The 264,551-nt window shown below is 42.7% G+C and overlaps 11 protein-coding genes across 18 annotated transcripts; 7 read left to right on the top strand and 4 right to left on the bottom strand.

The window, feature by feature from the left end:
* The first annotated feature begins 6,099 nt into the window (after positions 1–6,099).
* Positions 6,100–12,419, top strand: LOC139376499 (ARF GTPase 2b). 2 transcript variants are annotated; one of them, XM_071119145.1, is made up of 5 exons: positions 6,100–6,231; positions 9,828–9,980; positions 10,104–10,214; positions 10,348–10,472; positions 10,707–12,419. In XM_071119145.1, the coding sequence occupies exons 2-5, from the start codon at positions 9,833–9,835 to the stop codon at positions 10,866–10,868; spliced, it is 546 nt and encodes a 181-aa protein (XP_070975246.1). In that variant the 5' UTR covers positions 6,100–6,231; positions 9,828–9,832; the 3' UTR covers positions 10,869–12,419. The 2 variants fall into 2 exon arrangements, with proteins under 2 accessions (XP_070975246.1, XP_070975247.1); XM_071119146.1 differs by lacking the exon at positions 6,100–6,231 and adding an exon at positions 6,344–6,650 and having other exon boundaries at positions 10,707–12,416.
* Positions 12,420–21,913: 9,494 nt separating this feature from the next.
* Positions 21,914–37,190, top strand: LOC139376498 (growth factor receptor bound protein 7). Of its 2 annotated transcripts, XM_071119143.1 has the most exons (14): positions 21,914–22,064; positions 27,953–28,135; positions 28,461–28,581; positions 31,177–31,333; positions 31,625–31,746; positions 32,276–32,350; positions 32,694–32,831; positions 33,309–33,419; positions 33,512–33,610; positions 33,791–33,982; positions 34,143–34,200; positions 34,328–34,415; positions 34,563–34,656; positions 35,316–37,190. In XM_071119143.1, the coding sequence occupies exons 2-14, from the start codon at positions 27,963–27,965 to the stop codon at positions 35,460–35,462; spliced, it is 1,575 nt and encodes a 524-aa protein (XP_070975244.1). In that variant the 5' UTR covers positions 21,914–22,064; positions 27,953–27,962; the 3' UTR covers positions 35,463–37,190. The 2 variants fall into 2 exon arrangements, with proteins under 2 accessions (XP_070975244.1, XP_070975245.1); XM_071119144.1 differs by lacking the exon at positions 21,914–22,064 and having other exon boundaries at positions 27,818–28,135.
* A 9,017-nt stretch (positions 37,191–46,207) lies between these two features.
* On the top strand, positions 46,208–106,325 carry LOC139377113 (SRC kinase signaling inhibitor 1-like; the record flags this gene model as incomplete). Its single annotated transcript, XM_071120140.1, is given in 22 exon segments — positions 46,208–46,298; positions 58,920–59,233; positions 74,469–74,495; positions 83,587–83,788; positions 86,809–86,938; positions 87,179–87,350; positions 92,227–93,167; positions 93,290–93,379; positions 93,935–93,975; positions 96,314–96,337; positions 97,561–97,721; positions 98,069–98,244; positions 98,421–98,551; positions 100,731–100,878; positions 101,159–101,483; positions 102,610–102,937; positions 103,026–103,162; positions 103,327–103,482; positions 104,661–104,804; positions 106,236–106,246; positions 106,248–106,299; positions 106,302–106,325. Coding segments are annotated over 22 exon segments (3,825 nt in total), but the record flags the coding sequence as incomplete, so codon positions are not given.
* A 6,676-nt stretch (positions 106,326–113,001) lies between these two features.
* On the bottom strand, positions 113,002–176,092 carry LOC139376497 (formin-like protein 1). Of its 3 annotated transcripts, none has more exons than XM_071119140.1 (25): positions 175,289–176,092; positions 155,032–155,115; positions 153,951–154,034; positions 153,666–153,739; positions 146,427–146,510; positions 143,894–144,019; positions 142,515–142,623; positions 142,117–142,193; positions 141,602–141,695; positions 139,787–139,861; positions 139,468–139,578; positions 137,743–137,892; positions 134,590–134,691; positions 134,215–134,467; positions 120,551–120,802; positions 120,278–120,402; positions 119,756–119,958; positions 119,114–119,348; positions 118,920–118,988; positions 118,719–118,799; positions 117,239–117,532; positions 116,630–116,731; positions 116,296–116,400; positions 116,047–116,155; positions 113,002–114,296 (listed from the first exon to the last, which is right to left on the bottom strand). In XM_071119140.1, exons 1-25 carry the CDS (start codon positions 175,445–175,447, stop codon positions 114,196–114,198), a joined length of 3,258 nt encoding a protein of 1,085 aa, XP_070975241.1. In that variant the 5' UTR covers positions 175,448–176,092; the 3' UTR covers positions 113,002–114,195. The 3 variants fall into 3 exon arrangements, with proteins under 3 accessions (XP_070975241.1, XP_070975242.1, XP_070975243.1); XM_071119141.1 differs by having other exon boundaries at positions 114,043–114,296; positions 142,515–142,602; positions 175,289–175,535; XM_071119142.1 differs by lacking the exon at positions 120,551–120,802 and having other exon boundaries at positions 114,043–114,296; positions 175,289–175,535.
* LOC139377112 (putative protein PTGES3L) lies at positions 175,959–180,667 on the bottom strand. Its single transcript, XM_071120139.1, has 7 exons — positions 180,623–180,667; positions 180,405–180,518; positions 180,001–180,067; positions 179,695–179,796; positions 179,280–179,369; positions 179,126–179,188; positions 175,959–176,090 (listed from the first exon to the last, which is right to left on the bottom strand). The coding sequence occupies exons 1-7, from the start codon at positions 180,661–180,663 to the stop codon at positions 175,959–175,961; spliced, it is 609 nt and encodes a 202-aa protein (XP_070976240.1). The 5' UTR covers positions 180,664–180,667.
* Positions 180,668–185,889: 5,222 nt separating this feature from the next.
* LOC139376496 (glucose-6-phosphatase catalytic subunit 1-like) lies at positions 185,890–189,412 on the bottom strand. The gene is made up of 5 exons (XM_071119139.1): positions 189,091–189,412; positions 188,721–188,830; positions 187,600–187,711; positions 187,062–187,177; positions 185,890–186,947 (listed from the first exon to the last, which is right to left on the bottom strand). The coding sequence occupies exons 1-5, from the start codon at positions 189,318–189,320 to the stop codon at positions 186,439–186,441; spliced, it is 1,077 nt and encodes a 358-aa protein (XP_070975240.1). The 5' UTR covers positions 189,321–189,412; the 3' UTR covers positions 185,890–186,438.
* Positions 189,413–190,860: 1,448 nt separating this feature from the next.
* Positions 190,861–195,948, top strand: LOC139376495 (glucose-6-phosphatase catalytic subunit 1-like). Its single transcript, XM_071119138.1, has 5 exons — positions 190,861–191,270; positions 191,455–191,564; positions 192,528–192,633; positions 192,958–193,073; positions 193,550–195,948. Exons 1-5 carry the CDS (start codon positions 191,053–191,055, stop codon positions 194,056–194,058), a joined length of 1,059 nt encoding a protein of 352 aa, XP_070975239.1. The 5' UTR covers positions 190,861–191,052; the 3' UTR covers positions 194,059–195,948.
* A 10,702-nt stretch (positions 195,949–206,650) lies between these two features.
* On the bottom strand, positions 206,651–213,874 carry LOC139376494 (proteasome activator subunit 3). Its single transcript, XM_071119136.1, has 11 exons — positions 213,705–213,874; positions 213,225–213,257; positions 213,051–213,113; positions 212,849–212,953; positions 212,705–212,753; positions 207,922–208,040; positions 207,743–207,811; positions 207,553–207,620; positions 207,402–207,456; positions 207,136–207,222; positions 206,651–207,030 (listed from the first exon to the last, which is right to left on the bottom strand). Exons 1-11 carry the CDS (start codon positions 213,744–213,746, stop codon positions 206,950–206,952), a joined length of 771 nt encoding a protein of 256 aa, XP_070975237.1. The 5' UTR covers positions 213,747–213,874; the 3' UTR covers positions 206,651–206,949.
* A 13-nt stretch (positions 213,875–213,887) lies between these two features.
* Positions 213,888–223,452, top strand: LOC139376492 (next to BRCA1 gene 1 protein-like). 4 transcript variants are annotated; one of them, XM_071119133.1, is made up of 21 exons: positions 213,918–214,141; positions 214,341–214,403; positions 215,031–215,049; positions 215,157–215,179; positions 215,309–215,497; positions 215,728–215,805; positions 215,926–216,173; positions 216,355–216,474; positions 216,607–216,864; positions 217,170–217,329; positions 217,586–217,834; positions 218,090–218,227; positions 218,363–218,438; positions 218,586–218,696; positions 218,927–219,085; positions 219,406–219,570; positions 219,745–220,327; positions 220,552–220,637; positions 220,950–221,031; positions 221,906–222,005; positions 222,314–223,452. In XM_071119133.1, exons 1-21 carry the CDS (start codon positions 214,040–214,042, stop codon positions 222,527–222,529), a joined length of 3,225 nt encoding a protein of 1,074 aa, XP_070975234.1. In that variant the 5' UTR covers positions 213,918–214,039; the 3' UTR covers positions 222,530–223,452. The 4 variants fall into 4 exon arrangements, with proteins under 4 accessions (XP_070975236.1, XP_070975235.1, XP_070975234.1 ...); XM_071119132.1 differs by having other exon boundaries at positions 219,397–219,570; XM_071119135.1 differs by lacking the exon at positions 215,031–215,049 and having other exon boundaries at positions 213,888–214,141; positions 214,341–214,415.
* A 1,820-nt stretch (positions 223,453–225,272) lies between these two features.
* Positions 225,273–240,062, top strand: LOC139376491 (transmembrane protein 106B-like). Its single transcript, XM_071119131.1, has 8 exons — positions 225,273–225,434; positions 228,659–228,864; positions 229,858–229,918; positions 234,867–235,020; positions 236,721–236,861; positions 237,002–237,045; positions 237,270–237,323; positions 237,977–240,062. The coding sequence occupies exons 2-8, from the start codon at positions 228,678–228,680 to the stop codon at positions 238,101–238,103; spliced, it is 768 nt and encodes a 255-aa protein (XP_070975232.1). The 5' UTR covers positions 225,273–225,434; positions 228,659–228,677; the 3' UTR covers positions 238,104–240,062.
* A 5,765-nt stretch (positions 240,063–245,827) lies between these two features.
* On the top strand, positions 245,828–248,281 carry LOC139377483 (ADP-ribosylation factor-like protein 4D). The gene is made up of 2 exons (XM_071120513.1): positions 245,828–245,977; positions 246,991–248,281. The coding sequence occupies exon 2, from the start codon at positions 247,108–247,110 to the stop codon at positions 247,711–247,713; it is 606 nt and encodes a 201-aa protein (XP_070976614.1). The 5' UTR covers positions 245,828–245,977; positions 246,991–247,107; the 3' UTR covers positions 247,714–248,281.
* The last annotated feature ends 16,270 nt before the right edge of the window (positions 248,282–264,551 follow it).

Here is a 264,551-nt window from a genome sequence, read left to right as displayed (position 1 = left end):
TGTGTTGGATGGGATGGGAAGCTTTAATGAACCAGTGCCAACTCCCCGATTTGTATGAAAAGCTTATCTTCACTCTACCATAACTTTTACCAGCCTCACTTACTCCGCTTAAACGTTTTAGTGGACTAAATTGCACGTTTTGATCAATCAGTCTCAATACTGCTATTCTACCTTCATTGAGTTACGCTACATTGTGATTCTTTGTTGTTTATTTATTGATGTTATATCCATGTTATACCTACGTATTTCATGCCATAGGTGTCAATACAACATCTCTTTGAAGGTGATTGTACAACAGAATGAAATGAGGACAGAGATTGGGAGGCCAGTTTGATATAGGGAGGTGGATGTTTGCGTTTATGTATTTAACCCCAAATTAAAAACAGACTACCTGCTTAGTCAAAAGACACATGGAAGAAAATACTATTATAACAGTAAAACTGCTAGACTCAAGACAGTACTGAGCCTAGAGTAGTACAGTAACAGCAGTGTGTTTCTGGGGTTCGGGGCCAGAAGTTCTCATAACTCTCACATATGGCCTGTCAGCAGAATGCTGGTTGGTTACACTTGGAACACAGCACACACACACAAACATACACAGAAACCCACACACATTCACAGAACAGACACAAGTCGCTAAGTCCAACTGGACAAAGTACTCTGTCTCTACTAATACAAAGAGAACTTCTCATAGAATTTTACCCAAAGAAATATTGGGGATTGGAAATGATGCAGTCAACTACATTAATGGAAGCTACAATAATTACATTAATGGAACTGCAATATTACCCACGAAAAAAAAAAAAGAACTTCTCACAGAAAAGGAGCAGCTGTTTTGTCTTTCCAGTAGGTTGGATTACTACCTATTTTTTTTATTGTCATTAAAACCTATAACGACACAAGACGAGACCCAAATGCAGACTGGAGGCAGATGGTTCGAGTCTCTGATATTTATTAATAGACAAGGGGCAGGTCGAGGACAGGCAGAAGTTTGTAAACCAGGTCAGAGTCAGATGGCTACAGGACGGCAGGCAGGCTCGAGGTCAGGGAAGGCAGAAAAGGTTGGAACCGGGGGGACTAGAAAACAGGGACTAGAAAAACAGGATTACGGAAAAACACGCTGGTAGACTTGACGTGACAAGACGAACTGGCAACAGACAAACAGGCATCTCCAAACTCTGCTGCTGCTGATGGTTATTAGCAGGGCCGCAACTTTCACTGTCCCCCCCAGTTTTATCATTGGAATGTGATACAAAACAAGGCAATGAAGTGCTTTTGCTTGACAATCACTGGCTGACAAAATTTAATGACAGGTATAGCTCTAGTTAAAGGTTTAATTTATATTAGGGCTAGGGAGGGTGTGTTGGTGTTGGTCAACAATGAAGATAACATGAAGTGGACAATGTAGATGGGCCATTATTTTACCTTAGGTGTACAGAGGGCTTAGATGTCAAGGTTCTCACACAGTAAGATTCTAGATTTGAAGGTTGAGGGTTTTATCTGAATGCCTAACTTTACACGGAATGGGAACTTTACAGTGGTGCATGTACAAGAATCAGGATTACTTTCTGAAAATTCCTACAACTTTGCACTGGAACCACACATAATAGTGAACAAATATGAAAATGGAGAACTTTACAAGTTATACTTTGGGATAGGGTTTATTTGTTTTCCAAAACAGACGAACTAAGACACATTGGAAACCCGTAAACCTATGAAACATAGTTTAGATACGGTACCTGTGGTTAAGTTAGTTCAAGTGGTTCATTTCAGTTATGAGAGTACACAGACACAGATAACAAGGGGTCACAACAAGCCATAAAATAACTACAGAGGTAGGTTTTTATACTCTTATGTAGGTGTCATAACCAGCCATAAAATAGTGCAATATAAAGCACAACAGGTCTAAATATGTGTCATGACAGTGTTATGACCATATTATAAAAGGTTATGTCAGCTGTTATGACATGCTATGACCGTGTCATAACGTGTTATGATACTGGGTGTTAAGTAAAGTGTTACTGAATTTTCTTTCACCGGTCAAAACTATGAAATAACACATATGGAATCATGTAGTAACCAAAAAAGTGTTAAACAAATCAAAATATATTTTATATTTGAGATTCTTCAAAGTAGCCACCCTTGATGACAGCTTTGCACATTCTTGGCATTCTCTCGACCAGCTTCACCTGGAATGCTTTTCCAACAGTCTTGAAGGAGTTCCCACACATGCTGAGCACTTGTTGGCAGCTTTTCCTTCACTCTGCGGTCCGACTCATACCAAACCATCTCAATTTTGTTGAGTTCGGGGGATTCTGGAGGCCAGGTCATCTGATGCACCACTCCACCGCTCTCATTCTTGGTAAAATAGCCCTTAAACAGCCTGTAGGTGTGTTGGGTCATTGTCCTGTTGATAAACAAATGATAGTCCCACTAAGCCAAAACCAGATGGGATGGCGTATCGTGGCAGAATACTGTGGTAGCCATGCTGGTTAAGTGTGCCTTGAATTCTAAATAAATCACAGACCAGCAAAGCACCCCCACACCATTAACACCTCCTCCTCCATGCTTCACAGTGGGAAATACACATGCGGAGATCATCCGTTCACCCACATCACGTCAAACAAAGACATCGCGGTTGGAACTAAAAATCTCCAATTTGGACTCCAGACCAAAGGACAAATTTCAACTGGTCTAATTGCTTGTGTTTCTTGGCCCAAGCAAGTCTCTTCTTATTGGTGTCCTTTAGTAGTGGTTTCTTTGCAGCAATTCGACCATGAAGGTCTGTTTCACAGTCTCCACTGAACAGTTCATGTTGAGATTAGTCTGTTACTTGAAGTCTGTGAAGCATTTATTTGGGGTGCAATTTCTGAGGCTGGTAACTTTAATGAACTTATCATCTGCAGCAGAGGTAACTCTGGGTCTTCCTTTCCTGTGGCGGTCCTCATGAGAGCCAGTTTCATCATAGCGCTTGTGACTGAAATTTTCCGTGTTGACTGACCTTCATGTCTTCAAGTAATGATGGACTGTCGTTTCTCTTTGCTTATTTGAACTGTTCTTGCCATAAATGGACTTGGTCCTTTACCAAATAGGGCTATCTTCTGTATACCATCCATACCTTGTCACAACACAACTGACTGGCTCAAACACATTAAGAAAATGCATTCCACAAATGTACTTTTAACAAGGCGCAACTGTTAATTGATATGCATTCCAGGTGACTACCTCATGAATCTGGTTGAGAGAATGCCAAGAGTGTACAAAGCTGTCATCAAGGCAAAGGGTGGCTATTTGAAGAATCTCAAATATAAAATATATTTTGATTTGGGGGGTTTCTACATGATTCCATAAGTGTTATTTTATACTTTTGATGTCTTTACTACTATTCTACAATGTAGAAAATAGCAAAAATAAATTAAAACCCTTGAATGAGTAGGTGTCCAAACTTTTGACTGGTACTGTATGTATGCATGCATGCATGTATGTACAGTGGGGCAAAAAAATATTTAGTCAGCCACCAATTGTGCAAGTTCTCCCACTTAAAAAGATGAGAGGCCTGTAATTTTCATCATAGGTACACTTCAACTATGACAGACAAAATGAGAGATAAAAATCCAGAAAATCACATTGTAGGATTTTTAATGATTTTATTTGCAAATACTCCAGAATATTATGAAGAGTGATCAGATGAATTGCAATTAATTGCAAAGTCCCTCGTTGCCATGCAAATGAACTGAATCCCCAAAAAATATTTCCACTGCATTTCAGCCCTGCCACAAAAGGACCAGCTGACATCATGTCAGTGATTCTCTCGTTAACACAGGTGTGAGGCTGGAGATCACTCTGTCATGCTGATTGAGTTTTTTTTTTGTTGAATTTTACCCCTTTTTCTCCCCAATTTTGTGGTATCCAATTGTTGTAGTAGCTACTATCTTGTCTCATCGCTACAACTCCCGTACGGGCTCGGGAGAGACGAAGGTTGAAAGTAATGCGTCCTCCGATACACAACCCAACTAAGCCGCACTGCTTCTTAACACAGCACGCATCCAACCCGGAAGCCAGCCGCACCAATGCGCCGGAGGAAACACCGTGCACCTGGCCACCTTGGTTAGCGCACACTGCGCCCAGCCCGCCACAGGAGTCGCTGGTGCGCGATGAGACAAGGAACCCCTACCGACCAAGCCTTCCCTAACCCGGGCGACGCTAGGCCAACTGTGCGTCGCCCCACGGACCTCCCGGTCGCGGCCGGTTACGACAGAGCCTGGGCGCGAACCCAGGGACTCTGATGACTCTGATGGCACAGCTGGCAGTACAGCGCCCTTAACCACTGCGCCACCCGGGAGGCCCTGCTGATTGAGTTTGAATAAAAGACTGGAAGCTTCAAAAGGAGGGCGGTGCTTAGAATCATTGTTCTTCCTCTGTCAACGATGGTTACCTGCAAGGAAACACATGCCATCATCATTGCTTTGCACAAAAAGGGCTTCACAGGCAAGGATATTGCTGCCGGTAAGATTGCACCTAAATCAACCATTTATCGGATCATCAAGAACTTCAAGGAGAGTGTTTCAATTGTTGTGAAGAAGGCTTCAGGGCGCCCAAGAAAGTCCAGCAAGCGTCAGAACTGTCTCCTAAAGTTGATTCAGCTGCGGGATCAGGGCACCACCAGTACAGAGCTTGCTCAGGAATGGCAGCAGGCAGGTGTGAGTGCAACGTGTGGTCAATCTTCAAGAGCCGGGTGGACAAACAAAAAAACACTAATTCTGACAAACTCCAAGCATTGATTATGCAAGAATCTGCTGCCATCAGTGGCCCAGAAGTTAATTGACAGCATACCAGGGCGGATTGCAGAGGTCTTAAAAAATAAGGGTCAACACTGCAAATATTGACTCTTTGCTTCATGTAACTTCATGTAATTGTCAATAAAAGCCTTTGACACTTATGAAATGCTTGTAATTATACTTCAGCATTCCATAGTAACTTCTGACAAAAATATCTAAAGACACTGAAGCTGCAAACTTTGTGGGAATTAATATTTGTGTCATTCTAAAAACTTTTGGCCACGACTATACATCACTGGGACCGAGCTGCCTGCCATCCAGGACCTCTATATAAGACGGTGTGAAAGGAAGGCCCGGAAAATCATTAAAGACTCCAACCACCAAAGCCATAGACTGTTCTCTCTGCTTCCGCATGGCAAGTGGTACCGCTCCATCAAGTCTGACACCAACAGGCCCCTTAACAGCTTCTATCCCCATGCCATAAGACTGCTAAATAACGAACTACATTATACATGTAGCCATTTTGGTAGCGATCTGAGTTGACCCTTATATTTTATTCTTATTTTTGCACTGTCTCGATGCCCACTCACAGGACCTTACACACTGACATACACTGACACTCCAACACACAAAACACTCACTCCATAATTTGCTCACACACACATAATATGCACATACATTTATACTGACTCTATACACACACGCACACACACCCACTCACATACAATCATCATATACGCTGCAACTACTCTGTTTATCATATACTGATGCCTAGTCACCTTATCCCTATACATATCTACCTCCTTTCTTTAAAAACACAATGCAAAGGTGTAATGAAGTAAGATCACATTGGTTACAGATCCATAGACCTTTTTCTCTGACAGATGTTTTGCCTATAATAAGTCTATAGCTACTCATAACGATAGATGGTCTGTGTCCCTCAACAATTCTGCCTTTTACCTGTGTGATGTAAGCATGGTGCATACCACTCATGTTTTGAAGACAATCGATCATGTTGGGAATAATTCATCACGAGTCCACTAACATCTGTTATTTTGAGTTGGAATACTTCAGAAAAGTTCAGAAAAGTTTGGGAAAGAAGACACCCTGATATATGGATAGTCAGTGCACAATGAGTTGAATGACAGAAGATTCTACTACTTACTGCATTGATCCGAATCTATTATCTGCCACTGCACACCTTGCATTGACAATGAGAATCAAAAGTAGTTGGCTAAAATGTGTAGCTAGTTTCACTTCCTTGTCTACAAATCCTTTCGGCCCCATGATTGGATAACATGGTATAACAGGAGGGGTCTTTAAATACAATGGGTGATATGATTGGATAAGATTAATAGTAGGAATTTCCCACACACCGGTGTCTCATGAGTTGCGCAAAACGCCATTTTGGAGTGACTGAAAGAGACGAAAGATCGAGAAGCCGTGTTCTAAGGTGAATATATCATACATACATAACAGCGTACATGACGTTATGTTAACATACAATAATGTATATGTTAGAGTTAACTAAAATCGGACAAAAATGTCCCGTTTCCGCTTGCTCCAATGACGTCATCATTTCCTCTACATCTGACGCGTCATTAGCTAGCTACATAGGCTATTGCTAAGTTAACTAACATTGCCTCGTCCTTCAGGCCATTTGCTGACCATAGTTTTGGCATACGATTAGTACCAAATGTGTGTAAAACGACACGTTCGGTAAACGTATGAAATACCTGAGATCCTCAGTTTGTTGTGTTATGGTTGTCTGTTAACTAGCACCCGCCCATGCTGGCTAACTAGCTAAGCTTCTTCGTTTAGCTTTATCTAGCTAGGATAATAATGTCGGCCGTCCAGTCCACTGTCTACCAGGTACGACTGTTGCGAAGTAAATGTTTATATTTGAATCACAGTTGTATGTTGCTTTCAACATCTGATGGGGAAGCATTCAGGCTTAGCTAAGCGGGAGGCCTTCCTCGGCCAGTACTAATCGTGCTCTGTTTGGATAGCATGGCTAACGTAGGTGCATTCATAATTGCATAGAGTATTGAAGCTAGGACGTAGGAGCAATCACAACTTGGCAAAATAATCACTACATTATGGTGATGATTATTGTCCCAGAAGTCCAGCTTTCGAGCTCATACCCCTGATAGGCTCAAAGCAGCTTGCAGTGGCGTGTCAGCTGACATCAATTGTACTGCGGGTTGTATGCAGCGATGAAGGAAACTCGGGACATTTTCGACTTGGAAAGTCGTTGTAGCCAGAGGTCGGAGTTTTCCAGTTGGAAAGTATCAGCCGATAGGAAGCTCCACGAATAAAAGCGTACGCAAATTTTATCTCGTAGGTTCCGAATTGTGTTAAACAAGGCAGTAGTTTATGCCATGTGCACTAAACGTGGGTGGTGCAATAATTTCGTGGGCCACACTGATTTTTTTTCTGAACTGATTTGTTAGTCAAAAGCAATTTGCGGGGCTGATAACTGCACTTTATTTTAAAATGTATAGGTTCATTATAATTTCTACGTACTTTGTCTAGTTTTAGAAGTTCAGGAGTGGCCTGGATTTTTTTTTTTTACCCCCCAACCCCATTTTTATTTTATTTTAATATATACATAAAAGTACAATACCAGTCAAAAGTTTAGACACGTACTCATTCCATGGTTTTTCTTTATTTGTACATTTTTTTTTTTTTTTACATTGTAGAATAATAGTGAAGACATCAAAACCATGAAATCAAATCAATAAAATGTCTTTATAAAGCCCTTCTTACATCAGCTGATGTCACAAAGTGCTATACAGAAACTCAGCCTAAAATAAAACATGTGGAATCATGTAGTATCCAACAAAGTGTTAAACAAATCAAAACAAATTTTATATTCTTCAAAGTAGCCACCCTTTGCCTTGATGACAGCTTTGCACACTCTTGGCATTCTCTCAACCAGCTTCATTGGGCTCCCGAGTGGTGCAGCAGTCTAAGGCACTGTTTCACTACAGTCTCTGGTTCGAATCCAGGCTGTGTCACATCCAGCCGTGATTGGGAGTCCCATAGGGCGTTGCACAATTGGACCAGCGTCCGGGTTTGGCCAGGGTAGGCCGTCATTGTAAATAAGAATTTGTTCTAAACTGACTTGCCTAGTTACATAAAATAAATAATCATTTGAGGTAGTCACCGGGAATATATTTCAATTAAAAGGTGTGCCTTGTTAATTTGTGGAATTCCTTTCCTTAATGTATTTCAGCCAATCAGTTGTGTTGTGACAAGGTAGGGGTAGTATACAGAAGATAGCCCTATTTGGTAAAAGACCAAGTCTATATTATGGCAAGAACAGCTCAAATAAGCAAAGAGAAATGACAGTCCATCATTACTTTAAAACATGAAGGTAAGTCAATCTGGAACATATATAGAACTTTGAAAGTTTCTTCAAGTGCAGTCGCAAAAACCATCAAGCACTATGATGAAACTGGCTCGCATGAGGACCGCCACAGGAAAGGAAGACCCAGAGTTACCTCTGCTGCAGACGATAAGATCATTAGTTTACTACACCTCAGAAATTGCAGCCCAAATAAATTCTTCAGACTTCAAGTAACAGACTCATCTCAACATGAACTATTCAGAGGAGACTGAGCGACTCAGGCCTTCATGGTAGAATTGCTGCAAAGAAACCACTACTAAATGACACCAATAAGAAGAAGAGACTTACTTGGGCCAAGAAAAGCGAGCAATAGACATTAGACCGGTGGAAATCTGTCCAAATTTGAGATTTTTGGTTCCAACCCCAGTGAGTAGGTGAACGGATGATCTCCACATGGGGTGCTTTGCTGGTGACACTGTCAGTGGTTTATTTAGAATTCAAGGCACACTTAACCAGCATGGCTACCACAGCATTCTGCAGCAAAACGCCATCCCATCTGGTTTGCACTTAGTCCCACTATCATTTGTTTTTCAACAGGACAATGACCCAAAACACACCTCTAGGCTGTGTAAGGGCTATTTGAACAAGAAGGAGAGCGATGGAGTGCTGCATCAGAACCTGGCCTCCACAATCACCCGACCTCAACACAATTGAGATGGTTTGGAATGAGTCGGACCGCAAAGTGAAGGAAACGCAGCCAACGAGTCCTCAGGATATGTGGGAACTCCTTCAAGACTGTTGGAAAAGCCTTCCTCATGAAGCTGGTTAAGAGAATGCCAAGAGTGTGCAAAGCTGTCATCAAGGCAAAGGGTGGCTACTTTGAAGAATCTCAAATGTATAATATATTTTGATTTAACACTTTTTTGGTTACTACATGATTCCATATGTGTTATATTTTATTATGTCTTCACTCTTATTCTACAATGTAGAAAATAGTAAAATAAAGAAAAACCCTTTTAATGAGTAGGTGTGTCCAAACTTTTGACTGGTACTGTATGTAGACACCCCTTAAAATGAATGGATTTGGCTATTTCAGCCACACCTGTTGCTGACAGGTGTATAAAATCGAGCACACCGCAATGCAATCTCCATAGACAAACATTGGCAGTAGAATGACCTTACTGAAGAGCTCAGTGACTTTCAACATGGCACCATCATAGGATACCACCTTTGAGCTGCCACGGTCAACTGTAAGTGCTGTTGTTGTGAAGTGGAAACCTCTAGGAGCAACAACTGCTCAGCCGCAAAGTGGTAGGCCACACAAGCTCACAGAACGGGACCACCGAGTTCTCTGAACCTTATTTACGTTGAGCTTCCTATTGGTCGATTCTGGTGGGGAAACTCATCTTTCTGCAATGAGTTTCCAAATCGGAAATGTCTACGTTTCGACTAGTCAGTGAAAGCAGCATTAGCTCTGACATGCTAAATGAACTGAATGCATGCACAGTCAACTAAAGCTGTAGGCTACATAACAGGCTGTTGGGTTTGGGGAATACGTTGGTGGTTGGGAGTTCATTTCTGCAGACTTATCTGCCCCCTTGAATTTACATAGCTAATACCATTCTGTTAGAAATGTAAACATGTACCATTACTGATTACCTCAGTTCACCTTGCATTCCTCTTTCTCCTCACATAAGTTACCATGGGGAATATGTTTGGAAGCCTGTTCAAGGGCCTATTTGGCAAGAAGGAGATGAGGATTCTCATGGTTGGACTCGATGCTGCTGGAAAAACAACCATCCTGTACAAACTCAAACTAGGAGAGATTGTCACCACCATTCCTACAATTGGTAAGGACAATTTTCCTTGAATGCATTAGCCTATCACCAAAAGTAATTCCACTGCCAGATTAGGCTGCGTATGAAATATGTGCCTCACTAATGCCTCTGTAACATTCTGTGTTCTTTGTCCAGGTTTTAATGTTGAAACGGTAGAATACAAGAACATCAGCTTCACAGTGTGGGACGTTGGCGGTCAAGACAAAATCAGGCCGTTATGGCGCCACTACTTCCAGAACACTCAAGGTAAGATCCAATGGCGCTTTGAAGAGCGCTGGCAACGATGGTCCATAGATAGCTCCACCATTACGAGAGCAAGGCTTGCTCGTCGGAGAACCCGTGTCACATTCTCAATATCTAACTGTGTGCCTCTTTGCAGGGCTTATCTTTGTGGTGGACAGCAACGACAGGGAGCGAGTGAACGAGGCGAGGGAGGAGTTGCAGAGAATGCTTGCAGAGGACGAGCTGAGAGATGCCGTGCTGCTCGTTTTTGCAAACAAACAGGTGAGCTTGTTTACTTTGTGCGAAGGAGGGTGTTCATATCTGAATTCTGACTGCCTTACCTCCTTGTAGTGCTCTTTGCTCCTGCTAAACATTATGTGGGTGGACGGTGCTCATTGATCATGCACACGTAACATTATTTGCATTGCCAACCCCTTGCGCTATCACTGGGCTTGAGTAAGATATCGTAATTGCAAAGTGTGGTAGAGGATAAATCTTTTGAACCCCCTTTCTCAGGACCTTCCCAATGCAATGAATGCTGCGGAGATCACAGACAAGCTGGGGCTCCACGCTCTCCGCCAGCGCAGCTGGTACATCCAAGCCACCTGTGCTACTAGTGGGGACGGCCTCTACGAGGGCCTCGACTGGCTCTCCAACCAGCTCAAGAACCAGAAATGATCCATTCCACCATTGTTTTCCCCTTCTTTCTGTCAAGATGGCAGCACCGGTTCCAAGCCCCTGGCCCCTCGGAACTCCTCCCACCACAGTCTTTCTCCAAAAACCTCATCCTCCATCTCTTTTTCTGTATCAATCCTTACTCCTGGGGCTCTAGCCTGTGCTGCTTGTGTGTGTGTGTATACTGTGTGTTTGCAGTCGAGGGTGTGAAGGCGTCTCTGTGTCTGTTAGCTGGGATTGGGAGTAACCCTGTCGTGCCTTTAACACACCTCCGGTGGAAATGGTGGTCTGGCTCCTCAAGCGCCACCCCACCACATCCCACCCAAGCCAACTCTGTCTTGCACGACCCCCTCTCCCCCATGCCAAGCATGGTTTTTACAAGGCAAAGAAAGAGCAAGAGTGCAAACGGTTCTCCTCTCCCTCCTTGGTAGATATTTAACTTTATTTGTCCCACCAGTGTTGTGACTGAATAATAGGCCTTGCATTTTAACGTGTTTTGTTTTGAAACCTTACCTAGCCCCCACCTGTGATAAAAAAACATCGTGACCTGTATCAGGTTGAAACAAATCAAAAAGTACTCCTTCCACTCTTGGTCGTTCTTTGCATCATTTGAAAACCATGCTTTTCTTTTTATATTATTATATTACCAACATCTCTTAGCAATGGTTCTCTAGCGAACACTACCTTTTTCCCAGCAAGAGAGGGAGAGACCATGAAGCACAAACCAACAACCATAGGGAAATATTCTCCCTCTAAGGTTAAAATTCGTTCTGAATTTAAAAACGGTAAATGTTACATGACTTCCTTTTGGTCATTTTTGAATTGTGAAAACTTGACACATTTTGACAATGTATTGACTGAATTTAAAGCAAATCTGTTCCTGCATTTTCAATTTGTCACCTATTTATTCAACTGAGCATTTCAATACATGGTTGTTTTCATAGGCTGCATTGGGCTGGTCGACTGTTGACATTCAGAAGCTTCAAACTTTATTCCTTGAAATGTTCCATGTCCGTTGTGTCTAGTTCTAGCATTTCTGTTTGTTCAACTGCTGAACCAAATGCAATTGAGCAGTATGACAAATCTTGTATATTAAACGTAGTGTACCCTCAAGGGTGTAAACGCTCTACATTTTGTGTTCTACCTGGAAATGTTCAAGAGATTATTATTCTTGTCTCAGAGGTTGGCTGTACCCAGCTTCTCGCTAATTTTGTCGATGTGATGAAGGAAAAGCACCAAATATGCTAGGGCTAGGCTAATGAAGAAAATAAGCCTAGCTCAAGGGTCTGAGTGCTAACATTGGCTACATTTAGCAACTTTGTGCTTCATACTTGAGTTACTAAGACCAACAGGTACCAGTACCTCCATTCCAAGAGCTGTAAGAATGACTACAGAGGGCATGGGCCGGGGGGAAAACCGCCCTCTTAAATTGTGTGACTGGAGGTTATGCTGGCACTTCTGTTAAGAATGATTGTAAATCTGTAAGTTTTCCCCTACAACTGTTTCTGTGGGGTTTTCCTGAACACATTAAATGATATGATTTGATCTGAACATCTTGTGTTGACAATGAGATGATTTGTGTGACAGTGGGAAGAGTAGAATTTAGCTTTAAAGAACAAATGTATAGATCCCACAAAGCATTTACCAACTGCAACGTATCTTTTTTGGTGCAGTCCGGACCGGACTTGATTTCAACATCCACAGACATTTTTGGCCCAAACATAGACGTCTATAATTGGTTCAGATTTGGTCTGGACCGGACCAAATCTGAACCAATCATAGACATCTGTTTCACAAGTTTGGACAGTACATTACAATGCAGTACAGTAGAGTATAGTACAATACAGTAGAGTACAGTAAAGCTATTGTACCCTACTTTACTGACTTAAACTACTGTACTTTACTGAATAAAGCTCTGCTGTACTATTCTCTACTGTAGTAAACTGCCGCACTATAATAAACAATAAGCCCAGAGGCAGAGTGGTATATGGCCAATACACCACGGCTAAAGGCTGTTCTTATGCGCAACGCAGAGTGCCTGGACACGGCCTTTAGCTGTGGTATATTGGCCATACACTGCTCAAAAAAATAAAGGGAACACTTAAACAACACAATGTAACTCCAAGTCAATCACGCTTCTGTGAAATCAAACTGTCCACATAGGAAGCAACACTGATTGAAAATAAATTTCACATGCTGTTGTGCAAATGGAATAGACAACAGGTGGAAATTATAGGCAATTAGCAAGACACCCCCAATAAAGGAGTGGTTCTGCAGGTGGTGACCACAGACCACTTTTCAGTTCCTATGCTTCCTGGCTGATGTTTTGGTCACTTTTGAACGCTGGCGGTGCTTTCACTCTAGTGGTAGCATGAGATGGAGTCTACAACCCACACAAGTTGCTCAGGTAGTGCAGCTCATCAAGGATGGCACATCAATGCGAGCTGTGGCAAGAAGGTTTGCTGTGTCTGTCAGCGTAGTGTCCAGAGCATGGAGGCGCTACCAGGAGACAAGCCAGTACAGAGGTAGCCTGACTGCCATTAGGTACCGAGATGAGATCCTCAGACCCCTTGTGAGACCATATGCTGGTGCGGTTGGCCCTGGGTTCCTCCTAATGCAAGACAATGCTAGACCTCATGTGGCTGGAGTGTGTCAGCAGTTCCTGCAAGAGGAAGGCATTGATGCTATGGACTGGCCCGCCCGTTCCCCAGACCTGAATCCAATTGAGCACATCTGGGACATCATGTCTCGCTCCATCCACCAATGCCACATTGCACCACAGACTGTCCAGGAGTTGGCGGATGCTTTAGTCCAGGTCTGGGAGGAGATCCCTCAGGAGACCATCCGCCACCTCATCAGGAGCATGCCCAGGCGTTGTAGGGAGGTCATACAGGCACACGGAGGCCACACACACTACTGAGCCTCATTTTGACTTGTTTTAAGGACATTACATCAAAGTTGGATCAGCCTGTAGTGTGGTTTTCCACTTTAATTTTGAGTGTGACTCCAAATCCAGACCTCCATGGGTTGATAAATTTGATTTCCATTGATAATATTTGTGTGATTTTGTTGTCAGCACGTAAAGAAAAAAAGTATTTAATAAGAATATTTCATTCATTCAGATCTAGGATGTGTTGTTTTAGTGTTCCCTTTATTTTTTTGAGCAGTGTATATCACAAACCCCAGAGGTGCCTTATTGCTATTATAAACTGGTTACCAACGTAATTTAAGCAGTACAAATAAATTATTTGTCATGCCAATCACCATTCAGGCCTTGAACCACCCCGTTTATAATGTGATGTTCAACTAGTGAAACAGCCGAGACGTCTATGATTAGTTCAGATTTGGATCTGATCCGTACCGACCAAATTTGTACGTGTTCAGGGCCGGAGCTCAAGTGTTTATTTTTTCATTGACATGTTGGTCACTCAGCAAATGCTCTTATCTAGAGCGACTTAGTCGGTGCATCCATATAAAGATCGATAAACAACCCCTTATCATAGTCATAGCAAGAAGAAAAATATATGTAATCGTTACTGAGAATGTTATTGTAGTTGAAGCGAATTGTTGTTTTATTCTGTCAGTTGGAATACTTTGATCATCTTCGCTCCCCGTTTTAAAGCTTTTGACATAAGTGCATGTCACAGATGGGACCAATGATACAGTTGAAATCGGAAGTTTACATACACTTAGGTTGGAGTCATTAAAACTTGTTTTCAACCACTCCACAAATTTCTTGTTAACAAACTATACTTTTGTCAAGTCGTTTAGGACATCTACTTTGTGCATGACACAAGTCATTTTTCCAACAATTGTTTACAGACAGATTATTTCACTTATAATACACTGTATCACAATTCCAGTGGGTCAGAAGTTTACATACACTAAGTTAACTGTGCCTTTAAACAGCTTGGAAAATTCCAGAAAATGTTCATGGCTTTAGAAGCTTTTGACATCATTTGAGTCAATTGGAGGTGTACTTGTGGATGTATTTCAAGGCCTACCTTCAAACTCAGTGCCTCTTTGCTTGACATCATGGGAAAGTCAAAAGAAATCAGCCAAGACCTCAGAAACAAATTGTAGACCTCCATAAGACTGGTTCATCCTTGGGAGCAATTTCCAAACGCCTGAAGGTACCACATTCATCTGTACAAAATAGTACGCAAGTATAAACACCATGAGCTGTCATACCGCTCAGGAAGAAGACACGTTCTGTCTCCTAGAGATGAATGTACTTAGGTGCAAAAAGTGCAAATCAATCCCAGAACAACAGCAAAGGACCTTGCGAAGATGCTGTAGGAAACAGGTACAAAAGTATTTATATCCACAGTGAAACGAGTCCTATATCAACATGACCTGAAAGGCCGCTCAGCAAGGAAGAAGCCACTGCTCCAAAAGCCAGACTACGGTTTGCAACTGCACATGGGGACAAAGATTGTACTTTTTGGAGAAATGTCCTCTGGTCGGATGAAATATAAATAGAACTGTTTGGCCATAATGACCATCGTTATGTTTGGAGGAAAAAGGGGGAGGCTTGCAAGCCGAATAACACCATCCCAATCATGAAGCACGGGGGTGGCAGCATCATGTTGTGAGGGTGCTTTGCTGCAGGAGGGACTGGTGCACCTCACAAAATAGATGGCATCATGAGGTAGGGAAACTACGTGGATAAATTGAAGCAACATCTCAAGACATCTGTCAGGAAGTTAAAGCTTGGTCGCAAATGGGCCTTCCAAATGGACAATAACCCCAAGCATACTTCCAAAGTTGTGGAAAAATGTCTTAAGGACAACAAAGTCAAGATATTGGAGTGGCCATCACAAAGCCTGACCTCAATCCCATAGATAATTTGTGGGCAGAACTGAAAAAGTGTGTGCGAGCAAGGAGGCCTACAAACCTGACTCCGTTACACCAGCTCTGCCAGGAGGAATGGGCCAAAATTCACCCAACTTGTGGGAAGCCTGAGGAATGCTTCCCGAAACGTTTGACACAAGTTAAACAATTTAAAGGCAATGCGACCAAATAGTAATTGTAATATATCATTCTCTCTAGTATTATTCTGACATTTCACATTCTTAAAATAAAGTGGTAATCCTAACTGACCTAAAACAGGGAATTTTTACTTGGATTAAATGTCAGGAATTGTGAAAAACTGAGTTTAAACGTATTTGGCTAAGGTGTATGTAAACTTCCGACTTCAACTGTATATGAGAGGGCCATTGATCCTGATACAGAACTCGCTCTCTTTGGCTGCTCAGAGGCTGTTATAAGATAGACCTATGAGGAACAACAGGCTCTGATGTTTGGAATGGTGGCTGCAAAAAAACAAATTGCCTCAGAACGGAAGTCACCCACCCCCTCCCTGTTCAGTAGATGGCTAGCAGAAATTATTAACACCATTATCTTGGAAAATATTTGTTTTTTTAGGACCAACTCCTCCAGTAGATTTCTCAAGGTTTGGGGTCTGTTTCTGGACCGTCTGGACAGAGACTGACTGTGAAAACGGACTAGGAACACTTACTGTTGTTGTAGCTGTCATTGTTGCTCTACTTCATTTCATATGTCTGGCAGCTGTGTTCTTTTCTTTTTTTTGTGCTTTTGTTTTGTACTAAATTGCAAAAGAAAATAATTTAAAATAAATATATATATATATTTTTAAGTGGTCAGATGACGCAGTTGCTATGCTACAGGACTGTTTTGCTTGCACAGACTGAAATATGTTCTGGGATTCTTCCAATGGCAATGAAGTACACCACATCAGTCACTGGCTTCATCAATAAGTGCATCGATGACGTCGTCCCCACAGGGACCGTATGTACATACCCCAACCAGAAGCCATGGATTACGGGCAACATCCGCACTGTGCTAAAGGGTAAAGGGTAGAGCAGGCTCTTCAAGGGGCAGGACCTTATTCTGGATGCTTATAAGAAATCCCGTTATGCCCTCAGACGAACCATCAAACAGGCAAAGTGTCAATACAGGACTAAGACTGAATCGTACTACACCGGCTCTGACACTCCCCGGAAGTGGCAGGGCTTGCAAACAATTACAGACAACAAAGGTAATCACAGCCGAGGGCTGCCCAGAGACACAAGCCTACCAGATGAGCTAAATTACCTTTATGCTCGCTTCGAGGCAAGCAACACTGAATCAGCTGTCCCGGATGACTTTGTGATCACACTCTCCATTGCCAATGTGTGTAAGACCTTTAAACAGGTCAACATTCACAAGGTCGCAGGGCCAGACGGATTACCAGGACGTGTACTCCGAGCATGTGCTGACCAACTTGCAAGTGTCTTCACTGACATTTTCAACCTGTCCCTGACTGAGTCTGTAATACCACCATAGTTCCTGTGCCCAAGAACACTAAGGTAACCTGCCTAAATGACTACCGACCCGTAGCACTCACGTCTGTAGCCATGAAATGCTTTGAAAGGCTGGTCATGGCTCACATCAACAACATTATCCCAGACACCCTAGACCCACTCCAATTTAAATAACGCCCCAAAAGATCCACAGATGATGCAATCTCTATTGCACTCCACACTGCCCTTTCCCACCGGTACAAAAGGAACTCTTATGTGAGAATGCTATTCATTGATTACAGCTCAGCGTTCAACACCATAGTGCCCTCAAAGCTCATCACTAAGCTAAGGACCCTGGGACTAAACACCTCCCTCTGCAACTGGATCCTGGACTTCCTGATGGGCCGCCCCCAGGTGGTAAGGGTAGGTAATAACACATCTGCCACACTGATCCTCAACACGGAGTTCCCTCAGGGGTGCGTGCTCAGTCCCCTCCTGTACTCCCTGTTCACACATGACTGCATGGCCAGGCACAACTCCAACACCATCATTAAGTTTGCTGATGACACAACGGTGGTGGGCCTGTGCCACCGCACATTGACTCTGTACCGGTACCCCCTGTATATAGCCTCGCTACTGTTATTTTACTGCTGCTCTTTAATTATTTGTTATTTACACTTTCTCTGTATCTATTTTTTATTGTTGGTTAAGGGCTTGTAAGTAAGCATTACACTGTAAGGTCTACTACACCTGTTGTATTCGGCGCATGTGACAAATACAATTTGATTTGAAACATTTCACTGCTTTACAAGTTGGCTGCTACTGGGGTGTGTTTCATGATTAACGACTCATTGTGAAATTCTAGGAACATTCAGGAACTCAAGTAATTTTGTTCACCCGACCTAGAATACCTCACAATTAAATACTGACGATATTATCTCCCAAGAGAATTCTCCTCCGTCATCGCCACGGCCATTTACATCCCACTTCAAGCCAAAATCTTAACGGCCCTCAAAGAACTTCACTGGACTTTATGCAAACTGAAAACAACATATCCTGAGGCTGCATTTATTGTAGCTGGGGATTTTAACAAAGCAAATCTGAGGATTAAGCTGCCAAAGTTATATCAACTGTACTGATATATCGACTGTACTACTCGTGCTGCTAAGACTCTCGACCAATGCTATTTATACTTCCGGAATGCTTACAAGGCCCTCCCCCGCCCTCCGTTCGGCAAATCTGACCACGACTCCATCTTGCTCCTCCCGTCCTATAGGCAGAAACTCAAACAGGAAGTGCCCATGCTTCGTACTATTCAATGCTGGTCTGACCAATCGGAATCCACGTTTCAGGATTGTTTTGATCACGTGGACTGGGATATGTTCTGGGTAGCTTGCGAAAAAATAATCTAGACGCATACACAGATACGGTGACTGAGTTTATAAGGAAGTGTATAGGAGATGTAGTACACACTGTGACTATTAAAACCTACCCTAACCAGAAACTGGATAGATGGTAGCATTCACGCAAACTGAAAGTGTGAACCACCACATTAAACCATGGAAGGTAATATGGCAGAATATAAACAGTGTAGTTATTCACTCCGCGAGGCAATGAAACAAGCTAAACGTCAGTATAGAGATAAAGTGGAGTCACAATTCAATGGCTCAGACACGAGACATTTGTGGCAGGGACTATAGACAATCACGGACTACAAAAGGAAAACCAGTCCGAGTCAAACATTTGCCGCCATCCACTTCCTTATGTCTGAAACACAGGCTTCCAAGGGTGGGCAATTTTGGGGCTTCATCATGTTTCATCGAAATGTACAGCTGTGTATCGTCCGCATAAAAGTGAAAGTTAACATTATGTTTCCGAATGACATCACCAAGAGGTAAAATATATAGTGAAAACAATATTGGTCCTAAAATGGAACCTTGAGGAACACCGAAATTTACAGTTGATTTGTCCGAAGACAAACCATCCACAGAGACAAACGGATATCTTTCCGACAGATAAGATCTAAACCAGGCCAGAACTGTCCGTGTATACCAATTTGGGTTTCCATCAACTCCAAAAGAATGTGGTGATCGATGGTATCAAAAGCAGCACTAAGGTCTAGGAGCAGGAGGACAAATGCAGTGGCTTGGTCTGACGCCATTAAAATGTAATTTACAGAGCAGCTGTGAAGGCTCTTCGATACTGCACAGTAGTGTCTTTCCAGAGACGTGTTGGACAAAACCCACTGAGTCAATGATGGCTCCAAAAGCCTTTTGGAGTGGGTCTGTGGACTTTTCCATGTGAATATTAAAGTCACCAAAAATTTGAATATTATCTGCCATGACTACAAGGTCCGATAGGAATTCAGGGAACTCAGTGTAGAACGCTGTATATGGCCCAGGAGGCCTGTAAACAGTAGCTATGAAAAGTGATTGAGTAGGCTGCATAGATTTCATGACTAGAAGCTCAAAAGATGAAAACGCAGTCATTTTTTTGGTGTAAATTTATATTTGCTATCGTAAATGTTAGCAACACCTCCGCCTTTGCGGGATGCGCAGGGGATATGGTCACTAGTGTAACCAGGAGGAGAGGCCTCATTTAACACAGTAAATTCATCAGGCTAAAGTCATGTTTCAGTCAGGCCAATCACATCATATGTCAAGATTATGATCAGTGATTAGTTCATTGACTATAATTGCCTTGGAAGTGAGGGATCTAACATTAAGTAGCACTATTTTGAGATGTGAGATATCACTGTCTCTTTCAATAATGACAGGAATGGAGGAGGTCTTTATTCCAGTGAGATTGCTAAGGCAAACACTGCCATGTTTAGATTTGCCCAACCTAGATCGAGGCACAGACACGGTCCCAATGGGGATATCTGAGCTGAATACACTGACTATGCTAGTGGCAGGGTGGCTAACAGTGTGCCAGGCAAGTTAAGGATCATATCACCTCTACCTTACCTGCCATCCTAGACCCACTTCAATTTGCTTAACACCTCAATAGATCCACAGACAATGCAACTGCCATCACTCTGCACACAGTCCTATCCCATCTGGACAAGAGGAATACCTATGTGAGAATGCTGTTGATTGACTACAGCTCAGCATTCAACACTATAGTACCCTCCAAGCTCACCATTAAGCTCAAGGCCCTGGGTCTGAACCCTGTCCTGTGAAACTGGGTCCTGGACTTCCTGACGGGCCGCCACCAGGTGGTGAAGGTAGGAAACATCACCTCCACTCCGCTGATACTCAACACTGGGACCCAACATGGGTGCATGCTCAGCCCCCTCCTGTACTCCCTGTTCACCCATGACGGCATGGCCACGCACGCCTCCAACTCAATCATCAAGTTTGCTGACGACACAACAGTAGTAGGCTTGATTACCAACGATGACGAGACAGCCTACAGGAAGGAAGTGAGGGCTCTGGGACTGTGGTGCCTAAAAACAACCTCTCACTCAAGGTCAACAAAACAAAGGAGATTGTGGACTTCAGGAAACAGCAGAGGGATCACCCCCTATCTACATAGATGGGACCGCAGTACAGAAGATGGAAAGCTTCAAGTTCCTTGGCGTACACATCACTGACAAACTGAAATGGACCACCTACACAGTGTGGTGAAGAAGGTGCAACAGAGCCTCTTCAACATTAGGAGGCTAAAGCAATTTGTCTTGTCACCTAAAACCCTCACAAACCTTTATAGATACACTGAAAGCATCCTGCCGGGCTGTATCACCGCCTGGTACGGCAACTGCAATGCCCGCAACCACAAGGCATTATCGGGGGCAAACTACCGCCCTCCAGGACACCTACAGCACCCGATATCACAGGAAGGGCAAAAAGATCTTCAAGGACACCGCCTGAGGCACTGCCTGTTCACCCAGATGTCATCCAGAAGGCGAGGTCAGTACAGGTGCATCAAAGCTGGGACCGAGAGACTGAAAAACAGCTTCTACCTCAAGGCCATTAGACTATTAAACAGCCATCACTAGCACATTAGAGGCAGCTGCCTATAGGCATAGACTAGACATCACTGGCCACTTTAAGGAATGGAACACTAGTCACTTTAATAATGTTTACATATCTGGCATTACTCATCTCATATGTATATACTGTATTCTATACTATTCTACGGTATCTTAGTCAATAATGTTTACATATCTTGCATTACTCATCTCATATGTATATACTATTTTCTATACTATTCTACGGTATCTTAGTCACTTAATGTTTACATATCTGGCATTACTCATCTCATATGGATATATTGCATTCTATACTATTCTACTGTATCCTAGTCCGTTCTGCTTTGACATCGCTCATCCATGTGTATATAGTTTTAATTAATTCCTTCCTAGATGTGTGTGTATTAGGTATATGTTGTGTAATTTGTTAGATATTACTTGTTAGATATTACTGCACTGCTGGAGCTAGAAGCACAAGCCTTTCGCTACACCTCGATAACATCTGCTAATCACGTGTATGTGACCAATCAAATTTGATTTGGTTTGAAATAATTGTGAAGGGTTACACACAAGGTTACATTTACACACCTTAAAAAAAATATCAATATTCAATGTGACCAATCCTATCTGTGAATCGGTCATTATTTGAACAATATGTCCTACTTTCTGGAACTGTTCCCAATAGATGAGAAAGGACATTTAGCCTACTTTACCTTAGAAGAAAGGGGTGTGTGTAGTTTACCTACCACCTTGCACTGCACGCTCCTCCCAAGTGTGTGTGTGGTAAATGCACAAGTGAAGTTACGGTTGAGGGGAAGCTGAAAACATTACTACGTCCGAAGGAAGAGGTAGCTGAAATTCTCTGGTGGTGGTTGTTCAATATGACCCGGCAGCTGACATCTCGCCAAACCAAAGTATAAGGTAAATTTATTGGATTGAAATGGCGCAGTATCTGGACCTGATATAGCGAGGAAGCGCTTCATATTAGAATATACAGAATTTGCGAGCGATGCGTGATCTAAAGTTGCACTGGTAACACATAGCCCTGTTCTTGACGGCTGAGGTGCAAATGATATATAGTTTGACAGTAGTGTTCTCAAAATGAAAGACAACAACCTGTTTTTCTCCACCGTGCAATGAAATTCTTAGTAGGATAGGAAAATGTATCCCAGTACAGCTTCATTTGAGGTCGAGCATAAACTATTCTACATATGCTTTAAATGTTGATGTTTAGTTGCGTTGTCAACCAAACACAATTACATGACTTTTGTCATACAGTAAATAGCCTTAGCCTAAAGTTATCTTGCAAACGAATGTAACAGTATTTAGTCAACCTTAAAATGAGTAACACATCTGTGTCTACATTTTGAGGTTAGCCTAATGCAACTATACATGTAATCATAAAAAGCGGGTATGTTCAAGATAGCATGCACAAGTCACAGGTCTTAACAATTACTATAAAAATCTGCCAGAATCTCGAACAGCATTGATCACTTGCGATATGTAATTTTAGAAGTGAACTCAACTGCAATCCAGGACATTTGGTTGTGCTATTAGATGAGGCACAGTGATAACGCATGAAGTTATTGCATATATACAAAACATCTAACATTCTCATTTTTAAATGGTTGAACGCGCAGTGATCACACACTTAGATGACAACTAAACCAAAACTCTGACATTGTTTTTCCATTAGAATTTGGTTGTGCTTTTATACTTAACAAAAATATAAACGCAACAATTTCTAAGATTTTACTGAGTTACGGTTCATATAAGGAAGTCAGGCAATTGAAATACATTCATTGGGTTCTAATCTATGGATTTAACATGACTGCAGCCATGGATGGGCCTGGGAGTGCATAGGCTGACCAACTGGGCAGCCAGGCCCAAACAATCAGAATGAGCTATTCCCACAAAAGGGCTGTATTACAGACAGAAATACTCCTCAGCACCCCCCACTACCCCTCAGACAATCCCGCAGGTGAAGAAGCCGGATGTGGAAATCCTGGGCTGGCGTGCTTACACGTGGTCTGCGTTTGTGAGGCCGGTTGGACAAACCTCCAAATTCTCTAAAACAACATTGGAGGCAGCTTATGGTAGAGAAATTAACATTACATTATCTGAAAACAGCTCTGTTGGACATTCCAGCAGTCAGCATGCCAATTGCATGCTCCTTCAACTTTAGACATCTGTGGCGTTGTGTGACACAACTGCACATTTTAGTGGCATTTTATTGTCCCCAGCACAAGGTGCACCTGTGTAATGAGCATGCTGTTTAATCAGATTCTTGATATGCCACACCTGTCAGTTGGATGGGTTATCTTGGCAAAGGATAAATGCTCAGTAACAGGGATGTAAACACATTTGTGCACAAAATTTGAGAGAAATAAGCTTTTTGTGTGTATGGAACATTTCTGGCAGTTTTTAATTCAGCTCATGAAACATGGGACCAACACTTATAAGTTGTGTTTTATATTTTTGTTCAGTGTAGAGGGTTGTAAGCATAGTGATATTACATTGGGAATTCAACAAACTTCTGACAAATTTTGAGTGAGTTGATCAATGAGATTTCCACGTCAACCAAATATTACCCACATTTTTTTTTTTTTGAATTTTACCCCCGTTTTCTCCCCAATTTCGTAGTATCCAATTATTAGTAGTTACTATCTTGTCTCATCGCTACAACTCCCGTACAGGCTCGGGAGAGACGAAGGTTGAAAGTCATGCGTCCTCCGAAACACAACCCAACTAAGCCGCACTGCTTCTTAACACAGCACGCATTCAACGCGGAAGCCAGCCACACCAATGTGTCGGAGGAAACACGTGCACTGCGCCCGGCCTGCCACGGGAGTCGCTGGTGCGCGATGAGACCGGCCAAACCCTCCCTAACCCGGACGACGCTAGGCCAATTGTGCATCGCCCCACAGACCTCCCGGTCGCAGCCGGCTGCGACAGAGCCTGGGCGTGAACCCAGAGTCTCTGGTGACACAGCTAGCGCTGCGATACCCACATTTCTATGTTGAAATGGCGTGGTGTTCCCAGTGGGATATTAATTTGGCCTAGGGGTAGTTGTGGAAAAAGTACTCAATTGTCATACTTGAGTTAAAGTGAAGATACCTTGATAGAAAATGAATCAAGTAAAAGTGAAAGTCACCCAGTAAAATACTACTTGAGTAAAAGTCTAAAAGTATTTGGTTTTAAATATACTTAAGTATCAAAAGTAAATGGATTTGTGAAAATGTACTTAAGTATCAAATGTAAAACTATAAACCATTTCAAATTCCTTATTACGCAAACCAGATGGCACAATTCTCCTGTTTTAAATGTTTTTTTTATTGAAGAATAGCCAAATGGCACACCAACACTCAGACATAATTTACAAATGAATTATTTGTGTTTAGTGAGTCTGCCAGATCAGACGTTGTAGGGATGACCAGGGATGTTCTCTTGATAAGTGTGTGAATTGGACCATTTTCCTGTCCAAATGTAAGGAGTACTTTTGTCAGGGATAATATATGGAGTAAAAAGTACATTTTCTTTAGGAATATAATGAAGTAAAAGTTGGCAAAAATATAAATAGTAGAGTACAGATACCTCTTGGCAGTGGTGTAAAAATACTTTAAAGTACTAAAGTCTGTTTTTGGGGTATGTCAAACAAATTTAGAGGGTACAATAATATGCAACGTAATAGTACAATAGGCTACCCTTCGATGCACGCCAGGGCCTGGGCGGCTTACAGGGATCCACATTACTCCATCAATGATCCAGTATTCAACTCGATACGTGTATTCCCTAAACAAAAATATGTTTTACACTGTCATTTAAGATTTAAACTGCAAAATGTTCTCTGTCCAGCCATGCGCTGCAGCAGTCGTAGTAAAACAAGTTGTGTGCTATTTTTATTGCACTCTAAAGTCATAGTTGTGTTCTGATTTTGACACTGTCTCTGAATTCGCTATCTCAAAAGGAATCGCTGGGCTAGCCTACCTGCCTACTGATTTTACATCCAAATTTTGCCTAGAACAATTTCTCTTTCTTTCTTTCTCTCTCTCTCTCTGTCTTTTTAAAAAAAAATTTAGACTGGATGAGGACAGGTGTCTGAGTATCAGTATGTGTTGTTGACACACAGTCAGGACATGCCAGTGCCACAGATAATTGTCTGGAGTTTCTGTCTGTCTGGACACTATGTACCTTTCTGGCAGGGTGCACGGGTGAAGTGGCAGCTCACTCTATTGCTCTCTTGCGTGGGTGACCTCATCACTGTTTGCTGATCTCTTTTGTTGATTGATGGCCAACTAATCAGTTTCCAAATATTTGTCCACCCTTGAGTCAGTATCAGGAGTAACAGTATGTTTTTTGAAGGATTAAGTCTTGTGACCTAATTATGTAATACTATTTGCTGATGTATTTAAGAACATACACACACACACACACACACTCACAAACAAACACACCGTCGCACTGCACACTGCCCTATCCCATCTGGACAAGAGGAATACCAATGTTAGAATACTGTTCATTGACTATAGTTAAGCATTCAACCTCATAGTACCCTCCATTCTCATCATTAAGCTTGAGGCCCTGGGTCTGAAGCACACCCTGTGCAACTGGGTCCTGTACTTCCTGACGGGTTGTCCCCAGGTGGTGAAGGTAGGAAACAACACCTCCCCTCCGCTGATCCTCAACACTGGGGCCCCACAAGGGTGCGTGCTTAGCCCCCTCCTGTACTCCCTGTTCACCCACGACTGCGTGGCCACGCACGCCTCCAACTCAATCATCAAGTTTGCCGATGACACAACAGTAGTAGGCTTGTTTACCAACAATGACGAGACAGCCTAAAGGGCTCTGGGAGGTGAGGGCTCTGGGAGTGTGGTGCCAGGAGATGCCAAGGAGATGATTGTGGACTTCAGGAAACAGCAGAGGGAGCACCCCCCCTATGCACATCAACGGGACCGTAGTGGAGAGGCGGTGGAAAGCTTCAAGTTCCTCTGTGTACACATCACTGACAAACTGAAATGGTCCATCCACACAGACAATGTGGTGAAGAAGGCGTAACAGCGCCTCTTCAACCTCAGGAGGCTGAAGAAATTTGGCTTGTCAAGTAAAACCCTCACTAACTTTTACAGATGCACAATTGAGAGCATCCTGTCGGGCTGTATCACCGCCTGGTACGGCAACTGCACCACCCGCAACCGCAGGGCTCTCCAGAGGGTGGTGCGGTCTGCTCAACTCATCACCGGGGGCAAACTACCTGCCCTCCAGGACACTTATGGTACCCGATGTCACAGGAAGGCCGAAAAGATCATTAAGGACAAAAACCACCCGAGCCACGGCCTGTTCACCCGGCTATTATCCAGAAGGCGAGGTCAGTACAGATGCATCAAAGCTGGGACTGAGAGACTGAAAAACAACTTCTCAAGGCCATCAGACTGTTAAACAGCCATCAGTAGCTTATTATAGGCTGCCTATGAACATAGACTTGAAATCACTGGCCACTTTAATAAATGGAACACTAGTCACTTTAATGTTTACATATTTTGCATTACTCATCTCATTTGTTTTTACGGTATTCTATTCTACTGTATCTTAGTCTATGCCGCTCTGACATTGCTTGTCCATATATTTATATATTTTTAATTCCATTCCTTTGCTTAGATTTGTGTGTATTGTTGTGAAATTGTTAGATACTAATACAATGTTGGAGTTAGAAACACAAGCATTTCGCTACACCCGCAATAACATCTGCTAAAACATGTGTATGTGACCAATAAAATTTAATTTGATAATTGCTGCTCAAATAAAGAGAAGCAGCAGGCTTCACCTGATACACATTGTACATATTGTATTAAGATTAAGAATCTTAAAAACAGACAAGATGTTAAGTGGTCTTCCAGGCTCGAGCAGTCGTCTGAGGTGAGTGAGTAGGAAGTAATAGTAGTAATTACTTTTGTTTATGTGAGTTTACAGTAACTTATTGTATTGATTACTGTACTGTAAAAAAACAAACAATTTAAACCTGCAATGACAAATAATTTATTTCTGAAGCCTTTCTATTTTTGTTTATTAGTTTTAGCCGAGAAGAGACTCATGTAAGATCAAGGGCTCAATTCAGCCAAGTCTACATTATTATGATGTAATTGGCTATGTAAAACATCCTGGCTTACTTTACAGTGCCGAGTATTGAGTTACAAAATAAAAATGGTCAAAATTTAAGGGAACAGTTTCATGAAACAAGTTGTCTACCCAGAACCTTGCTTGTGGATATTCTGATTGTTTAAATATCCTAACATACAATGGCCCCTTTGTACACTCAGCGGGAGACCCATAATTCTGCCATCCACTGAAACAAGTACTGCACCTCACCCAGTCTAGTCTGCCTGCCTGATTCAGACAATTTTTTTTCTTTCAAAACTGTTGTCTGCCAGCATTCCTCTGCTCATTATAAGTGCTATGTTCTGCATAGCAACACTAAGCAAAGGATATAGCTTGTCAATTTGAACGAGAGAGAGGGCTTTGATGTCTTGTTGGGCCGGCATTGTGGTTGAGGATGCCACGGAGTTGGGAGCAGGTGTGACGTTTTCATTCTCAACTGTTGCTTCTGTGACTAATACGTTGTCATAACACTGAAACCGAGCAAGAAGGTGTTAGACATTAGTACATGTTGTGAAATCTGTCACGCACTATGGAAATACTGGTTTCCTTGTTTATTTTAGGCACATTGGCTGTAAATGTATATATTTTTTTGTCACAAAACTCTTAAATACTGCATGTGATAACTAAAACACTTTCTCACTCACGTACTGAGCCAGGTCATTTTTAATGGAGGTCCAAGGGCAATGGGCGGAGGTCTTCGAGGGCTCTGACAGACAAGAGGACTCTGCTGGGGAGAGTGAGCTGCTGGGTAGCTCCACAATCACCTTGGCTCCTCTGGTGGTCAACACTCCTCCCCCTCCCGTTCGCCGCTCCCAGCCCCTCGTCATCCGCAGAAGCAGGTAGGCCTACCTGACTTGACTTACACAATGACCATGACTCCATTGGTTGACAGTGAATGACTCAATAGCATTTGACACGTCTTATACTTGCTACCTGCACAGAAGTCAATGAGTCATGTTCGGATATTGAGTCGTATGTCACATCCTGTTGTTCATGACGGTTACAAAAGACTCCTAAAAATAGACACTCTTTTTAATTGAAATGTATTGGTTATATTGTGTGACATTTTATTTTCCTTCATTGTTGTATCCAGTTGTATTGTATTTGCTATTCACTTATTCCGTTTTTAAAGTTTTTTTGTATTTGTTTTTCACATTTTTCCAGAATGAATAGCGTGGAACTGTCCTCTGTTCCTTCTATACCCAATCCCTTTCCAGAGCTGTGCAGCCCCTCTCAATCCCCAGTCCTGATTGGCTCTCTCTCACCGCCGAGAAGTGACACGCATGTAAGATCAAGGGCTCAATTCAGCCACGCCTACATTATTATGATTATTATGATGTAATTGGCTATGCAATCTTCAGGGATATTGTTCTGAATAAATTTTATTGGCATTGGGTAGATAGAATTGTCACATTGATAACATTGCCTCTTTGGAATACAGAATACAGTACAAGTTAATTTGACTGGTCTGGCAGAGGAGCCTCCAGAGGGAATTGTATGGATTCATGTTGTTGACTGAGTGGTTCGCAGGGGTTAATTTGATTGGCAGAGGCCCCTGGGTATGCTTGTGCGTATTTAACGCCAGGCGACAGACTGTCACTATGCCATAGATGCTCCTGGGCATGACACTCACCACATACAAGCGTGCCACAAGCACATTCTAATACACACACACATAAAGACAAACAAAAACACACCTTTTTCCTCCAGTTACTGCCACGGTATCTTTACTTGTGGTATGGTTGCACAGACAAATTCCATCATGTTGTGACACCATCCATCATTGTCTGGATTAACATAGATGTATTAGTTTGTTTAAAATGCCATACATATGTCTTTAATGTTCTGTATGTACCTAGCTACTAGGTACAGATTGGTTTTGTTTTGCCCCATGGCTATTGGAAACATCAGAGCAAAAATGTTCAACATTTTAACTAAGCTATTTTGCTGAAAGGATGAATTCAGCGGATATTGATACCTTGCCCGGAAAGAATGTGCAAACATCCCCCACGAGCAGTGTTGGAGAACATCATTTAAAAAAAGAACTTATGCTACAACGTTACCGACTATGAAAAGTAAAATGTTACTTTACTTTTGCGTTACCAAAAACAGAAAACCCTCTGAAGATGTCTTACGCGTTTAGTCATTTATTCCTATCCCCAGTAAAAGGTGCACACTACCTTTTGAATGGCTTGCGTAGTCTAAACCAGGGGTGCAACTTTCACTGGGGACAGGGACATGTTCCCCACATTCTGAAATTGCATTTTTGTCCCCCATTGTATCACATTCCAATGATAATACTAACGAGGCAACGGTGTGCTTTAGGACCATGCGGCCGCCTTCGAGTGGTTGGGTAGGCTGTTTGGAGTGTTTATCTGACAGAAAAAAATGATACATAATAATTATGTCACCCCCCACCACTTCTAAAACCAAAGTTGCCCCCCTGGCCTAAACCATCCACAGCCTAATCTATAGCTCTAGACTATACCATTTTGACTAATAATGACAGACGCAATATCTCCTTTACTCTACTTTAAATAAATTATTTTGTTGAATTATTTATACATAAGTAAATACATATACTGTATAAAACCAACTGGGCAAAGTAAAATGAGAGTTCAAATACAAGAACAACTGGCTACCACTCTGTTTTTACCCACCAATATGAACTGGGCTGTGAACAATGTAATTGTTGTTCCCTTTCCTTTCTGTTTATGGCGACCGACGGAGCAGGATAAATTTAACTTCTTATCAACTGAGCCTAACTTGATTCTCTAGCTACATTGTTTGCTTTATTACCAGGCAATAAATGGGGCAGTCTCCCGAACCCGATGATCCTGTGTTTACGTGTGAATCCTGCAAGTAGTGTCAGTCAAGATTCGAGGGGTCACCTCTGTCCTTCTACCAATTCAAAGTAATGTGAATACTGCCGCGATAACGGCTATTGTCTCTGCCATCTCGCTAGCTATCTGCCGGCTACCATGCCAGCAACCCACCTCAACGTTTGTGCAGAAACAGGAAGATTGTGATGAACATAGCCTAGGTAGAGGGATTTCATTTTTTATTTTATTTGCGCCAACAAAGAAAAAAGGAAATATTTTAAAAGTAACTGATTACTTAAATAAAAAAAATTGCGCTTTAGGTTACTTGTTACCACCAAAAAGTAATCTGAGTACGCATTAGCGTTACTTAACACTGCCCACGAGACTCCAAGCATTTGTTCATTATTTGGCCTGTTGTCTCTTGCGGGAACGAGTCTGCTTTCGCTAAATAACAGGTGAAGTTTAAATCTGGTTGTACTGGTTTTGGAGTTGGCTGAGGAGAGAGACTGCGCTAGAGGTTGCGTCGGGGGTGTCACAAGTCCTCAATTTAACCTGTACCTGGCTCTCCTCTCAGGCCTTGGGGGCTCGGGCTAGGCCGTGTGCCAATCCCATCAGACCGGTTCTGGAACAAGATGGGAGGAGGTGTGAGTTCTTGTAAATAACAGAGAGGGAGCGGGAGAGATTGAATAAGACAAGTTCAAGGGGAGGATGAGGTGTCAAGGGAGTTAAATAAAGGAGTCTTTTTGGCTGTCACTATAAAAGCTGTTGACTGATTCTGTCCATCAGAAACCCAGTCTCTCACCCTGGTTAAGCTTTATAATGTGACAGTTCCAGAATTGGCCTATTGCTGTTCATTCCTATAGTTCATCTATGATCTCCTTTTAATCCTTTTAATATATTTTCATTATGTAATTTTTTTGCCTTTCTTTTGGATTTGTCTTTATGTATTTGTATTTTCTTTTGGATTTGTCTTGGTATGCATGTGTTATGTTCGTTGAATATTACGCAATGTACTCTGTTTTCTCAATGTAGTGTCTCTGTCTGCTTCTCTGGTCTAGCTGATCAAGGTGTTCGGTGAGGACAGTCACAGTCGGTCCCTGTGGGTGATACCCAGGGCCACAGCCAGGGACGTGTGCCATTTGTTGGTGCAGACAGCCCACTGTAGCGACCAGGAGAACTGGGCTCTGATCGAGCTACATTCAGCCTTGGGCCTGGGTAAGACTGGACTGCACACTGTCCAAACATTGCCCAGCAAATGCCATTGGCATTCCAATTATTTGCAATTGTTTTTGGAATGTTTGTGGGTTGTCTAAAGGCAAGTCTACATCAAAAAGTTTCGACGAGATGAGACAACTGGAGTACGGTGTCCATATTAGGACAGCCTCAGAGTTGGTTTGGTTTCAGACTCACTCTGGCTTGAGAGAGCCTGCATACCAAGTAGCTCTCCAGGAGGGTTGGTCACCCCCTGTCCTACACTCTGTGAAGTATTTCTCCCTGCCCCCCCAGAGCGAGTTCTGGAGGACCACGAGGTGGTGGTGGAGGTGCAGGCTGCCTGGCCCTCCGTGAGCGACACCAAGCTTCTGTTCCGCAAGAACTACGCCAAATATGAGTTCTTCAGGACACCTGTGGTAGGCCTGCTGAGCTCTTCTGCATCCTCCACCAGATCAGCTTAGATGGCTGGAAGGGAATTGTGATGAATAGTATAACATACAAGATGCTCTAACATGGATTCTGATAGGATCTTATGTTATGCCAGATTTGTCAGACGTGTCCGCAACGGGTTAGTATGTTAATAATCACCGTCATCTGGATGTCCTGGTGGAATCAGTGTTAACATTGTGTTCCTATCACATTTATGTTGCGCATCCTGTTCATTAAAACGTCTGACTTCATGCACGCACACACACAGTATTTTTTTATTTTTTATTAAATAAACTTTACTTATAAGGATGGTAATGCAGGTTGATTCACACAAAATAAACCTTTTTTTGTCAGGTTTTAAACATTTGCTTTGATTTGCGTGACGTCTTGCCTTAACCCCCTTGAAACACTGCTATCAGACTCAAGCTATTGCTCATAACCCTCCATACAGGCACCAGAGAGACCTTATGTTATTGAAATAGCCCTTTGGTTTACAACTGTAGCTTCCTGTTACAGCTGTTCTTCCCCAAGCACATGATCTCAGACAGTGCTGATGTCACCAAGGGAATGACCTCGGCAGAACTCATCCAGGTAAGCAGCCAATTGGAGGGAAATGGCGCAAGGCCATCTGCTCTGCTATAGCTTCTCCTTTGTGGTGTATGTTAGGTTTCACTCTAGCTGAGGAGAAACTATAACTAGAAACTATATCAGGTTGCCAGGAAAGTGTATCAGGAAACAAATTGAATTGGCAGATATTGAGAATGACATTTCAATCATGTCAGAGGATGTACAGAAGCAGTCTTTTGGAATGGTTTTTAGTTCAGTAGTTGAATTGATTACATTTTGAACCTTGTCGATTTTTCTATGCTTCTCTTCGGTTTAGACAAAGATCCATTGGATTTGACCCAGATGTTGTTTCCTTGTCTCTATCCAGAATCTGCTGCAGTCGGGGACATGTCCTGAGATCCAGGGCTTCCTCCACGTCAGAGAGCCCAGCCGCAAAGCCTGGAAGAAGGTCTACTTCTTCCTCCGACGTTCAGGCCTCTACTGCACCACCAAAGGCTCATCAAAGGTCAGCCATGGGGCACCAGATTTTGATAGAAATAGAACATCCAGAACTGAAAGTAATTTACAAGAAATGGCAAAGGTACATGAAGATGGTGGATTTCAGAAATTACTTTTTTTAGCACTACGCCCAGTTTCTAAACTACGGTGTGTGTGTGCTTATTTATCGAACCATGTCACAATCTACTTTTTTCAAATTGGTGACGTCTTGGAGCTAAAATTGGGATCATGTATACTGTGCTAATGACGACACCAAAAAAGGGTGATGGAGAGTAATGTACAATACGTTAAACTACACGAGGCCTTTGTGGTAAGTGTATTGGATCCACCATTTTTATTAGCCTCCACTATTTAACGGCCATTTAATTTAGTTTTACGCTTTCCATTTCAAATCAATGGTTAAATACAGGTATGAAGATATTTGTAGTATATTATCGACGGATAGCCTGGTCGGTGTGACGGTCTGATGGTCTGTGTGTCCTAGGAGCCCCGTCACCTCCAGTACGTGGCTGACCTGGAAGACCTGAACGTCTACAGTATCACCAACAGCCGCAAGCTCTACGGTGCCCCTGTGGACTTCACCTTCTGCGTCAAGGTAACCACCACAACCGTCCAGGGCTTCATTCAAGAGAGCAATGTTTCGAAATTGTTCTGAAATAGGATGCTTACACGTTTCTGTGTGTGTAGCCCAGCAAAGACCGTATTCGTGCGCAGGACTTGAAGCTGCTGTGTGCGGAGAACGAACAAACGCGCACCTGCTGGACCTCTGCATTTCGACTATTCAAGGTGAGGAGAACCCAATACTCGGATATCATTACATCATGACCTGAACTTTATTATAGAAGCAGATTCATGCCCAAAACATGTGGCAAACCCATACTGGATAAGATGGTGGATAAATAATCAAAATGTGATGGATACGCGTGCTTAACCTTTTACTTTTTCCTCCTGTGTCTGCCGGAGCAGTATGGGAGGCAGCTGCATTGTAACTACCAGCTGTCCCAGTCGGCACCTCGTCTACAGGAGGTTGTGTCTCAACGGTGTGAGTCGGAGGCCAGCCTGGTCGCCATGGACTTTTCAGGGAAGGCGGGGGGCCGGGTCATCCAGAATGCCTGGGAGGCCCAGAGCGCGGAGAGGGAGGAGGGACAGGCATGGAGGGTGAGGATAACTGGGTCGGATGGTGGGGTGGAGAATGCGACTGGACAAGGATACAGATGGGTGAAAAATAGGCAATGGGCTAAGAGGGTCACAGGAGGAATAACAACAAGCCAAACAGTCTGGAGTTACTAGTGACTATGACCTCTCTCTTGTCTCTCAGAGGAGAGAAGCCTTGAGGTGCAGCCTACCCAACATTAACCCGGGATCTCAGCCCTCTTGTGAGTCCAGTCAAACAAGTACCGTGTCAAAGTGTTTCACATTCACAGTTTTCCCCCAAACAGAATGTATTTGTTCAGTACATTGATCTAAATGGTAAATGAGTGTGTGTTTGTGTGTATTACACAGCCATACACCGGACCCAGCTCTGGTTCCACGGTGGTGTGTCGCGAAAGCAGGCCCAGAGGCTGATCGAGGAACAGGGATTGGTGGATGGGTATGTATGCATGTGTGCTTGTTGCGGGCACATCTTTGCATGCAGCTCCTTTGAATGTAGCTCCTTTGCATGTAGTTTAGTAGCTTTAGTTTGTAAACAACATGCTCACCTTGGGTGACATCTACCGCATTGTGTGTCTGTGTGTAGGATGTTCCTGATTCGTGAGAGCCAGCAGCATGCCCAGTGTTTTGTCCTCTCGTTGTGTTACAAGCTGAAGACCAAACACTACCTCGTCATCCCTGTGAGTGGACTTTCCTCTCCCCCATCATGTGAACCTTGCCCTTTCATTATGAGATAGCAAGGCTATAAAGACAGTCTAGTCATAATTATACTAGGTAGATATGAAAAACAAGTGACTCTGAACTTACAATGGCTAGCCCCACGTCGTACATTTTTTTTATTGTGCTTTATGCTATTTGCCTCATAACTCCTGCGTGCTTTGTTGACTATGAACTTACATGTTTACCCGATCGTGGGACAGACTGTTTGTTCCCACACTCGGGACTCCGACTCTCTATTGGTTACACAGACTCTTGGCCTCCTATCCTATTATAACCAGTGGTGGAAAAAGTACCCAATTGTCATACTTGAGTAGAACTTTACTTAAGTGAAAGTCACCCAAAAGTCACAAGTCACCTTGTCGTGATGTGTGTTTTTGTCCTGTATTTTTAATCCCAGTCCCCGTCCCCGCAGGAGGCCTTTTGGTAGGCTGTCCATTTTGTAAAAAATAATTTGCCTAGTTAAATAAAAATAAAAAATATGATGTTTTTTTGTAGTACAGACAGGTATGCAGATTACAGCTAGTTATCTAACTCGTATGTTTTTGCGCGAATTGTTTGATCCTGACAGATGAGCATGTAGATTATTATTTTATTGTGAAACCCTTGTTTCTCTGTGCAGTGTGAGGAGGGCGGTAGGAAGTACTACACCATGGACGATGGCCTCACCCTCTTCATTGACCTACTGCAGTTGGTGGAGTTTCACCAGATCAACAGAGGCATCCTCCCTGTCTGCCTCAAACACCCCTGTGTCTGTGTCGCCCTCTGACCACTTGGTTAGGGACACCTCATATGACCCTAGGGACACCTCATATGACCACTGGGCTAGGTATATATGCAAAGTAGTTCAAACGCTGTCAGTTTCACTGTAGCTAGCCGTACACCGGTAGACTGTCTTTCGCCCCTGTGTTTCGGGCACTGTTTTCCAGATGGCGAGGGCAGGTGTTTGGCAGGCGAGAGCGAACGACACTGTGTGCTAGCTTAGCCAGCTAATCCTGAGGACTACTCCGGGAGCTAGCAACACTGTTTGCTAGCTAACTAGCAAGCTAGCTAGCACACTGTGTTGTTAACTTTCGAGTTAGCTAGTACACGGTATTGCTCTAGCAGCCCGTCTGCTGTGCTGGCAGGAGGTGGGGGCGACCGGTAGACAGTGTCCTTCCTTCGCCCTCGCCTGTCGGGCATTCATGCAGGAACTATTGGGGTGGCATTCATGAAAGAACCAATGGGATGCTTTGAAAAGTTACAAATTGCAGCTTGAAGTCACATGCAGTAACTAGTGTGTAGGGGTCTAGACATGGGTGGTCACAGCTATACACCCCTAGCAGTAGCTTTTAAATCATGTATTTTTAATTGAACCTAACTAATTTGTAGTTTCAGATATCCCTCCCATTTTTTTACGTTTTAATTAATTAATTGCAATCCCTGTGAGGGTAAGTTTAATTACGCATTTTGCACAGCTTTAGGATCTTAGCGCGCCATCGTTCGTGGTAGGATTTTGTGCTGAAACCTAAAGAATTTGACTTGCTAAAGGGCTTGTTCACTCCATTGTGAAGCAATACGTCTGTGGATAGTTGGCTGGGTGGCTATAACTGATATCACTGAGTAGGTTCTTCAATTTGAGAAAAAAACATTGTTTTCGCACATCCTTTAGGGGCTTGGTGATTTACCTGTGGAATAGAGCCCCTTTCAATGTGTGGAATGTACAGTGTGCAAGTTCCTGAGTGTACCACTAGGGAGCACTCTTCGTACACCGGACAGCAGAGCCAAAGACGTGAGAGCTGATTTGTCATTGAGGAATTCATCAGGGGCTTACCCAGCGAGGTGCAATGTTTAGAATCAGTTAGAAATAAACTCCATAGAGCTATTGAAAATCAATATTCTTCACATCAGGAATTATCAAGCCTTTTCAGCACAATACATTTCTATCTGAATGTTCTGTAAAATTGCACAATCTTGAATAAGCCCCAGGATTGGTGAAATACTGTAGCTACTCGGCATGCCTTCTGAATGTGCATATGTATGTTTTTAATAATTATTTTATAGTTCACTGTGTATGGATTTCATACTAGGACACACTACTAGTAAGTGCCTTGTAAATTCATATAACACTAAGCACTCTTAAATGCATATTTTTTGCACAATGTTGGTTGAGGGAGAACTATTCTGATGTCTTGTTTTTGTAGTTAGCTGTAAAAAGAGATGCGGGCTGTTCATTCCTACCCTGCATGTTCATAGTGTATACTTGTATGGGCTTTCAATCAATGACATCTCAGACTTATTTGAACTCTTGCAATTGCTCCATAGCGTTTATATGAATTAAGTGGCGTTCGATGTGCAACGTATACGTCTCAAGTTATTCAATGCCCAAGGCCAGTTTACTTTTGTTCCACGTTTTACGTTTTTTTTCTCCATTGAATTCAGTTGTATTGTGTGATATGCAACATGGCAAATATCTATATCTCTTTCATAACTGTTTAATAAATAATAGATTTTCTTATATGGTTTGTTGAATTGGATCTGATTTTTAAATTTTTGCACTGTAATCATGGTCGGGATCAGATGGATTTGGTCTCATCGCTATGGTTACAGTATCTGCATTTACTGTAAATATCTTCCCATCGAAGCACTTTTACAACGACAAAAATAACAAGAATGGACCTTAAGACCAACGTGTACCGTGCCTTCAGAAAATATTTACACTCCTTTTTTTCACATTTTGTTACAAAGTGTGATTTAAAAAATTTTTTTTAGTTGTCTAACACAAGTCAGCGGAATAATTTTGATTAATGGGAAATTAAACACTGTTGATTTCGATAAGTATTCAACACCCTAAGTCAATACATGTTAGAATCACCCTTTGGCATTGGTTACAGCTGTGAGTGTTTCTGGGTAAGACTTTGAGCTTTGCACACCTAGATTTAAGAATAATTGACAAATATTCAACCCACAATTCTTCAAGCTCTATCAAGTTGGCTGTTGATCATTGCTAAAAACAGCCATTTTCAAGTGCTGACTATGATTTTCATGCCATTTTAAGTAAACTGTAACTAGGTCACTTCAATGCTGACTTGGTAAGTAACTCCAGTGCATTAGGAAAGTATTCAGACCCCTTGACTTTTTCCACATTTTGTTACGTAACAGCTTTATTCTAAAATGGATTCAATTGTATTTTTTCCATCAATCGACAAACAATACCCCCATAATGAGAAAGCAAAAACTGTTTTTAGAAATTTGTGCAAATTTATTAGAAAAGCTGATCACATTTACATAAATATTCAGACCCTTTATTCAGTACTTTGTTGATGCACTTTTGGCAGCGATTACAGCCTTGAGTCTTCTTTTGGTATGACGCTACAAGCTTGGCACACCTGTATTTGGAGTTTCTCCCATTCTCTGCAGATCCTCTCAAGCTCTGTCAGGTTGGATGGGGAGTGTCGCTGCACAGTAGATCAGTGACACAAAATCCCAATTCAATCTACACTGCTCAAAAAAATAAAGGGAACACTTAAACAACACAATGTAACTCCAAGTCAATCACACTTCTGTGAAATCAAACTGTCCACTTAGGAAGCAACACTGATTGACAATACATTTCACATGCTGTTGTGCAAATGGAATAGACAACAGGTGGAAATTATAGGCAATTAGCAAGACACCCCCAATAAAGGAGTGGTTCTGCAGGTGGTGACAACAGACCACTTCCCAGTTCCTATGCTTTCTGGCTGATGTTTTGGTCACTTTTGAATGCTGGAGGTGCTTTCACTCTAGTGGTAGCATGAGACGGAGTCTACAACCCACACAAGTGGCTCAGGTAGTGCAGCTCATCCAGGATGGCACATCAATGCGAGCTGTGGCAAGAAGGTTTGCTGTGTCTGTCAGCGTAGTGTCCAGAGCATGGAGGCGCTACTAGGAGACAGGCCAGTACATCAGGAGACGTGGAGGAGGCCGTAGGAGGGCAACAACCCAGCAGCAGGACCCCTACCTCCACCTTTGTGCAGGAGGAGCACTGCCAGAATGACCTCCAGCAGGCCACAAATGTGCATGTGTCTGCTCAAACAGTCAGAAACAGACTCCATGAGGGTGGTATGAGGGCCCGACGTCCACAGGAGGGGGTTGTGCTTACAGCCCAACACCGTGCAGGACGTTTGGCATTTGCCAGAGAACACCAAGATTGGCAAATTCGCCACTGGCGCCCTGTGCTCTTCACAGATGAATGCAGGTTCACACTGAGCACATGTGACAGACGTGACAGTCTGGAGACGCCGTGGAGAACGTTCTGCTGCCTGCAACATCTTCCAGCATGACCGGTTTGGTGGTGGGTCAGTCATGGAGTGGGGTGGCATTTCTTTGGGGGGCCGCACAGCCCTCCATGTGCTCGCCAGAGGTAGCCTGACTGCCATTAGGTACCGAGATGAGATCCTCAGACCCCTTGTGAGACCATATGCTTGTGTGGTTGGCCCTGGGTTCCTCCTAATGCAAGACAATGCTAGACCTCATGTGGCTGGAATGTGTCAGCAGTTCCTGCAAGAGGAAGGCATTGATGCTATGGACTGGCCCGCCCGTTCCCCAGACCTGAATCCAATTGAGCACATCTGGGACATCATGTCTCGCTCCATCCACCAACGCCACGTTGCACCACAGACTGTCCAGGAGTTGGCGGATGCTTTAGTCCAGGTCTGGGAGGAGATCCCTCAGGAGACCATCCGCCACCTCATCAGGAGCATGCCCAGGCATTGTAGGGAGGTCATACAGGCACGTGGAGGCCACACACACTACTGAGCCTAATTTTTACTTGTTTTAAGGACATTACATCAAAGTTGGATCAGCCTGTAGTGTGGTTTTCCACTTTAATTTTGAGTGTGACTCCAAATCCAGACCTCCATGGGTTGATAAATTTGATTTCCATTGATATTTTTTGTGTGATTTTGTTGTCAGCGCATTCAACTATGTAAAGAAAAAAGTATTTAATAAGAATATTTAATTCATTCAGATCTAGGATGTGTTATTTTAGTGTTCCCTTTATTTTTTTGAGCATTGTATTTTATATTCAGGCTGTAACACAAAATGTGGGAAAAGTTGAGGGGTGTGATACTTTCTGAAGGCACTGCATGTGCCGTTTGACAGCAGAGTGCACAGGCAGACCATGCTGTATAGCTTCGTGTAGGTTATAAAGCTTAAGACTTGATTTCGCTGGTGGTCTAGAACTGTGTGTGGTTAAATAAATAGCTAACCCTTCAGATCCACTCGGGCAAGCTTCACCAGCCCTACACCAAGGGGTTGCCACAGCAACAGTTTTTTTTCAATAGGCCTTTAGATGGGCAGGTAAATTAATTGCTTGAAGAAGAGGAAGTGTCAGATGATCGTGAAAGGCTAGGTTCTAATGAATGGCGGATATGGAGAGAAGTGGACCAAGACTGTAGCAGTATAAGAGGGTTAAATATCCTATACATATATTTGACAGATTGTCACCGTAAAAGACAATGTGTTAATATCCTGCATAAATACATCTGTTCATGTTTGATTTCTCATCTCCCATCTATTTCCCTCCCTCCCTCCCTCTCTCTGTGTGGGGATTGTTGCTGGGTCAGCCTAATGAATGTAGCATTACTGAATCATTCTGCAGCGTTGCCTGGAACCAGATTCATTATTCAGCTGCTGTGCCTAGACAGTGCAAGAGGAACTGCACTAGCTGTCAAAGGGCAGCAATGAATCTGTCGCTATAGTCTCTCTCTCTCTCTCTCACTCTCTCTGTCTCTCTCTCCCTTCTCCTCTGTCACCCTCCCTGTCCTCTCTCTCACTCTCTCTGTCTCTCTCTCCCTTCTCCTCTCACAGTCACCCTCCCTGTCCTCTCTCTCTCCCTCCACTCTGTCTTTTTCCTTTAACTCCCTCCTCTCCCTTTTCTTCCACCTCTACATTCCCTTTTTCCCTTCTGGTCACTCTTTGCCTGCTCTTCCCCTCTTCTCTGCAGATCTCATTAACCTCTCACTATTTTGTAGGTGTGATTAACTCTCCATGTCTCCATTTCTTAATTATACTCTGACATAATTAAAGTGTTTTGAACCGCAAGGAATTCAGTGGAAACTAACATGAATCTTGCAGTATCTTCCCATCTCGTCCTCTCTTCTCGATCTCGACCTGTCCTGAAAGTGACGTGCCGTTAGAGAGAAGCGCTCCTCGCGAATACAGTAGCTCGCTCAAGGGCAAAGTGAAGGCCTCACTCCAACTTGGCCCAGGGAGAGCATCGCCCACTCACAGGACTCAAGGCCAGGCCCGTCCATCTTTAATTTATCGCTATGTTTTATTAACCAGCCAACAAACAAATCAGACCACTAGACGGGCACTGTGGCACATCATGACTACACACATAATATACAGTACACAAACATGTTCTCTCTTTTTCATTTATTTTATTTAACCTTTATTTAACTAGGCAAGTCAGTAAAGAACAAATTCTTATTTACAATGACGGCCTACCAACAGTCAAAAGATCTCCTGCGGGGACGGAGGCTGGAATTCAAAATGAAAAAGAAATGAAAAAGAAATAACATATGAATATAGGACAAAACACACATCCCGACAAGAGAGACAACACAACACTACATAAAGAGAGACCTAAGACAACACAGCAAGGCAGCAACACATGACAACACAGCATGGTAGCAACACAACATGACAACACGGTAGCAAAACTTGGTAGCATCACAAAACATGGTACAAACATCATTGGGCACAGACAACAGCACAAAGGGCAAGAAGGTAGAGACAACAATACATCATGCAAAGCAGCCACAACTGTCAGTAGGAATGTCCATGATTGAGTCTTTGAATGAAGAGATTGAGAAAAAACTGTCCAATTTGAGTGTTTTTTGCAGCTCGTTCCAGTCCCTAGCTGCAGTGAACTGAAAAGACGAGCGACCCAGGGATGTGTGTGCTTTGGGGACCTTTAACAGAATGTGACTGGTAGAACGGTGTTGTATGTGGAGGATGAGGGCTACAGTAGGTATCTCAGATAGGGGGGAGTGAGGCCTAAGAGGGTTTTTATAAATAAGCATCAACCAGTTGGTCTTGAGACGGGTATACAGATGATGATCAGTTTACCGAGGAGTATAGAATGCAGTGATGTGTCCTGTAAGGAGCATTGGTGGCAAATCTGATCTAGCTGCTCGAGAGCACCCTTTCCTGCTGATCTATAAATTATGCCTCCATAATCTAGCATGGGTAGGATGGTCATTTGAATCAGGGTTAGTTTGGCAGCTGGGGTGAAAAAGGAGTGATTACGATAGAGGAAACCAAGTCTAGATTTAACTTTAGCCTGCAGCTTTGATATGTGCTGAGAGAAGGACATTGTACCTTCAAGCCATACTCCCAAGTACTTGTATGAGGTGACTACCTCTAGCTCTAAAGTAGTAATCACACCTGCTGGGAGAGGGGCATTCTTCTTACCAAACCACATGACCTTTGTTTTGGAGGTGTTCAGAACAAGGTTAAGGGTAGAGAAAGCTTGTTGAACACTAAGAAAGCTTTGTTGTAGAGCATTTAACACAACATTCGGGGAGGAGCCAGCTGAGTATAAGATTGTATCATCTGCATATAAATGAATGAGAGAACTTCCTACTGCCTGGGCTATCTTGTTGATGTAAATTGAGAAGAGTGTGAGGCTCTTGCATGACACACACCCAGACATAAACCTAGACACACACACACACACTCACACACACACAAGCATGCATTTCTTAAAAGTAATATGCATCAATTTCTGTGCAACAAACAAACTAAATGGGACTTTGTGGTGAATGGACGGTAGCCTTCATGTTGTGTGTGTTATCTTGTGTCATACAGCATATGATGTATACCAGTCCTGGACTCCTCACCCTGAAAACACACGGCTACCTTCTCATTAATTCATGGCCTTTAATACTGGATTGAATTACAGCCTAAGGTGACACAGGATTTACTTTGACTGTGTCTGTCCTGTGTCCATTATCGCACACTAGCGCATGCACACACAGATACACACAAAACACACACTGCTTATAGATCATCTGTGTCCACTTCGTATCATGTACACCCATACAAAATACTAGACGCTAACCCACACATGGGACACTTTTTAGGGCTCTTGTCGAGACACATCATCTTTGTTCATTATTTATTGCAACCGTCAGTAAGTTTGGTTGAAGCGTCGGACACATCTCTAAAAAGAAAAGTATGAGATGACTCCGCACACTGTCCAAAATGTCACACCTTCAACCAATGGTAAACATAGTGGTCGTGATGAATACACGTTATCATTGGTTGAAAATCATTTCTCATAAGAACATAATTCCCTTACAAGTCGCACTTCCTGAAGAGTATCCAATTAAATAACATGCCTAGATTAAATCTAGCACCCCTGGTCATTTGGACCAGATACCAGTCCCTGATTTTAAGACCACTGTGCCTTTAAGCAGAATGTGTAGGGGGGAGGGGTCTACATTTATAAAACATGAGTTTATTCAGTGGACATGCAAAGACATTGGGGAGAGGCTCTCCTGCTCTGTAGCATGCTGGCTTTCACATACACACCCACCCACCCACCCTTGCCAACCCACCGAAAACAGACACACTCACAACCATACCTAACACACTCTCCCGTGCAGTGTGGATGCAGAGAAAACAGAAGAATGAAGATAAGAGCAGAAGAGGGTTGAAAGAAAGACATAATAGTAGAAGAAGAAGAAATACTATGACGAGAGCAGAAACCAGAGGGAAATTATAAAAAACAGAGCTGTGAAGAGAGGGATCCTGTACTAACACGGCACAGGACAGTATAGAAGTGCGACTGTCGTGGTGCAGAATGGGCAATTCTTCATCCCCAGGCATGTCAACTCTATCTCCGTGCATACTGTAGTTACTGCAGGTATTTTTTTTGTTTTAAACTTGAGTGGCTTTCTCTCAAACGCTGGGGGCTGGAAGTTCTCTTTGATCTGTTTTACCTGGGGGATGGAAGCTGATTTGGCAATTTCTTTGGAGCATTTTCATGTTCTCATTGATATGCTAACGTTTCATTTCCTGGTTTGAAGTCTTATTTGTGCACGTGTTTCATCGCTTCGAGATGATGGTTATTGATAAATGTTTTAAAATGTACAGTATTGTATTGACATGCTGTATTTCAAATACGGTTGCAGGTGGGATGCCAGTGACTTGGACTATCAGTTGGTTGAATTGTGTTTTTTTTAAGAATGGGACAGTTTATGTATAAAGTAGTACAGCGGTTTGAAAGGATATTTTACAGGCAAAATGGGAATAAAATTAGGTGTTGATGATATTGATTTAGAGAGAGAGAGAGAGAGAGAGAGAGAGAGAGAGAGAGAGAGAGAGTGGGGATGAAATAAGAGGATATGGGTATGGGATGCACATGCTTTGCTCTCTGGTCAAGATGTTGATATTATCCCCACTGTGACATTAAATTGGTATTACTGAACTCCACGTGGAGATGTTGCCTTGGGCTGTACATCAAGGTAGCCCTCACTTTATCTACAATTGATATTGATTAATAAACAGGAAGTTTATATACAATTGATATTGATTTTTAAACAGGAAGCTGTCTCATGCTGGCCTGAGTGGAAAGGACGTCAGAGTAAATTTAAGATGAAATATATGGGTTGTGTATTAGGTTTGACGTTTTCTGTGCATAAAAATGTAATTGTGACGCACTGTGGGCAAACAATTATTCCCTGTCTGTGAAGAAGGTTTGCCTTATACATGAGTTGAGATTTTTTACTGAATGAAGAGATTGCCCTGTGTTGTTCCATAAATGTCTGTAATACGTTATGTGTTTGTATTTAGAATATTTCTTTGACCCTGTACAGAGGTTTTCTAGGTACTGTTGCGTTTTCTCAGACTTGAATGCCTGAAATTGGCCTCTTCATGTGTAGTGACAATGAGTCAAGTTCTTCTCGGAATGAGTCAAGCTCACGCTTCCAAAAGCCTCGCGGAACAAACAAACATGATATCAGATACATGGAAAGTGCAAGTGACTGACTGAGGAAGAAAAGGGATACAGGAAAGGGTCTGTCTCGCGGAAATGGAGAAAATAAGGTTTTCCTGTGCAGTGGTGGAAGAAGTACCCAATTGTCATACTTGAGTAAAAGTAAGATACCATAATAGAAAATGACTCAAGTCAAAGTCCTGGTTTTAAATATACTTAAGTATCAAAAGTAAATGTAATTGCTAAAATATCCTTAAGTATCAAAAGTAAAAGTATAAATCTTTTCGAATTCCTTACAATAAGCGAACCAAACGGCATTTTCTTGTTTTTTTTTATTTAAGGAGCCAGGGGTACTTAAGGAGCCAGAGGTACACTCCAACACTCAGACATCATTTACAAATGAAGCTTGGGTGTTTAGTGAGTCTGCCAGATCAGACGTTGTAGAAATGACCAGGGATATCCTCTTGATAAGCGTGTGAATTGAACCATTTTCCTGTCCTGCTAAGCATTCAAAATGTAACAAATCATTTTGGGTGTCATGGAAATGTAAAGAGTAAAACGTACATTATTTTCTTTTGGAATGTCGTGAAGTAAAATAAGTACTTTAAACCACTGTTCGTGCGTCATTTGATCTAGCTTGTTGACAGTGGGAGAGATGGCAGAGGCAAGGAGACACAGAGAGATACAGAGAGCACTAGGAAGGGCATTGAAGCATAGACCTGAAAGAGCTCGTTCACTCCAAGCACACACAGCAGGTGAGATGACTTTGAGTCCTGATGATTACTCAGGCCAGTCAACTGTAGGAGAGATGAGATTGAATACTATAGGAGAGAAAGCCTGTTACTCCCTGTGTCCAGGGTTAAAGTAACATATATGTAGCCCTGAAGTGAGATATAGGGTTCTTTATATTCATATACAGTACCAGTTTGGACACACCTACTAATTCCAGGGTTTTTCTTTATTTTTACTATTTTCTACATTGTAGAACAATAGTGAAGACATCAAAACTATGAAATAACGTATGGAATCATGTAGTAACCAAAACACACACCTCCAGGCTGTGTAAGGGCTCCACAATCTCTCAAGGAGAGTGATGGAGTGCTGGCTTCCACAATCACCTGACCTCAACCCAATTGGGATGGTTTGGGATGAGTTGGACTGCAAAGTGAAGGAAAAGCAGCCAGCAGGTGCTCAGCTCATGTGGGAACTCCGTCAAGACTTTTGGAAAAGCATTCCAGCTGAAGCTGGTTGAGAGAATGCCCAGAGTGTGCATCAAGGGAAAGGGTGGCTACTTTGAAGAATCTCAAATATAAAAAATACTGTATATATATATATTTGTTGTTGTTGTTGAAATTTACTCCCTTTTCTCCCCAATTTCGTGGTATCCAATTGTTAGTAGTTACTATCTTGTCTCATCGCTACAACTCCCTTACGGGTTCGGGAGAGACGAAGGTCGAAATCCATGCATCCTCCGAAACACAACTCAACCAAGCCGCACCGCTTCTTAACACAGCGCGCATCCACCCCGGCAGCCAGCCGCAACAATGTGTCAGAGGAAACACCGTCGTGGACGGCTGCGACAGAGCCTGGGCTCGAACCCAGAGTCTCTGGTGGCACAGGGCACTGTGATGCAGTGTATCCAAAGGCATTCAGCTAAGAACCCTTTTCACAAGTCAAAATGTAGCAATTTTCCCTGAGAGTTTCACTTTGGGAACTCTCCCTCCCTCCAGCGGTATTGGTTGTTGTGGGTTATATGTTTAAAGGTGATGTACAGTGCCTTGCGAAAGTATTCGGCCCCCTTGAACTTTGCGACCTTTTGCCACATTTCAGGCTTCAAACATAAATATATAAAACTGTATTTTTTTGTGAAGAATCAACAACAAGTGGGACACAATCATGAAGTGGAACGACATTTATTGGATATTTCAAACTTTTTTAACAAATCAAAAACTGAAAAATTGGGCGTGCAAAATTATTCAGCCCCTTTACTTTCAGTGCAGCAAACTCTCTCCAGAAGTTCAGTGAGGATCTCTGAATGATCCAATGTTGACCTAAATGACTAATGATGATAAATACAATCCACCTGTGTGTAATCAAGTCTCCGTATAAATGCACCTGCACTGTGATAGTCTCAGAGGTCCGTTAAAAGCGCAGATAGCATCATGAAGAACAAGGAACACACCAGGCAGGTCCGAGATACTGTTGTGAAGAAGTTTAAAGCCGGATTTGGATACAAAAAGATTTCCCAAGCTTTAAACATCCCAAGGAGCACTGTGCAAGCGATAATATTGAAATGGAAGGAGTATCAGACCACTGCAAATCTACCAACACCTGGCCGTCCCTCTAAACTTTCAGCTCATACAAGGAGAAGACTGATCAGAGATGCAGCCAAGAGGCCCATGATCACTCTGGATGAACTGCAGAGATCTACAGCTGAGGTGGGAGACTCTGTCCATAGGACAACAATCAGTCGTATATTGCACAAATCTGGCCTTTATGGAAGAGTGGCAAGAAGAAAGCCATTTCTTAAAGATATCCATAAAAAGTGTCGTTTAAAGTTTGCCACAAGCCACCTGGGAGACACACCAAACATGTGGAAGAAGGTGCTCTGGTCAGATGAAACCAAAATTGAACTTTTTGGCAACAATGCAAAATGTTATGTTTGGCGTAAAAGCAATACAGCTGAACACACCATCCCCACTGTCAATCATGGTGGTGGCAGCATCATGGTTTGGGCCTGCTTTTCTTCAGCAGGGACAGGGAAGATGGTTAAAATTGATGGGAAGATGGATGGAGCCAAATACAGGACCATTCTGGAAGAAAACCTGATGGAGTCTGCAAAAGACCTGAGACTGGGACGGAGATTTGTCTTCCAACAAGACAATGATCCAAAACATAAAGCAAAATCTACAATGGAATGGTTCAAAAATAAACATATCCAGGTGTTAGAATGGCCAAGTCAAAGTCCAGACCTGAATCCAATCGAGAATCTGTGGAAAGAACTGAAAACTGCTGTTCACAAATGCTCTCCATCCAACCTCACTGAGCTCGAGCTGTTTTGCAAGGAGAAATGGGAAAAAATGTCAGTCTCTCGATGTGCAAAACTGATAGAGACATACCCCAAGCGACTTACAGCTGTAATCGCAGCAAAAGGTGGCGCTACAAAGTATTAACTTAAGGGGGCTGAATAATTTTGCACGCCCAATTTTTCAGTTTTTGATTTGTTAAAAAAGTTTGAAATATCCAATAAATGTCGTTCCACTTCATGATTGTGTCCCACTTGTTGTTGATTCTTCACAAAAAAATACAGTTTTATATCTTTATGTTTGAAGCCTGAAATGTGGCAAAAGGTCGCAAAGTTCAAGGGGGCCGAATACTTTCGCAAGGCACTGTATGTGATATATGTGCATATGTAAAAGTTTGGTAGACCACTGTGCCTCCCGGGAGGCCCCAAATATAAAATATATTTTGATTTGTTTAACACTTTTTTTTGGTTACTACATGATTCCATATGTGTTATTTCATAGTTTTGATGTCGTCACTATTATTCTACAATGTAGAAAATAGTAAAAATATATTTAAAACCAAACTTTTGACTGGTACTGTATACTTACATACAGTATGCACATATATCACATATATCACCTTTAAACATATAACCCACAACAACCAATACCGCTGGAGGGAGTGAGAGTTCCCAAAGTGAAACTCTCAGGGAAAATTGCTACATTTTGACTTGTGAAAAGGGTTCTTAGCTGAATGCCTTTGGATACAACAGTATTGAATTTCCATACCGATTTGGCCCAAATCCATTTCCAGGGCGTAAACTTGAGGGTTGAAAGCTTTATGGCCGAAGCTCCCATAACTTACGCCCAGTGGAAGGCTAGGTTGAGCCTTGACTGCCAAGACATAGGGGGCAAGGGGTTATTTTCACACTGGTCTGACTGACAGTGGATTGTCATGGAGGAAATTGAGCCATGATTGCTGTCCGAGTTCAGAAATAGACATCCGTCTTCAGGGTTCCCTCTCCGGCATTTTGTATGTGACAGATGTGGCATTTCCCAACCTTTCTTTACTCCTAAGCAGGTTTGATGATTTGACTTGTGTTGACTGAGAGCAAACAAACCCGAGACTGACGTCTGATTACTAAATTGCAGTGTGGATGTGTAACTACCCGTTTGTTGATTATACACTCGGCCCATCTGAAAAACCTGATATCTGACAGTGAAATGTCATGTTTAGTCCTGCATCACAAGCAGACGTAGCACTTCTTATTTCTGTTCCTTATCTGTTCTGGTCTTTAGGCATTGGTTCATTATTGGGTGGCATGGATCAAAAACTGATTGACAATGTCAATCTCCTATCAGCAATCCTTTGACGAGATGAAAAAAACAACAACCTGAAAGGTAGGTAAGAAAGAGTATGGAAGAGAAAGAGAGAGGCAGAGAGGGCGTGGAGAGGAAGAGCAAGAAAGTGCTTGCTGATTAGATCGCGCTTAACTTGGGTTTTTGCTCACACATACGCAAACGAATATGCAAGTGCGCCTGCGCACACACACATGCGCGCATGCTTATGCGCACACACACACACACTGCAAAAGCTTGTTCCTTACCCTGCCCATACTCTTTACAAGTGAGTCTGTCCCTCTACATTTCTGCCACACAGACTTCAGCCTGAATCCTAAACCAGTCTGCACTAATCAGCCCAGTTGCGTTGTTCCTTACTGCACCTTACATCAGTGGGAATTTGGTTTTAATATAGAATAGGGGATATCATTACTACCCACACTTTCTCCTTTTTGTTTAATAAGCACAACATGAGTCCAAATACAGCACCGTTATCTATTGCCTATATCTACATAGGTAAAAATGTAACCTTTGATTGACACAGTGCTAATACCTTCTGCCAGTTTGATTCTGTTACAACCTTGAGGCTCTATCGCTCCCCCATAATCATGATCAACCACAAATTAGATGTGGTTGTCTATCAACATCACAAGACATTATTAGTGTGTCATAATGTGTTGTGTAATGTATTGTTTTATTGTATGTAATTGTGATTGGACCTCAGGAAGAGTAGCTGCTGCCTTGGAAGGAACTAATGGGGATCCAGAATGAATACAAACTATGTAAAAATAAAAGAATGTCCCACTACTTAGCTGTGTAACCGCACTACAATAGTGGGTGGGCAAATACCATTCTTAAATCTATTAGCATTATATTTGAGTCGACGACCAAGACAAACAAACGCAATATTGACAGTAAACCAACATCCCCAAAAATATGCTCTCATCAACAGTGACTGGATGTGTATGTACGAAGTAAACATCCCTTTCGTAAATGTGGACTTACAAACAATCTCTGACTACATATTACATCCCTAATTGAACGGGCATGTGTGTTTCACCTTGGACTGGATGTGTAAACAACATGCATGTATAAATCCGACAAAAGAGTGGATGTCTAATCGAGTACACGAGGGTACACGAGGGTACACGAGGCATTTGCGGCACCGACAGCGAGGGGGACACCGAGACGCATTGAAAACCAAAAAGAAAAGTGGCAGAGGAAGAAAGATACAGTTATAGTCATTAATAGAGAGAGAGAGAGAGAGACAGCTCTCTGCATCCTGTGTTATCTGGCGAAAGGTGGAGGCATGGGAGGATCATTGTACTGGAGGCTCATGTGCGAGTCTGAGATACAGTGAGAGAAGAGAGGGAGAGGGGAGAAAAAAAGAGGCTGATTTGCAGCTTGTCCCTGAAGACGGGGAAAGGATTATACTCACAGAGAGAGAGAGAGAGAGAGAGACACACACACACACACACACACACACACACACACACACACACACACACACACACACACACACACACACACACACACACACACACACACACACACACACACACATCTCAGCAGCACAGTCACAAACCCTGCCTACCTCCAATCTCCAGCACTGCACTTTGCACTCCTCCTTAGCTCTTCATTGGCGTTCAATACACACACACACACACCACACACACACTCCACTGCCATGTAGAGTCTCTGCAAAGAATACACCGGCACAGGACCAGTCAGGTACGATCCATCCATTCCTGCTGCTCTATAATTGACAAATTCTGCATCAGTGGACTGGATGAGTGGTGCTGAAATGAGCCATGCAGGGCAGTCAGCTCAGCTGCGTACAGTAGCAGACCTTCTTCTTGCAAGCTGCATGCACCAAGATTATCTGGCTTTTGCATAACCCAGGAAGAGAAGCAGAGGGAGAGGGGCTGGATGCTCGAAGTGTGGTGGAGCCCAAATCCTCCAGTGCTCCGCTCTGCTGCCCAGGGAGAGAAGTATGCGGCAGCCAGGCAAGGCACATCAGCCTTAACCCGGATTGACCTTGATAAGTTAATGGACTATTAGACACCATGTGGAGCACTAGACAAAGTCTCGCCTTCTTAAACGGCACAGTTAGCCTATTGCCAGTCCATTTCTCAAGTGGCTGGGGCAGCCACGAATATGAATGAGGTTGTAAACTAATAGACATGTCAGAGCAAGATGCAAATGGTCATGTCATTTGCATGATCTATTAATCTTGTATGTTGTTGTGAAATAGCCGTGTAGACAATTTTTGAAGGGGGGGGGGGGGATTCTGATGAGCATGTTGGATGATGCCCTCTGGCTTTTTACGCTGATGGCTTCTGATAATATCTTACTTTATTTTTAGCATACTTCGAGGTTTTGCTTCGTATATCGGAAAGAGCTGCAGCTTTGGTGATATATAAGGGGTTGTCTATACAGCCCAGAGAGAGTATTGCTGACTCCAAATCAATTTGATGCTTTTGAAGTTGATGTATTTTCCAAATTCCCCGACTTACAGAATCTGAGACTTCCGAATCCTTTTGATATCAGTTTGTAAATCCCCAGATATCTAGAGCTTTCTTTTCTTGAAAACAACTTTCAATGAAGTGGTGGTGTACTATTGCAGCAGAGAATGTCAGCTCCAAATTGAGGGGGAATTCGTTGTCATTCCTTTGATCCAGCTTTAAATTTTTTAAAAGAATTGTGTATCTTTGATATAATGTCACCCATCTCACTTAATTATGTTTTCGCTATGATGGCTTAATTTCTCAGTACATGTGTTCATCATCTAGTATGTTTATAGCCAGGTTCCCATCAGAATACTCATAAACACTGCAGTTAAGGTCAACTTGACAGACATAGACCACCCTTTTGATACACTCTCAAAGCTGTAATTTCCCTATCACAAGATTCTGTATTTTTTCAAAGCTGATGAGAGAGGGGTAGGGCTGGTCTGATTGTTGTCTGTCTGGTCTGGCTGTGGTCTGTCTGGTCTGGCTGTGGTCTGACTGCGGTCTGTCTGTGGTCTGGTTGTGGTCTGTCTGTGGTCTGGTTGTCATCTGGCTGTGGTCTGGTTGTGGTCTCTGGACTGGTTATGATATGGTTGTTGTCAGTGGCTGTGGTCTGGCTGCAGTCTCACTATGTTCTAGCTGTGGTCTGGCTGTATGGTCTAACCGTGTGGTCTGGTTGTGATCTGGCTCAGTGGTCTTGCTGTGGTCAGACTGTGGTCAGTATTTATGGTCAGACTGTGGTCTGTATTTATGGTCTGGCTGTGGTAGGGCTATGGTCTGGTTGTGGTCTTTCGGCGGTCTGACCGTGAGGCTACAGCAGGTTGGTTGTGATGAAAACTCTGACACCCAGAGCTGACCCAGCGGACCACACACACACACATTTCTTTCTGTTTAATTGTCTGCTAGACTGAATCAATTTCACATTAGCCTTCCTTTTCCACTGCGCATCAGTCTTTTTAATTGCTTAGCCTACTTCACTTTCCATGAAGCAGTTGACTTATGACCATTGTTGAATATTTATGTAAAATGTTGCCAGTTATGAACTGCTGGCGTGTGAATTGCCTCAGAGTGCATCCCGTTTGCAGTCAAAGCAATTATGCTTAAGCAAAATGAGTGGATTCAGCAAATTGCTAAAGATTAACCAAAGAAGTGCCGTCATGCAGTGATCTTTACGGTACATATGCCATCCATAGAAAATGTTTCCCTTGGTTGGCATAGTGTAGTATACTGATGTAGTATGCTTGTGTTATGACTCCAAAAACAGGGCTATTCGATTAGGGTCTTGCAGGACTGAAACTCTCCTGGTCGCGATCCAATCAGGGACCGTGACTGAACTTTGTAGCTAACGAATGACATCCATTTATCAATTAACTGGCAAGCAGTGAAGAAGCCAGCAATACTTCAGTCCTGCAGGGCTGGTAATTAATATAGCCCATCTGCTCCAAAATAATGCACGTTCCTCACTCCAAGGATGCAATAATATTACGTTATTTGTGTACCATAAGGTATTGTATGCCCTAAGTAGGCCTCTCTCATCACGCCTACTCCTCGTCTTTGTGTTATTAAACCTATAGTAAACCCTTATTCATGACATTGTGTACACGCTCCACCCTAATGCTGCTTGGTTGCCCCTCATTCACAGAGCTAGCTGCCTGGCTGAATCCCAGTCTTAATTAGTCTGCATTAATAATTAGTCTGCGTTAATAGCTCACAGACTATGACTCATCCAGCCCGGGCTTTCAGTCAATGACACTCATCACTCAGCAAGAACCTGTGTCTGAACCCAGAGGGAGAGAAAGCCTCCTCACTTCCAAGCATAGATCCTAGCCTGGGACAATGTTCGCAATAGCAAATGACTGTGGCCATGGTTAACACAGTCTGCATTGTCAAAACCTAAAAATGACACGCACCAGCTGTCATAGTAGTTATGCACAGGTACTGTTTAAAACATATTCCAAAACATAATCCAAGGTATAATCAATCATAAAGTGAATTGAGGTCCATACGATATGCAATGGAATATCGTCATCATTATGTGATTACCATTTCAACCTTTCTATCTGAAGTGGCCCATGGGAGGTGGGGTTGTTATTTGGCCCCCCATGTTTTCTTGGCAAAAAAAAAAACACCCAAAAATCTGCCTAAACTGATTTTAATTAGGAAAATCGGTTCCCATGTATTCCCATGCATAATAAGAGATGTGATCGTGTAAGCAAGGTTTGAAACAATTATGTTTTAGTCAAATATTATGAAACTCTTTGAATTGGGGTCAATTCGCAGTCTACAATTGATCTGGAATTATGTTCCAGCCCCCTCAACCATCCGCTCAAGAAAAAATTGGCCTGCGGCTGAATCTAGATGATGATCACTTATGTACAGTTTCCGCTGACAAACGGTCACAAATTTGTCTCAGGTCCTCCCAGTGACACTTCACTGAACAATCTGTTCTTGATTGTAATTACAGGGTGTCATGTGCTTAGCTCTGTGACAGGCTGTCGGCTGATGGACCGTGGTAAACTGTGGTACCGTACTGTAAGATGTGGGTGGGATCTTTAGTAGAGAAAGCGGTATATGCTATGAATGTACGGTTTGGGCCAGAGGCCATTGGAATATGAATGAATTGTGGTGGAGAGAGAAGGAAAATAATGAGAGGAAGAGAGAGCACAGTAATGAGAATCTGCAGTAGTGTTTGTTTGTTTGTGTGTGTTTGTGTGTTTGTGTGTGTGTGTGTGTGTGTGTGTGTGTGTGTGTGTGTGTGTGTGTGTGTGTGTGTGTGTGTGTGTGTGTGTGTGTGCGTGCGTGCGTGCGCGTGCGTGCGTGCGTGCGTGCGCATATATATGTGTTGAGGACATTGAGTTTTCATGGTGAGATGTTTATCTCTGGCAGAACCAATTCCCCCTGCTGGGAGCACAGGGACACACTCAAATAATATATTTTTCATAGAGCACCAATATATTTCAATATTTTGTCCCTGAATGGATGCACACAATTTTCGTGCTCTTCATAATTCTGAATAATACATGCAGACAAACACGACTGTCTGTACTTGATGACAGATTTGTTTCAATATCATATACTCTGGACCCAGCACCCAAAACATTGATAATCTATTATTTTCCTATTTGCATTACTAATGGTTAACATGTCAAACCCTCCATTCACATTGACTAGAATTAAACAGTGGAGTCGGTAGGGTTCAGTCCCCTATGTTTCCAGTGCTATTCTGAGGGGTCAGTCATGCTCTTCCAGTAACCAAGCTCTTCAAAAACAGGAAGAGCTAACTGAATTCTAACTGTCTGCAGTCCAGCTGTTGGGTGGAAGGAAGCAGTGTGTCGAAGCCTGGTCCCAGATCTGTTTGTGCTGCCTTGCAAACATTTGACAAGACAGCAGAGACAGATCTGGGACCAGGCTAGTATGTCCATGGTTCAGCAAGAAAATGTTTGAGCCGGAGACTGTCAGAAAGCGGAGATAGCTGTGTGATATCAAGTTGTGAAAGTAATATGGCTGACATCAGTGACCGTCGACCAACTTAGGGAGGGAGTAAATGAAGGAAGGAAGGTTGGTGAGGGTAGGTAACAACATCTCCACCCCACTGATCCTCAACACTGTGGCCCCACAAGGGTGCGTTCTGAGCCCTCTCCTGTACTCCTTGTTCACCCACGACTGTGTGGCCATGCACGCCTCCAACTCAATCATCAAGTGTGCGGACGACACTACAGTGGTAGGCTTGTTTACCAACAACGACGAGACGGCCTACAGGGAGGAGGTGAGGGCCCTCGGAGTGTGGTGTCAGGAAAATAACCTCACACTCAACGTCAACAAAACAAAAGAGGTGATTGTGGACTTCAGGAAACAGCAGAGGGAGCACCCCCCTACCCACATCAACGGGACAGTAGTGGAGAGGGTAGTAAGTTTTAAGTTCCTCGGCGTACACATCACGGACAAACTGAATTGGTCCACCCACACAGACAGCGTTGTGAAGAAGGCGCAGCAGAGCCTCTTCAACCTCAGGAGGCTGAAGAAATTTGGCTTGTCACCAAAAGCACTCATAAACTTCTACAGATGCACAATCGAGAGCATCCTGTCGGGCTGTATCACCGACTGGTACGGCAACTGCTCCGCCCACAACCGTATGGCTCTCCAGAGGGTTGTGAGGTCTGCACAACGCATCACCGGGGGCAAACTACCTGCCCTCCAGGACACCTTCACCACCCGATGTCACAGGAAGGCCATAAAGATCATCAAGGACAACAACCACCCGAGGCACTGCCTGTTCACCCCGCTATCATCCAGAAGGCGAGGTCAGTACAGGTGCATCAAAGCAGTTACCAAGAGACTGAAAAACAGCTTCTATCTCAAGGCCATCACTAACATTGAGTGGCTGCTGCCAACATACTGACCCAACTCCAACCACTTTAATAATGGAAATTGATGGAAATTGATGTAAAAAATGTATCACTAGCCACTTTATACAATGCCACTTAATATAATGTTTACATACCCTACATACCCTACATTACTCATCTGATATGTATATACTGTACTCGATACCATCTACTGCATCTTGCCTATGCCGTTCTGTACTCATTCATATATCTTTATGTACATATTCTTTATCCCTTTACACTTGTGTGTATAAGGTAGTAGTTATGGAATTGTTAGGTAAGATTACTCGTTGGTTATTACTGCATTGTCGGAACTAGAAGCACAAGCATTTCGCTACACTCGCATTAACATCTGCTAACCATGTGTATGTGACAAATAAAATTTGATTTGATTTGGAGGGATAAGGAGGAAGGTGGAAAGGAGGGAAGGAAGGAAAGAAGTGATTACTTTAAGGAGGGAAGGAGCTATGAAATCATTTTGATAGAACTTGGCCAGAACACAAACTTACCACTCCCAGAGCTGAGCAGAAATAATCAGGAATCAGTGTGAGGAAATCATTAAAAAAAAAATGGCCTCTGTCACACCTCCCATGTCAGCAGCGACCAAGGTTGTTGTGTTTGCCCCATAATGAGAAATGTTTGGCCACAGCCTTGAGCCAAGCCATTTGGAATTTGTCCAGACTCCAGGTTGGCTGAAATACGACGGCGCCCGGGCAATGACTATCACTCACCGCGTCTTAAGTTCCGCTTTAACTCTAATGAACACTAGCTCCGATGATGAATCTTCGGCCGCCTCACAAACTGTACCGGGATGACGACACTTTATGGACGAGATAGGTCGAGGAGAGAGGGAGAGTAGGAGGGGTGAAAGAGAGCGATGGCCTCCCCCTACAGTGACAAAGTTGACATAAAAGATTCAGCGGTGTGAGTAGGAGAAATTAAAAGGATGTTCGTCACCAGTATTAATGGTGTAATTAACGTTCCCGTAACATTTCTAATAACAGGTGAGGAAGGGACCTGTGTTGGAGGTGACGGGTCATTAAGAATCCCACTGCTGTGAGTTATACTGCCATGTCAGGGGGTGGAAAAGCACTGGGGAGGTACAAGGCTCCTTGTATATAGATGGATGGAACTGGTTTCATTGCAAATGTCATTTGTTATATTAATATAATTTGAATATCAAATTAAAAGTGAATATGCCATCTATTCACATCACTTTAAGAATAGAATAGAACTGTCAATACTATTTTGTCCAATCGATGTGAAAATATGCCTTTGGGCTTCACACATGTTCCATTAGAAAACCTTCAGCCTACGATAGATTTCCCCTGTCTCCTCTAACAGATATTTTGCTGTCATGGCTGCATCATGGAATCCCTGGATCCCTGCCCTACTCCACCACAAGATTTACATCTGAAACCAAATCAATCATACCAAACCCTGCAAAAAGCATCATCACAGTTATTGCTATGTAAAAAATAGACTGCTGACATGCACGATTTTGGGGAATTGTGGACTAATGAACGAAATGCTGAAGAGTGTTTTTGAGTGAACTATCCCTTTAAACTGGGTGCAGGGCACCAGTCCTTGACTGTATTTACCTTAAAGAACATGTGTGGCGTTCGGAGAACTTTAACAGCTGTGTGGCTGTGGCTCTCTAACCCTGAGATAATCACATGTAGAGTTGCCCCTCCACAGACTAAGTAATGGGGCTAAACTGCAGAAGATCAATATGGATCCCTCTATCAGCGTGTTCAGAAGACATTTGATTTACTGTATGGATTCAGTGCTTTCAGCTGTTTAGATACTGTAGGCCGACGTGCCAAAACAGAGGGGAGTGCAACACTGAATGGTTAACGGCTCAACGGCTTATGTAACATTTTGAAATAATGCATTGACGCATGCACTGCTATGGTTGATCATGTTATCTGACACGGATCGTTTTCTCCTTTATTTATGAGTTGATTGGTGGACTGTATTGCGTCCAATTCTGGATGCACAGCTGCGGTTGCAGACGGAGAGTTTGTGTGGGAAGAGCCTGTATGTGCGCGTGTGTGTGGGACTTCACGTGCCTTCTCTCGTTCTCTCTCTCTCTCTCTCTCTCTCTCTCTCTCTCTCTCTCTCTCTCTCTCATGCTCTGCCCATTCAATTCACGGGAGACAGTGGAAAAGCTATTTTCTACGGTCTGGTACTGCCTAGCCAGCAGATCTAGTTACTATGGATCTTCTGAAAAGGGACATTCACTGGGTTTCCCTAGGCAGCTCATTTAGCTCCTTTAGTGACCATCCTTCGTCAATTTATTCAAGCTATATATCTCCATGGTCAGAAGGTGGCGCTCTGAAGGAACAGCTCACAACCAATCACGGCTTCTAAAACCGAATGGTCCTGACACGCATGGGTGACAAACTTGCTGTCATCGCCAAGATTTGTGACCTCATCCTGTGACAGTAGTGTCCCCTTGAGGCCCCAACAAGATAGGCTTGACTGTTGTGGGCTTTGGCAGATGCTACAGCTGTTGGGGCTATAGATATACATTGTTTTGTGTGTATGTATGTGTTTAGCTGAATGAGATTTCCTTTGGCTCAGGGATTATCGGTAGCCAATGACTGGATCATACGTACATGTCAGATGGCTCTGAGAGAGTCCTATCTCTCCAAGCAGCTCCTGGCACCTTAATTGGGGAGGACGCACTCATGGTAATGACTGGAGCGGAATCAGTGGAATGGGATCAAATACATTAAACACGGTTTCCAGGTGTTCGATGCCATACCATTCGCTTCGTTCCAGCCATTGTAATGAGCCGTTCTCCCCTCAGCAGCCTACAGTGATCTCCTCCTCTAACACCCAACATACATACAGCAATATCTATCCTGTATTTACCTTTATGGAAAAGTAATGATGATATCAAACATTTTGCATTTGTTATTAAATCAACCAGAGCACATTTTCTCACCTTTCACTTCCTCTCTCCAATCCAACCCCTGGCCCATGTTTCCTCACTTTTGACCCCTTCAGGCCGGGATAGAAGAAAGGGTCACAAGATCTCCGCTGGGGATGCCGAGTTCCCGCGGGAGTACCACACCCTGGGCCACGGTGGCACGCGTCGTTTCCCTGACAACAACAACGGGGGGCAGGCTTCCACCTCGGGGGACCGCCAACGCCACAACGACATCGCTGCCAAGAGCCTGGAGGCCCTTACGAACCTTCACAAGGCTGACATAGAGCGCCAGCGCGGAGCCTTCATGGACCTCCAGAAGAATCAGAAGTACCCGGCCAGCCCCTGTATGTCTCAGGGCCAGGGCTCACCTAACTGTGGCCGCCAACAGCAGGTAACATCTCAATACTCTCAACACCATGGCCAGAATCAACCCCCCAGCATCTACCCTGATCTCTTTTCACTTTGTGAAAGAATTGGTGTAAAGAATATGGTGACAAATTATATGACTTATCAATTTCTTTAAGATCTACCTTGGCCATAGCCGTTGCCCATCCCAGGTACAAAAGCAGTTGAGAACCACAGGAGTATCCAGGTGTCAATTCATCAGTTCATCATGACATCGTTGGCTAGTAGAGTTATCAGAAGGTGTCAGAGGGAGAGGGAGATGGAAACAGAGATTTGAGATAGGAAGGACAAATAGAGATACTGTATATACCCTTATCCCTTGCCATCCCTCTACCCTGATCCCTCCGTCCCTCTACCTCAATCCCCTCCCTGAGAATTCTGCCGTCTCTCCACACTCTCCTCCATCGGGCCAAGTATCCCTCCATCCACTTCTCTCTTTCCTCCCCAGCTTTTCATTTGCTCTGTGTATTTACCCTGGCGCAGCCATTTATCTCTGCACACAAGCGAGAGAGAGAGAGAGAGAGAGAAAAAGAGGGAGAAAAAGAGGGAGAGATGGAAGGACAAATAAAGAGAGAAACAGGTGGAGTCCGTGGTTTCCATGGCAACCACCATTCCCATATAAGGAAGTCAATGATATCATATGGCTGGTAATGCCTAGGCAAGAAGAGAGAGTGGAAGAGAGTACGGATGGCAGCAGCAGAGAGAGGGAGAGAAACAGAGAGGAATGAGTTGTGAGAGAAAGACTGAAACTGGGATTGGGCTGTAGTGGTATAGAGACAGAGAGAGAGAGGACACTCTACTCTGCTTGGCTCTACTTTGTATATAACCAGACCAACACTGCCTGGGATTTACTGATTCCTCGGGGGCTCGTGGGAGAACAGAGCGAATGCCGTCAGAAAATGGAGAGGGGGGAGGAGGAAGGAGAGGGAGGCATGTGGAGCAGCATGCGAACCGACGAACCACCACCAGTCACCAGCAGTAGCAGGCTCGATAAGTAGCAACAACGGTACCAGTTCTCCCTTTCATTATTTAATGGAGACGTGCAGAATCCTGTCTGTTCTGGTGTTACTGTGGGATAGATGACTTTCTGCTGCCTCATGTGATGCAGAGAGAGGGAGAAAAGGATAGACAGAAAGGGGTGAGGGAGAAAGAGAGCGCGTGCAAGAGAGCTGTATCTGTACCTGACTGCGTGCGTGTGTGCATGTGACCATGATCAGCAAGTGTCTGTGTGAGTCTGTGAGTGTGTAGGGGAGACCAGTGCAGGTAAGACATGATGTAATGGGTATGCCTCTCCTCTACTCCCTGCTTTCTGCAGGGATCAGAGGACGGGTGTGTGAGTGTGTGTATGATATGTGTGTGGTGTGTTTTGGCTGGCTCATTCCGGGGTGGTACTGGCATGCAGGTGTTGGCCAGGTGTGGATGTGGTGCCGCAGTGTCTGAAAGACTAGGAGGGGGACTGTGTGTGTGTGTGTGTGTGTGTGTGTGTGTGTGTGTGTGTGTGTGTGTGTGTGTGTGTGCGCGAGAGAGAGAGACAGAGACAGACAGAGAGAGAGAGAGAGAGAGAGAGAGAGAGAGAGAGAGAGAGAGAGAGAGAGAAATGAGCTGCTTGGCATGCAGGTCAGGCATGCGTCTCTCTCTCTCTCTCTCTCTCTCTCTCTCTCTCTCTCAGTACATGTCCATCGTGGGATTCAGCTTGTGTGATTGAGAAATATGGCAGCCCATATGGGCATTGTGTCACGGTGCATAGGGGCTCGGGTTTATTGTGTGTGGGGCAAATGTAATGTTCTGAAACGCCCTCTTGTTAGTGCATATTGGAGGAGAGGTGGGCAGGGGAGGCTGAGGTAAGAGGGGTGAAGACAGAAAGGTGGATGAAGACATGAATAGAAAAAGAGTGGGATGTGGGAGAATGTTTTCAAGAGGATGCATATGCATAAGTCTACTGGTCTGTTAGCGGGTGGAGTTGAGAAGAGTTTGTGCGTCTAGCGGTAGGTGGTAGTGAGTATGTGTTGAGTTCAGGTAGACGTGTATGCTGAGTTCCACATCTGACCATAGCACCTACTCCCTAGGGGGTAGGGATTGATTTGGAATTCAGCATATGGTTAGGAGTAAAGTGTTCAAGAGAGATCTTCTTCAAGATGCGAGCAGCGTCCCAGTCCTCCAAGTAGATATACACAGTAGGACACATACATGACATCCAAAACAAACCATGTGAGCAACTATTTTCCACATCATACTTCAATTTCAAGTTTAAGTAAAACATGTACAAAGTAGACACTGATATACAGTATAGTTATAGGGTAATACAAATCAATAAAACACCATTTAAACAGAAAAACACAAGAGAGGTGAGGAAATAGAATCCCTAAAATAGGGGTCCTAGTGACATTTGTCAATAAGAGCCTTGTGTCGAGGCATGGCCAATAGAATGGGGTCTGATTGGTGGTAGTATGGCCGTGCAGGCTGACAAATGTTCAGGTAGACACATGATTGCTAGCTCCGACTCGGACAGAAGCCTGCAGGACACACAATGCTCTATGTATCTGGGTCACAGGAGCCCGTAGGCCTCTGTTCTGTTGGTTTTTATCCCCAATTCGTATCTTCCTCCCCTCCTGCCTATGCTCTGCTCTGTCTATCCTCATCCAGCTTTTCTCCTCCACATCCTCTCTCAACAGAGGGTAGGAACTCATTGAATATTTCCTCTCAAACCAGTGTAGGACAATTTTGACTTTGCAGCTTGCCCATCTAGTGGAGTCAGTTCTGCCTCAAGGACATGACTCATCCCAATAAACGTCAACCTGCTCAAGAGCTATCTATTGCAGGATAAATCAATGTTAGATTTGACATAGCTGGCCATAAATGGATGTTACAATTCACTTTATGGGTTGGTTCTGTAGGCTTCTACTACAGATAGTAATGTGATTAGACTATACCTTCATATAAAACAAAAAACTGAGTTTGTCAGATTTCCAGTCATTGCAATTAATGTTATACCCCTTGATCTTCAAGAATAGGACTTGGAAATATGGAAACATAGATTAGCCAAATTGTTGTACCTGAGCGTAAGCCAAAAACGAAGGACTTATTAGCCAGCACTACTCTGTTGTTTATGATTTTGTTGTCATGGAGGACTGATTGGGCTCATTCCTTTGAGTTGAAAAATAAATGCTGCTTTTGGGAAAAGTGCTATTTGCATGTGAAAATGAGCGCATTATTCTGCATTTGCTATACTGTAGGCCTATTGTTTACGTTTTTTGTTGGTGACACTTTGATATCTTGATCATTTGCAGCTGTTTGGGTCTATCAATAGTACACAAGTTTGAGCATGTGTCTGCTAAGCATAAGGGCATTTTTGGAGGGAATCAGCACAAATAAGATTGAGAAATAAAAGCTCTACTTGTGGTCAAACTACTTTTGACAGTATGGAGCACAACACCACGTGGGGTTTAGACAGGATGAACTCCCTTAAACATTTTATTCCACAGGCTGGGATCTGCACTGCGGCTGTTGCACGAGCACATTTTTCACTAGCTAGGTGTCCTCTAGTCGCAAATATAATGATTGATAGGCAGCTTAAACGTCTTCAATTCAACCATTATTGGGTTCAAATATGCATGTACAATTGGGAACAGCCATCCACAACAACCACAATCTGAAAGGTGCAGATAGCTAAATGACAGAGCAGCAGTGTGATTCACCTCAATTTGTTATGTATATCCAACCCAGTATCACAGATTATTGTGAAATAGACACAAATTGCTTATTGGAAATTTGTGATATGCGCACGAAAAAAAAAAGAAACAAAAATGGTATACAGTGCATTTGAATCCCAGATAAAAACAGTAGGTTGCTTAAATTGAATTGAAGGAGTTTAAGCTGCCTATCAATCATTCTGTATATTGCTGGCCCTTCTTTGGGCACTGTGTTAACTAACCTCCAGACGAGCTTCAATGCCATACAACTCTCCCTCCGTGGCCTCCAACTGCTCTTAAATGCTATTAAAACTAAATGCATGCTCTTCAACCGATCGCTGCCCACACCTACCCACCCATCCAGCATCACTACTCTGGACGGTTCTGACTTAGAATATGTGGACAACTACAAATACCTAGGTGTCTGGTTAGACTGTAAATTCTCCTTCCAGACTCACATTAAGCATCTCCAATCCAAAATTAAATCTAGAATCGGCTTCCTATTTCGCAACAAAGCATCCTTCACTCATGCTGCCAAACATACCCTAGTAAAACTGACTATCCTACTGATCCTTGACTTCGACGATGTAATTTACAAAATAGCCTCCAACTCAGCAAATTGGATGCAGTGCCATCCGTTTTGTCACCAAAGCCCCATATACTACCCACCACTGCGACCTGTATGCTCTCGTTGGCTGGCCCTCGCTTCATATCCGTCGCCAACCCACTGGCTCCAGGTCATCTAGGTAAAGCCCCACCTTATCTCAGCTCACTGGTCACCATAGCAGCACCCACCCGCAGCACGCGCTCCAGCAGGTCAATTTCACTGGTCACCCCCAAAGCCAATTCCTCCTTCGGCCGCCTTTCCTTCCAGTTCTCTGCTGCCAATGACTGGAACGAACTGCAAAAATCACTGAAGCTGGAGACTCATGTCTCCCTCACGAGCTTTAAGCACTAGCTGTCAGAGCAGCTCACAGATCACTGCACCTGTACGTAGCCAATCTGTAAATAGCCCATCCAACTACCTCATCACCATATTGTTATTTAATTTATTTATTTTGCTCCTTTTCACCCCAGTACCACTACTTGCACACTCATCTTCTGCACATCTATCACCCCAGTATTTAATTTGCCACACTGTAATAATTTCGCCACTATGGCCTATTTATTGCCCCACCCCCCTTATCCTACCTCATTTGCACACACTGTATATATACTTTTTCTATTGTATTATTGACTGTATGTTTGTTTATGCCATGTGTAACTCTGTGTTGTTGTTTGTGTCTCACTGCTTTGCTTTATCTTGGCCAGGTCGCAGCTGTAAATTATAAGTTGTTCTCAACTAGCCTACCTGGTTAAATAAAGGTGAAATAAAAAAAAATGTTTTTGCGATTGGAGGACAGCTAGCTAGTGAAAAATGTGCTCTTGCAACAAGCTGCAGTGAGGATCCCCAGCTTTGGAATAAATGTTTAAGGGAGTTCCTCCTTTCTAAACTCCCCTGTTGCCACTGTCACATCCGTCGTACGAAGGAGACCAAGGTGCAGCGTGGTATGCGTACATTCTTATTTATTTAATGAATGAACACTGAACAAACAAATTAACAAAATAACAACATGAACCGTGAAGCTATATGGAGAGTGCAGACAGGCAACTAAACATAGAATAAGATCCCACAAACAACAAAAGGGAAATGGCTACTTAAATATGATCCCCTATCAGAGACAATGATAAACAGCTGCCTCTGATTGGGAACCATATCAGGCCACCATAAACATACAAATACAGAGACCTACAAAACCTAGACATACAAAAATCCTAGACAATACAAAACCCCTAGACAATACAAAAACTAGCATATCCACCCTAGTCACACCCTGACCTAACCAATACCTTAGATATCTCTGTTTTTCTATTTTGGTTAGGTCAGGGTGTGACTAGGGTGGGTACTCTAGTTGTTGTATGTCTCGGGTTTGTGTCATCTAGGGATTTTGTATGTATATGCATAGTAGTTGCCTTAGTGCACATCAGTAGCTTCACGTTTCGTTTGGTTGTTTGTTGTTTTGTTCAGTGAGTTTTGATTTATTAAAATTATGTGGAACTCTACTCACCTTGGTCCGATCCTTACGATGAACCTGTGGTGTTGTGGTCCATAATGTCAAAAATAGTTTAGAAGGGAGGTTGGTCGGGAGGATGGGTGGGCGTATAACGGGAACGTCTATCAACCCAAAGGTTGTGTGTTTGAATCTCATCATGGATAACTTTAGCATTTTTGCTGATTAGTTACTTTGCAACTACTTAGCATGTTAGCTAACCCTGACCTTAACCCTTTAACCTAACTCCTAAACCTAACCTTTTAAGTACAGCTAGCATGTAAACTAGCCCTAACCTTAAACCCTAACCATACCCTAACCTTAACCCCTAACCCTAATGTTAACCCCTAGCTTAGCTAACATTAGCCCCAACAAATTGTAGTTTGTGTAATGTATACAAATGCATTATGAAGAAAGACACAAACCGGTGCGCGTGGCACATACTACCATACCCCGTTGAATATTTTGTCTGGCCCACTCACACTCTGAATGGCACACATACATAATCCATGCCTCAATTGTCTCAAGGCTTTAAAATCCTTCTTTAACCTGTTTCCTCCTAAATCTACACTGATTGAAGTGGATTTAACAAGTAAAATCAATAAGGGACCATAGCTTTCACCTGGTCAGTCTATGTCATGGAAACATGTTTTGTACACTCAGTGTAGCTTGGAATGTAGCATACAAAAGCCTATTCCTGCCCTTTTCCCGCGATCCATCAAACGCATTTGGTGTCATAGTGGTCTCTGACTTGTGGTCAGACTCGCTCAGGAGGAGCAAACTTAAACTTGCAATGATGATTTCAATGTCATTGAGAAAACAGAAAGGTGTCCAATTTTCTGAATTTAAAAGTAATCCTACAAGTAATCATCTAGTTTTTTTTTTAAAGTATCTTTAAACCGATTATAATATTTTAGCTGGTAATGTAACGGGTTACGGTTACAGTGTTTTTGGTTATCCATTACATGTAACGGGTCCACATGTAATCCGTTACTCCCCAACCCTGAGTATGATATATGTGAATGTAGCAGGGTCATTCTTGAATTGCGGTGGTGTTTGCTTCCGTCGCCATGAAAAACACTTGACAAATAGTTACATATACAAGGCATTGTTGAATACTCGTTTCTGATTGGGGTTGAACAGCATTCTAGAGCTTGCATTATTCACCTTTATAAATTGGGTAGTTCGAGCCCTCAATGCTGATTGGCTGAAAGCCTTGGTATATTTAAGCAATATGGCATGGGGGGGGGGGTGATATATGGCCAATATAATATGGCTAAGGGCTCTTCTTAGGCACAAAGCATCGAGGTGCCTTATTGCTATTATAAACTGGTTACCAACGTAATTAGAGCAGTAAAAATAAATGATTTGTCATATCCGTGGTATACGGTCTGATATACCATGGCTGTCAACCAACCAGCATTCAGGGCTCGAACCACCCAGTTTTTAACTTTCTCCCTTTCATATTGAACTGTTTATTTAATCACAAATCATAATGCAAGTCCTTTATACTGCAAAACTTTAAGTATATGCATTGTTTAAGGCAAGCATATTGGCTTAACCGAGTAATGATGAGTACAGTTGTAGTGACATGTTTTTGGCATTTAGGGATATTTATCTATTATTTTGAAAGCTAGAATGAAAACATAGTATTTCATACTGTATATTGTAAATATCAATGAAAACAAAAAAGGCTATTGAAATAGAATGTAATATTTGTCCCTATGCTTTATGTAATTTGTGCTATTACCTTGAATCACTTATTACAAAGATATGGAAGGACTTCGACCATTCCTTCCAGTGGCAAACTGTTATCGGGGGAGGGGTCTCAACTTACTGTAGAATACACAAGATGCAATTTTTGAAACTTGGTTTTACATCAGCAGTTTTCCTGTTATTATACAGTATGTCACTTGGTAAATTAGTGTAGTTAGTTAGTCTAGCCAGCTACAGTATCTAAACCTAGTAACCATGGCCGAATTACACCCGGGCACGCAGGGAACGTGCCCAGGGGCCCTGACTTCTAGGGGGTCCCACTTGATTTTGTTAGTCACTCTCACTCAGATATCATATTAACATGGCATAAGTCATGTGTAGAATTGCAGGAAATTAGCTTTTGAAACTGCACAAAAATATGTTTAATGTAACGCACACGTATTTGTTTATTTTTTGTTAATAAAATACTTTTTAATCCCACCGCTGCGTTAATGTGAGTTAATGTGTAGTGGCTAATTGTATAGCTAATAGGCTATGTGTTTGTAGATTGACTGAGGTGAATGAAGCTACAACAACCAATGTGATAATGGCTGGGATAATTTTTGCTCGTTTTTGCTGTTCTCCAAATTGCATTCTAGTGTTTTAACATTGTATAGAAATGCAGTAAATGAGCTTCAACTTTCTTAAGACTTCCCTTCGAAATGTTCAGGTAGACACATGATTGCTAGCTCCGACTCGGACAGAAGCCTGCAGGACACACAATGCTCTATGTATCTGGGTCACAGGAGCCCGTAGGCCTCTGTTCTGTTGGTTTTTATCCCCAATTCGTATCTTCCTCCCCTCCTGCCTATGCTCTGCTCTGTCTATCCTCATCCAGCTTTTCTCCTCCACATCCTCTCTCAACAGAGGGTAGGAACTCATTGAATATTTCCTCTCAAACCAGTGTAGGACAATTTTGACTTTGCAGCTTGCCCATCTAGTGGAGTCAGTTCTGCCTCAAGGACATGACTCATCCCAATAAACGTCAACCTGCTCAAGAGCTATCTATTGCAGGATAAATCAATGTTAGATTTGACATAGCTGGCCATAAATGGATGTTACAATTCACTTTATGGGTTGGTTCTGTAGGCTTCTACTACAGATAGTAATGTGATTAGACTATACCTTCATATAAAACAAAAAACTGAGTTTGTCAGATTTCCAGTCATTGCAATTAATGTTATACCCCTTGATCTTCAAGAATAGGACTTGGAAATATGGAAACATAGATTAGCCAAATTGTTGTACCTGAGCGTAAGCCAAAAACGAAGGACTTATTAGCCAGCACTACTCTGTTGTTTATGATTTTGTTGTCATGGAGGACTGATTGGGCTCATTCCTTTGAGTTGAAAAATAAATGCTGCTTTTGGGAAAAGTGCTATTTGCATGTGAAAATGAGCGCATTATTCTGCATTTGCTATACTGTAGGCCTATTGTTTACGTTTTTTGTTGGTGACACTTTGATATCTTGATCATTTGCAGCTGTTTGGGTCTATCAATAGTACACAAGTTTGAGCATGTGTCTGCTAAGCATAAGGGCATTTTTGGAGGGAATCAGCACAAATAAGATTGAGAAATAAAAGCTCTACTTGTGGTCAAACTACTTTTGACAGTATGGAGCACAACACCACGTGGGGTTTAGACAGGATGAACTCCCTTAAACATTTTATTCCACAGGCTGGGATCTGCACTGCGGCTGTTGCACGAGCACATTTTTCACTAGCTAGGTGTCCTCTAGTCGCAAATATAATGATTGATAGGCAGCTTAAACGTCTTCAATTCAACCATTATTGGGTTCAAATATGCATGTACAATTGGGAACAGCCATCCACAACAACCACAATCTGAAAGGTGCAGATAGCTAAATGACAGAGCAGCAGTGTGATTCACCTCAATTTGTTATGTATATCCAACCCAGTATCACAGATTATTGTGAAATAGACACAAATTGCTTATTGGAAATTTGTGATATGCGCACGAAAAAAAAAAGAAACAAAAATGGTATACAGTGCATTTGAATCCCAGATAAAAACAGTAGGTTGCTTAAATTGAATTGAAGGAGTTTAAGCTGCCTATCAATCATTCTGTATATTGCTGGCCCTTCTTTGGGCACTGTGTTAACTAACCTCCAGACGAGCTTCAATGCCATACAACTCTCCCTCCGTGGCCTCCAACTGCTCTTAAATGCTATTAAAACTAAATGCATGCTCTTCAACCGATCGCTGCCCACACCTACCCACCCATCCAGCATCACTACTCTGGACGGTTCTGACTTAGAATATGTGGACAACTACAAATACCTAGGTGTCTGGTTAGACTGTAAATTCTCCTTCCAGACTCACATTAAGCATCTCCAATCCAAAATTAAATCTAGAATCGGCTTCCTATTTCGCAACAAAGCATCCTTCACTCATGCTGCCAAACATACCCTAGTAAAACTGACTATCCTACTGATCCTTGACTTCGACGATGTAATTTACAAAATAGCCTCCAACTCAGCAAATTGGATGCAGTGCCATCCGTTTTGTCACCAAAGCCCCATATACTACCCACCACTGCGACCTGTATGCTCTCGTTGGCTGGCCCTCGCTTCATATCCGTCGCCAACCCACTGGCTCCAGGTCATCTAGGTAAAGCCCCACCTTATCTCAGCTCACTGGTCACCATAGCAGCACCCACCCGCAGCACGCGCTCCAGCAGGTCAATTTCACTGGTCACCCCCAAAGCCAATTCCTCCTTCGGCCGCCTTTCCTTCCAGTTCTCTGCTGCCAATGACTGGAACGAACTGCAAAAATCACTGAAGCTGGAGACTCATGTCTCCCTCACGAGCTTTAAGCACTAGCTGTCAGAGCAGCTCACAGATCACTGCACCTGTACGTAGCCAATCTGTAAATAGCCCATCCAACTACCTCATCACCATATTGTTATTTAATTTATTTATTTTGCTCCTTTTCACCCCAGTACCACTACTTGCACACTCATCTTCTGCACATCTATCACCCCAGTATTTAATTTGCCACACTGTAATAATTTCGCCACTATGGCCTATTTATTGCCCCACCCCCCTTATCCTACCTCATTTGCACACACTGTATATATACTTTTTCTATTGTATTATTGACTGTATGTTTGTTTATGCCATGTGTAACTCTGTGTTGTTGTTTGTGTCTCACTGCTTTGCTTTATCTTGGCCAGGTCGCAGCTGTAAATTATAAGTTGTTCTCAACTAGCCTACCTGGTTAAATAAAGGTGAAATAAAAAAAAATGTTTTTGCGATTGGAGGACAGCTAGCTAGTGAAAAATGTGCTCTTGCAACAAGCTGCAGTGAGGATCCCCAGCTTTGGAATAAATGTTTAAGGGAGTTCCTCCTTTCTAAACTCCCCTGTTGCCACTGTCACATCCGTCGTACGAAGGAGACCAAGGTGCAGCGTGGTATGCGTACATTCTTATTTATTTAATGAATGAACACTGAACAAACAAATTAACAAAATAACAACATGAACCGTGAAGCTATATGGAGAGTGCAGACAGGCAACTAAACATAGAATAAGATCCCACAAACAACAAAAGGGAAATGGCTACTTAAATATGATCCCCTATCAGAGACAATGATAAACAGCTGCCTCTGATTGGGAACCATATCAGGCCACCATAAACATACAAATACAGAGACCTACAAAACCTAGACATACAAAAATCCTAGACAATACAAAACCCCTAGACAATACAAAAACTAGCATATCCACCCTAGTCACACCCTGACCTAACCAATACCTTAGATATCTCTGTTTTTCTATTTTGGTTAGGTCAGGGTGTGACTAGGGTGGGTACTCTAGTTGTTGTATGTCTCGGGTTTGTGTCATCTAGGGATTTTGTATGTATATGCATAGTAGTTGCCTTAGTGCACATCAGTAGCTTCACGTTTCGTTTGGTTGTTTGTTGTTTTGTTCAGTGAGTTTTGATTTATTAAAATTATGTGGAACTCTACTCACCTTGGTCCGATCCTTACGATGAACCTGTGGTGTTGTGGTCCATAATGTCAAAAATAGTTTAGAAGGGAGGTTGGTCGGGAGGATGGGTGGGCGTATAACGGGAACGTCTATCAACCCAAAGGTTGTGTGTTTGAATCTCATCATGGATAACTTTAGCATTTTTGCTGATTAGTTACTTTGCAACTACTTAGCATGTTAGCTAACCCTGACCTTAACCCTTTAACCTAACTCCTAAACCTAACCTTTTAAGTACAGCTAGCATGTAAACTAGCCCTAACCTTAAACCCTAACCATACCCTAACCTTAACCCCTAACCCTAATGTTAACCCCTAGCTTAGCTAACATTAGCCCCAACAAATTGTAGTTTGTGTAATGTATACAAATGCATTATGAAGAAAGACACAAACCGGTGCGCGTGGCACATACTACCATACCCCGTTGAATATTTTGTCTGGCCCACTCACACTCTGAATGGCACACATACATAATCCATGCCTCAATTGTCTCAAGGCTTTAAAATCCTTCTTTAACCTGTTTCCTCCTAAATCTACACTGATTGAAGTGGATTTAACAAGTAAAATCAATAAGGGACCATAGCTTTCACCTGGTCAGTCTATGTCATGGAAACATGTTTTGTACACTCAGTGTAGCTTGGAATGTAGCATACAAAAGCCTATTCCTGCCCTTTTCCCGCGATCCATCAAACGCATTTGGTGTCATAGTGGTCTCTGACTTGTGGTCAGACTCGCTCAGGAGGAGCAAACTTAAACTTGCAATGATGATTTCAATGTCATTGAGAAAACAGAAAGGTGTCCAATTTTCTGAATTTAAAAGTAATCCTACAAGTAATCATCTAGTTTTTTTTTTAAAGTATCTTTAAACCGATTATAATATTTTAGCTGGTAATGTAACGGGTTACGGTTACAGTGTTTTTGGTTATCCATTACATGTAACGGGTCCACATGTAATCCGTTACTCCCCAACCCTGAGTATGATATATGTGAATGTAGCAGGGTCATTCTTGAATTGCGGTGGTGTTTGCTTCCGTCGCCATGAAAAACACTTGACAAATAGTTACATATACAAGGCATTGTTGAATACTCGTTTCTGATTGGGGTTGAACAGCATTCTAGAGCTTGCATTATTCACCTTTATAAATTGGGTAGTTCGAGCCCTCAATGCTGATTGGCTGAAAGCCTTGGTATATTTAAGCAATATGGCATGGGGGGGGGGGTGATATATGGCCAATATAATATGGCTAAGGGCTCTTCTTAGGCACAAAGCATCGAGGTGCCTTATTGCTATTATAAACTGGTTACCAACGTAATTAGAGCAGTAAAAATAAATGATTTGTCATATCCGTGGTATACGGTCTGATATACCATGGCTGTCAACCAACCAGCATTCAGGGCTCGAACCACCCAGTTTTTAACTTTCTCCCTTTCATATTGAACTGTTTATTTAATCACAAATCATAATGCAAGTCCTTTATACTGCAAAACTTTAAGTATATGCATTGTTTAAGGCAAGCATATTGGCTTAACCGAGTAATGATGAGTACAGTTGTAGTGACATGTTTTTGGCATTTAGGGATATTTATCTATTATTTTGAAAGCTAGAATGAAAACATAGTATTTCATACTGTATATTGTAAATATCAATGAAAACAAAAAAGGCTATTGAAATAGAATGTAATATTTGTCCCTATGCTTTATGTAATTTGTGCTATTACCTTGAATCACTTATTACAAAGATATGGAAGGACTTCGACCATTCCTTCCAGTGGCAAACTGTTATCGGGGGAGGGGTCTCAACTTACTGTAGAATACACAAGATGCAATTTTTGAAACTTGGTTTTACATCAGCAGTTTTCCTGTTATTATACAGTATGTCACTTGGTAAATTAGTGTAGTTAGTTAGTCTAGCCAGCTACAGTATCTAAACCTAGTAACCATGGCCGAATTACACCCGGGCACGCAGGGAACGTGCCCAGGGGCCCTGACTTCTAGGGGGTCCCACTTGATTTTGTTAGTCACTCTCACTCAGATATCATATTAACATGGCATAAGTCATGTGTAGAATTGCAGGAAATTAGCTTTTGAAACTGCACAAAAATATGTTTAATGTAACGCACACGTATTTGTTTATTTTTTGTTAATAAAATACTTTTTAATCCCACCGCTGCGTTAATGTGAGTTAATGTGTAGTGGCTAATTGTATAGCTAATAGGCTATGTGTTTGTAGATTGACTGAGGTGAATGAAGCTACAACAACCAATGTGATAATGGCTGGGATAATTTTTGCTCGTTTTTGCTGTTCTCCAAATTGCATTCTAGTGTTTTAACATTGTATAGAAATGCAGTAAATGAGCTTCAACTTTCTTAAGACTTCCCTTCGAACCTCACTTAAACTCAGATCCCGACTAAGAAAAGTATTAGCCAATTCAGGGCCGGCTCTAGCCTTTTGGGGGCCCTAAGCGAGATTTGGTTGGTATTTGGCCATGATTGCCACTTTAGAAAATCCTAAATGACCTCAAATGTATCTTTGGTGTTAGCGTAATTGGTGTTACTAATCCTACTGGTGGGCACGGTGTTATCATAATGGTAAAAATTATTTAAAGTCATTAAGCTGCCATATTAGTTGATGAAAAGACATATCCCCCCCCCCCCCCCAAAAGTTAACTTTTTCCTCAAATGCCATGCCCAAATGCCACTGCAATTCAAGAATGACCCAGTTGTTTAGATTAGTGATAAACTAGCCAGCTATCATCCCCAATTTAGACTAACCAAAAAAGTATAGTGTACTTGACACCCTGGCACAAGGCCTACATAATGTTGTGAGAGTTTCATGGTTATAGCCTACCATTGACACTGTGACTCAAGTACTCTACACACAGTTACAATAGCCAAATACATACTAATAGATTCGATGAACTTTGCCCTCTGTGTTGGAGGCTGCCCAAATTCCCTTAAAAAGCCAAGCTTCTTCAATCCAGTGTCTGTGTATTACTTTAATCCGCTCCTGAATTTGAGCCAGCTAATTGTGTGAATGGTAGGCAGTCAGATGAATTGCTAGCTAGCTGGTGTGGGTGTATTATCGGTATGGGTGTCTGGTGTAGTGTCTGGTAAACATTTGATTAATTGTTCGGAAGCAATTACAAGCAATTAAAAGGCTATTATGATGGCACTGAAGGACATTGGAAATGAATCTGCGCTATCATCACAATAATTAGCCCCTCACTTTCGAACTGGATCTGATGGAGAGAAAAATATGAAGATATTTTATACCTCTCCTTTTTTAGTCTTCAGAAAGACTTAAACTTCTCCCTCTCTCTACATCGATAAAGTATACTTTCAAACCTTCCCAACTTTATTTGTCACAGCTGCGTTATCTCTGAAACGTCTGACTGGCAGCGGATAGATGGATCTTTCTCACTCACTCCGCCCTTTCCTCCATCTCACACATTTCTCCCCATCCAACTCTCTCTCTGACAAACTGTTGTCCAGCTTAATGGATGGAAACATATCTAACTCTCTTTTTTCTTTCTTTCTTTCTTTCTTTCTTTCTTTCTTTCTTTCTTTCTTTCTTTCTTTCTTTCTTTCTTTCTTTCTTTCTTTCTTTCTCTCTCTCTCTCTCTCTCTCTCTCTCTCTCTCTCTCTCTCTCTCTCTCTCTCTCTCTCTCTCTCTCCCCCTAGCAACAGCCAAACTACTGGAGTTTCAAGGTCAGTTCGTGTTTTAGTGTGAATCTATGTCTCTGTCTCTGTGGATTGGTCTAGAATGGGATAATCTGTGTGTGCATCTTTGTGCTTCTCTTACCTCAATGTGAGTGTTGTAGTGTTGGCACACACTACTGAGACGTATGACTGGTGTTGGAGTACATCTGCTGCTGTGTTTTGGGTCCCTCATAAAGGGCCAAATCCTAACTTGATATTCATTTGCTGAAATTGCTCATCTCGCAAATCATGCATTGATGTCGATGGGAGATTTGTGCGAAAAGTAACTTGTGCCTGGAACTCAAGTTAGGATTTGGGCCAAAGAGAATTATAAAAGCAGACATCCTTGAATAACCCTAATCAATATGTAATATTTTATATAAAAATATATGTAAATCATTTGCCTGATTTGCAAAATTTTGGGGTTACATTCCATTGCTTATAAATCACCATGGCTGTAGAACAGTTCTGTCTACAAGGTTTAGGTACTCTTAGTGGACACAAATCGCATTCTGGCCCAATATGGCTGCCGTGCATCACCCAGGTGGGCACTTTGTATTGCTTCCCCCATATTCTGGAATGTCACTATGTAAAGCTGATACAGATCATGCGGATTGGAAGGGCTACTGATTCTGTTGCCTCATCAGATAAGGCCCTATCATATGGTGGGGGCAAGTGACGCTACAGTACATATGTGACCAACCGCCTCAATTCGGTCTTATGTAGCAACATTTTAAATTGAGTTTTTTTACATTGGATAAAAGTATAGACTAAGAGCTACAAAATGGTATATCATACACTGCAGTTGATGAACAATGGGAAAGTGATTCTGCTTTGAAAGTTGATCAACTTGTAGCCCCACTTTTGAGAAAATGGCCCTTGAATGTTTTGGTACACCTACTGGATAACTACCTATTCAGCATTGTTCACACCCTCACATGTGAGGCCATGTGCTAAACAGAGTGAGTGAAGTAGTGTAGTAAACAACCAAAAATGTCAAGACTAAAAGTGGTGGAAGTAGTAGCCTACAATAAGGAAAAACTCCAGGTAAAAATACACTTTATCTTGTTCTTCACATTACCATCTCTGGTAGACACACACTCTTTTAAAGGAAATCTAAGTGGCACAAGATACAGAAGGTGTAAACTGTACAGTGAAATAGTTACTTGCAAAGTTGCATAGTATAGCAATATCAAAAATAGAAAGTGTTCAGATAAAATATTTTATAATAAATAGATGATGCTTACCCAGCCACATCTGTCTAAATTGATGGGTCATGTGAAAGAAATGCTATAGATGGGTCGTTATTGAAATACAACAGATGGCCGTAATCACCCCCAGACACACCTGGCTAACTTGACGGGTCATGTAATCATCTGGTGAAGTGGAGTCTTTTGTTTAGACATGTAACTAGCTAGCTAGCTAGCTAAACAGTGAACTATAATTCCAACCCATAGCTGTAGTATGAATCTGCATGTAGCTAAAGCTAACCAACTAGGTTCAATGTTAGCTATCTAGCTAACATTAAGCTATAACTATCAATGCAAATGGCTTTCCGAGATACTTATAATATTACTACACAGATCATACACGTAACATTAGCTAGCGAGCCAGCAAGCTAACGTTTGCTAGCTAGCTTAACTTGCAATGAAAACAACTTTCTGACAAAATGTGTTAAGGCACATGAAAGTTCACGTGTTCCAGTAGGCATTTCTGCCCAACAACGCATTTTGATAAAAAAATAAATAAATGAAAACACATTACGTTCAAATGCCTATCCTGTGAAGTAGTGACGTGTGACATATGCCTAGCTTCTTGAAACAGGTCACATATGAATAATTCCCCATGACAGAGATCTGACTACTGTGTGTTGCTGACAAAAGAACAAAGCAGGAGAGGAGAAGAGAGGAAAGAACAAGGGATGGCAGGATGTTTGAAGCCTATGTTTTTCCTACTACAAGTTTCTACATTTGCCAGAAGGGCCGAGTTGATGGTTTCAGAATGAATGGATGACCAACAAAAGTTTACAGTGATGGTACTGTCAGGTATCTGTGTAGCATCTACACAGAAGCCTTCTACACACATTCCATTAGCGTAACAATCTCTCCACTGTATTTCCATTGTAAATGTACAGAATATTTCATAATTTAGTCACAAATGCGCATTTCCTATTTGGATTTACAATCCCTGCTTTATCAACTTGCATGTCATACAATACATCCCTCACAATTACATAGCTGGTGGTTTCCTCATATGCCAGCAGTCTATTTCCCTCTTATCTCGTTCAATGTCACACACACTAGCTTTATTGAATCCCATGTTTGCTGTTGGCTCCCAGCTCTAACGGGATTGGTTATCACTCGTCTTCCCTTCCTCTCAGGGAGTCGGGTAGTCTGCTGCTCTGCTCTGCTCTCACTATTCTGCAGCGGTGCTCTTCGCTCGCTGTGTGTGTCTGTGTGTGTGTTTGTGTCTCAATGTGTGTTGATGTGTGTGTTTGTAACATTCCCATGCTGGTCTCTTTTGATGTTTCATTGGCTTGCTTACACTCCACATGAGCATGTGCACACGCAAACACACACACCCTGCGGATTATCATACAAACATGCCTACATTCACATGGAAGGGCGTGGATGGACCCATACTGTAAATACACACACACATCAACACCTGGAAAATAAATCTCCTACTCAAATTCTCCCACATGCTCCAACAAGACGGTGGGATTGTCTGTCCGTCTGTTTAAACTACTCTCCATAGGGAAGGCCCTGCCGTGCATTCAAATGCTTGCAGTGCCCTCTCTCCACCTCTTGACTGCGAAGACTGCTAGGCAGCAACAGAGGAATGGAGGACTGTATAATTGCCTCCCTCTTTGCAAATCTAAGCCTCGCTAATAGAAACGTTAGTACCGTCGTCTGCACCTCATAGGCCTCTGTCTGTCTGGAGCGGGGAAATAATCTGAGTCCATTGTCTCCTCTCCTCAACCTTACTGCTGAATCAGGCTAGGAAGTCTATATACTATAGTTGATGTGCATTCCAAATGGCACCCTATTCCCTAGGTAGTGCATTCCTTTTGACCAGAGTCCTATGGGCCCTGGTCAAAAGTAGTGCACTACAAAGGGAATAACATAAGCTTAGAACCACATAAAGGCTCCTATTCAGTGACACTATCTGTATTCACATGTACAATGAGTCATTCATCAGATCCAGGGGAAGTAATCATGTGTCCTAAAGTACATGGATTCCTTGAGCTCGACTCCTTTCATCCAGAGCTGTTCACCAAAGAAAATGGATTCAATGCAGGAGCTATTGTTAGGTATTCTGTAAGTGGCTTTCCAAGCTAGCACATTTGGTTCCTTGGAAGTTGTGGGAACATATGTTTTTGGTTTCACATTGGTTGTGGGAACAAAGTCATACATTCCCTGACCGGTAAAACGGAACATTTTTAAATGTTCTGAGAACACATGAAAGTGTTGCCTGTTCTGGGAAAGTGTATTTTTAGGTTGCAGGGAGGTTCTGAGAACGTTTTACTCTGGTCCCTTTAAAGTTTTCTTGATAGGTTTTTATTAAAGCTCTGAGAATGGAAATAATAGGATATTTTGAGTTTTTTTAATAACTTCCTTAAACTTTCACTCTATGTTTCAATAAGACTGGACTGTTAATAGCATTGCTAGCTTATTTTGGACACATAAAAAAAAAATCCAAGCACAAATAGGACACATGAAAATGAATTCCCTTAGGCATTTATTTTTTATTGTGAAACGGCATCAGTGAGATTCAAACCTATAATCTTCTGTTCTCAATCCATGAAATTCGTCCACTGCGCCACCAGGATGGAGTCAGCACGCCATGTTTTTTTTACACATACAAAGCTGTTCATTTTAGTCTAACAGACTCCATTTCAAAGGAAACAAGCACTCATTAAGATCAGGTGTGGCCGATTAGTGGGTTTTTTCGTAACGTTTTCAGAACAATTTGAGAACATTACTTTTAATAGAACCATGAGGAAACCTGTAGGTAACATTTTGCCGAAGTCCTGGAATTCCTACAGAAGAACATTGTTTCGTAACGTTCTTGGAACAATTTGAGAACATTCCAAATGTCAAAACAATTGGAGAATGTTGCTAGAAGATTACCAACATTTAAATTAAATGTAACCATGTTTGAACTTTTAGGAAATGTTCTGTTAAAGTAAAGACATACCAAAATATTTACGATTTCTTGACAAGTTCCGTAAATGTGCTGAGAATGTTCCAATGCCAAGAAACTATCCTGCACTATTCACAGAAAGTTGTGAGAGGATGTATGCAAAATAAACATAGGACAACCATGCTCCCACCAAGCACTAACAAGGAAACGTTCTCAGGACGTTATGTAATAGCTGGGTTAGCAAAGAAGCACAGTTGAACACACACACATACACACACTCTCTCTCTCTCTCTCTCTCTCTCTCTCTCTCACACACACACACACACACACACACACACACACACACACACACACACACACACACACACACACACACACACACACAAACAAACAAACAAACAAGCAAACAAACCAATAGCAATAGCAACAACAAAAACGCTGTTTCACATAGACTAAATCCCTGGACCATCCATGACACTCGTGGTCCTATGGCTAGCTCAGTAGCTAAACCATTTGGACAGCTACTATTGTTGTCTTTGGCTGTTTGTATGTTTGATATGACATTGGGTGGAAAATGACTTTTCCCTGATATCTCAGAGAATGGCCTGAATGGTGTTTTTTTATAGCCCTAAAAGGCTTAGGATGCCAGCGGCTGCCATGTTTCCCCTAGTGACTGCCTTATGCTGTGGCACGTGGTCAGAATCACTTATCAAAGTGCTTGACTATGATCCGCCAAGACAAAGACAATGTTTGGTGCTTAAATTAATAATTGAATGAAAACTTATTAAGGACTTCTTTTACACTGGAGATGCAAAATAAAAATCTTGTTATGTAACTGTAATTAGATAAATGTTATATGAGAAGAGATCGTCTTTATGTATACAATTTTTGCACAAGGAGTGGTTATCAGGGAAAATGTATGTATTCTTTAAGAATGTAGTTTCGTAAAAGTTGTCAAAAATCAAAATAGTAAAATCATGAACGAAAGGACCTCAGTCGTACTTTAACCTATTTTTACTTAAGTACTTTACACCACTGCATTGTACATCATATGATTCAATTGTGCAGGTCAAACCTGTGCTCATAGCCCAAGGACACTGAGGTCAAAGACTAGCCTAAATCCAAAGCATACACTACTTTGCTTTATTGTCCATTACAACACTATTTCTATGGCTTTTCAATGAACATCTTCTTCAAGGCTCTTTGTATTCATTTCAGTTAAGCAACTTAGGGGTGAATCCCCACTTCAGTCAAATTTTAAATTAGTCTCCCACTGACATCAACGCATGGCTATGTGAAAATGTGACTTCAGTTGTCGTTAGGATTTGCCGCATCAGGATGTCCATTGAGTGACTCCTTGGTATTCGTTTTTAGGTAGTTGTATAGATGGGACTCATCCCCCAATTACAGAGCTCACTGGAACGGTATGCCAGGACTGCATGGTGCTAATGCCCATCAAATAGGAGGGGGTTGCCCGAGTTCCACAGGGGGGGGGGGGGGGGACCAGGGGTGGGGAAGGGGTTCAGGGGGCGTGGGTGGCACAGCTGTGCACAGCTGCCTTGTCAATCATCACATACATTGCTTATTGATCTGAGAAAATCCACTTTGACAAAGTCAGCCAATCGGTGGTGAGAAATCTGTGATGAGGTAGTGGCATTTAGACAGACAGGACTTAGGGGAACAGTAATATAGTGGATTTAAGGATGGTCAAACAGACCAAGGGCAATGTAACTATACAGCAGAGAGAGAGAGAGAGAAGGAGAGAGAGATGGAGAGAGAGAAAGAGAGAGAGAGAGAGAGAGAGAGATAACTAAGGCAGCATCTGCACAGATAATACCAACGTGATGACATTCTGGTAGAGACGTGAGGCAGTAGAGACACAGTAAAGTGAATGATAGAGACAGGAGGATTGTGAATAAATTGTTTTAGACAGTTGACAGTTGGAGACATACAGTATAGTCATTCAGAGACCCACAATAAAGGACCAAGATGCTGAACATAGAGGTAAGAAATTATTGTGCAAATGAGTGACACTTTCTCGCTCCTAAACTTATCAGTAAACATGTTGCCTGTTACTTGACAAATGATTGATTTCCAGTTATACTGCTTATATGGTTGTCCAGTGTCATAGATTGTATTGTTTTGGTATTTTCTCCTCACAATGGAAGAGTTATCCATCTGCACACTTCTTCTTATTGACACAGATAACACTGACCGCACGATATTTGATGCAATATAGTTGTCAGATATATGTGTATAGGTGGGTAGGGAAGTCAGGCGCAGGAGAGTCAAACGGAGTGTAAAATGGAGTCTTTTAATAAATGTCCAAGTAACATGCTCCATAACACTAAATAGAAAAATAACATAAACAAATATGGGTACGAAGACCCGTCGCGCACCTATACAAACAACACTACACTGACAATAAACAATCTCTGACAAAGACATGAGGGGAAACAGAGGGTTAAATACACAACAGGTAATTAATAAGATTGAAAACATGTGTGTGGGAAGACAAGACAAAACCAATGGAAAATGAAAATGGATCAATGATGGCTAGAAGACCGGTGACGTCGAACGCCGAGCACCGCCCGAACAAGGAGAGGCAACGACTTCGGTAGAAGTCGTGACAATAGTCTTTGTATTTTCAGTAATAAAAGAAATGGCTTTATAAAAGCCCATGACATCTCCAGTGAAGATTACAGAGCCTTAGCAGGATTCAGGAGAGAGAAGCACTGTCATAAACCAAGGCCCATCCATTAGACAGAATGGCCTTATAAGACATAGATGAGGTCATGGGGTAACAGGACACACTAGTTCTTCTCCAGCAGTCATAATGGCTTCGTAAGGCTGTTGACATAATGACGTAACACTGTCACAACAGATCATAACAGCTTCCGACAACCAAATTGACTTATAACGGTCTGACAGGCTCAGTTGTTATTTATTCATTGGAGGAGACCTTTATTACAGTATATATCAAAGTTTGATTGTATAGGTAGAAACTTGTTTATGATTGTCGAGGGCAAGGGTGAAATTGGGAGAAAAAAAGCTCTCGAGGAATTCACTACTGTGAAATCTCCAGGCATCCCCCCCAAAACATTTTTTGTATTTCCCCTGAGATTTTCACTTTTGAAACCACATTCCCAGGTGTTCCTCCCCGATTCCTCCCCTCTCCTCCCTCGGATTGTGTTGTGGAAGAGGAGGGTTGTGTAGAGGTTTACTGGCCATTATCCCAGTGAAAATGTCAGCTCGTAATGTAGACAGACGCGGCGGGAATAAAACGTGGGCATACAGAGTGCAGCCAAGCTTGTCCTCTGGTTCCCAGGAACACCTGGAGAGAAGGCCTGCCCTCTGAGCCTCTCCACAGCTGCTGCTTTCACACTGAAATGAGAACTAATTAGGAAAGCGTGGAGCGGAAGTCAACCACCATATTGTGCTTTACGCCTTTTCCTCTCGTTTGTTTGTCTCCCTCACTTGGGCTCAACATCAAGTGGCTATTGCGCTCTTACGAGCTCGCACACAAACACCTGCATAAACACTTGCACATGCTTATTTGCTACACATTCAAACTCTCTCTCCGTCTCTCGCCTTCGCTCCTCACACTTCTCCCTTGCTGTATGTTTCCAGTCCCAGTCTCAGGCTTCCTCCCTCTGCCCTTATCTCTCTCTCTCTCTCTCTCTCTCTCTCTCTCACTCCCTCTCTCTCTCTCTCTCTCTCTCTCTCGCTCTCTCGCTCTCGCTCTCATCTCACTTTCTCCCCTGCTCCCTACTTCCTCTCTACAGCTGACTAACCACAAACTTTGTAATTCCCTCATGCCACCAACTTCTTTGCTCAACAGCTTGATGCTTGTGGGATGTTAGAAGCAGAAGGTGCACTGCTTCTGGCTCACACACATGCCATACATCTCAACACAAATGAGGGGCACCAACTTGCAACCTGTCATCCTACTCAATTCATGACAGAAGTGTGTGTTTGTGTGTGCAAGCGTGTGTGTGTGTCCATCTTCACCTACTGTGTGTGTTTCTGTATGTGCATGTATTTGTGTGTGTGTGCGCACATTTGCATGTGTGTGTTTGTATGTATTTGCGTGTGTATGTGTGAGTATACCCCCATGTACAGCTTGGGTGTGCCTATTGCTGGCACAACAAATCAAAGTGAGCCCAACTGTGGTGGTTGGGAAGACAACAAATGCATAAGTGAATGTGAGCAGTGTTCACAGAGAACTGTCAGAGCTCATTAGTGTAGTCTTTGGGCTGGAAAATGTCTGTCCGTAGGGATTCATTATAAACAACCTGCTCTAGCGACTCCTGCAATGTGCTGCTGTAACGAGAGGTCCATTTCCTCGTATTTCCTCACAGCTTCATCTTCCCTCCGTGGTTAAAATTGGGCAGGTCAAGTCTTTTTTTAGTTTTTAGTTTATTTCACCTTTATTTCACCAGGTAAGCTAGTTGAGAACAAGTTCTGAATTCTGAAGCCTTAGCTTTGTTCGTTAGTGTTCTTTTGGTTCCTCTAACTCTCTGTGGAGTTGATACTGGTGAATCTGGCATTAAACACTCAAGACCACTTGATTTACATAGCATTAATAATAGATATTTATATACACCTCAGTAGATTTTCTGGTAGCTTTGTAAGATATGTTTCTTGCAACCGTTTTGGTGGCTGATGCGTCGTTGTGTTTTATGCAGTTGTCTCATCCTGAGGAAACTGCTATGCTGTTTTGTCTCTCTGTCTGGGATTCTTGTGTTGTGTCAGGTGGTTTTATCTCGTGTTATTGTTTGTCTTTCTTGCAGTGCTTCTGTTGTCTTGTCTGTGTTTTTGTGGTTGTCTTTTTTTGCAGTGGTTGTGTTGTTTTGTGTGTGGTGATTTAACAGCTGCTGTGTGGCTTTGCTGTTGTGTTTTCGTTGTTTTGCCGTTTTGATCGTATCAATCTGTCTCTCCCTCTATCCCATAGGCCCGCACCCCCCGTGTGATCCGGCCCAACCCCAACCAGCCGGCTCTAGCCGACCAGGCCAGCAGAGTATCCTTTGCCTCGGCTGAGAGTCTGGAAACCATGTCTGAGGCCGAAGTTCCCCTCGGGTTCAACCGCATGAACCGCCTCCGCCAGAGCCTGCCCCTGGCACGCTCATCCAGCCAGGCCAAGCTCCGCGCGCCAGGTCCGAACAACCATGGTCATATCAGGGTCATTTCACGGTCATATCAACCACAGTCGTAGCAACCATCTGTGCCATCTTTGTGGTTGCAGATTCGCCAGCTCTCAAGGGAGTTCTATTCATATTCACAAGAGGCATCGGGATCACATTCTCAATATTTGGCTAATTACAGATCTAAATGTGTACGTGATTCTATTTCGAATGAGTCACAGATTCATTTTGAAAAAGCCCCGGCGTACAGGTGAGATTAGTATCTCTGTCCTCTGTCCTGTGTGTAGAAGATCCGTCGTGTGTGAGTGCTGGCGTGAACAATCGGGTCCAAAATTATTGTCACCCTTGACAAAGATGAGCAAAATGTACTGCATAAAATAAAAGTCGGTTGTATATTTTGTATAAATATATTGTATGTATTGTATGCTCAGAAAAATTGGGGAATGATATTATTTGATACTGATAATAATTGCTCAGAGAGAGATATTTTGTTGAACAAGTAATATTGTTTTTTTTATCTAAAAGATAAGGGTAAAAGTTATTGTCACCCCTCTTTTCACCACCTTTCAATACCTCACTTAGCGAGGATAATGGCCCTGAGACTTTATGACTTGATTGGAGAACACATTGGGAGGGATATTAGAACATTCATCCATACAGAATCTTTTCAGATCCTTGTTCTCCTTCGCCTGCGCTTATGGACTACCCTCTTCAATTCAAACCACAGGTTTTCAATGTGATTCAATTCCGAAGACTGGCAAAATGTTGATTTTGCGGTCAATTAGCCATTTATTTGTGGATTTTGATATGTGCTTGGGGTTATTGTCTTGCTGGAAGATCCACTTGCAGCAAAGTTTCAGCCTGGCAGAGGCAACCAGGTTTTTGTCTAAAATGTCCTTGTACTGGGTAAAGTTCTTAATGCCATTGGCCTTAAGAAGGGCACCAGGACCAGTGGAAGCAAAATAGCCCCATAACATCAAAGATCCACCACCATATTTTACAGTAAATGTAGGTACAGTGCATTCGAAAAGTATTAAGACCCCTTCACCTTTTCCACATTTCGTTACGTTAATGCCTTATTCTAAATAGATTAAATCAATCTACAAACAATACCCAATAATAACAAAGCAAAAACAGTTTTTTTAGAAATGTTTGCAGATTTATAAAAAGGTATAAAAAATAAATATCACATTTACATAAGTACTCTTTACTCAGTACTTTGTTCGCGCACCTTTGACAGTGATTACAGCCTCAAGTCTTCTTGGGTATGACGCTATAACCTTGGCACACCTCTATTTGGGGAGTTTCTCCCATTATTCTCTAGAGATCCTTTCAAACTCTTGTCAAGTTGGATGAGGAGTGTCGCTGCACAGCTATTTCCAGGTCTCTCCAGAGATGTTCGATCAGATTCAAGTCCGGGCTCTGGCTGAGCCACTCAAGGACATTGAGATTTGCCCCGAAGCCATTCCAGCGTTGTCTTGGCTGTGTGCTTAGGTTTGTTGTCTTGTTTGAAGGTGAACTTTTGCCCCAGTCTGAGGTACTGCACGCTCTGGAGCAGGTTTTCATCAAGGATCTCTCTGTACTTTGCTCCATTCATCTTTCCCTCGATCCTGACTAGTCTCCCAGTCTCTCCTGCTGAAAAACATTTCCACAGCATGATGCTGCAACCAAAATGCTTCACAATAGGGATTGTATTGACCAGGTGATGAACGGTGCCTGGTTTCCTCCAGACGTGACGCTTGGCATTCAGGCCAAGGAGTTCAATCTTGGTTATATCAGACCAGAGAATCCTTTGGCAAACTTCAAGCGGGCTGTCATTTGCCTTTTTTTGATGACTGGCTTCTGTCTGCCACTCTACCATAAAGGCCTGATTGGTGGAGTGCTGCAGAGATGGATGTCTTTCTGGAAGGTTCTCCCAGAGGAACTGTGGACCTTTGTCAGAGTGACCATCGGGTTCTTGGTTAACTCCCTGACCAAGGCCCTTCTTCTCCGATTGCTCAGTTTGGCCAGCTCTAGGAAGAGTCTTGGTGGTTCCAAACTTCTTCCATGTAAGAATGATGGAGGCCACTGTGTTCTTGGGGACCTTCAATACTGTAGACATTTTTCTGTTCCTTGACACAATTCTGTCTCGGAGCTCTACGGACAATACCTTTGACCTCATGGCTTGGTTTTTGCTCTGACACGCGCTGTCAACTGTCGGACCTTATATGAACCGGCGTGTGCCTTTCCAAATCATGTCCAATCAATTGAATTTACCACAAGTGGACTCCAATCAAATTGTAGAAACATCTTAAGGACGATCAATGGAAACAGGATGTACCTGAGCTCCATTTTTTGTCTCATAGCAAAGGGTCTGAATACTTACCTGTATGTAAATAGGGTATATCTGTTCCTTACTAACATTTCTAAAAACCTGTTTTTGCTTTGTCATTATGGAGTATTGTGTGTGGATCGATGACGAAAAATATTAATTTAATCCATTTTAGAATGAGCTGTAATGTAACAAAATGTGGAAAAAGTGAAGGTGTCTGAATACTTTCCCAACGCACTGTTTGTGATTCTTTTCTGCATATGTATGTTTTTTTTCTACAGATAAGCACGTCCAAAGAGTTCTATTTTCATGTCATCCAACAAATGTAAACGCCTGGAGTTTGGTAAACGGCATTGGCACTTGGATTGAAAGGGGTGCTATGGTCAGATGACTGGAAAATACACAGTAGCTCTTTGGCCGTGCACGTGCCACGGGTTTTGCTTCGAAAGAAAGATGCATATGCAGAAAAGAACCAGCTGTGACAAATTCCTACTGTAAAATATGGTGGTGGATCTTTGATGTTATTGGGTTATTTTGCTGCCACTGGTCCTGGTGCCCTTGTTACGGTCAATGGCATTAAGAACTTTACCAAGGACATCTTAGCCAAAAATGTTGGACCTGACTGTACAGCATGTGCATGTGTGTTTGTTGAGTCACTACAGTCAAATGACACTCCCCTCCCCTCTCCTCTCCTCCTGCCTCCCTTCATCCTCCCCCTTAGGCATTCTCTTCCTCCAGCTGGGGGAGGAGATGAGGAGGGTGCACCTGACCCACGAGCTGACCAGCCTGGAGACCCTGAGGGCCCTCATCGTCCACATGTTCCCCCAGAGGCTCACCATGGCAATGCTCAGGTGGCTTTATCACACTCTACTAGAATGCCTAGCTATAAAGGCCACATAACACTGTCATAACAATTTACTTTACAAAAAAATATATATATTTCCAAGCTAATATCAGATTCATTAGCTGATAAGATGCAGATGATCCATGTGAATTGAAACAAAAACTTTTTTTTTTAAATGATGCAATTAAAATTGTAAACGAAAGGTAATGCGGAGGTCAAATGCTCAGGTGTCCATGCCCATGTTCAGGTGCCCCAGCACGGCCCTGCTCATCAAGGATGAGGCCCGTAACGTCTTCTATGAGCTGGAGGACCCACGAGACGTCCAGGACCGCTGTGTCATCAAGATCTACTGCAAGGAGCCTGTCTACGGCAGCTACCCCAGTCACCACAACCCACACCTGGCCAACGGAGACCTCCGGGTGAGAGTAGAATGGGGGTATTTGTGTCTGTCTGTCAGTCAGTCTCTCTGTCTCTCTGTCCTATCCATCTGTATGTGTGGGCGTTGCTCACCGTCAGGAGCGGTGGTCACTAAAAGCTCTCTACAGAATTGAGTACAAATACTGAGCCAAGTACTCCTTCGCCCTAAATACCATTATATTTGTAGTTACTCATGCTGCTCTGACATTGATAGGATGTTGTTTACAAATGGAAAAAAAGGATCGTCATTATGTAACCTACTGGAGCACAAATTAAACTCAGCCAGTCTCTATTAAATGAGTCCGCATGAACAAGCAATATGCTAGTACAATAGTAGCACCACTGTTGCTGTTTTTGAATCCATGCCAACCTGTTTCCCTCCAAGGCAAAAAAAAGTCTGTTTGCTGACTGATAATGTTGTGTAATGTTGTACATACACAGCTGTTCTCAAATGGTGGGTCGGATAGAGACACGGCTCTGTGTATTTAATGGGACACTACAAAGTGTGATTTGAGAACTGCAAGTTCCTCAGTGTCCACATCACTAAGAACCTATCATGATCCAAACACACCAACACAGTCGGGAAGAGGGTACGACAACGCCTCTTCAATCTCAGGAGGTTAAAAAGATTTGTCATGTGCCATCAGATCCTCAGAAAGTTCTACAGCTGCACCGTTGAGAGCATCTTGACTGGCTGCATCACCGCTTGGTATGGCAACTGCTCGGCATCCGATCTCAAGTTGCTAGACAGGGTGGTGAGTACGGCCCAGTACATCACTGGGGCTGAACTCCCCGCCATCCAGGACCTCAATACCAGGTGGTGTCAGAGGAAGGCCATAAAAATGTTCAAAGATTCCAGCCGCCCAAGTCATAGACTGTTCTCTCTGCTACCGGATGGCAAGCGATACCGGAGCACCAAGTCTGTGACCAAAAGGCACCTGAACAGCTTCTACTAAGACTGCTGAACAGTTAATTAAATGGATACCCGGACAATTTACTTTGACCCCCTTTACTGTTTCTTTATCTTAATTGTTTTGCGCTGACTCCCTTGCACTGGCTCTATGCACACTCACTAGACTACCCACACAACCAGCTCGAACCACTGCACATTGACTAGGTACTGGTGCTCCTTGTAAATTGCCTCGTTATTGTTTATATTGTGTCACTATTTCCTTTTTTACTCAGCAAAAGTACTATTATTTGTCTTACTTTTTAACTGCACTGTTGGGAATGGGATTATTAGTAAGCATTTCAGTGTAAAGTTTACACCTGTTGTATTCGGTGCACGTGACCAACAACATATGATTTGCTTTAGGTTTTGGTGGACGACAACCCAAATACAGTACATTGGGAAACGTTGGCATACACAGTATAGAACTGGCATTGTGTCACTCTGGACAGAGAGGAAAAGAAGGAGAAAATAAGACGATAGAAAGTGAGAATATGAGAGGGGGGAAGAGAGGGGAGAGAAAGAGAGCGATTTTCCCACTTCTGCCACTTCCACTCATGTCAATCAACCACCCTAGGGGGCCCGTGTGCATGTGCATCTGTGTAGTGTGTGTGTTTGTGTCTGTGTGTTTGTGTCTGTGTGTCTGTGTTTGTGTGTCTGTTTGTGTGTCCGTGTGTCTGTCTGTGTGTGTGTGTGTCTGTTTGTGTGTCTGTTTGTGTGTTTGTGTGTCTGTTTGTGTGTCTGTGTGTCTGTCTGTGTGTGTGTGTGAATTGCAGCTGCCCTGTGTGTTTTGGAGGTCAACTATCCCATCTCCCCCGAGCTTTACATTGCAACCACCCTAACACACAATACAGCTCACCACAACTCAGCTCTGAATTTTCCCTCCACTCAGCTCTGAATTCTCCCTTGCGTTTCATGGCTTTATCAAGCGACTTGGTTTACCTTGGGTTTTATGTGCTGGAGGATAGGAGGAATCTGAGAGATAGGAGCTGAGGTACAGAGTGAGTAAAGGGGACATTAGACAGCCGAGCAGAGATTACTATCTGATTGCAGACCGTAAACCATGACTGGGACCACCGAGTAGCACTGCACTGAGACAGGGAGGATGGAAGGACAGACAAATGGATGGACGACATGGCTTAGTGGAGATTGACTGGCATGTTGGTTATGAGGTGACAGGCTAGAGTAGTGGGAGGAGATACAGCGACAGTGTGATCTGCTGTGATCTATGACGGACATTCTGTATGACAGTGGGGCTTGGGGATCTAGTGTGAGATGTGGTGGTGGTCAGCCCCTGCCTAGTCGTTCACGTCTAGTGGGATTATTTTCCTGTAGATATAGAGGCAGTTGCTAAGATACAGGACGGAGATGGTGGAGATGAAGGCGCTCCAGTCATTACTCCAGTGTGTGTGTAGAATCCATTAGGGTTGTATTGTCAGGGAGGTTATTATACAGCATGTACAGTGCCTTGCGAAAGTATTCGGCCCCCTTGAACTTTGCGACCTTTTGCCACATTTCAGGCTTCAAACATAAAGATATAAAACTGTATTTTTTTGTGAAGAATCAACAACAAGTGGGACACAATCATGAAGTGGAATGACATTTATTGGATATTTCAAACTTTTTTAACAAATCAAAAACTGAAAAATTGGGCGTGCAAAATTATTCAGCCCTCTTAAGTTAATACTTTGTAGCGCCACCTTTTGCTGCGATTACAGCTGTAAGTCGCTTGGGTTATGTCTCTATCAGTTTTGCACATCGAGAGACTGAATTTTTTTCCCATTCTTCCTTGCAAAACAGCTCGAGCTCAGTGAGGTTGGATGGAGAGCATTTGTAAACAGCAGTTTTCAGTTCTTTCCACAGATTCTCGATTGGATTCAGGTCTGGACTTTGACTTGGCCATTCTAACACCTGGATATGTTTATTTTTGAACCATTCCATTGTAGATTTTGCTTTATGTTTTGGATCATTGTCTTGTTGGAAGACAAATCTCCGTCCCAGTCTCAGGTCTTTTGCAGACTCCATCAGGTTTTCTTCCAGAATGGTCCTGTATTTGGCTCCATCCATCTTCCCATCAATTTTAACCATCTTCCCTGTCCCTGCTGAAGAAAAGCAGGCCCAAACCATGATGCTGCCACCACCATGTTTGACAGTGGGGATGGTGTGTTCAGTGTGATGAGCTGTGTTGCTTTTACGCCAAACATAACGTTTTGCATTGTTGCCAAAAAGTTCAATTTTGGTTTCATCTGACCAGAGCACCTTCTTCCACATGTTTGGTGTGTCTCCCAGGTGGCTTGTGGCAAACTTTAAACAACACTTTTTATGGATATCTTTAAGAAATGGCTTTCTTCTTGCCACTCTTCCATAAAGGCCAGATTTGTGCAATATACGACTGATTGTTGTCCTATGGACAGAGTCTCCCACCTCAGCTGTAGATCTCTACAGTTCATCCAGAGTGATCATGGGCCTCTTGGCTGCATCTCTGATCAGTCTTCTCCTTGTATGAGCTGAAAGTTTAGAGGGACGGCCAGGTCTTGGTAGATTTGCAGTGGTCTGATACTCCTTCCATTTCAATATTATCGCTTGCACAGTGCTCCTTGGGATGTTTAAAGCTTGGGAAATCTTTTTGTATCCAAATCCGGCTTTAAACTTCTTCACAACAGTATCTAGGACCTGCCTGGTGTGTTCCTTGTTCTTCATGATGCTCTCTGCGCTTTTAACGGACCTCTGAGACTATCACAGTGCAGGTGCATTTATACGGAGACTTGATTACACACAGGTGGATTGTATTTATCATCATTAGTCATTTAGGTCAACATTGGATCATTCAGAGATCCTCACTGAACTTCTGGAGAGAGTTTGCTGCACTGAAAGTAAAGGGGCTGTGCACGCCCAATTTTTCAGTTTTTGATTTGTTAAAAAAGTTTGAAATATTCAATAAATGTCGTTCCACTTCATGATTGTGTCCCACTTGTTGTTGATTCTTCACAAAAAAATACAGTTTTATATCTTTATGTTTGAAGCCTGAAATGTGGCAAAAGGTCGCAAAGTTCAAAGGGGCCGAATACTTTCGCAAGGCACTGTATATACACTCAGTCACCAGTTTATTAGGTATGCCCATCTAGTACCAAGTCAGACACCCCTTTGCCTCCAGAACAGCCATAATTCTTCGGAAATGGAACCGTTTCTCAAATGGTATCAAGTTACCTAATGTGTGCCATGAAAACATTTCCCACACCAATACACAACAGCCTGTACCATTGACATCAGGCATAATGGGGCCATGGACTCATACTGCTTACGCCAAATCCTGACTCTGCCGTCAGCGTGACGCCACAGGAACCGGGATTCATCGGATCAGGCAATGTTTTTCTACTCCTCAATTGTCCAGTGTTGGTGATCGCGTGCCCACTGGAGCCGCTTCTTCTTGTTTTTAGCTGATAGTAGTGGGACCTGGCGTGGTTGTCTGCTGCAATAGCCCATCCATGACTAGGACCGACGAGTTGGGCGTTCTGAGATGCATTTCTGCACACCATTGTTGTACTGCATCGTTATTTGCCTGTTTGTGGCCCGCCTGCTAGCTTGCACGATTCTTGCCGTTCTCCTTCGAGCCCTCCTCAATGAGCCGTTTTCGCCCACAGGACTGCCGCTGACTGGATGTTTTTTGTTTGTCACGTCATTCTCGATAAACCCTAGACAATGCCATGCATGAAAAGCCCAGGAGGCCGGTCTTTGATGTGCAATCTTTAAATCACCTGTAATATTGTGTAGTATCTGCTCTATTGTACTCCATTCTCTTGTACCTTAACCTGTTCTATTCTATTCTACATCACTCTGTTCTGCTTCTGCTCTAACCTCTTATTTTACACTCTATTCTGTCGTGAATGTTGCTGTTTATTTCTATCCTTCCTTTCTTCCTCTGGTGACAGAGGGATATGGTGTACACGCCCCAGCAGGATTCCCCGCCCAACCGTCGCCTCAGCAACGCCCCTGCCTCCTCCGCCTCTGCCCCCTCCGGCTCGCCGTCCCGCATCCGTCTCCTCTACAGTGGGGGCCGCCCATCCTCTTACGCTGGGCAACCTCACCCCCAGCATCATCCCCAAACCCACTCCCTCCCCCACCCCCACCACTCCTCGCCAGGTGGCCAGAGTGCGGCCCACCACCAGCATCACCCCCAGCAGCTCCACCACCAGCCCCAACTACAGCACCACGCCCAGGCAGGTTTCTCCCCCAGTGCCATACTGGAGCGTAGGGATGTTAAGCCCGATGAGGAGGTCCACGGCACTGGCTCCAGGAGCATAGTGCTACTGCGGGGCGATGCAGGGGGGATCTATGCCGACCCCTATTCCCTGGGGCAGGAAGGAGGCCGCCTCAGCCTGGCGGGCCCCCACTCATCTCTTCCCCCGAGAGGGGACGCCTACGGCTCTCTCTACCGGCGCGGAGGAGGCGGAGGGGCCGGAGGAGGGCTGGGACCCGGCTCCGTGCGCTCCCTCACTTCCTACTCGGCAGCGGCTCTGCAAGGAGAGCTGATGGACAGTGGTGTCCTCTACAGGCCTGGAGGCCCACTGTATAATGATGCAGCCTACGCCGCGTCCATGTTGGCCATGGGCTTCCGGGTGCCACCCCCCTCGTCTCCGCAGAAAATCCCTGACATGAAGGACTCGTATTCAGGCACCATGCCCGGCCGGGGCTCCCCTGCGAGGCAGACCCTGCGGAGGGACTCAGTATCCTCCTCCGTGTTCGGGGAGAGTCCCAAAGCTAGGGGTCAGGGGTCAGGGTTGGGGTCTGATCAACTGTGCTTAATGGCTGGACCTGGAGGGGAGAGCGGTGGTTTCAGTTCACCTCTACCAGGCAATGAGACAGAGACCAGGTAAGAGTGCCAGTGTGTGTGTGTCTGGTGTGTGTGGTGTGTGCATGTACGTTTTATGTGTCTGTGATGGGTATTTTGTGTGTATCTAAACTGACTCATACCCTATGTTTGTCATCGCAAAGGGGGCGCATGGAGGCCATGGAGAAACAGATAGCCAGTCTGACTGGTCTACTGCAGACTGTTCTGACCAGGGGACCAGAGGCCGAGAGCCCGTGAGACACACACGCAAGCATGCACTCATGAACACACACAGGCGCACATGTAATGGTGGGGGACAGTGGAGGAAGCTAAACTGTTAGCAGCACACTGACGTCCGTTTCACGGGTGCCGTGACCTGGATTGGCAGTTGGGCTCAGCTCAACAGGCCGGGTCTCGCTTGCTGCCTAGCGAGTTTAGAAGGGGTGAGTGTAACGCAGTTAAGAACGTTCCCGTAAGCTCACGCCACAGCTAGATGGAATGTCCCCGGTGGAGGTATCAAATTAGATCGTTTTCAACCGCTCAAACGGTTGGTACGTTAGCAAGGAGGACTGTCGTGCGTTGGGAAGCAGAGGATCAATGTTTAAAACCCGGTATGGGGACACAGACAGTGGAGGAAGATATACTGTTAGCATCACACTCCATTGCGCACGCTCACACACACACACACACACACACACCGACACACCGACACACACACAAACACACACACACACACTCAGTACATACAGTACATACAGTACATACAGTACACACAGAGTGGGGACCTAAAGTTATTTTGTCTTTCCCAGGGACAAGATTGAGATGGCCAATGACTGCTCTGAGCCAGACAGTAAGTATCAATCAGGGATACCTGAAAACAAATATACATTGACTTTTCACTGTGTCCCATTGACTTGGCAATATAAAGAGTAAGGGTTAGGGTTTCAGAGCATTGCAGTATAAAGAGTAAGGGTTGGGGTTGCAGAGCATTGCAGTATAAAGAGTAAGGGTTAGGGTTGCAGAGCATTGCAGTATAAAGAGTAAGGGTTGCAGAGCATTGCAGTATAAAGAGTTAGGGTTGCAGAGCATTGCAATATAAAGAGTAAGGGTTGGGGTTGCAGAGCATTGCAGTATAAAGAGTAAGGGTTGGGGTTGCAGAGCATTGCAGTATAAAGAGTAAGGGTTAGGGTTGCAGAGCATTGCAGTATAAAGAGTTAGGGTTGCAGAGCATTGCAGTATAAAGAGTTAGGGTTGCAGAGCATTGCAGTATAAAGAGTAAGGGTTGGGGTTGCAGAGCATTGCAGTATAAAGAGTAAGGGTTGGGGTTGCAGAGCATTGCAGTATAAAGAGTAAGGGTTAGGGTTGCAGAGCATTGCAATATAAAGAGTAAGGGTTAGGGTTGCAGAGCATTGCAGTATAAAGAGTAAGGGTTGCAGAGCATTGCAGTATAAAAAGTAAGGGTTGCAGAGCATTGCAGTATAAAGAGTTAGGGTTGCAGAGCATTGCAGTATAAAGAGTAAGGGTTGCAGAGCATTGCAGTATAAAGAGTAAGGGTTGGGGTTGCAGAGCATTGCAGTATAAAGAGTAAGGGTTGGGGTTGCAGAGCATTGCAGTATAAAGAGTAAGGGTTAGGGTTGCAGAGCATTGCAGTATAAAGAGTAAGGGTTGGGGTTGCAGAGCATTGCAATATAAAGAGTAAGGGTTGCAGAGCATTGCAGTATAAAGAGTTAGGGTTGCAGAGCATTGCAGTATAAAGAGTAAGGGTTGCAGAGCATTGCAGTATAAAGAGTAAGGGTTGGGGTTGCAGAGCATTGCAGTATAAAGAGTAAGGGTTAGGGTTGCAGAGCATTGCAGTATAAAGAGTAAGGGTTGGGGTTGCAGAGCATTGCAATATAAAGAGTAAGGGTTGGGGTTGCAGAGCATTGCAGTATAAAGAGTAAGGGTTGGGGTTGCAGAGCATTGCAATATAAAGAGTAAGGGTTGGTGTTGCAGAGCATTGCAATATAAAGAGTAAGGGTTGGGGTTGCAGAGCATTGCAGTATAAAGAGTAAGGGTTGGGGTTGCAGAGCATTGCAATATAAAGAGTAAGGGTTGGGGTTGCAGAGCATTGAAGTATAAAGAGTAAGGGTTGGGGTTGCAGAGCATTGCAATATAAAGAGTAAGGGTTGGGGTTGCAGAGCATTGCAATATAAAGAGTAAGGGTTGGGGTTGCAGAGCATTGAAGTATAAAGAGTAAGGGTTGGGGTTGCAGAGCATTGAAGTATAAAGAGTAAGTGTTAGGGTTGCAGAGCATTGCAGTATAAAGATTAAGGGTTGCAGAGCATTGCAGTATAAAGAGTAAGGGTTGGGGTTGCAGAGCATTGAAGTATAAAGAGTAAGGGTTGGGGTTGCAGAGCATTGCAGTATAAAGAGTAAGGGTTAGGGTTGCAGAGCATTGCAGTATAAAGAGTAAGGGTTGCAGAGCATTGCAGTATAAAGAGTAACGGTTGCAGAGCATTGCAGTATAAAGAGTAAGGGTTGCAGAGCATTGCAGTATAAAGAGTTAGGGTTGCAGAGCATTGCAGTATAAAGAGTAAGGGTTGCAGAGCATTGCAGTATAAAGAGTAAGGGTTGGGGTTGCAGAGCATTGCAGTATAAAGAGTAAGGGTTAGGGTTGCAGAGCATTGCAGTATAAAGAGTTAGGGTTGCAGAGCATTGCAGTATAAAGAGTAAGGGTTGCAGAGCATTGCAGTATAAAGAGTAAGGGTTGGGGTTGCAGAGCATTGCAGTATAAAGAGTTAGGGTTAGGGTTGCAGAGCATTGCAGTATAAAGAGTAAGGGTTAGGGTTGCAGAGCATTGCAGTATAAAGAGTAAGGGTTGGGGTTGCAGAGCATTGCAGTATAAAGAGTAAGGGTTAGGGTTGCAGAGCATTGCAGTATAAAGAGTTAGGGTTAGGGTTGCAGAGCATTGCAGTATAAAGAGTAAGGGTTGGGGTTGCAGAGCATTGCAGTATAAAGAGTAAGGGTTAGGGTTGCAGAGCATTGCAATATAAATAACATGATCCATTGCGTAGAATTGTAAATGTTCTGTAGCTGAGCTGCTTATCGTATGTGTATTGCTCACGTGTGACCAATGTGCACGAAGAACCATCAAGTGTGTGTTTGCTTATGCTAGTAATGTGTGCCATGCTTCTTGTGCCTTATTTTAGCTGGACGGTTAAAAAACAAGAAAGGTATCATCTTGTCCGAAGTCGTCATCCTCTTTCCCCTGTGTGTCTCAATGACAGTCTGCTTCCCTTATAGTTGGTGTCTCTCGTTTGATGCACTTTTGAGTTTTTGTGAGGATTCTGTTTTTGATTCTCTTGTTCTTTTTGTCTGTGTTCAGTGTCTGGATTCAGGACTGGGCTCAGAATAATGTTTCCCAATCCCTACTGTTCATGCTGGAATGTTATTTCGCTTGTCTTGTTATCATCGGTAATGGTATGGTTAGGTTACTTTGTGTGCATATTTGGTTCTTTGGGTAGATCAAGATGTATTTCTACTCCTGATTACCATTCACACAGACCTACAAAAACAATGGTTAATTGCAGGAAGTTGTCTGTGTGAAAGGGGATTTTGTGCTGTCAGATGAAAATAGGCCATTCACCTCTCTATCTACGCCCATTCTAGACAGGTGTTAGAAGGTCAGCTATTAGTTAGACAATGAACCTAGAAATACACAGTAACTGTCACATGCCCTCCCCCTAAAACAAGGTGTTCTTCTACAAGGAGTTGTGCCAAGCTCCAATTTCTCTGTCTCCCAGTAGAGGTTAGAAATCTTCCAGGAAGTCAGTTGAACAGTACACTGCAAGCACGTCTGCTCCTCCGTTCAAATTGTAACGTGCTTTACGACCTTGTGTTTTAACCATCTCCTCTGAAAGAATACTTCACCTAAATTACAAAAACCCATTTTACGTTTCTTTGCCCGGAAAGTTATCAATGCTAATGGACTATTTTCAAAGCAATTCAATTATTTTCCGTGTCAAGCAACAAAGTGATTTTTTTTTAGTTCGGCTGAACTCTAAGTTTGTGAGTGACTTAGTATTACCAAACCAGTCCCTTTATTTTGTTATGCATGAGAAAATGTGCCTGAGAAATTGCCATATAGCAAAGCTATTTGTTCATTGTCATTTCAATGGACCATTGTGTCATTTTCAACCCCAAGCATCAAAGACTTGCTCGCTCGGGCTTGTTGTCGATGCTCTGTTGTTGCCCCTGGAATTTAAGTGTATGTAAAGAAATACAGCTTCGGACATGGCTCTGTGTGTCCTAAAAACTTTCCCCATTCTGTCAATCACCATTACACCTGTGAATAATCCTGTAGTCCCTCCCCACTTTATGATGGATGATATAATTGGCTACAGTGACAGTAGAATGCACCGTCATGAGACCCTAATCCCACTTTCTGATTGGCCAGCCCTGACACCGTCGGCTCCATTGGCCCTGATGCCGCCACCACTAATAGGGTCCTCCCAGCCACTGACGGTGTCGCGGCTGCAGATGCAGATCCACCTGCATGGCCTGCAGCAGAACACCAGCGAGCTGCGCAAACAACTGTCCCAGCTGCGCAACATCCAGGTGAGCACCAGAGAACAGTGTGGCCGTGTACACACACACACACACACACACACACACACACACACACACACACACACACACACACACACACACACACACACACACACGCACACAGACACACACACATTTCTCAAGGCAATGTTTGTTTTTACATGTGTTTATGTATCAATCACTTCTCTTGCTCGTATCACTGCTCTTTACGTATCGGCCTCAAGGCCTTTGTCAGAGCTTTGTGTGTGCAGACTGGACTTTGTGCTTGTTCTGACTTAGGCTTGTTTGATGTATTGTCTAAGTGCGTGTATGTCCCAACGACATGTATTTGGGTCTGTCGACGTCTCCCCTCCCAGTTGGAGAACCAGGACTCAGTACAGTCCCTGCTGAGGCAGACCGAGTCGGAGCTGAGCCTTATGATGCTGGACGCCATGCGGACCCAGGAGGACCCTTTGCAGAGGCAGCGCCTCCTCGTGGAGGAGGAGAGACTCAAGTACCTCAACCAGGAAGAGCTGCTCATCCAGCAACTGCAGTGAGTTTAGCCTTTAATTCAAGGTCTCTAACTCAAGATAGGGTCAGTGTGAATGAAGAAAGAGTGCAAACTGCTCAGATCGAAAAAAAGATGAAGGTGTGTTTGAGCTGGAACTGTGCAGTGCCTGCATACTTGTTGGCCTTGCTATACTGATGTCATTTTTTTGGTGCCCACAGTGATCTGGAGAAGTCAGTAGAGGAACTGCAGAGGAACTCGTCAGTCAACCACGGCCTGGTGACTGAGCAGGAAGTGGAGCAGAAGAGTATGGAGCTAAGGTCTTTGGGAGAGACCCTCACAGAGCTCAAGCGTAAGCATACAGTACCAGTCAAAAAATTTGATACATACTCATTCCAATGCTATATATTCATATACAGTACCAGTTTGGACACATTCTCATTCCAGGGTTTTTCTTAATTTGTACTATTTTCTACACTTTAGAATAATAGTGAAGACATCAAAACTATGAAATAAAACATATGGAATCATGTAGTAACCACAAAAGTGTTAAACAAATAAAAACATATTTTGTATTTGAGATTCTTCAAAGTGGCCACCCTTTGCATTGATGACAGCTTTGCACACTCTTGGCATTCTCTCAACCAGGTTTATGAGGTAGTCACCTGGAATGCATTTCAATTAAAAGGAGTGGCTTCTTAAAAGTTAATTTGTGAAATTTCTTTCTTTATGCATTTAAAGCAATCAGTTGTGTTGTGACAAGGTAGGGGGTATACAGAAGGGGGTATACAGAAAATAGCACTATTTGGTTAAAGACCAAGTCCATATTATGGCAAGAACAGCTCAAATAAGCAAAGAGAAACGACAGTCCATCATTACTTCAACACATGAAGGTCAGTCAATCTGGAACATGTCAAGAACTTTGAAAGTTTCTTCAAGTGCAGTCGCAAAAACCATCAAGAGCTATGATGAGACTAGCTCTCACGAGGACCGCCACAAAAAAGGTAGACCCAGAGTTAATTAGAGTTACTAGCCTCAGAAATTGCAGCCCAAATAAATGCTTCGCAGAGTTCAAGTAACAGACACATCTCAACATGAACTGTTCAGAGGAGACTGCGTGAATCAGGCCTTCATGGTTAAATTGCTGCAAAGAAACCACTACAAAAGGACACCAATAAGAAGAGACTTGCTTGGGCCAAGAAACACGAGCAATGGACATTTGATCGGTGGAAATAGTCCAAATTTGAGATTTTTGGTTCCAACCGCCGTGTCTTTATGAGACGCAGAGTAGGTGAACGGATGATCGCCACGTGTGGTTCCCACCGTGAAGCATGAAGGAGGAGGTGTGATGGTGACACTATCTGTGATTTATTTAGAATTCAAGTCACACTTAACCAGCATGGCTATCACAGCATTCTGCAGCGATACGCCATCCCATCTGGTTTGCACTTAGCGGGACTATCATTGGTTTTTCAACAGGACAATGACCCAACACACGTCCAGGCTGTGTAAGGGCTATTTGACCAAAAAGGATAGTGATGGAGTGCTGCATCAGATGACCTGGCCTCCACAATCACCCGACCTCAACCCAATTGAGATGGTTCAGGAGGAGTTGGAATGCAGAGTGAAGGAAAAGCAGACAACAAGTGCATACTCAGCATATGTGGGAACTCCTTCAAGACGGTTGGAAAAGCATTCCTCACAAAGCTGGTTGATAGAATGCCAAGATTGTGCAAAGCTGTCATCAAGGCAAAGGGTGGCTACTTTGAAGAACCTCAAATATTAATTATGTTTTGATTTGTTTAGCACTTTTTCGGTTACTACATGATTCCCATGTGTTATTTCATAGGTTTGATGTCTTCACTATTATTCTACAATAATAAAGAAAAACCCTTGAATGAGTAGGTGTGTCAAAACTTTTGTCTGGAACTGTAGTATATGTACTGTAGTATATGGGTACTGTAGTATATGTACTGTAGTATATGTACTGTAGTATATGTACTGTAGTATATGTGGGATAACGATACAGGAAGATGCAACATTGAGGCAATTAGTTGTGTGAAAGCCTGCTACGTTTGGATGGAATAAAATTGACCCCTCGTGTAATTACCTTTCTAGATAATTGCAATCTGTCACATCGTGTCAATGGTGTCAGGGATTAGGCAGGTGAACGTCCATAATAGGAGTGTCTGATTAAGAAAGATGTGCTCGCACATGCAGATGTTCACGTGTAGCATCATGGCTAAAAACCAAACAGTTAGAACGAGATGCTTGTTTAACAACTGATTTTTGTTGTGCACCCTAAATGACCCCAAAATCATTTCCCCCACGTGGTAGCTGAACCACAGGGGGCAGAGAGTACAGCGAGCCCCGGCAGAGAGCATGACAGGAGACACAAAGACGCTGCATGACTGTTTTACAAACAAGCTTGGATATATTCTCCTTCCCTCTCTCCTTCCCTCGCTCCTTCCCTCTCTTGTTGATTTAATTACGCTTATTTCTCCCTCCCTCCCTCCCCTCCCTCCCTCCAGACCAGTTCCCCAGTCTGCAGAGTAAGATGCGCGTGGTGTTGAGGGTGGAAGTGGAGGCTGTGAAGTTCCTGAAGGAGGAGCCACACAGACTGGACGCACTGCTGAAACGCTGTAACACCATGACCGACACCCTGACCACCCTACGCAGGTATGGTTTAACACGACACAACCCAATATACGCCATATACACCTTGTTGTTACGTTGTTGTTCAATTGTTATAACCGGTTGTTACGAGGGACCCATTCAGCTGGTGACTTGTTTTTCAAGATAAGTAAAAAATTATACTCTTTCAAAACAACGAGAAAGAATGTTCATATAAAAATATTTTTGGAGCAGATTAAAAATGTTTTTTTTTTTTTGACTGATCCCGGAAACCTGGTCACCAGAATAGATGCAATAGGGCCCTGATACTGCTGTGTGTTGTTAGTGTATTGTATGCCACCTGTATGTACAGAAAAGTGACAGAGGGCCTGTGGAAAGGCCAGAATGACATCTCCAGCCAGTCAGTCAAGCGAACGGAGCACACAGGAAAGAGTTTGGACTTCGACATACTGACCAGTCCACCGCTCAGCCTCAATGACCTGGGTGGCAGTGCCAGCCTTGCCAACTGGATGCCCGTATCAGGCAGTGACCCAGATGCTTCGGTAACTGAGCAGGACCCCCACCCTACGGCCAGCTACAGAAGCCGGGTCCTGGACGAGCTGCCGAGCCGCCGCGGTGCTGGCAAATCAGTGTCTGCGGAGGTCAGACTGGTACGGAAAACCGCTCCTGTATTTTTACATTCTATACAATCCCCCTCACAATGCTAAATGTACATTTTTACTGGGGAATCAATCGGTACATTTACCAGGAAATGTATAGATGTTCTGATTTGACACATTTTCCCTATCATGTACAGTATATCCGTGTACATTTCTGCAATATATTTCCAATATACAGTATTTGGGTTGACAAATACAGTGGGGCAAAAAAGTATTTAGTCAGCCACCAATTGTGCAAGTTCTCCCACTTAAAAAGATGAAAAATCACATTGTAGGATTTTTAATGAATTTATTTACAAATTATGGTGGAAAATAAGCATTTGGTCACCTACAAACAAGTAAGATTTCTGGCTCTCACAGACCTGTAACTTCTTCTTTAAGAGGCTCCTCTGTCATCCACTCGTTACCTGTATTAATGGCACCTATTTAAACTTGTTATCAGTATAAAAGATTCCTGTCCACAACCTCAAACAGTCACACTCCGACTGATCCGTGTAGAGGAAAGAATGAATGGGGCCATGTATCGTGAGATTTTGAGTGAAAACCTCCTTCCATCAGCAAGGGCATTGTAGATGAAACGTGGCTGGGTCTTTCAGCATGACAATGATCCCAAACACACCGCCCGGGCAATGAAGGAGTGGCTTCGTAAGAAGCATTTCAAGGTCCTGGAGTGGCCTAGCCAGTCTCCAGATCTCAACCCCATAAAAAATCTTTGGAGGGAGTTGAAAGTCCGTGTTGCCCAGCAACAGCCCCAAAACATCGCTGCTCTAGAGGAGATCTGCATAGAGGAATGGGCCAAAATACCAGCAACAGTGTGTGAAAACCTTGTGAAGACTTACAGAAAACATTTGACCTCTGTCATTGCCAACAAAGGGTATATAACAAAGTATTGGGATAAACTTTTGTTATTGACCAAATACTTATTTTCCACTATAATTTGCAAATATATTCATTAAAAATCCTACAATGTGATTTTCTTTCTCAATTTTGTCTGTCATAGTTGAAGTGTACCTATGATGAAAATTACAGGCCTCTCTCATCTTTTTAAGTGGGAGAACTTGCACAATTGGTGGCTGACTAAATACGTTTTTGCCCTACTGTATATGTGTTTGTATAGGCTGCGGAGCGGGACTGGGAGGAGAAGCGAGCTAGTCTGACCCAGTTTAGTGCCCAGGACATCAACCGTCTGCTGGAGGAGACCCAGGCTGAGCTGATGAAGGCCATCCCAGACCTAGACTTTGCTGCCAGGCAGATCAACAAGCCTGCTGTGCCCCCCAAACCCCACCCCAAACCTCAGTTTACCACCCCCATCACTACCTCCACCACCACCTCCACCACCACCTCCACCACCACTAGCACAAACACCACTACCAGTACTGAGCACCAGCCCAACATGGTGCAGATCACTGCCCAGAAGCTGGAGGGGGGCTCACGTTGCGGATCTGGTGAGACTGAATACGACATGCACATTATATTATTTGTGTTTTAGTTATGACTGAGCTGCCCAATAAAGATATATTATTGTGTGTTTAGCAGAGCTGACTGTTACCAGGTATCGCACTGAGAAACCCTCTAAGTCTCCGCCTCCACCCCCTCCTCGCCGCAGCTTCCCATCAGCCCATGGGCTCACCACCAACAGCACTGGAGAAGTGATCGTCACCACCAAGAAGGTACAGTAAGAGAGAGATGTCTGAGCAAGAAATAACTGCAAAGCACAAAAGTATACATGAATGTTTTTGAAGATACTTTGAGATAGGCTATTTGGATGCATGGATGTTCTAAAGACCTGTCACACACTGTAGACATGTTGCCAACCCTGTTTTGCTTTTGTAAGAAGCTGGAGCCAGAAGACGGAGAGGCTCCGAAGACTCTGGTCAAGCTGAGAAGGACACCGTCTGACACCCCCCGCCCCACCTCCACTCCCCCCGTCATCGCCGCCTCAGCGATTAAAGATGAGGACGACGAAGACAGGATCATTGCTGAACTAGAGGTAGGCGTCCTTTTTGTTCCCTGAAGTAATTTACAGTGTGTTACACTGGTGCTAAATTGTATACCTCGAGTAGCTGCATACAAAATGTATAAGAATGTGACATGCGGTGTGTATATGCAATGTATATGCAATATTAGCAATGTGATAACGTTGTCTCTGCGACCCTTTCCCCACACGACACCACTCACCATCCGCCAAACACCACTTGACAGATATTTCAGCGAACCACTGTCAAAGTGTCCCCTCCCCACTCACTGCCCAGCACGCTACCGAGGCCTACCCCTGCAGCCCGTACCCTTCCTTGCGCCTCAGGCTTCCTGGGAAGAAAGGTAAACCTTAAGCCCCCCCCCCCCCCCCAAAATGCCCAGTTTTTTTTGCAGTGCCTGCGGCCCTACTGTCTCCTGTCCTCTTCCCCTTGCTTCAGTCACTGCTGTTCCACTGCACTTGTTTCTTAGAGGGCCACTAACCTGCCTGTTGATCCTTCCGTCTCCTCTAATTCTGCCTGATGCAGAAGTTCTCTGGGCTGAAAACACAACATAGTGCTTATCTTTGACGGATTCGACTACCAAACATATACTGTCTAATTCCATTCAATCTAACTCCCCTGTCTCACTTTGCTAATGACTACCCCCCCCCCCCTGCTAGTTCCCCTGACTGCATTCTACATTCTGATCTGCATTCAGTATTCTAACTAAGCTGTGCTCTAATTCTCTAACAAACTAACTAGTACGAGGACTGACAGTCCTACACTTCTGGCGTGCATATTGGAATTACGTGTAGACTGCATGGAGTGTGTTAAGGTGGAATAACATATTTCAATTCAAGGTTTGCTGACAGACTAAGGCAAATGTCAGAACTCTCTTACTGCTCGAATGATACATTTATCTCTGTAAAAGGTCTCGTTTTATCGCTCCCAGATCAAAACAAGACACATCGCACTAGGAGGGAAGCTGTCAAAAACAGAGGTGGTACAGCCGCTTTCAGGTTAACAGAATTGATCTGCTGGATTTGGACCAGCTTTCAAAACACAAAACTGGCCAAAACGGATCAGCACCAGTGAGACTGTCTACACCCAGAATGGAATCCTATGTCCTATATTGTGCACTGCTCAGGGCTCTAGCCAAAATGTCATCTCAGATATGACCATAACCTTCCTCATGCTCATTGTCCTTCCGTAGAATGCAAGCAACTCACCAGGGGGATCCAAGGGACCCCAGTCAACTGTAGCGGCTAGACTGAAGAACCTCCAGCAAGGCAGCCTGGAGAGGCCCAAGACCAGGAAGCAGAGAGAGGACTTCCCCAAGATCCAGGGCCAGCAGCAGGTATTCCACTTCTAGAATGCCCCTCAGGGGAGTAGCCCTCTTCAGAACAGCTCTGGTGGCCTTTGACCTTGACAACTTCCCCGTCTCACAGCTGTCTGGGCAACTACTGGGTTCTTTCGGGACTATACTGGGATACAATATGTTATCAGTGGGAATGTAAGGTGACGCGAAAAGGATTGGGCTCATCGGAAATCACCAATGTTGGTTGTTATATTATTTGACTTTGAGCTGTGGTTGGATCCAAAATGGATTGTGTACTGAGCGGGCTCTATTATCCCATTGGCTGGCATTGATGTTTCTGAGGAGGGTAAGATCATGGAGGTATTGTGCACTTAACAAGCTAAGTGGCACCTAAACTGCACTTCTCGATTATGCCATGGAATAGTAAAACATCTCAATGCCGAGCAGATGATGATCCTACAGTACCACGGCTGTCTGACTCGGCTTCCTTTATTTGAACCGCTGAATCATTCTGTCTCCAGCTGAGTCATTGAAACCACAGTCCAAAAGTGAGAGGGTCAGGCGATGGAAAAGTCATACTCATTCCAGGGATTTTCTTTATTTGTACTATTTTCTACATGACATAACACATGGAATCATGTGGTAACCGAAAAAGTATTAAACAAATAAATATTTGAGATTTGAGATTCTTCTAAGTGGCCACCCTTTGCATTGATGACAGCTTTGCACACTCTTGGCATTCCTCCAACCAGCTTAATGAGGTAGTCACCTGGAATGCATTTCAATTGACAGGTGTGCCTTGTTAAAAGTTCACTTGTGGAATTTCTTTCTTTATGCATTTAAAGCAATCAGTTGTGTTGTGACAAGGTAGGGGGGGGGGTATACAGAAGATAGCACTATTTGGTTAAAGACCAAGTCCATATTATGGCAAGAACAGCTCAAATAAGCAAAGAGAAACGACAGTCCATCATTACTTTAAGACATGAAGGTAAGTCAATGTGGAACATCTCAAGAACTTTGAAAGTTCATTAGAATGCTTCACAGAGTTCAAGTAACAGACACATCTCAACATCAATTGTGTAGAGGAGACTGCGTGAATCAGGTCTTCGTGGTCGAATTGCTGCAAAGAAACCACTACTAAAGGACACCAATAATAAGAAGAGACTTGCTTGGGCCAAGAAACACGAGCAATGGACATTTGATCGGTGGAAATATGTCCTTTGGTCTGAGTCCAAATTTGAGATTTTTGGTTCCAACTGTCTTTGTGAGACACAGAGTAGGTGAACGGATGATCTCCACATGTGTGGTTCCCACCGTGAAGCATGAAGGAGGAGGTGTGATGGTGACACTATCTGTGATTTATTTAGGATTCAAGGCACACTTAACCAGCATGGCTACCACAGCATTCTGCAGCGATACGCCATCCCATCTGATTTGCGCTTAGCGGGACTATCATTGGTTTTTCAACAGGACAATGACCCAACACACCTCCAGGCTGTGTAAGAGCTATTTGACCAAGAAGGAGAGTGATGGAGTGTTGCATCAGATGACCTGGCCTCCACAATCACCCAACCTCAACCCAGTTGAGATGGTTTGGGATGAGTTGGACTGCAGAGTGAAGGTAAAGCAGCCAACAAGTGCTCAGCATATGTGGGAACTCCTTCAAGACTGTTGGAAAAGCATTCCACCAGGTGAAGCTGGTTGAGAGAATGCCAAGAGTGTGCAAAGCAGTCACCAAGGCAAAGGGTGGCTACTTTGAAGAATTAGTTGACCATTTTTTGGGTTACTACATGATTACATATGTGTTATTTCATAGTTTTGATGTCTTCACTTTTATTCTACAGTGTAGAAAATAGTAAAAAATAAAGAAAAACCCTTGAATGAGTAGGTGTGTTCAAACGTTTGACTGAAGCCCTCCTCCCTCCTCTCTGAAGCAGCAGTCTTACGTGGTTCAGCAGGCACTCCAACCCAGTAGGCTGATCTGAATGGCCCTATCCCACTTCAGCCCAAACTGTCCCTCTCAAAGGACCTTCTGGCAGCTCTCAAAGTCAGGTAGAGATAACACAGAAAGCCACTCCGTTCCAACTAGCACCTGTCCTGAGCCAGTCAACCCAATCCTCTCATTACCCTAACGGGGATAATCCACACTCCATTAGCTAACTAAGATAGAGGCCACCTCATTTGAACTCTAAGAAACAGGCCCCATGTGGTGCTCTTTAGGCTTAGGGGGTCTATTCACAGGCTATTCGAGTTGAAAAGACTACCCGTTGGACTGAAAAAGAGCCCCAAAATGTTGCCATGGTTCAACTCGCTTCGGATGGCTGGATTGATGCACTTCTACATTCATCTTGATCAGATCTGAAAGGTTTTTACCTTGTGTGGGGCAAATTAATCTCATCCACCACCAAAGCTGTAACCACATCCATTTTGGTGAAGCACAAGGTTTGCACCAGAACAAAAAAACCATACTTCACTCTTTGGGGTGAAAGTGAAAGGAGTTAGAAACCACTTGGAATCTGTGTAAAAAAAAAACATAAAAGTATCATAAAAGTGCAGAAGATGACCTCCCAGAGAGGTCAGTGCGCTTCACAACAATGCCCATTAGTGAATACAGTATTTAGCACATGGCTAACATGTTAACCTTTATTTGACAGTGGAGGAATACACACCAAGCATTAGTATTCATCTCTATTTCCAACCTGGTCTCAGAGCATTTAGTATTATTCTGTACATAAATCTGAGAACTCCATTTATTATGATATGTTGCGATTTCGTACGGGAAATCAAATCAAATCAAATTGGTTGGCTACACATTTTTAGCAGATGTTGTTGTGGGTGTAGCGAAATGCTTATTTTCCTAGCTCCAACAGTGCAGTAATATCTAACAATACATGCAAATCTAAAAAGTAAAAAGTTGGCATGTATTTATTTGTGGATGTCCTTCAACCATTTCGTATGATATTTAACAAAATTGCTAAATGTACAATATGTTACGAATTTGCAAAATGTAGGTTATGTTACGAATTCCAATTTGTTGCTGCTAATGTTAGCTAGGTGGCTAACATTAACGTTAGTTAGCTGGCTAACGTTAGCTAGGGTTAAGAGTTAAAGTTGGGGTTAAGGTTAGGTTAAAGGGTTAGGGGAAGGGTTAGCTAACATGGTAAATTGTTGCAAAGCTGCTAATTAGTTAAAATGCTAAAGTTGCCCATGATGAGATTCAAACACACAGCCTTTGGGTTGCTAGACATTTTGCGTTAAACGCTCACCCTTCCACCCCAACCAACCACCCTCCTTTAGTTTTTGCCTTAAATGTCACCTTCTGTCTTATGTAACCATCCTAAATGTAACATATCATACTAATTTAATGGTCCCGAATTTATATTTACTATGTTAAATCTAGCCTATGAGACCAGGCTGCTATTTATGCTGTTTGCTGGAAACCACTCAATTGTGTGAGATTGCATATGCCTCCAAGTGTACCTTCCTTCCCTATCTCCATTTTGTCATGATGTCAAATATGCCCTCGGAGTCTGCGGATGCTGTTTATTAGGGTCATTACACTGTGCAGATTTTTTTGTGTGTGCAGATTACGCTCATGGCAAGAGTGAGTCCTCTTATGATGCAGATGATGTATTTTATTAAATGTCTGACCTGATGTTTGTAGCATACAGTAAATACAGTAATATATATCTAGGCAATTGGGTCAGTAAAATGTGGTAAACTGTCTGTGATCAACCAAACAAAGGACCTGTTCAATTTAAACTATACGTTTAACATATGCAAATAATATGAATTAATATACTGTATGTTGGAGTCAGTTGAATATATTGGACATACATGCATCTGTGTGACCTGTATGTACAGTGTGGGTAAAATAAAACCCCATGGGTAGGCTATTTTGTGTACTGTGATGCATCATGTTAGGTTAACTCTTTCAACAATACAGGACTGCTTCAGACATGAACCAATGAGGTCATTTTTGAACCAATAGGATTTAACCAAGACCGTACTATTTTATCCTGAGGGGAAAATGTGCACGAGCTGAAAAATTGTTAACGTCAACAAAAGTGAAGTTTGTGTGTGCACAACATGTGAATGCCTTGGGGTTATCTGATTTTAAAAAGGCTTAGTTGGTATTCTGCTATTTGATATCTTAGCCCAGTGCCTGAGGACATTGTGTGGACATTGTCTCAACACGGTGCTATAGCTACATTCACTGTTCCAATACCTGTCCTGAATAGGTGGACTTTTTGTTTGGCCCCTGAATGGATGATTTTGGCGTGAATCCTTTTTTAATGATCCAATATGAATGTGATTTATCTGGGGAATGGAGGATCTCGTGGATGGCAGAAAGTGGGAGGGGGGGGGGGGGGGGGGGGGTGCACCTGTCTGTTCATGTCCGTGTAAAGGATATACCGGTGTCCCTCAAGTCAAAATTAGAGGACATGTAGTACGTCTTACACGGTCATACAATACCATACGAATTGTACGACCGGGTTAGGTGAAAAGGGTTAAGGTTCGAATTAGGGTTTGAGGAAGGGTTAGCGCAAATGCTACAGTTGACCCCGGGGCGACTCGAACATGCAGCCTTTGGATTGCTACGCCCACCCATCCTACCCGACCAACCTCCCTACTTCCGTTTCTGTCTAACGTAACTAGACCATTAGTACAGATCGTATGTCTTGAGAGGGGCTCGGAAATGTGTATAGCATATTCAGATCAAATCAAATGTTATTGGTCGCATACACATATTTAGCAGATGTTATTGTGGGTGGCTCTGCGGCTCTGAGGCCAGGCTGCACTGCTTGCCCCTAGTGCTCCTTCCATAATTACAAATGGCTCCTTCCTCTCCCCACATTGAATGAACTGAATGTACATATCTATAACCTCCATGCCCCATGTAGACCAAAGCTAGTGAAGACTTCTACTGCTCTTCATCCCACCCAGTCTATCTCACTTTGAGCAGTGGGCCTCCCAAGGACACATCCCAAACCCCATCTATCATGAGGAGAATAGAGCCAGAATATAGATGACATTGATCTAAATCTACATCAGTGCAACCAGCTCTCTTGGCATCCTTAAAGGCACGCCTCTCCTCTCTTCTCCTCTCCTACCTCCCTTTGTCTATGCTCTTGGCTTAATAGGAAGTCTGCGTCGTTAATCTTAGGCTTTTGTCTTGTTTCTCCCCTTAACCCTTTTGCCCCGTTGAACGGTTGGATGTGTAAACCAATGTGGCAGCGGTGTGGGGGCCCTTAGACATCTAATCGGAGGAGGAAATCTCTTGTTCGCTAAAGGCCAAGGCAATTCATTAGCAGTGGCATCAAATTGAGCTTGATGTTGTGTCCAAATGTGTCAGCGAGAGAGGCTCAGTGCTGGCTTTTCCCTCCTTGAGTTTGTTTGTTTGGGTCTCCAATGCTCTTATGGAGAAGCCCCTGTAGGTGCAAAGTGATGGGAGGATAATTCATTTCCATTCATTTAGTCTGGGAGGCAGCCCACTGTTTGGTCAAAGAAAGCATCTTAACTGTTTCAGACATGACCAATTCATTGAAAATGTGTGTTGTTTCAGGGGTGAGGATTGTTTGGGTTGATCCTAACAGCCAATAGTAGCTTTGGGTTTTTAGCCCTGAATGTGTCCAAACGAGCCAGCAGCCGAGCGCAAAAGTACAAACAAAAAACATAATTGAGCAATCACAGAGCAAGAAAGTATGCCTAGGGTTAACCAGGGTAAAAGCAGAGTTCAGCCTTCACTTATAAAGATCATATAACTTGAGGACACCTATTATCCAGTACTGTAGAGTATAGCTCCTCCATTACCTACTCCTTTTCCTATCCTTCTCTTCCTCTCTCCTTCTGAAATCTCAATCTGTATTGCTTCACCCCTCCCTTTCCTCTCCTCTCCCAACTCCCCTTCTTCTCCTATCCACTGTGGAGAAGCTGCATCGGGACAGGTAGCCCGTCCTCAAGTCCTGACAGCAGTGCAGTACTGATCACAGCATCACTTCCTCAGTTTTGCCTATGCTCTGCTTAGCGGCAGCCACATGGCTCAGATCTTGACAGGAGCGGGACGACTGTCGGGCTGATACACCAAACACAGCATTTCCCCTGTGGCCAGTCAGGGGAAATGCGCTGCACTGGCTGAAGCATACAGTAGCACCCCATGTGACCACATAGATGTAAGATAGCCAATGACCAAGACCGTAGCTTGACCCTGGTCTGTCTCTATCTGGAAGGCGTCACCAAAGAACAGGGACAACAAATGTGATCTTAAAACACTATGAAAACCCTTTAAAAAAATGAGAATGCAACAGAAAAAGCTGCAGACTGCAGACTTTTCCCAGACACCCTATTGCAGTAGGTTAGGTTAGGAGTTAGATAGAGATCATGTGAGCAATGTTCTCTCTTCTTCCAGGTCCTCTGCTATCATGGTCAGTATGAGTACTGGGATAAACACTGAAGGGAAAATGGTGGACAGCAAGATTCAGCACAAGATCCCACTTCTGACACCAAATGTTGCAAATTGAACACATAATGATCCTAAAATCCCACAGTAAACACGAGTACTCTATCCATAATGTGAAAGGTTCTGGACTCATTAGCACCGTTTTGTACATTAGCCACCATTGTCATCATTGCCACAGCAATATGAAGATTTCCATCCCAAGATTTTATGCGTTACAATTTTTTTATTTTTTTATTTTACCATGCCACTAAATGCAAGTCAGATAATCCCACAGAAGGGTTATGTGCTGTCTGAAACTGCTGGAGGAAAGTGTAAAAATATTGCCATGGAAGCTCTCTGTGCACAAATATATACCACTGGCACAAAAAATATACATAACTGGAGATAAAACATCACCCTTGGTAAATCCTAGACATTAATATTATTCATTTTAAATATAGAAATAAGAGCTAATATGAAAATAAAGACCACGCAGTTAACCTCAGAATAATCGAAATCATATCAGAGATATACTGTATTGTGAGAAAATAGTATACTGCCCAATAGTTATTGTTTGCGGTGATTATATCATGTACATAATTCAATCTTCATCTATGTTTTATATTATCAAGACTGTATTTTTACACTTGAAAAGAGGATTCATAACCACATTTTAGAAATGTGTTCTGTAAATGAATTTGTGCGTGTTTCGTTTTCTATTGCCATCATTTTGGTTCCTTAGTACTTACTTAGGCCATTGAGCAAATAGTTTGTATCATTTCTTGTCATAGACTAATATGGTTCATGGCAGGATACAAAGAACACATGCAGTGACATTTGTGAAAAATCTGAAACCTTTGGGAGGCTTGTTTGGGAAACAATAGAAATCAATGACGAAGGGTTGTGAACTACTTAAAGTAGCACTACACTCAGCTTGCACGGATAGAGGGAACGAAAGAAATAGAGAGACCCAGAGCACATTTCCTCATCCCTCTTTACAAGTACTCACTGGTGACTACCCACAACTGTCTTCCTCTATCCTAATCAAAAGTTAACAATATCGTACGTACAATATGGTTTCTCGATGAATGTGTGGCCGTTTAAAGTAGTCTGTGGGTGTTAGAAATCATGTAAATAGACCGAGAAGATGTTACTTATATGGATTTATGTGAATTTCTTTTTGTTGTTGTTGTTGTTGTTGTTGAGAGAAACGTAATCCAAACAGCATGCACATACTGTACATTCCCGGAATTTGCACGCTGGGTCAACAAAAGGTTCTGCTACTTCTGTCAATACCTCTCCTCTGTGTATAACTGTAAGTGTATATTAGATGAAACATTGTACAGGATAATAGATTTTGTATCATGTGCAACAGGGTCAGTCAAAACAAATGTCACTGTCAACGTTGATGTTAAGAAAAAGATCTGAAAACATCGTAGAGCAACTACTCTTCCGTTATTCTGAGAGTGATTCTCGCTGTGCGTGTGAGATAAGTGTTGTTTATGAGTGCTGAAGAAGAATGACGCAGCAATACGGTATGCTAAAGACCAACTAACAGTGCAAATGCTACGCCAATTCTACATACTGAAAGAACTGTTGCTGCTTTTTGTGAGAAGATGATCAACTATGGTACTTAACAAAGACTGCTGCTTTTGTACCTCTCTGTTGTGTTTTTGTGACAATAAAAGTGAACCTCTTATACAAGAAAGGATTTGATTCAAATTCATTCAGGGTCTGAAATGAACTCCAAACCAATTTCATGTTTCATGACTTCTGGTGTTATAAAGTAGCAGACAATCACAGTATAAAATATTTATTAGTTCAAACTCAAAATAGTGAAACAAAGAGAGGGTTATCCATTCAAATATTTTGAATATAATACAAATCATGTTCTAAGCTTCGTTCTGAGCTGTCGTAATCCTACTTGTTCTAGGACAGACAGACAGACAGACAGACAGACAGACAGACAGACAGACAGACAGACAGACAGACAGACAGACAGATCAATATGCCTTTACACCAGATACAGCAGTTATTGGGGTTTGACAATCTGCAGCCATCTGAGTACCACAAATAGAACAAACTATTCACTAAGAAAGACAAATGTAGATCCTTGCTAGCTTTCACTGATTGTTACTTAATGTACACTGTCCCAGTGCTGAACCTCCCATACACGGGTCCTAAAGATCAAATTAGGATTGTAGAGAATGAGGGTTTAAATCATTCCGTTGAACTATAAAGTCCATCCATGGCCAAGCCCTTACTCAACTAACATTATGTAGAAATAGGAAGTGTTTACTTCAGTAATAAAGCCTGCGGAGTTATGGTATATGGCCAATATACCACGGCCAAGGGCTGTTCATTGGCACGACGCAACACAAAGTGCTAGAACACAGCCCTTAGCACGTGGTATATTGGCCATATATCACAAACCCCCGAGGTGCCTTATTGATATTAGAAACTGGTTACCAACGTAATCAGAGCAGTGCAAATAAATGTTTTGCCATTCCCATCGTATACGGTCTGATATACCACGCCTTTCAGCCAGCCAGCAGTCAGGGCTCGAATCACCCAGTTTATGATGAGGAATATAGTGTATTTACTGTAGGTGTTTGTTGTGGATCAGAGAGGTATTAGGAGACAGCACCTCACAGTCTAATATTCCTAAAGCTCTACTTAGAGGGTGGAGGTTTGCTGTGGGTAGAACCACAGGTAGAACCAATCACCTGCCAGGCTGGGCTAAGCCTAGGGGACTTATTTCAAGTTTGTGTGCGCTCTATGTCAATGAATTTAAATGAGGGTGATGCTTTGAATGGAGTATGTGTGTGTGTGTGTGTGTGTGTGTGTGTGCGTGTGTGTGTGTGTGTGTGTGTGTGTGTGTGTGTGTGTGTGTGTGTGTGTGTGTGTGTGTGTGTGTGTGTGTGTGTGCGCAAATAAGCGTGTGTGTGTAAGCAAGCGTGTGTGTGTAAGCAAGCGTGTGTGTGTAGTGTTTCACAGGAAGATGTCGGAGGAGACTTGGAGCTTCTGTCTGGGCTTCCACTTGGCGCTGACTCGGGACCCGTCTGTCCGTCTGTATGGCTGGTTCCTCAGGTCTAGCAGGGATAGTGATGGGTAACAACAGCACTGTGAGACCACAACACGGAACAGGTCTGGTCCTAAACAGGCTTTTGTAGTGACACCGCCACGCTAACAAAGACAGCTGCATCAAGAGGGCAGAGGCACATGGTGCTACACTCTCGTGGTGTGCATAGGAGACACAGGCATCTCCGGAGACAGAGAGAAAGCGAAAGACAGACCTATACAGTTCTGAGGGGACTATGTAGGGCTGTCATCACTGAAGCCAGAGTCGCAGAAGAGGCGAGAGGTGCGCTTGCCAGAGCGAGCCGTGAAGGGCACAGCCTTCAGAGCTGAAAACCCCAGAGAGAGAGAGAGAGAGAGAGAGAAAGAGAAAGAGAGCGATAAAGGGAGAAGAGGGCGACGGTAAAGACATAACCAAGGGGGAGGAGAGATATGCACAGGGGAATGAGTGGGAATGACATGAAAAAAGGATTGAAGGGAGAAGATGAATGTGGATGTGACAGATGCAACAGGATAATGTAGGTGGCGGTGGATATTGCATGGCAACAGTTAGTGTCAGTTAGTTATGATGTATTTGGGGAAATGGGAAAAGGCTACAGAAAAGCAAACGTTATCAGGAACCATCCCTCCTGTGTTCCAATGGCACGTTGTGTTAGCTAATCCAAGTTTATCATTTTAAAAGGCTAATTGATCATTAGAAAAGCCTTTTGTAATTATGTTAGCACAGCTGAAAACTGTTGGCCTTCTAGGCAGAGTTGCAAAGAAAAAGCCATATCTCTGTCCAGTGTCTGTGTTCTTTTGCCCATCTTAATCTTTTCTTTTTATTGACCAGTCTGAGATATGGCTTTTTCTTTGCAACTCTACCTAGAAAGCCAACATCCCGGAGTTGCCTCTTCACTGTTGACGTTGAGACTGGTGTTTCGCGGGTACTATTTAATGAAGCTGCCAGTTGAGGACTTGTGAGGTGTCTGTTTCTCAAACTAAACACTCTGATGTACTTGTCCTCTTGCTCAATTGTGAATCTCAGTTGTGCTCAGTTGTGCATCCTCCCACTACTCTTTCTATTCTGGTTAGAGCCAGTTTGTGCTGTTCTGTGAAGGGAGTAGTACACAGTGTTGTACGAGATCTTCAGTTTCTTGGCAATTTCTAGCATGGAATAGCCTTCATTTCTCAGAACAAGAATAGACTGACGAGTTTCAGAAGAAATTTCTTTGTTTCTGGCCATTTTGAGCCAATCGAACCCACAAATGCTGATGCTCCAGATACTCAACTTGTCTAAAGAAGGCCAGTTTTATTGCTTCTTTAATCAGAACAACAGTTTTCAGCTGTGCTAACATAATTGCAAAAGGGTTTTCTAATGATCAATTAGCCTTTTAAAATGATAAACTTGGATTAGCTAACACAATGAGCCATTGGAACACAGGAGTGATGGTTGCTGACAATGTGCCTCTGTACGCCTATGTAGATATTCCATAAAAAATCTGCAGTTTCCAGCTACAGTAGTCATTTACAACATTAACAATGTCTACACTGTATTTCTGATCAATTTGCACTTTTCCTTCAAAAACAAGGACATTTCCAAGTGAGCCCAAACTTTTGAACGGTAGTGTGTGTGTATACATGTATATATATATACACACACACACACACACACACACACACACACACACACACACACACACACACACACACACACACACACACACACACACAATGAGTGTACTGGAGACCTCGACCCAATATCCCTGACTCCACCAGGCCCACCTGTGATGATGTCCTCGATGGCTCCATCCTTGCCCTCCCGAACCAGGGGGGTCACCTGCCGCCTCTTCAGCTCCGCTATCAGATCCATCTGGGGCATCATGGGTACTTGCTGTGGGGGGGTTGGGGGGGTCAAAGGGCAGGCAAAAAATGTTGGGGTCTAAATTATACACGTGTTGAAGGTAAGTGGAGTGAGTCAACTCTCCCTGTGTCTTATCTCTCCTACGTGGTTGGTAATGTGTCACGGACTACCTTCTGGGATGTTTCAGGCTTAGGCGAGGTTGACAGTGGCCCAGTTTTCCATTCACTGGACAACACATCCTGCTTTTTCCTCTGCTCATTCTCCTGCTCTGCTTGCTGCCGGGGGGAGGGGGGGGGGGGGGTGTTATAAAGACATTTGTAATCATTTATGTATGGAACACTGTCACATTAATGCAACAGTTACTGTTTGATGTGTGGCAAAGAGCTCAGCTCGTCTCTGTTGATACATTAACGTACTTACGTTTTAATAGTCGGCTGGTATAAGTACTGTATGAATGATCGAATGAATCAATGAACAACGTAATCAGTCAACGTGGTGACTAACCTTATAGGCCTTGATGAACCTAACAAAGACGGGGAAGAACATGGAGGGAGGTGTGGTTTTAGGGTTCTCTCCAAAGTACTCCACCGCTGATTCATACACATCCTAAAATGAGAGGGGGAAAAAATGATCATACCTCTATTACACTGTACCTCATTGCTTTCTGTAGCAGTACTGTTTTACAAATATTATTAGCCTCTCCTAAATGTATTTAGTATAGTGCAATAAAACTGTTACTAGGTTAGCCACTGTGATTATTATTATTTGACCCTGCTGGTCATCTATGAACGTTTGAACATCTTGGCCATGTTCTGTTATAATCTCCACCCAGCACAGCCAGAAGAGGACTGGCCACCCCTCAGAGCCTGGTTCCCCCCATAGGTTTCTTCCTAAGTTCCTGCCTCTCTCAAGAGTTTTTCCTAGCCACTGTGCTTCTACATCTGCATGGCTTGCTGTCTGGGATTTTAGACTGGGTTTCTGTATCGCACTTTGTGACATCGGCTGATGTAAAAAAGGACTTTATAAATACATTTGATTGATATATTAGGCTGTACATTTTGCCACACTGATTGTCAATTTTATATATATATACATTTAGTAGGGAGATTTGACCTGGGCTGTCTTGCCATCTCCTACTACAGAGTCCAGCAGGTCATTGTTGCTGGTGAGGAACTCCTGCAACACAGAGTTGTCTTCGTGTATGGCAAACTCCTTCCGGGTCACCGCCATGCCCCTCTCCAGGGCACGCACGTCCTGCAGAATGCTGTCCAGGGACACCAGAGCAGCCTTGTCCAAGAAGTACAGCTCACTGTGGAAGGTTTGGAGCTCGGGGTATTTCTCCTGGATGATGTTCACTATGAAGTGAAGCAGAGTCTGTCTCCGGTCTGTGGACTTGGTGTCTAATAGCTAGATTGAATAAAAAGAAAGAAAGTTGCACACGCTATACAGTGTATGCTCCAAACTATTTCATGGGTAAACCTAATAACCAAGAAGGTACCACGTTGCCAAAACTTTGAGGTCAAATGCAGCTGTTTTTATATGAATATCAAATCATTTCTGGGTAACACTTAAGTACCTTACTGTGCTTGTCTTCAATTAAAATGGTCAAAAACAAACAAAAATGGCTTCTTAGCAAAGAACAATTTCTCAAGCAAGAATTTAGTTAGGACTGCCTGGGAGTGGTCTGAGTGGGGAGGGGGAAAACTGAAAACTAGCTGTTATTGGCAGAGAGTGACATCACCAGGCAGGCCAAATCTCCATCCCACCAAAACAGGCTGAAATTGCAGGTGCTCTTTTCAAACAGCTCTTAAACGTAAAGGGTATTATAATCATTTCCACAACTTCACAGTATTATTCCAACCTCTTAGTAGAAATATATATAAAACACAGGAAAATCACGTTTTTGAGCCACTGTTTTCTGCCCCTGAACAAGGCAGTTAACCCACTGTTCCTAGGCCGTCAATTGAAAATAAGAATTTGTTCTTGCCTAGTTAAATAAAGGTTAAAAAAGGATACAAAGTCAAAAGGTTAGCCTGATCCCAGATCTGTATTCGCTTTAGGACAGTGGTAGTCAGAGGGGTCAGTGATAGCACATACAAAACTGAGATCAGATAATCAAGGGATACAGCACCCCATCAAAATGAGAAATACAGTGTGATCAAGAGCAAATGTGTCCAATCCTGATGATCAAGTTGTTACTCGTCTCCAATTAAATCCATTTTGACGTTAATTGATGGTTTGGGTAACTCTGCCTGTCATTGATTATCATCAGCAATCATTGTTAGTTGAGACATCCTCCACAGCTCCAACTTAGTGTCCTATTCATTCAGTCACTGTGGCTAATTCAGAGCAGGCCTGTCACAATCGGTTATCTCTGGATCTCTCACTGAGGTGGAGCCCCATTTGAGTCTATTACCGTAGATAATCAATTAGATGCTGTGCTAAAATGACATTCTGCTAACCCAAGTGAATATTCCGGACTAAGGTTGGAGTACAAAACCGACGTGCCTCATGGTAGGAAAAGGAACACAAAATGAGCCTCTAACATTTGGCTGATAAGTAGAGTACGCTTTATGTTCGAAGTATTTCCCACCAAGTCGAGACTCTGCAGGCGGAACCCATAGGCTGCTCCTCTCTTGCTGCTGTTCATGTAGTTTCCAAAGGCTAGGATGATCTTAGGAACAGAAGAGGCATACCAAAGTTAGACACCAACGTTGTGCCATCATACAAACCGAAACAATATAGCCGCGTACCATTCATGCAGCGTATCAAAAGAGCAGTCTCCTAACGGTACCTCAAGGATCTTCTTCAGCTTGCTAGAGGACTTGATTGACATTGAGGCAGCGATGATTGCATTGAGTTGCTGTTGGAGAGATGGGAACATATTATGGTGATTTCTGGTATTTTGGGGAAGCTTTGCGCATCCGACTAGATGATAAAGCATTGAAACAATCTCGAAATAACATTGTTTTCAGTATTTCTACTGACCGGCTGGATGAGCTGGATGCTCTCTGGGAAGTTGCCCATGAAGGTGAGTGTACTGATTCGCTGGGGCAGGCGGGGGATCTTGCCAAAGCGTACCATAAAGCGGTCCTCCTCTGGGAGCTCGTCCAGGGGCCTCCCGTCTCGCTCGTAGTTCTGGATGAGCTTGACTTCGTACTCTGAGGGGATGAAACGCTCCAGCAGCTCCAGGAAGTCCAGGCTCAGAGCTTCCTGGTTATACCTTTAGGGGAGGGGAAAGAGAAAGTGGAGAGAGCCAGGGTTATGTACAACTACTACTTCATACTACTTGTACAACTACTACGCTGTTCATACACTCCGATTATTGTAAACTGACAATAGAAGTGGGTTATGAGTGTCGTGATCCTTCACACACTTCACATCGGTTACAAGCTTAATCAGTTACTATCACATGCTTAGTAAAACCATAGCTAACTATACATTCCTCTCTCTGGCTGTGCATAGACACACTACAAAAAGGTATATATTTAACATTTCGGTCATCCAACCGCTCTTATCCAGAGCGACTTACAGTCAATGCATTCAACTATATATAGTAGTACTACTTCTAGTCTTACGCACAATTTACATGTAGTATCATTTTCTTATAACTTGATAACAGACACATACGTCTCTATGGAAGTACAGATGTCTGAGGCGGCCATGCCTCCCTTGCGCAGGGTGATGGCGAGGTTCTTGGCTCTGTTGGGCTCCAGTAGGGACACTTTGCTGGGGGTCTTCTGGGCCACCTTCGCTCTCAGGGGCCCCACGTCAGCCGGGGCAGTCTGGGCCTTGGTCTTAAACTGCTCCTCAAAGGCATCCATGTTTAGCACCTAGGACATGGAGTGGAGAGGTGGATGACTAATGCAGGAGCTGTTGGTAATGTCCAAACTGTGCGATTTACAGTTTAAACAAGTCGTTGATTCGTCAGGAAATGTTGTCATATGATGGGAGACAGATCAGATAGAGGGAGAAATACAAAAGGATTTCAGGATGACAGAAGAAAGAGAAACGAGAGAGCGGCAAAGACAGAGAAAGAGGGATGGAAAGACTGGAAGGAGAAGAAAGAGAATCACATACAGACGAGGACAGATTGAGATGGACAAGAATACAGATTGTAAGCAGATAGCTAGTAGACTACTGTGGTCTCACCCCCAGCACGAGCTCATCATCCAGCTCATTGAAGACGGTTCCAGACACCTGGTTGGGTTTAAGGGCCTGCCAGTTGAGTGAAGGCATACGGTACTTAGTCTGAATGGGCTTCTTGTTTCTGTTACCTGTCCAGAAGAGGAACACGTTGTGTTTCATTGTGTAAAACCATTTCTAAACGGCCAGTCCTTGTTTAGTGGGATCCACTTAACTGAACGTTTTGTCATTAGAAACACGACTGACAGAACTATCTTGACCTATCGCGTGTTAGCTTACCAGTGTGTCCATCAGGCATACCCCCAAATGGTGGGGGCATTCCACCGCCCGGAGGTGGTGGGGGCATACCACCCCATGGAGGAGGTGGGGGCGGAGGAGGTGGTGCAGTCGAGCATGTAGGGGGAGGAGGAGGAGGAGGAGGAGGGGGGGGAGGAGGAGGAGGGGCTTGTGCTGTGGCCTCTGTTGTACCAGGTAATTGTGGAGGAGGGGGAGGGACTACTGATGTGGGAGGGCCCTCGACAGTCGCGTGTTCTGTGGATGCAGGGAAAATGAAACAATGTCATTTTGTTATGATGAATTTGATTCCATAAACCAAACTAAATTAATATTTGAAGAATTTATTTCCAAAGCACAATTTTTCACATTTGTGTTTTTCAACAGAAATGATTGCTGATGGGTATCTTTCATTTGTGTGTAAATATGACTGTTCTCAGATTTTTTATTCATAGATTTGAGAACGCTATATATTCATTGTTTAGCTGGAATGGAATGTTCGTATCCAATATGTGGTTGTCTAACCTATCCATCTTATAGGCCGAGTGCAGTCAAAAACATGATTTCCTGTGTTTTATATACAAAATAATGAAACACTTGAGTAAAAGAGATAAAGTATATTGAAAGTAGGTGCTTCCACCACGGAGCGGTTCATGATTTAATTAAGCAATTGACATCCCATCATACTTAGGGTCATGTATAAAAAAATACTGGGCAGGCTATTATTTTGGCTACCATGGCTCTGCCCCCATAGGACAACAATGCCCCCATACACAGGGCACGAGTGGTCACTGAATGGTTTGATAAGCATGAAAACGATGTAAACCATATGCCATGGCCATCTCAGTCTGTCGTGCTCTAGATGGCACGGTATAATTCAATTGGCAATGGGGACTGAAGTACACTATAACTTTTACCTTTATATCTGAAGCATGGTAAGAACTAACTCTGTGCATGCAGGCACTCGTCAAACTGCAAGACAGCTCATTTACATATTCCCTTGACCTTCAACCTCAAGAGTGATACTGATTGGCTGTTACGCACAAGAGAGTTATGGACTATCATTAAAAGTTGTATAACTTCATATATTACATCTCCCCCCTCTTAGTTAGAGGTTACAAGCAAACACAACCTTTTAACAAAACTTTTTTTAAACAAGAATATAGTAATTTTAATACTGCTGTAGAGTCAATGGTAGATGGTGGTCTAGTTCCACTTGCAATACCAGGTTTTCCATCTGACTCACTCAAGCACATAGTCCTGTAGCCTCGCTGGTAGTTTAGTACACCTGGCTGCTCTGGTGCACTGACTGGTGTGAGTCTCTATGACAGAGGGTTCCGGTGCACTGACTGGTGTGAGTCTCTATGACAGAGGGTTCCGGTGCACTGACTGGTGTGAGTCTCTATGACAGAGGGTTCCGGTGCACTGACTGGTGTGAGTCTCTATGACAGAGGGTTCCGGTGCACTGACTGGTGTGAGTCTCTATGACAGAGGGTTCCGGTGCACTGACTGGTGTGAGTCTCTATGACAGAGGGTTCCGGTGCACTGACTGGTGTGAGTCTCTATGACAGAGGGTTCCGGTGCACTGACTGGTGTGAGTCTCTATGACAGAGAGTTCCGGTGCACTGACTGTTGTGAGTCTCTATGACAGAGGGTTCCGGTGCACTGACTGGTGTGAGTCTCTATGACAGAGGGTTCCGGTGAACTGACTGGTGTGAGTCTCTATGACAGAGGGTTCCAGTGCACTGACTGTTGTGAGTCTCTATGACAGAGGGTTCCAGTGCACTGACTGGTGTGAGTCTCTATGACAGAGGGTTCCGGTGCACTGACTGGGGTGAGTCTCTATGACAGAGGGTTCCAGTGCACTGACTGGTGTGAGTCTCTAGGACAGAGGGTTCCGGTGCACTGACTGGTGTGAGTCTCTATAACAGAGGGTTCCGGTGCACTGACTGGTGTGAGTCTCTATGACAGAGGGTTCCGGTGCACTGACTGGTGTGAATCTCTATGACAGAGGGTTCCGGTGCACTGACTGGTGTGAATCTCTATGACAGAGGGTTCCGGTGCACTAACTGGTGTGAGTCTCTATGACAGAGGGTTCCGGTGCACTGACTGGTGTGAATCTCTATGACAGAGGGTTCCGGTGCACTGACTGGTGTGAATCTCTATGACAGAGGGTTCCGGTGCACTGACTGGTGTGAATCTCTATGACAGAGGGTTTTGGTTCTCTGTCATTTGTCATGTTCAGTCTGTGTTCATTTGTGTCTCTTTGTGTCGCCTCTTCGACCTCCTGGTCTGAATCAGAGCTGCCATCTCTGTACCTGGCTGTTCTGTCAGGTCTGAGATGCTTTCTGTTTCTGCGGTAGCGACCTCCTCCGGGTGTGACGATATCACATGATCTCGGTTCATCTCTGATTCTCACCACTGTTGCTGGCTGCCATCCTTTTGCCGTCTCCATGCACTCTCTCTCTCCGTCCCGAAACGAAGGAAGCGGTGACGCCATTTTGTCATAGCTCGTCTTCTGCTGCAGCTGTCTGCATTTCAAGCCATGCTGGCCATTTTTGGGAGATACTGGCTGAAGGGCGGCTTTACTTCCAGGTAGGTTGGAGCATAGGACACGTCCCATGAGTAGCTGAGCAGGGGAGTACTGCAGACCCCGGGGCAGGTGTGTTTCTCAGGTTCGGGAGAGCTGCGTGAGGGTCGACACCTGTGTATGATGCCGACTTCAGCACGTTTTTCACTGACTGAATGGCCCTCTCAGCCATTCCGTTTGACTGGGGAAAACCCTGGACTGGAATGAGTGATTTTGAAACCCCACTCTTTTGCACCAACTGAGCCATCTCAGCACTTGAAAAGGGTACATGATCTGCAATCAGTTCAGCTGCAACACCATGTCTAGCAAACACAGCTTTGAACTTTGCTACGACAGTACCTGATGTCTTGTCCGACAGCCTCAGCACCTCTGGATATTTGGAGCAGTAGTCCACTATCAGAAGCAATGAGCGTCCTTGGAACTTAAACATATCAACGGCGTTGTTTTGCCATGGAGTGTCAGGCACTGTGTGTGGTAGGAGTGGTTCCTTTTGGTTGCTGGGCGGTTTTTCTTGACAGGAAGTGCACGATTCGACCGTCATTCAGACATCATCAGCGAGGCCTGGCCAATACATGCGAGCTCTGGCATGCGCTAAGGAGCGTTGAATGCCCTGATTCGCAAAAGGGAGCCTCTTAAGTACCTCAGGTCTAAAAGTCTTTGGGAATGATAATACGTTTGTTTACCGGGAGTAGTCCATCTTCAATGTAAAGAGAGTCTCTGATGTGCCAGTAGGTTTGCGCTTTCAGTGGTGCACTTTTCCTCACCCATCTCTGTGCAGGTTCCTCAGCAGCTACATCTCACTGTGTGCCTCTGTGACTGCTCTCAGCTGCTGCATAACAGCACCCTCCAGTGGCTGATGTGTGGAGACCGCTTAAATGACTTTCTCGTCAGTGAGGTCACAATCTTCATGTGTGGCAGTCTGGGGTACAGCCCTGGATAGGGTGTCTGCTTTTAACATGTCTTTACCTGGGGTGTAGACGATGTGAATGTCATATTTCTGTATTTGAAGCAGCATCCTTCAGAGAACGGATTGGCAGGCGCCTTTCCAATGGACTTGGTGATTACAGCCTCAAGTGGTTTGTGGTCAGATTGAACTCTGACCGGGACACCATAGACATACTGGTGAAACGTCGTCAGTGCAAACAAGATTACCGGGAGTTCTTTTCCTATCTGGGCATAATTTTGTTCTGCCCCAGACAGAGCTCTGGATGCAAAGGCTATAGGCCACATATGTCAGAGTCAAGGCCCGCGGGCCACATCCGGCCCGCAAGAAGGTTTTTTACGGCCCCTGGGATGATCTTGATTTATTATTAGAACCGGCCCGCAGCAAGCCGGCAGCCCGCAGATCTTTTACACGCACCAATACTACATTTCCCACAATGCAAAGGTGACGCACCGAGCAGTAGGCTGCTTCATTTCAATATTTATTGGCACAGCAGTCGTCAGCATCACAGTAAAATTAACTTTCAGATACCCATCAAAAATGGCAAAACGGAAGGTGGATACTGAGAACCGGGGGTTTCAAACAAGGTGGGAGTCGGAGTATATGTTCACGAAGGTAGCTGGAAAACCTGTGTGTCTTCTGTGTGGAGAAAGTGTGGCGGTACTGAAAGAGTATAATCTGAGACGACATTATGAAACGAAACACGCGGACAAAAACAAGAATATGGACATGGAACAAAGGCTACAAAAGGCAGAGGAATTAAAACGAGGCCTCAAATCTCGACAGGCTCTGTTCAAAAAAGCCAAATCACAAGGCCAGGCTGCTGTCAAGGCCAGTTTTATTTTGGCAGAAGAGATCGCTAAATCAGCCCGGCCATTTACGGAGGGGGATTTCATCAAAAACTGCATGATTAAAGTTTGTGACGAAGTTTGCCCAGAAAAAAGGCAACTCTTTTTAAATGTGAGTCTGAGCAGAAACACCATTGCCGAGAGAGTAGACCAGTTGTCCATCAATCTAAAAGAGCAGCTTGTGAAAAAGGGAAAAGATTTTATTGCATATTCCTTGGCTGTGGATGAGAGCACCGACATTTCTGACATTGCCCAGTTGTCAATTTTCATCCGCGGAGTGGACTCCAGCCTAAGCGTGACAGAGGAGTTTTTGGCTTTACGTCCTATGCATGGCACAACTACGGGGCATGATTTGTATGAAGAGGTGTCAAGATGTGTAAATGAGATGGAGCTGCCTTGGGAAAAACTTGTGGGTTTGACAACCGACGGAGCACCTGCGATGTGTGGACACAGGAGCGGACTGGTGGCGAAGATACGGGAAAAGATGCAAGAGGAAAACGCGACAGGTGAGCTGACAGCTTATCATTGTATCATACACCAGGAAGCGTTGTGCGGTAAAGCCTTGAAAATGGAGCATGTAATGAGCATCATCACGCGCACAGTTAACTTTATCAGAGCCAAAGGTTTGAATCACCGCCAGTTCAAGGCATTTCTGACGGAGTTAGAAACGGAGCATGGTGATTTGCCTTATCACACAGAGGTGCGATGGCTAAGCCAGGGAAAGGTGCTTCAAAGATGTTTCGAGCTTCGTGAGGAGATTTGTCTATTCTTGGACAGCAAAGGGAAAGACACAACACAACTCCGAGACGAAATGTTTCTGTGTGAAATGGCTTTTCTGTGTGACATTACGAGTCATCTGAATGCAATAAACTTGCAGCTGCAGGGTCGGGATCGTGTCATCTCTGATATGTACAGTACAGTGAAGGCATTTAAAACCAAACTGACTCTGTGGGAGACGCAGATGCGGAAAGAAAATTTGAGCCACTTTCCCAGCTGCCAGACCATGAAAGAGAAGCTCTCTACCAGTGCGTTCCCGAGCACACAGTTGGCTGATAAAATAGGTATGCTTACCACTGACTTTCGACGCCGATTTGCTGACTTTGAAGCACAAAAAAGCAGGTTGGAACTGCTCGGTAACCCATTTGCTGTTGACGTGGAAAGCTCACCACCAAACCTCCAAATGGAGTTGATTGACCTCCAATGCAATGATGCACTGAGGGAAAAATATGCGGCAGTGGGTGCTGCGGAGTTTGCCCGTTTCCTCCCCGGCACAATGCCCCAGCTGCGCATCCAGGCTGCTCAAACGTTGTCTATGTTTGGCAGCACATACCTGTGTGAACAACTGTTTTCTTTGATGAACCTGAACAAAACATCACACAGAAGTCGACTTACTGCTGAACACCTCCACTCAATTCTGAGGATTTCTTCAGCTCAGAGCCTTACCCCGAACATTGATGAACTTGTGGAAAAGATGGGACACCACCAAGTATCACCCTCAACCTCAAACAAGTGAACATTACTGTGCAATCACATATTTAGAGTTTTTACTCAGTTCAAGTTTAAAAGTTAAAATTTAATATTTGTTTTCACTGCATGTTACTTCTCCTTAAACAAAGTGTTGTTTTTGATTAATAGATTTTTGAACTTTATTTTTTTGTATTTCAATCCAATTATATTTTAAAAATATTTCAGTTGAGTGGATGATAGAAAATTGCTATTATTGTTTTTTCTTTGAAGTAAATTTAGCCCACTTTTGCTAAAATAGAAAATATAGTCTACTGATGGTGCCTTGAATACCGGTTTCTTTCATTTAATGTTCATGTTATGGGGATATTTATATAAAGGAAATTTGTCTTTTGTGTCTGTTGAAAATTAAAGATTACTGACAGAGCCATAAGAAAATATTGCTTTATTTATCTGATCATATTGTAATATATTTGTTAGGTTTTCAGTAGGTTCAATTAGGTTCACTAGACTATATGCGTCATTTAAAATTTTTTCAATGAACATTCGAACAGTCCGGCCCTCGTCTTGTAGCTGATTTTTTTATTTGGCCCTCCGTCCATTTGACTTTGACACCCCTGCTATAGGCTGTTCATCTGGCATCAGAACAGCTCCAAGTCCCTCTTTGGATGCATCAGCTTGTATTTCAATCTCTTCCTGTGGATTGAAGAGTTTCAGCAGCGGCGTAAGGGAGATGGCTTTCTTCAGTCTCTCCAGTGCTGCTTGTTGTTCTGGGTGCCACTGCCATGCCCTGTCCTTCCCGAGGAACATTCTGAGTGGTGCAGTGAGCGTGGCTTCATCTTGGATGTACTGGGTTAGGAAACGTGTGTCATACCCAGTAATCTCTGTCGACCTTTTCTGTCTTCTGGTTGGGGCGTCTGTGTGACTGCTGTCACCTTGATGGCGGGCCCCATGTACTTCCCTTCACTCACCATGTCATGTATCTTGTCAGCATTGAACCTCACATTCAGACGGATGGCTCTGTCCATCACCTGCTGTAGAATGCGGTCATGCTCTTCTTCGGTGGCTGCTGCAATTGTCAGGTCATCTGCAATTACACAGACACCATCAGTGTCACCAAAACTCTCAGAGTGGATCTGCTGAAATACCTTCGCTGGCACTTTTTACACCAAAAGGTAAGCGATTAAACCGGCACCTCCTCCATGGGGTATTGAATGTCCAAAGATCAGCTGATTCTTGCCAATACGCCTCCTTCTCATCTAGGATAGTGAATCTCTTCTTGCCCGCTAGTTGGCATTGCACATCCTCTGAGGTAGGAATGGAGAAGTGTTGGCGCTGTATGGCCTTGCTCAGGTCCTTAGGATCCAAACACACATTGAGAGAGACATTTTTATTTTGTGTTATGACCTGGCTGTTCGCCCACGCTGATGGTTTTGTTACTTTGCTGACCACACCCCTCTGCTCTTGAATGTCCAATGTCTCTTTCAGCCGGTCGAGCATAGCATATGGGACTGAACAGGAGGGACTTTTGGATCAATGTAGATGTGGTGCTGGCCTGGAAACTCACCGAGTTCTTCAAACCCAGATGCATAGCGCTTGAGTAGCTCTTCCTTGGAGCATGGCGGTAGTGGTGTGTCAGATGCACTAATGCCTCTCTGCCTAGTAGTGGTGTGTCAGATGCACTAATGCCTCTCTGTCTAGTAGTGGTGTGTCAGATGCACACAGGCCTCTCTGCCTCAAAGTGGTGTGTCAGATGCACACAGGCCTCTCTGTCTAGTAGTGGTGTGTCAGATGCACTCAGGCCTCTCTGCCTCAAAGTGGTGTGTCAGATGCACTCAGGCCTCTCTGCCTCAAAGTGGTGTGTCAGATGCACTCAGGCCTCTCTGCCTCAAAGTGGTGTGTCAGATGCAATCAGGCCTCTCTGTCTAGTGGTGGTGTGTCAGCTGTACACAGGCCTCTCTGTCTAGTAGTGGTGTGTGAGATGCACTCAGGACTCTCTGTCTAGTAGTGGTGTGTGAGATGCACTCAGAACTCTCTGTCTAGTAGTGGTGTGTCAGATGCACTCAGGCCTTTCTGCCTAGTAGTGGTGTGTCAGCTGTACACAGGCCTCTCTGTCTAGTAGTGGTGTGTCAGATGCATCTGTAACTGTAGATGGGCTTGTTTGTGCACTTGCTATGTCATTATGCCCTTTGGTTTAATGTGGGTGCCTCCATAGGCTATGAGTACAGTCTCAGCCTCTTTCACTTTGAATTGCTAGGGCAATTTGTCTCCGATTGCTTGTGGAAGCACATTGGCTTTAGCTCCTGTGTCTAACTTAAAGTTGACCGCCTGTCCCCCTATACGGAAGTTTGTGTGCCAGCCAGCATCTTTTTTGCATGCTTGTGTCACTGCACCTATGAACAAAATGTCTACTTCCTTGACCTCGGTTTTAACAGTAGCAACTTCTGCCCCTGATGTACACACTGCTGCTAAGTCATTTCTCTTGACATATTTTTTGTAACACTCGATATTAAACGCAGGACACCCCTTTGATTTGTGTGTTTTTCCACAAGTCTTTGTCTGCTGCGCGCTGGTGAAGTGCGCGCCCTGCCTTTGTTCTGACTGTACTCGTGATTGCTTAAGATGGCGGCCCTTTTTTCCCCCACGGCACGCGCAAACTGTTCCGTGCTACTGCTAGCTGACATAGCTTTAGCCTGAGCTGATGAAACTTCTTTTGCACGGCAAACAAACAAATCTATGGCCTGAGTTAAGGTTAAATCTGAAATGGAGAGTAGTTTCTCTCTTATTCCACTATCTGTGACACTAAACACAATTCTGTCCCTTAGCATTAGATCCTCTGTGTCTGAACTCACAGCTGCACTCAGTCTCAGTTCGGTTATACACTTGTCAACAACTGCCTGTTCGTCGAACTTCGGTGTCCAACACGGATGTCTCTGGAACACAGTATTCCTGGGTGGAGTAATGCTTTCATCACCTGGGCCAGTTTCTTGTTTTCCGGGCCGGCATATGTGGTCTCCATCTTATTGTATATCTCTAGCGCGTCTTCGCCGATGCAGTGTAGCAAAATTGCTATTGTCCTAGCCTCTGGCTTGTCATTTAGACCACTGGCTAAGTAGTACAAGTTCAGTATTTGTTCCCATTTCTGCCAGTTTTCTGCGAGGTTTCCAGTCAGCAACAGCGGATATGGTGGTGTAATTGACTGCATTGCTGCTAATCTCAAACTTGATAGCTAACAATAGCAAAGTATGTTGTTTCACTCAAGTTAGTGTTAGCCTGCTAACTAGCCACTCATTTTAGTAGTCTGCTGGTGAAGTCATCATTCTCACACATGCAGTTCAATCTTCTGCCACTTCTGACACCACATCGTTCTCTAAATGGCACGATATAATTACATTGACAATGGCGACTGAAGTCCTATAACCTTTACCTTTATATCTGAAGCATGGTAAGAACTAACTGTGCATGCTGGCACACATCAAACTGCAAGACAGCCCATTTACATATCCCCTTTGACCTTCAACCTCATGAGTGATACTGATTGGCTGTTAAACACAAGTTAGTTATGGCCTATCATTGAAAAAAAATGTATTTAACCTTTATTTAACTAGGCAAGTTAGTTAAGAACAAATTCTTATTTACAATGACTGTCTACCAAAACGCAAAAGGCCTCCTGCGGGGACAGGGGCTGGGATTAAAAATACAGAAATATAGGACAAAACACACATCACGGCCAGAGACACACCACGACACTACATAAAGAGAGACCTAAGACAACAACATAGCATGGCAGCAACACAACATGACAACAACATAATAGCAACAACATGGCAGCAGCACAAAACATGTAACAAACATCATTGGGCACAGACAACAGCACAAAGGGCAAGAAGGTAGAGACAACAATACATCATGCAAAGCAGCCACAACTGTCAGTAAGAGTGTCCATGATGGGGTCTTTGAATGAAGAGATGGAGATAAAACTGTCCAGTTTGAGTGTTTGTTGCAGCTCGTTCCAGTCTCTAGCTTCAGCGAACTGAAAAGAGGAGCGACTGTGTGCTTTGGGGACCTTTAACAGAATGTGATTGGCAGAATGGGTGTTGTATGTGGAGGATAAGGGCTGCAGTAGGTATCTCAGATTGGGGGGAGTGAGGCCTAAGAGGGTTTTATAAATAGGCATCAACCTGTGGGTCTTGAGACAGGTATACAGAGATGACCCGTTTACAGAGGAGTAATGCAGTAGTAGCTCTAGCTCTAAACCCTCAGAGGTAGTAATCACACCGGTTGGGAGAGGGGCATTCTTCTTACCAAACCACTTTACCTTTGTTTTGGAGGTGTTCAGAACAAGGTTAAGGGTAGAGAAAGCTGGTTGGACACCAAGAAAGCTTTATTGTAGAGCGTTTAACACAAAATCCAGGGAGGGGCCAGCTGAGTATAAAAGAGTATCATCTGCATATACATGGATAAAAGAGCTTCCTACTGCCTGAGCTATGTTGTTGATGTAAATTGAGAAGAGCGTGGGGCCTAGGATCGAGCCTTGGGGTACTCCCTTGTGACAGGCACACTGCACTTCATACACTGTACTCTTTGAGAGAGGTATTTAGCAAACCAGGCCAAATACCCTTCAGAGACACCAATGCTCCTTAGCCGACCCACAAGAATGGTATGGTCTACCCTATCAAAAGCTTTGGCCAAGTCAATAAAAATAGCAGCACAACATTGCTTAGAATCAAGGGCAATTGTGACATAATTTAGGACCTTTAAGGTTACAGTGACACATTCATAACTTGAGCAGAAACCAGAATGCATACCAGAGAGAATACTATTGACATCAAGAAAGCCACTCAGTTGATTATTGAGAAGTTTTTCCAACTTGGCAAAATCGAAATAGGCCTATAACAGTTAGGATCAGCTTGATCTCCCCCTTTAAATGAAGGACGCAAAGTGGCTGCCTTCCAAGCAATGGGAAGTTCCCAAGAGAGAAGACACAGGTTAAAAAGGTCAGAGATAGGCTTGGCGACTTTAAAGCAGAAAGGATCTAAACCATCTGACCCAGATGTTTTTTTGGGGTAAAGTGTAAGGAGCTCCTTCAGCACCTCAGAATCAGTGACTGCCTATAGGGAGAAACTTATTAGAAGGGGCAAGGGGAAAAGAGGGAGGAGCATCAGGGCTAGTGGTATTAGAAGGGGTGGGGGATGAGGAAATGTTGGACGGGCAATGAGGCATGGCTGAGTCGAATAGGAATCCTGACTTAATGAAGTGGTGATTAAAGAGCTTAGACATGTGCTCCTAGTCATTAACAGCCACATCATCAACATTAAGGGACATGGGCAGCTGTGAGGAGAAGGGATTATTCTCCAGGTCTTTAATCATTTTCCAGAACTTCTTGGAGTTAGACCCACTTAGAGAGAACTGCTCCTTAAAATAACTAACTTTGGCCCTCCGGATAGCCTGAGTGCAGTTATTTCTCATGAGAATGAGAGCCAGTCAGCCTGAGTATGCGTGTGCTGAGCTTTTCTCCAAATTGAATTCTTGAGGTGGAGTAACTCATAATTAAAGGTGTATAGCTCCATATATTACACAGTCACCAGATCTCAACCAAAGAGAACACGTATGGGTATTTTGGACCAACGCCTGAGATGGCGTTTTCCACCACCATCAACAAAACGCCAAATGACGGAATGTCTCATGGAAGAACGGTGTCACATCCCTCCAATAGAGTTCCAGACACTTGTAGACTATGCCAAGGTGCATTGATGCTGTTCTGGCCAACACCCTATTAAGAAAATGTATGTTGGTGTTTCCTTTATTCTGTCAGTTACCTGTATATTCCATACTATGAGGTCGGAATAATACTGTGAAACTGTGAAAATTATAATAATGTAAGAGTTGTTTGAAAAGACCACTGAAATTACAGCCTGTTTTGGTGGGATGGTGTTTTGGCCTACCTGGTGACATAAATTACAATGCCTTCAGAAAGCATTGACACCCTTTTATTATTTCAGCATTTTATTATGTTACAGCCTGAATTTAAAATGTATTACATTTAGATATTCTTGGGTCACTGGCCTACACACAACACCCTTTAATGTAGAAGTGGAATTATGTTTTCAGACATTTCTACAAATTAATAAAAAATGAAAAGCTGAAATGTCTTGTGTCAATAAGTATTCAACCCCTTTGGTAGAGTAAAATTCAAAAAGCAGCCATTGAATATCCCTTTGAGCATGGTGAAGTTATTTATTACACTGTGGATGGTGTATCAATACGCACAGTCATTACAAAGACACAGGAGTCCTTCCTAACTCAGTTGCCAGAGAGGAAGGAAATCTCTCAGGGATTTCACCATGAGGCCAATGGTGTGTGACTTTAAAACAGTTAACAGTGTTTAATGGCTGTGATAGTGGAAAACTGAGGATGGATCAACAACATTGTAGTGACTCCACAATACTAACCTAATTGGCAGAGTGAAATGAAGGAAGCCTGCACAGAATACAAACATTCCAAAACGTGCATCCTGTTTGCAACGAGGCACTAAAGTAATACTGCAAAAAAATGTGGCTAAGAAACTAACTTGTTGTCCTGAATGAATACAGTATGTGTTACAGTACGTTTGGGGCAAATCCAATACAACACATTACCGAGTACCACTCTCCATGTTTTCAAGCCTAGTGGTGGCTGCATCATGTGTTATGGGTATGTTTGTCATTGTTAAGGACTGGGGAGTTTTTCAGGATAAAAAAAAAGAAATGGAATGGAGCGAAGCACAGGCAAAATCCTAGAGGAAAACCTGGTTCAGTCTGCTTTCCACCAGACACTGGGAAATTAATTCACCTTTCAGAAGGAAAATAACATTAAACACAAGGCCATAGCTACACTGAAGTTGCTTACCGAGAAGATGGTGAATGTTCCTGAGTGGTTGAGTTACAGTTTTGACTTAAATTTACTTTAAATGTACTTGAATTTGGATTTAATCTATGGCAAGACCTGAAAATGGTTGTCTAGCAATGATCAACAACCAATTTGACAGAGCTTGAATCATTTTTTAAAGAATAAATGGGCAAATGTTGCACAATCCAGGTGAGGAAAGCTATTAGAGACTTAGAGACCCAGAAAGACTCACAGCTGTCCTTCTACAAAGTATTGACTCAGGTGTGTGAATACTTATGTAAATTAGATATTTATGTATTTCAGTTTCAATAAATGTGCAGACATTTTCACTTTGTCATTATGGGGTTTTGTGTGTAGATTTTTTCCAAACCTTTTTTCCAAGTCCTAGCTAATTTAAGGCTTGAGAAATTGATCTTTTTCTTTATTTTTTTACCATTTTAATTTAAAACAATCACAGTGAGATACTTAATTGTTACCAAGAAATGATTTGACATTGAGATAAAAACGGCTGCATTGGACCTTTAAGTTGCCTTGGATCAGATATTCTGCTGAATGACTAAAATGTCAAATGTAATTTTTTTTACATACATATCTCATATTACTGTATTTAAATATATATAAATGTACTTATTTGCTTCATTTTACTGTGAAAAATCTAGCAATACTATTTATTGCTGGTACATAGCATTGATAACATGATAATTTGTCTCTCTGAAAATAAACCAGCAATAGATTTTAACAAATACCTGTCTGTCATTAAACAACCCCATGCCATGACTAGATAGTGAAAAAAAACACACCAATCTCTTTCATCATTTCTTTAAACAATAAAAGCTCATTTTCCCAACATTTCAGAAAATTGATATCTAGCGTTTTGCAATGAAACTCTTGATTTCTGACATGGTTTCTGAGCCCATGTGTGTGGCTTGTAGCTTACCTGTTTTTGCAGGGATGGAAACAGGAGGGATGACAGGGACCACATGGAGGTCCAGGTGTCCCGAGGACGTGCGCTCCATTCGAATCAGCCCCTGGCACACAAGCCCCTGAACTTTCTCCTCCAGCTCCGCTAAGGCCTGGGCCGAACGATCTCTATCCCTCGCCCGCTCTTTTTCCCTCTCTCGTTCTATCTCTCGCTCTATCTCCCGCTGTTGTAGAATGGTCCCCTGGGCACAGGACTCACGCAGACTCTCCTGTTACACAGACAAAAATGTCCGTGTGTTAGCCCTCTGAGCTATAGCCTAGGTATTAGCTCGGGATCTAACGCAAGTCTTCTTTGTGAATGTAATAGACTGTGGTTAGATAATAGGTCTACCTTTAGGAGCTCCACCTCTTTGGTGGTCTGGATGAGTTGCTTCTCCAGCTCAGACACTTTCTCCAACGCCTCCCTCTCGCTCTCTTCCAGTCTGCTGCTTATCTAAAACACACACATGTACATACACTTATATAGCCGCACAGACACATGTACAGTGCCTTGCGAAAGTATTCGGCCCCCTTGAACTTTGCGACCTTTTGCCACATTTCAGGCTTCAAACATAAAGATATAAACTGTATTTTTTTGTGAAGAATCAACAACAAGTGGGAAACAATCATGAAGTGGAACGACATTTATTGGATATTTCAAACTTTTTTAACAAATCAAAAACTGAAAAATTGGGCGTGCAAAATGAATGCAGAATGCTGTGATAGCCATGCTGGTTAAGTGTGCCTTGAATTCTAAATAAATCACAGATAGTGTCACCATCACACCTCCTCCTTCATGCTTCACGGTGGGAACCACACGTGGCGATCATCCGTTCACCTACTCTGCGTCTCATAAAGACACGGCGGTTGGAACCAAAAATCTCAAATTTGGACTCAGACCAAAGGACATATTTCCACCGATCAAATGTCCATTGCTCGTGTTTCTTGGCCCAAGCAAGTCTCTTCTTATTGGTGTCCTTTTGTAGTGGTTTCTTTGCAGCAATTTAACCATGAAGGCCTGATTCATGCATTCTCCTCTGAACAGTTCATGTTGAGATGTGTCTGTTACTTGAACTCTGCGAAGCATTTATTTGGGCTGCAATTTCTGAGGCTAGTAACTCTAATTAACTCTGGGTCTACCTTTTTTGTGGCGGTCCTCGTGAGAGCTAGTCTCATCATAGCTCTTGATGGTTTTTGCGACTGCACTTGAAGAAACTTTCAAAGTTCTTGACATGTTCCAGATTGACTGACCTTCATGTGTTGAAGTAATGATGGACTGTCGTTTCTCTTTGCTTATTTGAGCTGTCCTTGCCATAATATGGACTTGGTCTTTAACCAAATAGTGCTATCTTCTGTATACCCCCCCCCCCCCCCCCCCCTACCTTGTCACAACACAACTGATTGCTTTAAATGCATAAAGAAAGACATTTCACAAATTAACTTTTAAGAAGCCACTCCTTTTAATTGAAATGCATTCCAGGTGACTACCTCATAAACCTGGTTGAGAGAATGCCAAGAGTGTGCAAAGCTGTCATCAATGCAAAGGGTGGCTACTTTGAAGAATCTCAAATACAAAATATGTTTTTATTTGTTCAACACTTTTGTGGTTACTACATGATTCCATATGTTTTATTTCATAGTTTTGATGTCTTCACTATTATTCTACAGTGTAGAAAATAGTACAAATAAAGAAAAACCCTGGAATGAGAATGTGTCCAAACTGGTACTGTATATGAATATAGTGCCTTGCGAAAGTATTCGGCCCCCTTGAACTTTGCGACCTTTTGCCACATTTCAGGCTTCAAACATAAAGATATAAAACTGTATTTTTTTGTGAAGAAACAACAACAAGTGGGACACAATCATGAAGTGGAACGACATTTATTGGATATTTCAAACTTTTTTAACAAATCAATAACAAAAAACTGAAAAATTGGGCGTGCAAAATTATTCAGCCCCTTTACTTTCAGTGCAGCAAACTCTCTCCAGAAGTTCAGTGAGGATCTCTGAATGATCCAATGTTGACCTAAATGACTAATGATGATAAATACAATCCACCTGTGTGTAATCAAGTCTCCGTATAAATGCACCTGCACTGTGATAGTCTCAGAGGTCCGTTAAAAGCGCAGAGAGCATCATGAAGAACAAGGAACACACCAGGCAGCTCCGAGATACTGTTGTGAAGAAGTTTAAAGCCGGATTTGGATACAAAAAGATTTCCCAAGCTTTAAACATCCCAAGGAGCACTGTGCAAGTGATAATATTGAAATGGAAGGAGTATCAGACCACTGCAAATCTACCAAGACCTGGCCGTCCCTCTAAACTTTCAGCTCATACAAGGAGAATACTGATCAGAGATGCAGCCAAGAGGCCCATGATCACTCTGGATGAACTGCAGAGATCTACAGCTGAGGTGGGAGACTCTGTCCATAGGACAACAATCAGTCGTATATTGCACAAATCTGGCCTTTATGGAAGAGTGGCAAGAAGAAAGCCATTTCTTAAAGATATCCATAAAAAGTGTTGTTTAAAGTTTGCCACAAGCCACCTGGGAGACACACCAAACATGTGGAAGAAGGTGCTCTGGTCAGATGAAACCAAAATGGAACTTTTTGGCAACAATGCAAAACGTTATGTTTGGCGTAAAAGCAACACAGCTCATCACTCTGAACACACCATCCCCACTGTCAAACATGGTGGTGGCAGCATGGTTTGGGCCTGCTTTTCTTCAGCAGGGACAGGGAAGATGGTTAAAATTGATGGGAAGATGGATGGAGCCAAATACAGGACCATTCTGGAAGAAAACCTGATGGAGTCTGCAAAAGACCTGAGACTGGGACGGAGATTTGTCTTCCAACAAGACAATGATCCAAAACATAAAGCAAAATCTACAATGGAATGGTTCAAAAATAAACATATCCAGGTGTTAGAATGGCCAAGTCAAAGTCCAGACCTGAATCCAATCGAGAATCTGTGGAAAGAACTGAAAACTGCTGTTCACAAATGCTCTCCATTCAACCTCACTGAGCTCGATCTGTTTTGCAAGGAGGAATGGGAAAAAAATTCAGTCTCTCGATGTGCAAAACTGATAGAGACATACCCCAAGCGACTTACAGCTGTAATAGCAGCAAAAGGTGGCGCTACAAAGTATTAACTTAAGGGGGCTGAATAATTTTGCACGCCCAATTTTTCAGTTTTTGATTTGTTAAAAAAGTTTGAAATATCCAATAAATGTCGTTCCACTTCATGATTGTGTCCCACTTGTTGTTGATTCTTCACAAAAAAATACAGTTGTATATCTTTATGTTTGAAGCCTGAAATGTGGCAAAAGGTCGCAAAGTTCAAGGGGGCCGCATACTTTCGCAAGGCACTGTAGAAACGCACAGCACATCTGCTTACTCTAAACCTTCAACGTGTGCACAAGCAAAGCGTCAAGTTCACCCGGGTGCAACACATCAGAATGAAGGTTACACCGGGGATGTGTGTCCTTTTATGGTATGGTCACCTGTGCATTGTGCTCCTGCAGCTCCTCCATGTGTTCCAACAGGGCGTTCTTGGTCTCTGCATCCTCCAGCAGAGCCCCCACATCAAACACGTTGTCCAGGTAGGCCTGGATCTGCACCAGCAGCCGGTCACTCTCCGTGAACTTTAACCTCTGTGCATGACAGAGGGACACATACACACATACAGTGCACACATACAGTGCAAAACGTTGTCACGTTACAGCCTTGTTCTCAATTTGATTAAATAAAAAAAGGAAATATGACATTTGCATAAGTATTCAGACCCTTTACCTGGCACTTTGTTGAAGCACCTTTGGCAGCGATTACAGCCTTGAGTGTTCTTGGATATGACGCTACAAGCTTGGCACACCTGTATTTGGGGAGTTTCTCCCATTTGGGGAGCGTTACTGCACAGCTATTTTCAGTTCTCTCCAAAGATGTACGATCGGGTTGAAATCAAGGCTCTGCCTGGGCCACTCAAGAACATTCAGAGACTTGTCCCAAAGCCACTCCTGCATTGTCTTGGCTGTGTGCTTAGGGTCGTTGTCCTGTTGGAAGGTGAATCTTTGCCCCAGTCTGAGGTCCTGAGCACTCTGGAGCAGGTTTTCATTAAGGATCGCTCTGTACTTTGCTAATAATACCAGATAATCGTGTTTCTCATGGTCCATTAGCTGCCTTTTGGCAAACTCCAAGTGGGCTGTCATGTGCCTTACTGAGAAGTGGCTTCCATTTGGCCACTCTACCATAAATGCCTGATTGGTGGTGTTGCAGAGATGGTTGTCCTTCTGGAAAGTTCTCCCATCTTCACAGAAGAAATCTGGAGCTCTGTCAGAGTGACCATTGGGTTATTGGTTACCTCCCTGACCAATGCCCTTCTCCCCCGAATGCTCAGTTTAGCCTGGCGGCCAGCTCTAGGAAGAGCCTTGGTGGTTCCAAACGTCTTCCATTTAAGAATGGTGGAGATCACTGTGTACTTGGGGACCTTCAGTGCTGCAGACATTTTTGGGTACACTTCCCTAGACCTGTGCCTCGACACAGTCCTGTCTTGGAGCTCTACGGACAATTCCTTCAACCTCATGGCTTGGTTTTTGATCTGACATGCACTGTCAACTGTGGGACCTTATAGAGAGGTGTGTGCTTTTCCAAATAATTTCCAATCAATTGAATTTACCACAGGTGGAAACAGGATGCACCTGAGCTCACCGAGTCTCATAGGGTCTGAATGGTCTGAATATTTATGTAAATAAGGTATTTCATTTTTTTTAATTTTTTTATACATATGCAAACATTTCTTAAAACCTGTTACCGCTTTGTCCTTATGGGGTATTGTGTGTAGATTGATGAGGATTGTTATTTCTTTAATCCATTTCAGAATAAGGCTGTAACGTAACAAAATGTGGAAGAAGTGAAGGGGTCTGAATACTTTCCGAATGCACTGTATATATAGACAAACATTGAGATACATTACTATTGTTATATTTAATGATGTGCCCACAAATGCACAATTGGTTTACCTTCAAATGAAGTCTCCTATGACAACAAAAACATACTCATTGGAATTATGCGTCCTTGGGTTTTTTGGTAATGTTAAGGAAAGACAGCTGTACTAATGTAATCTCATATTCTTAAAAAAAAAACTGGGGGTATATTTGGATATTTTCTGAAAATATCTGACCACGTGTCAGTGGTTAAGGGGCAACTTCTCTCTGTGATTCTGTATCACTCACCTCTAGATAGTCATCCAGGCCATGGTGGGTAAACTCATACTGCAGATGGACCCTACAGTTCATGTTCTCCACTGAGTGGACCACAATGTTGATGAACTGCATGCACGCCACCTGGTGGACATAAACAGTAGGCGATGGCATGGTACACCGTGGGAAGACTATGCTCGCGTAATTTCAATGGTTTACATCAATGGAGACAAGTTGACATCTACGAAAACTTGATTCTCAAGTCTGAGCAATATCTCTTCTGTGTACAGATGGAGATGGACATAAGGAACACCTAATGAACACGAATTGCGCACTTTGGAGCCAGACTCACCATAAAGTCAATGTTGCTTTCTTCATTGCAGAAATACTCCATGAGCTTCTCAAAGCGGCTCTTCTCTCCACATACCTTACGAACGACAAAGATGGAAGGCGAAAAGTTTTTCGATTGGGCACATAATTCTGCACTGCAACACCACAAATATGCACAGGGGGGGGGGGTATCCTTAAATACAGCCAGCTGTACCCCACGCGGTCTATCTTTCACTTGTTATGCCTCTCCTCTCTCCCACTCTCTCTCCACCCCTAGGCCATCACAAATGACTTCAATAATAGAAGTAAACTGACTGTAATAATGGAAGATAAAACATCAGCATTACTCCTACATACAGAAGTGGGTTCAGAACGCTCTGCACTCTAGGAGTAAGTAGTGTGTTTGAAACTGAAATATATTGGTTGGACAACTCTTATTGTGTGATATCCATTATCACATGTGTGATATGTCTTTAAGGACTAACGCCGCCTTCCCCTCTACCCGCTCATGTCCACTAAATAATGCAGGCCTGCACTTCAACCTGCCAGCCTGTACCCCAACAATGCCCACGCTCTGCCACTGTGGGCAACAGGAGCCAGCCTGGCCCGCAAGCACTTTCGCCTCCGCTACTTCACTCCTCTACAATGTGCTATCTGTCATCTCTCGCTCTCTCCCTCCATTAGTCTCTCACCCACACAGTCTCTCTGCGCCGTACCAAAACAAGGACCACTCACTGTGCCACGTTTGATGCCAGCTCTGTAACGGATGCTAGGATACTACTCTAAGGTATTGCTTAAACAACGTGTGCGATTGGATATGAGAAGGCGAGAGCTCTGGATACCGCAATTATTGATGACTTTTATCGAGCTGATTTGAAAGAGGGTAGAAAAACTCAATCCCTCTTTAAATATTTCACAACTTTGCGTGTGTTGTTTAACCGATGCCTATCTCTCAGTGTCATATTATAGGTCTTTAAAAATGCGGACTGTAAGTAACCAACACTGATATATCATGTGTTCTGATACTTCCTCAAGCCACCAGACATACGTCATAGGAAACGAGCGAATGTGAGACCTTTTGATGGAGAGTTGTCTGCTCTGGTCAATGCCCATGTAATTATCCGCACTAGGGAGAGGTTTCACATAACTACTGGTCTAGGATCAGCTTCACTCACCCCATTCCTACTTATGCCAATCAGGACTTAAAAGACAAAACTGACCACAGATCAGTGCTTATAGGCAACTATCCCTAGGTTGCAGTGGGGCCTCAAGTACGAAGATCTGCCCACTGCTAATAATACCCAGGTCTACATCACAATGTCTGGGTAACCCTATTCATGGAGGTCTTTTTCTGTTGGCAACAGTTGCTCCCTTGACAGACACTGATGAAAGGTCCACAGAAAAGTTCAACTGTCATGTTGCCAACAAATGTTACGAATGTTTGTGCTCCCACCCCCTCCCGCCCCTTCTTTACTTTGTGTCTGCTTATAGGGGACAACTGCCCCGACAGCTGCCATGGGGTTCGATGTGTGAAGGGGGTGGTGGGGTTTCAAACTGAGACAGGATGTCTTTGGATGGGGGTTGAGAGTTTGACTTGGAGTGAGCCGTGTTCACACTGCTAGTGTGAGTCAAGGAAAGCACGCAGGCGACTGATGGCCACGTCCTCATTTTTGTAGAGATCTCTGCATGTAACTAATGTAAGCGTTGCGTAAAATTGTGCACTGACGTCAATGGGAGATTTGGGAAACTGGGAGCCTCTATGACATGTAATATGATGTTGAGAGAGGGGTGTAGGGCTTGTTGGCGAAGAGACTGTCGTCTTGGATAACCCTCGAACCTCTTTGAAGTTGTCGAAGGCGGAGAGGATGATGTCATGACCCCCCCTCACTAGACACACGGCAGCCAGCAGCTCCAGCACCAGGGCCTTGGTCCTGATGGGTAGAAGTGTACATTATAATACCCTCATACACACACAAACACATACGCACGCACACACACACGTTTGTTTTACTATCCTTGTGGGGGCCAAACAATTGGTTCCCATTCAAAATCCTATTTTACATAGCCCTTAACCTTAACCTAACCTTAACCCCAAACCCATAAGCCTAACTCCTTACTCTAAACCCGAACCCTAACCCTATTGTAACCCTGACACTAAACCTAACCGCTAAGCCTAACATAGCCTTTTTCCTTCTGTGGACTGGCAAAATGTCCCCACTTCTGGTCCCCACAAAGATAGTAAAACTAAAAACACGCACGCACACACACACACACACTCAACAACAATGTTATTTTACCCAACAGACAGAAATAGAAACTCCACACACACACACTAATAATACAGGTCTTCACCTGGGGTTCCTGTTGTTGAGGCTGAGCGTGATCTCGTTCACACAGCATGGGTGGGTCATCACCAGGTTAAACCCAGACTAAACACACATACACACAAGTTGTCCGTCATCACCATTGTCAGTCATATGACATATACTGCAGGGTAGACTTGATTCCTACTGACACAAAGCCTCGTCAACTGTCTTTTTTTCAATGGAAACCGTCTCCCAGCACAGGAGGGAGGCATCAAGTTACGGTGTGAAAAACCACAAACCGTGAGGCTAAAATAAACGTTATTCCGAGCTAACTCTATTGAGTCACTCTGTTCTAACAGTAGACGTAGAGGTGAATAGGCCTACTTGGCAAAATATTATAGGTTGAATAAAGGTTAAATAAGGTTTCCATGGGGAGGTATGTACCTGGTAGTTCATGATGGCACGTAGACACATGATGCAGAGGTGAACGTCGTCTTTCTGACTGACAAGGCGGGACTTCCTCAGCGCTTTCCTGTTGTGGAGAGAGTTGAATCTGCCAGGTGAGAAACGTAGCTGTTATTAACATGCATAGCGCTATGCATTGCGCAAATGTGGGGTTATTACATAACACCAAAGCCGCAGTAACACATTTTCATTCAAAGCCTTTGCGGTATGTTTAAATAGCTACGCAATGTAAACTATCTGTGTTTAGAATGATTACATACTTCAAAATTGTTCATAGATTAAGAATTACTCCCTCGCCTACATGTTCAGTGCTAGAGTCATTCTTGTTAAGGATAAACTAAGAAATGTGCCTTTAGTCACATTCTCAACACCACAACGAGAGGCAGAGTGGCGGTGTGCATGTTAATAGACCCTTCAAAATGACATCCGAGTTAGTTAAAAGTGAGAGAGGGACAGATTGGGATGGCTTGACGCCACAGGTTACTCTACAGTATGTGCTCACTGTGTCTCAGCTGTACCAGTTGCACCCAAGGTTCTCATAATGTAATGACCAATCAAAACGTTCTAAGACATTTTGAGAACAGGCAAAACTGAGATCACACTGTTCCAGGAATTCGAAACACAGTGCAAATGATTTATGTTACATAAGAAGAAACATTGTGAAAGGTTTGCTTATGGAATAAGCTTTGTTCCATGGCAAGAAATGTTACACTGACCACGTTTACTTGCACACCAATATCGCGTTATTATTCGGGATACTCTGTTTTTGAGCTGACACATATAAATGTCACATCCCGTTTACAATAATCCGAAAAAGCTTGTATGCCGGTTATGAGAAACCCGGATAAGATGCCTGGGATATGCTGAGCTAAGATGGTATACTGTGGCATGTAAACATCTTATCCCGTTTAGCGTTGTTTTTGCGGTCTGCGCAGGGTCAGTTTCGCATACCATGGGTCTTGTGTGATGTTATCCGATGTCAAAAAAAATCACTTCAAAAAGTAGGCTACTTGCAAAATTCAACCCACCATAATAATTCCAGAATAATTTAGTTTACTTTAATTAATATACTATAATTTAAATTAAGTTTCTGCTTATAATTTCCAACATTTGGTACGCCTTATTAGAATTTTGACATTTGTTAGGCCATTTGTTTTTCAACTCTAGTTTGATGGCAGGGGAAATGGTGTGTGTGTATGTCACAATGTGTGTGGGACGAGTGGGAGTCATTGTTCTTTCCTCACAATTAATGCCCATGAATCTAGGATGCAAGAACTACAAGTGTAGTCCAACCTCTGTCCCATCTAACAGACAGAAGCTCATGTCCATTCTTCTCACCAATTCCTGGTAACACTCACCTCACAGTAAGGGCACGAGCAGCTTTAGAACCGCCATGGGTTGGAGAGTTACTGGCACTCCTCGTCAAGTCCTCCACCGATTTTTCTGGTGTGGAAGTCCCATTGTCCAAACTTTCCATGTCATAGCTGAGAGTCCAAAGTAGCAGGAATTTGGACATGAATGGGAGAGTTGACCCAATATTATCCATTAGGAATATTAAAGTTATGTTAAATCTAAAGCCCTCAGATATGTTTCATTACTAAAGTGTCCCAAAAAGAAGGAAAGACCCAGAACTACCATAAAGACCTATGTCATGTTGAAGCCTAAAAATCAAAACATTTTCCTCTCAGATTGTCCCATTCACGTACAAGTGCCTTCAGAAAGTATTTATAGCCCTTGACTTATTCCACATTTTGTTGTGTTACAGCCTCGATTCAAAATGTATTAAATATATGTTTTTGTCTCTCCAATCTACACACAATACCCCATAATGACAAGGTAATTTTTTTTGTTGACATGTTTGCACATTTATTGGAAATAAAATACAGCAATATCTCATTTACATAAGTATTCAAACCCCTTTGCTATGGCACTCCAAATTGAGCTCAGGTGCATCCAATTTCCTTTGATCCTCCTTGACATGTCACTACAATTTCATTGGAGTCCACCTGTGACTAATTCAATTGTTTGGACATGTTTTTAGAAAGAAACACACTTGTGGTGTCCCACAAGGTCCCACAGTTGACAGTGCATGTCAGAGCAGAAACTATAACCTAAAGTCCAAAGAACTGTCTGTAAATCTCAGAGATTATGATGAGGCATATATCTGGGGAAGGGTATGAATGTCACGCCCTGATCTGTTTCACCTGTCTTTGTGATTGTCTCCACCCACCTCCAGGTGTCACCTGTTTTCCTCATTAGTCCATGCATACTTATTCCTGTGTTCCCTGCTTGTCTGTTGCCAGTTTGTCTTTTTTTTGTCAAGTCAACTAGCTTGTTTTTCCCGTTCTCCTGCTGTTTCCATCGCTCTGTTTTTGCTAGTCCTGCCGGTTGTGACCCTTGCCTGTCTGGACTCTGAACCCGCCTACCTGACCATTCTGCCTGCCTTGACCTTGAGCCTGCCTGCAACTTTGTACCTCCTGGACTCTGACCTGGTTTTGATCTTTTGCCTGTCCACGACCATTCTCTTGCCTATCCTTTAGGATTATAATAAATGTCAGAGACTCAAACCATCTGCCTCCCGTGTCTGCATCTGGGTCTCGCCTTGTGCCCTTATAATGAATCATTTTCTAGAGTGTTGAAAGTTTCCAAGAGCAACGTGGTCTCCATCGTTGGTACGTATATTGAAACTGAACAACCGGACAATAAGGACCTTGCTGAGGGTGACAAAGCACACAATGACCACTCTGACAGAACTAGTTCCTTGGCTGAAATGGGAGAACCTGCATGAAGGACAACAGTCTCCAGGCGGTTTCAGAGGAAGGTCCTAAAAAAGGCTCCTTAACAAGTTCTACCCCCAAGCCATAAGACTGCTAAACATTTAATCAAATGGCTAACCGGACTATTTTCATTGAATCTCTTTTTTACTCTGCTTTTACTCGCGGTTTATTATCTATTCACAGTCACTTTATCCCTACATGTACATTTTACCTCAATTACCTCGACTAACCTTTTTTATTTATTTATTTCACCTTTATTTAACCAGGTAGGCTAGTTGAGAACAAGTTCTCATTTGCAACTGCGACCTGGCCAAGATAAAGCATAGCAGTGTGAACAGACAACACAAAGTTACACATGGAGTAAGTAAACAATTAACAAGTCAATAACACAGTAGAAAAAAGGGGAGTCTATATATACATTGTGTGCAAAAGGCATGAGGAGGTAGGCGAATAATTACAATTTTGCAGGTTAATAACACTGGAGTGATAAATGATCAGATGGTCATGTACAGGTAGAGATATTGGTGTGCAAAATAGCAGAAAAGTAAATAAATAAAAACAGTATAGGGATGAGGTAGGTAAAAATGGGTGGGCTATTTACCGATAGACTATGTACAGCTGCAGCTACAACTGCTCAGATAGCAGATACAGTACCTGAACCCCGAACATTAACTCGTTATTGTTATTTTGTGTCACTTTTTTTCATTTGACATTTTGATAGTATATATTTTTTTTGCAAATATTTTGTTACTTACTTAAAAACAAATCTGCATTGTTGGTTAGGCTTGTAAGTAAGCATTTCACGATAAGGTGTTGTATTCCGCACATGTGACAAAGAAAATGTCATTTGATTCTACAAAGTATTGACTCAGGGGTGTGAATACCTATCTATGTAAGTTAGAGATTTCTGTATTTTATTTTCAATTAATACAACGAAAAAAATCTAAAAACATGATTTCACTTTGTCACTATGGGGTATTGTGTGCAGGTGAGTGAAAAACAACAACGATTTAATCCATGTTGAATTCAGGCTGTAACACAACAAAATGTGGAATAAGTCAAGGGGTAGGAATACTTTCTGAAGGCACTGTAGATGTGAAGGACTGGTACTTACGTGACGGCACATTGGGCGAAGGACAGGTAGTCAACCAGGACGTCCAGACCTCTGTTCTCCTCACCGAGAAACTCCTGAGCCCAGCTGGAGAGGAGGGGAAACAGGATATTATAATAAGACTAAGACACAACGGGCACACCCTACAAGAATCGGATTTTTCAACGGTCAGACGTAACTACAACCCCAATCAGACACACATTACAGACATCCAGACATAATAATACTCAGATTGGACAACGACTAGACGTTACAATAGCTGCACATACAGTGACACTTTAAAGCAACATACATTTACAACAATCAAACATAACAGTTTTAATAAGGTTACAACTGGATTGTTGGTCTAAGATTTTGTAACCGCAAGTAAAAAAAACAATCTCACTCAACCGAACGGTGAAAGAATCTCACAAGCACGACAACAACAAAAATACTTACATCTGACTGTAGCTACACAATAGCATCTAACCCTGATGCTAGACCCTGCAAGCCTAAATCCAGGTTGTCGCTAGATAACGCAGCCAAAATGTCATAATTATGGCTAAATCTCTATTTCTACAATTTATCTTATTAAGATCTGATTTTAAACCTAACCCTAACCTTATTCCTAACTTAAATGTTTGTTTTTTCCTGAACTTCTACGATATAGACAATTTTGACTATGTGGATGTGTTAACTAGTGGGAACCCTAAATCCAGCATTTTATGGTTTGCAAATTAATGTCAATAATTGTACAGTATTTCAGTACTCTCCAAAGCTCTGTTAACTACCATAAAGGAACCCACTGTTGTTAGTGCCACCTATACTATTTATAGTTTCATATCAAGCTATCGTTTGGCTACATGTGCTCATAAGCATATGGGTATTGTCAATAGTAACCTTGTGCACATTTACCTCATTCTACCTCATTCTACTGATAGCTTCCAATCAGGAAGCCTATTGTGGCTAGCTAATCCAGTTCTATAGACTCTTTTGTCTCCATAGATACTCCTGCTGTTTTCAAATGTCACAGATGGTTTGGACTTTCAGATGTAATAGACTAAAAAGGTTGGAGGGGTGACCTTTTATGTAAAATCTTCTCTTGTGGCATCATGCTCTCTTAGCATCCCTGTCTCCAAAATATATGAGCTGTTGGTTATAAAAGTGTCCAAAGACCAACATATGTCTCTCCTAGGCAATTAGTAACCAAACCCATCCCCTCCTCGTTTCTCCAGGCCATCCCATTCCTCACTACCCTCATAAACTCATCCCTGACCATTGGCTGCATCCCCTCTGACTTCAAAACGACTCAAATCGCTCCCCTCCTCAAGAAACCAACACATTTGACTCATCTGACGTCAAACTATAGACCTGTATCCCTTCTTTATGTCCCATCCAAAACACTTGAGTGTGCTGTCTCTGATCAACTCTCTCATTATCGCTCTCAGAACGATCTACTTGACCCTAACCATTCAGGCTTCAAGATGGGTCACTCAGTCGAGATGGCTCTTTTCTGTGTCATGGAGGCTCTCCACACTGCCAAAGCTGACTCTATCTCTCCTCTGTTCTCATCCTCCTATATCTATCCCTTGCCTTCGACACCGTGAAACAGATCCTCCTCTCCCCCTCTCAGTGCTGGGTGTCTCAGGCTCTGCACACTCTTGAATTGCATCGTACCCGGAAGGCCACTACTACCAGGTGACATGGAGAGGATCTGTGTCTGCACCACATACTCTCACTACTGGTGTCCCCCAGGGCTCGGTTATAGGCCCTCTCCTCTTCTCCATATACACCAAGTCACTCGGCTGCGTCATATCTTCACATGGTCTCCCCTATCATTGCTATGCGGATGGCACTTGACTACTTTTCTCCTTACCCCCTTCTGACACCGAGGTGGTGATACGGATGTCGGCCCACCACCTCAAGCTCAACAAGACGGAGCTGCTCTTCCTCCCGGGGAAGGCCTGACCGCTCAAAGAAATCTCCATCCCGGTTGACAACTCCAGAGTCACCCTCCCAGAGTGCAAGGAACATTGGAGTGACCCTGGACAACACCCTGTTGTTTTCTGCAAACATCAAAGTAGTGACTCACTACGTAGAGTACAACATCCGTAGAGTACAACCCTACCTCACACAGGAAGAGGTGCAGGACCTAATCCAGGCACTTGTCATCTCCCGTCTGGACTACTGCAACTTTCTGTTGGCTGGGCTACCTGCTTGTGCCATCAAACCCCTTCAACCTTCATAAGTTCTCCCATTTCATCCCACTCCTCCACACACTCCACTGGCTTCCAGTCGAAGCTTGCATCCACTACAAAAACCTGGTACTTGCCTACGGAGCAGCAAAAGTAACTGCCCCTCGCTACCTTCAGGCTATGCTCAAACCCTACACCACAACCTGAGCACTCCGTTATGCCACCTCTGGTATCTTGGCCATACCACCCATACGGAAGGGTAGCCCAGTCAAAGCTCATCTCAGTCTTAGCACCCCAATGGTGGAACCAGCATCTCACTGAAGCTAGGACATCAGAGTCCCTGTCCATCTTCCAAAAGCACCTGAAGCCCTACCTCTTCAAAGAGTATCTTAAATGCTTTCATGTACAGTCGTGGCCAAAAGTTTTGAGAATGACACAAATATTAATTTCCACAAAGTTTGCTGCTTCAGTGTCTTTAGATATTTTTGTCAGATGTTACTATGGAATACTGAAGTCTAATTACAAGCATTGCATAAGTGTCAAAGGCTTTTATTGACAATTACATGAAGTTCAATATTTGCAGTGGTGACCCTTCTTTTTCAAGACCTCTGCAATCCGCCCTGGCATGCTGTCAATTAACTTCTGGGCCACATCCTGACTGATGGCAGCCCATTATTGCATAATCAATGCTTCGAGTTTGTCAGATTTTCTGGGGTTTTGTTTGTTCACCCGCCTCTTGAGGATTGACCACAAGTTCTCAATGGGATTAAGGTCTGGGGAGTTACAAATTCTCAATGGGATTAAGGTCTGGGGAGTTTCCTGGCCATAGACCCAAAATATAGATTTTTTTGTTCCCCGAGCCAATGAGTTATCACTTTTTACTTATGACAAGGTGCTCCATCATGTTGGAAAAGGCATTGTTCATCACCAAACTGTTCCTGGATGGTTGGGAGATGTTGCTCTCGGAGGATGTGTTGGTACCATTATTTATTCATGGCTGTGTTCTTTGACAAAATTGTGAGTGAACCCACTCCCTTGGCTGAGAAGCAACCCCACATATAAATGGTCTCAGGATGCTTTACTGTTTGCGTGACACAGGACTGATGGTAGCGCTCACCTTGTCTTCTCCAGACAAGGTTTTTCCGGATGCCCCAAACAATCGGAAAGGGGATTCATCAGAGAAAATGACTTTACCCCAGTCCTCAGCAGTCCAATCCTTGTACCCTTTGCAGAATATCAGTCTGTCCCTGATGTTTTTCCTGGAGAGAAGTGGCTTCTTTGCTGCCCTTCTTGACACCAGGCCATCCTCCAAAAGTCTTCACCTCACTATGCATGCAGATGCACTCACACCTGCCTGCTGCCATTCCTGAGCAAGCTCTGTACTGGTGGTTCCCTGATCCGGCAGCTGAATCAACTTTAGGAGACGGTCCTGGCGCTTGCTGGACTTTCTTGGGCGCCCTGAAGCCTTCTTCACAACAACTGAACCGCTCACCTTGAAGTTCTTGATGATCCGATAAATGGTTGATTTAGGCGCAATCTTACCCCTCCTGTCTCAGCCTCCAGTATTTATGCTGCAGTAGTTTATGTGTCGGGGGGCTGCGTCAGTTTGTTATATCTGGAGTACTTCTCCTGTCCTATCCGGTGTCCTGTGTGCATTTAAGTATGCTCTCTCTAATTCTCTCTTTCTTTCTCTCTTTCTTTCTCTCTCTCGGAGGACCTGAGCCCAAGGACCATGCCTCAGGACTACCTGACATGATGACTCCTTGCTGTCCCCAGTCCACCTGGCCGTGCTGCTGTTCCAGTTTCAACTGTTCTGCCTGTGATTATTATTATTTGACCATGCTGGTCATTTATGAACATTTGAACATCTTGGCCATGTTCTGTTATAATCTCCACCCGGCACAGCCAGAAGTATCCAGCAATATCCTTGCCTGTGAAGCCCTTTTTGGGCAAAGCAATGACGTGTTTCCTTGCAGATAACCATAGATGACAGAGGAAGAACAATGATTCCAAGCACAACCTTCCTTTTGAATCTTCCAGTCTGTTATTCGAACTCAATCAGCATGACAGAGTGATCTCCAGCCATGTCCTCGTCAACACTCACACCCGTGTTAACGAGAGAATTACTGACATGATGTCAGCTGGTCCTTTTGTGGCAGGGCTGAAATGCAGTGGAAATGTTTTTTGGGGATTCAGTTCATGTGCATGGCAAAGAGGGACTTTGCAATTAATTGCAATTCATCTGATCACGCTTCATAACATTCTGGAGTATATGCAAATTGCCATCATACATTCTGAGGCAGCAGACTTTGAAAATTAACATTTGTGTCATTCTCAAAATTTTTGGCCACGACTGTACTCTCAATCCTCCTCTTGATATGAAATCAAGCCTGGGCCAAGGCTAGACACACTGGCTTGTTAGCTGATTAGCAGCTATTTAGGGAATTAAGAAATGAGTGCATATCAAACTACTTCCTTTAGCGATATGACAGACTCTGTTAGCGATCCCTCTAAATTCTGGAAAAACAATAATTCGCTGAAGCAGGGCAATTCCCTTTCCTCTACTTCCCTGCCTAAGCAAGCAGTTTTAGACCGCTGCATCATTACTGAAAAGGTTCAGATTTGCTTTAATGATGCTTTAATGAGCATTTTATCTCAGCTTGGTGGTCATACTGGTCCTGGCCTGTCAGTTGATTGTTCTTTCCACATACAGCCTGATTTTCAAGCATTGCAGAGGTCACTGTTGGATCTAAAAGTAGTGCTAAATGCAAACAAAACAAAAGGCATGTTTTTTTCTAGGTCCCATAACCTAGATTTGCATGAATTTGTAATGACTAGTTTGAACGGTACAGAAATTGTGTGAGTTCCTTCCTACAAATATGTTGGTATCTGTCTTGATGACAAACTGTTATTTAAAAAACATGTCACTGAGCTGGTGAAGAAGTTCAAGTTCAAAGTTGGTTTATTTTACAGAAACAAAGCATGTCTGACTTTTGTTAATAGGAAGGAAATTGTCCAGGCCACTTATGTCAATTTTAGATTATGGGGATATTATCTGTGTGCATGCAGCAGAATCTACAATGAAACACCTAGATGCTGTTTTCCATTGTGCACTTAGGTTTATTACTGGTGATGGTTATAGAACTCATCATTGTGTTTTGTATCAAAAAGTGGGTTGTGTGAAGCTGATTTGAGTTTTTTTGAGCCCTTCATGTGGAACAACTCATCGAGATCTCTGAAATTAGATGTTCTGGTCCCCCTATGTCAGTTCAGTGAAATGATCAGAGACCAATATGTTGATAAATGTGTCTGTTTTTCTTAATATGTTTTGTAATGTTGTATGTTGGATATACACTGAACAAAAATATAAAAGCAACGTGTAAAGTGTTGGTTCCATGTTTCATGAGATGAGATTTTCACTTCTTTTTTTTAGCTCAAATGTTATGCACACATTTGTTTACGTCCCTGTTAGTGAGCATTTCCTCTTTTCCAAAATAATCTATCTACCTGACAGGTGTGGCATATCAAGAAGCTGATGAGACAACATGATCATTACATGGGTGCACCTTGTACTGGGGACAATAAAAGGCCACTCTAAAATGTGCAGTTTTGTCATAGATGGCTCAAGTTTGGAGGGAGCGTGCAATTGGCATGGTGAATGCAGGAATGTCCACCAGAGCTGTTGTCAGAGAATTGAATGTTAATTTCTCTACCATAAGCCATCTCCAACGTCGTTTTAGAGAATTTGTCAGTACATCCAACTGGCCTCACAACCGCAGACCATGTGTATGGCGTTGTGTGAGCAAGCGGTTTGCTGATGTCAATGTTGTGAACAGAGAGCCCCATGGTGATGGTGGGGTTATGGTATGGGCAGGCATAAGCTACAGACAATGACCACAATTGCATTTTATCAATGGCAATTTGAATGCACAGAGATACCGTGACGAGATCCTGAGGCCCATTGTCGTGACATTCATCATTGTGAATCAAAAAGTGGGTTGGGCCTCTTTGTATGTAAAGAGAGAGCAGCATTTTCTTGTGTTTATCTAACAAAGCACTCATGCAAACTTCCTATCATTAATTCAATTTAGTCTTACAAATGACCAAACCCGGTCTTAGGCTTGGATAACACTGGAGGAACCCTAGGGTCTCCACAGAGTTGGGGAAAGATGTTTTTTGGGTTTTTTTTGCACCCTGTATGTGGAACAACTTACAGAGCTTTCTGAAAATATATGTTCTGGTCCCCCTATGTCAGTTCAGTGTAATGATCAGAGACCTCTATGATGATTAAAGTCATTTTTTCTTAATGTTTAGTAATTCTGTATAGTGTTTGATTGGATTTATCTGTAAAAGAGACCCTGTCAAAATAAATGTTAAATATATATATGTATATATATATATATATATATATATATTTTTTTTTTAAGCCATTTTACAGTATTAGTATTTTGTTGGTCGAGTTCATAGCTGTTTTATCATCATCAGTTATTTATGCTGTCTATTACTGAATGCTTTAGTGACGGTTTTACTGCCTGTGTATTTTTTATTGTTTTTTGTATTATATTTTTTAACATATATGTGTGTTATACTTGCTGCACCCTGACAAGTCATTGTAAATAAGAATTTGTTCTTAAAGGGCAATTCCATCCCTTTTCAACCTCATTTTCATTATCTACAGCACAATACCAGTGTGAAAACTGTGCATTTCTATGTTTTGTAGAAGAAAAAAAATTATGTTAAAAAGTTCTACCCGATGACATGTGGGGAACAAGAAAATATCCTCCCTTTGGCAAGAAACTCGTTGCAGGTTTTGAAAAACGTTTTTTCTTGCTTTTAATCCTAAATTATGCATTTTTTTAGGACCTTTCGTGTTATCTTTTCAAACACAGATCATAGAATGTAGACAATGGTATGGTGCTAGAGATAATGAATATGAGGTTGAAAAGTGGCGGAAGTGCCATTTAATTGACCTACCTGTATAAATAAATCAAATAAATGTAGCTTGTGTAAGGATCAATAGATGGAGTGCTGATGAAAACAGAAAAGTTGGGTAAGGGGCGGGTCTCACCCGATATGATTGGTCCTCAGGGAAATCTCCAGCTCTCTTAAGACCTGTGTGGACTCCTGGACACGCCTCTTGAACTGTCATAACACGCATAACAAGGTCATTATCGTTGTGGAGAAATGTTTGATGGTGTATAGCAAACAAAACAAGTGGTAACTTAGCTATGGACCAAACCAGTGTTTTTTTAAACATAGCTTTTGCAAATTCTGTTATATAAGTGATTACTTCAAGAAATTAGGTTTTTGAAAGTATCTGAAAGTATCTTACAGGACTGTATTGGTACAGTACCTTGCGACTGACCCCTCCCTGGTCAAGATAACTTTTGAGCTTCAGCAAGTAAGCAGAGGGAGGATTCTTCACTTGGAATCGTTCCTGTAGGAAGGAGGACGGACAGACAGACAGACAGACAGACAGACAGACAGACAGACAGACAGACAGACAGACAGACAGACAGAGATGTTAGAGCGTATCTAATTATGTTGATTACATGGGTGCACTGTGGGAGAAGGGGACCAGAGGGCAGAACACAGCAGGGACTTCACGGCTTTGATGATTTTTATTTTAACCCTTATTTTACCAGGTAAGTTGACTGAGAACACATTCTCATTTACAGCAACGATAGCTACAGGGGAGAGGAGATACAGGGGAGAGGAGGAGGGAGGGGGGGAAGGTGTATGAGTCAATTGGGGTGATTACGCTGCTTATTTATACAAGTATAACCAATTATATATCTGTTGGTGAGGCAGAGCTTTATCAATCTATCATTCAATGCCAGGTCAGAGTAGAGATAGACAGCCTTTGTTAACAATGGCTTTAGCTGTGCTAGATAATGGAAGGGACAACATTGAACCACTGCAGGTCTGTGCGACAGTGACAGTGACAGGTGTCCTGTGTGTCACTCCCCCCTGAGCCACAGGAAGTTATCTGCCTCGTCAATGTTGCCACAGCAACGTACAATTTTGATGAGGTTCCCAGCAGGATGCAAAGTGTGTGCGTGTGTGCACATGTGTGGTGGCGGGTGGTTGTTTCTTGCGTGCGCAAGTGTGTGTATGAACAACCACTCTCACTGCAATGGTGTGTCAATGGGGTGCTTTCCTAGAAACAAGGACACCACAACAACAACAAAATTGACACCTCAACGCCTCTATACGAAGTTCTGCCAAGCTTAAAGGATGCAGTGCATATCATCAGGGCTTGATTCATCACAACGTAGAATTCTCTAAAGAAGTTTCACATGGTTATCATGTTACCTGAAGTTCCCCTAAGAACTATGATTACATCCTGTTACTGTAACGTTATCCACTAGGTGTTATTGAAATGTTAACGGTACAGTAGACTGTTGTCTTGTGCAGTGGAGTTGGAGTCCCACCTGATCACAGACCAGTTCCCACTTCTTCTCGTTGTCATACTGACACAAGATCTTCACCTTGTCTGGAGGCAGATTCATGGAGTTCTAAACACAGAGAAAGAGAGAGAGAGAGCGAGATGGAAGAGATGTTATAGGTACAAATAGAGAAACATTATCAATATGTCTGAAAACAGTTCGATTCCATGTGGTGCTGATGAGAACAATAGGCCGTCATGATTTTGAGTGGAGTTTGATAAGCAATGTTGGCAAATGGTGTTATATTGCAACAGGTTCCATTGGAGCTATTTTAATGAGTTGACTTGATGTGCAAACTTTAGATCCACTTCAAAACATAATGTATGAGTTTCTTAAAACCTTTTCTTACTGCAACTGAAAACTATAAACACAAATTGCTGGGTGACATTTAGCCTGCAGATATACTGTACACTGTGTGTACAAAACATTACCTTCCTAATATTGAGTTGCACCCCCTTTTTCCCTCAGAACAGCCTCAATTTGTCCGGGCATTGACTCTATAAGGTGTCGAAAGCATTCCACAAGCATGCTGGCCCATGTTGACTCCAATGCTTCCCACAGTTTTGCCAAGTTTCCTGGATGTCCTTTGGGTAGTGGACCTACTGGCACCTACTACCATAGCCGGTTCAAAGGCACTTAAATCTTTTGTCAACCTTTGAATCGCACACACACACACACACACACATTCCGTGTCTCAATTGTCTCAAGACTTAAAAATCCTTCTTTAACCTGTCTCCACCCCTTCCTCTACACTGATTGAAGTGGATTGAACATCAACAAGGGATCAGAGCTTTCACTGGGATTCACCTGGTCAGTCTATGTCATGAAAAGAGCAGGTGTTCCTAATGTTTTGTACACTCATTGAAACTCCTAACTATATGAATAGACCACGTGAATAGACCACGTGAATAGGCCACGTGAATAGGCCATGTGAACAGACAGGCACACAATGTCCCTTGAATGCACAGTGCAGCCAGTTGCTATGACAAACTCGTCAATAATGCATCAGTACCTCAATGATTTCATTAAGCGTCACTCAGCGACAGCAATCCTGTCCCTATACAGTCGCCTTCTTCATGGCCCCCATGACTCAGAGGTCAATTTCACTACCGACAGGCTGACAGACAGTATTCCTGTAACAGCTGGGCGCCTTGGGTTGTTGCCACAACACCAGAGAGTATATTGCTAAAGAGACTTTGTTATTGGTCTGACTCCATGTTTCAAGAGGAAGGTAATGGAGAGACAGGGGAAGGGGAAAGAAAGAGAGAACAGGAAGAGAGAGACAGAGTATAGTGTAACGTAGGGGGACTAATCTGAAATACTCTGGTTCTTTGCATCAAGGAGTGGATCAATGGAATGATCGGGCCAGAAATGATGTGATTTGTTTTGGTATTTACTCAGCAACTCGTCCTTGGACACGTCTTTGTTTCAGCAACATCAAGCGCTCTCAGAAAATTATGGTTATTTCAATACAGATTTAAAGCGTTCATCTTCATGTAATATTCCACTCCTAATCCCCACCTATATGTACATATCTACCTCAAATACTCCAGTATCCCTGCACATTGTACGTTTGGTATTGGCACTGAGTAAGAGGATCCCCTAAATGAATGAAAAGGAAATACATTGTGCCACGCCCTTAATTACAATAAGGCACACCTGGGAACTAACAGGTGCGTTCGAGACAGTTCCACAGTTTTACCCTGATACAATAGTTTACATCATTCTGACATAATCTCGTAAATTCTTTCACTCACACACTCTCAAAAAAGTTGCTGGAAAGATTGGTAGAGGGCTACAAATCAAATCAAATCCAATTGTATTTGTCACATGTGCCGAATACAACAGGTGTAGGTAGACCTTACAGTGAAATGCTAACTTAACCAACGATGCAGTTTTGAGTGTCCCTTTTGTCCAGGTGGGAAAGGGCAGTGTGGAGTGCAATAGAGGTTGCATCATCTGTGGATCATTTGCAGTATGCAAATTGGAGTGTGTCCAGGGTTTCTGGGATAATGGTGTTGATGTGAGTCATGACCAGCCTTTCAAAGCATTTCATGGCTACAGACGTACTAAGTGCTATGGGTCGGTAGTCATTTAGGTAGGTTACCTTAGTGTTCTTGGGCACAGGGACTATGGTGGTCTGCTTGAAACATGTTGGTATGACAGACTCAGACAGGGAGAAATTGAAAATGTCAGTGAAGACACTTGCCAGTTGGTCAGCGCATGCTCGGAGTACACGTCCTGGTAATCCGTCTGGCCCTGCGGCCTTGTGAATGTCCTGTTGAAAGGTCTTACTCACATCGGCTGCGGAGAGCGTGATCACACAGTCATCCAGAACAGTTGGTGCTCTCATGCATGTTTCAGTGTTACTTGCCTTGAAGCGAGCATAGAAGTTATTTATGTCGTCTGGTAGGCTCGTGTCACTCTGGGCAGCTCTCGGCTGTGCTTCCCTTTGTAGTCTGTAATAGTTTGCAAGCCCTGCCACATCTGACGAGCGTCGGAGCCGGTGTAGTACAATTCGATCTTAGTCTGTATTGAAGCTTTGCCTGTTTGATGGTTCGTTCGGGGGGCATAGCGGGATTTCTTAAAAGCTTCCGGGTTAGAGTCCCGCTCCTTGAAAGCGGCAGCTCTACCCTTTAGCTCAGTGTGAATGTTGCCTGTAATCCGTGGCTTCTGGTTGGGGTATGTACGTACAGTCACTGTGGTGACGACGTCCTCGATGCAGTTATTGATATAGCCAGTGACTGATGTGGTGTACTGTACTCTTCAATGCCATCGGAAGAATCGCGGAACATATTCCAGTCTGTGCTAGCAAAATAGGCCTGTAGTTTAGCATCTGCTTCATCTGACCACTTTTTTATAGACCGAGTCACTGGTGCTTCCTGCTTTAGTTTTTGCTTGTAAGCAGGAATCAGGTTATGGTCAGATTTACCAAATGGAGGGCGAGGGAGAGCTTTGTACGTGTCTCTGTGTGTGGATTAAAGGTGGTCTTGAGTTTCTTTTCCCTCTGGTTGCACATTTAACATCTTGATAGAAATTTGGTGCAGGACATCCTTCTGTACACATGCAGGACATCCTTCTGTACTAATTATAGCCCAACACAGCCCTGCCACCCGGTGAAACTGGGCTAGACAACAGGAGACTCCAACTCAAGGACAAAACATATTTATCTTTTTACCTCGCCAACCCACTCCTCCTCCTTCTCCTCCTCTTCCTCCCCCTCTTCTCCTCCTTCCCCTCTTCTTCCTCCACCACTTCTCCTCCTTCCCCTCCTCTTCCTCCCCCACTCCTCCTCCTTCCCCTCTTCTTCCTCACCCTCTTCTCCTCCTCCTGTTGTCTCTGTGCGTTTCTGTAACTCTGTACAAACGTTGGCCCACCAGTAGAGAGGTATTGTACTTCACAAGGTCACTCACAGTTAACTTTTTGGGTAAGCCTCCAAAGCAACACATTTTTCTCTCTCAGAATTGCTACTTGTTTTGTTTAGATACAGCGAATTGCTAGATACGCCCAGACAAGGGCTTCTCAGGAAAGTCTATGATCTGTGGATACTTTTTAAATGCAATCTTAGTGGAACAACTCACATGACCAGTCAGACATAAGTTAATGCTGAAGGAGGCTAATGGCCTTTTGGTTTTGATGCATCCCAACAAATATTTTTTTGTAACCACGTCAGGTCAGTCAGTTAAAAGTTACTTGTGTCACACACAGGGGTGTGAAAACTGATGCACATTTAATAGCGAACAGCATCCTAAATCAATGGTACAGCCAGTGCTCTGATAAATCAGACTTGATAAATTATGTTGGATCAATAAACTGGGATTAGAGTTGGTTGGTGGCTAGTCCTGTACAGGGACACGCAGATGAGAAACCTCCTGGAGTTTTAGGCTAGTGTACATGCACAGAGGAGAAACCTATTGGAGTTTAATGGTAGTGTACATGCACAGAGGAGAAACCTGCTGGAGTTTAATGGTAGTGTACATGCACAGAGGATAAATCTACTGGAGTTTAATGCTAGTGTACATGCACAGAGGAGAAACCTACTGGAGTTTAATGGTAGTGTACATGCACAGAGGAGAAACCTACTGGAGTTTAATGCTAGTGTACATGCACAGAAGATAAATCTACTGTAGTTTAATGGTAGTGTACATGCACAGAGGAGAAACCTATTAGAGTTTGATGGTAGTGTACATGCACAGAGGAGAAACCTACTGGAGTTTAATGGTAGTGTACATGCACAGAGGAGAAACCTACTGGAGTTTTACGGTAGTGTACATGCACAGAGGAGAAATCTACTGGAGTTTAATGGTAGTGTACATGCACAGAGGAGAAACCTCCTGGAGTTTTATGGTAGTGTACATGCACAGAGGAGAAACCTACTGGAGTTTTACGGTAGTGTACATGCACAGAGGAGAAACCTACTGGAGTTTAATGGTAGTGTACATGCACAGAGGAGAAACCTACTGGAGTTTAATGGTAGTGTACATGCACAGAGGAGAAACCTACTGGAGTTTAATGCTAGTGTACATGCACAGAGGAGAAACCTACTGGAGTTTAACGGTAGTGTACATTCACAGAGGAGAAACCTACTGGAGTTTTACAGTAGTGTACATTCACAGAGGAGAAACCTACTGGAGTTGTACGGTCATGTATTCGCACAGTAGGGGCAATATGGCGTCAAAGTCACCTGTTTTCTTCTCATTGATATCATGAAGCTAGAGTTACATATGAGAGATGTGCATTTCAAAATCTGGAAAATACCCTGTTAATTCTCTGTAAAAAAATAAATACAATTTAAATGGTGCATACCGGTACTTAATACTGAAGGTCCATTTGTTACCGTTAAATTGGGCCACCTGTCTCTTTAGGAGCTCTATTTTCAAAGACAGTGGCGATGAGACAAACTGCACATCCCATTTCAGATTAGCCCTCCCCCTTGAGGTCTATTGATTAGACCTCCCCCTTGCTCTCTTCCCTCACATATACAGGACACATACTCCTAGACAAGGATACACAGAAACATACACAGCCATGCCTCATAAGGTACCACCGCCAGTGACACACCCTCTTTGCTGTGTGATAAAGCAGATTGAATGTTACAGGGGAACAAGCGCAGCCTGCATTCATGCAGACTTGTGGGACAGCATACGGCATAGTATCAAACTGCTCTCATTGTCATAACAAAGTAAATGTGGCACTCCGACATTAGGCTTCACTTCCAATCCCGTCATTCACTTTAAAAAGGCTTCTCAGCTCTAGATCCGTAACTCTCCAGGGACACTGTCTGTCTCGGCTACCAGGAGGCCTCAAGAAGTGTGGTTGAGGCTGCCATGTCAAGTAGCCTTTGAGCATGTCGCTTCCTTCTGTTTTAATTAAGCTGCCATGTTTAACAGAGGCCCACTCAGGAGGTAGGGCAGTTAGCTCCTATCCGTCTCTGATTAACTTTGGGAGTTGGGGAAATTCATTTTGTGAGTTGGGGAAAGGCTAACAGTCAGTATGTGAGAGGCTAAATTCCGCCAAATGGGTAAACAGTACCACAAAGAGGGTGGAAAAGGTGACAGTGAGAATACCTGCATTGCGTGCTATTTGCTAAACTAATATAAAATTATTTTGACATACAGTATGTACAGTCTTTAGGGCATGGAAATGAATAAGCTGTCAAAATATTTCCGAGGGTGAATTCGGGTGGAGTTGAGACATTGTCATCATTACGGTCTCTACTCAGTCTTGTTGTGCTGTACCTGGCTACCAAACAACCTTTAGGGGCTTTAGTGACAAAGGTCCTTTGTATGAGGTTCTGTAATTGATACCTGGGTTGGCTCCCACCAATGTGGGGTCTGTGGAGCCACCTTGGCTCTCCGGCCTCAGTGGAGCAGAAAACAACATGGCCGTCAGTTTCACAGAGGTACTCTATAATTTCATGCAAGCATGTGTACACAAACATGTTCAAAGTAAACTCACACCCTTTTGATCAAATCCAAACCCACATGTAAGCTGCATCCTAATGTTTTTATGCTCTCATACAAAGACTGGCATGCATATGCAGGAGCACACGTACACACGCGTATCAACAGTACGCAAATCCCCAGATGCACATTTACACAGCCAACCGCATTGCACAGTGGGAAATATGCATAGTGGTATGCAAAGTACAGAGGAAATACGCTCAATACGCTCAATATAAATGTGAATAGGGAGAGGGAGGAGGGTTGAGCCATGGCCTCTCTTTGAGCACCTTGTTATTATCACCACCTATATCTGCGGTATAGATGCTAATCTGATTCAGCACTTAACACCATCAGCCCGTCATTATGTGACAAACGGATTGTTCATGGAATATGAACCCAGAGGAAGCATAGTGGGTCAGACACGGCGTGCACACACACACACACACACACACACACACATATCCACAGTGCCACCCTTGTGGGGGATTGACATCTGACACTCTGGTATAATTTAGTAGTCTGAGTCTCTAGTCTATTAACATTGGGACAGTCTGGCCCCTGGTGCAGGGTTTTTACAGCTGTACTTAAATGGAAACTTCAGCGCTAGACACTATTTGGGGTGTTTTTCCAGTCTCCCTCTGTACCCTTACAAAAAAAGATTTCAGTTTTAAAACTGCTGTAAAAGTGCAGTGACTACAGTGGACTGTGGTATTTTGGATGCAGTAATTGTAGAATAGCTGCAGCGTGGGCCTCCCGAGTGTCGCAGCAGTCTAAGGTACTGCATCGCAGTGCTAGATGCAATTCTACAGACCCGAGTTCGATCCCGGGCTGTGTCACAACTGGCAGTGATTGGGAGTCCCATAGGGCGGCGCACAATTGGCCCAACATCGTCCTGGTTAGGGGAGGGTTTGGCAGAGGGGGGCTTTACTTGGCTTATTGTGCTCTAGCGACTTCTTGTTGCAAGCCGGGCACCTGCAGGCTGACCTCGGTCATCAGTTGAACAGTGTTTCCTCTGACCCATTGGTACGGCTGGCTTCCGGGTTAAGCGGGCAGGCAGGTGTTAAGAAGTGTGGTCTGGAGGGTCATGTTTCGGAGGATGCATGCCTAGAGGAAAATAATTGCGGGACCAGCAAGCTGTGGTGGCATCCTAGACCAGGAAGACCAGGACTCAGGAAGGCAAATGACAAACGAGTAAAATAAGCTATCTTTTAACACAAAGCGGTGCTGTTTAGTACAGTACAATTTTGTTAAGCTAGCTATGTTTGCAATACCTAAAATGTACTGTAGTCTTAACATTTTAGCTAACTAGCCTAGCTAACCTCAGTCCATGTCATCAGGAGCAAAACTGTTGAAATGTTTAGATGATGATAAAGAGTAAAGGAAGGACTTTGGCTTTATGACTCATATTAGTCTTGGAGTAACTATACCCGTGTGTTGTAGCTAGCTAACATGTGACTGTTAATGTCTCATATTATACATCATCACGATTGTCCATGAATGTCTAATAGCATTTTGTATCTTTCTCTCACAGACAAAACTACTTGGATACAAACAAAAAAAATAGATATGAAGGGTCCTATAACAACAACCTCCACTTATATTAACGTGACTGCGAACACGTCACTGCACCACCCAAACACACCACATGCAAGTATTTCCTTTAAAAAAAAACTGTAGTATTTATCATCGGCGCTAGTAGTATATATGTCATACATTGCCATGACTGTTCCTGCATACTGCTGTGTAAACTCGCCTTGGTCTCCAGAGGAAATAAAAGTTGTTTTGAACACAAGCCATGTCTACTTAGTTGCTATAGTGACAGACTAATCTACTGTTTTTATTGAAACATGTTTACTTGCCAACAAATTCAAGTTTAAATGATACACCCAACTCCCTGTATTGTTTTGGCAGTAGGATTGTAGCTAGTTTATCAACATGCAAAGGCATGAATATCACAATGAAATGATCCAGAGGTTGAAGTCGACACTGTATTGGTTTCTGATGCAGCTGGAATCATTTGGTCACTTGTAAAACATATTATATAAAACACCATTGGAACTAGCCATATCTATACCACAATGCAGTTGTGAGCATACTAGGTATTCTATATTATTCTACAACAACTCAGACTGAATGTTCCAGGCAGGTTCCAGAATGCTCTTCAGCTGGTGCACCTCTTCTTGTGTTGGATAATGGCAGCTGGTTTAGCAGGCTTTGGTGCTGTGGTGATGTTGGCAGAAATGTTAGGTTTAGGGCGCTGTGACTCTGGCTCCTTGTAGACAACCGTCTGGTCCTTTCTGCACGCCACAGCCAGGTGGACAAGCCTCTCCCTGAATGAAGAGGTGGGTTCTAGGCTTGTACACCTTCTTCACCATCCACTGTTTTGACCTCTTGCAGAAGATTTGTTTGTACTGCAAGTCTCCTGGAAAGACATAAAGACGTTAAACAAAAAAAAGGTCCTGTGTACTGGTATGTGTTTTGTTACACTCAGAGTCAATTTGGGTCATTGAGATGGACAGTTAACAAAGATGTGAAAAGTTCGAGAGGGCTTGACTTGTAGACTTCTAGTCGTGTATTGTTGTGTATGAGCACCTACAGTTGTGCTGTTGAGTAGACAAGCACTGCCAACAATAGAGTGAATAAGCTAGAAAAGTATACAAACAGCCCTTATTCCCCATGCTAAAGAACTGTCTGCAAGGATCACTTGACTTGTAGACAGTTTAGTGTGTTTGTGATTCTGTTTTCTCAAGAGGGTATTGTGCTTTTATAAATACCTTTTGGCTGTCCTGGCTTGTTTCAGAGTCAGACGACGTTGAGCTTGAGCTTGTTCCCGGCTGAAAGCTTTCATCCAAATAGTGCAGGCTCTGTACTACCAAAGCTGGTGTCCTTGTTATCAGCAGCAAGATTAGTCTGTAGGACACACAGTAGTCCGTAATTGGCCAAATTTGACTGCTTTGTCACCATTAATACACACTCAACGAGGTACGACATCCACCCAGCCTCCTCATGTCAATAGATCATGCATACTAATCTTCATACACACACACAATACCCATCCCTAACAGACACCAGTCAGCCACCCATACCTAACAGCTCCTTTTCTCCAAATTATACTTCAACTAAGCCTCCACAATACAGCGAAAACTACAGTACAAGTTGAAGCATAACGTTACTTGTAAACACACCAACTATGACAACAAGACACAGACCATATGTATGCCTAGCTCCAGTATATTTATTTGCACATCATGGAGTTATGGAAATATTTAGCAAAGGTGAGTTCCTGGTGCTGAGCCTGATGCCGATGCCGCTGCAGATGTTGATGGGATTGGACTCTAAATAGAGCACGTTAGCCTCTCTGGTAGTTGGTTAGCTAGCTAGCGTTTAGATACAGGCTGTAGGCTGTAGATAACAAAACCTAATGAAGTTAACATTAGCTTGCAAAGTTGCAAATCAAATCACATAGCAGCTGGCTAATTACATTGATTTGCTTTCAAATGTCTAGACAGCGTATTATGAAAGCTAGCTAGCTAGATTTTGATTTAGATAAACAAATGTAGTTCTCTACATAGTTAGCTAGGTAACCTTAGCCACGTTACCTCAGCTTGATTGGCTGATTGGATGCCTTCCTCTTGGAAGTGAAGTGGAAAATGTATGGAATAGCATCACTTTAACATTCGTTGACCTGGCAACCAGTTTCAAAATCCTCTGTCTGGAAGTGCTGGCTACAAACACAGACATTTTGATATTTCCCCACATCAACTGATGCAGTACTACGTCCTGAAATCGTTATGAATTCTGGATATCGTGGTAAATGTAGATGTCCCGTGGAAATGTAGATGGCCCGTTTCTAAAGGCGAGATGCAGAAACACTTGTATTTGCATGTGGTGAGAAAATTCTGTATTTGTATGACACATACACTACTGTTCAAAAGTTTGGGGTCACTTTGAAATGTCCTTGTTTTTGAAATAACTTATTTTTTTAATTTTTATTGTCCATTAAAATAACATGAAATACAGTGTAGACATTAATGTTGTAAATTACTATTGTAGCTGGAAACAGCAGATTTTTAATGGAATATCTACATAGGCGTAAAGAGGCCCATTATCAGCAACCATCACACCCGTGTTCCAATGGCACGATGTGTTAGCTAATCCAAGTTTATCATTTTAATTGGCTAATTGATCATTAGAAAACCCCTTTGCAATTATGTTAGTAGAGCTGAACCCTTTTTCTGATTAAAGAAGCAATAAAACTGGCCTTCTTTAGACTAGTTGAGTATCTGGAGCATCACAAAGACCTTTCTTCTGAAACTCATCAGTCTATTCTTGTTCTGAGAAATGAAGGCTATTCCATGAGAGCAACTGCCAAGAAACTGAAGATCTGGTACAAAGCTGTGTACTACTTCCTTCACAGCACAGCACAAACTGGCTCTAACCAGAATAGAAAGAGGAGTGGGAGGCCCAGGTGCACAACTGAGCAAGAGAACAAGTATGTTAGAGTGTCTAGTTTGAGAAACAGACACATCACAAGTCCTCAACTGGCAACTTCATTAAATAGTACCCGCGAAACACCAGTCTCAACGTCAACAGTGAAGAGGCGACTCCAGGATATTGGCCTTCTAGGCAGAGTTGCAAAGAAAAAGCCATATCTCAAACTGGCCAATACAAATAAAAGATTAAGATGGGCAAAAGAACACAGACACTGGGCAGAGGAACTCTGCTTAGAAGGCTGGTTAGAGCCAGTTTGCGCTGTTCTGTGAAGGAAGTAGTACACAGCTTTGTACGAGATCTTTAGTTTCTTGGCAATTTCTCACATGGAATAGCCTTCATTTCTCAGAACAATAATAGACTGACGAGTGTCAAAAGAAAGTATTTGTTTCTGGACATTTTGAGCCTGTAATCGAACCCACAAATGCTGATGCTCCAGATACACAACTAGTCTCAAGGCCAGTTTTATTGCTTCTTTAATCAGAAAAACAGTTTCCAGCTGTGCTAAGATAATTGCAAAAGGGTTTTCTAATGATCAATTAGCCTTTTAAAATGATAAACTTGGATTAGCTAACGCGCCATTAGAACACAGGAGTGATGGTTGCTGATAATGGGCCTCTGTAGATATTCCATTAAGAATCAGCCATTTCCAGCTACAATGGTCATTTACAACATTAAAAATGTCTACACTGTATTTCTGATCAATTTGATGTTATTTTAATGGACAAAAAGTGTTTTTCTTTCAAAAACAAGGACATTTCTAAGTGACCCCAAACTTTTGAACAGTAGTGTATGATAAATTAATAACATATTAATGGGCATATGCAGTGAAATCGAGCGGCGGTGGCATTTCCCTTTAATGTCTTTCTCTGTAGCAGAGATCGCCCACTGTAGAGGGATCCCTGCACACCAACCAGCCTGCTCGCTAGACAGTCGGAGTAGGACGTCTGGCCCATCTGAGATTTGCTATGCACACTGAGCATTAGATTGAAGATGGGGGTGGGTCCGGGGGCGTTTGGTAAGGGTGTGTGTGGCAGGGATGATCTATCTTTACTGCTCCCTACGATAGAGTGATGTAGCAAAAAAAGGAACAGTCCCATACCACAGCAGAATGTGCTCATGTGCACCTTATGTACAAACATGAATTTACGAACACAAGCAGGCATGTTGATACATGTATGTTAGATGCAAAACATACCGTATACTTAGTACTCACATTTTCTGTACACACACAAACACAGACACATACAAAGACAGAGACACAGGGAGGTCCAGCGTGATTTGACAGCACCACAGCTGGCACCGGATGTATGCCCAAGCCCTTAAGCCTTGACCACTGCCAAGTTGATTCATTACAACAACAAGTCTGATCTCCAGATCTCACTCCAGACCCGTGTTCGATTTCTCAAGAACACGCACGCGTCCTGCTACTGCCCTACAGTAGCTGGCCCCCCTATTCCTCCCTGTTCCTGAACCATGGAAACAAATTCATTAGACATGAAGTGTAGGGATAGAGTACACTGTCCGAAAATCATATACAGTAGCAATTCAATCATGTATGGAGCGATAACATTGACTATACTCACCACATGATTCAAACTTTTGTAGAAATCTGTTTATATCTAAGGTATGAGTTATGGAGCAATACAATGCATTTATTCAACTGCCTATGTAGCAACTTATGTAAATGATGGACTTTTATTAATGACCAGACAACGGTGTTCTATAACTTTGACTCTTTCATTTGATTGGAGTCATATTCAATTACAGAGCAAAGTGGGGTTGGGAGTTGTCTGTGCACGAGCTAAGTTTATGGATGAGTTCTCAGTGTAGCCTACAAATAGTCTTCATTGGAACTGAGTATAGAAGATAGATGTGTTAGGCATGCATGTAAATTAATACAAATGAGCGATCAAATAGCTTTACCCTAGCAAATCAAACAAGGTTGACAGAGACCAATGGGCAAGAACCACATACGATCAGTGGTGGAAAAAGTACCAAATTGTCATACTTGAGTAAATGTATACAGTAGATACCTTAATAGAAAGTTACTCAAGTAAAAATAAAAGTCACCTAGTAAAATACTGCTGAGTAAAAGTCTAAAAGTATTTGGTTCTAAATATACTTAAGTATCAAAAGTAAATGTAATTGCTAAAATATACTTAGGTATCAAAAGTTAAAGTAGAAATAATTTTAAATTCCTTATTTTAAGTACTTTACACCACTGCATTTGCTTTTCATTTGATCACCCTGTTTTAAGGAGAACTTTCCTGCATTGGAAACATGTGTATTTGAGGTTAAAAAGGCTTCTGAAATTTAATTTCCACTGTGAAATTTCAGACTTGATTTTCTCTTCGTAAAAATGTATCAATCCTTACAAAAATGTTCATTAATTATAATCCACATAATTCACATTTCCTGTTGCTGCAGGATTATTTCATGCTGTAGCAAACTGGCTCAAAGTAAGATTCTACATCTGTAGTTAAGAGTATAGTCTAGTTCCACCTACATAGTTCTGATCTTCTGTCAAGGTGTCTACAGTGGGGTGAACAAGTATTTGATACACTGCCGATTTTGCAGGTTTTCCTACTTACAAAGCATGTAGAGGTCTGTAATGTTTATCATAGGTACACTTCAACTGTGAGAGACGGAATCTAAAAACAAAAACAAAAATCCAGAAAATCACATTGTATGATTTGTAAGTAATTCATTAGCATTTTATTGCATGACATAAGTATTTGATATATCAGAAAAGCAGAACTTAATATTTGGTACAGAAACCTTTGTTTGCAATTACAGAGATCATACGTTTCCTGTAGTTCTTGACCTGGTTTACACACACTGCAGCAGGGATTTTAGCTCACTCCTCCATACAGACCTTCTCCAGATCCTTCAGGTTTTGGGGCTGTCGCTGGGCAATACGGACTTTCAGCTCCCTCCAAAGATGTTCTATTGGGTTCAGGTCTGGAGACTGGCTAGGCCACTCCAGGACCTTGAGATGCTTCTTACAGAGCCACTCCTTAGTTGCCCTGGCTGTGTGTTTTGGGTCGTTGTCATGCTGGAAGACCCAGCCACGACCCATCTTCAATGCTCTTACTGAGGGAAGGAGGTTGTTGGCCAAGATCTCGCGATACATGGCCCCATCCATCCTCCCCTCAATACGGTGCAGTCGTCCTGTCCCCTTTGCAGAAAAGTATCCCCAAAGAGTGATGTTTCCACCTCCATGCTTCACGGTTGGGATGGTGTTCTTGGGATTGTACTCATCCTTCTTCTTCTTCCAAACACGGCCAGTGGAGTTTAGACCAAAAAGCTCTATGTTTGTCTCATCAGACCACATGACCTTCTCCCATTCCTCCTCTGGATCATCCAGATGGTCATTGGCAAACTTCAGACGGGCCTGGACATGCGCTGGCTTGAAGTGGGACCTTGCGTGCGCTGCAGGATTTTAATCCATGACGGCGTAGTGTCTGACGACCCTATAGTATAGCTATAGTATAAGTCATGTGGAAACTGTTGGCCTTGACACTTGTGTCTAATAAGCACAAATAAGATAACGAGCATACTGGCTGCTATTCCCAACTAATCAGACCTGACACAAGGATAAAGTGACTAAGGGGGCAGTTGAAATCGGGGAGGGGGCCCAATTTTGTCGGTTTCTTGTTTTGGAATTATATTGAATTCTGCTTATATCACACTATACCCCCTTATAGTTCAAATTCTGAGACTCCGAGATCACTGAGTACTTTTGAAGTGACAGTCCGGTTGGTGAAAAGTCTGTAGCCCATCTCCACTGCATCAGCACAATGGACAGCGCCTTACACTAAAGCAAGTTTTGGTAATGAATATAGGCTACAAGAATGATAGGCTGTTTAATTGATGAATTACCCTATGTGAATGCAGCCGTACACACAGATGTCAACACCAAAATAATGCAAACTAAATGCTGAAAGTATTAGCCTAGTTATTCATGCATGCAGACAAAAATACTGAATAGCAATTTGTCTTAGAATACCGACAAAACCTCAAATGCGAACAAGTGAATGCAAACAGAACAAAATAGAGGTATCAAGTAGACGGCCTAGTAAACAAAATATCAGATCAATAAAGACATCATCTAAATATATATATTTACACCTTTATTTAACTAGGAAAGTCAGTTAAGAACAAATTCTTATTTTCAATGACGGCCTAGGAACAGTGGGTTAACTGCCTTGTTCAGGGGCAGAACGACAGATTTTTACCTTGTCAGCTCGGGGATTCGATCTTGCAACCATTCGATTACAAGTCCAACGCTCTAACCACTAGGTTACTTACATGTAAGCTAGTTCCATTAACAGTAAACCAACGCAGTGAAAAAAAGGGGAATTGATATCCAAAAAACCACAGCATAGCCTACAGCCTACTACAGTGAGATACAGCTGTCTTGCCAAATCAAGAGTTCCACAACACGCTGTTATATGGCACAATCTACTTCTGGGAATAAATTCGACTCACGTAATCATTTAAGCAATGCCAGCCTAGCATTAACAGGTTTCCAATACATAGAGTTCCATTTACAACCACAAAAAACCAATAGGCTTCCAACAGAACCATAATATAATGTATCTACAGTCAGTCTAAATGTAAATGTAATGATGAAACATACCGAGCTATTGTCACATCTACTTCAGCTCCTCCCCTCCTGCGTTCAACATGCTGGTTTACTAACCACCGGTCCTGGCATTCATCATTACGCGCACCTGGCATTCATCATCACGCGCACCTGAGCTTCATCATTAGGCACACCTGGACTCCATCACTTCACTGATTAACTCCCCTATATATGTCACTCCCTTAGTTCCATTCCCCAGGCAGAATTGACTATGTGTTTCATGTATATATATATATATATATATATATATATATATATATATATATATATATATATATATATATATATATATATACATATACATATACAGTGCCTTGCGAAAGTATTCGGCCCCCTTGAACTTTGCGACCTTTTGCCACATTTCAGGCTTCAAACATAAAGATATAAAACTGTATTTTTTTGTGAAGAATCAACAACAAGTGGGACACAATCATGAAGTGGAACGACATTCATTGGATATTTCTAACTTTTTTAACAAATCAAAAACTGAAAAATTGGGCGTGCAAAATTATTCAGCCCCTTTACTTTCAGTGCAGCAAACTCTCTCCAGAAGATCAGTGAGGATCTCTGAATGATCCAATGTTGACCTAAATGACTAATGATGATAAATACAATCCACCTGTGTGTAATCAAGTCTCCATATAAATGCACCTGCACTGTGATAGTCTCAGAGGTCCGTTAAAAGCGCAGAGAGCATCATGAAGAACAAGGAACACACCAGGCAGGTCCGAGATACTGTTGTGAAGAAGTTTAAAGCCGGATTTGGATACAAAAATATTTCCCACGCTTTAAACATCCCAAGGAGCACTGTGCAAGCGATAATATTGAAATGGAAGGAGTATCAGACCACTGCAAATCTACCAAGACCTGGCCGTCCCTCTAAACTTTCAGCTCATACAAGGAGAAGACTGATCAGAGATGCAGCCAAGAGGCCCATGTTCACTCTGGATGAACTGCAGAGATCTACAGCTGAGGTGGGAGACTCTGTCCATAGGACAACAATCAGTCGTATATTGCACAAATCTGGCCTTTATGGAAGAGTGGCAAGAAGAAAGCCATTTCTTAAAGATATCCATAAAAAGTGTTGTTTAAAGTTTGCCACAAGCCACCTGGGAGACACACCAAACATGTGGAAGAAGGTGCTCTGGTCAGATGAAACCAAAATTGAACTTTTTGGCAACAATGCAAAACGTTATGTTTGGCGTAAAAGCAACACAGCTGAACACACCATCCCCACTGTCAAACATGGTGGTGGCAGCATCATGGTTTGGGCCTGCTTTTCTTCAGCAGGGACAGGGAAGATGGTTAAAATTGATGGGAAGATGGATGGAGCCAAATACAGGACCATTCTGGAAGAAAACCTGATGGAGTCTGCAAAAGACCTGAGACTGGGACGGAGATTTGTCTTCCAACAAGACAATGATCCAAAACATAAAGCAAAATCTACAATGGAATGGTTCAAAAATAAACATATCCAGGTGTTAGAATGGCCAAGTCAAAGTCCAGACCTGAATCCAATCGAGAATCTGTGGAAAGAACTGAAAACTGCTGTTCACAAATGCTCTCCATCCAACCTCACTGAGCTCGAGCTGTTTTGCAAGGAGGAATGGGAAAAAATGTCAGTCTCTCGATGTGCAAAACTGATAGAGACATACCCCAAGCGACTTACAGCTGTAATCGCAGCAAAAGGTGGCGCTACAAAGTATTAACTTAAGGGGGCTGAATAATTTTGCACGCCCAATTTTTCAGTTTTTGATTTGTTAAAAAAGTTTGAAATATCCAATAAATGTCGTTCCACTTCATGATTGTGTCCCACTTGTTGTTGATTCTTCACAAAAAAATACAGTTTTATATCTTTATGTTTGAAGCCTGAAATGTGGCAAAAGGTCGCAAAGTTCAAGGGGGCCGAATACTTTCGCAAGGCACTGTATATGCTACTTGTGGTTGTATAGTGGGCTATGGTCTGTTTCTTATTAAACTCACCACTTGCTTTCTGACTCCCAGTGTGTACGTTACAGAATTCAGCCTCAACAAATGGAAGCAGCAGGTAATCGGGCCCCAGATGGGTGATGAACAGGGATAGCTACTTTGTCAATACCATGACCAGCTGGCGCAACTGGGAAAGGCAATGGAAGAGGTTCTTCGCAGTCTTCAACGTCTCGAACATGCCCAAGAGGCGTTGCCTTGATCTAGCTTGCCTGTCCCTCCTGGATAAATATGATGCAACCCCATCTAAATTCTGTGGTTTCCTAATCCAGTGGTCCCTCTTTTGTGCACCAGAGGGGTGCTCACACCACTGAGAGGTCCAAGGTTGCCACGCTTATTTCTCTGCTGACTGGGCGGGATTGGAGTGGGCTACGGCCATCTGGGAGAGAGGAGGAGCTGTATGTGAATGTGGGGTTCATGGCTCTGATCAGAGCCATTTTCGATCATCCACTGGAGGCAGAGGGGGGTTATAGCGCATATTGAGGGCACGACAAAGTCTATTTCCCCCTCAGGAAACTAAAAAGATTTGGCATGGGTCCTGAAATCCTCAAAAGTTGTACAGCTGCAACATCGAAAGCACTCTGGTTGCGTCACTGCCTGATATGGCAATTGCTCGGCCTCTGACTGCAAGGCACTACAGAGGGTAGTGCGTACGGCACAGTACATCACTGGGGCTAAGCTGCCTGCCATCCAGGACCTCTACACCAGGCGGTGTCGGAAGGCCCTAAAAGTTGTCAAAGACCCCAGCCACCCCAGTCATAGACTGTTCTCTCTACTACCGCATGGCAAGTGGTACCGGAGTGCCAAGTCTAGGACAAAAAGGGTTCTCAACAGTTTTTATTCCCAAGCCATAAGACTCCTGAACAGGTAATCAAATGGCTACCCGGACTATTTGCATTGTGTGCCTATTCTTACTTGCCTATTCACTTAACATCCTTTTTTGCACTATAGGTTAGAGCCTGTAAGTAAGCATTTCACTTTAACTTCACTTTACTACACCTGTTGTATTCGGCTCACGTGACAAACTTTGATTTGATTTATTCCAATTACGGCAGGATGACCAGACCGTTACCCACTACCTGTCCTCCTGAACGGATCTACGTTCCCACAGGGATAAGGGAGCGGCTGTTGACCTGTGCACACACAGCTGTTGTCACTGGACATCCTGGGATCACCCGTACCATTCAATCTCTCTGAGAATTATTGGTGGCCCACCTTGGCGCAGGATGTTATTCGTTACATCAACTGTTCTGTGTGTGCTTAAACTAAGTCCCCCTTCACGCTCCAGCAGGGAAGCTCCTTCCCCTTCCCGTGCCTCAGCATCCCTACCGATCTCCCCTCTGACAGTTTCACCACCATTCTGGCGGTTGTGGACAGAATTTCTAAATCATGCTGGTTTATTCCTCTCTGGTCTCCCCACAGCTCTCCAGGTCGCTGAGGCACTATACCAGCAGGTCTTGCGGGACTATGGCCTTCCGAGGATCTGGAAAGCCTTTATGGAAAAGCTAGGGGTCACGGTCAGCCTCACCTTCGGGTACCAGCCTCGGACCAACCAGGAGCTGGGGAGGTTCCTAAGATGTCACTGCCAGGAACGGAAAGGTGCTGTTCTGAGCCCCCGGTTTGTGGGGCCCTTCAAGGTCCTCCACAGGGTCAATGAGGTAACCTATCGTCTCAAACTCCTGCTCCTGACATTAATCACCAATCTACTAAACAGTGGTCCTGGCTTCATTATTACGCACACCTGTTCCCCATCATTACGCATACCTGGTTGTCATTCCCTCTTTGATTACTCCCCCTTTTATTTAGCCCTCAGTTTTCAGTCACTAGGTGTTACTGTTTTTCTCTCAGGTTCTGTACGCTCATGTTTGTTTATCTGTATCTGTTCTTTATTAATCTGCACCTGATTCCTGACTTCCTGTGTGTATGTAACATCTTCCTCACAATAACACCATTTTCAGATATCATTTTTGTTCAAGTCCACATTCTACATTCCTTTCAATTACAGGAGTACACATTGATTTTGACTGAGTAAAATGAGCCATGAGACTGACATTAATTAACATCATAGTATGCATATAAGTGTCATCTGGCAGCTGCAATTGCACATTAACACAGCAGAGTAGTTTGTTTGTGCACATCTCACTAATGTAATTTCTATGGAAAAAGTCAAGTTAGCCTATAAGTGTTTTAAAGTGACATAGAAAGCTTCTCGAAGGACACATAGTCAGGTAGCTAGCTCTCTTCTCTTTCACCATCTATTTGTTTCTATATCTATGATGCAACTCTACAGGGCAAAACAAATAGGTATGGACCAAGGAGATAAAGAGAGATGTGTGAGACTAAAAACACGAATGCATTTAATGGTATACCATGGCACTGATACCCCTGAGCAACATCAAATGTAGCTGAGCCACTGTTTCTCAATTGGTTTTTGGCTGTCAACATGACCACGAGTTGTTTAGCCTATAATAGGTTTTCGCAGACCGAGGACAAATGGGCCCAGTAAAGGGAGTCACAGGAACATTAAGTTATGGAGTCGAGGAATTCCCAACTTGCGATCGGTTCTGTTGAGGATTTGTCATCGAGTACAAGGAAATATTTGTGTTTAGGAAGTGAATGGATGGGTTTTCTGTTAATGTTACTACAGTGAATGCTGTCTATTAAAATGTGGCTTGCCTAATGTTTTAACACTACTGTAGATCAAACAACTGAAGTTATAAAAGTGAAATTGTACAAGTCATTGGGATTAGGGGAATCATGAATATCTTTGATCTACAAACTTGAACAAAAAAAAGGAACCGTGTGTCACAGGCTCACAGTCCAGGTGGGGTTATATTTGTTTAATGTTGAACTTTTATTATGCCTTACCCACTGCAAATATGGATCAGAACTTCCCCTTTATCCATCCCCAAATGACCATACAATGAACTCAATACTACTGTAAACCAGATAATAAAGGACTTATTTGTCCTTCCACAGTCACATTATGTACCCTGCTCTTTGATAAGCCTGTCCTGGGGATGTGCACGTTTTCAAAATGTTTAGTGTTCTTTGTTTCTTTGTATTGTTTTGCTTGCTTCTGTATGGGAGTGTGTAAAATTGTACGTGTGCCATCACAGGCTCCTTATTCTGGACCCTGTGTGTGTGTGTCATCAGCAATCAGACTCACCAGCACTGCATTGAAGCGCTCCTCTAACTCCTCCTCGGCAGGCATGGAGAGTTTGAGGCCTGCCGCCTGTTTCTGGGGGGCCCCTGAGCCTGGGGGGGCCGACACCGTCTTCACCTCCTTCCCCGGTGGCACATCCATGCTCCCAGCGGCATTGCCCATGATTATCTGTCCCAGATGCACAGACCCAGGTACTCCACAGCTACTTCCACGGGCTAAGACAGCACTGGAACTCAAATGTTGTGGTGAACCAAACGTATTCTTCCACTACTTCTCCCGTTGAGTTGAGGCTCTATGTGGCATTGAGTGGCGACCATTGACAATTTCCTTAACCCCAGGGGAGCAGGCCAGCCCAAAGAATCATCTTCTCCAATGTTCCTGCTCCTTCATCCTCTCAGACAGGGGAAGTGATGATACAAAATGACTCTAAAGCAACAACGAAAAAGTGTCAGACCTGTAAGCAAGGTCCCTGTGCGACATGAACAACCCCCGAGAGATGGAGAGAGAAATAGGGAGGCGACAGGAGAGTATGTGCGTGAGACAGAGAAGACTCAAATTCAAAAGGTAGAGCTCCTGTGTCGTCCTGTGAAGGACAGGTGCAAAAACTCCTACTATGCAGAGAGTAGCCTAGTTCCTTAGTGACAGCAGTAGCTGGCCAAGAGAGATGGGGGACTTAAAGATAGGAGGTGGGGGCCACTCTCTTCTGACTGGTGTCCACACACGATGCTGGGGCTAACCGGTCTCCTGGCAGCCATATCGGAGGAGGAGAGAGGAGGCATAGGTCCACAGCCAACTTCTCTATAATCTGAAACAGGGACAGACAGAGAGGGGAGGCAACATCAGCATATGCAGCTCTCCAAAGAGAGGGAAGGAGTGGAGAAGTGATGGGGTTTCCTGGGTCCTAGTGCCTTTCTGTTCAGGTACAGTCAACTTCTCAAAACCAGACTACCCACTGGGCACACACTGGTTGAATCAACGTTGTTTCCACGTCATTTCAATGAAATTATGTTGAATCTACATTGAATGGACATCTGTGCCCAGTGGGTAGTGTGTTTTATGACAAAGACAGAGGGAAGGAGGCCAGAATGAGGAAGAGATGGAGAGAAACCATTGTTCAATTGGATGACAAACAGTTGTCTTCAATGCAGATGTCTAACAGTGGGTGCCACAAGTCCATCATTGATTGTTTAACATTACCAAACGGTTACAGTCCTGTATAAACTTCTATTAAATTGCATATGAAATGTTTGTTTACGTGCGAGCTGAATAACATGGCAATACGGGAATGTTCTGTCGCAGTAATAAATTGAAGCCTTCCCTTGCCAGAGGTAGAGTGGAGGTACGGCATAACTTCTACAGCTTGTTGAACCACATCTAACGTGGATCAAAGTCTTATTCAAACTAGCTCATTACATCATTGGAAATCTCATAATGCCCAAAGTCTACAAAAACAACCCCACGTTGAGAGGTGAACTAAAGCGGGCTGCAAAACAGGATCAGGGATTTAATCAGACTCAAAAGTTCTATAGCAGTGACATAACTGTACTAGGCACTGCTCAGAGTAGGGCATAGGGCAGTTAATCATCCAGGCATTTGGACCTGACTTACCAATATAGTGAATGGTGTTTTCCTGAAAGGTGCATTACCTGGAAGCAAGGCTTTAATAAGTAATGAGGGTAATGTTGATACCTGTAGGCCTTACCACACCGGATCAGCACAGGAGATCTACATAAAACCAAGGCCATATAATGTAGTATTGCACCCTAGTACATAAGGAAACAATGATATTATGAATAGTAAGTTATAGAATAATTTTGGGCAACAGGATGAATTATAAAAAATAATTCCTTGTTAAGAGTTTTCAGACTGCTTTAAAGTGCAAAACCGCTGGTTGCCCATGTATTGTTACTTACTTATGAACAATACAACCATGTCTGGCTAATACCAATAAGCCATGGTGGTGTTATAAGCCGTTGATGGGTTGTGCTTGTATATGAAAAGGGCCATAAAAAAACAAAAACACTTTAGCATTCACACCGTAAGGGTGCCACCTACTGGTATTGGCAAGACACTACATTGTAATGGGATACATTGTCACATGATCAAACCAACCATAGAATGGTCATGTCAAAGACAAGAGTGTTCTAATTTGCACTCGTACTTTCTAAACATTTTCAAGTAGATCATTTAAACCATTTACATCACGCTGCTACTTAACGGTCCTATATTTTCTTGCAATTACACTGACATCTGGGTCTGAAAATGTGACTGAGTTTCTGTTTTTACTGTAAATGTGTAGATATCTGTATGATTTGAACCTCAATACGAGGATGCAAAGAGAAAAAAAGAGTATCCCAAACATGCTCAATGTGTGACATGTCTGGTGAGTATGTAGGCCATGGAAGAATTGAGACATTTTCAGCTTCCAGGAATTGTGTACAGATCCTTGCAATATGGGGCCGTGCATTCTCATGCTGAAACATGAGGTGATGGCGTCGGATGAATGGCACGACAATGGACCTCAGGATCTAGTCGCAGTATCTCTGTTCATTCAAATTACCATTCATAAAATGCAATTGTGTTCATACCATAACACCACCGCCACCATGGGGCACTCTGTTCACAACGTTGACATCAGCAAACCGCTCAACCACACGACGCCATACACGCTGTCTGCCATCTACCCGGCACAGTTGAAACCAGGATTCATCTGTGAAGAGCACACTTCTTTAGCGTGCCAGTGGCCATCAAATGGTGAACATTTGCACACTGAAGTCGATTACGACGCCGAACAGCAGTCAGGTCAAGACCCTGGTGAGGACAACGAGCACGCAGATGAGCTTCCCTGAGACGGTTTCTGACAGTTGGTGCCGAAATTCTTCTGTTGTGCTGACCCACAGTTTCATCAGCTGTCCGGATGGGTTGTCACAGACCATCTTCCATGTGTGGGCTGGCGTGGTTACACATGGCCTGCAGTTGTGAGGCCGGTTGAATATACTGCCAAATTCTCTAAAACGACATTGGCTTATGGTTGAGAAATTAACATGAAATTCTCTGGAAACAGCTCTGGTGGATATTCCTGTAGTCAGCATGTCAATTGCAAGCTCCCTCAAAACCTTGAAAAATCTATGGTATTGTGTTGTGTGACACAACTGCACATTTTAGAGTTGCCTTTTATTGTCCCCGGCACAAGGTGCACCTGTGTAGTGATCATGCTGTTTAATCAGCTTCTTGATATGCCACACCTGTGAGGTGGCTGGATTATCTTGGTAAAGGAGAAATGCTCACTAACAGGGATTTAAACAAATTTGTGAACAACATTTGAGAGAAATTCGCTTTTTGTGTTTATGGAACATTTCTGGGATCTTTTATTTCAGCTCATGAAACATGGTCCCAACATTTTACATGTTGCGTTTATATTTTTATTCAGTATATTTAAGAGGTTACATATCAGAAAAGTAGAAACAAGATTTCAGTTGATTTAATAAATAACATTCGATAGATAGTTACAAATTACACAGACAACAGTACCAGGAAAAATACCTAGCAATTAAATATATTAATCCACATCGCATTCACAACAATCATCAACAAATACACAAATCCATCAACATGGCATGATCTTTGATGAGTCTTCATCAGCGATTTTCAATGCACATCAAGCTTTCCAATGCAGAGGAAAGCTCTCTTCAGAAAAGTATTCAATCACTCTGTGGAGAGAGAAAACAACTCATTCGATAAACTTCCTCCACTTGCTTTACATGCTGACAAGTCAGGGGTAATATGTCTCTAATGATTGTTGTGACATGCAAATTGGAGGTGGATTCTTGCTGTACTAACCAGATCATCCAGATCATCCATCGCAGGTGGCCCTTCTTTCTTGTTCCCCATATCCTGAATCATCTGAAAATGGAAAACCATTCATTAAAGCCACACTGATGTGCCAACCTTCAAACATAGACATTGGATGAGCCCATTTGGCAGTTACACGTACGTCAAAATATTGCTCGTACTCCGCCATTCCCTCGTCCTCTTCATTCTCCCAGTCTCTCCAGTTATCAAAGTCTACAGCCATCCAATTTGGCTACAAGGGACAGAATAATGTTGGGAGAGAGAGCATGTTGATGCGCATATTGTCAGTTTGAAGGTAGACCCTGCTATATGACTACCACAGTGTAGCATGGTGACTTTCTGCTTTCAGTAGTCAACAATAACAACCTTCGAATCAACCAAGTCTATTGGCTCTTTCCAGTGTGAGCATGGCCCAAGGGGAGGGCACAAATTGCCTTCGTCGCCCCACTGTTCTTGATGACGTCATATTGCTGAGTCTACCTTTAACACATGAAGCATTAGTCTACCCTTACACTGCTCTTCACTTCTTCTAAGTGGAAGATCAAATGCTCCAGTACCTTGAGATCGGCATCTTTCTGAAGACGGGGCCATGCTACATTTTCTTTAGCCTTCCTAATCAAGATGTGGATGCTGCGGTCATGGACCTTCACTTGGGAGTCCTGTTAGATAAATATACAAAGCTTACTTTTAGCAGGATGTACTGCAGTATCCATAATGCTCTGTAACGTGGATCCATTTATTTAATACATTACCGTGCTGAACATTCAAGCATGCTGCATATTTATACATCTTTACAGCTGTTATCTATGTTAATTGTGAGAATCAAATGAACTTTGATATGACGGAGAAATGTGAATACTTGCAAATTTGATGACTTTGTCATAGAAATAAATGTGATTGTAGACGCTGTTGTCATCGACATCTTTACAACTGTCATGGACACAAATCCAGAGACAAACAACGTTATAAAACGTAGGTTATAATGAAACATTTGGCAATAACAACATATCCTATGCGTCAGAGCAGTCATTATAGAGTGGTAATACAGGTCTGCTTAATAAATCAATGCACATTAGAATAGTTGCCCAACCCTCCCCCTCCCCCCCAACCTCACATACACAAATGCACTCTCTCTCTCTCTCTCTCTCTCTCTCTCTCTCTCTCTCTCTCTCTCTCTCGCGCACACACACTATTTGTACACTATTTATTTAGACTAAGAATTTTCCAGATCATGCACACTTCAGGGTTACAAATGAATCAAACTCACCTTAAAACTATAAAGGTATCCTGAATATCAACCTCAACATCCTTGGGGTTTTGCACCATGAAATTAATGATGACATATTTTTTCCGGTCATACCATAGAGCCTGTGCTCCTTGACTATTGTTAGAAGCAGAGAAAACATAATGAACATTTTGTTATATTGCATTTGTAGATGTAATCTGTCAAATGAGAAAAAAGCTTCACAGCAATACAGTACATACCAGTCCTCTGGCCTGGGAAGGTTTTTCGGTAGCATAGCCATCTTGTTGATTCTAGGGAGATAATATGCTCTTGGACATTTATAGTTCTTTTGTGGTTGACTGACAGAACAAGTAGCCTACTCAGAATAGTTAGCAGCCCATCTGTTAGGCCCTGCACTATTTTTAGATCAGTTGTTATCAGCTGCTCGGGCTACATATCTCTCCCCCCTTTCCCTATAGGCTGTAATGGAACTCTCTGGAAAGAAGGGGCATTTTCAGTTTTCACTCCAGGACCATCCCACCTTCTGTGAACTCATCTGCATTGCTTGCTGTTTGGGGGTTTAGACTGGGTTTCTGTATAGCACTTTGTGACATCTGCTGATGTAAAAAAAAAAAGGGCTTTATAAATACATGTGATTGATTGATGGGGGAGGGAGATGAAAAGCTTGCCAGAAGAAAGACAGAAACTGAAAGCTGCTTAATCTCTGGTTTTCAATATTTTATTTTTGTCAACAATACAACAGACAAACGACATCCCACAAAAATCAACTACATTACCCCTGCCCAGGCCCACATGCTCACACACACATCTCCGACGCTTGCATCATCACTGCACCATTTTATATCTGTGATATTGTGATACTAGTTTTGGTAGAATAGGTTACATTTTCTTCCATATAGTGTTCTCAACTATGAAGTTGTAAATGTTCGTAGTTTTATCCTTTGAAAATAGACACGTGAAAAGATTGGGGATGAACATGCGCATGCATCTTCAATATGTACCCGTTGTTCCTCTTCAGTGTATTTAACTACATGTAGAAAGTAAAAGCCCTGGGTGGAGAGTTGATACAACTCCAAGTCTGGAAGGTTAAAACCACCCTCAGACTTAGGAAGATGTAAAACGTTCCTTTTTTATTCTGTGAGTTTCATTTGCCCATATAAAGTCTTATGAGTGAGTCTACTTTTTTAAAATTATTTATTTGGTGGAGTAGTTGGTATGACTGAGAATAAGCATAACAACCTTCGGAGCCATGCCATTCTGAAGAGGTCTACTCTACCTGTCAAATGTATGGTACGATTGTTCCATTTAATTAGGTCTGCTTTCATAATGTTGAGTAATGGGCTAAAGTTATCTTTATATATTTGTTTGTTGTCACTTATCAAGCATCCTAAGTATTTGGTATTTTTTTGTGGTCCACTTAAAGGATTGCTGTAGATCATGAGTTGTTCTTTTTCAACGTTAATTTTACATCCTGAGATTGTAGAGTATTCTGAAAATATACTTTAGCGAGCGGGGGCATTGAGTTTTCAAAATTGGTCAGGTGTATCAGGAGATCATCTGCAAATAAGTTTAGTTTTGTATTCATGTATACCAATACCTGTTACATTCTAATGGCAAATAAACCTGGTAAACATCTCACAGCGCTCACAAAACATGCCAAACCAGTTATAATCTTAAAAGATAAGGGTACAGATGTGTTCATTAGGAACAATGTGATTCATGGAAATGTTTAAAGCTTCTTTGAAAATCTATATCAATCAGAATTAAACAGTGGGACTGATCCTATAGTCTTCTTAGACTCAACAACCATGCAGCAATTATCAGCAGACAGAAAAGTATCACTAAAAACAGAGACCGCCCCAAAATAAATATCAGGCACTAATACTAAATATTAGAAAGGCACCAGGATTGGACAGCTTTCTTATAGAATTCTATTTCATATTTTGGGAAAAAGTAGCACACCTATTTACACAAATGACAACACACATGTCACTCAATTCAGTGGTTCCTAGGTCCACGTATCAGACAGCTATTTCAGTTATATTAAAACAAGGAAAAGCTGTAGAGTCCCCTACGTATTACAGACCCATACGTTTCATAAATTGTGACAATAAAATAACAAAGCTCCTAAGCAACAAAATGGCAAAAGTTTTACCAGACTTGATACATATCAATCAAACAGGGTGTATTACAAATATAAACTTACAAACGAATACAAGAACATGATTCAGTTGAATACTAAAAAACAAGATATAGATTGAATGGCTGTTGTTGCTGAAAATACTTTGTCATAAATGGCCTTTTCTATTCAAAACTTTCCAGCTGAAATAATACATCTAATAAAAATATTATAAAATATCTTAAAGCAAAAATATACACATATTGAATTAAATTACTTTAGTACGGGACACAAGACAGGGATGTCCTCTCTCCACCCTCCTGTTTGCAATGGCAATTGAACCGCTTGCAGAAAACATTAGATCGTATAGGTAGTATGCTTTATTTGAGTTTAACCTGTAGGTGTCGGCTATCTTCAAAAGTAAAATCTCATATTCCTGCTATAACCCATTCTCGCTTGAAAAGTATTTCCAGAGGCTTTTATTTAGAAGGCAGAACCTGAAATCGGAAATACTAGCTACTGTTGCTTTTGTTTCTTTGCTGCCGAAAGAACGCAGACAGTTCTGGCTATTGAGCTACTGCATAGACCAGTTAATTTAATAAACACATCCATATTACAGGGATCTAAAATAGAGCTACTGAGTGTACCTTGGATTTATGACATTATATTTCTTTAAAATCGCTCTGCCATTTCCATGTTGCTAAATTTCTAATAGTTCGCCTAATTTCAGTTTGTGACAAAACAAGCAAGTATAGTGTAGAGAATCATTGTACCGTCTAAACTGCGGTGAAATATATTTTTCATAACAAAAAATATTGTATTTTCAGCTGTTTGAAGCTTGTGTACAAAACCGAAAGTAAAAATGCTGAAAATCTACTTAAGCGCAGGAAGAATAGAAATAGTGCACATAGCACAGATCTACCACTTCTTAGACTTGCTTTCAATGAGGATGGCAGATCTATAACTGACACTTCTATGCCAATTTATTCGGGTCGCCCAAAAAGTTACATATTGCAGCTTTAAATATGGCAGTTCAGTGTCAAAAGGACTTTTACATGTAAGAGGTTTGAGAGAGAGTAACATAATATTTGTTTGCCTTGTGCTTTTTTTAAGACTTGGCACAGTCAGGAGCTTGCTAGCTGAAAAGGTGCTAGCTGAAAAGTAACAAGCCAACATTAGACTACAGTTAGCATGAGCTAGCTAGCTAGCTAACATTCTTACAGTAACTTACAGTAACTTACAGTCCTCTTTTTGTGTGTAGCCTACTTTAGTTAGCTAGCTAGTTGTTGAGAGGCAGAGAGACATTTCTTACACAATGTCTAGTCTTCCAATGCCATGAAGAAATGTCAATCAAAAAGCATGTTAGCCACACAATAAATCAAGCCAGCCAGCCAGACCTAACAGGCATGGGTCTAAGTTGTGTTTAACGTCCCAACGCACATGCTCATTCCAATGACTTTTTGTGAGTAGTGACTGCACATTGAAATTAAGAATATGTCAGATTTTTCATTGACAACTTTATACATGCAGTAGCCTAATCGCAGTTAGATGTGTGCATTTGCTATGTTTTTCTGCGTCAAGAAATGTAATGTAGCCTAGTCCTGGTAATGTTTTGTAGCCGAACAGCCACAAGTGGGCGCTGGTTAATTCATATCCGTCTTTTTGATGTATGAAACAGATGTAGGATCTTAATTTGAGACAGTTTGCTACAGCAGGAAAGTAATCCTGCAGCAACAAGAAATGTTCATTAATATGTGAATTATAATTAATGGACATTTTTGTAAGTGTTGACATATTTTTCGTAATTTCCAAGTGGAAATTACAAGCTTCAGAAACCTTTTTAGACCTCAAATACACTACAAGTTTGACATTTCCTTCATTGCAGTAAAGTTATCCTGCCACAGAGTGGTCAAATTAATATCCTACATCTGTAGCTACTACTGGCAGCTGAAGAATCTGAACGTATTGTCGGTTCTGTGGCTACCACTGCTAAATGTTTACAAAGGCGAGAGTCCTTGGCATAAATGAGGTGTTTTCAACTGACCGTCATCATAATTTTGATGTTGGCAAATTGTCTTTCTCTCTGCAGTTTGTCACCTCAGTTTGTCACCCTGCTCACCTGGTGAACTGAAAGAAGAAATCAGTAGGAAGAAAGAAACAGTTCAAGGCTTCAATGTCGAGCTCCAACGTTTCTGAACTACAAAGTCACTGAACTACCCCTCTCTTTCTGGTGAGATAAGGATGGGACCATTGTTGAGGTGGGCTGGAAGTGGTCGGACACAGGCTAACACCTAGTATCTTCCATCTCCAGCCAGATGACCGCGTGCTGATTGGGGATGTGCCGGTGCTGCAGGTGACATGGCAGGGGGCTGAGGCTTTGCGCTTTGTGGGTTCAGTCCTAAAGGTGGGCCAGGAGGTGCAACTGAAGATGGACTGGGAGCGGAGGTTTGACCACATGCAGCAACACTTAGGTATGAGCAGGGACAGGCTTACCTTATGTGTAGTGCAAAACCATATAATTCAGCTTCTCAGAAACCATTACATGTTGGCAGGGGCGCAACTTTCCCTGGGGACGGAGGGACATGTTCCACCACATTTTGAAATTGTGTTTTTGTCCCCCCCAGTTTTTTGCCAACTGTAAAGTTTGGTGGATGATGATGGTTTGGTTTAGTCCCTTTAGTTACAGTGAAGGGAAATCTTAATGCCACAGCATACAGTAACATTCTATGTGATTCTGTGCTTCCAACTTGTGGCAACAGTTTGGGAAAGGCCCTTTCTTAATTCAGCATGACAAGTCCCCCGTGCACAAAGCGAGGTCCTTACAGAAATTAAATGCCAACTGCGAGCCAGTGTATTTAGTGAAATAAGTTTGGACATTCTCATTTTTATTGTGTCTGCTTTGAGGCTAGCAAATACATAACCAAATGCATAACAAAAAGCAGGCCAGACTCTATCGATTAAAAACCCGGCAGTCAAATAATGATGGTTCAGCCATGGCTGTCTGTTCTAAGTACTTGCAGGGAGTGACGGCTGTGTGACGTGTGGACCTATGTCATCAGTGATTATCAGTGAGCATGAGGCTAAAGTCCAGGGCTCCATATAGGGTTGATGACCACTGGTTTGGCTCTGTTTATATGTACTGTACAAATAGTATATTTTTTTACAATGTGTACTTGTTTTGTAGACGCATGTCACTGATAGTGTGATGATTTTAGTTTTACCACTGCTGCAGTTTCAAATGTGTTCAAATTCAGTGTTGTGGACTTGCTGATAGTTTATCAGTAACGTGTCATTAATGATAGGAAACATTTAAAAACTGAATGTAGAACCATGTGTCTGAACCAATCCCTAAATATATGCATACTAGTGTTAGCACATAGTCAGTGATATATTTGAAAGATTTTTATTATAAATATCTGACAGAATTTCTAAAAATATATTAAACAGGAAAAATACAGTTACAAAACAAATATTAACAAAGTTATTCATGTATAACATATTCTTAGAACGCACTGTAAAGCAGGCCACTAAAGTCCCTGAGAGAGCTTTTGGGCTCATTTTCTCCTGGATTTAATTCGGCTTTATCTCGTTTCAAAACAGGAACATTAACTTTCTGGACTCCTGAGTTCGCACTGAACTACTTATAAATTATCAGTTTTGATACAAATCAAACCACAGTGTCTAAAGTGCCACTGAGTAATTCACTGGATAATCCTTTCATCATAGTGTTCACACTGTGTGTAGATAAGAAAGTAAGACCTTTACAGTGGGTGACTGGATGAAAGTAGGGTAGACAAAGAACACAATGGCTTGTTGATCGCTTGGGCAGTTTGGGAAGAAAGTCAATGCATGGAATGATTAAGGATTACAGCACGGTTCAATTCTGGAGTCATATCCGAATACACGAGACTATGTGCATGTCGGCCGCCAACGACCTCACAAATACTTCTTGCTCTGTACACTGCTGAGAGCTCCAGACACGCAGTAGGGGATGATGCTGACGGTTGCCAGGGGGACAGTGGCGCTCTTACAGAAAGACAGCAGGTAGAAGACAGCGGCAGTGTGCGTGGGGGGCTTGAAGGAGTCAAAGAGGTGCAGCAGGAGCAGCGAGGTGACGATACATCCCGTCCTAAAGAGGGTGGTGCCGCTGCTGTTCTTGCTTTCGGTGTAGAGGGGCGAGTGTAGGCCCAGGCCCAGGCCAAACAGGGTGCCCATGTTACGCAGGAGGCTGGCGAAGGGAGTGGAGTCCATGTGGACCCACTCGGCTCTCACACACCACTTCTGGGCTTTCTCCAGGGTCCACAGCAGGTCCACGCCTAGAGCCTTCAGCAGCACGTAGAAGCCCACAGAGATGGAGAGCAGGAAGAGGGTGGTGTAGATGTACTTCTTCAGACTGGCTCCGTAGATCCACTGGGTTCTGTTGAACGCCTCGGCCACAACCATACCTGGAAATCAAATAGAAAACGTAATATTAGCATCATGTATTTGAACAATCTACACATTTTGTGCCATATTTGTGAGGGTTGTTATAAGGGCTGGTGTAAGGGCTTCATACTGACCTGTGATTACTCCACAGATGACTTGGTGGGGGAAGTGGGCAGCAATGAAGACTCTGGAGAGACACACACAGACCTGGACCGCCCAGAAGAACGCCCACAGAGTGCCCCGTAGATACCTGCCCAGACAAGGGGAGAGGGAGAGGAACCATCAGCAAATGCATCTTTAGGCATTTTGAAATCTGCCTGGCTGCTAAGAGACTGCATAATAAATCGTGAATACCAGTAAATGTGCAAATAAATATTATTCACAGCAGGGGAATTTGTTTTTCCTGTGTCACTACAGGTGAATAGGCTTCTACTGATACATGTAATCATTTTAATCGACTGTTGCTTCCTTTTGATTTTACAACAAAACCACTCGAACGGAATCTTTTGCACATCCCCTTCCCTTCGACTAACTGAAGTTAGTTTTTAGGGTAAATCATCAACTACAGTGCTGCACAGACAAGTAGCATAAAACTGACAAGCACTGAACGAAAAATGGCAAACAAGAACAAGATCATTGAGGACAAGAGGGGTTGAATGTTCTGGAACTTACAGGCCCTTGGAGGAAGATCCCGTCTTATTCTTGGTCAGCATGATGGCTAGAATGGAGGTAACCAGTGTGTAGTAGACGCCTGCAGCTCCCATAGCGTGGCCAGAGGGACTGCCTACCAGGCACGCAGACAGAAAGGCATACTTCAGTCAATGGCCATAGCACTTTATTCAGGTAAAATGAAAATCCAACACAATACTGTACAATATCGTAAACCATGAATATTCTCAACATCATTACTTATAAAACGTTGGCTATTTTCCCTGAATCATAGCATATCACTCCCATAAACTTTTATTTCGACAGTGAAGCGAAAACTTTTAATTTGGCTCTATACTCCAGCATTTTGGATTTTAGATCAAATGTTTTGAGGAAAATGAGGCGTCATATGAGGCAACAGCACAGAATGTGAACTTTAATATGAGGGTATTTTCATACATATTTGTTTTACCGTTTAGAAATGAAAGTGTTTTGTTGAGTGACTCCTAAACGACGCAATACATTAATTACCATTCATTTCTATTGGGCACAACATAATCTAAAACACAACCAAAAACTGCAAATGCATCCAAAGAAATTGCAGTCACAAGCTTGATGTAGTCATTGTCAGCTAGAAATATGGGACCAAATACAAAACTTTTGATTAGATACTTGTTGGATGCATTTGCAGTTTGTTTTGGTTGCGTTTCGGATTATGTTGTGCCCAATAGAAATGAATGGTAAATAATGTAGTGTGTCATTTTGCGTAAAAATGTTTGTGAAGTGCTTTTAATAAAGTGGTTTCATTTCCAAATGCTAAAACAGCTATGTATGAAAATACTCTCACAGTGAATTTGTCCAAATACTTATGACACTTTCAAATTGGGGGGGGGGGATTAGATACATAAAGTGCTTTCATTTCTAAATGGTAAAACAGATATGTATGAAAATACCCTCAAATAAAAGGTGACATTCTGTACTGTCACCTCATATGAAAAATCTGATCTCAAATCCAAAATGCTGGATTATAAAACCAAATGAAAAGCTGTAGCTTCACTTTCCAAATAAATACATAGGGGAGTGTATATTTCATGTCATAAAAGCACTACGGTAGAAGTATATGGAAGTAAAGTGATGCTTCTTACCTGGGCCAGTTTCACAGGTCATTGGGTACTGTTCAATGTGAGGTGCAGTGGTATTGCTGTAGTAAGGTGTTTCATGGACCCACCAATACGGCCTCTCGCCAAACAGAATCCTTAGGAAGGAAAGCACAAGCCACTTAGAATTAAGATGAATGTGGGGAATTTCAGTCGGTTGCATTTTATTTCAATTAAATTGACAGGGACTGTGCACATTTATCGACATGTCAATGTGCCAGATGTAGCCGAAGGGACACATTTGATCAAGTTCTGAATTGGTATCCCAGTAACCATTTATTTGAAGGGTACCAATATAAATGACTTCATAACACATGCATAAACCACACAGAACACATTTATAGGCAGTACGACTCACCACTTGAAGACCAGGTTGAGCCAGTCGCCGATCACTGCCACCCAGATGAGCTTGATGCCCACTGACTCCCGCAGGTGGAACCAGAGAGGGAAGAAGATGAAGAAGGTGTTCCTGAGGTCAGCAGCCCAGGACACCCACAGGAACAAACCCTGGGCGTCCTTATAGTTGGTCTGAAGGTAATTAGTGGTGCTCACCCCATAGCCCTGCATGGCATCCATGACTGCCTCCATTTTCGAACTGTCCCTAGTGAATTGTCAGTCTAGAAAGCCAATGTGAGATGTGATGGGGTGTGAGAGCACTGTATGCATGAGTCTGCCTGTTGTTTTTATACCCGAGGGTCCCACCACCCACAGGCATGTACAGCCTGATCTTTGGACCTTGCACGTGTAATAAAACACAGCGGGGCAGGGGTGTTTGGGAGGGTTGTACTAAGGATAGAGGCCATACAAATAAGTACAAAGGACAGGTAAAAACAATTGTCAATCAGTGTCTCTGTGTCTCTCACCCTGAAATGGAGCCAAAAATACTTCATTTATGATTGACCGGTGGAATTCAAATTAAAAACCCAACAAATAGCCTCCACAATACAATTTGTGGCAAAACAAGCCAAGCAAGGGGATGCGTGGAAAACATGCATTGCATTCGCTTTTCTCTATTGAAGTGAAAACCCAATGTTTTACTACACTACAGTCTGCTTTATGTGTAATACAGTAAGATGTCCTTGTGAGACCATGTAATGGATAAGATAAGGACTAAAAGAGTCACACAAATGCACAGACTTCCCTAAGCCCACTTTTTCTCCAGTTTTAAACAACACATTTAAAAAAATAAGAAATAAAAAAACATTTGAATTACAAAAAGGCAAATATATATATATACACACAATACGCTAAATACGCCCATCCTTTGACAACTTGCAGACCATAATCTGTCAGTTATATAATACATTTCTGACGACTTTGTGAAAATTGAGTCTGGCCAGAATCCTGCAGCTTGCCCACCTGGTCGGTTACATAAAGGAATCAATCATTAAATGGTTTTGGACTTACTCAGGAGATGCTGAGAAGATAACTTACCAATAACACTAGGTCCTAGATATGGTACTCACTGTACTGTAAATAAGTCTGATAAGGCAACCCCCAAGCCAGGGTTTTATCTGGGAAGGAAATAGCCAATGAACTGACATCATTATAGCAGGTCACAAAGTCAATAGTGAATTTTCAATGGATTGAGTTCCATTCGTTTCACATGCCAATGATGGATGTGGTTGAAGTAGTGAGACATAGATAGGTCAATCAATTTTCATTGGACTACTTGAAGTGTCCTTGCTACAATCCTCACCAAGAGACGTATAGTCCTGAAGTGGAAAAACGTTCACTCACCATTGCACAGTCATCCTGTTTCCAGGGGCTAGCGTATCACTCCAGAGCAGACCACCTCTGTTTACCACTTTTGGGAGCAGGAGGAGGGGTGTAGGCTCAGTGGCGGACTTACCATTAGGCAACCATATATAGTAAGAACATGGCATAAGTCAAGGCAAAATATGTAGAATTTCCGGGTAATTAGCTTTAAAACTGCAACATTTTCTCTACTCATAGCAAAATGTGTAGAATTGCTGGAAATGTACTTTAAAATTATATATATATATTTTTAATCTCCACCACCAGTCAAATGTTTTGCCCACAAGGTGGGGTAGGGTTAACCAAATATCACTTAGGCCAGGGGCCTCAGACTGGCCTCCAAATCACCAAGTCTGCCCATGTGCAGGCTAAAGGTTACAGAGTGTGTCTGCAACAACCTCCTGGAAGCAAACAAATGCCCTAACCTTGAATAAAGTCCAGTGGGAACAACAGACTGCATGACAGTCCTGGAGCTCAAGAGGACCGCTCCTGACCATTCTCCAATCCTCGCCCAGCTTTGGTGTATCTTCCCTGGGGACTGATCTGGATCCACACCACAGTTATGGATCTTTTCCACAGCTGGGGGGTGGAAGTGGCCATCCATCTGCAGACCCAGTATGGGCATTATGAGGGCTGGTTTAGCCTAGCCTCTACAGTGGCTGACCTGCATACCACCTTCTTTTGTTTCTTCCCAGTCTGGTTCCATCTGCGCAGGGACGTGGGTGTAAAGCTCATCTGGGTGGCTGTCATCGGGGACTGGCTCAACCTGGTCATGAAGTGGTAAGGAGCGGATTAAATTGGTTTTCTGTCATTTGTTTTTCATGGATTTTGGTACACATTGCGATTTAGTACACATTAACAAAAACATACGGTGACTTGAACATAATTTAAAACTGAAATTGTCATTATATATTACAAAGTCGGGACTTTCAAAGAGTTGAGTGATGTTCCCTCTCCATGGCAGGGTTCTATTTGGAGAGAGACCCTATTGGTGGGTCCATGATACCCGCTTCTATGGGACAGATCCAGCCCCTGCCTTAAAACAATTCCCTATCACCTGTGAAACTGGACCAGGTAGGCAATGCCATGTGTGCCAGAGTCTAGAGTCTAGAGAGTTCAGCTCCATTGTCTTGCTCACATTGAGGGAGAGGTTGTTGTCCTGGCATCACACTTACAGGTCTCTAACCTCCTCCCTTTAGGCTGTCTCATCATTGTTGTTGATCAAGCACTGTTGTGTCGTCAGCAAACTTAATGATTGTTTTGGAGTTGTGTTTGTCCACGTAGTTGTGGGTGGTCTAGTGCTTATCATGAGGTTTCTACCTTCGGCGATCAATACCTCGAGACTTCTTCAATATTAGACATCGCGCACCAGCAGTTATTGACAAATAGAGTCACACCCCTGCCCCTCGTCTTACCAAACGTAGCTGCTCTGTCCTGCCAATGCACGGAGAAGCCAGCCAGCTCTATATTACCAGTATTGTTGTTCAGCTACGTCTCTGTGAAACATTAGATATTATAGTTTTTAATGTCCCGTTGGTAGGATGGTCTCAATCGTAGATCGTCCAGTTTGTTTATCAATGATTGCACGTTGGCCAATAATTCGGAGGAAAGTGGTGGTTTACCTACTCATCTGTGAATTCTTACAAGGCATTATTTGCTTGGCCTGTATGTCATAAATGACTGATACCAGTACTATAGGGCCATAACACCTTTGCACTTATCGATTCCCATTCCGCAGGGTAAATACATAAGAGAATAATCTTATCTGGAAAGGAATTCAGTGGGTAGTGTAGTGTGTAATTGTTGTTTAGCTAATTGCATCTTCAGGGTGTGTGTCCACTGTCTAAATGAGACAACCAATCAGGGATGGGAAAGAGGTGTAATGTGATGACGGGAAAATAATGCAGACAATAGCTGCTGAACAAAGGGACTTTGCCCAGATGTTCATCATATCCCTGGTAGCCAGATGTGTGTGTGCATTAGCCAACGCTTATATCCAAAATAGTTCATGAAGCCAAAGTGTGCTGTTTTTAATAGGAAGCCCTTCGGGTCATGCCATGGGCTCGTCTGGGGTGTGGTACGTGATGATAACAGCTGTCTTCTCAGTGGCGACAGAAAGGCGGTTCCCCCCTCTCCTGTACAGGTGGGTCAAAAGAGAAGTGGAGTCAATAGTGTTGTTACTGCTTATACCCAATTCAGTGCTTTCAGATCCACACAAAGTGCCTAGAGGTTAGGACAGGGGGTGGGAAAACTATGGCCTGCCAGCCGATGTTATGCGTCGAACATCTGAAACTACTGTAGATAGAAAGTATGTAGAAATGTTGGACTTATATATTTTCAATTAACTGCCCTTTTTCTGGACCTCAAATAGATTTTTTGGAGGACAAATCTGTAAACAAAAACTTGGTTAGGGGGTAAGATATATTGTTGTTTTGGAGCAGGGCCTTAGTGTCTTGTTCTTCCCCAGGTTCTTGCAGGTGGGGCTCTGGATGCTGCTGTGTACAGTAGAGCTGTTGGTGTGCATGTCCAGAGTCTACATGGCTGCCCACTTCCCACACCAGGTCATCAGTGGGGTCATCACAGGTCAGAGAGCCAGGGCTTGACTGAGACTTCAAGATGCAGCTTGTACCCCTAGCAGGTTGTGCTAACCTGAATCATACTGTGCAGGCTTGGTTATTTTCCTTTCAAGTTGTCGTCCTTTCCAGGAACTGTGGTGAATGCGCAGCCAGGCCGGCACAGTACAGCTCGGATGGGCTTGGTTTGGATCAGCAAGTACACTGTAAAATAATCCTGTTGTTTTTACAGTAACTTACTGACAGACATTAAACTTTACAGTAACATACTGTACCTTTTACAGTAAATATTTTACAAAACCTTTACAGCAATGTGCTATTAAACCAAATCTTCTTTCGAATTCATGGTAAAATACTAAAACTTGCATTTTACAGTTACTGGCTGCCAGTAAGTTACTGTAAAACAACTAGATTGTTCTTTACAGTGTAAGAGGGGTATCGGGTTTTGATTTTGTTCTAAAATGTTCTTGTCTATATCCATGGCAGGTATCATGGTGGCTGAGGCCTTCTCCAGAGTGCAGTGGATCTATGGAGCCAGTCTGAAGAAGTACTTCTACACCACCCTCTTTCTGCTCTCCTTTGCTGTGGGCTTCTACGAGCTACTGAAAGCTATAGGCGTGGACCTGCTGTGGTCCCTGGAGAAAGCCCAGAAGTGGTGTGTGAGAGCCGAGTGGGTCTACATGGACTCCACTCCTTTCGCCAGCCTCCTGCGCAATATGGGCACCCTGTTTGGCCTGGGCCTGGGCCTGCACTCACCCCTCTACACCGAGAACAAGAACAGCAGCATCCCCTTCAGGGTGGGGTGTATCACTGTCTCTTTATTGTTGCTACAGATTTTGGATGGCTTGACGTTCTCCTCGAGAGACCAGGCAATGTTCTATGTGTTGTCATTTAGTAAGAGTGCTGCTGCTCTCTTCATTCCCACAGCTCTGGTTCCCGGAGGACTCTCCTGGATCTTCCCAGGTAGTGGGGCGGCTAAGCTGAAATTTTCATAACAACAGTTCACTTTATGATAAAAGCACCAAATTTTGCAGAGGTAGATTTATGTACCCTGAAATTATTTACATATCAGGCCATGGCAGCCATCTTACAAAATGGCCACTGAAAGTAACACAACATTTTACAATTCAGAAGTAGTGTTTTGATATAACTGCACCAAATGTGTTACAGAGGTAGATGTATGTACCCTGAAAATATTTACAGTATATATGGAGCCCCCACAGATTTGGCCCCTGGGGCCACAGCAGACATTTTACAAAATGCCAACATATTGTAATACTGTTTAACAATTCGGAATGACTGTTTTGTGATAACAGCACCAAATATGCTACATAGGTACATTGATGTACCCCGAAAGGATTAAGAAATGGAAACCCCACAGATTTGGCCCCTGGGGGCCTCTACGGGGCCATGTCAGTCATTTTACAAAAAATCACAACATATTGTAAAATTGTTTTACAATGCAGAAGGACTGTTTTGAGATAACAGCACCACATTTAGTACAGAGGTAGATAGTACAGAGGTACAGTGCTTTCAGACAGTATTCATGCACCTTGATTTCTTCAACATATTGTTGTGTTACAGCTTAAATTGAAAATGAATTACATGTATTTATTTTTATCTCACACAATACCTCATAATGACAAAGTGAAAACATATTTTCTGTAAATGTTTGCCAATGTATATTTAGGCTTGCCATAACAAAGGGGTTGAACTCAAGACCATGTGGTATTGTGTGTAGGCTAGTGACCAAAAATCTCAATTTAATCAATTTTAAATTCAGTCTTTGACAAAATGTTTTGGGAAAAAATGTCAAGGGGTGTGAGTACTTCCCGAAGGCACTGCATGTCAGGGATGTGCAACTATGATGGGGGTCTGGAGTCATTATGAGGGGCTGCAGTGGCTCGTGGGTCTGCGTACCCACACATCCACACTGTGGCGGAGAGAAGATTTTGCAGTTGTAGAGCGCATTTCAAGCAATTCTAAACATTTTGCCATAGGGTGGAGGCAAATGTTTGCAGTTTTTAATTTGATAACTTATGATCAATGGGCCTCACCCTGGTCGGTAATTGCTTACTACAAGTTCAGATAGCTAGACTAATTTAGCTAGACTAATTTACCAATGACATGAGCTAATTAAGAGACTGCTGATGCACAACTAAATTCCAAAATTGAACCTTGTATTGTATTATTCTAACTCTTAGTTGAGACCCTGACCGAGTCCCCCCCCACCCTGATTTTAAATTGGTCCACGGGCCGTATGCATCCCGCGGGTCACCAGTTGCCTATCCCTGTAGATGCTGCAGTGTAGCTTCTGATGGAATCCTATACATTCAAGACTTATAGATGGATATGGTTATGCACAGGTGGTGAATATGATCAAGCATCTAAAAAGTTTGTAATATGGCAGGTAACCTGGTTGATTTGAAGAAGTTAAAGTGTTTGACAATTTTTGTGTTTTGTATTTACTAGATATTGTGAACAAGTTTGCAGAGATGAATTAGTGAGTAAAATCAGACAGAGGTGTTTATACTTTTGAGTTTGATTGTTCTTCCGAGAAAGATTCGGTCCAGCTTTTCTTCTCTGTGTCTTGTTTTTCCAAAATGCCAATGCTGATTAAATTTTCACCAGAGCCAGGCATTAAACATTAACTACTAGGCCATCATTCCTCAGCTCAATGCAAAGCAACACTCGTTCTCTGTACCTCATGGCCACTGATGTTGGGTGTTTTGGGCATGGCGGTTCAAAGAGCAGTACTTTTTTGTGTGCACCACGTGCATCTGTGTATTAGTGATACATACCCATTATACTGTTTCAAACAAACATACCAGCAATAATCAATAAAGACAGGACTTTACTATGCATTGTCACATGTCAACACTATCGTACAAAATCACCTTAACTTGACCCCAGTATCAAGTCGGTGACAATCCAGCCTATCAGAGACTAGTATTGTGACGGACATGCATATTTCCTATGGTGACATAATACTGTACATCCATCCATCCTAGGGTTGCAAAGCTACCAAAGTTACTGGAATATTCGGTAATTAATAGGTAATCTATGGTAACTGGTCATTTATACATGAATAACTTTTTTAAAAATTATTCATACCTTATTGTTTATATCTGTGTCCATAGTATCCATGAGTTATAGTGGATACACCATATGGTTCAAGAGAAAATTGCCTAATTAACCCTTTAGACCCGAACAGAATTCTAGAATGCTGAAGTAGATTAATTAGAATTTTAAAGCTCATTTTCTTACACATTTCAAACAGACAGATATAGCTCAAAAACAAAGAACAAATGACAATTACAAGTTAAGTTAGTTTTAAATTGCACAACATCTTCTTTGACATGACACCACATTCATGTCAATAGGAATAACACAAATGTTGTCTTCATTTGTGTAGACACTCACTTTCAAAAAACTATTAACACACAACTCTAAAGTATTTAAATCAAATCAAACTTTATTTGCCACATGCTCCGAATACACGGTATAGACCGTGAAATGCTTACTTACAAGCCCTTAACCAACAGTGCAGTTCAAGAAGAAAATATTTACCAAGTAGGCTAAAATAAAAAGTAATAGTAAAAAGTAACACAATAAGAATAACAAGGCTATATACAGGCTAGTTGAGGTAATCTATACACGTAGGTGGGGGCGAAGTCACTATACATAGGTAACAAATAAACAGCGAGAAGCAGAAGCTGTTGAGGAGCCTTTTGGTCCTAGACTTGGCGCTCCGGTACCGCTTACCATGCTCTCGTGCATGCTTCAGTGTTGCTTGTCTCGAAGCGAGCATAAAAGGCATTTAGCTCATCTGGTAGGCTCACGTCTGGGTTTCCCTTTGTAGTCCGTAATAGTTTTCAAGCCCTGCCACATATGACGAGCATCAGAGCCGGTGTAGTAGGATTCAATCTTAATTCTGTATTGACGCTTTGGTTGTTTGATGATTCGTCTGAGGGCATAGCGGGATTTCTTCTAAGCGTCCGGATTAGTTTCCCGCTCCTTGAAAGTGGCAGCTCTAGCCTTTAGCTTGATGCGGATGTTGCCTGTAATCCATGGCTTCTGGTTGGGATATGCATGTAGTCACTGTGGGGATGATGTCATCAACGTGTATTTCTCGGTGCCATTGGATGAATCCCGGAACATATTCCAGTCTTTGCTAGCAAAACAGTCCTGTAGTGTAGCATCCGCGTCATCTGACCACTTCCGTTTTGAGCGAGTCACTGGTACTTCCTGCTTTAGTTTTTGCTTGTAAGCAGGAATCAGGAGGATATAATTATGGTCAGATTTGCCAAATGGAAGACGGGGGAGAGCGGTGTATGCATCTCTCTGTGTGGAGAAAAAGTGGTCTATGATTTTTTTCCCCCCTGGTGGCACATGTGATATGCTGGTAAAAATTTGGTCATAAGCGGTCTTCGTGCCAGCTTCATTTTGTGGTGGTAAATAGACGGCTACGAGTAATACAGATGAGAACTCTCTTGGTAGATAATGTGGTCTGTATCTTATCATAAGGTACTCTAGCTCAGGCGAGCAATACCTCGAGACTTCTTTAATATTAGACATTGCGCACCAGCTGTTATTACCAGAGGTAGCGTCTCTGTTTTGCTGGTGCATGGAAAATCCCTCTAGCTCTATGTTGTCCGTATCTTCGTTCAGCCACGTCTCGGTGAAACATAAGATGTTACAGTTTTTAATGTCCCCTTGGTAGGATAATAAGTTAATAAGTTTAAAAAATAAGTTACACAAAATGCCAAAAAAATAACAAAATTGCACAATTGGTTGGGAGAATGTAAAACGTGTTCTTCGGCACCATCTTTTACATTTTAGTACATTTGAATAAATTACTCAAAATGTACCAAGTATAATATATTATACTTCTAAATATTATATATATTATATTACCACAAAGTAGGCTATTTGATTGACAAAGATTATTACTTCTGTAACAAATAGAAAATGCAAACAACTATTCAGAGACTATTTCAAAATGTTGATAGCCTCCCTCAATAAGATTTATTACAGCCTGACACAAAATGTAGAAATAACAGCCTACTTTGACAACAACTTAGTGAATTGGATGTGGTGGCAGACAGGTTGGTATTAAACACCAGAAGAAAAATAACTCCTACCACGTTTAAAAACAACTCCAAAACCCCTGCTACTGTCACTTTAGGCCCAGTCTGTGTAGTACAAGGGTGACCGATGGGACTTCGGGCAGACGCAGTCCATGGAAACGTAGGGTCCTCTCTCAGGTGTGCTCTTCCTCCCCCTCCTCTTCCTCCTGTACATGTTCCTCTCCCCCTACTTTTCCGCTCTCCCTCCACTCCTCATCTCTATCCTTCCTATCATCTCTTCCTCCTTGCCTTCTGCTGCTGACCCCTGACTCTCCACATCACTTCCCTCACTATCACTGACAGAGGTAGAAGGAGAGAAAGGGAGGGGAGTGGGGGCAGAGTAACAAATAGGATACAATTGTGGTTAGGAACATAATCTCTCTTCCTTCATCTCTTTTTCTCAACCATACACATACTCTCTTCCTAATAATCACCTATTAGGGGTTTCTATAATAAATTGTGTTATACAGTAACATGTCTCCTAATCCACACACAGAGTAAACCTTAAACAGTATCATCATGATGCTACACAGCACTTTCAATCAATCAAAATAATTGTATGAAGTACTTAGTGGACAGATTATTTCTCAGATCATGGTGTGCATATGTATGTCAGATTGATGGATAATCCAACATGATAGAGTACACAAAAATACGCTCATGAATATGTTCATAGACAGGTCAGATTATAACCATAAAGGCTATACACTTCAAACCCCATGGTCAGATTACTTTTCATAGATTGTAAGAAGTCAAAATATGTGGCACAACGGTTTACAGATTCAACACATCAACCATTGTTTATTTATTTAGGATGTTGAAAGTAAAAGATGACACTGTGCAATTTAGCCATACATGTTTAGAATAATTCTTCATCTACTTCGATGGGCATAGTTAGCTGATTGTCTTTGTAGGGAGGGAGGGAGACGATCAAGTGACAGCATCGCGAACGAAGCACTGTCATGTCGTAACTATCCTTAATGCGATGACGGCTATTCATGAATTTTGCGACATTCAGAATGAGATTTATAAGGTAACAATTAGCAAATGATTGATGGATGACGGCTATGATATTTAGATATTCTGATCGATTATTTGAGGTAATTTGGTACAAACGTCACGACAGTACAATGTTGCTTCCAACTCTCGTTTTGTTGCCTGGCAGACTACTAACGTAACTCACTCACTTTTGTACATCGCCTTGGTCCGTACAATTGACCTTATTTTAGCGCCCCAAAAACATAATACTTCCAGATCAACTGTAATGTCAATACCATTGTAAAGCACAATTTCTACCCTTTCCCACATAATCAATTACATGACCTAAACGCTTCCCGTGCATAATTCAAGAAGGCAATGAGCCCCGTCCGGTCTTTTTAAAAATGGCGGGTGGGGAAGCAAAACTAATGCGTGATAGTGAGAAGGAGAGATGTGGGGGAAAATTGCTTTTTCTCCACTCGATCTGTCCAACTTATCACCTTATCGCCTCTAAAATGTAAATAAAACACTAGAAAGAGTTTATATAATGTGTCAATACATACCTATTTGAAGGTTTGTGTCGAATTTGAATCGGGTTTTTGATGATCGCTGGCTGTGATGACGAAAAAAATGACTAGGCAACCCCCCTTAACCCCGTCACTGTCCATTTCTTGTTTTTAAACAATGAGATAAGTGCTACATCAGGTGGAGAGAGATTGTAAGACAGAAATAGTTGCTTTATGCATGGTGTACGTTACGGCATGACACGTCACGATGTAACCGAGGGTCCGTTTTTTCTCCAATACTATAGAGCCATTACCATGTCGATCAACGATTGAATAGAAATGTAGTTCACACCCCAGATTTTGAAGTCAACACAGTCGCTACCAGTGATGCCAATTTAGCAATTTTGTTGCTAGATTTAGCAACTTTTCAGACTACTCTGGCAACTTATTTTTCAAACAGCACCTAGCAACACATTTAGTTACTTAATTTTTTTTTTTTTTATTACTTTTAGCAACTTTTGAAAAGTGACTCAAATGCTAAAATGCACGCATTTCCCCTCTAAATTACACAAAAACGTTTTTCTCTGTCGCACACTCAGTCACAACACACGTGCCTGGCTGCAAAAGTGCAGCAGCAACAAATTGCAAATCATTGTTGGTTGACTGCAGCTGCAGTAGTAGGGGTTTGACAAGCCAAACCCAATGAATACAGTTGGTCGCGAATGTTTGATCTTGAACAAAACTTACAACATCAATCAACATGTCTCAATAAAAATTATACAGCCAGAAGAACAGAAAAGAGTGGGCGTCTGTACCTGAACAAATGTCAAATCATATTTTTCGCTGAGATGGCCAGTCAATTTGAGTAACGTTGTTGTGTATTCTACGTAATGACGCAGTTTTACGCTATCACGCAATGACATCACAACGTAATTTAGCAACAAATCAACCACATTTTCGTACCCTACAAAAAGAAATTGAACTGTATTTTAAGACAGTTAAATGCCCTACTAACAAAAAAGCTGTTAGAATTGTAAGTATATGCATGTCCCTTAAGGTCCTTGTGTAATTGTAATGTGATATTGTACCCCCTAGCTCGATTGTCTATTGTTTGTAATCTATGTATGCTTGTGTTCCCTCATGTGATTTATGTATTGATTTGAAATTAATTTAAAAATAAAAATTAAAAATTAAAATAAAAAAAAAAACCTGCCTCCAGCAACATACCCTGAAAATGTGTTGGTAACACTGGTCGCTACAGTCCCATTAGTTTTCTTTGCAGCCTCGTTTGAATGTTGCGGTTGCGCACATTTGTACGGAATGGGGTGAGTTTACGTTACAGTCTGCCAATGTTAACTAATTAGTCACGAAGCTGGGGCAGTTTCCATCGGTAGAAACAGGACAAAACAAGCAGCTTGTCGCTGGTTATGTAAACAAATATCACTACAACTCAATATCATATGAGCCCCACTGCGCAGGAATCTACCCTAACACTACAGCTAAACTGTCAAATAATAGAAAACAAAGCAATGTATAGCCTATGAATATCTTTCCCTAGCAAACATTACAAACTATGACCTAAACACAACAGATAAATTACTCTAATCTCCATTCCGGTGGCTAGTTAGCTGATTTTCTGTGAGCCTAGCTTGTGAACGTGACATTTGAGGTCTATGCTTCGCAAACGCAGCCCAAATATACCGACACACACTTTTCCTGTTTGGCAGAGCTAGCTAGCTATAGCAAGCATCCATTACCATATGAATGACATAAGTAGAAACAAGACAACATAACCAACGAGTTATGCACTGCAACTATTTCCAAGAGACAGAGAGCAATCCTGCTCCACTGCTGATGAGCTCGCCTGTGAGCAACCAAGTGATTATGACAGGATTGTCTAATCTGGGAGCTATTCCCAGAACTTCACATCATCAAACTTCAACAACGCTGTTTAAAAAGTGCAAGGAGGACGTGTCCGAATCCGTATCATAAACCAAAATACACTACATTATCAAAAGTAATGTAGTGTAAATTCATGGGCATTAATACAGAGTTGGTCCCCCCTCTATAACAGCCTCCACTCTTATGGGAAGGCTTTCAACTAGATGTTGGAACATTGCTGCGGGAACTTGCTTCCATTCAGCCACAAAAGCATTAGAGCACCGATGTTGGGTGATTAGGTGTGGCTTGCAGTCAGCATTCCAATTCATCCCAAAGGTATTCAATGGGGTTTAGGTCAGGGCTCTGTGCAGGCCAGACAAGTTCTTCCACACCGATCTTGACAAACCATTTCTCACTTTGTGCAAGTGGCATTGGCATGCTGAAACAGGTAAGGGCCTTCCAATAACTGTTGTCACATCATCTAGAATGTCATTGTATGCTGTAGCATTAAGATTTCCCTTCACTGGAACTAAGGAGCCTAGCCCGAACCATGAAAAACTGACCCAGACCATTATTCCTCCTCCGCCAAACTTTACAGTTGGCACAGTGCAATTGGGCCAGGTAGCGTTCTGCTGGCATCCGCCAAGCCCAGATTCATCTGTCAGACATCCAGATGGTGAAGTGTGATTCATCACTCCAGAGAACGTGTTTCTACTGCTCCAGTCCAATGGCTGCGAGCTTTACACCACTCCAGACGATTATAGGCATTGCACATGGTGATCTTAGTCTTGCGTGCGACTGCTCAGCCATGGAAAACAATTTAATGAAGCTTTCGACGAACAGTTCTTGTACGTTGCATCTAAAGGCAGTTTGGACCTTGGTAGTAAGTGTTAAATATGATTTTTACTTGCTATGCTCTTCAGCACTCAGAGGTCCCGTTCTGGAAGCTTGTGTGGCCTACCACTTCGCGGCTAAGCCGTTGTTGCTCCTAGACGTTTCCACTTAACAATACCAGTACTTACAGTTGACCGGGGCAGCTCTAGCAGGGCAGAAATTTGATGAACTGACTTGTTGCAAAGGTGGCACGTTGAAAGTCACTGAGCTCTTCAGTAAGGTCATTCTACTGCAAATGTTTGCCTGTGTGCTCAATTTTATACACCTGTCCCCAACGGGTGTGGCATGAAATAGCCAAATCCACTAATTTGAAGGGTGTCCACATACTTTTGTGGAATTGTCCGTAGGGCTCCGAGACAGGATTGTGTCGAGGCACAGATCTGGGGAAGGGTACCAAAATACTTCTGGAGCATTGAAGTTCCAAGAACACAGTGGCCTCCATCATTATTAAATGGAAGATGTTTGGAATCAAATCAAATTTATTTATATAGCCCTTCGTACATCAGCTGATATCTCAAAGTGCTGTACAGAAACCCAGCCTAAAACCCCAAACAGCAAGCAATGCAGGTGTAGAAGCACGGTGGCTAGGAAAAACTCCCTAGAAAGGCCAAAACCTAGGAAGAAACCTAGAGAGGAACCAGGCTATGTGGGGTGGCCAGTCCTCTTCTGGCTGTGCCGGGTGGAGATTATAACAGAACATGGCCAAGATGTTCAAATGTTCATAAATGACCAGCATGGTCGAATAATAATAAGGCAGAACAGTTGAAACTGGAGCAGCAGCACGGCCAGGTGGACTGGGGACAGCAAGGAGTCATCATGTCAGGTAGTCCTGGGGCATGGTCCTAGGGCTCAGGTCCTCCGAGAGAGAGAAAGAAAGAGAGAAGGAGAGAATTAGAGAACGCACACTTAGATTCACACAGGACACCGAATAGGACAGGAGAAGTACTCCAGATATAACAAACTGACCCTAGCCCCCCGACACATAAACTACTGCAGCATAAATACTGGAGGCTGAGACAGGAGGGGTCAGGAGACACTGTGGCCCCATCCGAGAGTCTTGGAACCACCAAGACTTTTCCTAGAGCCCGGCCAAACTGAGAAATCGGGGGAGAAGGGCCTTGATCAGAGAGGTGACCAAGAACCTGATGGTCACTCTGACAGAGCTCCAGAGTTCCTCTATGGAGATGGGAGAACATTCCAGAAGGACAACTATCTCTGCAGCACTCCACCAATCATGCCTTTATGGTAGTGGCCAGACGGAAAGACACTCCTCAGTAAAAGGCACATGACAGCCCGTTTGGAGTTTACCAAAAGGAACCTAAAGGACTCTCAGACCATGAGAAACAAGATTCTTTGGTCTGATGAAACCAAGATTGAACTCTTTGGCCTGAATGCCAAGTGTCACGTCTGGAGGAAACCTGGCACCATCCCTACAGTGAAACATGGTGGCAGCACCATGCTGTGGGGGTGTTTTTCAGCGGCAGGGACTGGGAGATTAGTCAGGGTGGAGGGAAAGATGAACGTAGCAAAGTACAGAGAGGTCCTTGATGAAAACCTGCTCCAGAGCACTCAGGACCTCAGACTGGGGGCGAAGGTTCACAACGGCCCTAAGCCCGCAGTCAAGACAACGTAGGAGTGTCTTTGCGAACAAGTCTCTGAATGTCTTTGAGTGGCCTAGCCAGAGCCCGGACTTGAACCCGATCTAACAACTCTTAAGAGACCTAAAAATAGCTGCGCAGCGACGCTCCCCATCCAACCTGATAGAGCTTGAGAGGATCTGTGGAGAATGGGAGAAACTCCCCAAATGCAGGTGTGCCAAGCTTATACTGTCTTACCTAAGACTCGAGGCTGTAATCACTGCCAAAGGTGCTTCAGTAAAGGGTCTTACTTATAACATTTACATATCAGTTTATTTATTTTTATACATTTGCAAAAATTTCTAAAAACCTGTCTCTGCTTTGTCATTATGGGGTATTGTGTGTACATTGAATAGGAAAAAATATATTTAATCCATTTGTCCAATTTACTTTTAGCCCCTAAAATTGGGGAGCTATGTATAAAAATGGTTGTAATTCCTATACGGTTCATACAATAATTTTCACAAAACCCTTAAAGTAAAGATGAAAGTCTAAAAGTAAAGCACATCTGGATTGTTTCCATTGTGGTGGTGTACAGAGCCAAAATGATGCAAACTGTGTCCCTGTCCAAATACTTATGGACCTGACTAAGTGATTTTTATTAATTTTAAAAAGTAAAATGACAGCATACCTTTCCGGTTTCTGGTTGATGACAACAGCCACGCGAATACGACAACAGTTTGTTAGAAAGTACATTTTGTGACACTGATAATTTTAGAAAAACGTGGCCGTTCGCTGCCGCAATAGCAATTTAAAGAAAGGCCGTTGATGGCTGCTATGGGTTCCGAAGAGTTTTCAATGAAATAATTATATAAATCAACAGTGGCATTAACTTCAATTAACTTTGCAACACTTCCAATTATTTACTTTTTTCACAACTGCCACCAATGTGGCGCGAAAACATTTACAACAAAGGCATCTTGACATGCAAAAATAAATAAAAAGTATGTAAAACATAAACACTGAGTATACAAAACATTAAGGACACCTGATCATGTGACATATTATTATTGAAATAGAAGCCAGATGTGTGTGCGAATTTACAATGATGATGGCATGAGGCTGAAACTTTGTTTTCAACTTCGATTTTTGCACCAGTTTTTTTTTAATAAACATTTATATTTTGTATTTAAGCTTCCGTTTTGAATGTATTCCTTTTTTCGACAGTGTGCAGTCTCGATCTTTTCCAGTATTCTTATTTTGACTCCTATGCACCTGGAACAGACACTATTCAGTAGTAAGGACCTTAAAAGAGCGCAGATGGCCTCATCATTAATATACATTGTTTGAAAGGTGGATTTAATTTCCTCTGAATACCTGAAGAAAACATTGTCTGTAAAACCCATGTGAACTAATGCCAGGCACATTTGTTCTTTGATCTGATGTACGGTAAAGGGACCTTTTCCAATAAAATAATCAAAACATAAGGTCCGTTACGTAAGTGATCAAGATGCAGTTCGGTCGAATCAGATGTGTGTTATTATAAATGTAAATCATGATTGACTTTTGCACTGCTGGGGATGTTCATTTAACACCAGCCTTACATGTACTATTTAGCGCCATCTACTGGGTGACAAGTGCATTGCTAAAACATGGGTTACGTCAATGGTATATGTGCGCAGAAGTGAGTGTAACGATGTCTAATATTGCATGATCCTTTTCACCCCTGAAGAACATCAAGCATGATGAAACATACTGTTTAAAAATGAAGCTATTCCAAATGCCTTCTTACAATATCATTCTATTCAGTAAAATTAGTTAAACACCTTTCTGGAGTTAAAAGCATTGTAGTTCATCTAACAAGGGCCCTTCCAATGTCTGACTTTCACTTAGGAACAGGTTTGTTTTTTTATGATCATGTTTTGTAAGTTACTTATCTTCAATTGCTTGTAAATAGTATTTTTTTATTGTGTTGGAATTGTAAATTTGTATGATTGTGTGCGGGATACCCTTGTAAAAATAATAAAAAGAGGCGTTGGTCTCAATGGGATTTCCCTGTTTAAAGATATACTTCTGTATACTTAACCAGTAGTTCTGAACGGAACACTCATGAACCGAAATTAGTCCCAGAAAATTGCATTCTACATCACATATCCACCACGTCATTGCTCTCACTTACTCTGCTGTGTTTGCGCCTCTTGCTAGCCGTCACTCAAATGGCGAGGAGCTAAAGCTCATTGGCTTGAACTCATATTGCTAGGTGGCTGGCCCATGTGGGGAAAACGCCCGCTTCGTAGTCGCCAAAGTTCCGGAACATGTCTTTAAATACATTAAGAAATACAACTAAAAAAAAAATCTAAACAATCTTACATTCTGAAATAATTGTTCTGCTTTGAGTCCATAATATCCAGCATAGAGGCAGTCAGCCAATACCACCAGGGTAATTGAACACACAGCTTCTAAAAGCACTTCTTCAGTGACCTTACATGGGACTTGTCTCCTATCGCAGCCATAGAACACAATCAGTAAAGCAGTAGACAGATATCAAAATGGTCAACGCTATCTTGGACCAATCCAAAACAGAGCTGGGTGTAAATAAGTTCAACAAAAGACAGTGGGAGATGCATGGACAAAATGTTTTTTAATTACATTTTTAAAAATACATAGCACTTTTTCTAGACCTCTCTCTGTTCGTCGAGCAATCTCATAACGTATTCTTGAAAGGGTTTTAAAACAATGACGATATTTTACAAATCAAAAACGAAAATACGCGTGTGGTTGTCTCTACTGGGGCTATGGTTTCTGGATTGTACTGATCTGGGTGTGATGGTCTAGCTCTAGACGGTCAGACGACCCAAACCCAGGCTTGGGGGTACTGTAAAACTTGACAACATGGCAGGGGAAGGGTGGTTGGGTCAGTCTTAGTACAACGCCTCAGCATTACTGCTCCTAGGCTTCTTTATCTTGTCAATGTTCTTCAAGATCATGTCGTGTAACGTTACCTGTAGCAGAGCAGAGTTCAGGATTAGAAAGCAACATGTTAACTTGCGGGTAGAAATGGATGGTGAGGAAAACTATTCCTGTGTATAACAGGACATTTGACTCACGTATTGATTTCTCAGCTCTGAAACTATGATCTTGAGGCTGATGTATTCTTTCTCATCAATCTCCGTCACTGTGCGCCGGTAGTCCTCCTATTTAGCGACAGAGCGACAATAGTAAATAGTAATGTAGGTAAAATATGCATATTAGGGTTGGAACGATATCCAAATGTCCATACCATCGTTTTGCCCTCAGTAAATGCACACACTAGATAGGTTTCTGCCTGGAAGAAGCTTGCCAACCAGACCTGCAGTTAGCAAATCACACTTACCACATGTGGGTATTTTGCTATTTTGGACACCAGCTTTGCTCTTGTGATGTAGTATCTATGGGCAGATGGGAAATAAGATGATTACATAGTCTACTGCAGTAAGAGTGCTCAGCGTAAACAAAGTAAAGACTGGGTTGACTTTAGTTAGTACCTGGATATCTGGTCGAGGTAAGATGCTGCCTCTCCCTCCACTGTTCGGAGTTCAGCAACTGTCTCCTCCTGCAGATGCCCAATCAGTAATTGAGTAATGGTTCAATGTGGTTCAATACACTTAAATGAGACCGTAGGTACAGACTGCAATACCATTTGCCCTTTTAATACATTTAAAGTAAACATGGCACCTGAATTGAAACTCCAAAGTTGTTGCCATCTTCTATTCTTGGGATAAGCAACTGAACCCACATTTTGACCTGAAGAACAAGAAAGACTGAATATTAGATCATGGGTGATAAGTAATGAGTGATATGAGCACCCGTCCAAATAGATTAAGGAAGAAACTGTGTGGGATAAAGCTACGTACCGTGTTACATTTCTCTATCAGTGTCCTGATCTCTGGCTTGACCTTCTCGATCAGGTCCACCAGCTTGGCATTGCTCTTCATCATCCCACCGGGCATGACAAAAACCTTGGTGCCAGCCACTGTAGAAGGGGAAGAGAAGATGAACAAGAGAGGTTTTACAACTGGACTTGACCATAGGAGCAAACGGAGAAGCTGCAACCCCACTTTCAAAATAGGGGTGCAAACATGTTTTTGCATCCCCACTTTACTAGAACAATATCATGATACATTGGGTAATCTATCATTTTCAATAATTAGTCATAATAATTAGAGCTAGGTATTAAAATAGATATAGGCCATTGTATATATGATATAATAAAACAGATTGCATTTTGCACCCACCCCCCATCGCCTCAAGATGAATGGTTTTGACCACTCAAAAGTTTTGCGTCGCTCCCACGCACACTGTGTTGGTTCAGTGCAGTTAGAAAGCACTAGTTGTACCACTGATGCTTACAATGAAAAGGCACCTGCAATAATACATTTCTTTATCCATTTTGTTGTGCTCTTACATCTGTATTGTTGTTTCATATCCGATGCCGTTGGTCCAATGGTATTGTCACATATCATTTGAGCTCCATTCACCACAAACAAATTGATTGTAGGGTTTCACTTTGCCTGTTAGAGCCATGGCGAGCACAGGCATGTCCCGATTTCGCTGGAGCGCAGTAGGACTGAGTAGCCTTCCACCAGCCTACAAAAGGTTACACCTTAGTAGAGAACTGCACGATTTAAGGACAGGGTCAAGTTTACAGTTTAAGCTGCTTCCCGCTCCACCACTAGAGTTCAGTTAGCTTCCATGCTAGCTGTAAAAAGTCATTAGTGCTATTAGGTTATTTAGCTCTAACCAGCCATAATGGATACCAGAAGTCAAACCACTGAGGCCGCCGGCAAGCCCTGCAGAAGATGCTGCTGCCGAGCTTCAACTAGCTCCGTGTAAAGAGCAGACGCACCCTTCAACAACTGCCGCCGGGATAATGGCTCCACAGCCCGTTCCGACTGTTCCTGACAAATCTTGGAACAGAGGAGGCGGACCAGGTTAGAATCTTAACCTAGCCGCAGGGTTTCTGTTGAAAAACGTCCATTTAATAGCAACCGGTTCATAGGAAAAGAGTGGCTGGAATACTGACTTTCTGCAGATTGACAGGGGAACCAAAGTGACACAAAGTTCTGTATTGGGTCCATGGCTTTCGTCCAAGGCGGGTATTCTAACTGGAAGCATGCTATTGATAGAACCAAAGGATTCACTAGGCACGCATCAAACAGGGAGCATTTGAAATGCACTGCAGAAAGAAAAACAAGTTTGGTGTGCAATGGGAACTGAGGTGTCAACACTTGTTAAATGATAGGCAGCTGGCAATAACTTATTTTCCACTGACAAATGTGTTAAGTCAGCACAGATGAAGCATGCTACATCCAACGAAAGCTCAACTAATCCAACTGGCACTTGAGGGGGATCTTACAAGATGATTTTGGGAAGAATGAAATAATCAATTACTCAGGAAGTTCAACAGAGCATCAAGAAGACTGCAACTCTTCTGGAAAGGTAAGAAACAAACGTATGCTCAACTAAAATATAAAACGCAACATGTAAAATGTTGGTCCCATGTTTCATTAGCTGAAGTAAAAAAATAAATCCCTGAAATGTTTCAAATGCACAAAAAGCTTATTTCTCTCAAATGTTGTGCACAAATGTCTTTACATCTGTTGGTGAGAATTTCTCATTTGCCAAGATAACCCATCCACCTGACAGGTATGGTGTATCAAGAATGATTAAACAGCATGATCATTACACAAGTGCATCTTGTGCAGGGGACAATAAAAGACCACTCTAAAATGTACCGTTTTGTCACAACACAATGCCACAGATGTCTAAAGTTGAAGGAGCATGACCCTGTGTAACTACACCAGCCCAGGACCTCCACATCCAGCTTCTTCATCTGGGGGATTGTCTGAGACCAGCCATCCTGACAGCTAATGAAACTGAGGAGTATTTCTGCCTGGGGGGGGGGGCTAACCATGGTGCCCCTGTCCAGTTGTGAAATCCATAGATTAGAGATTAATAAATTTACTTCAATTGACTGATTTCCTTATATGAACTGTAACTCAGTAAAATCGTTAATTGTTGCATGATGCGTTTATAATGTTGTTCAGTTTAATTGGTTGGTTTTACATCAAAATCTTGGTAGTATAGCCAGTGGCTTCATTTTCAGCAAACACCTAGGCTATGCAATGGCAAAATGACTTCTTTAGCTAGCCTATATTTCCATTGCCAAAACAGCCTTGCTAAGTGTGTAGGGTGCTGTCCATGGTGCTGATAGAGCGAAACAGATTTCACGCCAACCTGTCACTTTTTGGTCAAAAACACTCAATGGTCTCTGCATTTTAAGTTTTAGGTTTGTGTTTTGGTGTGATATAAGCAGAAATCAATATCATTCCGATGCAAGAAACCAAATGACTCTCCTGGGTATAGCTACATATTGGTATGTTTCATCATAGAAATGGATAGCCTACATATTATTGCTATGGTTATCTTGGTAGCCTATTGCTTTTCATGCGTTTAAATGGAACTGCAAGTATTGAAACTGTTTTTAATGTATGCCGGCATTGTGTTCGTTCATATTCGCAGTTGTGTCGGTAATCTAAGACAAACTGCTATTTAGTATCTTAGTTTGCATGAATAACTAGGGTACTACTTTCGGCATTTAGTTCGCATTATTTTGTTAAGACACCCGTGTGTATGGTTGCATTCACATAGTCATTTTGTTCAGTTAAACAGCCTATCACCCCATAGCACTCACTTCTGTCATTATGAAGTGCTTTGAGACTAGTCAAGGATCATATCACCTCTACCTTAGCTGACACCCGAGACCCACTTCAAATTTGCTTACTGCCCCAATAGATCCACAGACGATGCAGTCGCCATCACACTGCCCTATCCCACCTGGACAAGAAGAATACCTATGTAAGAACGCTGTTCATTGATTACAGCTCAGCGTTCAACCATAGTACCCTCCATTCTCATCATTAAGTTTGGGACCCTGGGTCTGAACCCCGCCCTGTGCAACTGAGTCCTGGACTTCCTGACCGTCCGCCCCCAGATGGGGAAGGTAGGAAACACCTCCACTTCGCTGATCCTCAACACAGGGGCCCCACAATGGTACGTGCTCAGCCACCTCCTGTGCCCACGACTGCGTGGCCACACACGCCTCCAACTCAATCATCAAGTTTGCAGACGACACAACAGTATGCCTGATTACCAACAATGACGAGCCTACAGGGAGGAGGTGAAGGCCCTGGGAGTGTGGTGCCTGGAAAACAACCTCTCACTCAATGTCAACAAAACAAAGAAGCTGATCGTGGACGTCAGGATACAGCAGAGGCAGCACCCACCTGTCCACATCGACAGGATCAGAGTGGAGAAGGTGGAAAGCTTCAAGTTCCTCTGCGTACACATCACTGGCAAACTGAAATGGTCCACCCACACAGTGTGGTGAAGGCGGCGCAACAGCGCCTTGGCACCTAAAACCTTCAAACTTCTACAGATGCATCCTGTTGGGCTATATCACCACCTGGTACAGCAACTGCACCGCACACAACCGCAGGGCTCTTCAGGGGGCGGTGCAGTCTACTCAATGCATCACCAGGGGCAAACTACCTGCCCTCCAGGACACCTACAGCACCCGATGTCACAGGAAGGCCAAAAAGATCATCAAGGACAACAACCAGCCGAGCCACTGCCTGTTCACCCCGCTATCATCCAGAAAGCGAGGTCAGTACAGGTGCATCAAAGCTGGGACAGAGAGATAGAAGCTGTTTTTTCAATCTCAAGGCCATCATACTGTTAAATAGCCATCACTAGCACATTAGAGGCTGCTGCCCTATATACATAGACTTGAAATCCCTGGCCACTTTAATAATGAAACACTAGTCATGTTAATAAGGTTGACATAATTTGCATTACTCAACTCATGTATACTGTATTCTATTCTACTGTATTTGTCTATGCCGCTCCGACATTGCTTGTCCAAATAGTTATCTATTCTTAATTCCATTCCTTTAGATGTGTGTGTGTGTGTGTATTGTTGTGAAATTGTTCGATACTCCTTGTTAGATATTACTGCACTGTTGGAACTTGAAACACAAGCATTTCGCTAAACCCGCAATAACATCTGCTAAACATGTATGTGACCAATAAAATGTGAGGACTACATATTTCCTGCCAACCAAAAGCACTCAATAGTCTGAGTCTCTGCATTTGAACTTTGTTTGTGGTATAGCGTGATATAAGCAGAATTCAATATAAATTCCAAGAACCCCCCCACCGATTTCAATTGCCCCCTTAGTCACTTTATCCTTGCACAGGGTCTGTTTGCATTACTTGATAAGTATTTTATTTGACTAAACAAGTCAGTTGAGAACAAATTCTTATTTTACAATGACGGCCCTCCCCCGGCCAAACACTCCCCTAACCCGGACAACGCTGGGCCAATTGTGCGCCGCCCTATAGGACCCCCGATCACAGCCGGTTGTGACACAGCCCGGGATTGAACCAGGGTCTGTAGTGCCACCTCTAGCACAGAGATAGTGTTTTAGACTGCTGGGCCACTCAGGAGCAGCCATTATACCAAAGCTTTCCACCCCCCACTTTCAGACAAAGCCAGGCACCCATACTAGGCCCGTGGTAAAAAAAAAACTAAACACCAGAAAACTCAAGAGGTAAAAATGTGTGTGAATTACTCACCCTTGTCCTCCCCAGAGCCATCTTCCATCTTCCTCTTTTTGGCATTTTGCTTTGAAGAGGATATCAAGTTGTTTACAATGAACACATGCAATCACAGATGGCATTTGGTAATTACAGGGTGTTAAATTCCATTCCAAGTCTCACCGCTTCAAGTCCATCGTGGAGGTTCGAGAGTATAATGGGGTCTGGCACAGTCAAGTTGATTTCTGAGTGTATTTCCTTCAGTTCACAGATGTTTAAGCCAGGATCCTGCAAAGGATGACCAACAACACATACACACACTATAAAGGGAAGTCAAGAGGACATTTGACTAATCATTTCATTTTGATGACATAAATATGTTTACCTTGAGGAAATGGTCGAGTTCCAATAACTTATTTGGGAAAAAACTTGCAACTAACTCCTCCGCCTGTGAAACAAAGAGTTGAGTTGGAAAATTACATTCAGATCTAGATACAGGTAGCAGGCTAAAATATTTGCTTTTGTCCCTCAATGAATAAACCACTGAAAGGAAACTCACCTCCCCAGTAATTCGTTCTCTGAAAGCATCGACCTGAACAAATAACCAAACAACTGTCATATCACAGGCAAACAATTCAATACATCAGCAAGTCTGTTTAAATACAACAAGTGAGTAGGCTAGACTACTGTATGCAATATGATACCAGTCATCAGTTCATCAACGTCATTTCAACATGCTTACTCTACTGACTAGGCCTAAAAAAAATTGTGCCGAATTGAGTTAACGGTACCTCGACACCGTTAGCTCGCACCGAAATATGCGGCACAGCAACCCTTTTGTTCAGGGAGGTGCACCCTGTTAGACAGTTTGCCTTGTCCGTTATGACGGGCGCAGAAGATAAAGCAAATTACCTTAAACACTTGACCTCATTCTGATTCATATAATTGCAAGCTAAGTCACGTTAGCATTACATTAGCTAGCTAGCAACTTTCCCCCATGATGTCTCGTGACATGTGGCGTTGATAAATCACGTTTTACCTTGGTTTTGAGTTCATTGTCCACCTTGAGGAGAGAATTCATCTTCTTTAACCACAAACCGGGTAAAAGTACGATTGTCCTCAATTCATTCAATTCGGGGCTAAACGTGTGGTTTTCCCACTCCCGTCAGCCACACTTGTGAGCTTAAAAATGACGTTTCAACATGCGACAACACTACAAACGAATACGCATGCGTATTAGGTATGTGCTGAACGCGTCATCGTGTTTTCCTGAACGCAGCTGAAGATGTAAACAAGAGTATTGGCGAGTGCGAAAGCTCGTTTTGTCCACTATTACCTTTCATGATTGTCCTTATTTAATCGCACAAATCAGCAATGGGTCTCCCTGTTACTATTAAAGTGAATTTCAGGGGAAATGTAAAGAGATTTGTTGCTCCAGATTTGGACAAGTCGGAATGGGAGTCAGTGGAAGCCTGGGTAAGTAGCGCTGGCGCAGTTTAGCTAGCCTGGATTCTTCGAGGCCCCTTGCCTAGCAGGCCTAGCTAGCACAACATTACACCACACGAATTACATTGTCTGCAAATTATTTTTCTAACAACACAAATGATGATTATATGGGATGTTATCTTGTTAAGCTGATCCTCAAATCATCATGCTTTTTAAATTGAATCTGCAGATAAAAGCATCATTTGGAATAAGCCATTTTCAAGTGAAATATTTTGATGAGGACAGCGAGGAGGTGAGTTCAAATGTATTTTGTGCTACTGTGTATTATTTCAACGAATGCAGTGCCAACATTTCTGATGTACTACAACAGTAGTAATAATTAAACACAAGAGATACATTAGCAGTAGGGGTGTTCTTATATTCATCCTCTTACACACACGTGTAACTCCCCCAGAGAGTAAAGGTCACGACGTTGTACAGCGCCGATGGAGCAATTAGGGTTAAGAGCCTTGCCAAGTGCACAGCGAACGGATTTTTTTTCACCTTGTCAAATCAAATCGCATTTTATTAGTCACATGCGCCGAATACAACAGGTAGACCTTACAGTGAAATGCTTACTTACAGGACCCTAACCAACAATGCAGTTAAAAAAAAGATTAAGAAATAAAATTAACAAATAATTAAAGAGAAGCAGTAAGTTAACAATAGCGAGACTATATAAAGGGGGGTACCGGTACAGAGTCAATGTTAGTCAAGGCAATTGAGGTTTTGTCCACTATTAACTCGGCTCCGGTATTCGAACCAGACAACCTGCCGCCCCAATATTAATAATGGTTGATTATTCAGTATACTGAATACAGTAAACTGAAGATATTGTGTAACACTTTCTGTTTCTGCATCTCCTTTTTCTTTGATCCAGGTTTCCATCAACAGTCAAGGTATTTAAATAGTGTTAATTTATTTTTGTGGCTGTTATTAAAGCTTTACCGTTCATAATCTTCACCAATACAAATGTATTCTCTGATCTCTTTTGATTGTGTTTCAGAGGAATATGAGGAGGGTGTGAAGGTATTCAAACTTACATGTTCTTTCATGGCTTTCAATAGCTAAAAAAAACTATGTTAACTTTTTCTTCCAGTGTGTAGAATGCTGTATGTAATTACTGAACGTGGCATGTGTTGTATGTATTTCCTCCAGAGTGCAGAGAAGCAGGGGAACCAGTTGCACATGAACGTTTACAAGGCGAAGCAGGGGCAGGCTGGTACTGGGCCGGGCAAGACCCAAGAAGTGAAGGAGCTGAAGGGGGAACTCCGGCCAGCCCCGCCGTACCCCTCCAGGGTCAAAACTGTGGACAAAGGCACACAAGTCACTCCCGAGAGAGATGCTGTAAGAGCACCACTCACGGCTTTCAATGTTGATGTAATGTTGTCTGAATGTAAGAAAAGTGTCGTGTCAGTGTGGTATATTTTGGCATGAGCGATATAATCGTCTTCATGAAATGTTGGGCCAATGTAATAATAAAAGTAGAGCTAAGATTTGATGAACACACACTTTGGTGTCATAGTATGAATTTGACCAATCATAATGAGTTTAATGTCGATCATTTGATTTTTTAGGTGGTTGTGAAGGACAACAAAGTAACTAAGCCAGAGGATAAACTTCCCCCAGCTTGGTTTAGATCTTACATGGAAAAAGTAGGTCCATATTGAAATTATATTCTTTACTATTTCAGAAATATAAAGGAAAACGTCCTTAAAAATCAACTTAAAAAAAAAATGTGGGAACCTCTTTTAACGGGATCCCTCTCCTGTCAGTTCAAGGATGAGGTGGTGAAGGAGGTAGTGGAGAGGATGTGCAGTGACTTCTCTGGCCAGTGTTGCACCCACAAGACCCCCAACTGTGATGGGCCTCTCGAGGCCCTTGGAGCAGTGGGCGGAGTCAATATCAAAGGCCCAAAGGTGAACTCCTCCTCCACCGGCCCCCCCGCCTACTCCTCATTGGGCTACACTCCGGAATGCAGCAAATGCAAGAGACCAGCCACCGATGGAGCTTATCAGTGCAGGTAAACCGCATCGCAACAATAACAGATCAAGTGCTATTATGTTGTTAATGATTAACTCAGTAGTTGAAATAGTATAAAATGTTTATTTGACTTATTCCTCATGAAATATGTCACTTCCATTGAGTAATATAAGTATATAACCTTGCCCGTGCATTCTTTTTGGTGTCCTGTTTTTCGACAGAGTGTGTCCGTCCTGTATCTTATGTGAGCTGTGTCGACACAGCCACGACCCCAGTCACAACCTGGTGAGAACCAAGACTCCCCTCTCCATCCCTGAGCATGGGATGTCAGGAGAATTAAGGTTAGTTCGCTGGATGTAGAAGCCTGCCTTTACTGTGATGTTGTCTATGCATTACTTTACCTATCTTACTTTCTTGCATTGTCAGAAGATGCTTAGCCTTCACACCTCTCTCTACATTTTGTTTGTGCCCAGGTTTCCAAGGCGAGGAGACCGGACCGTGCGCAAGGCTGAGCGTCAGCGCCTCAAAGCCGAGCGGAGGCAGCTGAAGGCCGAGGTGAAGGAGATTAAGAAGAAGCTGAGGCTGGAGAAGAGGGGCCTGCAATGGAGCGGCCCTGCTTCTACCTCCGCCAGATCCAACGTGGCCACCACCCAGGCCCCTGCTGCTGCCCCAGCACCAGGCCCTGCCCCAGCACCAGGCCCTGCCCCAGACCCCCAGGCTTCCAGTCCAGAGTAAGCGCCACCCCGGGAGGGCGTCAGAGTGCTGGTTGTCTCTAGGCCCAGCATGGAGCAAAAATCAAATATTTTCCCAAGAAATAGGCCATCTTTGTAATAGTTGTAATAGAGTTTATCGCTGGTGGATGATGGAACTACCTCACGTGTGAATCTGCTGCTGCTGCTTCATATATTTCTAAACAAAAAAATTGCTTTGAGCTGCAAAAAAGGATCCTGCTTTTTTCGATGATTCATAAAAAAAACAGGGATGGGTCTGAAGCCGGGGCTGTTTTCAACAATGCTCTGTACACTTGAAATACTAGGGGTCCCGAGGTCTCCTACACCACCTTGGTGCCCACTATGGCTGCCTTGTTTCTGGATGAAAATCTGCCTGACGGGACCCGCCGAGAGCCCGGCACCAAGTTCATCAAGTATTGGAAGATGAAGAACTCAGGCATCATCAACTGGACCTCCGAGACCAAGGTACCACCCAAGAGGAACGATCTAAGTCCCTAACCTGCATACTAAAACGATCTCAATCTCTAACCCGACTACTAGAACTAACCCCACCTAATTGTAACTATTGATTATTTGTAATTAGTACTTACTCTGTCTGATTAACCAGACCAGTGCTACAGCCTTTTGTGGATTCAGTGTAAGCTCTCTGTTTAAGTGTTTGTGTCTGGTTCCTTGGGTTTGTGTAAATGTCTGTGTCTTCTTTGCATGCCTGTGTCTTTAGCTGATGTGCATGTGGGGTAACCTGGCACTGGCATTGGAGGAGAAGCGTGAGGTGGCCGTGCCCCTCCTGCAGCCGGGCCAGGTGGGCGTGGTCAGTGTGGCCTTCATCGCCCCGGTGATGGAGGGCACCTACACCTCCCACTGGCGCCTTGCACACTGCGGAGAGCAGTTTGGCCCTCGCGTGTGGTGCAGCATTGTGGTGGCCCCCAGCACCAGCCCACACGCCAACTGTCCACAGAACAAATGCCTGGCAAGTCAACCACCTCTGTGTCCCATTCACATTTCTTTACCCAGTACATACACTTGTGCAGGGACGGATTTACTAAGCAAATTTGACACCAGGTACAAAGCAATAATATTTACTTAGCTAATGCAGACACTTCTATAGGGCTGGACTTAGATTCAGTAATAAAACCTCAAAATCCAGCCTATTTCCACCACTATTAGTATCGTTATATCATTCCAAGCCTTGCTCATGTTCAGACATTCTCCCACACTGCTTCAGGAGGTGGAGCCCGGGCCTGTGGTGGTGAAGGTGGAGGGGATGTTGAGTAACAGCTCCAGGGACAGTGGTCTGGCCGTGTCTGTAGACTACTGCCACAGAGACTACCACTTCCCCTCTGTAGACCTGCTCACTGCACAGGTGAGGAAAGGCTTAGGTCAAGGCAGAGGGCGTTGGCTTTGCCATAAAGGTAGAGTACACCACGGGGCAACGTCATGCTTTATTCAATGACTCAACAATATTTGTGCTTTGTATTTTTTGTAAAAATTTTTTTAGGCTCTTTTATCCTTTGAATTGCTGGATATTAACGTTGTGCAAGAGTTGGAGAAAGTTCCAAACAACACTCCAGTCGGTAAGAAATAATACGACGCCACCACAATGCATGTCCAGTTTTTTTGGGGGTGGGGCATTTTCTTCCCTGATATTCAGAGAGTTTCAAGACCTAATGCTTGTCAGACTTGTGATGACCGAGATGAGTTTGTTTTTGTTCCATTGGTAGATCTGACCCCCTGTGTGTCCCCTCTGCCCCACAATGGCCCTCTACTGGAGCGCCCAGGCACCGACCAGGTCGAAAACAACACGGAGATGAACCAGGTCAACAACCTGCTAGGTAAGGCAGAGGTGAATGTCGTGGACTTTCACCATACTGAGTTGTACAGTAAATAAGTGAAAACAATACATATCAAATTGTGAGATGTTGTGTTGCTTATGAATTTAGGCTAGAATTGAGGCGTTATGTTAACTAGGGGGACGTGTCGGCTTGAGTGAAAGAAGTTTTGATCCCAGTGAGGACCCTGAATCGGGCACGACCCTAATCTTTGTATTGGGTGTTGTGGTCAGGAGTGAACGGGGAGAACTCTGACCCACCTGGCCACGAGGAGGAAGACATCAGCGGGACTCAGTTTGTGTGTGAGACGGTGATCCGCTCCCTCACCCTCGAGGAGGCTCCCGACCACAAGCCCCCTCGCAGACATCAGCCCAGCTACTGCAAGCCCAAAGGTGATCTTGTTTGGTTGAATTTCCCAACAAAATGTGAAAACATGTAAACATCACTAAGTGAAAATGATATGAGACTTTATCATTCAACTGAGTATGGTTGTTCTGTCCACTCACTATCTGTGGTATTTGTTATGACTGTCATGCAATACTGTATGACAATATTGAACCCACAACCCTGTAATGCCAGGGTTGTGGGTTCGATTCCCACGGTGGACCAGTATGAAAATGTATGCACTCATTAATGTAAGTCGCTCTGTATAAGCGCGTCTGCTAAATAACGAAATAGTCTAAATTGAAGTTAAAAACTAAAGTTGTTTCAGTTTTTGGAGCTGTAGCCCCGGGCCCTGTCTTCGGCTATGAGAGGAACGTATTTGACACCGCATTAAGAGTGACAGGACCAGATTTGCTGATGATGGGTGTTATGAGAGATCAAGGTTCACCTCCAGGCCTTCCCCAGATCACACTCTCAGAGGAGACTGTCACAGGTAAGGAACCGCTCTCACTGTCTGCTTCTGTTTACAGATTTTAGTAACTCAAGTCAAAATGCACCAAGTAATGCTCTCACCTTTTTACACATTGGCAATTGTAAATTAGCAGAAGACATGTTTACGAGACATAATCAGAAAACGGTTGGTTTGTTCTCAATGCATTGTCCTCAGAGGTGCTTCTGGCCCCAGAGGTTGAGAATGTGTACATGGAGCTGTATGCAATGAAGGAGGAGGACGAGGAAGACAACAAAGGCAGAAAGGATGTGAAGGACCAGAAAGCCGAGGATAAAGAAGATGAAAAGGATGACAACTACGTGGAGATTGAAGAGGAGAAAGAACATGAGGAGGAAGAAGAAGAAGAACGAGCGGACTGGGACGAGGTGAGCAGCCAAATCTCCACCTTGTCCTCATCCTCCTGCGAGGACTACTTCATAGTCCTGCCGGACTGCTTCGACACCAGTCGGCCGCTGGACGAGTCCACGTACAGCTCCACCCTTTCGGAGCCTGTCACTACCGCAGCCGTGGAGCAGGAGGCGGCGCCAGACTCTGAGCCTGAGGAGCTGGACAGAGCCACCCCAGAGGGGGAGAGGCAAGAGAGGGGCGAGGCTGCAGCCACAGTCACGGAGACCACCATCCACAGCAGTGTCAACCAGATGCTGTGTGCCTCCCAGACGCTGGATGCTGTCCCCCTTGCCCCTGAGGTGGTGCCGCCGCCGGTCTCTCTCCTGCCCCCACAGGCCCTGTACACACACAGGTGAGAGGGCTCTCTGAGGCAATAGTAGGCTATCAGCTCAGCTATTACAGGGGACAATGATATCACAATATGTTACTGTTCAATCACAGTGTGTTTTATTGAAGTAAAGTGTGCAAATTGTTCAGTATCTTCTGCGGGAGGACTATCAGACTGATATTATACTCTTGCCCCACTGTCCGTTCTCTCTCCGATCAGTATATCATTATTTTTGGTGTGTTTTCCAGGTCTGAAGCAGTCCACGTTGCAGAGCCAACAAGTCAACGAGCGTCTGGACCAGTAGAACCATGCCAACCAGTGGTCCATTTAAATGGTGAGTGTTAAGACACACACAGCCGGTCGGGAAAGAGTCTACAAAATACAGCCTTTTCACTGCATGAAGCAGACGCAACGTGTTTTTTTTTGGGAAGCTCTGATCACACAGTCTTAACTAATGTGACTAGCTTGTCTTGTGTTTGTCCCGTCATGTCTTTTTGAGGATGTGTTCACTTCGCCATCTGCAGCCACTGACTAGAAAGGAAACATATGTGTCTTTCGAAGAGACGGGAACAGGAAGACGTCTCAACTGTTCTGTAATAGCTCTCTCATCCAGCATGTGTCCCCCCCCCCCCCATCTATATTTCAGTATCTAGTACAACCAGACCATCGGGCTTAGCCAGTGCCTTGGAGACGTACAACTCCAGCCCCTGCAGCTCCCTGCGCCCAAGGTGAAACACCTACACAATATTAAAAGACCGACTCCAGCCTCCCTAGTACGTCATTTATCACCTGATTTACTTAACAAAAGTCGCATCTCAATAGGTGGGTCTCCTCATGATATGGCAGGTGGGCCTTTCCTCTTTGGTCCTCTATTGCTTCTCCATTGTTCCCGCAAGCAAGGGAGGGGCCGATGTCATGAGACTGCACCCATCAGACCAACTCCTTGAATTTAGCAATTGTCATTAAAAAAACAATGCTATTTTTGCTTCAAACATTTTTGTGTTTGTACTTTACTGTATTTATACTTGTAATATCGCCTTTCAATGGTAAAAGTTCCCCCAAAAATGTTTGTCCTCATTTGTCTTGGTTGAAACACTTGGTTTCTGCCAACAAATTAATATTTGAATATGAAACGTTTCAATGTCTACTAATCATTCATTGTTGATAGGCACAGTATTTTTGACACACACATTTGACAATACATTACATTTACATCTTAGTCATTTAGCAGAAGTTCTCATCTAGATTAGGGTTAAGTGCCTTGCTCAAGGGCACGTCAACCCATTTCACCTCATCGGCTTGGGATTCGAACCAGCAACCTTTCCGTTACTGGCCCAATGCCCTTAACCACTACACTAGATATCACTAGATACACAGGTAGATATCAGAAGATACAACTGTAAATGATAAAACTGCAATAAAGAGAAGATATTTAAAGACCTTCATGGTGTGATGTCATTGGTGATATAACTGTGACACAGCTTTTTTTTTGGCACGCTTTGTGGCATTTTGGGTCTTGTGAAAGCATTGCTAGCTCCAAACCACTGGCCCTGGAACAAATTGTTCCCCATAGTGGCTGACAACATCCTTCCTGTTCTGTAGGGGCCAAGGCGGTATCACGGAGGGACTAGTAAAGGGGGTTCTGTCAGTGGCAGCGTCCGCCTATAAGGCTCTCTTCACTGGACAGAGCTGCTCCACACAGGTAGGTCCCACGTACAGCACACTACGTCACCTCGTCATACACTGCCATGAGATAAAACTTGACGTAACTTTTTAATATGCTCTATGATGAATGGTTATAACGTCATAAAGATGAGTGATTATTTCAAACAACTGTGAAAAAAGTTGCTTATCTATTTTAAAGCGTTTTTTGGCTCAAAAGACCAAGGTGATGCATGTCTTTTTTTTACAGTGTTGAATATACAGTATTATTGTATAACCCCGGTGCACTTTAACATGACAAACGAGAACTAACCTTTTGACCTGGCTCCCCCACCCCCTTCACTGCAGCGTGGTGTGGACCCGGCCAGCCAGGACGCCTCCATGATGGCCGTGCTGCTGGAGATGGGCTTCAGGGACCAGCGGCTCAACCAGTGGCTGCTGATGAAGCACAGGCACAACCTTCTGCACACTGTCAACGAGCTGGTCGCCATGGCCGACAACACACTACTGACGGGCCGGTCGGCCAATCAGCCAGGCCGCTACACGACCCCTGACACCCAATGAGGGGGGGGGGGGGGGGGTCATTTTGCCACTGATGTCAGGTCATGTGCTTTACCTATTGACAGGGCCAGGGTAGGTTCTCTGTCCCAAAGAGAATGGAGGTTGTGAATGTAATCAGAATTCCAATCTTCTCCATTGTGTTGGGTATTGAGACTATTCTTGTTGTTTTGAAGGACTTACATGGTTGAGTCACAGGGGGATTCAATTACATAGGAATGCTAAAGAACTGAGATGTCAGATTTATTTTAGATATAGTAGTGAATTGGCCTAAACAATGCAATATTGTATGTATGTATCAAAAGTACTGTTATCTTAGATGTCTGGCTACAAGCAACATTTGACATGTGGATTGTATAAGGAACAGACACTGCAGACTAAGGAAATAAGCTGTTTCTTTTTAGGAGACACCTGCATGTCAGTTTTAAGCACACGAGTCATACTTGTGGTACTATAGGACTCGCATCTATAAATGTTGTCTGCATCACACTTGTACTAATTTTCCTCTTTCACATTGTAAGAATCATCCCCTTTCTTATATTTCTATCATACAACACTACGTATATCCAACCATAACATTCCTAAGTTTGTTCATGGAACCAAGTTTCTCATAGGTTGTTTTTATGAATGGTAATCAGTGACTGAGTCATGGTGATTTGAGTGCATAGGTTTCAAACGTTGTAGGCCTATACTGTGTTTGACAGTTCGGCCTATCTCTGTGTGTACCTTTCCTTTCAGAAAAAAAATAGGTTTGTAACTGGACACATGTTTGTGGTTGTGATATGTTCAAATACTAACAGTTTAAAGATCATGTTTTCGAAAGAAATGCTGAAAATATTAACTGTGCTTGCTAAAGGGGTCTCCTTTCAATCAGCACGTAAGTAAGTACACTGCAATTGTCAATCGGCCAATAAACAAATTGCACAATTCTATTTTAGGGGCTGAAATGTATTTTCAACATGGTTGTTTGAATGGCAGTGATGGCAAAAGTACCCAATTGTCATACTTGAGTCAAAGTAAAGATACCTTTAGAAAATGACTCAAGTAAAAGTGAAAGTCACCCAGTAAAATACTACTTGAGTAAAAGTTTAAAAGTACTTGTTTTAAAATATACTTAAGTACCAAAAGTAAATTGAATTGCTAAAATGTACTTAAGTATCAAAAGTAAAAAATATAAATCATTTCAAATTCCTTATATTAAGCAAACCAGCCAGCACTATTTTCTTGTTTATTTTTTTAAACATTTATTTACAGATAGCCAGGGGCACACGCCAACACTCAGACACTTTTCAAACAAAGCATTTGTGTTTAGTGAATCTGCCAGATTCACTAGGGATGTTCTCTTGATAAGTGTGTGAATTTGACAATGTTCCTGTCCTGCTAAGCATTCTAAATGTAATGAGTACTTTAGGGTGACAGGCAAACTGTATGGAGTAAAAAGTACATTATTTTCTTTAGAAATGTAGTGAAGTAAAAGTTGTCAAAAATATAAATAGTAAAGTAGATACCAAAAAAATGACTTAAATACTACTTTAAATTATTTTTACTTAAGAACTTTACACCTGTTGAATGGCACTGCTTGAATGGCACTGATTTATTGTATGGGTTTCTGTACATTTTGTGTCTGATGACTTGTTGAACTTATAGGTTAACTTTAAGTAATGTGCACGGCACAAAATAGTTGAAATGTAAAGATCAGGGGGTAATTGTCATGCTTGATGGTATTTTATTATGTAAGCACAATTTTTCAGCTAAACCATCAAGAAGCATTAAGCTGTTGGTGTTAACCTTTAGTTCTGCTTTCTCAAAGTTTTTCAAGACATGTTTTTCCTGTTCACTACGGGCTATTATATTTGTAATAATTAAACCTACTCATTGAGAAGACTATGCACAGATTGAAATATGACAATTCCCTACAACTGAAATTAAGTATTCCCTACAACTGAAATTAAGTATTCCCTTGTTTACCACAGCAAATCCACTGTGGCAATTTACTCGTGTTGGCTACTTACAATTTTATGTAATCCATGAATAACTTGTCTACATGATTACAAACACTCCAATGGTACCTATATTAGCATTTGTGCGCTTTCATGTCCACATCATTTATATGACTTCGTTGAGCTAAATAATCAATTTTAGATACAAAAAGACTTGGCCATGAAGTATGAAAATGCAGATATGGGTACCATTGACTGCAATGGATTTCTGCCACAAATGCAAATAAAGTTAGCATTTGAAAGTGTCCAGGTTAACAAAACCAAAGCATGGATTGCTGCCATACCTTGTCCATAGACTGCTTGCAGGGCAAGGAAAGCAATATGGCGTTTTTTTTATGGGTTAACTATCCCTCGGTTGCAATTGGCCAAGGCGTTTTCTTTTGAAGTTCCTTTCTATAGTCGTCTGTAGCTGTGGTTAGTGTAATACATAAAGATGATTGAAAATGGCTTTTACAACGTATGTTCTACCTTCTAAGAACGGGATGTGCATTGAATTGCTGGGCATTACATTGCCATTAAGGTATTACAAACTTGTTTGCAACTTAAAATAAGTTATACTCAGTGTTTTTTTTTTAAAATTGGACATTGGCCTACCGACTTCCATACATTGCTTTCCATATATTTCTTTGGCCAAGTCTTAATCAAATTGTAGGCGCATATGATAAACATTGTCGTGGTCAATGCTTTTTTTTACCACCAAGTGGCAACATACAACATTCAGAAACGACATCCCTCCTGCCAAATGCCTCAAGTAGGAAGTGATTACTTCACTTCGCAAGTTTATATAAACGATGTAGGAGATGTGTCCAACATTCGTTACTCCTTGACTGATATAAAACATGCTAGGCTGAGAGTATTTACCTAATCAACAATTAGCAGCACTGCAAACCTGCAGGACATCATTTTATACGGTAAGTGCTTAGAGGCAAAACCATATCAACTTTCTACACTGTCAGCTGAACTAATGCATTGTAATTTTCCCTAGATTCAAATTGAAAACTAAAATCAATGTTTTTAAAGCGTAAATAATGTATAGGGCAGACATACCACCAGCAATGTTCTCTGAGCACATTTCAGGTCTGCGGCGCATTGCTTGAATCTTGTAAAAATTCTGGTCAACTTCCAGCGCATTAAAATATATATATATATTTTATCTTTATTTAACTAGGCAAGTCCGTTAAAAACCTGGATTTGAACCAGGGTATCTTGTGCTGAGATGCAGTGCCTTCCACCTCTGCGCCACTCAGGAGCCCCAAGTTTACTGTGAACACTGCAGCTGTACCAGATTCAAGTTACAGTTTCTAGAGTGGTCAAGTAGGCTACTGTGGCTATTTGATCATAATTTAGGTCTACCAGAGTGGCCTACCATAAAAAAAATTGCAAAAATGCATTCCATAACATTTTAACATGGCAATAGCTGTTCTACCATTCAGCCTAAAGTAGAGGTGAGATCAGGTGGAACCATTCTAGCCAATGAGGGCAGGTACGCTTGTGAACAACATGCACAGCTCTGATATAAAATCAGTTTTTATGACATTAATATGGTAACAATGATGTAGGTTGTGTGTAGCGGTTATGATATGAAGGTTTGGCTTGGTAAGATATTTTTTGCCAGATCACAGACAGTTGATGTTTTGTGGACTGAAGTCCACAAACAAAGGGAAAAGGTGAGAGAAAGGAGAGCACCTAGATGCTAAAAGTAATTATACAAGGATCAAAGTGATCATGCTGTTTGTTTGTGGCTGCCATGAAAGTGAACTGTGTTTGCGAGTGATCAGGGGTGTATTAATTCTGCCGATTCTGTTGATTTTTTTTTTTTCTTAAATGGAAGCAAACAGAACAGGGATAAACATTTAACTAGGCAAGTCCGTTAAGAACAAATTCTTATTTACAATGACAGCCAACGCTGGGCCAATTGTGATCCGCCCTATGGGACTCCCAATTCGAACCAGGTTGTCTGTAGTGACGCCTCCAGCACAGAGATGCAGTGTCTTAGAACACTGTGCCACTTGAATTTGTTCAACTGAAACTCTCGTTTGTAACTGTTAGACTAATAATTACACACTAGATCAGCTAGATGCGGGCAAAAGTACGCAAGGTGCTATTGAACGTGTCAATGTCTGTCACCTTGATTACTCAAATGTCTCTCAACCTATGTTGGAAACTTTCATTCATAGGCTGGGTTGTAGCAACCTCATGCTGGGTATAGGAAAACTTTAGAGTATCATGTAGTAGCCTAAACCTATCGATGTTACATTGAGCTGGGTGAATGGAATATGAATGACAGTCATCCAATACCCTGTAATAGAAATAAGGCATTGGTCAAAAAAATAAAAAAAATAAACATCGTCCTCCCTCGGCACCGACTGCCACTGTGTGAATGGCATGTTTCAGTTGACTAGCTTTCGCAGAGAAGTTTTTCTCCCTCCACATCAGTAGAGAACGGATCTTTATAAACAAACCTCTGTGGGGACTACAGTGTCATTGCATTTTGGTACACCATAATTACGTTCTGGGGTTGCCTTGCAGCATTGCATTGCAGGGGCAGTGCGTTCGGTGCATTTTGGTACTCCAAAATTACATTCTGCGTTTGCCTTGCAGCATTGCGTTGCAGAGGCAAATGCAGTGCGTTCGGTGTGGTGCAGACCTAGGTTTTATCGAACGTATGCATCTAGAACGTATGCTGTAGAACGTATGCTGTAGACAGCTTAACAGAAATGGTAGCAGAACTTTTGTTGCACACATATCCAGATGACCCCGAACATTCACCTTCTGCTACCATTTCTGTCAAGCCTCTGCACATACTGTTTGATGCATTTGTTCGATAAATCCAACATATGCACTACACAGAGCGAGACAAACACAGTGTTTTATGCTTCAAACACACCGACAGCGACATTGCGCAAAATAGTATGCAGCATCATCTGGATGTTTGCAACAAAAGTTCAACATTCACCTTCTGCTACCATTTCTGTCAAGCTGTCTATGCATACAGGTTGACGCATATGTTCGATAAAACCTAGGTATGCACTGCAACTGCCTCTGCAACGCAATGCTGTAAGGCAAACGCAGCGTTTCATTGGAAATGAATGTAATTCTGGTGTACCAATATGCAATGGCCCTGTCGATGTGATCCAGGCGCAAAACTAATCAAATCTCGTTGCACAGCGTAGCGTTTTGTTTGGGCTCATATCAGAGGAGAAAAATAACACATTTTTGAAAAGCAGTGTTTTTCAAATCATATCAATATAGTCAATTCAATTGATTGAAGATGTCACAAAAAAATGAACTTTTTTGTGCACCAGGACCATTCACAGTTGAGCTCGCTCAGTTTAGCTTAAAGCTGGTTGGCTAATTTTGTATACTTTTTTTGTCAAGGGAGGCCAGATGCTTGCTGGCTTCCCAGCATCAGATAGATTGTCTACATGAGGAGAAACAGAGGGGCGCTGTTTTACTCGGTCAGATGCTTTCTCTTGTGATATACATTCAGCTTCTTGCGAAATAAAGGAAAATGATGACACACCGAAAGACGAAAGATACATTTTTGGGGGGAAGCCTGGCATCCCTTGGCATCCATGAATACACGCCACTATCAAAGGTCCATTCTAAATTCATAAATTGGACAAATCTGACCCAAGGGCCACCAGTTGAATAGCCGGGGCCTACATCGTAGCAATATTGTGGCCCCCAAAAAAGATTCCTTTCAACATCTCACCTTGACAAAACTTCTCTAACCCAGTAGCAGTCGATTATAGATCTGCAATCAGTCAGAGATACTATACAGTGATGCTAACCGTCTTGTCTTCACAGCAATGTTGAGGACTTGGGCATCCTATGTCTTTGTCTCCTCCTATGTCTCTAGATTTAATTCAGGACAATTATTTTATAGAGGCAGGTTGAAGGTTTATGGTGCCCTCACACCGTAAAGTGCAACTCAACATTATATCAGGTTTCACAAAGAGGACCAACGGAGTCACCAAGGTGCTTATAGATGGAGTAATACCGAACTAGACAATATCAATCGTACTTGTTTGTGTGAGAAAAGTGAGGGAATGCATGGCTGATCTTCAAGAGGGAAATTCCACCTTGTAAGAGCAGAGTGGGGTGGGGGTTGTGTTTGCATTTCTCCCATTAGATCGGATGGTGTTTCGATTATGGTTACTTTAGAACACTCCAGTGGCTCCAAGGATGATACAGAGGCCATCCTGCCTCAGGAACAAGAACCGGAGAAGAGAAGACTTCAGTCCCACTCCCAACTATATGGAGCCATCACCGGGAACAGTACAGGCAACCTAGGAGATACCTGCCCGACTTGTTGGGGAGTAGGGCGTATTCCAAGAGGTAGGTGGTCCACTTCAGCCAGACTAACTACTTAGTTGTGCCTGTGATGTACTTACATGTTGATGTTGTGATTATTTCCATGTTGTTATTCAAGGCTTGTTAAGATTTGTATTTAATAGCCTACATTTGTTTTAAGAGAAGTGAGTCACTTTCAGTTCTCAAAATACTCTTGTGTTCTGTGTAGCAAGGCTGACATGCCACTCCCAGCTACTTCTGTAAACATACTTTTCTATTCACATACTTTCCAACTGTCTTTGCACTTAATTCACATACATATACTATATATTTATATTGCGGACTGGTCTGTTAGCTCATTTCCTGCAGTTCTTTCAATTTTGCCATGGGGCTTTGTACTGTGTATTTAAATACTGTATTTTCGACATACAGTAGCTCATTCTAATATTTCTACTACTGTACATTGCATTTTAGTTACACTGTTTATACACACCACATATTTATTTATATACTGGATTCTTGACATAGCTCACTCTAATATACAGTATCTACTGCTGTACATATAATTATTAGTATATCTTGTGTCAATTAATCTGGTGTACTGTATATACACAGATTGCATTTGGATTACTGTTACAGTGCTATTTGGGATGTTGACAGTTCTATATTTAAATGTTGTGTTATTTGTGCACTTGTTTGATATTTTACTGCATTGTTAGGAGCTAGTAACTTAAGCATTTCGCAGCACCCGCTCGCTATAACATCTGCTAAACTGTGTACGCGACCAATAAACTTGGATTGGATTTGAATGCAGCAGTATGTCTAACTGTGAAGTAATAACTCACCTTAGTGTTCTCTGTATAGGACGTGATCAGCTTGTGGCAGTCATAACCCACATTTGTTTCAGAAGAAGGGAGAGTCCCTTTCAGTTCTCTGTGAAATTAAATCAATTGCTGTTGTGTTCTGTGCAGCAAGGCTGACATGCCGATACAGCAGTATCTCTAACTGTGAAATAATAACTTGTTCTTCTCTGTATAGGACATGATCAGCTAGTGGCAGTCATCCCATGTTCAGACATTAGACTGAGGCCCAGCCGGACGTAAGTGTGTGTGTCTGTTTTTGAGTGTCTAATTGTGTTTGTGTGTGCGTGCATAACTGTGTTGAACACCTCCCTCTGCAACTGGATCCTGGAGTTCCTGACGGGCCTCCCCTAGGTGGTGAGGGTAGGCAACACACCACGCTGACCCTCAACACGGGGGCCCCTCATGGGTGAGTGCTTAGTCCCCTCCTGTACTCTCTGTTAAACCACGACTGCGTGGCCATGCACGACACCATCATCAAGTTTGCTGAAGACGCAACGTTGGTAGGCCTGATCACCGACGGCGATGAGAAAGCCTACAGGGATGAGGTCAGAGACCTGGCAGTGTGGTGCCAGGACAACAACTTCTCAGTAAGACCATAGAGCTGATCGTGAACTACAGTAAACAGGGGGGTGAGCACTCCCACATCCACATCGACAGGGCTGTAGTGGAGTGGGTCGACATGATTAAGGACTTAACAATGTCTACACACACGCACAGTCGTGAAGAATGCATGACGGTCCTTCCTCTGACACTGCCTGATATAGATTTTTCAGGCCTTCCTCTGACACTGCCTGATGTATAGGTCCTGGATGGCAGGTAGCTCAGAGGAAGGCCCAAAAAAGTGTCAGAGAAAGAACAGTCGATGACTTGGGTGGCTGAAACCTGGCAATATTTTGGGCCTTCCTCTGACACGGCTTGATATAGAGGTCCTGGATGGCAGGGAGCTCGGCCCCAGTGATGTAGCGTCCGGCAAATGGTACTGGAGCATCAGGCTCCGAAGACAGCTTCTATCCCCAAGCCATAAGACTGCTAAATAGTTAATCAAATGGTTACCTAGACTATCTGTATTGAGTTTGACCTTATTTTCCACTGACCCTATGCACACTCACAAGTCTCTACCCTCACACTACACTTGACACTCTCACAACAACAACAAAAAGCACACACACATACACACACACACACACACACACACACACACACACACAACGCATACTGACGCCACACACACATACACACCAATGGAACGGAGTCAAACATGTTGTTTTCCATATGTTTGATGTGTTTGATACCATTCCATTATATTCCATTCCAGTCATTACAATGAGCCCGACCATCTGTAGCTCTTCCCACTAGCCTCCTCTGAGACACCCATACTTTCACAATCATCATACGCCACTGCTACTCTGTTCCTTTTTAATCTTATTATTAGATCTTCTGCCTTTATGTACATATCTATCTCAATTACCTCGCAACCCTGCAAATTGATATGATAGTGTTACTCCCTGTATATAAACTATTTTTCCTCATGTTATTATTTTTATAATCGCTTAACTCTGCATTGTTACTAACGGGCTCGTAAGTAAGCATTTTATTCTGAATAAAATTTGATTTGATATGATTTTTGAGCTTTACCCATACGAAACAGTATACAGTAAGATTCTTGGTGTGTTTAATCGACATATTGTGTTACGCTTCATGGTTATTAAAGGTCACAAATAGGGTTGCAAAGGGTTGGAAACTTTCCGGTAAATTTCAGGAATTTTTCCGGAAATTGTCCATGGGAAGTTAAGCCCTGGAAATTGGGGAATTTTGCTTAAATTCATCAAAAAAGTTAGCTTATAACAGTGAACCTTTTTTTGTGGGATACACAAAAGGCAATTCTAGGTCTTGTGGCATATTTTGGTTAAACTATCCCCAATTCAATGGAATTGCAACCCTCTGCATGCACAGTGCATTCTTCCATCACATGTACAGCGGATTCTCAAGATCTTGCACACTAATGAGATGATATTGAGCCCACACTATTACACTGTCTGAGCCAAGGACTACATGCTTTATGGTAAGTTTTGATTACAATACTGGGTGGGGGTGAATATATTTTATATGACATACATGATCTTTTGTTAACTAGTAATAGTAGCCTACAGCAAAGTGTTTAAGTCATTTCTAACTTGTTAACAATTTCTGTTAGTTAGTTTTTGCTACCATGTGGGTTTTAGCTTGCTTGAGCCTGCTAACTGAGGAGTGTTAATTCACCAGTTCCCACACATGTTTCATTTTAAAACATTTATCTTACAAAGGAGTTGTTATATCTAAATGCTTAACTATTTATCTGGACATGGAATTGTATTAAAAAAAAACTCATTTTTTTCTAATCTTTACAGGAAAATGCCACGGGCACTATCTGATGTGTGGAGACATTTCACTGCAGCTAATGTAGAAGGAAAAGCTGTGTACATTTTGCAGATACTGTGCCAAAATCATATGTGAAGAATACAAAAAGATGCAGAATTATCTGGCCAAATGCATCAAGTTCCCTCAGCGCTCACAACAAGCAACCTCTGACAAAAGTCCCTCTACTGCTATTCAAGGTGAAAATTTTGAATCGGACACCTTATCGATAGCATCAGCTCATGGTCCTCCTGGAATCAGAAGGGTTTTTTTGACTCAATGGAGGAACCTAGTCAGAGAAATGCTGATGAATGTCTTGCTCGAGCTGTGTATGCAATTGGTTCACCTTTGATGCTCACAGGCAATGTGTATTGGAAGATATTTCTGAGTGTTCTTAGCCCAGCATACACCCCTCCAACCAGACATGCTTTATCTACTCATTTGCTGGATGCAGAGTTCAACAGAATTCAAGTGAAGGTCAAGCAAATCATAGAGAAAGAAGACTGTATTGCAATCATCTCTGATGGGTGGTTGAATGTTCGTGGGCAAGGAATAATTAACTACATCATCTCCACCCCTCAACCAGTATTCTACAAGAGCACAGACACAAGGGAAAATGGACACACCAGTCTCTACATTGCAGATGATCTGAAGGCAGTCATCAATTACCTTGGACCACAGAAGGTATTTGTACTGGTGACAGACATGAACATGAAGGCTGCTTGGTCTAAAGTGGAGGAGTCCTACCCTCACATCACACCCATTGGCTGTGCTGCTCATGCATTGAATCTGCTCCTCAAGGACATCATGGCACTGAAAACAATGGATGCACTCTACAAGAGAGCAAAGGAAATGGTTAGGTATGTGAAGGGTCATCAAGTTATAGCAGCAATCTACCTCACCAAGCAAAGTGAGAAGAATAAGAGCACCACATTGAAGCTGCCCAGCAACACCCGTTGGGGTGGTGATGTCATGTTTGACAGTCTCCTGGAGGGGAAGGACTCTCTCCAAGAAATGGCCATATCACAGTCTTCCGATATGGACAACCCCATCAAGAGGATCCTCATGGATGACGTATTTTGGGAGAGAGTGGTAAGCATCCTGAAACTCCTGAAACCTATAGCAGTAGCCTTTGCACGGATTGAGGGAGACAATGCCATCCTGTCTGATGTTCAGACTCTGCTTGCAGATGTAAGAGAAGAAATCCGTACTGCCCTGCCCACTTCACCGTTGCTCCAAGCAGAGGAAACTGCAGTTCTGAAATACATCAAAAAGTGTAAAGACTTCTGCCTGAAGCCTTTACACGCCACAGCGTACATGTTGGACCCCAAGTATGCTGCAAGAGCATCCTGTCTGGTGCAGAGATCAACAAGGCCTATGGTGTCATCACTACCGTGTCTCGCCACCTTGACCTGGATGAGGACAAGGTTATTGGCAGTCTGGCGAAGTACACTTCAAAGCAAGAGCTTTGGGATGGAGATGCAATATGGCAGTCGTGCCAACATATCTCATCAGCCACCTGGTGGAAGGGACTTTGTGGATCTGAGGCTCTTTCCCCTGTTGCCTCCATCATCCTCCAAATCCCACCAACATCAGCCACCTCAGAGCACAACTGGTCCTTGTTTGGGAACACACACACACCAAAGCACGCAACAGGCTGACCAATACAAGGGTTGAAAAATTGGTGGCCATCCGGGCAAATGTTAGGCTTTTTGAGCCTGACAACGAGCTATCCTCAAGATTGGAAAGTGACAGTGAAGATGAGGCCTCAGAGTCTGATGTTCAAGAGGTGGAGAAGACATGGAAGCCTGAGAGGAAGACAACCAAGCTTTAGTTTCTAGACTATCATTTTACAGATGTATGTTGAAAACATTTTTGGGAGATGCGATGGATCATTGGGGATCATTCAATATTCCCTTTTGTTGTTCAGTGAAATCATCCCATGTGAAGAGTCAATTAATTTAATTAAAGTTCAATTCGTAACTAAATCGTTTTTTAAAATTTCTATTGGAGTGATTTAATAATTTGCAATTATGTCTACTTATGATAAGGTAAAAGGTTTATGTTTCTGTCTCCATATGATATGGTAGATATATTCAATGCAAAAAAACATCTATATTTAAACGATATTAATTTGCATATATTTGTTAATTCCCATATATTCCTGTTAATTCACATGGAAAGTTTCCACCTCTGAATATTCCCCAAAATGTGCAACCCTAGTCACAAACAGTCAATCACGTTTCTCATGAAATTGGATGATATTTGGATGAAACCAGATCAAAGTACAGTATGATTACAAAAGTATGAAAAATGACTGTTGCTTTACATTGATAAAGTTTGATCATAAAGTTACTGGTCCTCTCCCCCTGTGTCAAACACTTTGATTCAGAAGGCATCATAAGAGACACGCCAAACGGGAGATGTAGCAAACATTTTTTTTACATCATTGGTGCAATTTTGCTCGAGTTGCTTTGTGTATCACCATATTTTCTTGAGATAATTTGACTGCAACACTGCTCACTGCATCCAAGTTGCTCAACATAGGTGTTTCAAAGAGCTGTCAGTCAAGGCGAGCTCATGAATATAAGCTTCCCGCCCACTCACCCTGCCTTTTCAAACTTCCTGGTAGTTAGCCATTAGAGAACAATTACTTTTTGTAAAATGTTTAGCATTTCTATCCAAAACAAATGTTAACGTTATATTTTAGTCATTCAAAAGGCTATTTTACATGGGAATCATAAAGATTGTTCGGGACCTTTAACCTTTAACTGCATTCTTCTTTTCCAGGAAACTCTATGTGTGTATTTCGGTGGTGGTGTGTCTCCTGATCTGCTGTCTGATCCTCTTCTTCCTCTTCCCACGGAGTATCTCACTGTCCCTTGTCACCGTCAAATCAGTGATGGTCTTCTTCACCCCACAAACAGTTGAAATGCAAATCACGGTAAATACGAGATATATGCGTGCCGCACTCCCATATACAGATGAAGTCAGAAGTTTACATACACCTTATCCAAATACATTTAAACTCAGTTTTTCACAATTCCTTACATTTAATCCAAGTAAAAATTCCCTGTCTTCGGTCTGTTAGGATCACTACTTTATTTTAAGAATGTGAAATGTCAGAATAATAGGAGAGAATTATTTATTTCAGCTTTTCTTTCTTTCATCACATTCCCAGTGGGTCAGAAGTTAACATACACTCAACTAGTATTTGGGAGCGTTGCTTTTAAATTGTTTAACTTGGGTCAAATGTTTCGGGTAGCCTTCCACGAGCTTCCCACAATAAGTTGGGTGACATTTTGGCCCATTCCTCCTGACAGAGCTGGTGTGACTGAGTCAGGTTTGTAGGCCTCCTTGCTAGCACACACTTTTTCAGTTCTGCCAACAGATTTTCTATAGGATTGAGGTCAGGGCTTTGTCATGGCCACTCCAATACCTTGACTTTGTTGTCCATAAGCCATTTTGCCACAACTCTGGAAGTATGCTTGGTGTCATTGTCCATTTGGAAGAACCATTTGCGACCAAGCTTTAACTTTAACTGATGTCTTGAGATTCAATATACCCACATAATTTTCCTTCCTCATGATGCGAGAAATCAGCCAAGACCTCAGAAAACAAATTGTAAACCACCACAAGTCTGGTTCATCCTTGGAAGCAATTTCCAAACGCCTGAAGGTACCACGTTCATCTGTACAAACAATAGTACGCAAGTACAAACACCATGGGACCATGCAGCCATCATACCGCTCTGGAAGGAGACTGGTTCTGTCTCCTCGAGATGAACGTACTTTGGTGCGAAAAGTGCAAATCAATTCTGGAACAACAGCAAAGGACCTTGTGAAGATGTTGGAGGAAACGGGTACAAAAGTATCTATATCCACAGTGAAACGAGTCCTATATCGACATAACCTGAAAGGCTGCTCAGCAAGGAAGAAGACACTGCTCCAAAACTGCCATAAAAATGCCAGACTACGGTTTGCAACTGCACATGGGGACAAAGATCGTACTTTTTGGCGAAATGTCCTCTGGTCTGATGAAACAAAAATAGAACTGTTTGGCCATAACGACCATTGTTATGTTTGGAGGAAAAAGGGGGATGCTTGCAAGCCGAAGAACACCATCCCAATCTTGAAGTACGGGGGTGGCAGCATCATCTTGTGGGAGTGCTTTGCTGCAGGAGGGACTGGTGCACTTCACAAAATAGATGGCTTCATGAGGAGGGAAAATTATGTGGATATATTGAAGCAACATCTCAAGACATCAGCCAGGAAGATTAAAGCTTGGTCCCAAATGGATCTTCCAAATGGACAATGACCCCAAGCATACTTCCAAAGTTGTGGCAAAATGGCTTAAGGACAACAAAGTCAAGGTATTGGAGTGTCCATCACAAAGCCTCGACCTCTCTACTATTATTCTGACATTTCACATTCTTAAAATAAAGTGGTGATCCTAACTGACCTAAGACAGGGATTTTTTTACGAGGATTAAATGTCAGGAATTGTGAAAAACTGAGTTTAAATGTATTTGGCTAAGGTGTATGTAAACTTCCGACTTCAACTATATACTGTGTGTATGTGATCACTTATTGTTTGGTTTATTGTATGAGGTCAGTGTGACCAAACTGTGTTTTTCCTCTTCCAGAATGTCTTTAACGTCACCAATGAGAACTTTGCGGACATTCAATTCTTGGAATTTGATATACAAGTGCTGATTGCCGAAACAGTGGTTGGCAGGATCAAGATATCGAATATGACGGCGGTCAAATCACGTTCAGAGAAAGCGGTGGGTTTGATTTTGTTGTTTCATCTAAATCAATTACACAATGGTAATACTGTGTAATGCAAAGAGACTTTGTGTATGGTTCCGTATGAAACAATTGGACCTTAATTCCCAGTCAAATTAAGTTTTCCAATCTCCTACAGTATACTGTTGTCATACCCATAACAATTGAGGACCCAGGCCTGAAGTAAGCATGACATTTATTATCATTACCGTCATCACTGCTTCTAAAATAGGAAGGAAATACAGTGTTATCTGCATATGTGTACATTACAGTATGAACTCTTGGGTAGGACTTACAGAATTAATTAAAGTTACAGTACGCTCTTAGTTTTGCTTTCAAAATATATTATTTTCCTTATGTGATAAATGTGTAGGCTGATAAATGTCTTTATAACTCCTCTGTTTCAGTAATTACTGCAAGTCAAACACCATAAGGATTCACACCTTGTTCTTGCATTTGCAGTGAGTTTCGCACTCTATTCCAAGATATGTTAAAGAGTCCAACCACAAACACATCTGTCGCACCACAAACACTTCAAGGCACTTAAGCCTCTCTGACCGCCAGGCTGTAGTATGCCCATTGACCTCCCATTGAAACATCTCTTGTTTGGAACCACTCAAACGCACAGATCTTATGCTTCTAAGAATGATGTACATGGAGGTTTTGCTGACGATTCTTGTTGTCAGTGTTCTTGAAGACCTTTTGGCCAAGACAAAATCTAGACCAAATCTGAATTTTGCTTTTCAAGACCAAGCACTATGATTACTGGAGCCAAAATAGGAACGTTTTTAGCCTTTTCAAAACGTGGCCGAATTTCCCCTTTCAAGCCACATGTTCAACAATCTCACACATTTTGTTTCATGTCCATTTGAGATGAATCATGCCTTAACACTAGTAACAGTGTAACTATAGTATTTGCTTTTAGGTCATAAACCAACCCAATTTCAAGTTGACGCTTTTTTTTATCATGGGAAAAAGGTAGTCAGGAACAACAGAAAAACAAACGTTTGAACTTAGCCATTCTGTAATAGTGACATTTTGAAACACGAGACTGTGCACTTCCGGAGGAAGATTTCAGAATGTCTGCCTTAATATCCCTTTTTGTCTTCCACAGAATGACAATGAACATTTCCTACTTGGCTCACTCGGAGCAGCTGTCCGAAGACACCTTTGAGTACATTGACTGTGGAGCCAACACCACCACTCCCCACCCTATCGGGCAAATTCTTTTTGAAAGATGAAAGCCTGTCAATGAGGAATCCCCAAAGTGAAAAGGTTTATTATGAACAAGATAGACTCTAAGGAATAGGGGCCTCTTCCATTCTATCTTATGTCCAGCGGTCATAAAAAATATATTGATACATTTTTCGTTGTCAAAGGGAAATGTATACATATAGTATTGTAGTAGACTATAGTATTGTCCTATTGTCCTGTTCACGTTATTTTCTTTGCAATATTCTTCTGAGGTCGTTTTTTGAATGATTTATGAACTGTGAAAGTACATGTTGGTGTAATTGTGACATAATTGTAGGGATTTAAAACATACACTGAGTGTACAAACCATTAGGAACCCCTTCCTTATATTGACTTGCACCCCCCTTTTCCCTCAGAACAGCCTCAACTTGTCGGAGCATAGACTCTACAAGGTGTCGGCCCATGTTGACTCCAGTGCTTCCCACAGTTGTGTCAAGTTGGCTGGATGTGCTTTGGGTGGTGGACCATTCTTGATACACACGGGAAACTGTTGCGTGTGAAAAGCACAGCAGCGTTACAGTTCTTGACACACTCAAACTGATGCTCCTGGCCCCTACTACCATACCCCATTCAAAGGCACTTAAATGTGTCTTTCCCATTCACACTCTGAAAGGCACACATACTCAATCCATGTCTCAATTGTCTCAAAGCTTAATAATCCTTCTTTAACCGGTCTCCTCCCCTTCATCTACACTGATTGAAGTGGGTTGAACAAGTGACATCAATAACAGATCAGAGCTTTCACCTGGATTCACCTGGTCAGTCTATGTCAAGAAAAGAGCGGGTGTTCCTAATGTTTAATTACACTCAGTGTAGATTTCATCATTAAAAGTCAATCAGTGTATATGAGATATATGATCATGATTTATAATACAAATTAAATCCGTTAAGCTACGTTACATGGCCATAAGTATGTGGACAACCCTACAAATGAGTGGATTAGGATATTTCAGCCACACCGTTGCTGACAGGTGTATAAAATTGAACACACAGCCATGCAATCTTCATAGACAAACATTGGCAGTAGAATGGCCCATATGGCTCAGTAACTTTCAACGTGGCACTGTCATAGGATGCCACCTTTCCAACAAGTCAGTTTGTCAAATTTCTGCCTAATCGCCCAACATCAGTGCCCGACCTCACCAAAGCTCTTGTGGCTGAATGTAAGTCCCCGCAGCAATGTTCCAACATCTAGTGGAAAGCCTTCCACTGGAGGCTGTTACAGCAGCAAAGGGGGGACCAACTCCATATTAATGTCCATGATTTGGAATGAGATGTCAAACATCTGCTCGTCGAATGTGTCCACATACCTTTGGCCATGTACTGTATGTTATGTGTATTTGAAGGTTTCCTCCATTGATGTTAAATATGCAATTGCCTTGTAAATCCATTAACCTCCATTAACCTTATATAAGAGGGTAAATAACATTTCCTAAGAGTTGCCATGATTTGACTGTGAGTAATTTTGCAGTGAAGTGACATCTTTCCTGGACTGGGTGTGGACTGATGACTATTTGCACACTTAGAACTTTAGAGTTAATAGGGACATGGCTGAAATACCTAGATCATTACCAGCTTTAAAAAAAAAAGTATCTTTGAAGACACTGACGTGTGATGTTTGTTTTGTTAGGAGTTTATTGCCCTTGTTGCTGTTAATTGCGTTCCAATGTGAGGGCTGTTCTCTCTGCTCCAGTGCATGATGGTTGCAGCTACTAATCTAGATGTAATCTAGGAGTGGTTGCAGCTACCACTGCTGGGAGTACTGTACGGACTGAAACACATCAAACAGCCATCTTCATTAATCCGAAGTCATTGACGTAAAGTTTTGGCTTTGTCCTTTTGGAATAAATCCATTTCACTGGAGGTTACGTGATGTTGTCCAATTTCACTGTCAGCCATCATAACAGGATTAGTCAAATAAATGAGCCGTGCTCTACTCTTTTTATTTTTTTTTATTTTACCTTTATTTAACCAGGCAAGTCAGTTAAGAACAAATTCTTACAGGATTAACTGCCTGTCAGATTTGTACCTTGTCATACTCGCAACCTTCCGGTTACTAGTCCAACGCTCTAACCACTAGGCTACCCTGCCGCCCCCCTACTCTCAGTTTCTTAGATTGAAAGCTGAGGTCATGAGGTCCTGTAGCAGTACAATGGACATGTTAGGCTAAGGTTGTCCGCATAGCTCAACAGTGTGCGATGCAAGAACTGAACTCACTGAGTATCTGTTGTCAATCTTGCCACTGTAGTTGTCTTTGTTTGTGCGCACACACTTGCAGTGCACACTTGTACCTGCTGTGAAGATAACATAATGCAGAGGGTTATAAAGAAGTTAGATTCAGCTAATTGCATGGACGTTCATAACCTCTACCAAGGGATGAGATACCCTACCCAGTGGCACGTCCAGCACCTTGGGCTCAGGGGGAAGGACTGGCATGGTTGGCGCCTCAGGTTGGCTCTCTACCGTAGGAGCTGGTCCCTTCACATTCTGTATGTCCAAGAGAGAAATTAGCATCTCTTCATACGCATCGCTAGTCATGTTTAATTTGTTTGCTTGTTTGGCCAGAAATCATCCCCATGTCAAGCAAGTCAGGGCTCTGGGATTTAGTCTACCACTGCAGTAACATTGTGACCTTGAAATACAGAAATAGCCACTGTATCAACATGAATGTCCTACTATGCTGTCATGGATAATGATTAAAAGAACCATGGCCCTACCTTATGAGTGATAGTCAAGCGGTGATCAGCCACGTTCTGCCTGCGCCGCGCTTCCCAGTGCATAGCTGCCATGTTACAGTACACCACCCTGTGGGGAAGGAGTCGGTCTGATCTGGGTAGGCCCATTACCCTGACCTACTGTATGACTACTCATTACCCTATAATGCAATCCCTTGCAGAGGCAAAAAAACACATCTGCATCTCATCCCAAAATAAGAACGAGTTGAATCGATTAACTTTTTGTGTAATAACACATAAAGTCATCTGCACTGATGTTTGTAGTAACATTTTTAACCTTTCAAAACAGAGACACAACTGTAATATTGACTTTCCTAAGTAAAAGATTATGCACTTGCCAATGAGCTCCGCAGACAGCAACAACAGGACAGCAGCAACAGCCCTTACTGAATACAGCTCTGACTGCAACCACAACCACATCTGGGCAGATGATATGTTGCTTGGCAACTTTGATTGTGACATCATATGATGATAATGACAACGCAATGATGAAACAAAACTATCTTGTTCAAAGAATTCCATTCCATTATTGCAGCGTGTCGGTCGTGGTTGGTTTTGACACAGGGTGGCGCCAAAGTCTGTCCATACGCCGTGCATACCTAGAGGTTTCCTTTCACTGGCTGTCATGTTACTCTAGCACAAAAAGTGCGATTTATTTCATTTTTATAAGTACATGTCTCGTAATTGACAGATTCAAAGACAGATTCAGGTTGGAAATTCGACGGATTTTCTCCTGTAGTTTTCCTTACGTCCACCAACAGCAGTTAGGGACCGTCAACATAGTGACAAAAAAAATATCTAATTTCAATAGCTCTTTAACCATTACTCCTAAAACTTTCAAAACTGGTTCTAGCTAAGCTGATGGCACAGACACATATTGCACACATTTTTTTTTGTCGATTTACATCTCACACTATTTTCAATTATTTATTTCAAGGTTTCTAATTTCAACAGCTCCTTGGTCATGTGACCTACTGACCTCAAACAAGGTTCAGACTGTACACTCAGTGGGCCTACACATTGTACACCCTTTAGTTTGTCCATTTTCATCTCACATGTATTTACATTAATTTTTCAAAAATTCTCATTTCAAAAGCTGCTTTGTCATGTGACCTACTGGACTCAAACAAGGCACACCCTTTAGTTTGTCCATTTTCATCTCCCACGATTCTACATGAATTTTTCAAACATTGTAATTTCAATAGCTCCTTGGTCATGTGACCTTCTCGCAGAACTCCCCAGCTACGGCGCTCGCTGGCCCCACACGTTGTAGGTGGGGAGGTCTCCTCTATGCTCGCTAGACTTCAGGTGGAGACTAAACCCATTGGCCCCGCAGTGATTGGGCATGGTATGGATCTGGCTCATGCCCTACAAAGTGGGGAGAGGTATCTCCAGCCTGTCTGGGGAGGGAGGCGTACATCTGATGTGGGTAGTACCATCCACGCCCATTGATTTGCTGCGGAACCATGAAACGGAGGGAAGAAGCCTAGGTTCCCACTGGGCACGGATCAACTTGATGAAATTCAAAGGAGTGTGCCCACCTGTCGCGGTCGCACTTAAATCACCCCGTTGGGTGACTGTCAAAGTGTCAAAGTGAGGAATATCGATTGAAGCGCTGGTAAAGGTGGTTCCTATGGCTCTGTCCCGGAGAGCTGACTGGGCAAGCAAATGATTGAAATGGAATGATTATGTTCTGTTACTTCTTCCCGACACCCGGTCGATGTTGCTGCTAGATACTGCGATAGGTATTTGGTTCTCAAGCCTACACGTATTGCGCTGGCGCTTGATGTCGATAACTGGGTGTAAAAACCCAGTTAAAGCCCGCTGAAGTTTTGTAGCGGAAACTGATGTCCAGTTTGTAAGACAGAAAAGCCTCTGATGATACCACCGGACGTTACTCTAATGGATGCCAATTTGATATCTGACCGTCGCATGCTACCCTTCACGGTCGCACTCAAACCACCTTCGGGGTGACTGTGAACCCCTCATGTCAAAGTGAGGAAATTCGATGAAGCGGGGGTAAACGGCGGGACATAATTAAGAGTCTCTTCAGGTAGCCCAATGCCTCATCATCTAATTAGTGACACGCATGAATGGATGAACGAGATTCCCACTATCCCTACCTATTATCTAGCGAAACCACAGCCAAGGGAACGGGCTTGACGGAATCAGCGGGGAAAGAAGACCCTCTTGAGCTTGACTCTAGTCTGGCACTGTGAAGAGACATGAGAGGTGTAGAATAAGTGGGAGACCTCGGCCAACGGTGAAATAATACTCATCTTATTGTTTTTTTACTTACCCAGTGAGGTCGGGGAGGTGCTCAGGGGACCGTGGCAGGTGGGGAGTTTGACTGGGGCAGTTCATCTGTCAAACGGTAACGCAGGTGTCCTAAGGCATGCTTAGGAAGGACAGAAACCTCCCGTGGAGCAGAAGGGCAAAGGCTCGCTTGATCTTGATTTTCAGTATGAATACAGACCCGTGAAAGCAGGGCCTCATGATCCTTCTGAATTTTGGGCTTTTAAGCAGGAGGTGTCAAAAGTTACCACAGGGATAACTGGCTTGTGGCTGCCACGCGTTCCTAGCGACGTCGGCTCTTCCTATCATTGCGAAGCAGAATTCACCAAGCGTTGGATTGTTCACACACTAATAGTGAGCTGGGTTTAGACCATCGTGAGACAGGTTAGTTTTACCCTACTGATGATGTGTTGTTGCAATAGTAATCCTGCTCAGAACGAAAGGAACCGCAGGTTCAAACATTTGGTATATTTGATTGGCTGAGGAGCCAATGGTGCGAAGCTACCATCTGTGGTATTATGACTGAATGCCTCTAAGTCAGAATCTCCCCTAAACGTAAGGATACTGTAGCGCTGAGGATCTTCGGGTTGACCTGGGATAGCCTGCCTCTTCTGGCAGCTGAGTAGAGCCGTTTTGTGACTGGGTTGGGGTGTGGCCAGATGAGTTGCCGCCCCTCTCCTGATGCGCACTGCATGTTTGTGGGGAACCAGGTGCTAAATCCCTCGTAGACGACCTGATTCTGGGTCAGGGTTTTGTACGTAGCAGAGCAGCTTACTCACTGCGGTCTATTGAAAGTCAACCCTCGATCCAAGCTTTTGTTGGGGACATAAGGCGTCTTCCTCCACCATCCTCCTTCTTTACTTACGGGTTACCAGGTGCACGCAGAAGGGCCAGAGGCCAGACACAGAGTGTGAGAGAGCCCAGGCAGGCGGGTAGAAGGCATAAGACTTTGACATTGGCTCTGGATAGGTAGGGGGCTAGGTGGTGGTCGCCCATCCGCCCGGGCCGTACTCTGGTGGGACTGTGAGCCAGGTTGGGACTCGCTGTGGAAGTAAAAAGGTCACCAGGTGCACGAGGAGGCCTCCCCCAAGGCGGGGGGCACTCAGAGTTCGAGCAGGGGCGGCCGGACTCGAGGGCTGGGGCCAGCACTCAGGCCATGGAGGTTGGAGTGGGGATTCAGTCTGTGAGCAGAAAAAAACAGGTGGGCCACCAGGAGCACAGAGCCTGTTTCGGGTTACCAGGTGCACAGAGTCGGTTTCGAATTACTTGGGGCACAGAGCTTGTTTCGGGTTACCAGGTGCACGTGGTTCCTGACAGCGGGACTATAGGCATATTTGTCACGCTCTGATCTGTTTCACCTATTTCTGTGATTGTCTCCACCCCCTCCAAGTGTCGCTTATTTTCCCCAGTGTATTTATCCCTGTGTCTCCTGTCTCTCTGAGCCAGTTCACCTTGTATGTTTCGTGAAGTCAACCAGCGTGTTTTTCCTGTACTCCTTTTTGCTATTCTCCTTTTTCTAGTCCTCCCGGTTTTGACCCTTGTCTGTTTCTGGACTTTGTACCTGCCTGACTGATCTGGTTTTGACCTTTTTGCCTGTCCACAACCATTCTCTTGTCTACCCCTTTGGATTATTCAACATTGTAAGACTCCAACCATCTGCCTCCTGTGTCTGCGTCTGTGTCTCGCCTTGTGCCTTGATAGTCTTAGTAATTCCAGGGAGTAAGCTATACTCTAAGGCCAAGGGAGAGGGGTGTTGACTGGGTAGGGAGAGTAGGTGTGGAGGCCTGGAGGTCTGTAGTTCCAGGGAGTAAGCTATAAACTCTCAGGCCCAGGGAGAGGGTGGGCAGGGAGTGTAGGCCTAGATGCCAGGAGCCAGAGGTCACCAGGTCAATGGGGGCCTGCCTGGAGGTCAGGAATGCCCCAGGGATAAGGCCCAAGTGAATACATGTAGGTGTGTGAGTGAGAGGTGTATGAGATGAAAATGGACAAACTATGTGCGATGTGCGATGTGTAGGCCCACTGAGTGTACATTCTGAACCTTGTTTGAAGGCAGTAGGTCACATGACCAAGGAGCTATTGAAATTCGAATGTAAAACAAGTTTGTACTTTGTTTATTCTCCCTAACTAATTCAACTAGGAATACAAAATGCTGCTCACATCTCCACATGTTTATTAGCTTTTTAAAGCAAATGATTGTGCAAATGTTGTGTGCAATGTTTCCAACATCATAACACTTATTTGGAGTCTGTGGCTCAAGTGGTTTGAAAGCTGAATATCCTTCGAACATCCAACCGAAAACTGTCTATACCTCAGTCACGAATTGTTGGAGCCCCTCTCAGTGGGAATGTCTAAAGAACATACTTGAATTTTCTCATGCAATCTAATATGCAGGCATACAATTCAACACGGTTTAGGGATCACTATTTGTCTTTCCAAGCAGTTGTGTACTGTACTACTATGGGAGGGAGAGCACGATTTTAGAAATACTGTAGTTCACATTTGCTCTATCCTGCGACAATAAGGCTGCGTATCCTGACTCCTGCTACATTGAAGCTGCATGCCAGCATCTCACTTTCTGCACACGGAACCATTGACCAACTAGACCAGCAGGGGGAGTATATTATTGAGTGACGTCACCTCGGGTTGTTGTTCTAGAGAGGAGGTCTTGTGCATGCTATTCCATTCCACACTGCTGCTCATTGCTCCATCGGTGCACGGAGCAGACAGACAGATATTAGCACGCAGAGAAGCAATATTTGGATGTATGGATATATGGATGTATTTGCTGCGCTAGGATGATGCCATTTATGTTCATTCAAGTGGTCTAGAAGGTAAATATATCACAATAGCTTTTTCAGGTTTAAGATTTTGCACAGATATAATATGGTATTTTACTGCAATGAAATCTGCGTTGTAATGCTATGCACAAGGCTGGTTATTATAGCAGTGTCATTCCAGTAAGATGTCTCACTCATAGATGGTTATGCATTTTATTTTTGTGCAAATCTGCAGTTTGATCACATATTTAATTCCTCAAATGGATGCCAGAACTACACTACATAGGCTATATTGTTATATCGGGTGTTCTCATAATTACATAGTTGGGGTGACACTCGTCGTTTTTTAACAGCCCATGGGGAAAATATGGGTTGTGTTTATAGTTGTCTTTAACATTTTTTTTTTTTTTTTTTTTTTACAAAAGCCTCACTAAAACAATTGGATTATAATTAATCGCAATCCTATCCCGGGTTTAAACTGCATTCAATGCGCAAATGAATAGATATTCTGTCATTTATATTAAACTTGGATCAATGTGCCCCAAGACAGCCATTGGGGTTTAACTGTCCTAAGAGGATTAGAAAAGACTTGGCATAAGACAACGAGAACAACCAACCACCAATTTACATGTTGTCAGGCATACCGCTTCATAAAGATTTAAACCCAAACCATAACTGATCTTATTAAATTCAAAATTGAATTGTGCTGTCTGGACATTTTCTATGACTGACAATTAAATTGCCTCGCCTTAGGCTATGACTGTTATGGTTGTGGATTTATTCCAACAAGGAACAACCAATTGGTCTCAATTGTGGCTTTACTATTTGCAATGCAAGTTCATTAGAAATTGCAGTAATTTATTGATCAGTCTGATTAGTAAAGCAATCGTGTCAGTGTACTAACCGTAGTAGCAATCATTAATGTGTTGTATCAAAGTGTCCGATCACATTTCTTATCTGTGTCATTTGTTTATTATTGTGTAAAAGCACCTCAAGTTGTAGTGATACCTCACAATCTCATTGTCTAGTCTTTAAATAGTACCTCATTGTGTTTGCTTTTTGATAAGGTCCCCAGTCCTGCAACCGTCCAGTCCTCCTTTGAAGAGGGTGCCAATGCACACCTATTAGAAAGGTTTACTGAGCATCTGCCACCTCACCCAAGGAGGTGAGAACATCCCATCACCATGGGGAACCAGCTGACCGAGATAGCCCCCAACACCCCGTTCCTGCAAAACTTCCAGTCCTTGCACGTGGTAGTGATTGGCCTGGACGCGGCTGGCAAAACCTCTCTGCTCTACAGATTGAAGCTCAAGGAGTTTGTCAAGACCATCCCGACCAAGGGCTTTAACACGGAGAAGATCAAGGTAGCGGTGGGCAGTTCGCGGGCCATCACCTTCCAGGTGTGGGATGTAGGGGGCCAGGAGAAGCTGCGGCCCCTGTGGAAGTCGTACACAAGGCGGACCGATGGCATGGTGTTCGTGGTGGACTCCACCGAAACCGAACGAATGGAGGAGGCCAAGGTGGAGCTTCACAAGATCACCCGTACCTCGGAGAACCAGGGGGTGCCCGTCCTGGTGCTGGCCAACAAGCAGGACCTGGCCTCAGCTCTGTCTGTGAGCGAGGTGGAGAAGGTCCTGGCCGTCCATGAACTGAATGCCTCCACCCTGCACCACGTACAGAGCTGCAGCGCCGTGGATGGACAAGGGCTACAACCAGGCCTAGAGAAACTCTACGAGATGATCCTGAAGAGGAAGAAGATGGTGAAACACAACAAACATAGAAAGAGATGAGCCTGGGATTGTCCTGATTTAAAGGGCCATTTGTGACTCTTTGAGCGGCGGTCCTGTCCCTTTAAATAAAAGGGAAGGTTTTTTGCCAACAAAGGACCAATTCCAGATGGCACAGGGGTCAGGAGAAATGGATTTGGCCTTTATGTGACATGCAGTATTGATACACCGTCTTTCATACCTTGTATTAGCCACACAGCTGCCCTTTGTATGCAATGAATATGTGATAGCCGCGAGAGGCTGTAGCTGCCTATGACATATTTTGTCCCACAAAGTTGGACTCACTTGTTTTACCCTACAACACAGTAGAAATGTGATACCGAACTTTGAACTCTGAACTCCTGTTGGATATGAACAGAGACACACATTTTATATGATATGAAGCTAAATCGTATTGATATCAAATGGAATACCATGACGATTACGGTATTATTTTGGTCACTTTTGAAAGAACAATTCCAAGTGCATTCCCCTTATGCCACAGAGTTTCAGTTGGATTCGCAGACTGTTTTTACAAGTTGTACAATTTTTGTAACACTGAAGAATGAATAAATCAACCCACTGTATTAAATATGTTGCTTTCTTTTGAGACAATATCAAAGTGTAAAGTTAACACATTGTGCATTTTAAAGGGGTCTTAGACATAGAAAGAGTTTAAAGAAGATGTTTTTTTTTTTTATTATTTGGCTTTCTTTTGCCATCCTTTAACAGCATAAAGTATCCTCATTTGATCCCTCGGCAGGAAAGGAAAATTGTAGTGTATTCAAGGTTTTAAAAGGCTTCTAAAGTTTGCACTTTCCACTTTAAAATGTAAGACTTCATTTATCCTAACAAAAAAATTGACCAACCCACACAAAATGTCCATGAATTAAAATCCACATACTAATTCACATGTCCTGTTACTCCAGGATTATTTTCCTGTTGTGGTCAAACTGGTCAAATGAAGACAGGAGATCTGTAGGCCCTAGACATTTGAATGGGTGTCGTACGCTGCGGCAAAGATACCCTTTCAGCCATGAATCTAATTTGATTTATGCACAAGGCAGAGAGCTACAGTGTATGATGGATAGGTTATTCAAAACGCAAATCCTGCCCTGAGGTGATGTACTGATCTTGATAGCTTCCCTTCTGTACTATAGATAGACACAATACAGCTTCTGCTAATGAGAGTCTCACTGCCAGTGCCTGGGCAAAAAGAATGTCCTACTGCAAATCAGCCACCACTGAAAGAGCAACGTTCACCATAATCCCATAGAAAGATGACCTAGTATTACATAAGAGAACAAGAGTTACCGTTGTTTAAGTTTACCTATGCTTTCAAAGAAGACAATTACAAACAACACGTACAGATAGTACTGAATATTAGCCCAGTGTTTGAGTGATGAAACAACCTACATGTGCTAGCTGTACAGAGCAGGTCTGGATGTGATACATTCATGTGGAATGGCAGCGCTCTCCAGTACGTTCGTCACATTTTGCGTTATATTCATAGTACCTCTTCCACTCTATTCATGGCTGAGTCAGCACATTGGCTATGGAGAGCAGCCTCGCCCCCCAGCCACCAAATCCATGTACTTTGATTTCCACCTCAGCTAGGCTGCCAGCTTGCTTGCAATTGTAAGTCAATCAATTAGTAGTGTGGTTGTGGGCAGAAACAAACAGCTTCGGGGAATAATAAAGATGGGATAGCCGTGGGCTTTGGTGACAATGGCAGAGCTACTTTAGGACACCTCTTGAGTCAGTAATGAATGTGATTGGTCATTCTATAGATCTGGCTCACCAATATGCATAGTAGGAAAGATTGCATACTTCAAGTACCAAATATTCAAGGATTTGATCAGACATAAGGTGTTCACTTTAGCACCAGGAATATAAATGATATTACTAGTGCTAAAGTGTACACTATTGTGAAACATTTGGATTTAGTGTTTTCTCAATTATAAACAGAATAGTGAAAATGAATTATTGGGAGGACTTTAAGGATGATATGAGACAAAGCCATGTTGCTGTAGCAGTCCAGACAGGGATGGCATTTAGGTAGAATAAAACTGACCAGCCTCTTGAATGTTTTCTCATAGTGGATAAGACCCAAGCCCCCTGTCTGAGAAGTCCAATTAAGCAGAGAAACTACTGTCCCTAAGACCTAGAGCAAACAAACATAAACACTCTTTCCCCTACTATTCAGTTTCAGTGGAGATTGTAGTAGGTACAGATACATACTGACTGCCAAATAAATATGCTTTATTTTTAATCCAACTACAATTTTGGAATTAGTCCTTGATAAAAAAAACAACTACAACGTTTCATATTATTCAGTCCTCGCTGTTGTGAAGTAGTTTTTTTTGAGTGCGGTCGACTACAGAGAAATGTTTATGTCAGATGGGACTTTGGTTGAAGCTGTTGATTTCACAGAAGGTACCGGTATTCTCAAGATAGAGATCAATAGAGGGAAATCCAGCAAACTCAACGATACTCCCATTTGAAAACTTCTGCTATTTTGGGACTTTTCTATCACCGTCCTCTCCTAAATTTACACTTACTTTTTTTTTTTTTATCCATTTGTGTGTTTTTTAAAATCCAGATACTAAGTTATGCAGTGACTAGAGCGTCCCATTGCGCCAGTTATGTGTTCCAGCTTCTATAGAACACTGTACATTAATCTCTAATGAGATGACTGATAAGGTGTTCCATTATGAACCATGATATACAGTAGGATACAACAACCTTGTAACAACCTTAGCTGATCATGTTTTGCGACGCAGAGGGACACACCATTTGGCTGCCAAACAGTCCGGGCCTCTTCACGTTGACACAAACCATAACTGTAACCGGCATGATCTTACACACCAAGTTATTCCCTACAATCTGTTCATGAAACATTCTGAGAGGTATTTGTGGATTCCTGACACAGCAGCTGGTAACTGGAATTCATTAGCCTATCCTCGGAAAGGAAGTTGCTAAAATGACATAACAGTATATTCCTTGTCTATGGGAACTTCGATGACTTCATGGCAAATATTTTAACGTTGAATGCATAGACATGAACAGGAGAAATAGAGAAATAGGAGAAATGCATGCCTCTTCAAAAAGGTAGCATCGTGAGATAATGTCGTCATTGTTTGCATGTGTCTGTAAGTTGTTGTTTGTATGTATAAATTTGGTTTTGGACTGTAAAAAAATAGGATATTTTATATATATATATATATATATATATATATATATATATATATATATATATATATAGTACCAGTCCAAAGTTTGGACACATCAACTCATTCAAGGGTTTTTATTTATTTTTACTATTTGTAGATAATAGTGAAGATATCAAGACTATGAAATAACACATATGGAATCATGTAGTAACCAAAAAAGTGTTAAACAAGTCATGTATTTTAGATGTTAGATTCTTCAAAGTAGCCACCCTTTGCCTTGGTGACAGCTTTGCACACTCTTGGCATTCTTTCAACCAGCTTCACCTGGAATGCTTTTCCAACAGTCTTGAAGGTGTTCCCACATATGCTGAACACTTGTTGGCTGATTTTTCCTTCACTCTGCAGTCCAACTCAATTGGGTTGAGGTCGGGTGATTGTGGAGGTAAGATCATCTGATGCAGCACTCCATCACTCTCCTTCTTGATCAAATAGCTCTTACACAGCCTGGAGGTGTGTTGTGTCATTGTCCTGCTGAAAAACAAATGATAGTACCACTAAGTGAAAACCAGATGGGATGGCATATCGCTGCAAAATGCTGTGGTAGCCATGCTGGTTAAGTGTGCCTTGATTTCCAAATAAATCACAGACAGTGTCACCAGCAAAGCACCACCACACCATCACACATCCTCCTCCATGCTTCACGGTGGGAACCACACATGCAGAGATGATCCATTCTTCTACTCTGCGTCTCACAAAGACATAATGGTTGGAACCAAAGATCTCACATTTGGACTCATCAGACCAAAGGACAGATTTCCACTGGTCTAATGTCCATTGCACATGTTTCTTGGCCCAAGCAAGTCTCTTCTTCTTACTGATGTCCTTTGGTAGTGGTTTCTTTGCAGCAATTCAGCTATGAAGGCCTGATTCACGCAGTTGATGTTGAGATGTGTCTGTTACTTGAACACTGTGAAGCATTTATTTGGGCTGGTAACTCTAATGAACTTATCCTCTGCAGCAGAGGTAACTCTGGGCCTTCCTTTCCTGTGGCGGTCCTCATGAGAGCCAGTTTCCTCATAGCACTTAATAGTTTTTGTGACTGCACTCTTGAATAAACTTTTAGAAATTTTCCAGATTAACTGACCATCATGTCTTAATGTAATGATGGACTGTCATTTCTCTTTGCTTATTTGAGCTGTTCTTTTACCAAAATAGGGCTATCTTCTGTATTCCACCCCTACCTTGTCACAACACAACTGATTGACTCAAACACATTAAAAAGGAAAGAAGTTCCACAAATTAACAAGGCACACCTGTTAATTGAAATGCTTTCTAGGTGACTACCTCATGAAGCCGGTTGAGAGAATGCCAAGAGTGTACAAAGCTGTCATCAATGCAAAGGGTGGCTACTTTGAAGAATCTCAAATATATTTTGATTTGTTTAACACTTTTTTAGTTGACTGGTACTGTATTCATAAAGTAGTATCATTTCAATATTATACGCTTGGTTGGCTTAGTTAACGACAGTCATGGTGCCTATAATGAGAAAGGGATCCTGCGCTGGATATAAATATGTTTTCTATCCTTCTACCTTCGTTCGCCAATGCTGGTTCGTTGACAGGAGAAACACAAGAGCGGGAGCTTGCGGGATTATGGGAGATTAAGCAGGGGCATCCTAAACTGACAGGTGCATCCCTGAAATCATGTCACGCGCTTCGAAGACCGGCTTCTCCAATAACCAGAGGGTTCCCCGTGGTATTCCCCTTTTATCGCCCACCTCGGCCTCACTGTCATTGTATTGTATTTTGATACTGCATATGGACAGGGTTGTATAAGTATCAGTATCTCCATGGGACTCCTCTGGGTAAATAACGAATAAACATATATATTTTCAGGCACAAAAGCTCTGTAAGGATATGCAGAGTTACTCAGCGCAACAAGTCCTGCTTCTAAGTGCAGTTTCCAGACAGCAGTATGTGTTTGGAGACAATATCAACGTAAGCTTGAGCACCTCAATGGTATGCAGTATATTATCCAGGGTGTTGTATCAGACAAAGACTGCTGAAGTGCAGAGAAGCCCCTCTTTGGAATGGCAAGAAACTCACACTGGCCCAGACATAAGTATTTATCACCACGGCAACCGTGAGGTACTTACCAATTGATCGGTGACCTGAGAGGGCAGAGGCGGGGGTTTAAATTGCTTTTGTGGTTGGAAGTCCAAATTGTCAATTTCGGTTGTGGTTACCAAGGGGCCAACAGGATTTCAAAGAAGCTCCAATCAATACTTTAGACCCATACTCCTCCAGCTTGGGATAACATTGGCCTAAATACCTCAGATTTCACTGATGTTGTGATTTGGAGAAAGCATGCTGACTTTTCAATGTGTCCAGGGTCAAGCTATCGAGAACTGGTGGTAAGACGGGGTCTTGCTTGTGTGTAGTGAAGGTATTTTCAGGGTTGAGAGGGGGACGCTCTCACTTATGGCTGACGTTAGAAAGCTGAATTAGTCCATCTACCCCCCCCCCAAAGACCTATAAAAGTGCCACCATGGGCTCAATGAAAGTAGAGACTAAAGCCAGTAGACTATTGTGAGTTTGGAAGGAGTGATAATAAAACAAAATAAAGTCCCAAAGGCGAATAGGATCTTGGGTCATAAATTCACTTTGAGTGCATTCACTATACGTTCTGTGTGACTTGTTTTGCCTCAGTGTCTATAGAGGAAGGCAAGAGAAAGCAACCAAGCCCATATTTCTTGGTCTTGAAAAGGGAGCTTTAACACGGGACTGGAATTTCAATGTTCCACGAGAGATTTGATGTGTTTGCATCGAACCATTGCCTTTGCCTGCAGCAGAAGAAAATAGGTGACCCAGAGCCACAATATATGGATTACATTGTCTCTTTCTCCATGTCCTTGGCCACAGGCTACAGACACAAATTATTTTCATATGAATAACTGATATTATTACTGGGAGTCAAAGCACAGATATTCATATTCATAAATACAACGTGCTTCTCTGCAGACTGTTGGCTGGGTGTGATGCATCGCTCAGGGGAGGTTTGAGGGATAATTGCTGGCATATTTACAGACATTTAAACATTTATGCCCAAAGTTTTCCCATATTTCATATTTCAGCTACAGAGGGACTTTACATTATTTAATTAATAATGTTTACATGCAGAACCCTGCCAATGGAGTCCAGTGGAAGGGTTCAATCAGCATGCCACTGAGACGAGGCTCCACTTCACTTCTCTAAAACAAGCAGGGTAGGCTTTGTGACCAATGCAAATGCATTAGATCACTAACAAGACCATTTAGGAGTAAAAATATATATATCCTACATTCTAGAAATACAGTATATGATTTGAATCATAGTGGAACGTTCCCCTTCACTGTAATAATGAGCCCTTGTCATTTAGCTTTCTTACTCAGACAATGTTAACGTGGGTCTTATTTTTTGTCTGGATGAGGCTGCCCAGATTAAGGTTTTTGGGAGGTTTTGGGGGCTTACAATGTTTTTCAGCTTTGATTGCAATTAATCCATATCCAGCTGAGACCCACCAGAGGTCTCCTTATCTCCCCAGGGCTGTATTACCCACAAACCCATCTGGAGCGTGCCCGTCTGCCCTGCCTGGAAGAGCTGTATGTTCTGATCCACAAGCTGATTGCTCTGGAATGCATGTGATCTGTTGCTATTTTTAGCTTGTTGTTGTTGCTGTGTTGTTGGCATGGAAAGGTTTGGAAGTGTGCTGAATATGAGAGAAACAGATTATTTAATGCATTTAATGCAGCCCATGTCATATCTTACATAATGTATGTAGTTGCATGATATACACCTAAAATATGATATAAATTATAAATGTGGTAAGTCACATCATAGGTTAATGTAGAATGTAGTTCACATGTAGTATACATACTGTACATATACTATATTATACTCATGTAATATTATATTTCAGTGTACTGTATGAGCATTAAACTGCTGAATTAAGTCAGTCACAGTCAGTGATGACATTGCACCGAGACAAATTAATGTACTGTAATCCACTGCAGACTGCACCTGCCTTGGACTGCCCAGTGTCTGTCCATGTGGTGTTTGATTTCACTGCTCTCTGTACGAGAGTTCAGGCTCACCACAGCATCACGTGTTAGATCCCTCCCTTCCCCTGACTGTATTGTGTCTACCGTTCCAGACTAAAGGAATATGTGACCGTTCCTCTTCCCTGGGAGCCTGTCAATCCAAGTAGTGCTATAGCCTTGCTAGCTATGCAGACTGTAGTACTAGCGCACACGCCGCCTCTACATGCTCCACCAGCAGTGAAAACCGGTAGGTGTGCGAGACCTCGTTGAGATAGGGAGCGCACATGTGAAGGAGCGACCACGTGAGCCGAGGAGCTCGCGGGGTAACTCTGGCTGTCAGCAACTTTTCCCTGGGTAGAGTAAAGATATACTCAAACCTCCTACTGCCCAGGGCAAGATATATTTCTGACCTTCACTCTCCTCCAGCTGTGCTAAATGCAGTACTAGCTGTGGAGCTTGGGGGCGTGTTGTTTTTTTTGCTCTTGTTATGAACAAATTAAATACAAAAACAGAAATATACAAACAAGAGTACATAAACCTAACAGACAGGGAGGGGTATTACATATCGAGATACATTTTACATTTGTCAAAACGTTTTATGGTACGTATTGCTTTTTTGTTTTTATACTTACTGAAACTAGTAGCTGTTACATGCACTATGGGAAATCATTGGGCAGTGACATGGGGGATACTAGCCTTACGCATATGTTGCCATTTACTCAAGTAGATCCAAGTCCAAACAGGACATGGTGCAGAACTTTTGGTAGAAGCATGTTAGAATTATTAACACTTTTTTAAACATCCCGATAGGCAAACAATAATGTCGTCCTGTTTTATCCTCTTTGAAATGAGCTTTTCATCATTTGACACCAACACTGCTCATCAACTTCCTCGAGTAACTCTTGAGTGTTTGAGTCAGGTGACGAACCAACCGTTCAGGTACAGTAGCTCTACATCGTGGGAGTGTAGCGTGTCAGGACTGGTTTTGACTTTGGGAGAAAGAGCCAGGGTTCCTGGGCCAGACTGTAAAGGGGAATCCACGTGGAGAAGATCTGCTATCTAGGCCCTTGAAGAGACATCTACGGTGCTTATTTGGTTCATCACACTTAAGTTAAAGTCTTTTATAGGCCATTACACTGTTTTGTCCCTCTTTTTGATTGTTCAATCAATAGTTGGCTTTTGGATCAGACTGCCAGGTCTGTCAGGCGAGCTGGTTCTGTTCAGAGACTGGACATCACGTTTTACCCCTAGACCGGAGAAGGACCAAACTCTTCTGTTTTTCAGGCTCCTGTTGCCTGTGACCCATGCCAATGGAATTCAATGGTTGGACCACGGAGTTAGCTTAGCACAGGTATTCCTAGACACTGCCGCTTCGGTGAACACGAACTACAGAACAAACCAAACCATCAGTATGGATATAACACAAACGATGATCAACCAAACTCATTGTCTAATTATTCTGAAGAACGGCCAGGCACAAATAAAATAGTGGAGGCAGATCCCACGACCTAATCGTCTGGCTGGGACACTTGATAATGAACACGTAGACTGTGTACATCTACATGTAAGAACATAAGTATACAGGCTAAAATTCTAATATAATGTAAGCCCATAAGAACACAGGCCAAATGTATTATACAAACACATAAACATGGGCCAAAGGTATCATACATACAGTATAAAGATAGCCCAAAGGAGACATGGACTCTGTAAATGTATGATGGGCCAAATGTATTATAAAAATCTCCCATTAGGCTATTACTATGGTCTCCTTTGTCTTGTCGTTACATGGTTACACTACACATTAAGCATTCTGAGTATGATTGGCATTTGACCTCTGTGTCCATGTGTGACATGTCCAAAGCACTCTCATCCGCCTTTATCCCTGTTATACTACACAGAGGAGTGTTGCCAGGCATCACTGATGTAAGAGCAGAGAGTCAGGGGTCAAAAATTATCATGAATCAGACATGGGCACCAATGGATTGTGACCTCTCTAAGACTGTGCCAGGCAGTCCAAAGCTCTGGCCAAGATCAGAAAGATACTGTAGTACAAGACAAATGGGATCCAATTTCATGGGTGTATTTGTTGTTGGTATTGAATGATGCAGGAACAGCCATTTGTAGACATGAATCATATTGTAGTAAATTCAAATGGTAGACCCAACTGGGACTTGAATCCCAATCCAGCAATTGTCAACAGTGTTGCTAGGTGTCGGGTTAAGATCACTACAATTATGCAATTTCCTGAGAAGAAATGCACCATCATATTGTCGACTGCAGCCATTTCCCTATTACAGGATAGGAAAGAAAAATGACCAGAAACCATCTGGACATTCTGAGTAAATGATCCGAACATGTCCTTCTGCACACTTCTAAATTACCTCACGTGTAAAGGCCCAATGATCTGTCACCGTTAATGACAAGGTCAGTCTGAACTTTTCCCTTCTCTTTCTCATTAGGAGCTCATTACAGACCTGGGTGGAATATATCAAATAAATCAAATAGTCCCCAATCGCAACCATTGAAAGTCAGTTAGTACCCAGACACACTGTCAAGGGCAGACCGCAGCTGTGTAAATCACTGGTGTGGAGTGTTCTGAAATACATGGCCTGCTTTGCCATGACAAGAACACATTTTTGCTACATTCAACGTAGCAGGAATAATAGCACTGTGGTAATAGCTTAAACCGGGTCTACACTGTACCTTTCACCATGATAACAGAGGAAAAACATGACTTGAAAAAACATTGAAATCACCCGAAAATTGCCAATACTACAATCATACGCAGCAGCTGGATGGCTGAACAACAAAACACAAAGCAAGACTCTCTTTTCTCTTCTCGACTGTGGCCAGTACTGCTCACAATTCAGTTCAGTACGTGCCAGGGGAGCACTGCTCAAAATGTGAAGTCAAAGGACAAAGGAAAGAGTGTATGATATTACTGATGTGCTGTCTGTGGCTAGGGCAGAGCTGACAGGCAAAGGCCACAGATACCGGTGGCACTTACGCACTCTTGACAGCTCCATACTCCACACTGCAACGCAGAGGAAGTGGACCACACTATCACAGGTAACGAATTGATACAGAATCCCTACTGTTGGAGCATCTTAATGTAGCTTACAGTGAGCTCCGAAAGTATTGGGACAGTGACACATTTGTTGTTTTGGCTCTGTACTCCGAAGCACAAATATTACACCCCCAGGACATTCTAACCTCTTACCATTACAATAACAGGGGAGTTTTTTTTGGGGGGGTGGGGTATGAGATGTATGCCTCTGTCTCACTCATCATTATTCCACGATTCATTCAGGACTATCCGTAATCATGGTAGCATCCACATTAACGTAGAAGTGTTTAGAAACACATTCAAACCTTTTTAGAATAAGTGAATCCAAAATGACACAATACATTATTTACCATTCATTTCTATTGAGCACAACATAATCTGAAACACAACTAAAACAAACAGCAAATGCATCCAACACGTTTGCAGAGTCACAAGCTTGATGTAATAATTGTGTGCTAGGAATATGGGACCAAATATTAAACTTTAATCAGTGGTAGAAAAAGTACTAAATTTTCATACTTGAGTAAAAGTAAAGATACCTTAATAGAAAATGACTCAAGTAAAAGTGAAAGTCACCAAGTAAAATACTACTTGAGTATTTGGTTTTAAATATACTTAAGTATCAAAAGTGAAATTAAAAGTATACATCATTTCAAATTCCTTATATTAAACAAACCATTTTCTTATATATATATATTTTATTTATTTCTGGATAGCCAGGGGCACACTCCAACACTCAGACGTCATTACATACGAAGCATGTGTGTTTAGTGAGTCCTCCAGATCAGAGACAGTAGAGATAAAAAGTGATGTCCTATTGACAAGTGCGTGAATTGGACCATCTGGACCGCCGACCGTCGCCGGAGGCTCTGGACTGCAGACCGTTGTTGGGGACTCCGGACTGCAGACCGAGCAACTCCGGACTGGGTACTGTCGCCGGAAGCTCTGGACTGTGGAGGCGCACTGGAGGCCTGGAGCGTAGAGCTGGCACAACCCGTCCTTGCTGGATGCTCACTTTAGCCCGGCAAGTGTGGGGCGCTGGCACAGGACGCACTGGGCTGTGAAGGCTCACTGGAGACACTGTGCGTAGAACCGCATAACATGGTGCCTGAACGGTGACACATACCCCATGAGTGCGTGGAGGAGACACTGGACGCCTCTCTCCGGAATCTTGCGTAGAGCTCCTCACTGGCTCTGGTTCACCCCTCGGCTCTGCCGCCCACTCCGTGTGCCCACCCCCAAAAAATATTTTTTTGGGCTGCCTCTCGTGCTTGCGTTGTTGACTTAACTCCTCGTATCGTCGCAGTTCCTCTCTCGTTGTCTCCATCTGCTCCCTTGAACGGTGATACTCTCCGGCTTGCGTCCAGGGTCCTTCTCCATCCAGGATGTCCTCCCATGCCCACTCCCCCTGACCACGCTACTTGGTCCGTTTTTGGTGGGATCTTGTGTTACATCCGTCGTGAGACGGAGATGCCTCAAAAACGAGATACCTCAAAAAATTACTTAAGTAGTACTTTAAAGTATTTTTACTAAAGTACTTTACACCACTGTAAAGTACCATTTGTCCCCATACCTTTGGTCCCCTTAAAATGGGGGGGGGGGGGGGGGGGTATGTACAAAAAGTGCTATTGATAGAAATACCCTCATATTAAAGCTGACAGTCTGCACTTTAAAACCTCATAGTCATTGCGTCATTTCAAAATCCAAAGTGCTGGATTACAGAGCCAAAACAACAAGAATGTGTCCCTGTCCCAATACTTTTGGAGCTCACTTTATATCGTCAAAACAAAAATAACCCTGCAGCTACAGCATTTGAAAATGTTGTCCATGTCGCTTGATCGGTGGTTAAGCTATTAGCTGGCCAAAAGTAGGCTACATGAAAACTACAACACTGTTATATTAACCATGTGTCAGTGTGGGTTTTCAGTGAAACTTTTGGAGCTCACTTTATATCTTAAAACAAAAATAACCCTGCAGCTACAGCATTTGAAAATGTTGTCCATGTCGCTTGATCGGTGGTTAAGCTATTAGCTGGCCAAAAGTAGGCTACATGAAAAGTGCAACACTGTTATATAACCATGTGTCAGTGTGGGTTTTCAGTGAATTTATGTCAGTCAACATGCTCAGCGGCATTTCATGCGGTGCAGGAAGAATTCTCAACAATAAATGAAGATCCTACATCTGTATCGCACTCTTTCCTGTGAGCTCTGATAGACAATTCTACACTTACATGACTGAAACTTAAAAAGGTCCCAACAGTGAAAATCATGTTTTCCTTCAAATTGGATGATATTTGCATGAAACCATTTCAACGTAGAGTGATCCAATTATGACAAATAACTGTAGTTTGATCATAAAGTTACTGGTCCTCTCCCCCTGTGTAAAACACTTGGATTCAGGGAGCAGGCATTACCAAGGATTTACTTCTGCCTTTAGTGTAGTCTTATCAGCTGAACTAATTTAAATATGTACTGCCTAAAACTATCATCACATGTTTATAAACCGTAAACTAGCTAGCTCAAGCAGAACATACGACCAAAGATACTGGTAACCTTTCATCAGTGGTGTGACTGTCGGCTAACAAGCGACTTAGCAGCATGCCGGCTAAAGCACATTGTGTTGTGACGAGATGCCATCAAGTAAATGTAACGGTACACTATTTTACGTAGAATGAAAAGCTTGACAGCAGTGGCTGCTTTTCATTTTGGGTGGACAGGCTGCACCGAAAATAATGATCAGTATCACATTTTTTAGTAGAATGAAAAGCTTGACAGCAGTGGCTGCTTTTCATTTTGGGTGGACAGGCTGCACCGAAAATAATGATCAGTATCACATTTCGAGCAAAGTAGCTCTATCAACTGAGGAGAGCATGCCATGGGTCTTGTCAGGATGCTAATCCTGAATATGGATGCTGTACCAACATTGACAATGGATCTTGCAAGCGATGACCTTAATGTAAGGAGGGGGGGGGGGGGGGGAGGCTAATGTTAGATAATGCAACTGTGGCTGCTTTGACTTGTGAACAGTTTATTTTCTGTAACACACCCGATAGTCACTATATGGTTTTTGATTTTCCATCCAAGCCCCCTACATTGGGTGGCAGCACACCAACAAGGTAGATTGGGTGTCAATGTAAGCTCCCATTACCAACAAATGATGTTGCTTACCAGTCAGTATTACCAACAAATGATGTTGCTTACCAGTCAGTAATACCAACAAATGATGTTGCTTACCAGTCAGTATTACCAACAAATGATGTTGCTTACCAGTCAGTATTACCAACAAATTATGTTGCTTACCAGTCAGTATTACCAACAAGTGATGTTGCTTACCAGTCAGTATTACCAACAAGTGATGTTGCTTACCAAGTCAGTATTACCAACAAATTATGTTGCTTACCAGTCAGTATTACCAACCAATGATGTTGCTTACCAGTCAGTAATACCAACAAATGTTGTTGCTTACCAGTCAGTATTACCAACAGATGTTGTTGCTTACCAGTCAGTAATACCAACAAATGTTGTTGCTTACCAGTCAGTATTACCAACAAATGATGTTGCTTACCAGTCAGTATTACCAACAAATGATGTTGCTTACCAGTCAGTAATACCAACAAATTATGTTACTTACCAGTCAGTCTTACCAATACCAACAAATGTTGTTGCTTACCAGTACCAGTCTTACCAACAAATGTTGTTAACAGTCTTACCAACAGCTTACCAGTATCACCAACAAATGTTGTTGCTTACCAGTCCATCTTACCAACAAATGTTGTTGCTTACCAGTCAGTATTACCAACAAATGTTGCTTTGCTTACCAAATGATGTTGCTTCAGTATAACCAACAAATGTTGTTGCTTACCAGTCAGTAATACCAACAAATGTTGTTGCTTACCAGTCAGTAATACCAACAAATGTTGTTGCTTACCAGTCAGTATTACCAACAAATGTTGTTGCTTACCAGTCAGTAATACCAACAAATGTTGTTGCTTACCAGTCAGTATTACCAACAAATGTTGTTGCTTTACAGTCAGTATTACCAACAAATGTTGTTGCTTTACCAGTCAGTATTACCAACAAATGATGTTGCTTTACCAGTCAGTCTTACCAACAAATGATGTTGCTTTAATCAGTAATACCAACAAATGATGTTGCTTACCAGTCAGTATTACCAACAAATGTTGTTGCTTTACCAGTCAGTATTACCAACAAATGATGTTGCTTTACCAGTCAGTAATACCAACAAATGATGTTGCTTACCAGTCAGTAATACCAACAAATGATGTTGCTTACCAGTCAGTAATACCAACAAATGATGTTGCTTACCAGTCAGTATTACCAACAAATGTTGTTGCTTTACCAGTCAGTATTACCAACAAATGATGTTGCTTTACCAGTCAGTAATACCAACAAATGATGTTGCTTACCAGTCCATCTTACCAACAAATGTTGTTGCTTACCAGTCCATCTTACCAACAAATTATGTTGCTTACCAGTCAGTATTACCAACAAATGTTGTTGCTTACCAGTCAGTATTACCAACAAATGTTGTTGCTTACCAGTCCATCTTACCAACAAATGATGTTGCTTACCAGTCAGTATTACCAACAAGTGATGTTGCTTACCAGTCAGTAATACCAACAAATGATGTTGTTAACCAGTCAGTAATACCAACAAATGTTGTTGCTTTACCAGTCAGTCTTACCAACAAATGATGTTGCTTTACCAGTCAGTAATACCAACAAATGATGTTGCTTACCAGTCAGTACTACCAACAAATGTTGTTGCTTTACCAGTCAGTATTACCAACAAATGTTGTTGCTTTACCAGTCAGTATTACCAACAAATGTTGTTGCTTTACCAGTCAGTATTACCAACAAATGATGTTGCTTTACCAGTCAGTCTTACCAACAAATGATGTTGCTTTACCAGTCAGTAATACCAACAAATGATGTTGCTTACCAGTCAGTATTACCAACAAATGTTGTTGCTTTACCAGTCAGTATTACCAACAAATGATGTTGCTTTACCAGTCAGTAATACCAACAAATGATGTTGCTTACCAGTCAGTAATACCAACAAATGATGTTGCTTACCAGTCAGTAATACCAACAAATGATGTTGCTTACCAGTCAGTATTACCAACAAATGTTGTTGCTTTACCAGTCAGTATTACCAACAAATGATGTTGCTTTACCAGTCAGTAATACCAACAAATGATGTTGCTTACCAGTCCATCTTACCAACAAATGTTGTTGCTTACCAGTCAGTCTTACCAACAAATGATGTTGCTTACCAGTCAGTATTACCAACAAATGTTGTTGCTTACCAGTCCATCTTACCAACAAATGTTGTTGCTTACCAGTCAGTATTACCAACAAATGTTGTTGCTTACCAGTCAGTATTACCAACAAATGATGTTGCTTACCAGTCAGTATTACCAAAAAATGATGTTGCTTACCAGTCAGTATTACCAACAAATTATGTTGCTTACCAGTCAGTATTACCAACAAGTGATGTTGCTTACCAGTCAGTAATACCAACAAATGATGTTGCTTACCAGTCAGTAATACCAACAAATGTTGTTGCTTTACCAGTCATTCTTACCAACAAATGATGTTGCTTTACCAGTCAGTAATACCAACAAATTATGTTGCTTACCAGTCAGTATTACCAACAAATGTTGTTGCTTTACCAGTCAGTATTACCAACAAATGTTGTTGCTTACCAGTCAGTCTTACCAACAAATGATGTTGCTTACCAGTCAGTATTACCAACAAATGTTGTTGCTTACCAGTCCATCTTACCAACAAATGTTGTTGCTTACCAGTCAGTATTACCAACAAATGTTGTTGCTTACCAGTCAGTATTACCAACAAATGTTGTTGCTTACCAGTCAGTATTACCAACAAATTATGTTGCTTACCAGTCAGTATTACCAACAAATGATGTTGCTTGCCAGTCAGTATTACCAACAAATGATGTTGCTTGCCAGTCAGTATTTCCAACAAATGATGTTGCTTACCAGTCAGTATTACCAACAAATGATGTTGCTTGCCAGTCAGTATTACCAACAAATGATGTTGCTTACCGTCAGTCTTACCAACAAATGTTGTTGCTTGCCAGTCAGTATTACCAACAAATGGTGTTGCTTTACCAGTCAGTAATACCAACAAATGATGTTGCTTACCAGTCAGTATAACCAACAAATGATGTTACTTACCAGTCAGTATTACCAACAAATGATGTTGCTTAACAGTCAGTAATACCAACAAATGATGTTGCTTTCCAGTCAGTATTACCAACAAATTATGTTGCTTACCAGTCAGTATTACCAACAAATGATGTTGCTTACCAGTCAGTATTACCAACAAATGATGTTGCTTACCAGTCAGTCTTACCAACAAATGTTGTTGCTTACCAGTCAGTATTACCAACAAATGTTGTTGCTTACCAGTCAGTAATACCAACAAATGTTGTTGCTTACCAGTCAGTATTACCAACAAATGATGTTGCTTACCAGTCAGTAATACCAACAAATT

This window comes from Oncorhynchus clarkii, chromosome 20 (assembly GCF_045791955.1).
Source record: "Oncorhynchus clarkii lewisi isolate Uvic-CL-2024 chromosome 20, UVic_Ocla_1.0, whole genome shotgun sequence".
Classification (NCBI taxonomy): Eukaryota; Metazoa; Chordata; class Actinopteri; order Salmoniformes; family Salmonidae; genus Oncorhynchus; species Oncorhynchus clarkii.
Note: the sequence above shows the minus strand (reverse complement) of the source record. Positions and strands in the feature narration are given on the sequence as shown.

What these genes read in the sequence shown, in the direction of transcription:
- LOC139376491 (XM_071119131.1), top strand. Translation starts at nt 228,678, where the DNA reads ATGGTTACTTTAGAACACTCCAGTGGCTCCAAGGATGATACAGAGGCC. An exon ending in CAGTTGAAATGCAAATCACG is followed by an intron (nt 235,021 to 236,720) that starts GTAAATACGAGA and finishes TTCCTCTTCCAG; the next exon opens with AATGTCTTTAACGTCACCAA. An exon ending in ATTGAGGACCCAGGCCTGAA is followed by an intron (nt 237,046 to 237,269) that starts GTAAGCATGACA and finishes CCTCTGTTTCAG; the next exon opens with TAATTACTGCAAGTCAAACA.
- LOC139376496 (XM_071119139.1), bottom strand. Translation starts at nt 189,320, where the DNA reads ATGGAGGCAGTCATGGATGCCATGCAGGGCTATGGGGTGAGCACCACT. An exon ending in CTCAACCTGGTCTTCAAGTG is followed by an intron (nt 188,831 to 189,090) that starts GTGAGTCGTACT and finishes TTCCTTCCTAAG; the next exon opens with GATTCTGTTTGGCGAGAGGC. An exon ending in CATCTGTGGAGTAATCACAG is followed by an intron (nt 186,948 to 187,061) that starts GTCAGTATGAAG and finishes TTTGATTTCCAG; the next exon opens with GTATGGTTGTGGCCGAGGCG.
- LOC139377483 (XM_071120513.1), top strand. Translation starts at nt 247,108, where the DNA reads ATGGGGAACCAGCTGACCGAGATAGCCCCCAACACCCCGTTCCTGCAA.
- LOC139376497 (XM_071119140.1), bottom strand. Translation starts at nt 175,447, where the DNA reads ATGGGCAATGCCGCTGGGAGCATGGATGTGCCACCGGGGAAGGAGGTG. An exon ending in CCTTCGACAACTTCAAAGAG is followed by an intron (nt 139,862 to 141,601) that starts GTTCGAGGGTTA and finishes GTCGTTCGTAAG; the next exon opens with GTATGTGGAGAGAAGAGCCG. An exon ending in ATGATGAGCTCGTGCTGGGG is followed by an intron (nt 119,959 to 120,277) that starts GTGAGACCACAG and finishes TCCATGTCCTAG; the next exon opens with GTGCTAAACATGGATGCCTT.
- LOC139376499 (XM_071119145.1), top strand. Translation starts at nt 9,833, where the DNA reads ATGGGGAATATGTTTGGAAGCCTGTTCAAGGGCCTATTTGGCAAGAAG. An exon ending in CACCACCATTCCTACAATTG is followed by an intron (nt 9,981 to 10,103) that starts GTAAGGACAATT and finishes TTCTTTGTCCAG; the next exon opens with GTTTTAATGTTGAAACGGTA. An exon ending in TCGTTTTTGCAAACAAACAG is followed by an intron (nt 10,473 to 10,706) that starts GTGAGCTTGTTT and finishes CCCCTTTCTCAG; the next exon opens with GACCTTCCCAATGCAATGAA.
- LOC139376492 (XM_071119132.1), top strand. Translation starts at nt 214,040, where the DNA reads ATGGGTCTCCCTGTTACTATTAAAGTGAATTTCAGGGGAAATGTAAAG. An exon ending in AATATGAGGAGGGTGTGAAG is followed by an intron (nt 215,180 to 215,308) that starts GTATTCAAACTT and finishes TATTTCCTCCAG; the next exon opens with AGTGCAGAGAAGCAGGGGAA. An exon ending in ACCAGTGGTCCATTTAAATG is followed by an intron (nt 220,638 to 220,949) that starts GTGAGTGTTAAG and finishes TCTATATTTCAG; the next exon opens with TATCTAGTACAACCAGACCA.
- LOC139376498 (XM_071119143.1), top strand. Translation starts at nt 27,963, where the DNA reads ATGGAGGTCCAAGGGCAATGGGCGGAGGTCTTCGAGGGCTCTGACAGA. An exon ending in AGTTCTTCAGGACACCTGTG is followed by an intron (nt 31,747 to 32,275) that starts GTAGGCCTGCTG and finishes TTCCTGTTACAG; the next exon opens with CTGTTCTTCCCCAAGCACAT. An exon ending in AGGAGGGACAGGCATGGAGG is followed by an intron (nt 33,983 to 34,142) that starts GTGAGGATAACT and finishes CTTGTCTCTCAG; the next exon opens with AGGAGAGAAGCCTTGAGGTG.
- LOC139376495 (XM_071119138.1), top strand. Translation starts at nt 191,053, where the DNA reads ATGGATCTTTTCCACAGCTGGGGGGTGGAAGTGGCCATCCATCTGCAG. An exon ending in CTCAACCTGGTCATGAAGTG is followed by an intron (nt 191,271 to 191,454) that starts GTAAGGAGCGGA and finishes TCTCCATGGCAG; the next exon opens with GGTTCTATTTGGAGAGAGAC. An exon ending in TTCCCCCCTCTCCTGTACAG is followed by an intron (nt 192,634 to 192,957) that starts GTGGGTCAAAAG and finishes GTTCTTCCCCAG; the next exon opens with GTTCTTGCAGGTGGGGCTCT.
- LOC139377112 (XM_071120139.1), bottom strand. Translation starts at nt 180,663, where the DNA reads ATGGCTATGCTACCGAAAAACCTTCCCAGGCCAGAGGACTG. An exon ending in CTTCCCAGGCCAGAGGACTG is followed by an intron (nt 180,519 to 180,622) that starts GTATGTACTGTA and finishes TTCTAACAATAG; the next exon opens with TCAAGGAGCACAGGCTCTAT. An exon ending in ATGACAAAGTCATCAAATTT is followed by an intron (nt 179,797 to 180,000) that starts GCAAGTATTCAC and finishes TTTATCTAACAG; the next exon opens with GACTCCCAAGTGAAGGTCCA.
- LOC139376494 (XM_071119136.1), bottom strand. Translation starts at nt 213,746, where the DNA reads ATGAATTCTCTCCTCAAGGTGGACAATGAACTCAAAACCAAG. An exon ending in ACAATGAACTCAAAACCAAG is followed by an intron (nt 213,258 to 213,704) that starts GTAAAACGTGAT and finishes TTATTTGTTCAG; the next exon opens with GTCGATGCTTTCAGAGAACG. An exon ending in TGATAGAGAAATGTAACACG is followed by an intron (nt 207,812 to 207,921) that starts GTACGTAGCTTT and finishes CTTGTTCTTCAG; the next exon opens with GTCAAAATGTGGGTTCAGTT.